Genomic DNA, 281,613 nt, shown 5'->3' with positions numbered 1-281,613 from the left:
ACAAAACAGCTGAGCAGATAAACAAGTCACCACCTGCTCCCTCCTCCCCCGTGACACTGCCCCTGTCCCCAGGTCCCACCCCTTCTCCCTTGCAGGCTCTTTCTCTCCCTTCCTCCCTGAAGCCAAACTTCCCTGCAGCAGCAGCTGCAGCCGCCTCGCTCCCCTCCTGCGCCTGCCCCCCCAGCACACCCCCACACCAGGCCCCTCGCTCCTGCTCCCCACCAATGGCAAATGAGGAACATGTGTACAGAGCCCTGGGCTCTCCCTCCTCCTGGAGCCATTTCAAACAAAACAGTTGTGCTTTCTGAAAGTAATTCGTGGAGCTCTGGGGTCCCCAGGAAAATGAGTTTATGGCATCTGCAGCCCTGGAGCCAGTGAGAGGCTGGCCACTTGGCCCAGAGCCCCACTGCCAGACACCAGACAGCTGGGAGGAAGGGGTTAACCTGAGCAGAGGCCAGGAGGGGTCCAGCTCCGTTCCAGACTGAGGGAGACCGCCCCCTGGGATGGAGGGCAGCAGGAAGCAGCTCAGAGGCCAGGAGGCCAAGGCCCAGTTTAAATCCTGAATAAAAGCCACTTTCTAGCAGCACACAGACACACACGCGTGCACACACACTCGCGCACACACAAACTCACACACAGGATGCTCTTGTTAACAAAATAAAGGTTGTCACAACAGACTCTGGGTTTGGTAGTCAGAGCTCCAAGCTGGTGCTCCTTAATAAGTCCCCAGTGCCAACGGCTGGCATTGCTGAAGCCCTTGGTCAGGGGGAAGACAGGCGAGGCACCCCAGAGCACCTCCTCCCGGAGAGGGGAGCCGTGTGCCAGGAGCAGGGTAATTCAGGAGCCAAGTAATTCTTTGTTGTGGGGCCCATCCTGTGCATCGTAGGATTTTCAGCAGCATCCTTGGCCTCTATCCACTAGATGCCAGTGGCACCTTTCCCTGGGGTTACGACAATCAAAATGTCTCTAGAGGCTGCCAAATGTCCCCTGGGAGCAAAACAACACCTGGTTGAGAATCACTGCTGTGAACTGGGAGCAGCAGTCCTTTAGGAGTCTGAGCCCAGGCTGTGCTCACAGTAGGGAGTGAGTAATTGTTCGAAGGATGGATGTTCACTGGTACCTTTCTTTTAAGCAAGAGAGACTCTCACAATGCCTGAGAAGGAAACTGCGGTCTTGGAGCAGGCAAAGAGTGGCTACTATGGCGGGCGAGGGCAGGGAGAGGGAGAGGCAGTGCCCGTGGAGCGCAGGCTGGAAGGGGAGCCGGCAGGCGCCCACCACCACTTCCCCCAGGGGCACTGCCTTGGCAGAAGTTCCCCACTGCGGGACTTTTGTCTCATCTGGTTTGCGGAATTGAGGTGAATTTTTGAATCAAGTTGCCGATGGATTCAGAGAGGGTTAGCTCTGTTCCTGACCTGGCTCTGTCACTAAACGAGCGCAATGACCTAGACAGGCCACTTCATTTCTCTGCAAGTGTTTCTTTGGCTGTGAAATGTGGTGGTTGGAGGCGATGAGTCCCACTGTCCCTTCCAGCTGTAAGTTCTAAGGCCTGTGGAGGCCACAGACGTGGTTGAACCGCTGGCTGGTCAGGGCGTCGCAAAGTTCTGGCTTATGCGCTGCAAACCTGCAGTGTGATTCTCCATATGTCTCTGTTAAGAGCTATCTTTGCCAAAAAATGTTTCACAAGTTCCTACCATGTCGAAGGCACTGTGCTAGCCACTGTGGAGACGGAAAGAAGACTTTCCCCTCTCTCCTTCAAGGGTTCACAATCTAGTCTAAGAGAAAAATAATCCCAGTGAAAGGCCAGAAATGAAAAATGCCGCGCACCCTCCGACAGCTTCGAAGTCAGGCTGAGCTGAGTTAGAAGGCTGGCTCTGCCACCGAGAGCCCTCACACATGTCCCGTGCTCTCAGTTTTCTCGCCTGTAAAATGGGCATAATAACAGCACCTGCGTCACAGAGTAATTGCAAGAGTTAAACGAGATCATACACACAAGACAATTAGCACGGGGCTGGCATATAATTAAATGCAAAAATATTGTTAGCAGCCAATTTGTATTGGGTCCTCTGCACCAGGCATTGTGCTAGGCCCTGGAAACAAAGACCAGGGCCAGGCTCCTGCTCTGGAAAAGCTCATCAGACGGTGCGGAAAAAAAATGAGGACAACTCCAGGGCCCTAAGAGGGCTGTGACATGGCCAAGTAGGAGGGACATAGACACAGGGAAGGCGTCTGATCCTGGCCACAGGACACCGAACGGAGTGATGTCTGTGCTGGACCTTGAAGCACGGCCAATGGCCTTCACTAGGTTAGGGAGGCAGAGCAGCCTGCTGCACAAAGGGGCCGAGCGTGTGCTTCTGCGGAATGATGGCTCTCGGGCAAGGCTGAATGTGGATAAGAAGTGGGCCTGCACGTCAGTTCCCAAAGAAGAGACCCACCCAAGAAACAACGGACAAATCTTTCCCCTTTGACACAACCACCAGGCAGCTCAGAGCCAATTTTTAGGCTCAGATGTTACAGCATTTCCCTGAATCTAGGTTTTCTGATACAATTATTCTCTTGCCTAGCTTCCTTTACAGCCTGGACCTCAGCTGTTAATCTGCTCTGGGGTGTTATGGTATGGTGCCATTAATTATCCACTTCCTGGAATCCTTTTTGAATACAGATGGCATGTAAACAAGTAAATAAGTGAACCATAAAACACAAACGTGGATGGAGGAGAATGAAGTCAGACCTGTAAGAGGGGCTCCACCAGGGCAGCGACAGTTGGCTTTGTGGGCAGCAGTGCCCAGGGCCCGGGTTGGCGCCCGGCCCACTGAGGAGCTCCACAAACCACTGCTAACTCCAAGTGACACCCGCAAATGTCTACCCGGAAGAAGAAGGCTTCTCCAGAAGGTACCCCAGGAATGACCTGGGGGACGGCTCACTGGCCCACCCCACATCTGGGCTCTGCGCTGGACTTCCTTGTGCATTGTTCCTAATCACGCGGCAAGACTTGCTGTCCTCACCAGCAGACGATCCCCCCAGGATGGGTGCTTTGCCATTGAGGCCATGTGTGTCTCCCAGAACTGCACCTGGCACAGAGCTCGTCACACACAGGCTCCCCAGATTTCTACGACTTTAGCCTAATAAACACCCATCTTCATTTGTAGTTGGACAGGAATGCGTAGCCCTGACCCTTCTGATCAGGCTGGAACCCTTTGCCTCTCGGACCTTACATTTGACCGTATGGGATAGCATCTCTTTCATTCATCCTGTCAGTCAATGAATATCTGCCAAATGGAAGACCTGCCTTTTATTGGTCCATGCTGAAGGATTTGGGGCACGTTTTTCTCAACAGCATTATTTGGCCTCTTCACACAAAAGGCAGGGAAGGCAAGAAGGAGCTCCCAGCCTTCTGGAGAAGGGACAGAGGCTCCCAAGGAGCAGAGGTGGGGCTGGCAGACCAGCCTCGAAAGTCACAGCCTCTGCTGCCGGCCACACTGGGTGGGCCTTTGCTCTCGGCTCACCAGGAGTCAGCGTCAGGCCAAGGACAGGATGATGGCACAGGGAGCGCTCACGTTCTGTCTGTGCTCAGTACTTCCTGCTGGCCCCTGATCCCGAAGGGCCTCTCACCTTCCTTCCTGCCATCCCCTCCCTTGTTTCCTTTCTCTCTCCCCCTTTCTCTCCCTGCCTCTCTCAGTGGAAGAACTCCCTTGACCAGAGAATCAGGTTTCAGTTGTCTGTGTCCTGGGAAATTACCAGATCCTTTCCCTTTTCTCTTTTGAACCAGGATCACACACTCTGGCGAGTTGGCTCCCCGGGCCTGCCCAGCTGCTGCAGGGCTGGAAGACGCCAGAGGCTTCTGGGCTTGGCTGCCCAGCTAGAGGGTGCGGAGGGTCCTGCAGTGGAAGCTTCCAGGCCTACTCTCCCCTCTTCTTAATTCCAGGGACCCTCCCCCAGGGATTCTGAGGGCAGGGTGTGGGCCTTCCTTGCAGAGGTGGAGCTGCTCAGGCGTGCCCTCTCTGGTCGGGCATCTGGCCATCAAGTCTCCTTCTACTCCATGGACCACGACTGCAAGGAGAAAGTGGGAAATGCCGGGCTATTTGTGGTCAGACTATTCTCTATTAGAAAGCGAAATGTTTTCCAACATATACATATATCAAATCAATAGGTTATACATCTTAAACTTAGACAATGTCATATGTCAATTATATCTCAATACGACTGGGAAAAAAAGAAAGAAACAGGAGGCCAAGAGAATAGATGTGAGGATGAGAACAACAGAGGGGAGAGAGTGAGGAGAGAGGAGAAAGAAAGGAGGAGCCCCAGAAACTCTCCGCTGCCCGGCGCCCCGGCCCCAGGAGGGCAGCAGAGTAAACGGGGCTCCGAGGACATGGCCCCAAACAGGGCTTACCTAGAAGGACCTAAAATTAGAAGAATTAGAAAAGAAAATTAGAAAAGATCAATTAAATTGATGGTACCAAAAATGGCACCAAAAGAAAATTAGAAAAGAAAAGAGAATTGGAAAAGATCAAAAGATTGGTTCCGGGAGTGTGGAAGACTGAGCCCTCTGCCATCCGTAATATTGACGGGATGCAGCTCTTCTTTCCAGCACAGTCGGGGCAAATTGTTCCTCAGTGTAAAAGTGCTCATTGCGTCCTCTAATCTGACAGGCCTGGGGAGCATGGCCCCATTTTGGCCTTTCCCACCACTCATGGACAAGTGGAGGTCGTGGGCTCGCTAAAGCGCTGGAGACTCGGTGTGACCAACGCCCTCATTTTACGGGTGGGAAAATGATGTCTGGGAGGTCCTGTGATGTCCCGAGTTCACTCAGGCACACAGTGATGGAACCAGCCCCGGAACCCAGGCCCTGACTCAGGGCTCCCCCGACACACACAGCGGGGCTGGCCAACAGAAGGAGGAGTGAAAAGTGACGAAACAAACAAAACAGACCCAGGTGCCAAAGCAAAAGGCGAGTCAGGGCAGAGGCTGTGGTGGTGGAGTTGGGGCAGAGGCTGGGGGTGGTGTAGTCAACTTGGGGCCCTGGAATGGCTCTGAAAAGGCAGGCCTGGTGTCAGCCCTCCCCTCTCCCCAGGCTCCTGCCTGAGGCTCCCTTGGCCCACTCCTGGCTGTTGGGGCACCTGGTATTTTTCAGGACACAATTTTTAGCCTTTAAAAAAAAAAAAAAAAAAACCTTAAAAGAGGACCAAAGGAGAGTCAGCATGGGTTTCTAGCTCAGGTTTCCTTATTCTGGGCCGGATGTGGTCTTAGGATACTGCCCATGGTGCACAGTCCTATCATCCAAATGAAACATAAACCCAAGCCTCGGGAGTCACACGTGGTCACCAAGGACACCCCAGCCTGGGGCTAAGCCAAGGGCATCAGCCCTGGTGGCTCGTGACTGCTCTGCAGCTCGCAGCTCAATCAGTCCTTTCCCCAGACCCACTGCACCACCCCACCTATCCCTTCTCAGGACCCTCCAGCCAGGCCCCCTCAAGATGCAGTATCTCCTGTGCTCCCCTCAGGCTCACTGCGCTGTGGAAACAGCATGCAACTTCTCAGGGTTATGAGAAATAACTTTCCTAAGAGTGTCACCATCTGCAGACGCCCCTGTCATAAACTGTCCCAGCTCTAAGCTGCCTAGGGCTTTTATCCCCTCCCTCTTAGCTACTCATTACCCAGCTTAATTAGGCCAGGAAATGCTCTCACAGAGGACACTCTCTGCAGGAGGCGAGGCTGGAGGAGAGATTCTCAGCAGCTCCGCTTCCTGAGGCTTGAGATGGGGGCTGGGGAAGCCAGGAGTGGGCTGCCGGGGCGGGCAGGGCTGCGCACTCCCGCCGACAGCTGCGGAAGGAGGCAGAGATGCACACGTGCTCCCCAGGCCCTCCAGGGAGCTGAGGGCTGCGCTTGTTTACGGGAACAGCACCGGATCTGAAAGCTTGGAAGTGGCTGCCCACCCCCACTCCCCTCCCTCCTCAATTAACCAGTCTCACCCACCACCCTCCTCACGCTTGCTTGCCTCGGGAAGTGGTCGCACCCTCAGCAACCACTTACGGTCTGTCAGCCAGTCCCTGACGTGATCTCAGCCAAAGACACAGCCCGAGCCTGGCTCCCATTTTCAGCCAGCCCCTACCTCACCCTGAACTGCTTTGGGCTTCTGTGTGGCCAGCTGGGCCCCCCAAGAAAGAGAGCACCAAGGTGCTTCCAAGGTTGAACACAGGAGTGGGGCTGCCTGCTACAAAGCTGTGCGTGCTCCACCCATCTTTGCAGCTTTCTGCAGCGGTGGTGGTGGAGAGAGGAGTAGCGTTGTCTTGGGGGCAACAGCACAGGATTCAGGGTCTGGAGTCCAGCTCTGCTGTTGACTAATTCTGTGACCATGGATAAGCTGTTTCGTCTTTCTAAGCCTCGGTTTACTTAGCTGCCAAAATAGAGATAGTAACATTCACCTCTTGGGAGACGGAGATCATCTACTCCGTCCTTAGAGCAGACCCAGGCAACAGGCAGGAAGCGGAGCCAGCATCACTCGTGTGACTGCAGTGACCGACTGCCCCCGCCCCCGCTTTTCTTTGAGGGAAGCTTAGGAAAGGGCAAGCTAGTAGTACTGAGCTCCCACCATCTTCCGGGGGCATTCCCAATTCCGTTGTGTCACTTAGTTAGTAAATTATCTGCGGAGGCGTTGGGACGCAAATGAATAAACTAAAGCTCAGAGAGGGTGGCTAATATCTGGTAAATGGCAGAGCGTATCCTGCAACAGGGCTGTCGGCAGGCGCCCGGGTCTGCTACATCTAGGGCTGCGTCTTGGCCTGGGAACGGCAGGACAATACCAGCCTCGAGGGAGGAGGGCGACCTGAATCTCAGAAGCCCCACCGACGGGGTGGATGGTCACCCTCCAGGAAAAGATTGCAGGGCATAGACTCAGAATGTCGTCCAAGGGTGACTGTCTGGAGAGGCTGTCCCTCCTCCGGTGGAACACACACCCACTGACCTTGAAGCTCCGGAGCTATTTGGTTCAATAGCCCCTGTTTGTGCTTTTATGCCTTGCTGCTTCCATTGTATCAATGTTTTCTGAGAAAATATACATTTCTTGAAAATGTGACCTCATTTCCCTCACCAGTAGGAAGACAAAAGTGATTCTTGGTTCTCAGACATCCAATATCGCTCTGATATAGAGGGTTTGTAAGTAACTTTGCAACCAAGAGAAAATAAAAATGTTCCCCAGGAGGGATGGGGTGTGGAGGAGGCCGGGGTCCCTCCAGTTCCATCCAGAGGAGGGCAGTACTCCATTTACCCAGGACCCAGGTTCCCAGGCCCTCAAGGGAATCTGTGTCTCCTCTTGATCCACCCAAGGTAGTGTCCCCTGGCCTCCCAAAAGTGTCCATTGGTTTCTGGGGTGCATTGGTTTTGTTCTTGGACTTCCTTGACTGGTAAGGTGGTTTTTATCTGAAACCCATAAAATCAAAGAAAGCTCCTCACTGAGCAGGCAGAGGCAGAAAACCTTGGAATCCTAAACCCCGAGGGCCTCTGGCTTTGTCACCGTCTATTTGTGACCTGAGATGAGTAAAATCAGGGGTAGAGAGACAAATCAGAGCCTTCCCGGGATGCTGGAAAGCTGGTCAGGCAGAACTTCCATGTAGCTCCAGGGAGCAAAACTTGAGTGAAGTTACAGGGAGGCAGTGTAGGCCTAATATCCCAAGTCCCTCCCCCCCTGGAGTTGTGGGGACTCACTCTGTCCAGCCAAGGCAGCAAGGCCCAGGCGACACCTGTGCAGGTGGCTCCAGGTGAAGGAAGGTGGAGGACAGCCCGTGCACTGAGGCTCCTCCCCAGGGCTCTGTGGACAAGGAGGGTGTGAAGTATAACTCAGATGGGGGTGCACCGAGACACAGAACCAGGACACCCAGTTCTGACACACAGCAATTCTCAGCACCATCCGGGGCACCCTTTTAGGCCTTCGCCCTCCTGCGTTCCTTCTGCACCCACCCCTCCCTTCTTTCCACCCACTGGGAGGCACTGTCTCTCTGGCTGACTCCTACACAGAAGCAGGAGTAGGGGGTGCTGCCTCCACCTCGAGCCACTGGGGGCAAACATCCGGCCACTGCCGTTGTCTCCTCTCATTTGGGCAGTGGGAGGGACCTGGCGGAGCTTGGCAGTTTGGCGTACCCTCCTCCAAGGCGCTGGGAAAAGCTGAGAACACCCCTTGGCCTCTGAGAGGGATTTGCAGGGTGTCATTCCCCGGGGTGGGGCTGCTGGCCAGGAGAGAGAGGAGGAGTGACATTCGCCTTCCTTGGCAACACCCCTCACTTGTTCTCTGGCTCCCCTAAGCCTGGCAAGACCACGTGGCTCATGCAGACAGTCACCGTGTCCCTCCTTGCCCTCCGGCCAGCCCCTGTGCCACTTCTAGCCCCCCAGGCTCGCAGCAAAGGGCCTGGAGTCTTGGGTGTGGGCCGGTGTTTGTCTCGCCAAACGGCTCAGTGCCAGGCTGAGGGGACTGATTCACACATCCCACTGGGCCGGGCTGTGGGTTCAAGATTCACCTGCTGACCTGCTTAGAAAACACAGGGTTTTGTTCCAGCGCCTTGCCTGAAATCCCACCTACTCAACCCCAAGTTTCAAATGCCAGGTGTGGGATAGAGGGGACCACAGTGAGGATGGAAATATTGGTGTTGGGGTGCTGTGGTAAACTGATGGGCCCCTGCTCAGCAGGCGCCTGCTGGCTGGCAGAGCAGCAGACTCTACTGGCGGTGAATGCGACGCAGACACGCCCACCAATGCAGGGGTGGGATGAGGAGAACGAGTGACAGCAGGGCAAGCGAGTGAGCTTGAGGGCGCCAGGGACGGCACTGCTGGGGAAAGCCCGTCTAAGCTGAGGAGAGCAGAGACGAGGCAGGAGCAGCTGTCTCACCGGCGGCTTTCAGAGCTACATTTCCAGGGCAATACGAGGCAACATGTTCCAGAACCCAGCGGGCTCTGACTCAGAGTTCTACCTCTGGCCTTCCTAATGAATCATTGTGTGGCCTGACCAGCCCTTAATTTCCCTGTGGACGATACTATCAGCTTGTCTCCCCAGGATAAGAGGAGATGTGTGCCTCAAAAGTGTTTTGAGATCCCCAGACAAGGCCCAACGTATTGTTATCATCAGTTGCAACATGTTCCTTCTAGTTTCTACCCACTCCACGAAAAGAAGGGCCTTCCAGAGCGGGTTCCCACAGATACTTCCAGACGCCTGCATTCTCTCCTTGTGGATGATCTTGCAAATTAAGAGTTTGACTCCTGTTTCTCCTGTCTTTCCTTCCATGTCATCTTTATCATGCCTTTTGGTGATTTTTTTTACAAGTAAACAAACGATAAAAATATTCAGAAAAATGCAGGCACCTCCTCTCCCTCTTTGCTCCCACTCCCTTTACCCCACCCAGGTCTATTGCCACTGTCCACACTTTGGGGTGCCCTCCCCACACGTTACTTCACTCAGACATACACGCATAGCAACACACATGTTCTGGGATTTATCTTCCTGTCTGTGTGCTGATCTCTGGTTTTTGGCTGCTTCATAGGACAACTCAGTCTGGATCATGACTTGTTTAATTCCTTATTGATGGATATTTGGGTCCCCTTTCCTTCTTTATTTTGCTATTACGTATTGAGTGACTGCAAGGTGGGTTGGATTTCAGATGTTTATTTTCTAGAAAACCTTCTTCAACAGGGCAAGATGAATCCGCCTCTGACAGTGCTGTTTTGTTTTTCCCTGATTTAAGTCCTATCTTTGGAATCACGGCCCAACTGCCTTGGAGCGGGGCAGCCTCACGCTCTGATACCCTTAGCCTCCTCGCCCAGCGCCCCTCCCCAGTCCCCATCCATGGTTGCCCTGCTCCCTCGTTTCCTCTGAAACCCTGCCTTCCATCTCTAATGGGCCAGCTCACCATTTCTGGCCTGCGTGTGCCTCCCTCCCACAGTGGGGGTAAGTTACTCCCTCCCCGCCCAGCTCTCCAGTTGCTCGGGAGCCATTTGGACAAAGAGCTGGCTAGGACGTGAGTCATCTCTTACCTCAACCCCTCCAGCCTCCTCTCCCCCAGCAGGCTGCAGTGTTTTGACCTTTGTCTCTGTCTGTCCTGACGTCGTTTGTCCAGTTACCCCTCGTTGACTGCTCTGCACCTTGACCTCTGAGCAGCTCACCAGCGGGTCCCCCCTGCGCGCTGCCCTGTGCCCACTTCCTTCTCCTCCCTCTCAGGCCTCTGGTTTCCCACCCCCTCCTCCCTCCAGGTTTGGGCCTCTCCCCTCTCCCCTGTGCTCTCCAGTCCACCAGCCTCTCCTCCTAGCCATCTCCTTTCCAGCACTGTCTTCTGGAGCCAGGTCTGTGTAACACAGAGTGAGGGAGCAGGTTGGCGACTATCTAAGGAGTCTACACAGCGCAGACAGCCAACTAAAACATCCTAGACACAGCGCATCCCCTCACCTTGCTGAGAGCTGAGCTCCAGTGAGGTCTGCCCTTCACAAGCTCTGTCACACCGTCCAGATGATTAGGGCAACAACAACCACAGCAACGTCTCTGAGCGCCATCTCTGCAGATAAAGGATATCTAAATACACCCACAAACAAACAAAAACAAAACACACAAGGGGTGGCCAATGGCATAGTGGTTGAGTTCCACATGCTCTGCTTTGGCAGCCCAGGTTCACGGGTTCAGATGCCAGGTGTGGACCTATACCACTTATTAGCCATGCTGTGATGGCATCCCACATACAAAATAGAGGAGGATTGGCAACAGATGTTAGCTCAGGGTTAATCTTCAGCAAAAAAAAAAAAAAAAAAAAGACAAAAAAGCTGCTTTCTTAGAGTTGGTACATAATTGTCCATCCTCAAAATGGCAATTTCTGTAGAAAGTGTTCACCACAGTAACTTAACTCTCAGTGTTTTGTTCATAGATATGTCCTTTTCCAAAATATGGAACAGAATTGAGCGCAGCAGATTTTGTAACCCCAAAGACTTTGACTTTCCTCCGTCTTGCCTTGTTACAAAAGTACAAAGCAGAGGATCCCTGTGGAGTAAAACACAATTAATCAGCGCTAGTTGGCGCCTAGGGCTGGTCAAAGAGAAAAGCCACATCTCTGACCTCAACACATTTTTTTTTTTAAAGATTGGCACCTGAGCTAACATCTGTTGCCAATCTTCTTTTTCTTCTTCTCCCCAAAGCCCCCCAGTACATAGTTGTGTATTCTAGTCGTATGTCCTTCTAGTTGTGGCATGTGGGATGCCGCCTCAGCATGGCAGGATGGCGGTGCCATGTCTGCATCCAGGATCCAAACCAGTGAAACCCTGGGCCGCCAAAGTGGAGCACGCGAACTTAACCACTTGGCCATGGGGCCGGCCCCTGACCTCAACACATTTATTTTCTATTTGACAATTCCAATCAGAGAGTATTTGCTATTCTACCTCAATAGTTCTAGAAAATACTTAAATGATTTCAGTTGTTTTTCTGAACTGACAACTAGATGTATCATTTTGTTTTATTTGAGAAAATAAATGAATAACTAGGTACTTTTATCAATTTAAAAATATTTGACCATTAATACGAACTCAATTTAAAGAGAAAATATTAATTTAAAACATGGAGCATGCCTTTTTTGAACAAGTAAAACAAATAAAAATATATTTGAGGTTTTTCTGAGGAGTATTCTGGAAAACAGCTTTCTCTTTCTTCTCGTCCCTACCCCTACCCTGGGTTATCAGCCCTCGGAATGAGATGTAGTAAAACCACCCCTAAAGCCAAGCAAATCCTCGCCCCCCACCCCCTGGCCCCACCCCATGGAGGGGCCTCTCTACACGTGCCTGCAATTTCCTGGACTTGTAGATCTAAGGTCTGGTCTCAGGCCCCAGCTCCACCCACTTATTAGCTGTGTGTCTCTGGGTAAGTGACTCTCCCCGGTGAGCCTTGTCTCCCCCCGCATTTTGGGGAGCATAATAACCACCTCCAAGGGCTGTGGTCACAAGTAACCGAGATCCCATATTTGTGAAATTCCTTTAAAATGAAACTCAGTCAGTGCCCAACGGGCTCTTATGGGCATAAAATTACAAGGACGCTTTCTTTGCTGAACTGTGAGAAAAATACCTCCTTATGGATATGATGAGGGGCAGATTTGAGCTCACATGCCTTAGGGAATCAATTAAGAAAAATTTCACAAAAACACTAAATTTTCCATGTCAAAGAAAGGTTTCAGTAAGCTTTCAAAATGCCTTCTTCACATTTCTCACTTGTGAAGAACGAAGTGTTGGATTTATCTGGCCTCTAGATCTTCGGGCAAAGAAAGGCGAAGGCAGGATGCGGGCCTCCCCTCGGTCCGCAGCCCCTGCCCGCAGGCCAGGCGCCCGCCGGCTTCCCGGCTGCAATGCGAACGTGAGAACAGCGGCCTCCGGAAGGTGCGAAGGTTCCAGCAGTCTTCATCCTGGTTTCAAAAAGTAGCAGCATTGTGTGGGGAAGCGGGGGATGGGCAACTTCTCTCCCCCTCCCCAGCATCAGGTAAATAGCACTTCTTCAGGAAATATACACTTACAAGTGTTTATAAAAATATAAACACACACATAAATATGATGAATATTATCAAAATCTGGTAGTCAAAGAAGTCAGTATCTTGCTGTTGAAGAAGAAATGGAGGAGAAAGTACAAACGTATTTGCATGATGACAGTGCAATTAGAGGGAAAAGAAGATTATGATGAGGTACGGGATGAGAACACAGGAGATGGAAGAAGAAAAAAATGAAAAAACTTTTTTCAAAGAAATTTTTTTAAAAAGAAAAATTTGAGGGGCCAGTCCTGTGGCCAAATGGTTAAGTTTGCATGCTCCACTTAGGCAGCCCAGGGTTTCACCAGTTCAGATCCTGGGCACTGACATGGCACTGCTCATCAGGTCACGCTGAAGCGGAGTCCCACATAGTAGAACCAGAAGGACCACAACTACAATATACAACTAGGTACTGGGGCGGGGGGGCTTTGGAGAGAAGAAGAAGAAAAAGAATTAAAAAAAGAACATTGGCAACATATGTTAGCTCAGACGCCAAATTTAAAAAATAATAATAATAAATTAAAAAAGGAAGAAAAAAAATTGGTTCCATTTTGTAGGGTATAGAATTCTAGGTTGGTGGGGTTTTTTCCTTATCATTTAAATATTTCACCCACTCTCTTCTTGCTTGCATGAGTTTCTGAGAAAAAATTGGATGTAATTCTTTGTTCCTCTTTGGGTAAGAATTTTTTTTCCTCTGGCTTGTCTTAGGATTTTTTCCTTTCTTTGATTTTCTGTAGTTTGAAAATGATATGCCTAGGTGTATTTTTGTTTTTGACATTCATTCTACTTAATGTTCTCTGAGCTTCCTGGATCTGTAGTTTTGTGTCTGACATTAATTTGGGGAGATTCTCAGTCTTCATTATTTCAAATATTTCTTCCGTTCCTTTCTCTCTTTCTTCTCCTTCTTGTATTCCAATATGTTACATCTTTTGTGGTTGTCCCGTAGTCCTTAGGTATCCTGTTCTTTTTTTCCCTGTCTTTGTTGTCTTTGCTTTTCAGTTTTTGCTGTTTCTGTTGAGATATTCTCAAGCTCAGAGATTCTTCCCCCAGTGGTGTCTTGTCTAATAATAAGCCCATCTTCAGCACTCTGCATTTCTGATACAGTGTTTTTGAGCTCTAGTGTTTCTCCTTGGTTCTTTCTTAGGATTTCCATCTCTCTGCTTACATTGCCCATCTTTTCCTTCATGCTATCTACTTTATTCATTAGAGCCCACAGCTTATTAATCATAGTTGTTGTAAATTCCTGATCTCATACTTCCAGCATGCTTGCCATGTCTGGTTCTGATGCTTGCTCTGTCTCTTCAAAGTGTGTTTTTGGCCTTTTGCTGTGCCTTGTAATTTTGTCTTGATAGCGGGATGGGTACTGGGTCAAAGGGACTGCTGTCAGTAGGCCCTCAGTTTTGTGGTGATGAGGTGTGGGAGAGGGGCAGCATTCTGTGGTCCGACCATTAGGTCTCAGTCTTCTAGCGAGCCTGTGCCTCTGGCCTGTGAACTTCACAAGAGTTTCTCAGTTTTTCCCCCCTTAGGAGAAATAGGATGGCTAGAGTGGGCTGAACTTGGGTATTTCCAGTCGCTAGGTGGGTTAGGCTCTGATAATACCCCAGCAGGTTAGGTTTAGGTTAACTAGTTTCCCCTGAGGCCTTGTGAAGAAGAACAGAGTGCTCTGGCTATTTCAAGATAGTTCTTTTCCTCCTCCTCCTGCTGGAAGCCCAAGGGGATTTCTCCCTGTTTACTGTGGGAATTTGGTTGAGCCCTTGGTGGTAAGTCTCACAGTGTTTTCGGGGCTGCTGTATGACTAAGTCCCTCTGGAGTTTGTAACTCTCAGACTTGTCCACCCTGAGCCTCCAGCAATTCCTTAGTTCAGTTCAGGTTTTCCTGCCCCAGTGCTGGCTCCTGGGCAGTTTCTGCTTTAAGTCTCTGCTCATGTGAGCCAGGACTCCCTGGTTTCATCGGTCCATCTCTCCCGTCCTGGGGGCAGTGGTCTGCCCTGTGTCCTCCCCTCTCTTGTGGGTCCATAAGGATTGTTGAATTTTCAGTCTGTGCAGCTTTGTACTTGCCGTCCGGGCAGCGTGGAGACTCCCAAGCTCCTGCCATGCAGAACTGGAAACCAAAGTCTGGTTCCATTTTCCACTGAGGCAAAACCCATTCAGTTCTTAGCCTATAAAGTGTCACTTTCCTCCCCGTTTGCTGTTTCTGCTGTTGTCCTGAGGTATTTTAGACAGACAGCTCAGTTTGAGTGCAGGGTGTAAGTAGGTATGTATTAGCTAACCTCAGTTTGCTTGTTTTCAATAAGTTTTCTTGATCATGCCTTAAAGTTTTGCTTCTTCTTTGCTCTAACCTTTATTTTTACAGGATGTATTCTATCTCCTGTCTATACAAAACTGAAGAACACAAAACATCTAGTGCTTAGAAAGAGAGGAAAAAGACATGTGTGGTCTGAGTCACAGCACAAAAATTCATGTTTGATTGCTGTTTGTGCGTGCTTCCCCACTGTACCCATCAGAGCTGTTGGCTGAAAACAGCAAAACCAACTATGGACAATTCAAGCAGAGAAGGAACTGACTGAAAAGTCATCTCCAGGAAAACCAGGCTTGGGAAATGGGCAAAACCCAAGTCTGTCTGTGCATCCAAGAACACCATCCAGGACCCACCTCAGGAACAGGCTGGCCGATAAATCCCTGCAGGCGCTTGCCTCTTTTTCTGTGAATCATTGCGTACCATCTCTACATCTCTGAGTCACTCCCTCCGGATTCAAAGACTTGGGCTAACCCAGATTATGTACCCATGCCCACACCCTCTGTGGGAAGAGGGAATGCTGGTCCAGCCTTCCATAGTGGAAGACAGGGTCCTTCCTCCTACCAAGACTCCCTCATTGGGAAAGACTCATAAATCGGATGGAGGTTTGGGAGTGGGCAACCAAAGCAATGCCCCAGTCCACTCTTGCCCACCCTTTCATGCCCAATATCCACTGCAGCCTCTTCCTACACTTAACACTTCCCAGGAGGAGCTCCTGGGAGCCATGTTCCTCCCTACCCACGATATCTAGCAGCAATCCCACTTCCCTTGAAGGAAGGAAGACCAAGGACCCAGCCGACACTCCAACACTCCCTTTTTCCTGTTTGCCTGATGACACAAAGAGACAAAATACCAAGTGGGTGTATTGGCTTCCACTTCAATATGTCTCCTAGTGAAAGCGACCTTCCCATGGGCACCAAACCCTCTAAACTAGCAGAGAACAGATTCACAGGGATAGGAAGCAAAAAAATTTGTCAGGGGCCGCCCCGTGGCTGAGTGGTTAAGTTTGTGGACTCCACTTCGGTGGCCCAGGGTTTCACTGGTTCAGATCCTGAGTGCAGACCTAGCACCACTCATCAAGCCAAGCTGAGGCAGCGTCCCACATAGCACAAACAGAAGGACCTACAACTGGAACATACAACTATGTACCCAGGGACTTTGGGAAGAAGAAGAAAAAAAATTTGTGAATGGGTCATTGGGTATAATTTTGCCCACTTCCATCTCCTGGTTCTTAGCTCTGTATACTTTGACTATGGGAGGCGCCAAAGCATGCGTTGGTCTTTGGTTCAGAGCCCACACTGCATCCTGAATATGACACCCCAATCTCTGAGAGTGTTACGTCTTTTGTAGCCTGTGCCGCAACACTGTTCTTTAAGACTTCTGGATAATGGGGCATATGATGAGATTTTTGAATCTCCTAACAGTAATCCATTGCTTGTTTCTTTCACTGTAAAACAATGTTAGTGGGACGCCTTAAGAGTTGTTTAAGGCATTCATTAACTTCACAATTTTTATGTTAGCAAAATCAAGGAAAGCAAACACAAATCCAGGATAAGTCTCTATTCCAATGGGGACAAATGGAGGCACCTTTTCATGATGGAAGGCGTCTAGTGTAGTAGAGCTGTCACCAGGTAGCCGGCTGGTTTTCCCAACAAATAGAACCATAACAGAGAGTTGGTGTGCTACAAATTGAGCTCACGGCAGTGGTGGGGGTCAAGCCAGCCTTGGTGAGAGGAAGTTCTTATGGCTGAGACGGGGCATGATTTCTATTCCCGCCACTGACCTTTTGCTCCTGAACCTAAGGAGCCAGACCTGGGGTGATGGAGAAGGAGGCTCCCTGACATGCACAGGGCAGATCATCTTGCCCACCTGATTAAAAGCCTTTTGTGAAGTGGAGGCCTTTTGATAAGAATTCATAAGGGACATAACATAATACCCAGAAACACCTACCTCCCTGGGTTATTGAGAGGAATCAATGAGCCAATAAATGTGAAATGCACAGCATGCAATTTGTGTTCAATAAATGGCAGTCATTATTACTAAAGAACAGAATATGTACAATGTATAAATATATCCTGAAACCATGTTGAAAAAATATGATAGAAAATATAAAGTATACTATTTGCGTAGTGCATAAAAGAACACTCAAAACAGGCTATACAACACGAAGAAACCATGTTTCTTTTCCAGGAAAACTTTTACTAGCTTTGATCAAATTCAATGCTAGTTACTTTAATCATAAAAAAAAGGTATTATTTTCATTTTGAAAACAAAATCACAATGTCAGGTTTAGGTGTGTGGTTGCCCAGACCTTAAATTCATGGGTATATGTAAATTATAGTAACGTTTATTCATGTGATACAGAAAACCACAAAAGGGAAAGTATTTACAGATTTTTTTAAGGGAATTGTATAATTTACTTCTTTTTTTTTTTTTAAGATTTTATTTTTCCTTTTTCTCCCTAAAGCACCATAGCACTAGTTGTGCATTTTTAGTTGTGGGTCCTTCTAGTTGTGGTATGTGGGACACCACCTCAGCATTGCTCGACGAGCGGTGCCATGTCCTCACCCAGGATCCAAACCGGTGAACCCCAGGCCACCGAAGCGGAACGTGCGCACTCAACCGCTGCACCACCGGGCCGGGCCCCTATAATTTACTTTTATATGACTCTTTTCCCCCTAATGATCTAAAACTGCTTGGTACACAACTGTGGTCACTCTTGACAAAATGGGCAATAAATTTCATTAATAATCTAATTGATGCTTATTGCACAGGACATTTTGTGGCTTTGAGTCCAGGACAGAAAAGAAGATAGCTTCAGCTTTTGTGGCGCTCCAGCCCAGTGTGGATGGATATGGTGCTGACAGAGGCACACATGGAGAGCAACGAAATAAAACAAAGAGCACTGAAAGCCCGACACGTGGGACGTGATGGGTGAGCATCTACAGTTTTCTTCCCCTTAGTCTCTTTGAAAAACAGTTTGATCTTTCCAGAGAGAGCGGATGACTTTAGGTGCGCGGTACGAGGGGCAGAGTCAGTGTGGGTACCAGCTGAGCCCCAGGACACAGCGCAGCGCACAGCACGGCCAGGGGCAGGCCGGCTCGAAGGAGAGGGTTGACTGAGCTGCCAGGGCAGTAGCAGGAAATGAAGGGAATGAGCCAGGATGAAGGTCTTAAGGTCACACTACATGTTAAAGACAGAGCTGGTCAAGAAAACTCCCAGTCAACACTCCCAGGCTCCTAACATTACTGGGAGACCTCGCTTCCTTGATATCTCATAAATTACAGAACTTCCCAGATAAATAAACTCATTTAATTACCCTCTTTGCTGCTATCACTAAACTGGTACGTTTTCCCAGAGAGAGTTTCCTAGTCTTCGCACAGATAGTAGAGGTGGGAAACCTAGCTGACACTAACTACAAACAGATGAAATGTTGTCAGTTTGAGAGCCCCTTGACAGTCTGCAGCACTTCTCCCGAGCATTACAGACCTGCCCCCAGGAGACATCCCATCCATGACACCTTCATCCTAACTCTCCGGCTTGTCACTTCGCTGCAGGTTCCTTTCCATACTCTTTCATTTGCGTGTTCAGGCATGCACACATGTGCATGAACATGCACTACTGTAAATGCCTCAAACACCCAAGGTTTGTATGCTTTAACTCCCCCATATACATACATTATTGTGGTAGCAACCACATAGTTGGTTCCCAATAAACACTTGTACACCGAGAGAGAAAAATTTATGGGTAAAGATACCCTTGAAGTGCTATTCCTTTGTTCTCTACTTCTCAGTGACCTTCAGTGAAACCCCTTGCTCTCAGCGTTAATGTTCCCAGTACTTTCTGTTCAGCCTACAAAGAGCTGGGAGCTGTCTCCCACACAAACCAGCCATGCAGCTCCAAGAGTCTGTTGTCACCTTTGAAGTGTGATTTGAGGGGCCAGGCTTTTCTTCCTCCCTCGCTGATGCCTAAAATCTAACCACGAGAGATTCAGCCACCTGTACTCAGGATGTCATTTTCCCAATACCCTTAAAGCTTTTCCTTGAGCAGCAAAGAACACTGCATCAGGAGCCCAGCTAACTCCTCCAGGAAGCCTGAGACTCGTGAGACCTTGGGCAAGCCACGCAAGCCCTTCCTCTGCTCTAAACAGGGCTACCACTCCAGCTGCCCAGAGCTGCCTGAGAAGCAGACGAAATAATGCCCAGTGCTCAACACAGGGCCGGGGCTCCGGCCACGATAGCTTTCTGCATAACTTCCTCACTGCTCATCTATAAAATGGAGCTCATACTACTTGTCCAGCCTGCCTTCTACAGGCGAGCCAAGAATCTGCCTCCACGCCTGCCCCCTTTCAGGTCAGCGTCCTTTAGTATCGTGGCGTTTAAACATTTTTAATCCCAACTCACAGTAAAAAGTATATTTCACAGGATCAGTCCAGCATAGGCACAGATAACTGAAATAAAGTTTTATAAAACAATACTTATTAGCGCACTGCAGTTGGATATTTTCTACTCAATTGTATCTCATTTTCTACAAAAGGGTGGTCGAGACCTGCTACACGGATCTCATGGCCGGCTACTGAGCTATGAACCCTAGCTTGAAGAACACACTCTATCATCTAATGGGCAGACAGAGGTTTCCTCCCAGATCCCTCTTGAGTCACCCACTTGCAGGCTGTCCCTTGGTGTCGTGGGCTCTTCCCTTTGCTCCCAGTCCTGTCGGCCTACCTGACTCCCACCATGATGTGGAGCTCAGGGCGGGAGCTCCCTCTGCTCAGGGCCAGCAGAGGGACACCTTTGTTTTCAGCATGTGGCTGAATGTGTTTTTATTGGAGGATTGAGTCACTAAAGGAAATGACATTGTAGGAGAGAAAACAAAGGACACCGCACCTAAGAGATCAGCTCTCTCTGGGGCCGAGGCCCCTCGAAGAACGTCCCCAGTCATATCTGGCTCCCTTCCCTGGGGATTGCTCCCCTCGGCCAAAATACCTGTGCACCCCACTTCCCCTCTCCCATCCTGAAAAACTCTCCTCCATCCCACCTTTTAGGAAACTCCACCGTGCCTAGAGGCTTGATGTCATCCCAGGAAGGACCACCGCCCTTCCTCCACAGTACAAGCCCACATCATGTGCTCTGGATGATTAGGGACTTGACCCCCAAATCCCACCTCCACCCGGGGGCTCTTTCTGTGCTCCAAGTCTCGTAGCAAGGGCCAGGGTGGGTGAGAGCTGCGTCGGGGACTCCCTTCAATCTCCCTTTCAGTGTGAGTATGGGCCCCTTCTCTCCACTCACAGCGGGTCACTGCTGCACCAAACACATGCTCTGACCTCGCCTGAGGACAAGCCCTTCGCAGAGGCATGTAGCTTACTCCTCAGGAGGCCTGTTTCTCCTCTGAGCCAGCCAGCTCATTCATCATGCCGAGCAGTGTTGAGTTCCTTTCCTTCAGTCTCCTACATACCTCCTCACCCTTCCCCTTCAGACCATCTGGTAACACACATCCCAAACGCATCTCCTTAGCTGCACAAAGAAGAGCTTAGGGGCTGTGGCTCTTGTGAGACTCCAATAAATTCTTAGCCAAATTGAAGCCTTTCCGTGGCTTCTATCTGCAAGAAGAGAAAGGGAAAGCTTATTTTCCAGCTACAAAAGATTTTTTTTAAGAATCTAATGAAATAATACATTTTAAAAAGTATTCTCATTACTGAAATACAAATACGATCCTGCAACTTATACCTTAGTCCCTATACCTTTACATGCATGCATTTATCAGGAAATTTGCAACCAGAGATTTTAGAGAAAGGAGGAGCAGTAGGGCAGGGAGGCAGAGAGGGGAGGAGGAGGCAGTACAGATCAAGTGCGCATTGCGAAGTGAAGATGGACATTGACCCTTGGATGATTTTGAGCCTCAGTCCTAGAACCCAGGAGCATACCTGAACTCCCCACCCGAGTTATTGCTTCACAAATCCTGCAAGATCATTCTTTTGTTTATTGAGACCCTCCTAAGCATCTCCAACCAGACATAGAGCTAAAGCCCCTACACTCAATGAGCTTACTGTTTAATGGAGAAGAGAAATGTACGCAGTATCAGTATGATACTATCTGTCTGACAGTGTACGTTTTCACAAAGGAGAGCACTGGGGTATTACCAGTATTACCACTGGCGGCGAACAGTCAAGGAAGGCCTTTCAGAGGAGTCATTTGGGTAGAATGCAGAATGGTGAATCAGAGGTCAGTTGGCCAAGGTGGTGGGGGAGAGCTTCCAAGGCCAGCTCGCAGTCGGTTGTGGGGATGCCCTCAGTCTCGTGGAAATGGAGGCAGGAGATGAGGCCAGAAGGGTTGGCAGGGAAGTTCCTTGGAAGACTCCTGTATGCCATGCCTGGGGCTTAGGGTTATCTCTTGGGGGGTAGACAATCATGCAAGATTTCGGTAAGGGAGTAATGGGGTCAGTTTGTGTTTTTGAAAGGTCCCTATGGCATCCACATAGAAGATATGCCATAAAAGGGGGCAGTAACTGCTATCAAGCAAAAGCATATCTTTGTGCAAAGGAAATGCCATTGGCAATGTCAGAGCTGTGGTGAACTTCCACGAGAAAGGACACAATGCTGTGGGAATCATAAGAGGCGGAGCTCACTGAGGACTGGAGTGATCGGGGACAGGGACCGATTGATCGGCACGCTCGTTGCTCACTGAGCACCTACTATGTGTTCTAGGCCTGAAGAGCAGCCAGCCGTTCGTGGTGACGCAGGCTCGTGGAGCAGGTTCCAGGCGATGCGGAAGACAGGCATGCCTCTGGGCCGCAGCAGAGGGTCAACGGAGCAGAATTCGAACATGGTTTTGAATAAGGCATAGGAGCCGAGCAGGCAGAAGAGAGAAAATGATCACAGTAAATCATATATTTTTGATTTACATACATACATTACATTTTTTATTTACATACATTAACGAACCCTTTGGGACTAAAACTCTTTTGAACAAACTCGTGCTGGGTCAGAGTGGGAAAGTTCTGGACTCAGGACTGGCTTCATGGCATGGTCTCTGTGGAGCAGGTACTAACAAAGTCTCAGGTGTGGCCTTTCCAGTGAGTGGTGACCTGGGCCCCTCAAAAAGCCCAGGCTCCCAAGAGTTGGGGAAGTAATGCTTAGTTTCAGCCATACGTCACTTCTGCGTCACTCAATCCGAGAGAGGCAAGAATGCCCTCTTCCAGGGTTAGGAGACAAAGCTCACCTCTCCTGGAAGGAAAGATGAGAATTGTGGCTCTCACTGGGAAGCCACAGCCTAGAAGACGCCCTGGTGCTGCCCACCTCTGACTGCTACAGTCGTTTGTTCTCACCTATCACACTGCATTGTAATCCTTTACAGATAATAATGTCTGCCTTACCAGACAAGGAGCTTCCTCTGTGCAGAAATAGACTTACTCATCTTGGCATCTTCTCCAGGGCATGCAACCTACTATGTGCTCAAGAAAGTCAATCAGGATTAAAAATGAATGAATGTGAGGGCCAGCCCCACGGCCGTGTGGTTAAGTTCATGCGCTCTGCTTTGGCAGCCCGGGTTTTGCCGGTTCGGATCCTGGGAGCGGACATGGCACCGCTCATCAAGCCGTGCTGAGGCGGCGTCCCACATAGCAGAGCCAGAAGGACCTACAACTAGAATATACAACTGTGTACTGGGGCGCTTTGGGGAGAAGAAGAAGAAGAAGAAGGAAAAGGAGGAGGAGGAGAAGGAAAGACTGGCAGTAGATGTTAGCTCAGGTGCCAATTTTTTAAAAAAAGAAACGAGTGAATGTGTATTGCTTCCCCTAGTCACAGCCACCACCGCCGCTTCCTGACATTAAGGCAACAACCTAATGCAAGTGACTGGGAACCCATCTGAAGTGTTCCTCCCTCCCTGCTGTTTGCCACATGAAACGGAGTGGTCTTTGTAATACACAGATCCTCTCTCGATCACCTCTCTCCGCTGCCCCAAACCCTTTGAATGCCCACTTTTGTTCTTGGAATGACTTCCAAACTCTAACCTGACTAACAAGGCCCAATATGATCTGGTCCACTTCTCTCTCAGACCACACTCCGCCTGGAGCTCAAGCTGGTTCTAGGGAATGCCTTTAGCTCGCCAAAGGTGTCCTGCTGTCTTTCTTGCCTTTAGTTCTTTACACATGCTGGCATCCTCTCTTCGATTGTAGAGCCTGTGAGGGCCGGGAGCTTGTCTGTCTTGTTCACCACGATATCTTCAGAGCATGATGCTCAGCATTAGCCGTGGAATAAATAAACAGATTCTGGAAGAGGTGAAAGAAAATAATAGCTGCCAGCAGAAAAGGAGCTGAAGGAGGAGGGAATAAATGTGAGAACAGGGGCCGGCCCAGTGCCGCAGCAGTTAAGTTCGCAAATTCCGCTTCAGTGGCCCAGGGTTCCCCGGTTCGGATTCCAGGTGCAGACATGGCAGCGCTTGGCACGCCATGCTGTGGCAGGCGTCCCACATATAAAGTAGAGGAAGATGGGCACGGATATTAGCTCAGGGCCAGTCTTCTTTAGCAAAAAGAGGAGGATTGGCGGCAGATGTTAGCTCAGGGCTACTCTTCCTCAAAAAAAAAATTGAGAATAAAAGAGAGATGAAGGCTATAATCTAGAGTCTACGAGTAAATGTAATGGGGGTCCAGATTAAGGACAGTAGATCTGGGGGAGAATTCTGAGTTTTGTTTAGACATGTTAAACTTCAGGTCCCTGTGACGTCTCTGAGCAGAAATGACTAACAGGAAGTTGGAGATCAGTGTCAGGAGAGAGGACAAGCTGAAGCTGGAGCCTTACGAGTCAGGCCAGGAGAGGATGAAGTGAGAACATGCCGTGTAGGGGTGGACTCTGCTCACAGAGGGGGTGACAGGGACAGACTTGAAGAGGGGAGGCGGAGGGTCACAGCACCAAGGCCAGGGTAACGGTTTTAGGGCAGGAGGTCTTGGGCATGTGGATGGGGCAGTGAAAAAGCTGCGGTGGAAGGTAAACTGTGGGGGACAGAAGGTGATGGATCCAAGGCCCGGGTGGGTGGGAGGGGCTGGGCTTGGGGCACAGGTGGCAAGAGTAGCTCTGGAGAGGAGGAAGGACACCTTCTTCCTCTAAGCAAGGCAGGGAGAAAGAACGGATGAAGACACAGATATCACGCACACTGGGGGAGGAGAGCTGAGGGAGTTCCAGCTGACAGCCTGTCTTCCCTCCGTGAGATTGAAAGTTATCTCAGTGAAGAGTCTGGAGGCTAGTCCCAGCCCTACCAGTAACTGGCTGTGTGGCCTTGGGCTGTTCTCGGAATCAACGTCGCCAGGCCTTAAAGTGCTTTGAAAACAAGCCCATCCATCCTGATAATTCAACAACCTCCTTTATGGACACTCTTCCGTTGTGCAAAAATATCTGCTTGCCGCACAACACACATTTCAGCTAAGCTGTCTAACCCTAGAGGGATTGCCTTCTTGTGGAAGCAGAGAGAGTTTAGGGGGACAACAATAAAGCACCACAGAAGTGGCCAGTCTCCCAGTTTCGGTGCAGTAGCCTTGACATTCAGAGAATAGTTTAACACTCACACTGCTAGATAGTGCTACACGAGCCAAAGATGAGTACTGACTGTGTGGCTTATGAATTCTTTTTTTTTTTTTTTCAGTTTTTTCTTTCTTTATTTTTTTTATTTTATCTTTTTCCTTTTTCTCCCCAAAGCCCCCTGGTACATAGTTGTATATTCTTCGTTGTGGGTCCTTCTAGTTGTGGCATGTGGGATGCTGCCTCAGCATGGTTTGATGAGCAGTGCCATGTCCGCGCCCAGGATTCGAACCAACGAAACACTGGGCCGCCTGTAGTGGAGCACGCGAACTTAACCACTCTGCCACGGGGCCAGCCCTGGCTTATGAATTCTTATCGTCTCTCCAGGGAAGAATGCACAGGTAGCATTGACCCTGTTTTGAATAAATAATTTATTAATTTGCCCAGGAAAAATTTATTGAGCACCTGCTCTGTGCTCTGTGTTAAGGGAACTACACAGATGAATAAAAACCAGCCGTCACCACCACGCCAGGCTGGCGTATTAGAGTGCACCACTGTCCTGTAGAAATAGAATGCGAACCACACACGCAATTTAAAATTTTCTAGTAGCCGTGTTAAAAAAAGAAACAGGTGAAATTAATCTTAATGTTTTCTTAAACTCAATATACCCAAAATATTATCATTTCAACATGTAATAAATATTTTAAAATTATTAACAGATAAGTTGTGTTCTTTTACATCTGCAGCAATCTCAGTTTGGACCAGCCAAGTTGCGAGCAGCTCCTGGTTACTACTGGACAGCGGGTTTGAGTGTCCCTTCACCCTAGGGTGATGTCAAAAGGCGCCTTCTGGGTGACTCTCACACCCGCTGCCTCCCTCGGTGCCGTCAGAAGCTGGATGAGGCAGGCCTGTGCCTGGCGGGCATGTGTTTGCTCTGAGCCGCCTCTGACTGAGGACGGAGGCTGGCCTCGTGTTTATCCCATTCCAAAGCCAGCCCGCGCCCACGCACGGTCAGAGGCAGAGCCTACGCCTCAAGCCGTCCAATCGCAACCAACAGTCACAGAACCAAACTTCTTCCCCAGGGGCCAGAAGCAAAGATAGTTATTGTCTTTCTTCTTGGGACCCACAGTCACCACCCAGTGGTGAGGCTGTTCCTTCCACGCCTCAGAAGCTCAGTTACCAGTGCTGTGCAGCTGTGACATTGCTTTCAGGCTTCCTCTGGGCTCATTGGCCAGCAACCCCCATCCTGCCCGCCACTGTACTTACTCACAGCAGTGGACATCTAGGGTTTTCTTTTTGTTTGCCCAGCATCCTTTCTTTTGGGGAACTGCCCCACCCCACTACTGTCATTTCATCTCATTTTTGGGGCTGTCAACCTCAGGGGCCTTCCCACTCCTACCATGCAAGTGGGCACCTGACCCTCCCAAGCCAGTCAGATGCTCTCTCCTTGGCATTTAAATGTTGAGCAAAAACAGAAGTGACAAGGGCAAGTTGGAACCAGAGCCTGAAATCCACTTCAGTGCCTGAGACTGGCCCTTTGAGAGCCCTGGAGTTTCCTTCTGCCTTTAATTCTGTGGGCTATCCTTTCAACCCCCTCCCTTTCCCTTTCCTCTTCACCCCTCAAGTTAGCTGGAATCCATTTCTGTTACTTATAACCAGAGAATCCTGACACAAAATTTTACCTCAGTTTTACAATAAATGAAAAAGTAAACATACAGAATATACATATATATATATATTTGACTTCTGTCATATATATGTATGTATGCATAATTTCCCTTTTAAATTGTGCTAAATATAAGCTTTTTAAGGTTGGCAACCAGGTTTGTCTGGTTTTGTCTTTTGAAGCAAGGATTACTGGAACTTTCCTACGTTTCACTAGACTCCACAATCCACGTGTGTCCAGGTAAGATCATGCCACCTGCCATCTCTGGGCTTAGCAGTCAAGTGGCCATTGGGATGCCGGCAGGAAGTGAGCCCCACTGGCCCTCAGCCCCTGTGGAGAGGCTGCCCTCAGGCTGCTTCCTACAGCAGCTTCTGTGGATGTTGATCAGCTCTTTTCCTCCTATTGAGGGACCAAAGTTTTAATATTGTATTCACCTAGCTGCAGCAAAGGCAAATGGATGATGAGGTGAATAACACGCTCTTAGAATAAAGATACCACACAAGAACATTCTTTGTGCTTCAAACCATGTGTGATGTGGCCGCTGGGAAATCATATTTGTTTTGCTTCAGAAGAAGTACATTTCCTTAGCTGGGAAAAGGTGAATATTCTCTTTATCTTGTGTCATATTTAATTGAGAGTATGAAGGATTACGTAAATTAAAATTCCGTTTATTTAACCTGCTCCCCAAATATATGTGAGATATTTGAAAAGAGCCGAGGAAAGTCGAGGATCGCTATGTCAATAATCAGATACTGCACATTACTTTATAGAAATGTGTCTACATAAGTTTTGGCCTGTGATATATTGGTCGGTGACATAAAAACAAAAAAAGGAAAGAATGTAATTCTTCTGAAGCAGCTAACGATATAGGAGACACAGACCGTTTGACTTCATAATTAACTTTCACACAGAAAACCAGAAAGTAGTTTTAATCACAAGAAGATGAGCTGCATTTTAAAGTTTGATGGCAAGTTGGAAGTCAGAAACCTAACTTCTTTTTTTTCCAGGTCATACGCTGCCACTTGCCAGCTGTGACTCCTTGGTGGTGGCGCTAAACCTCTTTATGCCCACCAGAACACAGAAGCAGGGTCTGGATTCAGACTTGGGTTCCTGGGTTAGTGAGGACCTGGCCCGAGTCAGGCCATCCTGCCTGCGAGCGCTGGCCGGCTCCCCTCTTGCTCCCACCCTTCTTGGCCTCAGTATCTTCAGCTGTCAGGTGGAGAAGATATCTCCTAGCATTGTCGGGATTATTAAACAAAGGCAACACAATTAAGGCACTTAGCCTTGGTGTTCACACAACAAATGTTAGTTCCTTTCTCTTATCTTTTTGGTTAAAACCTGAAATCCACATATTTTACTTTACCCAACTTGATTTAAAAGTATAAAAGAAAAAAATACATAAAAGACGAGTGAAAGTTGAATATGAAATCAGAGAGAGGCCAGGAATATAATTCGGCCTTGGCACTGAGAGGGTTCTCGCCTCAGCAGCCCGCTTCCTGGGATAGCATTATTGCTAATGAGTCCAGTAGAGCCCAGAAGAGCTGGCTCCAATACCTAGGACACACAAAAAACCAGTTAAACAGCAGGGACATTTTCTTGTAAACAGACAGCATTTGACCCTTGCTGCTGCAGCTAGAGAACTGTTGCATAATGGACTATGGAGATCTCCCGCGGGATCCAAGAAGATCCTCTCGGAAGCTGGGTGGCCGGTAAAACCCCTTGCTTCATACCAAACACATTTGCATTAGAGAATTCTCTAGCATTTCTACAACAGAAATTAGGAAAAAGGACAGTAGAAAAATAATTGATAGAGGCAGAAAATCCATAAACAATTACGTCTCTACAATTAATATGAATCCTGAGAAGTAAGCAGACCAGTGTGGGTTGTGGCCAGCACAAGACAGCAAAGGGCGAAGGCGTGGCGGCTTCTACCAGGGAGAGCCAGCCCTGGCATCTCTCCAGTTAATTAACATCCCAGTGAGAAGATAACATTGTCTTTTTAACTTTATGTTATTTTCAGTTTGTCTTAATTTCCCAAAATTGAATATAGTTAATTTCCGAGTAGGGAGTCAACATATGTTTCCGTTGACTTTCTAAAGTTCTGAATGAATGGTGCTGAGTGGACCAGTAAGGAGAGAGCTGAGTTCCTCAACAAGACTGTAAGCTCTTATTATTGTGTCACCAGATTCCGTGCTGGGCCTAAGAGAAGCACTCTCTTAGTACGTAACTACTTGCTGACTAGAAAGAGAGGGAGCCAGCTAGGTGTGTGGCGATGACCACACGCCCAGAGCAAGCGGACACGTGACCGCCCACTACAGCACAGTGCTGGGAGGGATTCTCCCCGTCCAGGTCACTACTCCTTACTCCAGGAGTTGAGCGAGGCAAAAAGAAGAGAAGAGAAAAAAATTGGAGGAGGAAAAGGAGAAAATATTTCACAGTCCCACCCCCAGCTCAACCCAGCCTGCCGTCTGTTGCCTGAACAAGTCTCCTACTCCCATCTCCCACTCTCATTCCTGTTCCCCCCAGCACCACCACAATAAACCTTTCTCCTCCCAGGATCTCTCTCTTGGTGGGGTACTTTGCTAATGGCTAATAGGAGAACACCAGTGGGGATATTTTTAGGCTCCTAGGCGGCAATTTCATTTTTAGTTGTGGCCTTTGTGGAGACAATGGCTCTGCCTACTCAAATTGTAAAAAGCCTAGAGATGTAGGAATAATCTTCTTCATAAAGGGAATGAATTGTCTGCAGTTCTGCCTCAAGATTACAAGTACAATGCTGTGGACTGAATTGTCTGAAATTCCTATGTTGGAGGCCTAACCCCCAGTGTGACTGTATTTGGAGACAGGGCCTTTAAGGAGGCAATTAAGGTTAAATGAGGTCATAAGAGTGAGGCCCTATTCCCATAGGACTGATGTCCATACAAGAAGAGGGAGAGACACCAGGGATGCACGTGCATAGAGATAAGGCCATGTGAGGACACAGTGAGAAGGCGGTCGTCTGCCAGCCGGTGAGAGAGCCCTCACAGGAACCAGCCCTGCTGGACCTGGATTTTGGACTTCCAGTCTTCAGGACTGTGAGACAACAGATTTCTCTTGTTCACACCTCCCGGTCTGTGGTATTCTGTTGCAGCAGCCCAAGTAGACAAGTAAGATGGTCAAAGACTCCTTGGGGAGATCCCTGTTGGCACACCAAGGAGTAGGGAAAACAGTGCCAGAGGCCAAACTGAGGCACCCTTCTTTTCTGTTTGTTTTTTTTTCTTCTCCCTAAAGCCCCCCAGTACATAGTTGTATACTCTGGTTGTAGGTCCTTCTAGTCGAGCTATGGGGGACGCCGCCTCAGCATGGCTTGATGAGTGGTGTGTAGATCCGCGCCCAGGATCCAGACCAGTGAGAGCCTGGGCCGCCACCGAAGTGGAGCAGGCGAACTTAACCACTCAGCCACAGGTCAGGCCGCTGAGGCACCTTTCTTGAGCTTCAAATTCACACTGAGATTTGTGGGAAACATTATTTTTATGTTAAAACAAACACAGATATATTCTGGGATGCAGTGTGGAATTCACACGCCTTTTTAAGCAAAGCATGATGTAGCAAAGAAACTTCCCCTTGGCAGCAGTGATCTCTGCTGTATTGGTCTGTGTCCAGTCAGGGGAATGGACCTTCCAGCACAGGAGACTGGTTACACAGGTGTTGGAAGCAGCAAGGGGTCCAACAAGGGATAGTAAGTCAACTGAGATGTTAGCAGCAACACGAAATATTGCCACCCCTAGGGTCAGAAGGACGCAGAGACTAGGTGATGCTACTAAGCTCCTGAAGCCAGGGCTGATTGCTAGTGTTTGGGGGATGACAGGGGTTGCCAGGGGATGCTGGGGCTATGAAGAGAGACATGTCCAACTAGAGATGGAATCATGTAGGAAATGCAGGCTTTGCAGGACATAGGGCCTTTGTAAGAGGCGAACCACTGACTTCTTCCTTCCCCCTACCTTCCAGTACTTCGTGCTGCCTCCCGTTGGCTAGAGGGCAAGGGAACCTGGGAAATGTGGTGGCCTACCATGCATACCATACAAGGCAGGGCAGAGAAGGGGAGCAGATCTGAGAGCACACTGTCAGCACATGGCAAGGAGACGTGTTGCAGTGGGAAATCCAGGGAGCACTGGTTTAAGGGACTTGCATTTTTTCCTAGTTCTGAAGCCGAGAGAAACGATGAGGGGTGTTTCATCATCTATGGATTAGGTTACTTCGTCAGTCTCTTGCACTTTGACATGGAGAAACTTTAATTGGTGAATCTCTAAAAGTTGTATGTATGCTTGACTTCATGATCAACCTACAACCTCTGGGTTTGCTTGAAAGCTTGGCTTGTCTGGCTGTGCCCACTGCCAGCTCCCATCTTCTCGAGTCGGAGCAGGACAAGAGGGTCCTTAGTTATTTGGGAAAGGCCACGCCAGTCAGCTGTCCTAATGACCCTTCTCTCACAAAGAGCCGGGGCGTTGGAAAGGCACTTGCTCGCTCCAGGAGTCTCCCAGCTCCTCGGGGCTGGTGTGCGCCCGTGGCTTTGCTCCTGCTCCTCCCTCGGCTGCTCCTGCCTGTCCAAACCCTGCTTATTCTCTGAGGCCCAGCAAACACCAACGCCTTCCTAGGAGGGAGTGTGCTCGCTTTCTTCCTCTGGGCTTCTTCAGCACTGCGTTTTTCTCCGCTTGGTACTGATTTTCATCCTGTTTCTACCGGGGTGAGTTGCTGACAAGGCTGTCGCTCTCACTGAACCCCTGGAGGGCAAGGCCTGTGTCTTTTCCGTCCTTGTAGCCTCTGTGGTACCTAGAGCAGTGCCTTGCACTAGTATGGAATCATTGTCTATTGAAATGAAATGGGGAGAATTTTGCATAATTTTAAGGGACTGGGTCTGTTATGGACTGAATGTTTGTGGCCTACCAAAATTCACACATTGAAATCCTAACCCCCAGTGTGATGGTGTTAGGAGCTGGGGCCTTGGAGAGGTAATTAGGTCATGAGGGTGGAGCCCTCATGAATGAGATTAGTGCCCTTATGAAAGAGACCCCAGAGAGCTCTTTCCTTTCTGCCGAGTGAGGACACAGTGAGAAGACAGCTGTCTGTGAACAGGGAAGTGGACCCTCGCCAGATACGGAATCTGCCAGGACTTTGATCTGGGATTTCCCAGTCTCCAGAACCATGAGAAATAAATTTTTGTTATTTATAAGCCACCTAGTCTATGATTTTTTTTTAAGATTTTATTTTTCCTTTTTCTCCCCAAAGCCCCCCAGTACATAGTTGTGTATTTTTAGTTGTGGGTCCTTCTAGTTGTGCTATGTGGGACACCGCCTCAGCATGGCCTGATGGGAGGTGCCATGTCCGCACCCAGGATCTGAACCGGAGAAACCCTGGGCCGCTGAAGTGGAGCGCGGGAACTTAACCACTTGGCCATGGGGCCGGCCCCTATGATATTTTTGTTATAGCAGCCAAAACAGACTAAGACAAGGTCATTACCCCAAAATTTTGTGCCCAGCTATGAAGAGCAGAGTGTAAACTGCACTCTGTGCTCCAGGCTGCAGGTCCCACAGTAACTCGTTGGTAACTGGAGCTAATTTCAACCTGAAGCAGATCATCTCTCAGCATTCCGTTCTCTCGCTCCTCCCTGCTTTCCTTCTAACAAATTCAAAGGAAGCCGTCTGCATGACACAAGAAATCTCACCCCTTCTCCACCTCTGGAAAAGACGGCTCCCAGGCCGCAGTAACTGAGGGTCGGAAGGAAGAGGTTAAGTTGGCTGAAGAAGCTGAGGCCCTTGCAGCTAGAAGACAGAGTGATTCCGCCGAGAAAACTCACCTGCAATAGGGGACCAAGAGTCCTTTTCCTAACCTTCTGGGTGACCTTGAGCAAGTCACTTCACCTCTATTTTTCCATTTCTACGAAATGAAGAGTTTGAAATAGTCACCTTAAAAATCAGTTTCAGAGCTAAAAATCTTCTGATTCTATAATTAATCGTCTGTAAAACTCTTTTTTCCCAGCTTTACTGATATAATTGCAAAGTAAAATTACGGCTATTTAAGGTATACAATGTGATGATTTGATGTACATATACATGTGAAATGATGACCACAATCAAGTTCATTAACACATCCATCACTTCACATAGGTACCTTTTTGTGTGTAGTGAAAACACAAGATCTACTCTCTTAGCAAATTTCAAGCATACAATACAGTATGATTAACTATAGTCACCATGATGTATGTTGCACCCCACATAAAACTCTTTCTAAGCTGATTTAAGCCAAGCTTAATAATTTTATGATTAAATTATTTTTTAGGTTTGTTATGTTCAATTCAAAGAAAAACTCTCCCTGAACCCCCCGAGAGGCAACAAAACATCTTGGTTACTTGGAGGCCTGTCCGATGCCTGACTTGAATGCCAGCTTTCAAGTACACAGCTCACCCGCTCTGCCGGAACCGTCCCGCAGGTGAGCACAGCCAGGCTACGTTTAGAAAACAGAAGCAGCCAGCGAGAACGCGGTGCAGAGGCAGGCTCCCTTTACTCCGAGGTCAGCTCCTCTGCTCTGTCAGGTTGATCTCTTGCCTGTTGCTGGCATTTGATCATCTCTTTGGAACTAGGTTAATTGTTTTTTGTTTTTTGGGGTTTTTTTGCTTGTTCAGATAACAGTCTAGTATCATCTTCAAAGACCAAATGTCTGGAAGAGAAACAAGATGACATTTAATAATTTACTGGCCTGTGCTTCTGATTAATAATTTTGGACACTTTAACCTACGGGGCCTGTTATTAGGAAGTTCCAAGTTTTAATTAGAAAGAGCAGGGAGATTTGCGAATTAAGAAGGGGTTAGTACTTGCTCTTCATTTTCTCTGTGAATACTCTAATGTGTAAGGAAAGAAAAAATAAATAAAAAGGACTGAGAAGTATCTGACCCAGCGAGTATTTTGTTTGTTTGTTTGTATTTTAAGTTGTTTTATTTTTAAATCAAAGAGCAATTCCTGGGTGACAATACCATTACTCTTTTTTAAGAGTCACCTTAAACAGCACAGGAAGCCCCAAACACACATGGCCCAGGAACCTGATTTGAGGTCAATTGTCTTTGTTTGTTGGTCTGGAAACTAGATCAGAGTACGTCCCTGGAGAATGAAGTGGGTACGTTTCTCATGCCATCTCCGTGGTGTTGTAGAAACTGGCCCTGCAAATGATGTTGGCAGCCCGGGAAGCCCTACAAAAGAAAGGAGCCCTAATGTTCGCAGATGACAAGTCCCTCCCTGATTTCTTGAGGACATATTTTCTGGTTTCTTTCCCTGCAATCAGCTCAAAGGACATGGCTATGGCTGTTCACTAGCGTTAACTAACATCGTGCATGGCTTTATCTCTGGAGCCAGCCTGCCTGGTTTGAATCCTGGGTCCACCAGTTACCACCCGCAGGACCTTGGGCAAGTTATTCTTTAGGCTTATTTCCTCTCACGTGTGTCCTAACACTTACGATGGAGTACACTGACTCACCAAGACCCACAGGAGACTTTTCACAGCCCTGCCCACATTAAATCTCATTCTGGGAATCTTCTCAGCTCATGGGATGTATCAGTTATCTACTGCTGTGTAACAAATTACCCAGAACTTAGCTGCATGAAACAATACATATTTATTTCCTCACAGTTTCTGAGGGTCAGGAATCCAGGCATGGCTGAGGCAGTGATGCTGGCTCAGAGTTGCACGGTAGGTTGTAGTAGGGATGTCAGCTGGGGTTATCGTCTAATCTTAGAAGTGACAGCTAGTCATTTTTGCCCCTCTGTGGAGGAAGGGTTGGAGGCCCAGAAAGGTGAGGCACTTTGCCTAATTGCCTCCATCCTGTCCTTGCAGACCCGGCCTGACTGTTTTCTGGAGACTGTTCTGAGCTTGACACAGATTCCCTGGCTCAAACACGCTGGCTCACGTCAGCAGTGCTAAGAACACTCAGGAACTCTAGCCAGGAAATATGGCATGGCGGAAAGAGCAGGTGCTTTAGACTCGGATAGGAGTGTGTTCAAATCCGGGCTCTGCTCCTTACTACCTGCACGACCTCAGTTACCCCCGTACGAATAGGGGGATAAGAGAATCGACCTGACAATGCTGTTAACATTTATAAAGAGATCCCTATAGTGGCAGTGAATATGACAGACCCAGTTCCACAATTTCTTTCCTAGAAATCTCTTTTGGATTGTTCCCTCTTGTTCATTCATCCAGGGACACTTGCTGATCCGGTCCTCCCCTGCTCATACCTGGTCCCCGACACAGTCTTCCCGCGAGTCTCTTGGCCTTGAGTTGGTCCTGCACCCTCAGCACTGACTTCTCTTCCTTCAGCTCTGCCTTGTGCTGCCAGGCTAGTCTCTCTTTGTCACTTCCTTCTTTCACGAAGACATTTTTCTGTTCTTATACTGCCTCCCAGTCACTCGTGGCATTCAGCGTAATTTCTTTCAAGTCTTCTCATGGGCCTTGGCTCCTCCTCAGTGAGCCCCAGGGCCCACACCGTCCTCCACTCGGTATGCTCTCTTCACTGCACTGCTTTTCCACTCCTGAACTCTGCTCCTTACATCCCTAGTCTGCAATGACCTGCCCCCCGATCCCCATTGATGAAAATCATGTGCCCACTTTAAGGCCCAGGACAAATCCCACTGCCCACAGGGCTTCCTCTACTGCTCTAGCCCAACTCAATTCAACCTGCATTTACTGAGCAACTGCTGTATGCAAGGAATTGCAGTAGGGGAGATCATAAAGTCAGACAAAATACATAGCTTTTGTCTTTCTAAGGGAAAAAATATAAAAAGGTGACATTTGAGCTGGAATTGGGAGGAGGGGCAAGGGTTTTCCCCTGAGATAGGCAAGGTAGAAAGCAGTGGGTCTATTTGGTTGGATTAGTTTTTAGTTGCTTTTTTCAAGAAATGCCCCTCTCCCCGTGTACGTCACACATAGGCAAGGGTTACAACAGCCATTTGTGCCGTGAGACCCAATCCTTCCTGGCCGTAGATGACACTTGTTACATGCCGCCATTTAGTTTTCTTACTTGTGAATTTGAATTCAGGGGTCATAGATGCTGGTTAGTCTCTATGTCTGCAACTGAAGACTTTGAACTCGGGAATCCTCTACCATGTGCCTAACATGCAGGAGAAGAGGAGGAATGAAACAAATGCTCCGAGGAGAGATGGGGCCATGGGTCTGCAGGGGGGCCAGCATTTCCCAGGTCCAGGTTCCAATTCCTTTTGAAGCTTGACCACATGTTATGCCTGTGGGTTTTATGAGATCTCTTCCTATCCTTACAACAAGCTTTCCCCTTTTTTGCTTGTTTGCATATTTTAGTTCCTTATAACAAAAAGTGTTTAACTAAGGCAGGCCTAAGCATTGGAATTTATAAAAAGAGGTAGGGTCGGAGATGCCCCTTTTGACCAGAGTACAAGGTGGAAGTACTTGGCCATCAGGCTGGAAGGGTAGGTTGTTGTAGATACCTTGTGGAGGGCCTCGAATGCCACATATAGAAGTTGGGATTGTACTGCTTAAGAAGTAAAGAACTACTAAGTTTTGTGCAGAAGAATAATTCACAGTTTTAGAGGTGGGCTTAGAAAGCTGAGTTCTGATGGAAGAGGTGGAACATGGATTTGAAACCCAGCTGGTAAATGGCAATGTTTCCTAGCTATGTTTCTAGACCTGGAGCAAATTACCTAACCTCTTAACTTTGGTTTCTGTGTTTGTAAAGCGAGAATTACTAGTGCTTAGCTCAAAAGATCTGAGAGGAAATTATATGAAATAATAATAAATTATCAATACTAAGCACTCAAATGGTAACTAGTATTATTTTTATCTTTCCTTTCTCTAAATTCCTGTTATACGTATTTCCAATACCGTATACATTTTGCCTTACTTATTTTTAAATTATTTCAAGTGTGCTGATTTTTTTTTAAAGATTTTATTTTTTCCTTTTTCTCCCCAAAGCCCCCCAGTACATAGCTGTATATTCTTTGTTGTGGGTCCTTCTAGTTGTGGCATCTGGGATGCTTCCTCAGCATGGCTTGATGAGCAGTGCCATGTCCGCACTCAGGATTCGAACCAACGAAACACTGGGCCGCCTGCAGCAGAGCGCACGAACTTAACCACTCGGCCACGGGGCCAGCCCCAAGTGTGCTGATTTTATCTCATAATCAGATCAAAAGCCTCTGGGAATGATGACATCTTAAACTTTTTCTACATCTCTCATAATTCCTATATGAGCTTCTAGGCCCAGAGTATGAAGAACTAAATACTCTGGTTGGTTGGTTGTTGGCAGAAGCAAAATCACTCTGTTCTGGCATTTAGTGGCTGATAAACATTTCCACATGTTGACTCTTCATGAACTGATGGTCTGGGCTTGGGGCTTAGCAGAAAAATGACCACATCACCGAAGCCACTTCCCAAATTACGAGATTTAATGAGCCAAGGAAATTCAATTATTTCCCAAAGTGTCCTTTCTGGTTTAGATTATGACTCGATGGCAGCAGTTGTTACCGCTAAATCTTTTGGAAAAATTACACACAGACACAAATACATGTGGGCTCAAACACTACGATTTTATTCATTCACTCACATTTATTAAGAATCTACCATATGCTGGGTCTGGCCCTGTGGCCGAGTGGTTAAGTTTGCGCGCTCTGCTTTAGTGGCCCAGGGTTTCGCCGGTTCAGATCCCGGGCGCGGACATGGCACTGCTTGTCAAGCCATGCTGAGGCGGCATTCCAGATGCCACAACTAGAAGGACCCACAACTAAAAATACACAACTATGTACCGGGGGGCTTTGGGAGAAAAAGGAAAAATAAAATCTTTAAAAAAAAGGAATCTACCATATGAGAGGTATTGAATCAGGCAAGTGTGATGCAAAGATATCAGGTACAGAATAGGATCCCTGCCCACAGAGAGTTTGAAATCTCTCAGGAGAGCTAAGTGGTGGGAAGAAATAATTACAATACGAGGCAGCACGCGCAAAGTATAATCAAAATGGTGAATAGTCTACCAGAGCTTAAGAGGACTAAGAAGTCAGACAGGCCTCCTGGACAAAGTGCTGTGCACATTGGGCTTTGAAGGGTGAGTAGGATGTAAGGTTTCATCACCTGGCCATTTTAAGCTCAGCGAGGTGAGTGAAGATTGAAGGAGTCGGGGTGGCTGGGACATGAGGTCTGTTCAGAGGAACAGGGGCAGAAGGGGTAGACACGGCTGGGAGCCAGAGCCAGGAAAGCCTTGAATGCTGAGTGATGAGTTTGGATTTTGTAGGTTAGACAAGAGAAAGGTCTGAAAGATTCCGAGGAGAAGAATCTTGTGACATTTTTGGTACAATTTGTGATTAATTGGTGGTGATATGCAGTTAGGAGAAACCAGGCGTGAGGTGAGAAAGGCTGAATTTAGTGGGTAGCATTGGAAATAGAAAGGATATAGATAAGCAAAAGATTATGAGAGATTCATTAACTATCTGGACATGGAAGTCTGGGGAGACACCAAAGAGCATGTTCTCCTGAGACGATGAGTTGGGATCTAGGAATATTGATTTCGGTACTGTCAGGACAACCAAGTAAATATCTGGTAGGCACTAGAAATATGGCTGAAGCTCGGGAGGAAAATCAGAACCAGCAGAGAGTTCACAGTCCTTCCCATACAAAGGAGTTGTGGGAAGGAATTACATATCTGAAAGAAAGAAAACACATAGAGAAAAGAAGATAAATAGGCAAATTTTGAGCCATATTCAGGGAACTGGAAAGGGAGCCAGAGAAGGAGACTGAGAGAATTCAAAGATAAAGTAATTATAACTAACGTCGATTAAGTGCTTATTAGGTTTCAGGCACTATTGTAAGGGCTTTACAAGTATTAATTCATTTAATTCCACAACAACTTGAGGTAAGTACTATCACTGGAAACTGAGAGTCAGAGAGCTTAAGCAACCCGCCCAACCTCCCCCAACGAGGCTCAGAGCCCAGAGTCAAACACCAGCAATCAGCCAGCCAGGGCTGTGGTCTTAACCCTCAATCTGTTTTGCCTCAAAAGTGGTGGTACAGGCTTGGGTCCCTGAAATCAAGGGATCAAAGAGTTTCAGGGCCGGGGTGGTCAAAAGTGCTGGTGTTGATGAGAGGTCATAGAGAATGAGACTGATTACCATGAAGAGAGACCTGGAAGGGATGTTCGAAAGGAGGCTCTGGTTTCATAACATCGTGTATGCCCAAGTACACACTCCGCTGGACTGTTATACCTGCCCAGCTCCCTTTAACAAGGCTGGCTAAGCATAACAAGAAGGTTTTCACTCATGTGATTGTTCTGGAAACAAGGTGGCTAAATGCATTAGTCACCAGCCTTCTCTGTCATCATCTTAGATCCATTAAGCCCATTCAACCTGCCATTCAGGCGGCCAGAAAAGAACGCAAGCCAAACCCTGACTGTCCACCAAATGAGTCTTTAATGAAAGGTCAGAGTAATCTAATGAAAGCTTCAGCTCTCCTCTTTAGCCAAGGCCAATGAAAGGTGGGGAAAGGGATATTACAATCAAGGAATTTCACTAGGGCTTAAGCAGCACTGAGAGTTCTATTTCCCACTTATTCGCATAACAGAACATTAACTTGCGAGGACATTTGAAGAGTATTGAGTTTTTAGGTAAATTTATATTAGGGTGCTGGCTCGGATTTTTTTATTCTACTCGGTAATCTCTGTGCAGAATTCAGGTATACCTTCTGCTTGTTGGGTAGACTCCACTTAGCCTTCTATTAGCTGGTTAAGGGTGAATTCTGACCAGTGTGAAGCACACATGAGACCTCTGATCTGGACTTCCTTATGACAGCTCTTCAGCCTTCCCCATCTCGAGCTCATTCATATGATCCCCGATGCTCAAGTCCATGTCTTTATCTGATTTGACCTGTCTATTTACACCATCCCCTATGACATGGAACGCTGCAGCCACTCCTTTCTCCTTAACTCCTTCATTTATTCATTCGACAACCATTTATTGAGAGCCTACAATGGAGCAGGCACTGTTCTAGTTGAAGACTTGAGTGAGGAGATGGTGGCGCTATTTTAGAAAGAGGGGTCAGAGTATGAAGGGCCATTTGAGCAAAGCCTCAAACGAAGTGAAGGATCCAGACACGGGGATATGCGTACTCTGATTAGGTTATAAACTGCTCGAAAACAGGGTTTGTGTCTTGCCCATTTTATATCCCTCGAAATATCTACTGCTCTCTCTTGCACCAAGTAGTTTCTCAGGAAATACCAGGAGAATGGCTACTCGAAGGTATAGTTGGGGGAGAAAAGCAACCTACTGACTGTTACATTGCACTAGAGAAAAGATTTGCTGCACAGAACCTTTCTTTAGAAGGAACTTTATTATCACTAGATGTACCCAACATTTTTATATGGGACACGAGTGAACATGGGTTTGAAAAAGGTTTTATTGTATTTTAACAGAACTCTTCCTTGTAGCAATAATTATTATAATGAAATTTTATCTGTTGAATTAAGTAATTATTAGTTAGAATTTTGTATACTTTACCACACGTAAATTCCATTACAATTTTCTGCCTTTCTTGTAAAAATAATTATTTCAAGTAGGCAATACATTTATAAGATTTAAAAATCAGAAAGTATAAATAGGTACTCAATGACAAATCTTCCTCCCACTTTTTGCTCGTCCACTGCCCAGTTCCCACACTCACCCCCACTCCTACAGACAACAGCTATTACTAGTATCGTGTGGAGCCCTCCAGAGTTTCTTTATGCATATACAAATAAGTACAAATATATATCCTGATTCTCGTTTTTTTACACAAATAGTCTATTCAGCACCTTGCTGTGTAAGATTTCATAATGCATCCTGGCTATCTTTTCATATCGGTATAGACAGGGTTTTTCTTCCTATTTTACAGTTGCGTAGCATTCCATTGTACCAAGGACGATGATTTATTTAAACAGTGTCCCACTGATGGACAATTAGCCTTCCAGTCTTTTGTTACTAAAAAAAAGCTTCCATAAATAGCCTGGAACATTTATCATTTTACACGTGTATGAGCATAACTATAAAATTCCTACAAGAAAAATTACTGGCTCAAAGTGTGTCTTAATTTTTAACTTTTATAGAATTGCTAAGTTGTTTTTCCTAGAGGTTGTACTGTCTAACTGCCCCGCCAGCAGTCAGCGAGAAGAACGTTTTTTTTCTTTCCTTCATTCATCACGTAAATGCTCACTGAATATCTGCCACCTCTGAGGCCTCATGGGAAGTATTAGGGATGAAGATCAAATAAGACACGTTTTCTGCCCTAAAGGAACTCACTGTCTAAGGCAGTAGTTCTCAACTGGGGCAATTTTATCCTCCAGGGGACGCGTGGCAACGTCTGGAGACACAACAAAATATCTGGTTGAAATATTGGCACTTTGTCATAGTGCCAAAGTTGAGAAACCCCAGTCTAGTGGGAGAGACAGACATTCAATATGCTGTGTAAAAGCTGTGTGCTTGAAACTTTGAGAAGAGGCTTCTGAAGGGCTTTTTCAGAGGGGGTGGATGGAAGCCTGAGCTGGCTTCTGAAGGTCAATCAAAGAAGGAAGGATGGCTGAGAAGGGAGGGGAATAGCAAGTGCAATGGCATGGAGGTGTGAAACACATGAGGAAGGATACGAGACTTTGAAGGGCTAGACCAGTGAAAGCTGTGTGAGTGAGGCCGTGCAGCAAGGCCAGAGAAACAGTCCTGGATCTGACTGACAAGGGCCTCAATTGCTAAGCTAAGGAATGTGGTCTTTAAGCAATCTGGGGAGTCACCGGAGGGTTTGAAGCAGGCGAGTGAGGTGCTTAAATGAGCATTTTAGAAACTCACATTGACTGCAGGAGGGAAGATGAGTTGGATGGGGGCCAAGTTAGTGACAGGCAGAAGAGTTAGGAGGCTGTGGCAGTGATCCAGGTTGGATGTGACAAGAGTCATAACCAAGGTGGGAACGGACGGGAGGGGATGGATTCAGGAGCTATAAAGGAAGGTAGAATCAGAAGGATATGGAGCTAAGAAGGAGAATTATTGGATGATTCCTAGATTTTCTGATATGTAAGCAATAGAGAGGACAGAGAGGTTATTCTGTAAAATAGAGAACACAGGAGGAGAACACAGGGAGAGGAAGAAGTGTTAACGGATGTGTTGAGTTTGAGTCAAGGAACAGGTGAATATTCAACCTGCAGTTCAGCAGAAAGCCCAGGGCTAGCACTACTATTTAAGAGGCACCAGCAAGTCAACTGTCCTTTGAAGCACTGGGTATGGATAAGATCAGCCAGGGGGCATGCAGAAAGAGAAGTGGGTGGAGGACAGAGCCCTTGGGACAAGCTGTAGAATGGTTTCATGGATTGTCATTCTCATTTCCTCTGGCTGTGTTGACACTGCTGCTCTCTATTTTCTTCCATGCAAAAATCCCAATTTTTGACAACTCTCTAAAAGGCTGTGCAAATCTCACTTATTAATACTTTTGTTTCCGTTATCCCAGTTGCTCATCTGGTACCTGAAAGCCTCTGCCACACCCCCAAACCCTTCGCTAACAACTTTGTTCTTTAAAATTCAAGTATCTTTAGTTTCTTACCTGCCTCACAAGGACCCTGTGCAAATATCTGTCATGGAACTTCAATACTTCACTGTAGCTGTCTGTTTTTTGTCTGCTTCTGCAGTTACACTAAAGTTCGTTAAGGCAGGGATCATGGTTTATTTGTCTTAGAATCTCCAGCACCTAATACAGAGCTCAGCACTTAGGCAATTAAAAAATGATTGTTGAATGAATGACTTCGGTTGAGTTCTAAGAGATTTATTGACAGGACTACCATACATCCCAGGGCAGTCCTGATTTATACCCGTTGTCCTGGTATAGTTATTCATAATGACCCCTTTCAACCTCAAATGTGCCCTGGTTTGGAAGATAAAGTATATGGTTATCCTATTTATAGAACATCCAATAGTCATAGCTGGTCCTAACATTTGGCAGGTGTCTGTTTAGAAGACATTCCTGCCAGAGAAACCAGCACACACAGCAGGGCCTGTTCCTAATTCTAGTCAATGTCGATAATGGGAGCCGCAGTTCTGAAATTATGAGACAGAAATAAGACACCAGAGGGAGGTGAGAGAGAGGGAATTCAGGCAGATCCTCACATTAGCAAAACTTCTTTCAAAAGCAGTAAGCTATACAATCAGTGTAAAAGGGATTGGCACAAGTAGGATCATGCAGTGCTGAGACCCAAGAACCATAGGATTTTATAGGTATAAGGGGCCTCACGAATCAGGTAGGTACAATAATTCATTGTGTAAATGAGGAAACTGAGGCCCAGAGATGTTATGTTGAATTGACCAGTCATACAATTAGTGTAAAAATTGGGCCTAGACATAAGGATAATCCAATAGAACAATGAAAGAAAACAGAGAACTCAAAAACAGACCCACACCTAAACAGCCATGCAATGTTCAATAAAGGTACCAAGGCAATCCAGTTGGGAAAGTAAAGTGTTTTCAACAGATGGTGCTGAAACTACTAGATATCCATATGGGGAAAAATGAACCTTGACCCCCTACCTCACACCACTCACAATGACTAAGTTGAGATGGATTAGAGACCTAAATGTAAATTATAGAGCTCCTAGAAAAAAACACAGAAGAATATCTTTGTGACTTGAGGGTAGATAAATATTTCTTAGGGAGGAAACAAAAGAGGAACCATAAGAAACTGACAAATTAGATTTCACAAAAATTAAAAACTTCTACTCATCAAAAGATACCGTTAAGAAAAGAATAAGTAAGCCACACACTGAGGAAAAAAATCTGCAAAACATATCTAATAGAAACATATTAGTCATGAAGGGAAGAATAGTAACTTTGCAGTAGACAAATCTGGTAGATCTACCTTTAACTAAGTGATCAAAAAAAATTTTTTTTTCTAAGGAAGATTGGCCCTGAGCTACCATCTGTTGCCAATCTTCCTCTTTTGGCTTGAGGAAGTTTGTCGTTGAGCTCACATCTGTGCCCTTCTTCCTCTATTTTGTACGTGGGACACCACCACAGCATGGCTTGATGAGCCACGTGTAGGTTCACGACTGGGATCTGAACCTGTGAACCCCAGACTGACGAAGTGAGCTGTGTAAACTTAACCACTATGGCACCAGGCCAGCCCCTAAATGATCAAATTTTGCATCCCCAGAAATAGGACGAATGGACATCATTGACCTCTTGCTAGGATGCACAGAGAAGGACTCAACCTCTCTTCTGTGGTGCAACTACCCACAAAATGCATAATCTCAATCTAAACATTCGGAAACATCAGACAAACTCCAAACAAGGGAAACTGTATAAAATGTCTGTCTTATACTCTTCCAATTTTCAAGATTATAAAAGCCAAAGAAATACTGAGAAATCTTCCAGATTATAGGGGACTAAAGAGACAAAATAACTGAATGAAATATGTGATCCCAGATGGAATCTTGGACCAAATAAAGGATACTAATGGGATTATTGGTGAAATTTGAGTAAGGTCAAAGTTTAGATAACAGTGTCATACCAACATTAATTTCTTAGTTCAATAATTGTACTGCTGTTATATGAGAGAACGCACTTTTTTAAAAAGGAAATATACACTGAAGAATTTAGAGGTAAAAAGACATCATGTCTGGAATTTACTCTCAAAGATAACAGAAAAAGTTATATCTATCCATTTATCTATACATATACATATATATGTATGTTTACATATATAGAGAGAGGATAATTGATAAAGCAAGAAGGGTAAACTTAACATGTGGGGAATATGGGTGAAGGATATGGGACTTCTCAGTGTCGTTTTTGCAATATTTTTGAAGTTTGAAATTATTTCAAAATAAAAAGCTAAAAATATAATAAATAAATATATACATATATATTTACATTATGTGTGTATATATATATATATATATATATGACAAAGGATTTGCACCCAGAATATATAATGAATGCCTATAACTCAATAAAACAAAACAACCAAATTAAAAATTGGACAAAATATTTAAAGGGACACTTCACAAAGAAAGATATATAGATGACAAATAAATACAGGAAAAGATGCTCAAGATCATTAATCATTAGGGAAATGCAAATTAAGACCACGATGCATACCACTATACACCCATCAAATTAAAAAGATTGACAACACTAAATGTTGGCAAGGATGTAGAGCCACCAGACTTTAAAATATTGTCAGTGGGAATGTTAGATGGTACAATTACATGGGGAAAAGTTTTAACAATTTCATTTTTTTGCCTTTTTTTTTAGAGATTGGCACCTGAGCTAACATCTGTTGCCAATCTTTTTCTTCTTCTCCTTCCCCTCCCCCTCCCCTTCCTCCTCATCCTTCTTCTTCTCCTCAAAGCCCCCCAGTACATAGTTGTATATTCTAGTTGTAGGTCCTTCTGGTTGTGGCATGTGGGACGCCGCCTCAGCATGGCCTGATGAGCGGTGCCATGTCTGCGCCCAGGATCCGAACTGACAAAACTCTGGGCCATTGAAGCGGAGCGTGCTAACGTAACCACTTGGCCACGGGGTTTGCCCCTAACAATTTCTTATAAAACTAAATATACACTTCTATAATCCCACGAGAAACAAAAGCGTATGTCCACAAAAAGATTTGTGTTGGAACATTCATAGCAGTTTTATTCATAATGGCCTAAAACTAGAAATATTCTAAATATCCAGGAGAACGAATATACAAACTGTGGTATATTGAAACAATGGAGTACTATTCAATAATAAAAAAAAGAACAAATATATAGCAACATAGATGAATCTCAAAAACATTATGCTGAATGAAAGAAGCCTTGCACAGAATATACACACAGTCTGATTCCATTCGATGAATTTCTGGAATAGGCAAAACTTATCTATGATGAAAAAGATCAGAATAGGGTGGGCATTCAGACTGACTGGAAAGGATATGAGGAAACTTTCTGGGATGAAGGCAGTATTCAATGTCTTGATAGAAGTTTGGGCTACAGAGGTCTATGCATTTGTCAAATCTCATTGAATAGAACAGTGTATGTGATATTTATTCCACTGTACGTAAATTTTACCTAAATAAAAAGAACCAGGAACACTTACTGAACTTAGCTATCAATATGCATGTCAAAGAGTTCACAATATTGATGTACTGATGTCTGAAACTTACTTTAAAATGTATCAGAAAATAACATCCATTGACATATAGCTAGGTGGATGGCTAGATGAACAAATAAATGATAAAGCAAATAGAACAAAATGTTAATTGTAGGAGATATATAGGTAGCAGGTATATACATGTTTGTTGTACAATTATTTCAAATTTTCTGTATGTTTGAAATTTTTCATAATAAAATATTGGAGAAAAATTTGGTCCCCAAATCCTGGTCTCCTAATTCCCATTTTATTGTTTTTCCACTGCACCACACTGCCTCTTTGTTCTAGCTGCCTCCTCATCAGGCTTTCAGCATCTAATCATCAAACATGAGCAATCCATGTTGAGAAGTCAGGCCAGACTAACAAGAAACTATGAAGGAGGTAGGACGAGATATGCCAGGAAAATCCTCCATAAAGCCAAGGACATTAGGAAGCAAGCAATTCAGATCTGAAAAGCAGTCCCCCAACTAAATGAGGGCCCAAGAATGCTCTGAAAATCTAAGTAGAAAATCCCCTGAGGAAGGACCTTGTTGCCCTTTGGGGAGCTGGCAAGTACAGTATGGATGGCATCACCATAGCTGACACAGAATTTCAAACTATGTGAAAGACCTTCAATGCCAAGATAAGGTTTTATTAGATTTTATGTTTGTATGAATTCTGCCTTCCCTGGAGCGCATATCTAACTTCTTTAACAGTTTTATTGGCTTCATTCTTGAGTTATACTTACTTAAACAAGACAAGATCACCAAGAAGAAAGGTGCAAGAACACAACTGGTTTACCTGCACAGGAGCAAGATGTTTTGCAATTCCATTCACTGAACAGGACATGGAGAGGATGACTAAGAGGAAAATGCACAAACCATTGCTGTGTGGTAAACAGGACAAAAAGAGCAGTGAGCTGTCCACAGAAGCTCAGCTTTAAGCTGTGTTCTGTAACACTGAGTAAAGAGGCTGCAGACAAACCTGCTGGCACTCTTGGCGCAATAACAGAGGGCATCTTTAGCCAGCACAGTAGGGCTTCTGCAGAAGTAAAAAGGCTGTGCTACAAATAGCTGTCAATATTGATTCAGGCTTCCCTACAGCTGAATCCAAAACCAGAGGGCATCCTGTCTTGCCTCTTTCCTAGCGTCAAGAGGATGGTCGAGCTTCACTGGCCACACTCAGACACCTGGGTGGTACTTACCGACAGTGTCAACTTTGAGTACTAAGGATATACAGAGATAATGAGGTAATATACCAGGGCATCTAAAACGTGTTTAACCCTTAATTCATTTTTTAAACTCAAACTTATAGGAGACTTAAATTGGGGGTGATTTTTAAATATTTTATTACAAAAATAAGTGCTTATATAAAAAATTAGAAAAGTAGAAAATTGAAAAAGTAGAGTTATTCTCTCAACTTTTTAAGTTTACAGATAATATTCCCCATTGTAAAAGTTATTTATGCTTACTGTGAATAATTTGAGAAATGGAAAAATGTGAAGAAAAAATTTTAAGTGGTGATTATTCTCATCAAAACAATTCATTGCAGCATGTCTTTACATTTAGCTTTTTTCTCAAATGTTTAAAATTTGATAGACTCTTATACAACTCTTTCAAGAAGATGTCTGTTGTCTTTTTTTTTTTAAAGAGGCAGGGTATAAATGAAATAAATTACTAACTAAATAGCAGCTCAAGTACCAGTATTGTTTGTTCTGGTTTTAGCATACAACTAATTTCCAAGTTCCACCTCTAAATCAAATAAATTGAATAAAACTGGACTCTGCTTCACTCTACTGTGCTAAGGGAATGAATCTGCCAATGCCACAGTGATGACCACCCTTCTGAGGTGCCTCCTGTGTCACCAAGGGAGGCCACCTTAGGATCTCCTCCCTCTTCCCAGAGGCAGACACTGTGGCGAGGCCACAGAAGTGTCCCCAGTGTGCTGTGAACTTCTCTTAATTGGTACACCTGAGGGGCCGGGTTCAGATCCTGCTGATTCTGGTTGCCTTGGTTGTCTGCAAGGACTTGGGCTGGCGCTGGCAAGTCTCATTTCCCTCCGGCCCACGTGCGGAAAAACACCAGTCTTCTTCCTTTCTCTCCTTAACACAGCTGGGGACTACTGGGAATTTGCCAAAGGAACTTTCCTAAAAACTAAGGGAAGCCAAAAGGAAAATAAATAAGGGAAACTAAAAAATAACAGAAAACAGAGAGCGCACAGGTTTCTGAGCTTACAGTAACTACCTCACTTACGTGTCACTTCCTGTTTCCCAAGGGCCTCTGGGAACCTACCTTTACAACTTGAGGCTGATCCCATTACAGAGGCAGGATTGGGGGCCCAGTCTCCTAGGTGTTTCTAGGAAAACCAGGAGAAGAGAGCAGGGCTAATGGCTCATCCCCTTCATCCCTTAGGCATCTAAGTAACCTTTACCTCCTTTCTCGAGAGTTAAGGAATTTTTTTGTGCATAGTGTCTTATATGAGGAGAATGTCCATGCTCCAAGCTCCTGTGAGACACAGTGCGACGCAGCGACAAGGGCCAGGGCCTTAAAGTCACCCTCCTGGCCTGAATCTGAATCAGGCTTTAACACAGCTTCCTGGCTGTGTACTCTTTTTTTTTTTAACCATTTTATTGAAATATAATTTACATATAACTCACCTATTTCTAAAGTGTACAATTAAATGGTTTTTACTCTATTCTCAGAGCTGTGCAACCACCACTGTAATCAGTTTTAGAACATTTTCATCACCCCTTAGAGAAATCCCAGACTGTCAGCAGTCACTCCCCTTTCCCCAAACCTCCCCACTCCCCCGAACCCCCACCTCAGGCAACCGCTCATCTTTCTGTCTCTATAAATTTGCCTATTCTGCTGGCTGTGTACTCTGGAAAAAATTATTTCACCTCTTTGAGCCACAATTTCTCCCTACGGAAAATGGAACTAACACCCTCCACATATGCAGCACATAGGAGACAGAAACGTTAGTTCTCTCCTTCCCTTTCATCATGGGCCTTAAGACACTGAAGGCTTTTTGTTTGTTTTAATGACACCTATGCTGAAACAGAGTCCTTGATCACCTATGACTTTATAAAAATGGGGTTAAAGTCACTGAGTTGATAACCACACATTTTCCTCCTTTGGCCCACTGTCTGAACAAGCTCCCACCACCAAGTGTCCTTGTAATAATAACCACCATCGTCTGCTAAGCACTGCTGAGAGCCTTTACACATAATGACCCACATAATCCTCACAAACCCCAGGAGGTAGGCGCTACTGCTTCCCTGTCCGTAGACCATGAACTCGAAGCACAGAACGGTTAAGTGACTTGCCCCAATTACACAGCACATAGGTAAGTGCCGGAGCCAAGTTTCACCTCAGGCAGGCTGCTCCAAAGCCGGGGTGCTGGACGGGCCCACGGTGCCTCTCCAGGACAAACCATCTGTGCCTGCCACATGTCATCAACCACAGGAGGGACCAACCGAAGGCCTGCCGTGGCTCAAAGAGTTCTTCCATTTCAGAGCTGTTCTTGAATAAAGTGTTTCCATTCCACAGCAGCAGAGTCCAGCTCAGCTGGAAAACCTTTGTTTCTAGATGCTACATTGCAGGAGCATCAGTGACTTCAGGGGACTCAGACGGAGGTCTGCGAACTCGGCTCAGGGACGTGTGAAGGTACTTGTTTCTAAATTGTATGGCTAACCACAAAACCACTCTGGGATGAAAAGAGCTTGTACTTCCAGATAGCGTACGACTGTGCTGAGCTGGTGGTCAAGTCTGACCTTGGTGAAACGCCTCCATTATCACTTACTCGACTCGTTTCTTGCAGCTGCGTCATGCCCTCTGCTTCGGTACTGAGATCCCTTGGTAGTTCATTTGAAGTGTGGATCTGTTTTCTCCTGGTTTTCCAAGCTGTTTGAGGACAGCATCCATATCTGATAAACCTCTGTGTTTCTTAAAATTAATAGTTCGTAGCATATAATAGGTGCTTATATGTTTTCTGAAACGAATTAAATTGAATTGAACTGAACTGAATCAAATTGCTCTAGGTCTGAAAGTCCTAACATTTATTCACCAAAAGGTAACCCCAAATTCTTTACAATAATTTCAGTTCTGTTCTAATTCTGGTGGAGGCAGATCCATAAAGCTCACGACCTTGCCTTCTATCCTGCTTGGTGGTTGTTCTCTGGAGACCACAGAGCCGTGTTTTAGTCTGTGGCTTTGAGTCCCATCAGAAAGAAAATCAGTTGAAATGAAAATCTAGGCTTCCCCTTTTGGATCTGGCTTTAGTAAGAAATGGGATAAAGCAGGAGGAAAAAGAATCTCCTGCAAATTGTGAGGAGAGAGAGGGAGCACCCCTTTCTCCCTTGTGCGCCGTCCTGATGTCTTCAATTTCTATCACCCCAAAGTTGGTGTGTGAGGTCTGCTTCTCCCGGGCAGCTGATCTCCCCGCCGTGCTTTCACATCTTCCAGCGCATGCCCGCCCTGCGCTGGGCCACGCAGAGCCCATATTTCCTGCTTTCCTTTCCTCCCAAATGGTGTTTCCCCTACTTTTAAGTAGACTCTCTTTCAGTTTCTAGCGTCTTCTTGACTTGGTTTTGTGCAGCCGGCTGGAGAAGCTCTATTTCAACTCCTTTCTATTACAGAAACATCAGCACTCTCCTTCAATAGACTTCTTGTTCTCAGTTTACGAATACTGCATATATATTTATATTAGAAATTTACTAATGTAAAGTAATCCACTCCTAGAATTGTCTAAAGCTGTCTAATTTTGCTTTGCTCCTTCAGAAAAGAGGGTTGATCTCTTATGGCCTGTTGCCTATTTTGATTACTTATTTCACTCTTTCAGATATAACTGAGATACACTAACAGTAATATGCAAAGTATATGTACAAAAAGCTTTCAGTCTTCTCATAAACACCATTGTTACATTCAACCAAAAATATCAAAGCTAGGGGCCGGCCCGGTGGTGCAGTGGTTAAGTTCACAAATTCCGCTTCAGTGGCCCAGGGTTTGCCGGTTCGGATCCCGAGTGCAGACACGGTACCACTTGGCAGGCCATGCTGTGGCAGGTGTCCCACATATAAAGTAGAGGAAGATGGGCATGGATGTTAGCTCAGGGCCAATCTTCCTCAGTACAAAGTGGAGGATTAGCAGCAGATGTTAGCTCAGGGCTAGTCTTCCTCAAAAGAAAAAAAAACAAAGCTATTTGCAAATCTGGGCCAAAAGTCTCCTCAGTTCTGGTTTCTGTCAGATAACTGGGGTGACAAGAACAATGGGACTTGAACGGTACTAGCACTTCCCTTCCTTCTAAAAACAGACAGACGAACAATTCTCCTTCCTCTGGGTGTCAAGAAACCTGAAATTCTCCTGTAAGAAACTCATTTTGAGGGTTAAGCAGTGTCATTTCAAGGAGCTATCCTTTTAAAATGCAAATGGAAGGATAACACAAGTTCCCTACCCAGAAATCGAAATATAATGATACACACCTGAAATTTATATAATGCTATAAACCGATGTTACCTCAATAAAAAGAGAAGTTCCTATATAGTGTGAACTGCTTTATAATATAGTGTCTTTCTCAACTAGGGGGAAATGGAACAATTTGAGGCAACTGGGGGCCTGGAAGAGAGTGGGCAGGGAATTCAGTGTGTAAAAGCGCCTAGAACAGCAAGATGTGACAGAAACACATTTCTCTCCTTCGAAACTCTGCCTCAGGTCAGCTCTGGATGTAAACAGAACAGTCCAGTTTGAAAAAGAAATAATGTCTAACAGATGCTCTTACAAATCTCTATTCTTTTATTAGTCAATTCGCTTTAAAGAGAGAACTTTTGTTACAGTATCAACGTAGGATCTGAAAAATTCAGGATAATTTCCAAAATGTTCCATTGAGTCATATTTTGGCAATACATACACACATATTTTCATTTGGGTACATATGTATTCCCAAACTATTATGAATTAAATGTTTCTAGGATATTTGAAGAGCAACAGAGAACCAAAAAAACCAAAAAGAACAAACAAAACTGAATATATATCATCCAAATTAATTAAATTAACAGTTAAGTTCCTTCACCCTAAACTAACTACAATCTTATTATTTTACCGCCTCTGCTAATCTTTGCACCAACATACAGAAAATAACTTTCTGACACACATGGCAAGAAAACCTTTAAAGGGGACATTAGTCCAACCCTCTCATTTTACAGAGGAGGAAATTGAGATCCAGAAAGTGAACTAATTTGTTTAAGGTCCTTTGCTTAGTAAACAACAAATGGGCAACTAGAACTCAGCATTCCTAATTCCATATTCTAGGGTTTCCCCACAATGCTTTGTTGCCTTGTAAACAGAAAACTGATTTTGTTTTTGCTAAATGCATCTTCCAGTTTATTTAAACTGTTTGCCACTTCAGGTGTCTGTTGGGAACCGTGGCGCCGTCAGTCCTGCCTTTGGCAGAGATTGCAATTGTCTTCAAACATCCGTTCTCTCCTTCTTCCCTTGTAAGAGAACCCCTGATTTTTAGCTGGGCTCAGGAATACTCAGAATAAAGAGGTTATTCGCAAGCCTTCCTTGCAGCTGGTTGTGGTCATGTGACTAATTTCTGGCCAATAGGATGTAAGCCAAGGTGGTGTGTGCAACTTCCTAAAAGGGTCCTTGAAAGGAGGGAGCATAACCGTTTTCACTCCTTCTCTTTCCTGCTGACTGGAACACAGAGGTGATGGCTGGGGTATCATGAGAAAGAAACTGTGTGTCAAGGATGATAGAGTCCTCTAAAGGGAGAACTAAGAAAGGATAGAAGGAGTCTGAGTCTCTGATGATTGTAGAGTTTCCATACCTATCTTCCTTCGGACTATATTCCTTTTTGAGAAATATAATTTATATTGTGTAAGTAATTTTTGTTGTTGTTATTGTTACCTGCAGCTAGCTTACTCCTGAACCTTACTCTCACAGGAGCACCATCACACCAACTTGCATCTCTGCTTGAAAGTGCCGTTTCCACCTCTGTGCCTAAGTTCTGGATCCTGGCTACCCAGTCTCTCTCAGGTGGGTCCCTGAGCCCTAGCTCTCCTGATTTTCAGTCCTCTGTTCCTCTATTATAGAATAGGACATTGCTGAGCTGGTTATTTTCTGACATCCCCAACCTCGCCATTCATCTTCTGACTCTTCTCCATCCTGTTAAGTGACCCAAGAGGCTGACCTCTAAAGACCTCATCACTTGGGCTCCCTTGCCAGCTGGTTGGATCCAGCCGCTGAAAGGCACCACCAAGAGATCAGAAGGTAGGAGCAGAGAGATAGGGATGCTTCCTACCCTGCTCTCTCCCTGCTCCGGTCCTCGGCTCTATGTTTTCTATGACTATCACTCTGACAGGGAGGTTCCTCCTCCCTGGCTCTGTCTCTCTCTGGGCTCCATTAACACTGCTACCACCCCTTGTCCCTTCAGCCTATGGGTGGTGACGCCCACCTGCACTGGTGGTTCCTGAGTGCCTTGGCACCCCTTGCTGGTTCCCTTCACCTTGTCCAGCCCTCTGTCAAAGTCCTTCATTTCATTCTCTTCTGAATCCCATCTGAGTCTGCCTCTGTAGCCTGCGGGACCAGGACTAAGAAAATGACAGCGTAATTGCTTGTCTGTTTCTCCTCTCCTAGACTAGAAGTTTCCTGAAGGTAGGGAACTTTATCTTTCTTTTCACAGCTTAAAGCATCAAAACATGATTTTTGACAAATAAATATTAGTTGAAGAATAAATACATGTTAATAAATATAAGAAACCAACAAAATATCTCCTTTGGTATGCTTTAATAGTTTAGACAGCTTATTTTAGGTATTTTATTTTATTTTATTTTTTTTAAAGATTGGCACCTGGGCTAACAACTGTTGCCAATCTTTTTTTTTTTCTGCTTTTTTTCTCCCCAAATCCTCCCAGTACATAGCTGTATATTTTTTAGTTGGGGGTCCTTCTAATTGTGGCATGTGGGATGCCACCTCAGTGTGGCCTGATGAGCGGTGCCATGTCCACGCCCAGGATATGAACCAGTGAAACCCTCGGCCTCCAAAGCTGAGTGCACGAATTTTAACCACTCGGCCACAGGGCTGGCTGCTTATTTTAGGTATTTTATTTGGAATAAATCATATGTCCTCCTTTCACCTCTACCCACTAGCCACCCAGATCCCCTTCCTGAGGCAAACAGTTTGGAATGGCATTTTAAGAAAATCTTTAGATATAAAACCAATGTTCATGAGCCAGCCCTGATGGCCTAGTGGTTAAAGTTCGATGCTCACCACTGGGGCAGCACTTGCCAGTCGCAGAACCACACTACCCGCCTGTCGGTTGCCACACCATGGCAGCGGCTCACATAGAAGAATGAGAAGGACTGACAACTGGGACAGACAACCACACACTGGGGCTTTGAAGAGGAAAAAAAAAGAGGCAGATTGACAACAGATGTTAGCTCAGGGTGAATCTTTCCCTGAAAATAAATAAATAAAATAAAATAAAAACCAATGTTCGTATTCCTCCAGATCGCTAATTTGGATATCACTGATTTGACGTATTTTTTAATGTCTTAGAGGACTGGAGGAAATTGTATGAGTTTCTTGATTAAGGCAAAATTTTAAAATTTCAAGCTCAAAAGGACTTCAAAGCACACTAAAAATTTTTATTAAAGAAGAAATAGTGAGTGTAAGTTGTTCTTAGCAAAAGTCCAGGAGTCAGGCGTGCAGCCTTGAGCCCATGTCTCCAACGCAGGCAGACGGAGGAGGCCGCTGGGACCTGCTGTCTTCTCTCCTAGAGGCGTCAGAGCCGGAGTTCGAGCCCGGGTTTACTCCTTTTCTCTGGTTTAAAACTTAAAAGGTGCCTTTAACTCCCCCTTTTCCTTCAGACTGGATAGCCAGGCCAGCTTCCCGGTTCTGTCTTTGGAACTTCTCTCCAACCACTGCTCTGCCCTCCTGCCGCTGTGAAGCTAATCTCGGCCCCTATTACTTCAGTCCGGCCTTTTGCAAGTATCCTAAAATAGCTTCACTGATTCCAGTTTCTCTCTCTTAAGTCCTGCCTGGCCCTGGGCAACCTACACAAACTGGCTCCCAATCCTCCCTAACAGCCATTCTCCTCCACTGAGAGCCTGGTCTGGCCCACCTCACAAACAGGCCTGCTCAATCCTGCCTCTGCCCGCCCCTTTGTTTACGTTGTTTCCCATCTCTGAAATGCCTGCCTGCCACTTCTCCGGCTACCCAGATCTCACCCTAGTTCAAGTTCAGCTGAGATTTCACCTTCACCATGAGCTTTCCTCCAACAACTCTTAACCACAATCACTGATTGCTCCCTTTCAAGGCATCCCACAGCATTTAGTTATAGAATCAAAGAGCTGGAAGGAACCTTAGTGATCAAAGAAATTACAGCATTAATTTTACCAAATGAGAAAGCAGATTCAGGGAGACAGTGAAGTGACCTGTCCAAAGTGATGCAGCTAGTAAACTGAAGAGCAGGGAGAACACCAAGACCCCAGCTCTTAGTCTTGGGCTCTTTCCACCACACTGTGCTGTTTCTCTTCCACTTGTCTCTACATTTAATGGGAATTTGTTTGTATTATTTATATTGGTCTCATGAAACAAAGTTGTATCTCCCTACATGAACTGAAAGTTTCTCTTGAGATTAGAAACTGCTTTTCACTTCTAGGTATTCTCACAGCAAATAACAGGAACTCAAAAAATCTTTGTTGTAGGGAGCTGTCCCTGCAGCTGAGTGGTTAAGTTTGTGCGCTCTGCTTCGGCAGCCTAGGGTTTCACTGGTTCGAATCCTGGGCACGGATATGGTACCGCTCATCAGGCCATGCCGAGGTGGTGTCCCATAGGCCACAACTAGAAGGATCCACAACTAAAAATACACAACTATGTACCTGGGGGTTTTTGGGGAGAAAAAGGGAAAGTAAAATCTTTAAAAACAAACAAAATCTTTATTGTATTGAATTTAAAAATTCTAAAGTCTTTGACAACTCTGCAGTGAGTTGCACACGATGAGATGTAGCAGAATTTCAGAAATACTAGGTGATTGATTAGCTGAGTGAAAGACATACACTCAGGCATTCCTTTACTCATTCAACTAAAAAGATATTATGCATTGGGCATCAACTAGGTGCTGGAGTATATGGATTATAATAGATGCTCAGGGATAGACAGTGTTGAAGGGAAGATGAAAATTCACACAGCACTACCACACAATAAAATAGGAACCCACTGGAGTGTGCACAGCAGGATGAGTGTTGGGAGGGATGCACAAAGAGGTCACCTTTGTGATGAGTCTTAAAGGAGGAATACAATTTCACCATTATAGAAAAAGAAGAGGAATTCCAGGAATCAGGGTCAGCAGATACACAGAGGCTGGCAAGTGGGCATTGTTAAGGGACAAGTAGGCATCAGGGCTGTGTTGGAGGAGACGAGAGTCTAGACAGGTAGGCTGACATTGCTAGTAAAGAACCTTGCATGTATGCAGCGCTAGAGTTTAGACTTTATCCTGTAGGCAATGGGGGTTCAGGAAACGTTTATAAGCAAGGAAGTGACAGGACCGGATACTTGAAAACACAGTGGGAAGCGGGGCCTGGAGGCAAGGAACCCAGTTTGGACACGATTCTGGGAGTCATGGAAGAGAGCTCAGAGCAGGCGGGAAGGGCGGGGGTGGGGACAGAGAAGAGGCAGTTGGAGTGGACAGATTTTTCTTTTCTCCCAATAATAAAAGGTATACCTGAGAAACAAGCCAGAAGGACAGGCACAAAAATATGGACAGTAATCTGTGGGTAATGGTATCACAGGCAGTTTTCTTTTCTACATGGTGCTTTTTAAAAAATTTCTTAAGTTTATACCTTGAGCATATATTATATATTGTTGTATTATATCATTATTCATTATATTGTATGTATTACTATGATTAGAAAAAGTAAATCCTACTTTAAATATAACACATGCTCAGTACAGAAGACTTCAGAAATACAAAAATGGGGACATTTTTAAACTCACCCATAAAAATGCTCATGTTATGTTATAATAAGGGAAATATTAAGGGAAAAAGGATACAAAATTATATATACAATCTCGTTTTTATTAAAAAAATATTTATGTAGGAAAGACTAGAAGGAAATATATCAACATGTTAATAGTAGTTATTTCTGATGGCGGGATTATGGGCAATTTTATTTTATATTTTGTTTAGTTTATTTTTAAATTCTCCACAATTAGTATGTATTTTTAATTTTTCTATTAAAATTTAATTTTATTGTCTTTTTCCTTTTAAAGGTAACACATAATCATAGTAGAATATTTGGAAAATGCATAAAAGTAGAAAGAAGTTTGGAGGGGCATCAGCTGGTGCACAACCCAAAGAGGGACTCACAATATTTTTATTATATTTCCTTAACAATTACAGTTACTTTTAAAAAGACATTTACCGTGTATCAGGAAGACTCCACTCATTTAACACTCACCACAAAACTTGAGGTGTAGTGAGATCAAGAAGTTAGTCCAAGAGGAGAAAAAGCATGAATGGTGGAGCTAGGGCCACATATTACTGTTTTTCAAAATAGCTTTATTAAGATATAACTTATAAACCATGATATATTACTTTTAAAATGGAAAAAAATTACATTTATTTATTTAAAAATCACAGAACTCTTAAGTTTCCAGAAAAAAAGAATCACTATTAACATTTTGATATCCGTCCCTCCTTCTGTGAATGTATCTTCTGTAACTGAGATCTCCTTTCGGACCTCAGAGAAAGGGACAGGATCGGATTCATGCCTCAAAGACACTGAGAAGGATAGACTCAGAAGCACAGTGTGGGCTAGCACGGGAGCTTGGGAAGGAGGAACAGAGGAGGATATGAACAACATTCCAGGTCAGGGGAAGAGAAGTCAGGGAGGTGATCACTGACATCTCTCTGTTCTCAGCAGTAGATGAGGGTTTCAGAGAGGGAGATGGAGAGGGCCAGACCACTAGGGTCTTGAGGGGAGTGGGCACAGTTTAGAACGGACGCAATAAGAATAGGAAGGCATGTTAACTAGGGACCCAGGAAAGGATGCTAAGCATCATCAGGACCCAGATGAAACGGAAAAATCATAACCGTTTCTGGCAGAGCCAATTAGCACACTTAACATGATTTTTTTCCAGCAACAACAATGCAACATAATCTCATTACCCTCTTCCTCTAGGTCTTATTTTAAAATGCTTTTCTGAAACTTCTTTATAGTCTCTACATGAAATTAACACATGGCACCTTTCTTTTGGCAGCAGTAAAGGCCTGTTTAATGCAGGTTGAGAGGGTCATCTTCTAGCAGATAAATGTAAACTTGTGTAATCAGGTTCCAAAAATCAGTTACAGAAAAATAGTTGGAGGGGCCCTTGGCCTGACAGTTCATTTACAAATTTGGAGATTTCTGTTCTCCATTAGCTCAATGTGAAGCAACTATTCTAGCTATATTCATAATATAAACATGCTTATCAGACCAAGGGAAGCAACACTATTGTACCGTGGATTGGTGAAATCACTTCTGTTTTTGTTTGCTTTTTTATGTACAATCCCAAGAAGAATCTTGGCAAAGAGCTTCGACAGGACCTTAAGAAGTCTTAAATCCATGTCACGTGAGCAAGGAGGAAGGGACCACAGCTCTGTCCTTAACCCTCTGCCATTCTCCTTTCATATGCCTCCCTATGGAAGCCACACCAAGGTCTTGTACACACACTGATGGTTCCCTCAGCTGTATCTCCACCAAGACCTATGTGCTGGTCTTGTGCATCCAAATGCCCGCTGGATGCCTCCCCCTGAATGCCCACAGTGCCTGAAGGTTATTGTGTATAAATCTGCTTGCACCACCTTTCTCTCCGAAACGATATTCCTCATTTCAGGCAGTGATATCACCACTTGCCTGGCTAGTCAAGTCATCTAGGACACCCATCTCTCAAGCACCACACACGTTAGTCACCAAAGCCTACAGTTTCTAACTCTGCAATATCATCTTACTTTCCTTTTCCCCACTCCTTCTGCCATTGCCCCTGTTTGGATCTCACTGCTTCCAGTCTGAATTACTGAATTCAGCATTTGTGACTTCAGTGTATTTTCTAACTAGTCTTTCTGACTTCAGTCCCGTTTGCTTCCTCAAGCCATTCTCCATAATTCTAACAATTCCCTAAAAATAAAAGTCAGCTTATGTCATTCTCTTACTTAAAATCTTTCAATGGCTTCTCCAAATATTTCAGCATAAAGCTTCAACTGTGAACCTAGCACTCACAGCCCTTTATGATCCGGCTCTAGGTTACGTCTCCAGCCTCCTTCTTCACCACAACCAGCTTCAACCACCACAAAGTGCTTCACCCCAGCCACTCTGAACCACTTGGTTGTTTTAGGCCACTGTGCCTTTCTGCTTCCTCTGTCTCCATCCAGCTGGCTCTGTATCCTTCAAGCTCTACTGAAGCATCTCCTTGCGTAAGAACTCCTCTCTGGAATCCTACTACTTTGGATATTCCTCATCTGTGCCCCATACCACACTGTGCCTACACTTAACTGTAATCCTGGACTCATTTGTTTGACTTCCTCTCTAGACTTTAATTGCCAAAGTGCACAGACCCTTGTTTATTGAACTTTGTAAATCTAAATCCAGGGCCCAATACCATGCATGGCAGAGAAAAGGCCTTCAGTAAATGCTTTTGGTTTAGTTTTATTTTGATTTTACTTACTACACTTGAGCACTGCGCTAGGTGCCCGGAAGATAATAATGAACACTCCAGACCTGGGTCGTGCTCTAAATAAATGAACAAATAAATACTGACTAAATGAACTGGGAGTATTTACTTGGAGAAAAGAGAAATCTTAGAGTGGGAACGACGAGAGTCTTTAGGGCGCTATTAGGTAGAAGAGAAAGTAATACATTTTTATCTTGCTCTTAAATTAAGAATCACAGAGTAAAATTACAGAGAGGCAGATTTCACTTCTTTGAATAATTAAAATTCATAAAAACTGGAACAGTCTGGCTGATGATGTAGTGACTCCCCATCCCTGTAAAGAGACAGTGATCAGAGAAGGGCTAGTGGCATTACTCAGTCAGGGAAGGTTGACCCAGGGGGCCTTTAAGGCATCTCTGGACTGTGAACCCATGAGGCACTTCTACCTTTCACTCCTTTCAGTGCTCTGTCTTGCTAACCACCTTTGCACAGTTGTAGTCATTACCTCACTAACAGCTACTTCAATGATTTAACGTATACCATATTTTTCTTTCCACTTAGTTTTCTTTCATAACCTGTCCCTATTATGCATAAGCCATATCTACAAGATCATTTATACTCTTTACACTCGTCCCCAGCTCATCTGATTCTACTCTCCTTGGCTCATCACTAAAAATGTAGGCACACTCTTTATTTCAGATGATGGTGAGGAAAGAGCTAAAAGAACACAGCTGGGTATTTCATATCCCACTTGGGCTGACAGAGTTACCAGAAGTTGGGAATCACCCTTTCATCTCAAACAGAGTCAATTGGATTGGAAAGCCAATGAGGAAGAAATTAATCTAGTATCCTATAGTATCATTTTTATAGTTCCCATCGCTACCTAGAGGCAGCACAATGGAGAGCACTGTCCGCTTAATATTTAAGTGACTATCACCTGCAAACTAAGGCTCACTTATGCCAATACCAAAGATATCAGGTACAGTGTCAAGTGAACATCGGCTCAGAGTTTCTTTCTATTTGTTAGAATTAGAGAACTCAGGTACATGAAGAAAATAGAAAGGGAGATGTGGCAGTACCAAGTCTCCTGCCCTGTTTTTCCACACGAGAGGGCAGGACATGCTTAGCAGTTGTGCAGGCCTTCTCACCTGCCCAGTCACTGGGCCTCAGTCCTAACTTAGAGGAATAATAATGCTTTTTCACCTATATACAATTTTTCATTCTTCCACCACTGCTGACCATCACTAAGGATCCCACCAGCGCCCTCCTATTAGCCTTGTTTGGCTGTCACCTCCAATTGGCCTCAGCCAGAAATGGCAACAAGAAATGCTACTCTGTGCCATGTGTTATGGGTTTTGAGGCACAGACAGACACTTGTGCCTCTGCAAATGGACTGATGATATACATTTGTTTTTCACAGTTCACATTCAGCCTTTAGCTAGAAAGCTTGGTTGGAAGTTGGGTCTCTAATGGGCACACGGCATGTGCTCTAAAGGCCAGGGGACTAATTTGGGACCCAGAACTGTTAGAGATATTTTCAGAGTTCCTAGCCTTAGCAGTAAGTCTTGTGTCTGGAGATTTGTCTTTTCTGCGTTAATTAAGAAGTTGCTAACTCCCATTATTTAGTCTGGCAGGAATATGCTGCTCGTTCAGAATGTTTTTGAGGCTCTCATATTAGCTACTGTTTTGGTGGTGTAGGACAGAACTGATGCCAACTTCTAGACTGGCTGTGCTTTACCAGGAATGTCGGGTTCTTTGCCTTGATTACACCTAACAGTTGAATCATCTCCCAACCTGTGTGATAATAACTGCAGTTATCACAGAGGGCTCCTTAGTCTTCCTTGGTCACCAGCAGGGCTCCCCACCTGAGGGTCCCGCTCCTTTTAGGTTTCAGCTGTGCAAAGGCAACAACCTCACAGGCTTTGTGTCAGGTGTTATTGTTAAGTGAGGTAGGAAGTGATAGGAGAGGCTTGATTAACTTTAAAAATAATGATACCATAAACATAATAGATTTGAAGTTCATAGGAATTTCTAGGTCCTCAACTCTTAGCACAGTGCTTAGAACACAGTAGCTGCTCAATAAATAGTTACTGAATGAGTGCCTGGGGAAATCAAATTAGAAAACAATGTTAATCTCACAGTTTTATTCATGAAAAGTAGAAAATTTGGGGTTTTTTAGTAAAAGAATGAGGTTAGCTCAAGCAAGGTAATAGTCTGACCTTGTATTGTAATAAAATGAATAGTGTTTACTGTAACCGTTGAAAGTTACTCTAGACTATATAAATGTTTGCTCTTTATTCTAAGTTAAAAAATAAAGATAATAAGCAAGGAAGTTAATTTCCATGTTGCTCTTTTAAAAACATACTCAGATCAAGAAATCAAGAGCTTACCAATATATGGTTTTCACAGTCACGGCACCTGAAATACATTTCCCCCTTTCACTTTCCATTTTCTTATTAAAGGTGATAGGTACTTGAAAACACGCTGTATGAATTAAATTAATAGGCCAAGGCAGAGTCTATTAGAGGGAGATTTCACTGCTATTATGGAACAAAGCTCAGCTTATTTAATTTTCTATGCCCAACTTCACAGCCTTAATTGATATTTAACAATCAAATCAATGAAACAATAAGTAGATACTTGGTGCCTAATGAGAGATCCAGAAGAAGATATACCTCCTTAAAATGAGCATTTGTTCAAGTGTAACATGCATATTTTAGTCCTTCCCAACTCCATCTTAAATATATGGGCATGCAATATAAATCAATAGAGAAAGTAACTCACTTGGGACCTGTCCAGATAAATCAAAAAGTTCATTTTTTTAAGGAAATACATCACTTTCAAGTTGAGTAGGTTTAAAAACAATGATGTTAAGGGTCCCTCCCCGTGGCTGAGTGGTTAAGTTCACGTGCTCTGCTTTGGCGGCTCGGGGTTTTGCCGGTTCGGATCCTGAGTGCCTACACGGCACCGCTCATCAGGCCACGCTGTGGCGGCATCCCACATGCCATCAGTAGAAGGACCCACATCTAAAAACATACAACTATCTATCGGGGAGCTTTGAGGAGAAAAAGGAAAAATAAAATCCTTAAAAAATAATAATAATAATGAAGTTAATAATTCTTTATACATATATGGCAGTTTATAGTTTAAATAATTATCTTGTTTGCTCCACATATCAATCACGGAGGTAAATGGAGTTGGAGTGTGTGTTATTAATATTTGAAAACTGCAGTGTAATACCCAATCTTACACAGTTGCTAGGTACTAAAGTTATAACTAGAATCCCAGGTCTTTTGAAACCTAAAACATTGCTCTTGCCTTTACACTATATTGGTTTCTCTACTAAATATCACTTTAAGTTAAAAAAATTATTCTGACTTAATTGGTTTTGAATTCAATAGAATTTTACTTAACACTTTAAGCTCCGAATGAAGATAGCCAACCGTGTTTCCCACCAATTCAAGACCTGTCTTCCTCATGAAGCCTCACTCGACCACTAGCTCACACTAAATATTTCCTTCTCTGAACTCCTCTCTGAAAGGGGCCAACTAGACGAGGTTACTTCTTACACCCCTTTATAACTTTAACACTATACAGAATACTTAGAGTCTACACTACACGGATAATCTTATAAATTTCATTAAAAACTCCTTGAGGCCAGAGACTGAATTTTCCACCTAAATGTATATTTCTTTGTTAAATAAATCAAATCGGAGAGACAACACAGGCCCAGCTGAGGAGTGTGAGGCCAGAGGTATACAACCCTGGGCACTTTGTCAACCAAAACAACGTGAACTTTAAACTGAGAAGAGACAGTTTAAGGCCAAAGGAATGACACAAGGAGCTAAAATAATTAAAAAGAAAGTTAAAGAAATTAAGGATTGTAGTCTCTTTGAAAAGAGATTAAAGGAAGAACTCATTAAGATTCACCAGCTTCTGAATGGCCCCTGAGAATTGAGATGCTACAAAGCTATCTGACCTGGTGTCAAGAACAAGGGAAGACACCACAATAAGATAGGGCAGAGATGGACACTCCAGGAATTCAGAGAGGAATTTTGGAACAGAACAGCATAAACACGGGCTAAGCAACCCAGAGGCGGCAAGAGAACTCATTCTTAGATACAGTTTCTAGAATAGAACTGAAGTTCTTTAGCAGGCAATAAAATCTGGTGAGGTTCTGCGTCCTGAATCAGAGGGGGCTCATGGTAGACAGGACCCTCTCAACCCCCTTTTTCTTCTTGCCCATTGAGTACTAAGTTAGCTAACACTTGCAATAATCTCCTTTATGGCTGCATGTGCTGTCAAACAGTACTTGTTAGGATGTAGACCCCCAGCCCTGCTCCAAGCTGGCTTAAACCGGAGCAGACAGAAGCAATACTTGAGAGGGCAACAGCCTTGCTCATCGGGGCTGAACCTCTGAGAGCTCCAGGAGACTTTCCCAACAAGGGTCAGGAGGGTTTCAAGTCTGACACTTCGGTTTCACGGCAATAACTAATTACCAGTCTTAAGGTCAAAAATAAAGAGAGCTGCTCACATAGCGTTGGTCCAGGCAACCTTGCAGCTGTTATTAAAGTGTTGCAGAGGGACATTGAGGCTTACAAGCACCATAGTTCACAGAAATGAGACAGCCAGTCCTAAGGAGTTGGGACGAAAAATATGGACAGGCAGAAGGAAGAACCATGTTACTTTGAGCATGTTTCCACTTCAAGCTGGGCTGTAGGAAGGATAATTAACTGGAGAAATGCTTAGATAAATCTCTGCAAATAGGGGGACATTTACACAGAGCACAATACGGTTCACTAAAGAATTTCTGACCCTGGTTCTCTATTCACAGTGAATCTTTATAGCAACTTTGGCAATTTATCCCAACACGCTTTTTTTTTTTTAATTTAAACTTTCTCTCTCAATAAATTATCTCCTATTGTCTCTGTCACCTTCTTCTCCAACCAGTGGCCTGTCCATCCTTTTGAATCCTGCCATGCATCACTTCTGAAACTTGTTTTGTACAATATTTTAAACTGAGGAGCTTCCCATGGTAGGTGAAGGTAACAGAATGCCGGAGCACACGTTCCATGGCAGCTGGGAAGGAGAGCTGGGACAGGAGCTGGAAGGCTGTTGAGAAGGAAGGAAACATAAAGATAAGCAATGACAGCATCAGTAACACAAGAAAGGGAAATTGTATCTAATCCCTTTATAATTTACCTTTTGTTCACTTACTGCCCACGTGCCCTGTGTCCCAGGGCAGTGTTGCTGGCCTTCAACTGAAAATGAACATATACCTGTGCAATTTCATTTGTACAGTACTTAACTTGGTGTCACGTGAAATGAACTTGATGATATTATGAAAACAGTCAGAAACCAAAAGCCTGATATAATGAAAGGGAAAAATCAGGACTGGGGAAAACAACCTAAAAAAATATTATAGAAATCAGTATAAGGCGGAGAAATGAAGTGGAAATAGAAAATCAAGTTCATATGAAAGTCTTGAAAGTAATCTTAAAATTAGGTGGTTAACTAGATTACATAGTGATACAAGTATGTTCACACTTTAAAAATTATAATCTGCAGGGGCCAGCCTGGTGGTACAGTGGTTAAGTTCACTTTGGTGGCCTGGGGTTCACCGGTTTGGATCCCGGGTGCACATCTATGCACTGCTTATCAAGCCATGCCGTGGCAGGTGTCCCGCATATAAAGTAGAGGAAGATGGGCACAGATGTTAGCTCAGGGCTAATCTTCCTAAAAAAAAAAAATTATAATCTGCGTTCTACAATAGACCTTCTTTACAATTAAAAAAAAAAAACATGTAGAGAGAGTAACTAGTGTTTTCAGTGAACTTACTGATAACAAGTTTCACAAACGTTCATTTATGATCAGTTATTTGTAGATTGCACTCAGGGAGCAGTGGGAGGACAGAAATAAAGGAGGCTGTTTCCTGTGGAAGACCCGGCTGGGATTTGCCCAGTGAAATTAAGCGTTCACGAAAGAGGTAAGTTGGGAGATGTTGCTGAAGGCCAGGAGATTTCGGGAAGCCTCCTGGAGTCAGGGAGGAGAGATAGAGCTTGGACAGGCCAAGAACCAAGGATGGAGAGGGCAGAGTGAGTTAAGGATCAGTGGTTACTGTAGATCTGTACTGCCTTAGTATGGTAGCCAGTAGCCACATGCGGCAGATTGCGCACTGAAACGTGGTCGGTCCTAATTGAGATGTGAATTTAAGTGTAAAGTACACACCAGATTTCAAAGACTTGGTTTGGAAAAAAAAGAATGTAAAATATCTCATTGATATTTCTCGTATTGATTACATGTTGAAATTATAATATTTTGGATATACTGGTTTAAGAAAATATAGTATTAAAATTAAATTCACCTTCTTAAAACTGATGTGCTGTTTTAAGAAGATAAATCTGACTATACTGGACAAAACAGAATAGGTGCAGGAGAAACTAAAGGAAAAAAAACCAGGAATGGAGCTTCTAAAACAGTGAGATGAAAAGAACCTGGGTCAGGGTGGAGACTAGGGTTATCAGAAGGTAAGGAAGGGGATACAGCAGACATCATGAAGGAAGAACCAGAAAAAAAAGAGGAAGAACCGTAAGATGGTGAATATTAGCCAAGAGAAAAGGGAGTGAAGAGCATCGTGGGTGAACCTAGGAGTCTAAAAAGACAGTTGTTCCATTAAAGGAGTTACAAACTCAGTAAGGGTGTATGAGTTGGAAAGAAAAAATGCTGAGCTAGTTTTTTCCCCTTCCTTTTAACATGTTGAGTTTAAGGTAATGGGTAGCATCCAATTAGTATTTGGGGAAATGACACTGGAGCTCACGGAGAGCAGCTAGGCTGAAGATGTGTACTGAGAAAGACGTGACCTTTAAGTCTGAGTGAATGAGTTCCATGAGGAAGAAAGCAGAAAGACAGAGGAAGGAACTAGGAATGTGAGCAAACCCACACCAGGCATTTAAAGGAGTTCTGAATTTCTTATGGTTTTATGCCATCACTTACATCATCATTACATAATCAAATTAATGATTTAACTGCCACATATTAGGGAGGCTCGCCCCCAAAGTCTAATCTTGTTGAGAAGAAAAAGACAACCTCAATTAGAGTAAAAGATTTAAGTAGCACTTCAAAATAAATAATAGAAAGATGACCCAAGAAAATGCTTCATAAATAAATCGTACAAACTATAATTTCTTGTGTTAAGAGTACCTGGAGAGATACCTCAAGCTGGGTGTTTTAGGAAAGCTTTATGAAGGAAGTGAGTTTTCAGTGGGTCATGATCTGAGAGGCTGAGTTGTAAGCCTTTCCAGGTAACTGAAAGGGCCTGATCAAAAGGAAGGAGGCAAGAAGATCCAGGCGGGTGAGTGAACCAGTTTGGCAGGAGGAGAGGAGTATCTGGTGGGAGGAGTGGGGGTGGGGAAAGCAGATAAGGCTGGGAAGGTAGGTTGAAAGCAAACTTCGTCAGGTCTTGAATCTACCAGACTCAGGACTTTCTCTAATGCTCAGGAGAGTCACTGAATTTTGAGCAGGTGAGTGACATGATGGAATTTAAAATTCAGATCATTCGTCTGGCTCTATTTTAAAGGGAAAAGCCATAGAACTCAGGGACCATGCCGTTCAAGCCCTTCCTCTCACAGATGAAGACAGAAAGATTAAGAGCTGTTTCTAAGAGAGAACTCAGATTTCCTGACTGTTAGTTTAGTGCACTTTCTACAACTCTGAAATTTTAAATCAGCCTGCTTCCAGTCCTCTTTGGGAGTAGGTACATTATGGCACGCAGCTCTCTAAGGAGAAAGGAAGGTTGGTTGTGTGTGAGGGCGTCAACAATTTGTGAGGTACCTGGACTTCAGTCAGACACAGGCAACTAAAATGATAAAATAATGGCTAACCTCCGCTCCAGCTCCAATTTGATTCTGGGACTGAAACAAGGAGGATCCAGGTCAGGCTGGTCGGCAGAGGGAGAGAAAGGGCAATTTCAGTAGAAGAGAGAAACAGCACAATCCATTAGAGAGAAGACTGGACAAAGAGTGAGATGACTCAGAGTCTAATCCTGGGCAGCAGTGTTTGTGGATAAAGAAGCCACACTTGGGCTCACCCTGCTGAGGGACAGATAAATCAGATCACAGATGTTCTTAGAGGATCATTTGGAACTTGCGATGTATTTTCCAAGGAAACAGTGTTATAAAAAGGTGGTTAGTTTCTCAGATTATCCTCCAGGAACCTATATAAATCCCATGATAGCTGAAATTACTGCATATTCTGCAAAGAGAAAAATAAATATTTTTTGCAACATTAATAAGCAAAACAGATTAGCCAAACTAATTATTGTGTGTGTGTTTTTAATGGAAAACATTTAATTAGAAGAGCATATGGAACTGAAGGTTGTGGTGAATATGACAAAGAATGACTTCTTGGCACTTTCAAGGTCATCTGAGGTTAATAGCTCCGGCTCACAAACAGAAAAGAGGCAAGAGAAAGAAAGGGAAAGAAAGTTTGTGCTGTGTGTGTTTTTTTTTGTGAGGAAAATTGGCCCTGAGCTAACATCTGTTGCCAATCTTCCTCTTTTTGCTTGAGGAAGATTGTTGCTGAGCTAACATCTGCTCCAATCTCCCTCTATTTTGTATGTGGGATGCCACCACAGCATGGCTTGATGAGCGGTGCATAGGTCCATGGCCGGGATCTGGGCTCACAAACCCTGGGCGGCCAAAGTGGAGTGAACGAACTTAACCACTATGTCACCGGGCCAGCCCCATAGATGCGTGTGTTTTTGAGGATGATGCAACTAGGACTTGGAGGGTGAAAGAATGGGCCAGGCTGGAAAAAGCCAGGAGTGAGAGCCCTCTCCCAATCAAAGCGGGAAAGGAAGCCGGCGAGCATCCAATGTTTAGGCACAGGGGTCAGGAATCTAGATTCCAGGAGATTAGGCCGGAAGTGAGTTCAGAAAATAGATCTGAGGCAGTTAAGTCCCACCGAGAAGGTGGGACAAATGTTCAAAGCAGGGCCTAAGATTCAGGCTATAGATTCCAACAGACGTAGAGGGACGGGTCCAAAGGCAAGGCTCTGACTGGAGCCCAATCTCTGGGAACACGGAGTCCACGCTTTCAGCCAGACCCAAGACATAGAAGACTCAGCCCCTGGGGCCAGGTTTGGTTCCGGACGGTGGGTGAAAGCTGGGGTGGGCCTCGAGCAGACCTTGTGGTTTTTGTCAAGCAAAAAAAGACAGAGACCGAAGCAGAGTTAGACAAGGATAGAAGAAACAGGCCTAACGTTGATGAGCCTGTTTACAGGAACATTGAGAAGAGACTCTCAGAAGAAAAAGGCAGCACAGAGGGCAAGTGCCTCCGAGGGAAAGAAGGTGCGAGGAAGAGCCGGGGGGACCAGTCCCTGGCCACCACCAGGGGGCACCTCCGGTCCCAGGACAGCTCTGTTGATTCCCAGGACGGGGCGGCGGTGAGGAGGGCAGGGGACAGCTGAGGACCTTCAGCTGGGGGCGGGGATCTCAGCCCGCCTTCGCACAGACCGGAGGAGCCGGGCTCCTCGGCCGCCGGCCTCCCGGCGTCGCGAACGTTCTGGGCACTGTTACGAAGGGGCTGGCGGCAGCGACAAGGGGGAGGCCAGGTAAAAACGCTTACACGTGATACAAGATAAGGGCAAGAAGACAGACGGAGAAGCAGGGAGAAAGAAGGTGGGGAAAGGACAGTCAGGATATAATGGATTAGAAACAAATGTGAGGAAAAGCAGTAATCCTTAAAAAAAAGAGACGAGGTGAAAAGTGTGGGAAGTCAAACCGATCTGTGAGGAAATGAACAAAGACAGAAGAAAGTTCAGAAGACATCTAATTCACGCTGTGTGATGAATTCCACAGCCGCTTGTCATCTGTTAACAGGGCGTCCACGGAGGAGCTGGGCTTTAGAAACGCACCAAAATGTAGCCTTCGCTCTTGAGGAGACCTGAGATGTGTGCTCCTTTTCGTCAAAGATCAAAACATACGGTAGAATTCAAGGATGCCTTTTAAATCATTAAATAGTTCCCGGTAATGAAAGAGCAAAGCTGCAGAATTTAAGGGCTATTTCTATGCCAGGAAAGACAGAGAGCGAGAAAAGCCAGTTTAGAAGAAGTATTTTGAGATTAGTTGATTCATAAAGGACCCACTTAAACACACTTTTTCTTTAAGAAGTAGGTTTTTTAAACGCTGCCTTATAACAATACAACAGGTTATGAAAGTGATCCGAATCAGGCGAGGGGCGGAGGGCGAGAGTTGCCAGCCAGGCCGCCCGCACTGCATCCCGAGCGCGTCATGGCCGCCGTCCCCGCCGGCCCTCCGGCTCCGCGGCTCCGCGGGCAGAGGCTCCCCGACCGCGCCGGGCGCTTCGCGGCGGGGCCAGCGGCGCAGTGAGCGCCTCGGGAGTTTGGGAGGGGCGGGGAGAGGGAGACCACAGAGCCCAGCGAAGGGCCTCGGCGGCTGGAGTCGAGGGGGACTAAACACGAACTGCAAGGATCAGGACAGACGTCTGGGCGTTCAAGGCACTCTCCCCAAACTTGGAGCCCGTCTCCGAGCTGAGCTGCCCTTCGGGCTCGGCCGAGGCCGGGGTCCCGCGGAGTTGAACGTTTCTCAGCGCGCGCCTCACGCCCGCCCGGCACATCCCGGCGGCCCGGGCAGAGCGCGCGCCTCGGCCCGCGTCCGCTCCCATCCCCCCTCAGCATTGTGCGCGCTCTTCCAGGCGCTGTCTGCAGCCGGGCGGCCGCCGGGCTCCCAGCCCGTCTTCTCTGGGGCGGTCACACGTGTCCATTCCCTGGGGGGAGGGGGTCGCTCTTCCCGCACGGCCGCTGATTGGTGCCTCCCCCTACCCCACCCTTCCCGCCCCACTCCGGCCTCCATCCTACTTGGTTCCAGCTTAACCAGCCCCGCCACCTTCTTCCTTCGGAGAAAAGAGCCACTTGAGAGCTCTTCATTGAAGCACCGTTCTTGGTTGGAATAAAAGTGCGAAAGAACAGGTGGAAGCCACTGAATTTCTCTAGGCCTCCTATTTCTGGGGTGCCTAGCCCACTGGTTCTCCTGCACGACCGTCAGCACCAATAACAACTGAACTCCCACACGTGCGTGTGTCTGGCTCGAGCCCCAACCGAAAGCACCACCCTGCGGGCCCTTTAAAAGGACGCGACCACTAAGGCCGAGTAGGGGGTGGGAGAGACCCTCATTGTCCTCACTCGGCAAAGTCACTAAACTCCGCAGCCGCGCACACCTGGGAGGCGGCGCGCGCGGCACGGGGGTTCGCGGGGCGCGCCTCGCCCCCTCCCAGGCCGCCCCTTGCTCCCTCGGGGCGCCCAGGCCCCGCCCCTCCCCCTCCGGCCCGTGCCGCCGCCGGGCGGGGGCGGGGGTTGTTGTGGTGGCGCGGGCGGCCCCGCCCCTCCTCGTGGGCGGCCCCTCCCCCGGCCGCGCGGCCCCTCCCCGCCCCCAGCCCCATCTGTTTCCCCGGCGGCGCGATGATTATATTGTGCGGGCCCGGGGGCCGCCGCAGCCGCGGCCGCGGGATGGGGCGCGCGCGCGGACCCCGTCGGCAGCCGCAGCCGCCTCAGTGACTCGGCCGGTCGCCGCCCCCCGCGCGGCGCCCGCCCTCAGCTCATGCGCTCGCCGAGCGGCGGCAGCAGCGGGAGAGGCCGCCCCCGCCCGAGGAGCTGAGCGCCGAGCGCCGAGCCCGCGCCGGCGGGAGTCCGAGCGGGCGGGCAGCGTGGGGCGGCCGGGCGCTCCGAGCCGGGGCCGCCGCCGGCGCCCCTGGGAGATGTGCCCGGAGGAGGGCGGCGCGGCCGGGCTGGGCGAGCTGCGCTCCTGGTGGGAAGTCCCGGCCATCGCGCACTTCTGCTCGCTCTTCCGCACCGCGTTCCGCCTGCCCGACTTCGAGATCGAGGTGAGCGCCGCGCGGGGCGGCCCGCCGCGCCTCCCTGGCCCTCGGCGTCCGGGGCGCCCGCGGCGGGGCGGGCGCGGAGGGGACGCGCGGCGCGGGGCCCGGCTCCGCGGGGCGCCGAGCGCGGGCGTCCGGCGCGGGACGTTGGCCGGGCCGCCGGCCCACGCGCGTCCTGGGCGAGGCGCGCGGCGGAGGGAGGGCGCGCCGCTGCCGGGCCGGCGGCGGGGCCGAGAGGGGCGGCGCGCTCCCGCCGGGCGGTGGAGGCGGCGGCCGGCTGCCCCCGGCGGGCAGGCGGGGAGGGTCCGCGGCCGGGGCCCGCCGCTCTGGGGCGCGTCGGCGAACTTGGGCGGCGGGCTCGGGGCCTGCGGCAGGCGCGAAAGTTTGGGACTCCGTTATTCTTCGGCAGCGCCGTCGCTCCCGGAACGCGTGCCTTCTGCGTGCGGGACCGGGCGTCCGAGCCGACTCTCCACCGTCCTCCCCCGCGCGGCGGGCGGCGCAGGGCCGGCAGCCGGCCCGGCCGAAGGCGCCGCCGCCCGCGGGCTTTGTGAGGGCCGGGCCGGAGCCGCGTCCCGGAGGTGGCGGGCGGCGGAGTCGGGGCGGCGCCGGCGTCCTCCGCCGGTGCTCGCGGGGGCGTGCGGCCCCGGGCCGGCTGGCGGGGCGGGGCGCGCGCTCGCCGGGGCCGGGACGTGCGGGACTTCCCACTTTCTGCCTTTGGACAAAGGTGGCTAGAGGCTGTCGGTGCGCTTTCCTCTCCAGCCCCGCCGGCGAGTCCGCCGAAGGAGTAATCCAGAGGAGAATCCCCTCCGCAGCGGCGAACCGTCGTCGTCGCCCTCCGCCCCATCTTACTTTCTGCCATTTTCGGATTGGTTTGAATTCGTTTACTCCTCAGATTTTTACCTCACCTTTATTTTTAGATTCAGTAGTGTTTGCGGAAATATTTGCTTCTCACATGAATGAAGTGTGGGAACTTGCTCTTGTTGAGGAGTTGATGAAATCGAGGAAAATAAAAAAGATCAAAAGGTAGAGGGGCGGCTGAGGAGGAATGCAGGCTGATGAAGTGGGACCGCTCGCTGGCTGCCGGGCCGGGGAAGCCATGTGAGGAAATCGCAGGCTCCTGCGTCCGGGGCAGGGGGTGGGCATTTTAGGGAGCCCCAGAGCATTTGTTTTCAGAGTTTGAACGTGACTGGAACAGGCGTGTTTTTAACTAAAAATTTTAGTGGGAGAACTGTTTATATTGACTGAAGAAGAGAAACAGGGCCACAGGAATTAAAAATTTGGGAATGCTAAAAGTCGAGAGATATTCAACAGTTATTCTGATACTCTTGTGTTTTCCTTTAGTTGGTGTAAAATCGTGAGTAGTTAAATTATATCCTGCTGCTCAAAATGGTGGCTCTTGTAGGAGGTGTTGCTTCTGACAATGCCATCTTGGGTGCTGGTAAACTTGCTCCTAGCCCATTTTCTTCCTTGCAAGATAATAAAGTTGAGGTGATGCTGAATTACAGATTTAGAGTCTAAGGATCCGATCTAAAAATACTGTGGAGAAACGTATCTTTCAAAATCCGTATGTTCCCATTTTGTTGATGGAAAAATACAGGTAACTCATTTTGCCATAAATTGTTAACAGATAATCTAGAATCATCCATAAATAACTTGTCTTATGTTCTGAGAAATAAACTTGTGGTTTCTAAGTATTAGCTGGTTTAATTCTTAAAGGAAATGTAAGCTGATCAAAGAGGTCAAATTTGTATGTATAACAGAAATGAAAAGTCCTTCTTGTTACAGGTGAATAATCTCAGGCCTATTTGAGATGACTGCCTTCTCTTTTGATGGGCGTGTTTTTTGGAAGTGACACTTGTTAGAGTGTGTGCTATTGAAATACATGCACCGTGAATGAACATCGAGAATCTGTTTTGATAGCTACCCATATCTGTTTTTATTTGGAGATGTTCAGTAGATGGATAACAAACGATAGTGACTTTTTACCTCTGCACATATTGTATAATCCTTTTCCTCTAAGGGGTGTTTTAACTTCAAGTTTTCAGTAGTTATCAGAAGTTAAAAATTCCAAATTTATTTTTTAGGCTTCCAGCATATTTAACTGAGTGACTGCAGAAGTCACTGAAAACATTATCCATTTTGATTCTCTTAAGTATAAATAATTTATTTTTATTTTGCCTCAAAGATTTTTTAATCTAATAGTTTACTGTCCTAACAGTTTGAGAAACAGTCCCTTGGTTAGAGTTTATGATACAGTGGAAGACCTTCTTAAAAAGAAAACAAAACAGTTCTAATGCTGAGTTGTACCTGTGAGGCCAGCTGGAAAGGCCCTACAGTCTTAATTTGCTGCAATTTTAAAAGCTAGAAATGATGAATAATACCAAGTGGTAGAAGTTGTATATTAGCTTTTTTTAGGACTCCAGTTTTCGCACGTGGGAAGGATCACATTTTTACCCTTGACCATGGAACTGAACCCGTGGATTTATAGAAAATTTAGGAAGCAGAATCCTCAAGGACTTGGCTTCTATTTATCTAAAGTGAAGCAATCTCTTAGATAGGAGCAGGGCAGGGCGGATTCATACTGCAAACCTCCCACTTAGAGAACTGATCCCCAAAGTGTGGGTATTTTTATTTTTGCATGTAAAAAAAAAGTTCTTACTCTATTAATCAAGCTTGAATGTATAGGATTTATTTAGAAGAGTCGGTATACTTAATTCTTGTTTTTAGAATGTGTTTAGGGACTTGTATGTTTCTCTCTCCCCAAACAGGGGTTCTGTAATCTTCAGACCAAGAACTTCTAAATGTATAGATAATGCTTTATGTTGTTCAGAATTTTTGGTTTAAAAAATAATACATAAACATTATATAAAACTTGAAAATTATACCAAAATATAAGAGAATTAAACTCGACCATAATCACCACTTAAAGATAAAAGCTGTTAACTGTTAACGTTGTGTCTTACCGCTTAGGGATAAAAGCTATTAACTGTTAACATATTTAGAAGTTCCCAAATACGCTCACAGTGTATTTGTGCCTAGATTAGGTGTTGTTTTTATTTTTCAGATGAGGAGGTTGAGGTATGGTTGGACAACAGTAGATTAATGACTGCAGTAGTTGGTACTGTTAAGCACGTGCTTAACATCAGACTGGGAGATTACCAAGGAAGCTCGTAACTCAACTCCTTTGCCTCAGAAGATTATCTGTGAATATTTCAGAACCACTTCATTTAAATCAAGTATTTTATAATTGTTTAACATTCCAGTGGGTTAGGCTGGTTAAATTTTGTCCTGATTTGAGAAATGAAGAAGGGTGAATTGACCTCCTCGAAGATTTGACACTGATTTTGTTCCCTAGCCAGGTGATCTTTACAGTGAATAGAGTGTCCTACTTGACCAAAGTAAGGTGAGGGAGGATGGCATCATTTTCAGAAATCTGGTCTGGAGTTAATCATGATGGGTGTGGGGTTGGGGCAGAGGCCCATCACAAACATTTGGGGCATGTTTTCTCTGAAGAGGAGAACGGGGTACCTCTGGGTGGCTATTTGAAAATGCTCATGTAGAATTATCTGAACGGTTTGTATCGTAGCAGAATGATGAAAATAATCTGATTGTCCTGTCTTCCCTTATCCCTGCGCTGCTTCTCTTTGAGTAGTCAGTTCTTTGCCTGCCTTGTTTCCCCTTGCTGGCTGTGGTTGTATGTGGTTCGAGTCCCTTACCTAATCAGCATGATGATCTGGGGGCAGTATCTTTAGTGCAGATTCCCAAATTCTACCCTTGGTGTTTTTTTGATCCAACCCCTTGAACAGGAGCACCAAGGCATGAATTACTAAGCTTGAAAAGAAGTAATAAAAACTGCCGAGAGTGACTTAGTAGTGTATCAGTCCTGCCAGTGGTTCCGAAGCCTGGGGCCTGTGTGTGAGCCACAGGAGATTTTGTGTTGTGTACGGATATGCACTTCGCTGGAGCAGAGGGCCTGTCGCTTTCATCAGATTCTGAAAGAGGTCCCCAACCATACAAAGGTTAAGAGGCCCTGATCCCTTGAAAGAGTAAGTGTAAGATGAAAGAGTAAGTTGGCCCTGAATGGGGGAACGAGAAGCTGAGTTTCATGACACAAGATGCACTGGACTAGGAATTAGGAAATTTGAGTTCTTGTAATAGTTGTGCCACTAACTAGCTGTGTGACCTTGAGCAGGTCAGAATAGCCTAGTGATAAATGACACTCATATAGTGGCTACTTTGTTACATTTTCCAAGTGTTATTTTATCCGTAGCCATCTTTAACCATCGCCGTGAGGTGGGACTTGTCCTCATTTTACAGATGAGGACGTGGGAAGTTTGCCAGGCTAAGTTGCTTACATGCAGACCCTCACCTGAATCTCAGGTTCTTTGATATCAAATTCTATGCCGCTGTTACTACATCACACTATTTCCACTTCAGTTTTCATTACGTATTAGATGAAGGGGTAGACCTGTTAAGTAATGGCCGAGATTCCACAATGCAGACCTATTTTTAATAATGTGGGGTATAGAAGCTCCTTTTATAACTTTGGCTGAACTAAGTATGGAGGACAAGTTCATGATTTCATTTCTTTCTTTCAGCACACATTGATTGAGCATCTCCTATTTGCTAGGCACAGTGTACTAAGTGCTGGAGGTACAAATGTGGACATAACATAAAAAATGCCTGCTCTCTTTTTAGTGGAAGGACAGTACACAAATTGGTTAAGTACACTGTGTCAGAAACTGACAAGAAATAAAGTGGGATAGAGGCCCAGGGAGGGCCAGGTGGAGGGGGGTTGGATGTTGCTATTTAAAATAGGGCGATTAGGTATGGCCTCACTGGAAAGATGGCATTTGAGCAGGACTGAAGGAGAGAAGAGATGTATAATTTAAAAATTAGTAGTTTGCCACACTAGTCTATTTAATGTAAGATACCAGATGATAAATGTCTTCTAAAGATTGAGGATCTGCTCCTCCTTGAAGGAGGAAAGCTCAGGAACAGGATGTGAATTACAGAGGGACAGATCTTTATGCAGTTTGACATCCTAAAAGGGGAGAATGTTCTGTCAGAGTGTCACTCTCCAAGAGTGAACACTGGATCTCTTTCTGTTTATACCAGCTTCTTGAAGGGAAAGGCTACTGCTGCTTCCCTTTTTTACCTGCCATGTGAAGCTTCAAGGAGGTAGTTTGGAGCTTCTGCCCTTGTAGACACGGCCGTACCCTCTCCTCTGAAGGAAAGCCTGTGTTAGCATCTGGCTTGCTTTACGACGGAAGTTCAATTTGGTCTTGCTTAGTTTTCTGGAACACAGTTAGGATAGCCTAAAATACAACCTGGCAGCACTCAGTATGGCCAGCCATCTGCCCTTGGGTCAGGAGAGGCCCGGTGCTGGATTCTTGTGCTGTGGAAGCGGTAGGAATGAGGAGCAGAGTGCTGGGAAACCCCAAGTACAGAGGGTGGTTCAGGTAGCAATTCAGTGTGGACAGAAGCGCACAGCTTCTAACTGTGTGGTCTTCCATGTAGTTGATGTGATTGAACGTATTTTCAAAAGGGATCAAGCAGAGAGGGCCAGAAGCCTGGATTGTGGGCCCACCTCTGTCATTACCTGGAGTTCTGATCTTAGGCAGATCACTTTTGTTTCAGATGCCCCATCTGTGAAATGGGAATTTTAGCCTAGATGATTCCTAGGTTTTCCTGGGTGTAAAGCTCTGTGATTCTAGGATGTTTCTCAGCATGCATTAGTTCTTTTAACTGATTGAGAAAATCACCAACCTTACTGGTTAGGCTCGAGGTTATGAGCTATGTTAGGCTCGGCTAGGATTTGTCTTACAAATTAATTTTGTACCAAGTGAAAGCTGCAAATCCATACTTGATGTGTTTGTGGATTATATTGATTTGTCTTTTTGTGGAAATCTTGTCTGTAAATACGCTGCTTTGAAAGTAGCTTTCATGGCTTGAAGATTGACATTTTTCACTGTCTTCAAGATCCTCAAACTGAGCTAAGATTTTGAGACTATGAGGAATTCTGGAGGATGAAGTTCTTGAATTCTCTTATTTTCCCTTCAGTTTTGTTTGTTCACTTATATTTCATTTCATTCATATGTAGAACTGTGCGTGAGTTCCAGTTCCAGCTTCTGGCTGGCGTTTTCAGATAGCTCTTGTCTCCCCATATTTTCGTATTTCAGGGGATGCTGTTCCTTGTCATTGTATCTTCTCTACACTAGCCTCTAACAAATGTTAATCAGTTTATACTTGAAAACTTAGGAAAGTCTTTTTTTCAATAGTTCTTACGATGGAGAAAGGAATTGTGGGCTGATAATATTGAGCTCAGGATTCCCTGGGTTTCTTTAATGCTCAGGGTTTCTCAGCCTCAGCACTAGTAATATTTTGGGCCAAGTAAGAATTTGTTGTGAGAAGCTGTCATGCATTTTAGGATGTTCAGCAGCATCCCTGGGCTCTACCCTCTAAGTGCCAGTAGCACCCCTGGTCATGACAAATATAAATGTCTCTAGACATTGCCACATATCTCCTGGGGGGCCAAAATCGCCCTGCTTGAGAATCACCACTTTAGGGTGTAAATAGGGAAGAGACATAAGTGTTGATCATTGTATAGAAGGTACACTGTACAGTAGTCCCCTCTTGTCTGTGGGGGTACATCCCAAGACCCTCAGTGGATGCCTAAAATGCATACTACTGACCCCTATAGATACTGTGTTTTTTCCTATGCATACATACCTATGATAAAGTTTAATTGATAAATTAGGCACAGTAAGAGATTAACAACAACAAGTTCTCTTTGACAAATCTGAGTCGCCAGCATCACTTGCACTTTGGAGCCTTTAGTACATAAAATAAGGGTTACTTGAAGATAAGCACTGCAATACTGAGACAGTGAATCTGATAACCGAGAGGGCTAGGAGGTGACCAACGGGTGGGTAGTGTATACAGCGTGGATGCGCTGGACAAAGGGGCGATTCATGTCCCAGGCAGGACAGCGCGGGAGTTCATCGCACTATTCAGAATGCTGTGCAATTTAAAACTGGTGAATTGTTTATTTCTGGAATTTTCCATTTAATATTTTTGGACCCCAGGTAACTGAAACTGCGGAAAGCGAAACCGCAGATAAGGGGACTATTGTATATGAGGTAGATGAGTTTTTCCTTCTGATAGTGACTTTTTTCCTAAATGCAAACCTTTAATATTTGTGTTTATAGAAATTGGAGGAAGTTAAAGTTGCTCCCAGATGTGCGCGTCATTAGCAATTGCACATGTCAGAAACCTGGGAAACAGATGTTTTGTTAATTTTTCTTCCTTTTCTGGGGAGTCATTTAAGGGAAGGAGAGTGGTTTGGGGGCAGTTGAGAGGGAGATGTGAAGTCAACTGGGTCCAGTAGAGAAAGGCCTCCCTCAGGCAGGGCTTGGCTGGCCGTGCTGTCGTGGAAGGGGGTGCTGCGCCAAAGCCTCAGGCTGGCTTCCACGGAGGCCGCTGCCTGTCGGGGCGCAGGATCTTCTGGACAGCTCCCTCAAGCAGTAGGCAGTGGTGGACGGGGGGAGGGGTTAGTCATGACCAGGTCAAAATTCAGGCTACCTAAGTTAAAGGGGTGTGTGTGTGTCTGCGCACGTGTGCAGGCATATTTGGAACAGATGTATATATCCAGTTATATAAAGTTTATTAGCCCGTCAGAAGTTTCAATTTAGAATACACCAACCACAGAACTTTTCTTTAGGTTGCTGTAAATATTTTTAGTGATCTCTCCCATTGGATTTTTCTCTTATGCAAGTATGGCAAAATATTTCATGAATTCAAATAGATTTCATTTTGGTTTGGAGAAAAAACTGTTGTGATGGTAAATAATGCACTGTGAAGGGCTTTGAGCTTCTTGGAAGAAAGATACTGTAGTGCTTCAAGGGTATGTCGTAATTTATCTGTGGCTTGTGAAGGTCTTTCACTGAAAAGTGTCCATCTTTTTGCTGTCTTGGGGTATTTGGTCCCCACAGTGGCCCAGTGCCTCTTTTTTTTTTTTTTGGTGAGGAAGATTGGCCCTGAGCTAACATCTGTTGCCACTCCTCTTTTTTGCTTGAGGAAGATTGTTGCTGAGCTAAAATCTGTGCCAGTCTTCCTCTCTTTCATGTGGGATGCTGCCACAGCCTGGCTTGATGAATGGTGCTAGGTCTGCGCCTGGGATCTGAACCTATGGACCCTGGGCCACTGAAGCAGAGCGTGGGAAATTAACAACTATGCCATGGGGCTGGCCCTCCAGCACCTTATTTTTTTGTTCTTTATCTCTTTTGGCTGGGAACCAAGGCCTGACCACCTTTTCCCCTCCAACAATGGAGTAGGTCTTCTGATATTCTAGGGTTTGTTTTGGGCTGTGGTAGAGGAGGAGTAGAATTTCTGGCCTGCATCAGAGTATTAAATCTCAGAATTTGTATAAATAAATTGATGTGAAGTCAGTCACTCTGCAGCCAAAAGCTGTTTTCTCTTCTCTCGGAGGACAAATGACCCCTCAGAATAATTCTCTTATGTGCTGTTTTGTACTTATTGTCCACACCCATTTAAAATGTAATATGGTTTATGTAAAAATATATGGAAGACAGTGTTTCATTCTCCCGTTGAAGGCCCCCGACCTCACGTGACCTTTATGATAGCTATTTGGCTGGCTTAAGTGATGTCATGTTCTTCTAAGTTTCACACTGTTATGGTCAGCTCTCAGCTTTGATTCTACAGCCCAGACTCTGTAAGGAGCTGAGTTGGGTCTGCTTTTCCCTCGGGTGGGTTTGCTGGAGTAACTGCCTGACTTGGCATGTGTCACTGAGGCATGTGAGGCACACATGAAATGTGTGAATGGCTGTGACAACAGACTGTGTGCACCCTTCTGTGCTCCACCCCCCACCCATAACCACCAAAAATAAGTGAAAATAGAGGAAGTGGTAGGGTCACAATTACACTGACCACTGCATGTTTTCAAAGTTGAAACTTAAATCTCCTCCAATTAATAATTCCTGAGAATGGAATAAGTTCTTATAATTGAGAATGTTGTTAAGCAGTCTGGTTGACCGCAAGAGTTTTTTTCCCTGGCCAGTTCCTTTTACCAAACACTCCTTCCCTGAGTGTCCATTGTTTCAGCAACAATGGCGCTAAGAACAGTTGATTTGCCTGACAGAGAATGTGTTAAGCTAACAGATCCACTTCTTTAGCAAGTCTTCTCTCTCTCCCATTCCCATTGTGTCTCTTCAGTCTGCCTGAAAGGTGGTTTGCTGATTCTTTTGGGTGTGGAAGACAATTTTTATAGTCAGTGTCCTGGAGTTCCTTGTTCAGGATACCCTGTCATATGGGAGAAAGGCAATTTAGAGAAAACTTTCACCTGTTGCCATAATTAAAGGATTTAATTTTGAAATTTTTTCCGCTCTTAGACTGATTTGGGTTAGTATCCTACACAAACTTACTATTTTTTTCACATTGTTTCTGAAAGACTTTTCTTCCCCATTTTCTCTTGTGTCGTTAAAGCAGGCACCCAGCCCTCATTACAGTATCTTGGGGATTGGGAGCCGAATGTTCTAATTGATGCTGAGGATATCTCTGTCTTCATAACACTAGATTTTCATCACTTTCAGTGATGGAGCCCATCTTCATTACCAGTAACTGTACTTGGATTTTTGTAACATGCAACTCTTTAAAGTAATAGTGGAATTAAAAAGAAAAGGAAAATCTTGGGGCTGGCCTGGTGGCATCATGGTTAAGTTCACATGCTCCGCTTCGGTGGCCTGGGGTTTCTGGGTTCAGATCCCAGGCATGGACCTACACACTGCTCATTGAGCCATGCTGTAGCAGGTGTCCCACATACAAAATAGAGGAAGATTGGCACAAATGTTAGCTCAGGGCAAATCTTCCTCAAGCAAAATGAGCAAAATTGTGAACAGATGGTAACTCAGGTCCAATCTTCCTCACCAAAAAAAAAAGGGGGAAATCTCAAATCCTGGTCAGTCTCCCTTCTGTCTGTTACTGTCATCTTTATTAATACTAAGGTTGTAGAGGTATGTGATAGGGTTGTTTTTCTCCATCTGTCATGGGGAATTAGAGTATGTTAAATAAAAAATGGGGTGGGTGGGTGGCAGTGATAGTGTAAAACCTATGTTGTGTGCCAGGCAAGTAGTAGAGGACATGATGGCTGTAGGAGGTCAGAGGCAAGCAGTGATCACGAATGAAATGCTTCCTGGGGAAGGCAGGCCTTGGAGGCTCATGGTGAGTAAGTCAGTATAGCAAGCTAGATCAGAGTTCTGTTCTTACAGAGGGCTGATAGAAAATCGAGGGCGAGAGGTTGTAGGTGGGACATCGCTGCAGGCTTTGAATGCTAGGCTCACTAGTATTAATCATTTTTGTTCATGCATTCAAGTTTTAGATAAGAATGACATCAAAATTTGAGACTAAGAATGTCCTATGTACTCAATATTTTAAATTAAATGTGGTATTGGTAGCTGGGATAGAACAGAGTGGAGGAAGAAAGTTTAACTGTTGGGGTGGAATGGGTGTGAGATGCTGAGGGTAGTGGAAGCGGGAGGACATCATCACGGGCATTATTGAAGAGTGGGTAGGACTAGATGACCGACAGTGTTGGGATGCATAGAGAAGGCCGTGTCAGTTAAGGATGTTTTTTGGCTGCAAGTAACTGAAAGTTGTACTAACAGCGACCTAAAAACCCTGTGGACTATCCTGTGGTAAGTGGCTCCTGGCAAGTACGGAGGCTGAGCGAAGGATGTCCTTGAGCACTCAGTAAGGGCACTGCGGGTGGTCCCAGCATGGATTCCGCAGCTCTGAGGCCTGCATTGCTGAGTGATGCGGGTGAGTACGGGAAATTACAATTGAAAACAGCCATTGAGTTGGTGATTTGGAGAGGTCACAGATGACTTCAGAGAAAGCTGTTCGAAAGAGGAAGAGGGAAAGCTAAGACTGTGCTCTCCTGGAATGAGAGAGAAGAGCTCTCAGAGGAAGCTTATGAGAATAGTGGAAAAGAAAGAACTGTTTAAAAGAAACTTTTTTTCTGCAAATAATATGTAACTGTTATAAAAAGAAATCCCAGCCGGTGCATGGTTAACATTTTAGTGCTTTACTGAGGTGGTCAGTTGTAGGACGGCTTCCCCCTTTTCAAAAGAAAACCCAGCCTGTTTGCCAAACTCTACTCCACTTGTTATACTGGCAGTCCCCCTGTTTCTTCTGTTCCCCTCGGATTGGATCGTGGGAGGAGTGCTCGTTACCCACCCTGCGATTGTCAGTTGCTCAGTGTTTGAGCTTCCTGTGTAGTAAAATGAAAATGGAAATCTGGACACTCAGATATACCCTTTTTATCATTAGGATGTTAGATTTTCTTAACTATAGATTGTTTGGAATACTTCAGCTTTTTTAGTTTCTCTCTGTTAAGTATTTAATGATTCTACTACTTCCTGGGACTCTTTGATGCATTTGTAATGGGAATTTATGCGCAAATAAGATAGCCAGGCCTTAAGGTTATGTGTTCTGTCTAATACAGGTTCCCCATGCTTGGGGAAGGTACAGCTTAACAGAAAGGTGGTTTTTGTTTGTTTGTCTCATCTACCCACCGGCTTGCAAAAAATTTTGGAGGTTATCTGTCAGCTCTCCCTGCTCCTTACCCCTTCTCCCTCCTTCTGGATCAAATAAATTTATAACCTGGCTAGTAGTCAAACGTATCTTGCAAGAGAAGATGAAATGGGCCAATCAGATTCCTGTTCTCGGGAGTGTAACCTAGGAAATACGAGGATTATTGAGTTAGTGTGGAAAAGCAGCTACAAGGTCATAGTGAAAAGCCACGATGTAAGCCAAATTCTTGCATGTGAGGGAGCAGAAACAGAGAGAACCAGCCATGAGCAGAATTCGCAGGAAGGCTGCACCTCCCGGCCGTTGGTGTATATCCTGCTGCAAGTATGTGAGGGAGGCTGTGTTCCTTGCCCCCCAAAGAGCGGCACACTTCCTGCTTCTCTTTATGTGCATATATTAAATATTTTATAAGCATAGGATCATACTTTTACATACTCTTTTGAGTCCTGTTTTATTTAGTTAATATTACATGATACAGAATGCCCTTTTATCACATATATTATGACTTTTAATGGTTGCAGAGTATTCATACTCTGATTTATTTACTCAGTCCTCTATGGGGCAGTAAGGTTATTTTTAGTTATTTACTATCGTGGCAATTATGAACAGAAAGACTTTTTTCCCCAGGATAGGATTAGTGTTTTTTAATCATTAGACTTCTCTTACTTCCTATATTTGAAATTTTAAGTGTTGCTTTTTCTTCACAGTCATATTTTATCTTTCATTTTGTGATAAAAGCTAACGTGAATTTGGTGCCCATGATGGGTGCTCCAGGCACTACTTCAAGTGTTTCCTCATGCATCAACTAATCTATTCTTTTTTTTAATTGAGATATAATTGACATATAACATTATATTAGTTTCAGGCGTGCAACATAATGATTCGATATTTGTGTTTATTGCCATATGACCACCACAGTAAGTCTAATTAACATCTATCACTACAATAGTTACAGATTTTTTTTCTTATGATGAGAACTTTTAAGATGTCCTCTCAACAACTGTCAAATGTACAATACAGTTTTACTAACTACAGTTGCCGTGCTGTACATTACATCCTCAGGACCTATTTATTTTATAACTAGAAGTTTGTACCTTTTGACTGCTTTCACCCTTTTCCTGCCCCCTCCCTGTCTCTGGTAACCACAGATCTGACATGTTTTTCTGTGAGTTTTTTCTTAGATTCCACACGTTAAGTGAGATCATACAACATTTGTCTCTGTCTGACTTATTTCACTTAGCATAATGTACTCAAGGTCCATCCATATTGTTGCAAATGGCAGGTTTCCTGCTTTTTTATGGCTGAATAATATTCCTGTGTGTGTGTGTATGTGAGTGTATACCACATTTTCTTTATCTCTCCGTCAGTGTATACTTAGGTTGCTTCCATGTCTTGGCTATTGTAAATAATGCTGCAATGACATGGGGATGCAGGTATCTTTTTCAAGATAGTGTTTTCATTTCCTTCAGATAAATACCCAGAAGTAGAATAGCTGAATCATATAGTATTTCTATTTTTAATTTTTTCAGGAACCCCCGTACTGGTTTCCATAGTGGCTGCACTAATTTACATTCTCACCAGCAGTGCACAAGGGTTCCCTTTTCTTTACGTTCTCGCCAGCACTTCTTTCTTGTCTTTTTGATAGCAGCCATTCTAACAGCTGTGAAGTGATATGTCATTGTGGGTTTGATTTGCATTTCCCTGATGATTAGTGATGTTGCTCATCTTTTCATGTACCTGTTGGCCATCTGTATGTCTTCTTTGGAAAAATGTCTATTCGGATCCTCTGCCCACTTTTTAATCAGATTGCTTGTTTTTTTGCTATTTATTCTTTAAAAAATTATTTTTATTGATGTAACATTGGTTTATAACATTATGTAAATTTCAAGTATACCTCTTTATATTCCGTGTACATCTTTATATTCCGACTACATCGTGTTCACCACCAAAAGTCTAGTTGCCATCCGTCGCCATACAAATGTGCCCGTTTGCCCCTTTTGTCCTCCCCCTTGCCCCCTTCCCCCCTGGTAACCACCAGTCTGTTCTCTGTGTCTATGTGTGTGCTTGTTGTTACTGTTCTTTTATTTTTGTTTTTGTTTTGCTGAGGAAGATTCGCACGTCCGTGCCAGTCTTCCTCTATCTTTTAGTATATGGGCTGCCAGCAAAGCATGGCCACTAACACAGTGATGTAGTCCATACCCGGGAACCGAACCTGGGCTCCTGAAGCAGAGCGTGCTGAACTTAACCACTAGGCCACCGGGGCTGGCCCTGTTACTGTTTTTTTGTCTTCCACATATGAGTGGACTCATACGGTTTTGGCTTTCTCTGTCTGACTTATTTCTACCTATTCTTTTTAATTCCCCCACGAGGTAGGCAGTCTGTACACGAGGAAACTGAGGTACATAGGTGAAGTGATTTGCCCACGGTCACACGGCCAGCAGGCGGTAGAGCCCAGACCTGAGCTTAAGAAGCTTGACTTCAGTAAAACGCAAGACACTCATTGGTAAAGGAACTGAATGGTTGTGTCAGTGACAGAGGATTGTTGTCTAGTGCAGATTATTTAGGGGCCTATCTGAAGGTAGGTGAGACTAAATTTTAGCTATTTTTGTGACATTAAAAAGGAGCCTTAAGCAAAACTATAGAGAGTACTGAGTTAGGAAACAATGACATTTTAGGAGTGAGAGAAATTCAGTTTTTTTCTTTTAATTAAATTATGTTGAGAATTTGTCAATATCTTTTAGGAATTAATTACTTTTGTTATTTTCCCACTTGACTATAATACTGGCTGGAACTTTTTAAACATTTATTTTTATTTTTGTTTTTGTTTTTAAAGATTGGCACCTGATCTAACATCTGTTGCCAGTCTTTTTTTTTTTTTTCCCTTCCTCCTTCTGCCCAAAGCCCCCCAGAACATAGTTGTGTAGTTTAGTTGTGGGTCTTTCTAGTTGTGGCATGTGGGATGCCACCTCAGCATGGCCTGATGAGTGGTGCCATGTCGGCGCCCAGGATCTGAACCGGCAAAATCCTGGGCCACTGAAGCAGAACACGCGAATTTAGCCACTCAGCCGTGGGGCTGGCCCCTTTACTTTTAAATAATATCGAACTTGCAGAGAAATTGTACAGTTAGTACAAAGAATTCCTGAGCCTCTTCACCCAGATTCCCTGTTTGCTTTATCATTACCTCCCACTTCTCTCCTCACCACTCTTCCTCTGTCCCCATCCATCCATCCGTTTCTACCTATATAATAATTTTTTCTGCACTTTCTAAGAGTAAGCTGCAGACATGATACCCTTTCATCCCTAAACATTGCAGTGTTTTTATGCCTTAAAAACAAGGACATTCTCTTACATAACCATAGTACAATTATCAAAATCAGGAAATTAATACTGAGTAAGATCTGTGGATAATACTATACCTATAGCAAATATTGCCAGCTGACCTGATAATGTTGTTTTGTTTTTTTTAAGATTTTTTATTTTTCCTTTTTCTCCCAAAGCCCCCGGTGCATAGTTGTGTATTTTTTATTGTGGCATGTGGGACACCGCCTCAGCGTCGCTTAATGAGTGGTGCCATGTCTCTGCCCAGGACTGGAACTGGCGAAACCCTAGGCCGCCAAAGCAGAGCACACGAACTTAACCACTTGGCCATGGGGCCGGCCCCCGTAGTAATGTTAATATATATGTTATATATTTTTTAATGAATTTCCAATATAGTATTATTTTAGAAATTGTTTTTGTTGGTTCAGGTTTTCAGTCTAGGATCATGCACTGCATTTAGTTGTTGGGTCTTTTTAGGCCCCTTTAATCCAGAGCAGTTTTTCAGTCTTTGTCTTTCATGATCTTGACCTTTTGAGGAAGAGTACATTTTATTGACTGTCCCTCAATTTGAGTTTGTTGGATATACCCTTATGATTAGATTCAGGTCCTGTGTTTTTGGCAGGAGTGCTAAAGAAGTGGTGTTGTGTCTTTTGTGCATCATATCAGAAGTCAGATGCCCATTGGTCCCATAATTGGTGGTGATGGGTATTATTAATTTTGATCACTTGGTTTAGGTGGTGTTTGCCAGGTCTCTCCACTGCGAAGTTACTGTTTTTCCCTTATAATTAATACATATCTGGTGGAGAAATACTATGTAACCATCCTGTTTTTCATTGCAATTTCACCCATTAGTAATTTTAATCCATGTGTGATTCTTTGCCTAAGTCATTACATCATAGTTGCCAAATAGATATTTTCAAATTCTGTCATTCCTTTTACTTTTATAACTTGGCATTCGTAGTTTTCATTGGTAGATTTTAAGTGTTTGATTCAAAATTGTTTTTAGTATCTGATAAGAATATAGTTTTTTAAAAAATTTGTTTTCTTGAAAATTTCATCTAAAGTGGATGAACATTGATAAACAAGATTCACAAAGTGAAATAATCTTTTAAAGCTTCAGATCTCATTTTTTCTTTTTACTTGGAAAAATTTCAAACATACAGTGAAGTTCCAAGACAAGTTTAAGGAAATCCTTGCATACCCTTTTACTTTAGAGTCACCAGTTGTTAACATTTTACCACAGTAGCTTTATGTGAGTTTTATGCTAAACCATTAGAAAGTAAGTTGGCAGGGTGATGATAATTTACCCCCAAAATACTTTAGCATGCAGTTCCTAAGAATAGGGACCTTCTCCCACATGACCACACTAGCATGCTCACACTTAGGAAAATTAACGATAATTTTATAATAACATCTAGTAAACAGTCCATATTCAAACATCCTCACTTGTCCCCACAATGACTTTCATAGATGTTGCTCCATACCTCTATCCTGGTTCACACTTTGTGGTTTGCTGTTAGGGGAAGAGTTCTGAAACAAGTTGAAGCCAACCCATTTATCATAGTAATAGGGAAGAATTGGTAAGATGATTTAAATTTTAAGCTGCAAGTACATTAAGTGAAATAATAAGAGAAAAAGAGAGTTTATTGGAATAACAGTGGCACCAGTTCAGGCTGTACTCAAGGTCTGAACCTCAGCTTAGTCACTGGCAAGTTTGTTGCTTATTCTATAGGGTTATGATGAAATTTGAATGAGCTAAGGCATATGAAGGCCTGGCACAAGTAGATTTCAACAACTGGTAATTATTGTTAATTTTTTTTCTCATTTTAGATTTTGAATAATAAGGATATTATAACAGCATCATTTGGGAGAAAGGAATTAAATAAAGATAAGTTTGTGTGGTCTCCCATATTATTTTGAAATCAAAGTATTTAACGCAATAAAATTCTTTAAGAAATCAGTATATTATGCTTATGTGGATTAGAGTGATTGGACAGTTTTATAATAGCTTTATTGAGATATAACTCATATACCATAGAATCCACCTATTTAAAGTGTTTAATTTGGTATTTTTTAGTATATTCACAAATAGGTGCAGTCGGTCACAGTCAGTTTTGGAACATTTTCATTACCTCAGAAAGAACCCCCTTATCCTTTTGCTATCACTGCTTTATCTCCCCCTGCCCCCATCCGTAAGAAACCACTTATCTGCTTTCTGTTTCTATAGATACCCTTTTTATGAGTTTTCATGATGAATGGAATCTCATAGTATGTGGTCTTCTGTGACTGGCTTTTTTCACTTAGCATAGTTCTTGCAAGACTCATCCATGTTGTAGCAAGTGTCAGTACTTCATTCCTTTTTATAGCTGAATAGTAGTATTCCATTGTATGGATATACTATATTTTATTTACCTATTGATGAACATGTAAGTTACTGTTACTTTTTGGTTATTATGAATAATACTGCTTTGAACATTGCTATTGGTGTACAGGTTTTTGTCTGATCATATGTTTTTGTTCTTTGGGTATATACCCAGGAGTGGAATTGCTGGGTCGTATGGTAACTGATCATTTGAGATACTGCCTGTTTACCAAAGAGGCTGCACCATTTTATATTCCCACCAGCGCATGAAGGTTCCAGTTTCTCCACATCCTTGCCAGCACTTGTTATATGACTCTGAGTCTAGCCATCTAGTTGGTGTGAAGGACTATCTAAATGTGGTCTTGATTTGCATTTCCCTGATGACTAATGATATTTAGCATCTTTTCATTTGCTTATTGGCTATTTGTATATCTTTCTTGGAGAAATATCTGTTCAGATCCTTTGCCCATTTTAAAATTGGGTTGTCTTTTTATTATTGAGTTATAAAAGTTCTTTATATATCCTAGATATAAGTTCCTTATCAGATATATGATTTGCACATATTTTCTCCTGTGGGTCATGTTTCCACTTTCTTGATGCTGTCCTTTGAAGAGCAAAAGTTTTAAAGTTTATCTGTTTTTTCTTTTGTTGCTCATGATGGTTTTGGTTTTATATCTAAGAATTCTTTGCCAAATCCATGAAGATTTATCCCTATACTTTCTTATAACAGTTTTATAGTATAGTATTTAAGTCTTTGATTTTGCATTAATTTTTATATATGATGTGAAGGGTTCAACTTCATTCCTTTTTCATATGGCTCTCTAGTTGTCCCAGCGCCATTTGTTGTAAAGACGACATTAAACATTGTTGAAAACAATTGGTGAAAAAAACATTGTTGAAAAGACACCATTGAACATTTCCCATTGAATGGTCTTGGCACCCTTGTCAGAATCAGTTGACCATGGATATATGGGTTTATTTCTAGACTCTGAATTCTGTTTGACTGATCTATATGTTTATCCTGTGCCAGTACTGCACTGTCTTGATTAATGATGCCTTGTAGTGAGTTTTGAAATCTGGAAGTATGAGTCCTCCTTTGTTCTTTTTCAGGATTGTTTTGGCCATGCTATACTGAGTCCTTTTAGAGTCAGTTTGTCAATTTCTACAGCGACATTGGCTGCAATTCTGATAGGGATTGTATTGAATCTGTAGAACAGTTTGGGGGCTAGTACCATTTTGACAGTGTTAAGTCTTCTAATCCAGGAACGTGGGATGTTTTCTTTCTTTTTTTTTTTGGAAGGTTAGCCCTGAGCTAACATCTGCTGCCAATCCTCCTCTTTTTGCTGAGGAAGCCTGGCCCTGAGCTAACATCCGTGCCCATCTTCCTCCACTTTATATGTGGGACCCCTACCACAGCATGGCTTGCCAAGCGGTGCCATGTCCGCACCCGGAATCTGAACCTGCGAACCCCGGACCGCTGAAGTGGAACGTGCGCTCTTAACCGCTGTGCCACCAGGCCAGCCCCTGGGATGTTTTCTCATTTGTTTAGATCTTTTAAAATTTCTTTGAACACTGTTTTGTAGTGTTCTGAGTATAAATTTTGTGCTTCTTTTGTTAAGTTTATTCTGAAATATTTTATGCTTTTTGATGCTATTGTAAATGGAGTTTTTTCTTTGATTTTCAGATTGTTCATTGAAAAATTGTTTTTTTAAATCAATTTCATTGCACTATGATTTAAATACAATAAAGTGCACTTTGGTTTTTTTTGAGGGAGATTAGCCCTGACCTAACATCTGCCACCAATTGTCCTCTTTTTGCTGAGGAAGATTGGCCCTGAGCTAACATCTGTGCCCTTTTTCCTCTACTTTATGTGTGAGATGCCTGCCACAGCATGGCTTGATAAGTGGTTGGTAGGTCTGCGCTCGGGATCCGAAGCGACAAACCCCGGCCGCTGAAGCGGAGCACGCAAACCTAACTGCTGAAATTCACTCTTTTTAAATGTATAGTTTGAGTTTTGACAAATACATGCAGTCTGGTAACTACCACAATTTCAAAGATAAAGAACATTTTTTTTTTTTTTTTTTAAAGATTTTATTTTTTTCCTTTTTCTCCCCAAAGCCCCCCAGTACATAGTTGTATATTCTTCGTTGTGGGTCCTTCTAGTTGTGGCATGTGGGACGCTGCCTCAGTGTGGTTTGATGAGCAGTGCCATGTCCGTGCCCAGGATTCGAACCAGTGAAACACTGGGCCGCCTGCAGCGGAGCGCATGAACTTAACCACTCGGCCACGGGGCCAGCCCCGAAGATAAAGAACATTTTTATTACCTCCTTATGTGTCTTGGCGGTTGACTCCCACCTGCACTCTAGTCTCAGGCAATCACCTATCTGCCTTCTGTCACTATAGATTAGTTTGCCTCTTCTAGCCTTTCGTATAAATAGTCTTACAGTTTGTGTTTTTTTTGTATCTGGCTTCTGTTAGTCAGCATAATGATTTTAAGATGAAGCCATATTGTTGTGTGTATGAGTGGTTAACTTTTTTAATTGCTGAATAGTATTCCATTGTATGGCTATACCACAGTTTATCCATTTTCCTGTTGATTTGGCAATTATGCATGAAAGTGCTGAGTATGTTCACATACAGGTTTTTGTGTGGACATATGTTTTCAATTCTCTTGAGTAAATACCTGGCAGTGGAATGGCTAGGTCCTATGTAAGTGTATGTTTAAGTTTATTAAAAAAACCACCAAATTGTTTTTCCAAACAAATTGCTGTTTTTATTGTTGATATATAATTTATATATATTAAAACCCTCCCTCCACCACCTCTAGTGTACATTTCCATGACTTTTCACAGTAGTATAACCACTACCAAAACAGCTTCATCACCCAAGAAATTTTCCTCACGCCCGTTTGTAATTAACCCTTTCCTTTAGCCCTTGGCAATCTCTTATTTGTTTTTTATCCCTGTAGTTTTGTCTATGTCATAATAAATGTAATGATACAGTATGTAGTCGTTTGAGTCTGGCGTCTTTTACTTGGCATAATATATTTGAGATTCATCCATGTTATTGCACCATTAAGCGCTTAATTCCTTTTTACTGCCAGGCAATAATGTATTGTTGGGACGAACCCCAACAGTATCATTTATCTACTCATTGACCAGTGGAAGAACGTTTGAGTTGTTTCTAGTTTTGGCAATCATGAAAGTTGCTTAAGCATTCACATATATGTTTTGTGAACACCTAGGAATAGGATTATTGAGTCATATGGTAAATGTGTGTTTAACTTTGGAGAACAGTTTTGTGCTTTCCGGTATTCCCACCAGCAGTGTGTGAGTTTCGGTTCCTCTGCATCCATCGTTTGTTACTGTCATTCTTTAGTTTTGTTTTATTTTAGCTATCTTAATAGGTGTGTACTTATATCTCATTGTGGCTTGAATTTACATTTACCTAATGACTTATTATACTGAGTATCTTTTCATATACTTATTTGCCATCCTTATACTTTGGTGAAGTATCTTTTAAAATCTTTTGCCCATTTTTGAAATTGGATTGTTTTCTTAATATTGAGTCTTGAGAGTTCCTAATGTATTCGCAATGTAAGTTCTTTATCAGATAACGTACTTAGCAAATATTTTCTCTTAGTCTGTGGCTTGTCTTTTCATTCTTTTAACAGTGTCTCTTGAAGAGCAGAAATTTTTAAATTTGAGAAGTCCAGTTTATCCAGTTTTTCTTTTTTGGATCATGGTTTTGGCATCATAGTTGAGAAATCTTTGCCTCACCTAAGATTACAAAGATTTCTTCTAGAAGTTTTATAGTTAATTTTATTTATTTATTTATTTTTTTGAGGAAGATTAGCCCTGAGCTAACTGCTGCCAGTCCTCCTCTTTTTGCTGAGGAAGACTGACCCTGAGCTAACATCCGTGCCCATCTTCCTCTACTTTATATGTGGGACGCCTACCACAGCATGGCTTGCCAAGCGGTGCCATGTCCACACCCAGGATCCGAACCAGCGAAACCTGGGCCACCGAAGCAGAACGTGCACACTTAACCGCTGTGCCACTGGGCCGGCCCCTAAATGTTTTTGTTGATAGTGTGTAAGAAGTCTTTTTATTGCTGTTCATTTAATCTCTAAGAAATAGGTGGTATTTCTCTATTTGCATGCAACTGTTTTGGCTGGAACAGTCTAGTGGGCTGACCCTTAGAGGCGAAGTTCTGACTTCTTTTTCCAGCTCAGTTCTGGAGCATAGAGAATCATTCTACATTGCAAAAGACAAATCTTCCTTTTAGGTTCGTGAAAGGGGATTTTCCTCAGAAGTTGGTTGCAGTGGTGTGGCAGAAGCGTTAACATTACAGTGTGTTAGTTTTGCATCCGTTTTCTCTGGGATACAGCTGGAGTTTGATGATGAAAATAAAGAGTAGATTCTTGTTGACTTGGTACAGGATAATTTAAAAAGCAACCGTAATCATTTCTTTGTTTGCTTATTTTACATTTGGTTCCTAGAGTACTTAATGGCTTACCTTGTAGATATGTAAATTAGTAAGTAAAACTGGGAAAATCTGAATATTGCTAGTGGGTGGTATCAATGTCAATATCCTGCTTTTAATATTATAGTTTTGCAAAATGTTACTGTTGGGGGAAGTAAATGAAGTGTACAGATGTCTCTGTTATTTCTTAGAAGTGCATGTGAATCTACAATTAATGAAAATTTCAATTAAGAAAGTAGGATGGGATTCGTAAACTCAAAAGATTTCAGAGCTGGAAGGTATTTTGGTGGTCATCCCTCAACTGAGTGATGCAGACCAGAAAATGTGGACTGAATAATCTGTGCAAGGTTGCTTGACTAGTTAATGGCACAACTAGATGAAAGGACTGATTGTTCTGACTGTCCAGGTTGTTTATGCTTTGCCTTCTTGCAACCACCTGAACACTTAACACATAACCTGGATATAAAAGAGCAGCAGAAACTTGAAGCAGACAAGCAGTAGGAAGCAGAGGCCTTGTAGCCTTAGAGAGCTCCAGGTCCGGAGAGAGGACTTTCCTGGCCTCATGACGCCTTGCCTGTACCTAGTGTGTAATTGTGGTTTTCCCACTGTGTAGATCGAACACTTCATCTAAAGCTGTTTAGATTAGAATGTGCCTGAATTGTATCAGAAAGTCTGTTCAGTGGAGAACTAATAAATCAGTTAATTTGATGTTGCATAGACAAATCTTTTGATTATATGAATTTATTTTTTTTACTTAATTTTTATTTTGGAAGATTTCAAACCTACAAAAAATTTGAAAGAATGGCACAGTGAACACTTATATACTCTTCATTTGGATTCAACAGTTAACATTTTACCACATTAGTTTATCTTTTCTTTGTATGTATATGTGTGTATGTGCGTGCATACTCACTTGTGTATAAACACAAATACTCATTTTTGTCAGGCACACATCATGACATTTCACTCTTTAATACTTCAGCGTACATTGCCTAAGAATAATATAAAAATAAGAACATTCGCCTATATAGCCACAATACCATTAATACTTCTAAGGAAAATTAAAAATATAGTTTCGTAATATTATCTAATAATGGTTCATAATATCTAATCTAATATTCAGCCCCTCCTCAATCACAAAAATATCTTTCATCACTGTTCTTATTGGTCAGTTTGGGTTTGGTCCAGGATCTCTTCAAGGTTTCATAGATATTCACTTGGATATTTCTAAATTTCTTTTCATCTATAATAGTCCCCTTGACTTTTTGCTTTTTTTTTTTTTTTCTTCCTGAGGAAGGTTCACCCTGAGCTAACATCTGTCACCAATCTTCCTCTTTTTGCTTGAGGAAGGTTCACTCAGAGCTAACATCTTTGCCTGTCTTGCTCTATTTTGTGTGTGGGTCACCACCACAGCATGGCTGCTAATGAGTGATTTAGGTCCAAACCTGGCATCTGAACCTGGGCCGCTGAAGCAATGTGTGCTGAACTTAACCACTAGGTCACGGGGCTGGCTCCAACCTTGACTTTTTGCTTTTTATAACGCTTTGAAGAGTCTGGGCCAGTTGTCTTGTAGGATATTCCATGTTTGGGATTTTTCTGTTTCCTCAAGATTAGATTCAAGTCAACAATTTTGGTAAGACTGCTTCATAGGTGTTGTTGGATACTCACTGTTTCACATCAGAAGGTGCATAATTTCAAGTTGTTTACTGTTACTTATGCTTATTTTGACCTCTTGGTTAAGGAAATTTTCGTTTTGATTGAATGATATTAGTAGGTTTCTCTTCTTAATCAAGTTGCCCACAACATTTAAGAGAGAGATGAAAAAATTATAGAGATGGATATTCAAACAGACTGTTGTAATACAGTTGTAGTACAATAAGATATTTGTTTAAATGGAAATGAGCAAACTGCAGTGGAAGAAATAGCTACGCCTATCTACGTCAATGGGGGAAGGTTTCACAGCTGCAACAGTCTGAAAGGCTGGTTACAAATCAACAGGTGGATAGGTAGGGAGAAAGGGTCACTTGGTAGAGATAACAGCCTGTCTGGGAACGCAGAGGAGAGAGTGTGCCAGAGAGATTGGGGAACATCAGGGATTGCAGGAGCCTGTTTGCAAGGTTGATGGGAGTGGCAAGAGCTGAGGCTATGTCAATAGTGAGGTTAGGGTTAGATAGAAAGACCATTTGATTAATTTGGATTTTATCCTAAAGGTGGAGTTTTCAGACTTATTTTAAAGCTATGAAGCACTTTGTTAAAAAGAAATCTTATTTAGAAACTCAATATATAAAACAGATAAAAGTGAAGCACTGTTAGAAAATTGCTGTAGGTGATGAGCTGTTAAAGTTGCAAGGGAGAGTGATAGGATTTAGTGTTTAGAACAGGCCTAGTATATGATCTGTGTGCAATAAATATTTGTTGATTGAGTGGAGAAATAATCTTTGCAGAGTAGAAAGTTCACTTCACTGTTGGTATAGAGTGAGCAGACCAGAACCAGAAAGACAAGTTACAAGGCTACTGCACTGGCCTGGGTGAGCGATGACAGGACCTGAGCTAGAGAAAGGATAACAGAGATTGAATGAGAGGCTGGATATGAGAATAGGAGACACAATTAACTGGACCTGGTTAGACAATGGCTTGTAAGAGAGGAAGAGTCTAGCACAGTGGGACCATCCACAGGGCTGAATGTGATCCCCAAGAAGTGTTCTGGGAATTTGTGGACACATTTTTAGTCACAGAGATTGGAAAACAATCCTGGCTTTTAGTGGATGGGGGCAAGCATGCTAGATGTTATACAGTGCAAGGACATTCCCAACAATGAAGAATTCACCCCCATTTTAAGAACTTTCATGTAGGTGAAAAAAAATTTGTATTTGAATCTAAGTCCAAACTGCCATTTTACATTATAAACACAAAGTAATTTTGCAGTGTTTTAATATATACTAAAATTTTTAGGAATGCAACTTTTGTGTGAATCAAGGGAAGACTATACTGTTTTGTTTGGAATATTACTGAGAGTTTTTCACCGTTTTGGAAAATCCTGTATCATATTGTCTTATTCATGACTGGTCATATTTGAATTGTTTATACTACAACACTGTGTCAGTCTGTGTTTGTTCCTTTTGGGTTCTGTGTTGAAGAACCAGCATCTGACTGTTGTGTGTTCTAATGCAGTCATGCTTAATCATTTACATTTTGAAATGTATTATATATTTCATTTTATGTTTCTTTGATTACAGTCGGGGTATATATTGATTATTTTTATGGATGTAGGAAGGTTTTGTTATCTATGAATTTCACATCAGAATAGTTGAGAGGTGTTAGAAATTTGTGTTATAGAGAAGAGAGCTGAAATGGGGCCAGTCCTGTGGCCTGTTGGTTAGGTTCAGCATGCCCCAGTTCGGTGGCCCAGGTTCACAGGTTTGGATTCTGTGCGTGGACCTACACCACTGTCAGCCGTGCTGTGGCAGTGAACCACATATAAAAAAAATACAAGAAGATTGGCACAGATGTTAGCTCAGGGCTAATCTTCCTCAGCAAAAAAAGAAAGAAAGGAGCTGACCAAGTTGAAGAATCACCAGTCTAGTGTGAGTCTCAAGATTCTGGCTTGGTGACTGCCTGAACGTCGTTACTCTTCATTGAGATGGGGAAAATGGAAAGAGGATTGAGTCTAGGGTGAAGGTCATGTTGAGTTTGGGGTTTGTGTGGGACATTTAAGTATTGATAATGGGGATTTGGAGTTAGGGAGAGAGTTCTGGGCTGGGAAAAAAAAGAATTAACATTTATTGAGAATGGTTAACATTTATTGAGAGTGAGGTGGTTAAGAATACAGATTGTGGAACCAGAGTGGGTTTGTTTTCTGTTGCCATACTCAGTACTTGTATGACATTTTACAAGTTACTTAACTGCTCTTACACCCAGTTAATGTGAGAATTCAGTGCCTTAAAACACATAATATACCCAAATAGTGCCAACTTAAAAGTTGTACTCAAATTAGCCATTATTATTCACCAAACATTCAGTAAGTGCGAAGAATTGTGAATTAATATTAATATGTGAATTATCTCATTTGGTCATTACAAAACAATATTTTTATGAGAAAACAGGCTTAAGGAAATTTAATATAAATTTGGAAGGCATAAATAATATAGTAATAATAAGCCTAAATTAGATAGGATTGGATCAAATGCTATCAGATCTTTCTACTCCATCTGTGATCCTGAAACCAGCAGCTTCCCCATCATCTGGGAGATTGTTAGACATGCAGAATCTCAGACCTCACCCTGGATCTACCAGATCAGACTCTGCATTTAAGTAGAGTTCTCGGGTGATCACTGTACACAGTGAAGTATGAGAAGCATTGGGCTCAGAGATCTGAGCTGGTCAAGGTCAGGGGTCGTTAAGTGGCATAGTAAAAGGCTCAGGAGGTAGAACGCCAAGTGCCGATCTGGCCCTCGCTCTAGGTTTCAGCTTCAGGACCTTGACAGCTCTTTCTTTCTTTCTGTGGACCTCAGTTTTCTCATCTTTAAGTGGGGCGAGTTGTCTTTTAGCTCTAACATTTTATGGTTCTAAGTCCCAAGTTGGCTACTGGGAAGATGGTCCTGAGGGATGCTTAGCTGGATGGTAGAAGAGGTAAATGATGATTTTAGGTAGAAGGATTGGCATAAGTACACTTAGGAATGAGTATACCGTGAGTGGAAAGTTGTGGATTTTACTAAAATAAATATTATATTTTTATCTAAAATTTAGTATATTTTAGTATAATTTCCTGCTTTCTGAATTTTCAGTGTTTGAATTTAAGGGAAAATTTCTCCAGTAATCTTAAAATTCAAGAAATAGATTCTTTTATCATGTTTTCAGATTTTAGGCCCCACATTTAATTCTGGTCTGCTAATGCTCCTATGGTAATTGGTTTTTTTTCATTATTAGGCCTCTTGTAATTCTCAAGTTAATCATCATAGGTGGACATATTTTATATTAAGTTCTAAAACAGTATGACTTTTTAAAAAAATCTAGAGTTCAGGTTTGGCTTCCACATTTGTCTGAGCTTCCTCATTTTCCTTTAATTTACTTAGGACATTGACAATGTCTACTACTACTTTGTACTTGCAGGGATGATGTCTAAAATATAAACATTTCAGTGTGACTTTGGTATCAGATAATGTTTTATTTGTAAGTGTTTTATTTACATGATTTTTCTGAAAAAGATATTAACTTCTTTGAAGATGAAAAATCCAGGTCTTCCCCCCTTGAATGTAGTTTCAAAGTAATCTTTAGGATTACTCTAAATTTTTATGCCAAACTCAGGTCAAGTGACTGAGGAAGAGGGGTTTGTATTGTGAAAAATAAAGAAAGGTATGTTGGAAGTGGAGAACTCGGTGACAGATAACCGCTGAGGTGTGGTGGAGTACATGAGTAGTAGTGGTGGTCCTGGATGGATGGATAGTAAGGTGGAAAGTAACTTAATGGTAAAGGTGCTTGTGAGGAGCAGAATAAGGTTAAAGAAGCTGGAGACTACCACCTCCCAACTTTTCTTTCTTTTTATCCTCTAGGAGACTTCGGAAATGTTCTGCTTCTGGCAGATCGTTGTATTTTGAAATCCTTCTATTAAAGAGAGGCTGCATTCTGTCTCCTGTGCCAAATGCCATCTTCTTTTCTCCTGGGTTTAGGAGCATAAGAAATGACAGCAAGTCTGGGAAGCCCTGAGATAGAAGAAGGGTTGTCCTAAAGGGGGATGATGGAACAGGGGTGGGGTTTGTTCCCTAAGTATCTGGGTAATTGTAATCTCATCTGCCTTTGTAGTATTTGTTGGCAGGATCCCATGAGAGTCTTGTGCTTGGAAGATTGTCTTTAGCCTTCTTCTAGAACAAGTGTGGCTGTGATTTAGAATCCTCCTCTCCCTCAAAGAAAAAATATTCCGGAGGAGAGAAAAGGTGGATGGCAGAAATTGGCTGCTGAAGAGGTTTTGTTGATGGATTAGTCTGTTTCTCCATACTACTGTTTGATATTGGAACACCAGAAGAATAGTGTATCAATTTAATTTATTTTTAAAAACAGCTTTATTGGACTATAATTGACATACAGTAAACTGCATATATATATACAATTTGATGTTTTGACTTGTCAAATTTGGTGTATACACTTGTACATCATCACCACAAAGTGAACATATCCATGACCCCCAAGAGTTTCCTTCTGCCCCTTTGTAATCCTTACCTCCTGTCCCTCGCTAACCCCCTTTCCCCAGGTAACACCAGATCTGCTTTCTACCACTGTACATTAGTTTGCATTTCCCAGAATTTGATGTAAGTGGAATCATACAGTACAAACTCTTTTTTTTTTTTTGGTTGCACTTTGCACACTCAGCATAATTAGTTTGTGATCTATCTGTGTTGTAGCATGTGTCATTAGTTCATTTCTTTTTATTGCTAAGTACTGTTTCACTTTATGGATATGCCACCATTTGTTTATCCACTTTACCTATTGAGAGACATTTGTGTACCATTCTTTGCACACGTGCTTTCATTTCTCTTGGGTAACTACCCAAAGTAGGGTGGCTGGATAATATGGTAGTTAAACATTTAACTTAAAAAAGACAAACTTTTTATTTTAGAATCATTTTAGATTTACAGAAAAGTTATAGTGGCAGTACAGGGAGATCAGATTTATCAAGGCTCAGCAAACTTTTCCTGTAGAGGTCCAGATAGTAAATATTTTAGCTTTTGTGGATCAGGTGATCTTTCTTAAAACTACTCAGCTCTACCATTGTCAGGCAATAGCAGTCATAGACAATGAGTAAATGAATGGGCGTGGCTGTTACAATAAAACTTTATTTGTAAAAACAGATGGCAAGTTGAATTTGGACCCTGGGCTGTAGTTTGCCGACCCTTGCTGTGTATCCAGCTTCTCTAATGTTTAATCTTACTCCACCATGGTACATTTGTCAAAACTGAGATATTACCTTTGGTACGATACTAGTAACTAAACTACAGACTTTGGTTACTAACAGTTTCCCACAGTGTCTTTTTTTCCTTTCAAGTTTTAATCCTGCGTACCACATTACATTTAGTTATCTTGTCTCCTTAGTCTGTTATTATCATCAGTATAGACTCATGGATATTCATTTTATTTTGTGGGTTTTAATCTAAGACTATCTTTATATTGTTACTTAAATTGTTCTAGCTTTGGCCATTGGGAGTTCTTTGAGATTGGCTCCTATGTCCTTTAGACGTGTCCTCACTTTTTCTTTTTTGAATTCCTACCTGCTGTCTGACTGAATAGTTTTACATTGTATAGATATACTCCTTTTTGTTTATTCATTCATCAGATGGTGGGCGTTTGGATTGTTTCAACTTTTGGGCTATTATGAATAATAGCTCTGTGTATTTGCTTATAGGTGTTTGTGTGGACATGTGTTTTCTTTTCTCTTGGGTAGATACCTAGGAGTGGGATTGGAGTTGTGTTTAACTTTTTAATAAACTGCCAAACTTGTTTACCACAGTGGCTGCACTGATTTATATTCTCAACAGCAATGTGTAAGAGTTCTGATTTCTCCACATCTTCTTCAGTACTTGTTATTGCCTGTCTTTTTTATTACAGTCATGCATCACTGATAATGATAGGGATATGTCCTGAGAAATGAGTCATTAGGCCATTTCGTTGTTTGAACGTCATAGAGCGCACTTACACAAACCTGGATGGTATGGCTTACTACACACCTAGGCTGTATGGTACTAATCTTATGGGACCGCCGTTGTCTATGTGGTTCGTCACTGACCGAAACATCGTGTGGCACATGACTGTATAGACGTTCCAGTGGATGTGAAGTGGCGCCTCATTGTGGTGGTGGTTTCTATCTCCCTAATGCTAATGATGTTTGGCAACTTTTCATGTATTTATTAGCTCTTCACATATCTTTGGTGACATTTCTATTACTTAAAAAATTGTGTTTCTCTGTGAAGTTATTTATATGTTCTGGAGACAAGTCCTTCACCAGAAATATGACTTTTACATATATTCTCTCTATCTGTGTGTTGTCTTTTCAGAAATTTAAAATTTTGATAAATTCTAATTTATCAATTTATTCTTTTATAGTCCTGCTTTTATTATCATTACCTAAGAAATCTCTTCCTTACCCAGGGTCACAAAGGTTTTCTCTTATGTTTTGAGAAGTTGTTGTTTTAGATTTTATGTTTAGGTCCGCGATCCATTTTGAGTTGATTTTTGCATATGGTGTGAGGTATTGACAAAAGGATTTTTTTTGGTTTTATTCTTGCATATGTTCTAACACCATTTGTTGAAAAGGCCATCCATAATCACTGGATTGCCTTTGTACTTGTGAAAAATCTATCTGTGTGTGGGCTCATTTCTGGGCTGTTTATTCTATTTCATTAATCACTTTGTTTTTAGGCCAATACCACAGTCCCTAATTACTGTAGCTTTGTAATAAGTCTTAAAATTAAGTAATGTTAAAATTAAGTAATGTTCACCCTATTGTTAATTTTCAGTTGTTTTGGCTATTTTATATACTTTGCATTTCCATATGAATTTTAGAATTATTTTATCAGTTTCTACCCAAAAAAAGCCTGCTGGGATTTTGATTGGGATTGTGTTGACTGTATAGATCAATTTGTGGAAAATTGACAAATTAATAGTATTTAGTCTTCTGATGTGTGAAAATTGCATCTCTCTCTCCATTAGGCTTTCTCCAATTTCTCACAGAAAAATTTTATATTTTTCACTGTTTAGGTTTCTCTCATCTTTTATTAGATTTATTCTGAAGCATTTCATACTCTTAGGCTATTGTACATTTAAAATAATTCCAGCTGTTTGTTAGTGTATAGAAATACCACTGTTTTTTATGTTGATCTTACGTCCTGTAACTTTCCTACACTCACTCCTTTTAGCACTGTTTTTGGTAGACTCCATTGGATTTCTGCGTAGATGATCATGTTATCTGCAGATAAAACAGTTTTGCTTTTCTTTTCAACCTGGATGCCTATTTCTTTTTCTTGCCTTATTGCAGTGTCTAGAACTTTCCATAAAATGTCAAAAAGAAGTGATCAGAGCAGACATCCTTGTCTTGTTTCTCATCTTAGGGAAAAGCATTCAGGCTTTCACCATTTCCCTTTTGATTTCTTTCTGAACCCATGGGTTGTTTTATTTTTTTATTTATTTTTTAGATTTTGTTTTTCCTTTTTTCTCCCAAAGCCACCCGGTACATAGTTGTGTATTTTTAGTTGTGGGTCCTTCTAGTTGTGGCATGTGGGATGCTGCCTCAGCATAGCTTGACGAGTGGTGCCATGTCCATGGCCAGGATTTGAACTGGCGAACCCTGGGCTGCCAAAGCAGGGCACACAAACTTAACCACTTGGCCATGGGGCTGGCCCAATAGTTTTTTTTTTTTTTTTTTGGAAGATGAGCCTTGAGCTAATGTCTGTTGCCAATCCTCCTCTTTTTGCTGAGGAAGACTGGCCCTGAGCTAACATCAGTGCCCATCTGCCCATTTTCCTTTACTTTATATCTGGGACGCCTACCACAGCATGGCTTGCCAAGTGGTGCCATCTCTGCACCCGGGATCCAAACCAGTGAACCCTAGACCGTCGAAGCTGAATGTGGGAACTTAACCGCTGTGCCACTGGGCTGGCCCCACCATGGGTTATTTAGAAGTATGTTATTTAGTTTCAAATATTTGGAAATTTTTTAGAGAGCTTTCTATTACTGATGTCTAGTTTAATTCCATTTTGGGCGGACAATATACTTTACATGACTTGCATCCCTTTTAAACTTATTGAGATGTGTTTTATGGCCCAAAATGTGGTCTCTCCTGCTGAATGTTCCGTGTGCACTTGAAAAGAATGTGTATTCTGCTATTGTTGGCTGGAGTGTTCTATAAATGTCTATTAAGAAAGTTTTTATCTTTTAATACAAAATGGGTGAAATATGAAATGGATTAGTTTCCCTTTTCCCAAATACATAGTGTGAGTCCTTGGAAATTCTTCCAGCTCTTCTAGCTGAAGAGGAGTCTCCTGATTGGAATGACAGCTTTGAACTGGAAGACATTGTTTTATTAGTGCACTAATCAGCCACAGAGATTACCCGATTGGCTATTTAACAATTAAATGAAGTTGCTTGTAATTCTTTGAGCATACACAGAAGTAATTAAATTAACCCTTTACTGCCCAGTATGCCTGGGGTATTAGCATGTGAAAATGGAGGAGCCTAAAATCCTTGAAATCTCTGGGGAGATATCTAACCAGATGTGTTTCAGTCAACTTCAAAAGAAGTACCTTATTTAAGAGGCATGTTAAGTGCAGATTAAACAGAAAATAACAGATTCAGAACTATAGTCCTCTGACAACTTAAATATTCCTTTATTAACAGTGTTCTTGGGGTCTTAATGCAAAAGCTTTTCTACCAGTGCTGCTTTTGAATAGAAACTTGAGATGAACCCTCTTCATAGCCAGTTTTACTGTCTTTGAGGAGACTTCGGTGTAAAAGCATTTTTCCTTGGTTATTTCATCATATCCTTGCAACCACCTACTGAGACACAAGAGTGAGGTTGATGAAAGAGAAGGCTGCGTTGGAGTATAAATCGTAGGTGATGAACAAAATGTGGACTAGCATTTCAGAATTGGAAGAGACCTTGAATACGCTGACATTATTTCAGCCTCTCATTTTATAGATGTTTTGTAAACTGATGGTTGAGGAGATGAAGATTCAGAACAGTTAGGCGCTTGTCTAACGGTGCTTCTCAACAGGGAGTGATTTGCCCTCAGAGGACTTTGGCAGTGTCTGGAGACAATTTTGGTTACCACAACTTGGGGAGGGGGCCTACTCCTATCCATTGGGTAGAGGCCAGGGATATTGCCAAATGTCCTACAGTGCATAGGACAGCTGCCCAGAACAAAACAATGATCTGGCTCAAAATGTCAGTCAGTACTGCTGAGCTTAAGAAACTCGGGTGTAAGTCCAACTTATCTTGAGTTTTGATTAGAACATGCATCTCCAAAATTCTGCTTCATTGACTTAAGTAGTCTTGTCATCAGCTGTTGGTAATCACCGCTAAATTATTATTATTTTTTATTCTTTTCAAGTTCATTTTTTAAATTGAAGTAAAATTTACATAAGATAAAATTAACCATTAATCATTTTAAAGTGTACAATTCAGTGGCATTTAGTAAATTCAATATGTTGTGCAGCAATCATCTCTGTCTAGTTCCAAGACATTTTTATCACTCCAAAAGGAAACCCTATACCCATTAAACAGTCACTCTCCATTTCCCCCTGCCCCTAGCCCCTGGCAACCGCTAGTCTGCTTTCTGTCTCTATGGATTCTAAATTATTTTTATGTTTACTTTTTTGTGGTGCTTGGAAAGAACACTGAATGAGGAGTCGAGAGAGTGGACTTCATGTCCGTTTCCCTATTGCTTCATCTGTTTGTGTGATTTGGGCAAGTCATTCGTCTGTCCTAACCCACAGTTTCCTCTTTATTTATGTAACAGCTGTCTCAGTAGCCAGAATGCCATTCTTCTTTAAATGAGATCTTTAAAATCTGAAATTCTAGCCCAGATTTTGTTTGCTCAGAATTTTTTCTTTTTTAAAGATTGGCACCTGAGCTAACAGCTGTTGCCAATCTTTTTTTTTCTTCAGCTTTTTTTCTCCCCAAATCCCCCCAGCACATAGTTGTGTACTTTTAGTTGTGGGTCCTTCTAGTTGTGGGATGTGGGATGCCACCTCAACGTGGCCTGACAAGCGGTGCCATGCCTGTGCCCAGGATCTGAACCAGTGAAACCCTGTGCCACCAAAGTGGAGTGCATGAACTTAACCACTTGGCTACAGGGCCAGCCTCATTTGCTCAGAATTTTTCTTGGACATCTGTAACAGAATTTTTTTTTTTTTTTATGTAAACCAATGTATTTTCTTTGGTGAGGAAGATTCGCCTTGAGTTAACATCTGTTGCCAGTCTTCCTCTTTTTGCTCAAGGAAGTTGTCCCTGAGCTAACTTCTGTGCCAGTCTTCCTCTATATTGTATGTGGGACGCCACCACAGCATGGCTTGATGAGCAGTGTGTAGGTCCGTGCCTGGGATGTGAACCCATGAACCTCAGGCCACAAAGGAGAGTATGTGAACTTAACCACTACACCACTGGGCTGTAGCAGAATTTTTAATCCTACAGGAATTTCTTTCTTAACCAGGATGCTTCTGAGCCACCTTTCCAGGTACTGAATTAGGTGTCCTTGGATTGATGTGCTTGGAACTAGAAATTAATTGTAGTTTCAGCTCAAATAAAGTATTTAGGGAGGTAAAGATGCCTCTAAAATATAAATTCATCCTATTACTAAACTTTATTTAAAGTTTAAAGTTTTATATTTTTATATTTTGTTACCTAATTTAGCACCTAACTTGTATTGCTTTATAATTAAAAAAACCAAAAACAAATATATTCCTATATTCTTATTCCTGGTTAAAAATCTCCAGTGGTTTATTCTTTCATTTAGAATAAGTTCTAAATTCCTTACCATTGCTTACTAGGGTCCCTACAAAATCTTTCTGCTTTTCTGGCCTTGCCTTGTACCATTCCCTACCTAGTTCATGCTGTAGCCACATCAGCTTTTTTTCTTCTCATGCAGGCTCTGAGCTCCTTAGGGCCATTACACCAGCTCTTTCCTCTCTCTGGAAGGCAGGCCCTGTTACTAGTTTCGGATCTCAGCTCAGATGTCATCTCAGTGAAACCTTTCATGATCATCCTATCTATGGCTTATTTTAGAAATTTAAAATTAATGTTGTAGAGAGAATAATACAATGAATTCCCGTCACCCAGCTTCAACAATTGTTAACATTCCGTTGTTCATGATCACCCAGTTTAAAGTACTACCACACTTCTCTTCCCAGCCCTGTCACTCTCTATCATACTACTCTTTTCAATTTTCTTTGTTTACTTTATTGTTTTTCCCCCCAAGACTGTGAGTTCCATTGAGCAGGGATCTTGTCTATCCTGTTCACTCTTGAATCCCCAGTACCTGGAATTGTCTGTGTACATAGTATGTACTCAATAAATATATGCTGAATGAATGAAATAAATTTAATAAAAGCAAGGACTATGTTTTATGCATATTTGTATTCTTAACTATGCCTAGTAAAGAGCTTCTTCACACGCTGAGTAAATATTCACTCTAATATTTTTCTAAGTCACTGCTCCCCTCTACTGAGAATAGGTTTGTTTACGTATTAACCTTCTGCACAATTTCTCTATTGGAAGGGAGAAGAGTATACTTTCCTTTCATTTACTTTCTGATCACCCTGCTTGTATAATAAGAACAGGCTTCTTACTGACTGGAGAATTTTTTCCCTTGCCAGATTCACATGGTTTTTAATCTTCCTTGTCTTCTGCTTGTAGGTAATTTGTAATACTTTCTGGAAGCCCACATTTGTCGTTTCTTTCCCAGATCTGTTGTTTCTAGAACTGTAGAAGGTAAGAGCTGGAAAGGCTGTTGGAGATAATTTAGGTTTAACTCATGGTTTTACAGATGAGGACATTGCCCAAGGTGGCACAATAAGGGTCGTGGGTTGAATTGGGTTAGAACCAAGAGAGCCAAGCCTAATGGTTAATAGTAGGCAGAGACTTAATCATTTTCTCATTGTTTCATATTTATGTGTTCTGTTTTATCATTTGGACTCGTAAGCTCTTTGTAATCAGGAACCATGTATTATACTCTCTTAGTACCTCCATAGCTTTTGGCACTAGGCACAGAGTAATATTTTTGGATTAAGAGAATATTATGAAGGCATTGCTTTATTTGAGAATTAATTTAATATTATATTTCTACCTGCCTTACGGGAGGAGGCGCCTGGAGAGCAAATCTTGATTGCTTGTGCAATGGGTATATAAAAGGAATTGGGAATGTAACAGATGAGACGGAGAGGATTAACAGAAGGCTGCAGATGGTGGCTTAGCACTTTGGAACGAGTCCATCAGTTCCTGCTGTCCAATCCAGTGTGAAAGATCCATCTGGGCCTCCCCTGAGTACAAGAATGTGATGTAATGGACGTAGGATGTCAAAGCTGGGTTTTGCTGAGAGTAACTGTCAGGTTGGATAGACTTGGAAGCGTAAGAGAGAGAGAGACAAGATAGGAAGAACTGAAAACTTGGTTTAGATTGGTCCTAATATATGACTTTTCTTTCCATTAATCTAGGAAAATCCAGACCATTGGCACCTTGGTTCCTATTTTAAATTTTTATAAGAAAGAAAACTTGTGTCAGAATTTAAAACAGTACCTTTTATCACAAAAAAAGTTGGTTGTAAAAACTTTAGAAAATTGAGATAAGCAAAAAGAAAAAAATAAAATGGTTATGTATAAATTAGTTATTTTGGGCCTACATAATATCTATACACATAATTTTTAAATATATGGTATCATTATAATGGATGATATAATGTCATGTCCTGTTAAAAGTAACATGTAATGAACGTTTTTTAGATTAATATGTGGATCTCTACTGTTATAATCAGATATGGCTATGCCATCACTTATTTAACCCCTCTCCTGTTGTTGGACATCCAGATTTTTCGCAATCTTACATAAAGTAACGGTTTTAAGATGACAGCTTTGTATATGTTGTGTACATGACTCTTTCCTTAGGATAAAATTTATAGTGAAATTTCTGTGCTCAAGGTTGTGTACCAGTTTTTTTAAAGCATTGTTTTCCTTGTTTATTTTTAAGTGAGGTACCATCATATATATTTCAGTTGTACATCATTATATTTCAATTTCTTTGTAGACTATATTGTGTTCACCACCAAAAGCCTAGTGTCCATCCGTCACTGTACAAATGTGCCCCTTTACCCTTACCCCTTTTGTCCTCCTCTTTCTTCCTCTTCCCCTCTGTTAACTACCAATCTAGTCTCTGTGTCTGTGTGTTGGTTTGTTATTTTCTTTATTTTACACGTATGAGTGAAATCATATGATATTTGGCTTTTTCTGAGTTATTTCTCTTAGCATAATACCCTCAAGATTCAACTGTGTTGTCGCAAATGGCAAGATTTCATCTTTTTTTGTGGCTGAATAGTATTCCTTTTAAGTGATGTTTTGGATTGTCATGGCTAATATTCCAGTAACTTGCCTCATTTCTTCTACATGTCAAATACATGATGATCCATAGCTGTGACTGCAGTTCTGGTCTTCTTTTATTATAGCTAGAAATGATGGGAGAAGGGTAATTTCTATTTATGCAGTCTGGTTTCTCAAAATAAGGTAATAGGAATTGTCACCATTGAGTCTTAATAATGCGATTAAGTCTAGTTAATAAAGTCATTCTATTATTTTCTTGTGGCTATACTTCATTTTCTGTTTCTAATATTCCTTTCCATTTTAATTCCCTGCCCTCCCCCCTATACTCTTCAGCTACTAGTATTTTTTGTGCATGTCTATTTTGTGCAGGCCTGCATTTGGCTTAGCTCCCCTTCTTGGGGATGAAGCAGCCTTTGGCTCCCAGTTCAAAATTCTGTAGCATATGCTAATTTTCACATTAGAGGAGGGATATGAGGGCTATTTCAACTCCCTCCTACCTTCAAGAAAGGTAATGATGGAAGAATATTGCTGTGGGGTCAGAGAAGGTGGAGAACCGTTTTTTGTTAGAAGGCTCTGCTAAGGGTAAATTAGGACATCTGAGGTTGGGAAAATTGTGTCTGAAAGTATCTCTGTATGCCCATCAAAGCTCTTTGAAGTAATTTATGAAGCTTAAAAATGATTTGCGTCTCTGCCAGTGGTGTAGTGTGTCTTTATGTGGAGACAAGCGGTGGCCTCCCTGGTGAAGGGAGGCTGGGACCTGAGCCACTTCTCAGGGGAGCCATCCAGAGCTGCCCCCCTTCCTTGTGCATTCTGGGTATAGCCAGTCTATTTATTTGCACATCTGCATTCTGTCTTTTGAGGAGGATGTTATCTTTTTGCAGATAGGCTACAGTCTGACTTTCCAGTAGCCATTGTTTGAATTTTCTTCAGGAAATGCCCAGCACCCCTCTTTAAAAGTGTTTTGCGGTGGAGAGTCTCTGACTTCAACCTCCACACCCTTGTGGGGCACGCAAACCTTTCTCGGACCTTGTTGGTCATGCACCTTTTGCAGAGCCTGTAATTAGTTGTGAGGCTGGTTGTAAATGAAGGATCTCTGTGATGATTATGGATCTCCTATAAAGGGATCAGAATCAGAAAATTATTCTTGTGGAGAGAACAAAGAAAGCAAACTTAGAGTTCTGACTTTGGAAGCTAGAGTGTGAAGGAAAACAGGGAAGAGTTTTGTGTGTGTGTACTCACGGCACAGAGGTGGGACTGATTCCTTTGCAAGATTTCTTTGTTTCCAGGAACGTGCCCTTCAAGATCTAGAGTCACACTTTTGAGGCCATAGTGTCTATTTTTGCTTATAATTATTCTTGAGCATGTCCTTAAAGTGTTAGTCTGTCTTGGCTGGGATTGTCCCATTGAGTCAAGCTCGCTGTTCCTTCAGTTGCTTAGCTTGCATACTCTTTCAGCACTGTTCAGACTTGTGGGCCTGTGCAGTGGGAGAAACAAATTGTCTCATGTCAGAGGACCATCTTTGTTGCAGGACCCTAAGTCCAGTTTTTTATTTGGTATTCAGCCTGACATTCTGGACACGTTCTCCTCTCCAAGCTATTCTGTAAAGTCGCTGTGTGGTTTAAAGCTAGTCCAAATTCCACGTGCATTTGGAAGATGGATTCTAGAATCACTCTGTAGATCTCTTGGAAGACAGAGGTTCTTGATGACAAAGTTTTGAAGTTTATTGCAAGTACTTTGTTACTGATTGTGAGTTAGCTTAGCTGGCAAATGATGTACCTAAAAAAATTAATTTGAGCAGGTGCAAGATGATTGTTGTAATATTCCCACTTATATTTTCACGTGCGCTCTAGGAGGGGAGAAGAATTGTTGGGCTGAGGAGGAGTTGTGGATTATAGCTAGTATGGGCCAGAGTCTGTATATAATTCATTTACTTTTAGTCTTAGTGATATACCTATTGGGGCGTGCTTACATGTTTACAGCATCTATTTGCAACCGATGATTAATTCCTGAGGTGTGGTTTATAATGTGAGAATTGCTTGTGCACAATGTTAAAATATTTTTTAATAAATTGTCTCTTATTTGGAGGGTAGAAATGTGTGTAAGATGGTAACTTAATTCACTGAGAAGCTGTTTGTATGGGTGCCTAGCAGTGAGCACCTAAGTGTTTGAATAAATGAATAAATAAATGAGAATTATTTTCTTTTTGCTATTGAAACTTACGTATTAAAAGACGTTTGGCTTTTAGTCCAAGTTGTGGAGTTTAGTCTCAGCATTCCTCCCTGCCCTTTTGGCCCAGTGTGTTCATTCAGTATGCTGCTGAAGTAGGAACATTAGGTGCACTGCTTTCTGCTATATATTTCAAATAAAGAATTTTACAACTTATAGAATAATTCAGATGTAAATTGGGACGTGACTGGCATTTTGGGTATAATTTGTGAGAGCACTGGCTGTATGACCTGGCCCACAGTTTCTTTCATATTTTATATGTTTCTCCAGAGAAATACCCATAGACAAACAACATTTTCTAGATGATTTCTAGGTAGTAATTTACAGTCCCTAGTTTTACAAAATCCTAGGTTTTTCCAGTTATTTCATGGTGGTGTGAAATTCAAGGCACTCAAGATAAAATTTAAATTCACTGAAGAAATAATTCCATATGAAAGGATGCAAGGTACAAAACCAAAGTGCTGTGTAGTAGCTGAATTGACTTCTTTTGCTCTGAACTGGAGAGAAGGGAAGGGAAGTGTTTGCACATTATAAAAGCAGAGCCAGATTGTCTCCTCTTCTCTCCCAAGTGTGCTGGTATACCATAGTATTGTCATTTAGTACCATGTGTGAAATAGCTAGGGCTGCAGTTGAAAGGAGATAACTTAGTGGCCAAGTACATCTGAACTCTTGGAAACAATGTGATGAAAATACTTCCCAAGTACATAGAGAAAAATCTGAAAATCCAGCATTTTGTAGTCTAGAAAACCCCTATGGTAAGGCATCTCTGTACTGACCACTAGGCATACTAAGAGGTTTTTCTTGTAATATATTTTGTTGGTGGATTGATAAAGGGCGTTTTTTAAGAACTGTTTGGCTTGCTAGTGACAAGTTATTAACAAATTGTGGTACATCTTAATTGAACGGGAGAGAATATCAACATTCTTGATATATTTGCCCATTTTATATAATGCAGTTTTGAAGTCAAATACTACATTCAGTTGTGATTATCTCAAAGTATTTTGACATTTCATTTCATATATAATTTACGATGGCCTCAGGCCAATAGCAAAGGTATAGAAATGGTGGTATGGGTTAACTTTAGTGAGACCACCAGAAAACAGCACTGAGAAAGTGATTTGCACAAAGCTAAAACAGAAATGTGACCATTCAGAATTTGAGTATAGGTCATCCGCATTGCCCGATACTAATTTTTATGCATAAAGGTAAAGTTTATTTACCTTAAATAGGAAAGGAAACTCACACTTCACTTCACCTCTGTTAGGTTGTTTTCCCCTTCGGTGTCTAGAGTCCATTGGTACACAGCACAGCTTCTACGTTAATCCTGTCAGTAATTTCTCTTTTACATATTGCTTCTGCAGCACTGAAGACTTCATGCCTCTGTTTATTTTTGTATTTCTTAATATAAGATTATTTAGTCAACTGTATTTTCAGTAAAGGAGTACCTAAGTATACTGTTCTATTATATATTATAGTTCATTTAAATTACTGTACCTTTTACAGTCGAAATGTACGCCGTACACAAGGTAAAATGCGGTGTCTTAAAGTTGTGTGGGACAGCCTCCTGCTGTCTGGAAAATCTGAGTCTGCGCCACGGGGATTCTGACTTCTGCTTTAGGCTGTCCTTGTTGGGGAGTAGAGGTTCCTGGTAGCATATCTTCATGAGATGTTTAGGGTTTGTGTTTACAAGTGAGTCAGAATTTGGATTTGAAAATGTTGGTCGTCACAATTTCAGTTTATCTAATTATTCCTTGCTTTATTCTGCAAATAATTTGAGCTTTTTATCTATCAATCATCCATCTGTCCATCCATCCATCCATACATCGCTAGCATCCATTGGGAACTGACTTTCTTCTTCATTTAATTTTTTGTTCACTGCAGATTTGATGCCTCACCACTACTTCCAGAGACCCACATTTCCTAGTGTATTGATGATTTCTGGGAAGAAACTGTAGGCTTGGTTTTAATGTTTCCAGATCTTTCCCATTCTGTGTTGGAGAGGTTGAAATGGTGAAACTAAGTTAGCATTGCTAAGGGAGTTGAGTGCCCTGTTTACTGAAATACCTTTGAATATGGCTCCCTTAATAGTGATTAATTTCATGTAAAATATTTGAATCTGGGCAGCTAAGTGTGTCTAGAGTCAAAAGCAAGCTGGAGACACAAAGAAAGGAGTTGTGATTTTTACAGTTATTACTGCTTCAAAATGATTACTAGTAATGAATTTAGAATTTTTTTATTTTGTGAGTCAAGAAGATGGAATATATATCCTTTTAAGTGTTTTCTTTGCCTAGACCTTTATTGTCCCTTACTCTTCTTTGTGTTTGTTTCCTTGGTTGTCAAATAGTGATAGATTCATTCCTCCTTATTAATGCTCTGAATGATAAACTGGGTAAAGCCAATATAGACTATTAGTTCAGAGTTTGGGTTCTACGTCTAAGCTGCCTAGATTCAAATCTTAGTCATATTATGAAAAGACTGTGATTATTTATTTAATTATTCCTCCAGTGTGGACCCTTAGATTGTTTCATTGCTTTGCTCTTTTTTTCTAAAGTACCAATGGATATCAAATGTGCACATTTATGATTATTTCCATATGATACACTCCTAAAAGTGCCTAAGATATGAATCTTTTAAGGGTTCTTGATACATGTGTCACATTGACATTATTGTCAGGTGTGTTCTTTCACAACAGAGGGACATTCTTTATCTTTTAAGAATTTAAAATACCTTTGTCACGTAACTTGCAGTTTAGTGTCTTACTCTTGCTAATTCTTTGTTCTTTTCTTTTTTTTTTTGGGTGAGGAAGATTGGCCCTGAGCTAACATCTGTGCCAGTCTTCCTCTATTTTTTGTATATGGGACGCCACCACAGCATGGCTTGATGAGAGTTGTGTAGATCTGGGCCCAGGATCTGAACCTGTGAACCCCAGGCCGCTGTAGTGAAAATCCGAACTTGACCCTTAGGCCGCCAGGCTCACCCCACTCTTGCTAATTCTTGAGCAAGAGACTTAATTTTTGATGGGCTTTCTTGCATGAATTCAATGAGTTTCTGTTGTTTGAATTTTAGTAGAAATAGCATTTAGATAAATTTAAATATAGGCCTAGCGACAGCCATTGTCTGACACTGTTTTCTTTGAGGGTCACCTCGTGATAATTCAGTTTTACTTTATAAAATGGGAACTTTTCTGTACTGTACTTCGTAGAGAGGCAATAATTACTTTTAGTTCTATGGAAAGAAAAAAATTTTCATAGCAACTTAAATTGTAGTTAGTGAAAGTAATATTTATGAATTCTCTGGTCAAGTTTTCCAAAAACTGAGGAAACAATACTAGAATGCAAAGTGCTGTTGCTATAATCTCTGCTTAGGGTGAAAGGTGAAATTGGGGATCTCTGGAGTTTCCTCTGCTGCAGACCTTCTGAATAGCCCAGATTTCTGTATATTGCAGAGTTTACTGCTATTTACCACTTTATGGCCTAAATTTTTAATTTACCCATTTTGAGAAGAAATCTTAGTAGAATGTATTGTACCTCCCAGCCTTTTTTTAAAAATTAACTTTATTGAAGTATAATTTACATATAAAATGCACAGATTATATTTTATTCTTTTACTGAGGTAACAGTGGTTTATAACATTATATAAATTTCAGGTGTACATCATTGTATTTCGATTTCTGTGTAGATTACATCATGTTCACCACCCAAAGACTAATTAGGATCCATCACCACACATGTGCCTAATCACCCCCCTTTCCCCCTCTTCCCTCCCCCTTCTGCTCTGGTAACCACCAGTCCAGTCTCTGTTTCTATGTGTTTGTCCTTGTTTTTATTTTCTACTTATGAGTGAGATCATGTGGTATTTGACTTTCTCCCCTCTGACTAATTTCACTTAGCCTAATGCCTTCAAGGTCCATCCATGTTGTCACAGATGGCCAGATTTCATCGTTTCTTATGACTGAATAGTATTCCATTGTGTATATACACCACATCTTCTTCATCCGTTGGTCCCTTGATGGGCACCTTGGTTGCTTCCAAGTCTTGGCTATTGTGAATAATGATGCAATGAACATAGGGGTGCGTGTATCTTTATGCATCGGTGTTTTCATGTTCTTTGGATAAATACCTAGCAGTGGAATAGCTGCATCATATAATAATGTACAGTGGGGATTCAACAACTGTATACTCCTGTGTAACTACCACCCCAAACAAAACACAGGTCATTTTCATTCCCCCAGAAAATTTCCTCATGCCCCTTGGAGTCATATCTCCCCCCCAAACAAACACATACCCTGCCCCATGCAGTCACTGATCTGATTTCGGTCACTACAGATGAGATTTGCCTGTCTTAGGAAATAGAACCATACAGTGTGTGTTCTTTTATGTCCTTCCCAACCTGATGTAGTATGTGGAATATACTTTTCTCTAGTCCCAGACATGGAACATTCTTATGCCTGTACTGCGCTGCAGCACAGGGATTTCATTTGTATTGGGCTTTGTGTGTTTTTGTCTCTAACTGTAGTAGCTCCGCACTTAGCTTTGGGGTGAGGGGTTCTTGTGCTAGTTTTTTTCCCCCCTCCACAAAGCCCTAGTATGTAGTTGTGTATCATAGTTGTAAGTCCTTCTAGTTCCACTGTGTGGGAAGCGCCACAGCATGGCTTGATGAGCCGTGCATAGGTCCGTGCCCAGCATCCAAACCAGCGAACTTGGGCCGCCAAAGCAGAACACGGGAACTTAACTACTACACCAGCCAGTACCTTGTGCTAGCTTTCTAAAAGATTGTTTCTGGCTCTGCGCTTCGTGTCTAACTGCTAACTACTAGGATACTGCTTTGTTTCTTGCCGTTTTATCTGCATTGTATCTTTCAAAGGTGGGGGCTATACAAACTGGGTAAACGTCCAGTATGGTGCTGTATGATAAATGCATGTAATTCGTGCTCATGTTTGTTTAGCAGAATGATGACCACAGGTTCCTGATACACGCTGCAAATGTGCATCCACAGGAGTGGTCCTACCTTTCTGCGCCCTGTCCCTGCCTCTCTTCCCACATGTCCTTTGGCCATCGTTCCATCTGTCTCTTGTTTTGCCCTCTAATTCTCCAGGATGTTATATCAGCCACTTTATTCCTCATCAGCCTTTATAGTTCATCACACTCAGTTATCTCCAACCCTCTCCCCGCAGCAACTCCCTGCTGCTCCTGTCTCAGGCTGGGGTTGATTTCCTTTCCACTCGCCAGTGTTCTCTCTAGGCTAGGTGCCTTCTCAGATTTTAATGCTGGGGAAAGAAGTGTTCCACCTTGAGCTTAAATTGTACTTCGTGCAGCCTGACTTGTTTCTTAGCATCCAGCCAAGGCTGCTTTGAAACCGTCCAGCAGGGAGGGAAGAGCAAGGTTGCATCATTCCTGTGGGTTGTGGCTGCAGTGTCTTTTGCTGGTTTTAAGAACAGCTCACTACTTTTTTGTGTGTGTGTGTGGGGGGGGTGGTGGGAAGATTAGCCCTGAGCTAACATCCATGCCCATCTTCCTCCACTTATATGTGGGACGCCTACCACAGTATGGCTTGCCAAGTGGTGCCATGTCCGCACCTGGGATCCGAACTGGCGAACCCTGGGCTGCTAAAGTGGAACATGCAAACTCAACCACTGTGCCACCAGGCCGGCCCCCAGCTCGCTACTTTTTTTCCAAGTGACCTGGAAACAATTACTTTGCCTATATAAGTCATAACAGTTATAGATGTTTACTGCCCACTATTTATATTTAATTATTATTTGGTGTAATTATGATAAAGCGTATCATTAGATATACACCAGATTAATGGGTAGTTTATTTGACCAATATGGTAACCTCTATTTGTAAATACTCTGTTTCCGTAGTTTGTTGTTCATGTTACATGATGAGGTTCACAACAACTTTGAGAGAACCCTGGTGAACATGACAGTATTGATGATCTTTGGGTATTGATCGTAAGCCTGATCATTTATATACATTTTGCTAGCTTTCTGAATGCTACATCAGTTTTTGCTGAGGCCTGGAGTAAAAGAAATTTGAGTGACTGTTTAATGTCAGGCTCTTAATAGACCTTATTTCATTTAGTTCTTATAACAACTGTGATGTAGGTAGCATTGTTATTTCTTTCACAGATAAGGAAACGAGCTTAGATTAATTAATTGAATTGTTCTCTTGTGATCTTGAGGATATTTGGTTTTGAGCCATTTCAAATGAAGGCAATAATACCTACCATGCAGGGTTGTTGGGAGGATTATAAATAATGTATATGTAAAGCATCACGCATAGTACCTGACACTGAAGTTGTTGTACAGACATTTTTCCTGTTCTAAGTAAATTTATGGTCTAGATTATCTTCCAAAACATCCTAGCCTTTGCTTGAATTTATTCATCTCTAAAGGTAGTCCATTCCATCTTGATCCACAGCATAGAATTATTTGTAATAGATTTTGAATAACTGCTGTCAGCACCTTGCTTTTGTACACTACAGTTCAACCTGAATTCAATAAATTAAAATAAGAGCATAAAAAAGACCATATATCCATTTTGAATGGTATCATTGGAGCATTACTTCAAAATGAAAAACAACTACAACCACAACCAAAAAATCCAGACTACATTTCCTGGGATATTTTCAAAGACTTGTTTTTTTTCCCCCTGGTAACAATTCATTGACAATTCACAAACCATATAATTCACTCATTTAAAATATACAATTCGAGGTTTTAGTATATTCACAAAGCTGTGCATCCATCACCACAATCAGTTTTAGCACATTTTTCATCAACCCTTAAAGAAACTCCAAACCTTCTAGCAGTCCCCTTCTACTCTTTCCTCCTCCCACCCCATTGTCTGGAAACCACTAATCTACTTTCTGTCTCTGGATTTGCCTGTTCCAGACATTTCCTATAAATGGAATCATACAAAATATGGCCTTTTGTGACTGACTTCTTTCACTTAGCATAATGTTTTTAAGGTTCATCCATGTTGTACAGGTATTATTGCTTCAGTCCTTTATTGCCAAGTAATATTCCATTGTATAGATATACTGCATTGTGTTTATCCATTCATCAGTTGATGGACATTTGGGTTGTTTCCATTTTTGGCTGTTATGAATAATGCTATGAATATTTTTGTGTGCACATAGGTTATCATTTCTTTTGGAGAACTGCCAGACTTTTCCAAAGTGACTGCACCATTTTATATTCCTAACAGCAGTGTATGAGGGTTCCAGTATCTACAGCATCACCAACTCTTGTTTGTGTCTTTTTTTATTATAGCTTTCATAGACTTTTACATATTGGCCTGGACGATGGGCAGATGCTTTAGTGATGTCTGTAAATGTGGTATACTCTGCATGGTGTTTTTACTGGTAGTTCTAATTGCCAGAGCGTTGCACGGACTTTGGGGTGGAACACTTATATCATTGGCAAGCTGGAGGCCTAATTCTTTGAACTGATACAAGTGATACCACTTACTGGTTAAAGTAATTATATGTGTGGAGGCCTAGCATTGCTGTATCTAAAAAGTCTTTAGAAACACTTTTCCTATATATTTAGTTTCAATAATAGACTTTAATAGGAATGCTGTTAGTATAGTACCTAGTTTGGGGAAAGTTTATTTGTAGAACTGACGAACGTATTTTAAACTTTGTCAGTAACACATATCAATTCAAATCATGTGCTGATTTGGTCAAAGAAATTAACTGTTGTTAAGCATTAGGTTGGCATTCTCCCTATGTCATTATTGTTATGGTTAATATCCAAACACTACTGAAGGCCTTCTCCAGGGGGTAATATTTCCCCAAAGGGAGTGAAAATTGGTTCTTTTAGGTGTGGGGTGAAAAAAGATCTTAGCTATTACAGTGGTTTCTGGCCACCTCAAGGGCCACAGTACATAAACTGATATGTAGGGTATCTGTGATACTAAAATTTCATAGTTTGGGGATGATTAGGGGAAAAAATATACAGAAAGGTTCCTTGTAAGGGTGGTAATGAAAAACAGGTTGAGAAACACTTCTCTACGGCACAAAACAGAGCTGCTAAAATGTGAGCCCATTAGAGATCATTGAGTCAGACCTTCTCATTGTACAGTGTTTAAATAAGGCACTGAAATGAAATAATTTACTTCCTGACAAAAAGAGTGCCTACTGTGTACAAGGACTCTACTATTCAGGGGGATAAAAAATGAAAAGACCTTCCGCTTCCCTTGGGAGAAGTCTTATCTAGAGTTAAATGTGGAGTGATTGATTATTGCTGTAGTTGAGGGAGGTCTATTCAAGGGGAGTGAGGGAGCACAATGGAAAGCCACATAAGACAGCTTGGGAGAGGCAGGGAAGGGTCCAGGAGGAGTACTGTGTGTAAGCTCTGAGTCTTGACTCACCCTTCTAGGCAGCTGTAGTAGAATTTAGTTATTTTTCAAACTTGAGTGTGTTTTATAACCACTGGGTTGCTTGTTTAAAATGCAGCTTCTGAAGCCTCACCCCAGAGAGTATGATTTGGGGTTGGGTTCTGGAGATTCTGGTGCAGGTAGTCTAAGAACCTTGTTTTGGGAAATGATGCGCTAAGAGGTGGCGTTGGAAAATTTTCATAGGCAAACACTTGGTCTAATCTTGCTTTGTGGACATTAACCCATTAGGCTGTTGCCTTTCTTCTTTTTTCCAGCAGCCTATAAATAAATACTCCCCAAACATGGATTAGAACTTTTTTCCCCTAGCTAAGCTGTCAGAACTGTTTCTTGCCTTCCTGGGTTGCTTATGTTCTGTTTGTATGTGTTTTCTTTAGCCATTTCTTTGTAGCCCTTGAGGGTGATGGGATCCTTTACCTATTGCTGTTCAGAATAAAGGCAATGTTAGTCCTGTCTTCTTTTATTTTTTTTAAAGATCGGCACCTGAGCTAACATCCGTTGCCAATCTTCTTTCTTTTTCTTTTTTCTTCTCCCCAAAGCCCCCCCTGGTACATAGTTGTGTATTTTTAGTTGTGGGTCCTTCTAGTTGTGGCATGTGGGACGCTGTCTCAGCATGGCCTGATGAGCAGTGCCATGTCTGTGCCCAGGATCCGAACCAGTGAAACCCTGGGCTGCCAAAGCGGAGAGCACGAACTTAACCACTCGGCCACGGGGTCAGCCCCTTCGTCCTGTCTTCTTACCTGGTTGAAGAATATTGCGTTCAATCCTGGGTGCTGCAGGTGACAGGATAGTGTCAAGTCAAGGGGACTTGAAGAGGAGAGAGACTAGCATTATCTGGGACTGATGGAAAGAAAGAACCCTGAGTGTTTAACTTGGAAAAGAACACATACTGGGCATTGTCCAAGTACGGGCTAAATCGCCACTCGTTAAAGTTGTAGAACTGGATGTCAAAACTACAGGGCCAGAGAGAAGATCCAAGATGGCGGCGTGAGCAGACTTCTTTCTCTCTCCCCCTTCAAATCTACAACTAATTGGACATTCATCGCTTGACAAAGGATATCTATATAGCATCTCAGGACGTCGGAGAGACCCACACTGCTATACATCAGAAGGCTAACGGACTTCCCTCCGGGAGGAGATGGAGATAGGTGAAAACTCTCCGACCCTGACCCCCGAACAGCCTAGATCCTGCGCGCGGCTTTCTCCTTGCGGACGCCCCCCAGAACATCGCTACACGCTAAGGGCAGGAGGGAGCGCACACCAGAGGAGCAACGGTGGAAACAGGTGAACAGACCCCTACCTAAGCCCCCGCAATTACACCTGAGACCAGAGGGAAGCTCCAGGGTTACACAGCGGAGGCTGTGGGAAAAACCCCTACCCGCCATAAGCGGAGAGGTCCCCCCAGCATCAACAACGCCTGGGGGCCCCCGGAGAGAAACCCAAGCGGCGCGCCAGCCCGCCAGCTGCCGCCGCCAGCTCCTCTGACCGGGCTTTCGCCCGGGAGGGGATCTGGACTACCGAAGATCTCCTGGGAGAGGTCCGGGCTGGGTGGAGCTCCAGCGGTTGGCAACTCGGCCTGGGGAAGAAACTCTGAAGTCCCGTCCCGGCGGCAGGCAGGGACTTTGCCTGCCATTATCGGAGAGGCCCCGCCCAGCCTCCACAACGCCTGGGGGCTCTCCCAAACGGCGCGCCAGCCCGCCAGCTGCCGCGGCAAGCTCCGCTGACCGGGGCTCTCGCCCGGGAGAGGCTTGGGACTACCGGAGATCTGCAGGGAGAGGTCCGGGGCTGAGTGGAGCTCCAGCGGCCGGCTCCGCGGCCTGGGGTAGAAACTCTGAAGGCCCGTCCGGGCAGCAGGCAGGGTCTTTGCCTGCCATTAGCAGACAGGCTCTGCCCAGCATCCACAACGCGGGGAGGGTCCCAAAGAGGAGAATCTCAGGCAGGGCAGCAGCCGACCAGCTGCCACTGAACTCAAGGTATCCGGCTATCCCCCAGTTAGGGGAATGAGCTCCCCGAGATCCTAGGGGAGAGGACTGGGGCTGGGTGGAGTTCCAGCGACCTGGCTCTGTGGCCCAGGGGGGAAACTCTACAGTCTCACAGAAGCCTCAGCGATAGCCTCTGCACAGCACTAGTAGAGAGCACCCATCTGGCAACCACAAGGCTGGAAGACCTTGGGACAAAAGTAGCATAGCTAGGGGAGCTAACCACAGACTGTAGAAAATGCCCATAGCTCTGCTGTGACCCATAGTGGAAAAGCGAGATTTTGTGGGCGCCGACAGTGACAGAGCTGCAAATATAAGTGATCCTGCCCCTGGCCGCTGGGAAAGCCCATAAAACTGCTGCAAAACCTAAGGAGGGACCACGTCTAGGTGGTCTGCAACAGTAGGCACCAGCAGTCTGAAGCCCCCCTGTGATGGCCTCCACAGCTGAAGAGGGAACCCATAGGATCACTGTGACTGCATGGAGGGGCCCAGGCCCAGTTAGCAACAGCTGATAGGGTTCCTGGTTGGAGCAGTATAAACAGCTGTCCCCCCACCACACCAGTAGAAACAAGTGGAAGCAGTAACTAAACTCTGTCTCTATGCGGAGGCACAAATCTACACCATCAAGCAATATGAAAAAATATATTAAATCTCCAGAACAGAAGGAAAATGACAAACACACAGAAAACAACCCCAAAGACAATGAAATATACAACCTAAATGATGATGACTTCAAAACAGCCATCATTAAAAAACTCAATGAGTTAAAAGACAATTCAGATAGACAGCTCAACGAGTTCAGGAGCTATGTCACAAAAGAGTTTGATACTGTAAAGAAGAACCAAACAAATACTGGAAATGAAGAACACAATAGAAGAGATTAAGAAAAATCTAGATGCACTGAACAGTAGGGCCGATAATATGGAGGAAAGAATTAGCAATTTGGAAGATAGAAATATAGAAATGCTGCAGGCAGAGGAGGAGAGCGAGCGAAGACTAAAAAGAAATGAAGAAACTCTCCGAGAATTATCTGACGCAATTAGGAGATGCAACCTAAGGATTATAGATATACCAGAGGGAGAAGAGAGGGAGAAGGGTGCAGAAAGCCTATTCAAAGAAATAATGGCTGAGAACTTCCCAAACCTGGGGAGGGAGATGGAACTTCATGTGACAGAAGCCAATAGATCTCCAAACTTTAGCAATGCAAGTAGACCAACCCCAAGACATATAGTAGTGAAGCTAGCAAAGGTCAACAACAAGGAATACTAAGGGCAGCCAGGCAGAAGAAATTAACCTACAAAGGAAACCCCATCAGGCTTTCAGACTTCTCAGCAGAAACTTTACAGGCTAGAAGAGAGTGGAATGATATATTCAAAAATCTGAAGGACAAAAACCTGCAGCCAAGAATTCTCTACCTGGCGAAAATATCCTTCAAATACAATGGAGAAATAAAAACTTTCCCAGATAAACAAAAATTAAGGGAGTTCATTGCCCCCAAACCTCTTCTTCAAGAAATGCTCAGGAAAACCCTCATTCCTGAAAAATCAAAAAAAGGAAAGGGACTACAAAACCAAGAGCAAAGGAGATAAGTCGAAGGACAACAACAGAGAGTAGCAGCTCTACATCAGAACAGACTAAACCATGGGACGAGAAACAAAGGAAATTGAAGAGAACCAGAAAACAAGACATAAAATGGCAGCGGTAGGCCCCCACATTTCAATAATCACTCTAAAGGTAAATGGATTGAACTCTCCACTCAGAAGACACAGAGTGGCAGGATGGATCAAAGAACAAGACCCAACAATATGCTGCCTCCAGGAAACACACCTCAGCCCCAAAGACAAACACAGACTCAGAGTGAAGGGATGGAAGACAATACTCCAAGCTAATAATGAACAAAAGAAAGCAGGTGTCGCTATACTAACATCAGACAAAGTAGACTTCAAAGTAAAACAGGTAAAGAAAGACAAAGAGGGACAGTATATAATGATAAAAGGGACTCTCCACCAAGAAGACATAACACTTGTAAATATATATGCACCCAACACAGGAGCACCAAAATTTGTAAAGCAACTCTTAACAGAACTAAAAGAAGACATCAACAACAATACTGTAATAGTAGGGGACCTCAACACACCATTAACACCAATGGATAGAACATCCAGACAGAAAATCAGCAAGGAAATTATAGAATTAAATGAAAAATTAGACCAGATGGACTTAATAGATAGAAGAACACTTCATCCAAAAACAGCAGGCTACACATTCTTCTCAAGTGCGCATGGAACATTCTCAAGAATAGACCATATTCTGGGAAACAAAGCAAGCATCAATAAATACAAGAGAGTTGAAATACTATCAAGCATCTTTTCTGATCACAATGCTATGAAACTAGAAATCAACTACAAGAATAAAGCAGAGAAAGGTGCAAAAATGTGGAGACTAAACAACACGCTACTGAACAATGGATTATTGAAGAAATTAAAGAAGAAATCAAATATTATCTGGAGACAAATGAGAATGAGAACACGACATACCAAATCATTTGGGATGCAGCAAAAGCAGTCCTAAGAGGGAAATTCATTGCAATACAGGCTCACCTCACAAAACAAGAAAAAGCTCACATAAGCAACCTCAAACGACACGTGACAGAATTAGAAAAAGAACAAAGCCCAGAGTCAGTAGAAGGAGGGAGATAATAAAAATAAGAGCAGGAATAAACGATATTGAAACTAAAAAGACAATAGAAAGGATCAATGAAACAAAGAGTTGGTTCTTCAAAAAAATTAACAAAATCAACAACCCTTGGCCAGACTCACCAAGAAAAGAAGAGAGAAATCTCAAATAAATAAAATTAGGAATGAGAGAGGAGAAATCACAACAGATGCCAAAGAAATACAAGGGATGATAAGAGAATACTATGAAAAACTATATGCCAACAAATTGAACAACCTAGAAGAAATGGACAAATTCCTGGACTCTTACAACCTCCCCAAACTGAACCAGGAAGAAATGGAGAATCTGAATAGGCCAATCACAAGTAAAGAAATAATAACAGTAATCAAAAACCTCCCCAAAAATAAGAGTCCAGGACCAGACGGCTTCTCTGGAGAATTCTACCAAACATTCAAAGAAGATTTACTACCTATCCTTCTCAAACTATTCCAGAAAATTGAGGGAGATGGAGTACTCCCCAACACATTCTATGAAGCCAACATCACTCTGATCCCCAAACCTGACAAGGACAACACAAAGAAGGAGAACTACAGGCTGATGTCACTGATGAACATGGATGCAAAAATCCTCAACAAAATTTTGGCAAACCGAATACAGCAATACGTAAAAAAAATTATACACCATGGTCAAGTGGGATTTATACCAGGGACACAGGGATGGTTCAACATCCTCAAGTCAATCAACGTGATACACTACATTAACAAAATGAGAAACAAAAACCACATATCATCTCAATAGATGCAGAGAAAGCATTCGACAAGATCCAACATCCATTTATGATAAAAACCCTCAATAAAATGGGTATAGAAGGAAAGTACCTCAACATAATAAAGGCCATATATGACAAACCCACAGCCAACATCATACTCAACGGACAAAAACTGAAAGCCATCCCTCTGAGGACAGGAACACGACAAGGGTGCCCACTTTCACCAATCCTATTCAACATAGTACTGGAGGTGTTAGCCAGAGCAATTAGGCAGGAGAAAGAAATAAAAGGAATCCAAATAGGCAATGAAGAAGTAAAACTTTCGCTGTTTGCAGACGACATGATCTTATATATAGAAAACCCCAAAGAATCCATAGGAAAACTATTAGAAATAATCAACAGCTACAGCAAAGTTGCAGGGTATAAAATCAACATACATAAATCAGTAGCATTTCTATACACAAACAATGAACCAACAGAAAAAGAACTCAAGAACTCAATCCCATTCACAATTGCAATGAAAAGAATAAAATACCTTGGGATACATTTAACCAAGGAAGTGAAAGATTTATGCAATGAAAACTACAAGACTTTCTTGAAAGAAATGGACGACGACATAAAGAGATTGAAAGACATTCCATGCACATGGATCGGAAGAATAAACATAGTTAAAATGTCCATACTGCCTAAAGCAATCTACAGATTCAGTGCTATCCCAATCAGAATCCCAAGGGCATTCTTTACAGAAATTGAACAAAGAATCCTAAAATTCACATGGGGCAGCAAAAGAGCACGAAAAGCTAAAACAATCCTGAGTAAGAAAAACAAAGCCGGAGGCATCACAATCCCCGATTTCAAAACATACTACAAAGCTACAGTGTTCAAAACAGCATGGTACTGGTACAAAAACAGGTGCACAGATCAATGGAACAGAATTGAAAGCCCAGAGATAAAACCACACATCTATGGACAGCTAATCTTCGACAAAGGAGCTGAGGGCCTACAATGGAGAAAAGAAAGTCTCTTCAACAAATGGTGTTGGGAAAACTGGACAGCCACATGTAAAAGAATGAAGATGGATCATTCTTTTTCACCATTCACAAAAATAAGCTCAAAATGGATCAAAGACTTAAAGGTTAGGCCTGAAACAATAAGTCTTCTAGAAGAGAATATAGGCAGTACACTCTTTGACATCAGTTTCAAAAGAATCTTTTTGGACACTATAACTCCTCAGATGAGGGAAACAATAGAAAGAATAAACAAATGGGACTTCATCAGACTAAAGAGTTTCTTCAAAGCAAGGGAAAACAGGATTGAAACAAAAAAACAGCCCACTAGTTGGGAAAAAATATTTACAAGCTACTTATCCGACAAAGGATTCATATCCATAATATACAAAGAACTCACACAGCTTAACAACAAAAAAACAAACAACCCGATCAAAAAATGGGCAGAGGACATGAACAGACATTTCTCCGAAGAAGATATAAGTATGGCCAAGAGACACATGAGAAGATGTTCATCATCCCTAATCATCAAGGAAATGCAAATCAAAACTACACTAAGATATCACCTTACACCCGTTAGATTGGCAAAAATATCCAAAACCAAAAGTGACAAATGTTGGAGATGTTGTGGAGAAAAAGGAACCCTCATACACTTTTGGTGGGAATGCAAACTAGTGCAGCCACTATCGAAAACAGTATGGAGATTTCTCAAAAAGTTAAAAGTAGAAATACCGTATGACCCAGCCATCCCACTACTGGGTATCTACCCTAAGAATCTGAAATCAGCAATCCCAAGAATCCCTTCCACCCCTATGTTCATCGCAGCATTATTTACAATAGCCAAGACATGGAACCAACCTAAATGCCCAGAACCTGACGACTGGATAAAGAAGATATGGTATATATACACAATGGAATACTACTCAGCCATAAAAAAGGACCAAATTGTTCCATTCGCATCAACATGGATGGACCTGGAGGGTATTATGTTAAGCGAAATAAGCCAGACAGAGAAAGACGAACTCTATATGGCCCCACTGATAGGTGGAAGTTAACATATAGACATGGAGAACCGATCGGTGCTTACCAGGGAAAAGGGGGGGTGGGGGGAGGCCACAAAGGGTGAAGTGGTGTGCCCACAACATTACTAACAATAATGTACAACTGAAATCTCACAAAGTTGTAATCTATCACAATCTGAAAAAAAAAAAACAAAAAACTACAGGGCCAGACTGTAATTTAATGAGGTGGTGGGCCTGATGTACAGTATGTGACCTGGAGGGTACATGTCCATTCTAAAAGGGGCAGCCCCACCCATTAGCTCCAGCTGGATCTTATCATTAAGAGCCATGAATCAGTCAGATCTTATGATTTTTCAAGAGAAGTGAGATATCCAGATTTTTATGTAAACTCTCCCAGATTTTTTAAAAAATCACGCAACCAATTAAAGAAAAACAATAAAAACAGAACTACAGACCAAAACAAGTATTTCTGCATGCTACCAGTTTGTAATCTCTTATGTATCAGATAAAACTTTGACTAGTTAACCCATAAATTTTTTTCAAATTCTGTGATTAAGGTAGACAGCCCGCAAACAGGAACTTACTTATTTATAGGACCCGACCTTGGCAGCAAGATTGTAAGGCAAGGTAGAATTTGGAGATAAGATTGTATAATTGCAGGACCATACTTTTGTGAATTGTCGGTTAAAATTAGTTTGTCTCAAAGTGAGATTCAGGGTGCAGTGCCCCTTCCTCTCTCATCTCTAAATTTAGGAATCCCAGGACCCATTTAGGGCTATGTAGCCTAATAAAGAAGGTTTCTGGGGAATTAGCAAATGAGATCAGTCACAGAACATCCATTTTTGTTTAATCCAGTGAAAATTCTGGCCAGGCCATAACTACATTTAGCCTAGAGTACTCACTGGATCTCCTTTTACCCCCAAGAAAAATCAAACCAGTAGCAGCAGGGCCCTCCAACTTAACCCACTTAAATGGTTATTTTCTCGTAGTTGTGCTATCCCCTTAGACTAGACAGTCTCTCTCTGACCATTAATTAGTATGTCAGATGTTCTGAAATACACTGTAATAAATTAGAATTGGGGCCATCGAATATGAATTATTAGTAACCCTCCAAAGGTACTGGGCATCAGAAAAGGTAAATTCCCTAAGTTATTCATCTTCTTGAAATACAATTTGCTGTTAATCTTAATTATGCTTAATTACAGTCAAATCTGAATTCGGCCTTTGGATAGATTTTATATACAATACACAATACTTACATACATTTCCTCTTTCTAGTTTATCATTTAAAAAATTGGAGCAGCTTAAGAAAGATTTGAGTCAATTAAGAATCTTTACACACTGCTTGTTTGTTCCTACCTTTGACATGTATTTTAGTAAACTTATAGTCTTTCATCAGATGTTTGGGCTATGTTCCTTTTGAATAATTAATGTCCCTTTTGAATTAATTACTCTTTAGGTAACTGATTTTGAAAAACCTTTATTTGTACCACTACTAATTCTGACAATCCTTTTCTCAAATTGAGATGCCTTCTGTGACTACTCTCGTGTTGACTGAGTTTGTTTGTCACCACCGTTTTCCCCAAACAGGGAATCCCTGTGGGACCAATATCACTCTTCGGTCAGGAAGAGGTTGTATAAATAGCTGTGGACACACTCAGAGGAGGGAAGGAGGAGAACTTAAGTGTTGGGCCCCAGATGTGAACTCCTCCTGTTTTTGTTTTAGGGTAATTAATGTTTCCTTGGATTGAGCTAAACTTGTGCTTCTCATTTTCAGTTCTGAATCAGCAACCTTTAGGCATGGGCTGGGGGTGGGGGAAATGGAGTTTGTATTTCATGTCATCCCCAGATGAATGGAGTAACATGAGAGCAATGCTTTTTTAAGCTTGGACTTGAGGCTAGAAAATGGGTTATGGAAGGTGGGAACTCTCCCCCTAGAATCCCAGAGACTTGGGAGAAACTAGACCACGAGGGGTCTCTTCTTATACTCTAATGACGTCAGTTCTTAGAGATCGTGTTGGGTTTTGTGGTGTTTGCTCCTAGGTTCTCTGGCTGATTGTGTTAAAAGGTGGGCTTGCTCCTGTCTGCCATTCTGCCTCCCTTTCGTCTCCCCCCTTCCCCCCCGGCCTTCTAAATTAGATACATTCCCCCTCTGCTCCCAGACGTCTCCATCTCTTCGTCCCCTGACAGAGCAATCATTTATCAAGTTGTTTCACGCGTTGTCGGGAGGGGGGCCCTGGGGACTCGAGTTTGTTTCGTCCCTTTGTTGGAGCTCCACAGGATCGTCCAGCTTAGTCTCCAGCCAACTGCTGAGAGTTGCTGGACTCCAGGAGCAAATGTTAAAGGGGCCGCCTTTCATCTACTTGCTGCTACTTCAGTCTTGTATTTTAAATTCCAGTTTATTGGAACTGTAATCACCCTGAACTCTTAGAATTTCTGGATGGATGTAATCCTCAGAGGTTTTTGGTCTTTTTTTTTTTCATTACTTTTTCTTTCTTCCCTATCCCAGTCATTGAGGATCTGGAAATAGATTTCTATTCCCTTTATTTATCTTTGTTATTCCTTTTCTATTTTCTTTTCTTCCTTCGTTACTACCCCACTTCTTTCTAAGTGGTAGATTATTATGGATAGATTTAGTAAGTGGGAGTTTCTGCTTTTGTAAGACATCTTCTTTTTGGATATATTTTAACTTATCAACGTGTCATTTTTCCTGATGTCACATTTCATTATCAATAGATATATCTAAATAGTAGAGAGATTAAAAAAAGATTTTAAAGCTTGTTAAACTTAAATGCAAGGTGTTACTGCTTATTACTAGGGGTTATGCAAGTTTTCTAAAGTGTCTAGAAAAGTAAAAGGAACAATACACTTAGACTTAAGGATGTAGTATGAATGTTAACCAGTGTTCATTGACCATAAATTTGAAGATGCATGTTGCTTACTGTAATTTAATAGTTTAAAAGGGCCATGTTTATTTTGTAGAGTAATAGAAATCAGACTGTAATGTTACAAGGGTTATGAGAATTTTTTCTGTGATCCTGCAAATCCCCCCCACTCAATATTTTATTATGAAATCTTTCACATAAACGGAAAGGTTGAAAGGATTGTACCTTATATTTTGGGCTTAAAAAGTGTTTTTTCTTTACCAAGCTGAATGAAATGTAGTAATCTCACAATGCATTGTAAAGTTACATTCGGAAGCAAAATAACGAGGAAAAAATACCCCAGATGACATGCGTTAAAAACAGTCTGGGGCTGGCCCAGTGGTGCAAAGGTTGTTTGCACATTCCGCTTTAGTGGCCCAGGGTTCGCCAGTTGGGATCCCAGGTGCAGACCTATGCACTGCTTGTTAAGCCATGCTATGGCATGCATCCCACATAAAATAGAGAAAGGTGGGCATGGATGTTAGCTCAGGGCCAGGCTTCCTCAGCAAAAAGAGGAGGATTGGCAGCAGATGTTAGCTCAGAGCTAATCTTCCTCAAAAAGAAAAAAGTCTGAATTCTAAAATGAGCCTACGCTTGTGTTTCCTGTAGACAAGCTGAGCCCAGAACCTGAAGTTGTACGGCATTGCTAGTCGTCAGGTTTAATGGGGAAGATGTTCCCCCTCCTCATCGCACACTTGAGGTTGAAAGCATTTAGTCACCTTGATCAGACTTACCAACTGAAAAATAGTTTATAATGAGCAATAAATTGTCTTTAGTGCTGTGACTTTTAATATCAAAGTGAGTCCAAAATATTTTCCCCCAGGGTATGTCCTTATTGGGATATTTTTCAGCTATAAAACTGTAGTGTGTTATTTCCCATTGATTTTCACAATAAAACTTAATAAAATTGTATGTTGCTAATAAAAAGGATTTTTTCTTATATATACAACTATTCAAGTATCAGTAATACTTAGCTATATTTCAAGTTAATATGAAAGCAAGGAGACTTTGCATTAATCTGAAAATTTAATATGTGCTGTTTGCCAAGATACCGTTTTAGGCAGTTGGATTATAGCAGTGAATAAAACATGCAAAAATCCTCTTGGAGCTTCAGTTCTATGGAGGAAGACATATCAGGCACTCCATTTTCTTGATATTCTATGGCAAGAGTTGGTGAGCTTTTTTTCTATAAAGGGACAGACAATTTCTGTTGAATTACTCAACTTTTTATGTAAATGATTGGGCAAGCCTGTGTTTCAGTAAAACTTTATTTATAAGAACAACTGGCAGACCATAGTTTGCTGATCTCTTCTAAGCTGTAAAAGAAAGACAAACATTAGATCATAAAAATTCTTTAGAAATATTTGTATAACAAAAGACGCTTAAGTAAGTGGGTAAATGAGAGATTTAAGAAATAAGTGTTGGCAAAGCAGATGACGAAGAGTCGATACTGTTAATATATGTACATTCCAGTGGAACAGTAGGCAAAGGATGTGAAGAGGCAAATCACAGAAGAGCAAATTTAAATGGCCAGCAAATATCTGAAAAGATGCTCATCTGACTGGCAAAAATTGTAAGGAGGGTAATGTCTATTATTGGAAGAGAAAAGTGTACCCCTATATATTGCTAATGGGGAAAATGAGATTGATGCTGCCTTTTTGAAAAATAAGCTGACATCCATTAAAAATAAAACTTCATAAATATATAAACTCTGTCCCAGCAATGCAGCTCCTGGGGTTGGGGGAGGGGGCGGGGTAGTGATATTTCATTGCAATTTTATTTTTTCCGATTTTTTATTGTGTTAAAATACATATAACAATAACATAAAATTTACCATCTTAAGTGTACAGTTCATTGGTATTAAATATATTCATATTGTGCAATTATCACCACTGCCCAACTCCAGAACTCTTTTCATCTTGTAAAATTGAAACTCTGCACCTATTAAACAATAACTCTTCCCTCCCGCCAGCCCCTGACGACTACCATTTTACTTTGTCTGTCTGATTTTGACAACTATAAGTTCCTCAAAAAAGTAGAATCATACAGTCTTTGTCTTTTTGTGATGGCTTAATTGCATTTATCATAATCTCAAAGTTCATCCGTGTTGTAGAATATGCCAGAATTTCCTTCCCTTTTAAGGCTGAATAATCTGTTGTATGTATGTACCACATTTTGCTTATCTCTTCATCTTTTGATGGGCAATTCCACATTTTAGCTGTTGTGAATAATGCTGCTATGAATGTGGATGTACAAACATCTCTGAGACCCTGCTTTCATTTCTGTTGAATATATACTCAGAAGTGGAATTGCTGGATCATATGGTAATTGTATTTTTAATTTTTTGAGGACCCGCCACACTGTTTTCCATAGCGGGTCTTCCATTTTATGTTCCCAGCAACTGTGTACAAGGGTTCCAATTTTTCCACGTTCTTGCCAACACTTGTTATTTTCTGGTTTTTTGGATAAGAGCCATCCTAATGGGTATGAGGTGATATCCCATTGTAGAAAGTTTTTATTTCAGTTATCTCTTATCAGATTTATTAGATGGAATAATAACCACCCCCTCACCAGCACTCCCTACACTCCCCACTTGGTCTGGGGCTGAGAAGCCAAGGCTGGCTGCAGCCTCTGTTATTCCTTAAACATTAATTTCCAGGCCTAGAGGATTTAGCAGGTAGGTTTTTATACACTTCTAGTCTTCCTTGCCACTGTGTCCTGTGTTTGTGTCTTAGATAAGCTTTGAAAAAACAGCTACCCAATACAATTATACAATTATTGGAGACTTACCTTTGTTTTCTGGCTTATTTATTTAGTAACTTAATGTCCAAGAAATTAGTACCTTTGTCTCTGTTGATGATTATGTTTCTAATTCCGTAGTTATTCAGAGAGTTATCATGTCTTATTATCACATGAAAATGGTATGTCTTGAGGAAGCAAGTATTAGGTGTTGGGAGTCTGGAATGATGGTGGATGAATTATACCTTTCCTGCTGGCAGGAAAATGACTATGGTGGAAGGCAGAAGTATGATGGTGTACTTAGATGATAATCTTAATACATAAAGCTGCTTAATTTTATTTTAGTTTATTAAATATTATTTGTGCTGCAGTATGGCTGTTTTAAACTAATTACCACTATTTTTATAGAATAATACATCATTTACTCAAACTGTTGAAAGCTTTCTTTTAAAGAAGAGTTGCCTGGGGAGATTCACCAAGAGTTTAATGGTTTCCCTGTGTCTTACTCTCTGACCCCTTTTTTTTTAATGAGTTTATGTTCTTGTTTTTGAGGATATTGCCAGAGGATAAGTTAGATAGTAGCTCAGTCCCAGATCTACGAATGGGTTATTTTTCAATCTTAATAGATTATCTGTTTCTAGGTTGACAATTTTACATGGAAACAAGATTAGGATAGATGATAAATAATTGTTTGCTTGAAGTGCTTTATGAAAGAAAATTTTAGAGAGATGTGATTGGCATAACTCACCTTTAGATAAGACTTTTATAGAATATATTTAAATATAAAATTCTAAAAGACCACACCAGGCAATCTGTTTGTCTATCAGTTAACAGTTTGTCTATCAAAAGGAAAGGAAAAATTGAGATACTCTAAGCCTATTTCTGAGCAGAAAGGGGATGACAGGCCTGTTGACCTTATTTTTAGTGAACATCTTGTACCTAGAATCAAACTCTTATTTCTCTGAAATTATACATATTCAAGAAGTTAACAACTCAGAAGAAGAGCCAGGAGGGAAGGGCAGTCAGAAAAAGAACGTTTAAACAGAGTATGTTATACTTGGAAGAATTCTGTGTAAAATTTCAGAATTTGGTCCCCCTTTAACGCTGTGTGCTTTGATGTTCATGTGAACCACGGTGAGGGAAGTTTCTTAAAAGTGGCGATCACTGGGCCTCATCTGAGATATTTTGATCCAGTAGGAGACTTAGCAATTGGCATTTTCTTTCTTTTTTTTTTCCCCCTCCCCAAAGCCCTAGTACATAGTTGTGTATCCTAGTTGTAAGTCCTTTTAGTTCTTCTATGTGGGTTGCTGCTATAGCATGGCTTGATGAGCAGGTGTGTAGGTCTGTGCCCAGGATCCAAACCATTTGACCCCAGGCTGCTGAGGTGGTGTGCGTGAGCTCAACCATTACGCCACCAGGCAGGCCCCTCAATTTGCATTTTTAGTAAGCACACCATGTAAGATGATTCAGATCCATAGAACACATATTGAGATACAGTTCTCTAAAACTTTGCTTAAATTAATGTCTTTGTTTTATTATTAGCATTCTAAAAAGGAGAGTGATGAATTAAATGATATGACAGATTTATGAACTAGAGAGGCAAAAGTAACTTGATCAGGTCACAAAACCCATCTCTACAATACTTGGTGCTAAAACCCTACTTTCTTGATAACACTTCCGATCTTCTTTTTTATTGTATTGATAAAATCTATCTCAGTGTTCATTTCAATGATTTTTGTTCATAAAAGCAACATTTTCTTATTTCAGAAATATGGGAAAAACTGTCAGTAATATGAGCTGCTGTCTTGCCACTGTAATTGGCATAAATGGAGCTACTTTTTTTCTTTAATACTTGTGATGAGTGGCAGCAATTTTTTTAACACCATTTCATCTTTTATGATTGTCCTTTGCATATTTTTCTATTGGGATTAGGATTTTTTTTCATATTGGGTTTAAAGAGCTCCTGTGTACCAGACAGCCATTTGTCCTACATTGCAATGTTTTACTTAGCAGTTGTTTGCTTTTGCATTCTACTTAGGGGTTATGTCAGACCTTTCAAGATTTCCTCTTTGAATGGAATGCTTAGACTTTTTTCATTTTAGTGTTAGTTTTGTGATTTTAATTAGTTTCTGTAATCCATACCAATTTTGTTTGGGTGTGTGGTATAAAATGGGAACCTAACGTTTTTCAGACAATTAACCAATTATATCAGAACCATTTATTGATCTTCTACTGATTTGAAATGCCACTGTGAGGGACATAATGTGTCTTTCCCATTGATCTGTCTGTTCATAGGCCAGCACTACACTGGTTGAATAATAACTTTATATGAGATTTTAATATGTGATACTTGATATTATTCTTTGCATGGGATCATCATGTTTTCGTATGTGAATTTGTTTATACAAGTTATAAATAATGTTTAAAAAATTACTAGATAATAACAGTAATTCATGATTCCACAGAATCATTAAAATTTCTGCTTAATGACTGAATGAATCATAGTTCTTGATGGGATTTTGCTGATATTTTGTTCAGGTTTTTCTCTTTTTTAACTTTATCTTGAAAATACCCCTTTGTTCTCATTTAAAGAACCTTTTTTGCATTCTTTAAATTGGGTTCCATTTAATTGCTGTCCAGTCTTGTTTAGTGGTATGTAGTCCTTTGTTCGTCTGCCTCTGAGCCGATCTCTAGTTCATTTTCTTAAAAAAACAAACAAAACCTCTCACCCAGCTATTCTACAAATCTTTGTATCTGTAAATGTGAAAAAACAAAGCCGATAGGAAGTTGGACGTGAAGTTAGAATGGGTGTGCTTTTAGTTTAGTGTTATGTGTGTAATCTTACCACTTGGTAGTGTTCCACGGGGTCATTTCTCTGTTAAAATTCTGCTTGGCTGTAACTTTGTAGTAATTGTAATCATATTTTAAATGGTGTTATTATCTTTGAAATTAATCTTGGAAGTTTCAGAAAGGAAGGAGGAGCAAAGTCCTTTTAAGCAACAAAAATCTATTATAAAGACTTCCTGGGAGCCTAGGGCAGATGGTGGAAAGGCACCGATAAGGAGGAGAAAAGATCATATTCAGTCCCAAGTGTTACTTATTTCTGATTTTGACCCGGAAGAGAGGAGAAACGCGTCCTAGCTGAGGAGGCTTGGGCAGCGCCACTTTCCAGCGGAGCAGCTGAAGCTCTCAGAGTGAAGCGCTGCAGGTGCTCTTCTCCCTGCAGCGCAGCCCTGAGTAGCAGTTCTCTGCACCTTATTCTCTTTGGTGACTCTGGTTGACTCCCCGTTCTTCCTAGTCTCCTTCCTGGTTTAGCCTGCTTCACCTTTTTGGGGTTCCTGTCTGACCCCTGGAGTCATTTAGATGTGTAACACCTAAAATAGGAGGCCCTTGGCTGACAAGCTGAGTATAGGAGCAAATATATAAAAGTTGATAGAGGGGCTGGCCCCGTGGCCCAGTGGTTAAGTTCGCGCGCTCCGCTGCAGGCGGCCCAGTGTTTCGTTGGTTTGAATCCTGGGCGCGGACATGGCACTGCTCATCAGACCACGCTGAGGCAGCGTCCCACATGCCACAACTAGAGGGACCCACAACGAAATATACAACTATGTACCGGGGGGGCTTTGGGGAGAAAAAGGAGAAAAATAAAATCTTAAAAAAAAAAAAAAAAAAAAGAAAGTTGATAGAGGCATAAAGATTCAGGCTAGGAAAACATTTTGAAATGTGGAGCAGAAGAGAACAAAAATGATACAGCCGTATTGTAAAGAAGTAGAATTTGATGGCTAAAGGCAAGGTGGTTTGGATAGTTCACCAGCTTCTCTTTTGATCTACTAAAAGACTGGTTAAACCCTTTCAGCTTCAAAATCATCTTCTAGGTACTTGCGTATATAGCACACACACACATGCACTTTGCTGGTGCTCTTATAAGAGCTAATGGTGAACCCCTGCCTCTGGAGAGATGGTCTCCCTGGAGCTGGAATGTTCCTTTCTTACCAGTCTCTCCTTCAGCCTGCTGGTGGGTTCTCTTCATAGTTGACTGCCAGAGTTGATGGCAGGCAGTGAGGTTGTTGCTGGCTAATACAGATAGTGTTAATTCCCCAGCTAGCATCTAAGGCACCAGGTGATAGATGAATAAGCAACTCTTGTAGGTTGTCAGGCGGGTAAGGAATACCTAAAAAATAGCTTTGAACTACCACCATCACTATCATAAGATTTCCCATAGGAGAAGTTATATAAAATGAGAAATAGTAATAATGTCCTCTAAACCTTGCCTAGAACTACTCTCTGGAAGAGTGTAACCAGAAAGAGATGTTTTCTCTCTCCACTAAATCAGAGTTAGTGAAAACCTTCCAGTAAGAGGGCATGTGAATTTACTGTATTGATGATCTTGTTAGTAGCAATATTTTCTCAGGAAGATGATGCAGACAGTAATCTAATAGCTGCACTAAGAAGTATATTCAACAAAAAGCACCAAATAGCCTCACTTAAGATGAAAAAGAATATATCATGATTTCTTGTTGGAAAAAGTGATTTGCTCTTTAATTTCTCAAATAGGTAAAATTTTATTTTTCTCTTGCTTTAATGTTCTTAAGTGCTTTTGAATTCTGCATATTAACTTGGATTTGTTAGACTAGTCTTAATTGTCATATAATTAGGGAAACATTATACTTTATGGCCTAAGATTGGTAGATTTTCGTTTCAGCAGAAGGATTAGATTAATAGCAGGTAAATTAGTTGTAGAGCCTTGCATCAGCTTGTTAGAAATGCCTTACTCCAGACCTAGATGAGTCAATCTACATTTTAAGAAGCTCCCCTGGTGATTTCTATGCACACTCTAGTTTGAGGAACACTTTTCTAAAGCAGTAGCTTTCTGCTTTGCCTGCATTTAAAAATCACCTGAGTTTAAAAAAATATTTTATCTAGGTCTCATCTCTAGAGACCTTTATTTTTAAATAAGCTTTGGTCTAGGCATTAGGATTTAAAAAGTTCTCCTAGGTGGTTTTATTGTGCAGGCAAGGTTGAGGACCATTGTTCCAGAGCTATACCGTGCAGTGTAGTAGCCACTAGCCACATGTGGCTATGTAAATTTACATTCCTTAAAATCAAATAAAAATTTAAAATTAGTGTCTCATTCACAGTAGCCATATTTCAAGTGTTTAATAGCCACATGTGGCTAATGGCTGCTGTATTTGACAGTGCAAATAGAGGACAGATATGGTTCATCATCAGAGAAAATTCTCCCTTAATACTTTGAGAGCTTCCTGGATAACTTGTAATTTTTAGAGAGTTTTAATTTTAGAGAATTGATTTATACTGTTTTTTTTTATAATGAACAGACAAGAGTCTTTTTTATATATATGCTTTTTGGTGAGGAAGATTGGCCCTGAGCTAATATCTGTTGCCAATCTTCCTCTTTTTCTTTTTCTCTCCCCAAAGCCCCAGTACATAGTTGTATATCCTTAGTTGTAAGTCCTCCTAGTTCTTCTATGTGGGCTGCCACCACTGCATGGCTTGGTGAGCGGTATGTAGGTCCTCAACCAGGATCTGAATCAGTGAACCCTGGGCCACCAAAGCGGGATGTGCAAACTTAACCACTCAGCCACGGGCTAGCTCCAGTGATTTATACTATATTATAAATTGTTTCCTGGGGAAAAATACAAATAGACGTTCAAAGACTTGCAGATGTGAGTAGGGTGTGCGAAAACACGTGTGTTTTGGTTGAAACTTCCTTTTCACATCAAATCAACCAGTAATCAGTTATGCTTTTGCTATATGTAGTCAAGTGAAAAGACAAAAAAGTGAGATAGGTAGTACGTGTTCAAGACCCCAAAAAACTAGTTAGACATGACTGCTTTTGGCAAATAATTAAACACTTAGGTGCACTGGTATGAAAAATCAAAGTTAGATTAGTTATGTAACTAGTTGATGTAATAGCAGCTTTGTTTTAATTCTTATTAAATTAGATTTTTATAAATGTAATTAATGTAGTTTATTGTGTATGATGCGTTGAAGGAAGTAGTATAATGGAAGATCACTTTGTCATCTAACAGCAGTCAGTTCCTCCATTTACTTGCTGTGTGACCTTTGGTTTTCCCTGATGAATCTCCATTTTTGCATTTGTAAAATATAGTTAATAAGATCACCTACCTCATAGTGTTCCTGAGGATTAAATGAAATAGTGTATGTAAAGCTCTAAAACACTGCCTTGAAACAGTAGGTTTTCAATAAGACAGCTAACATTAACAGTATATTTATACTTTGGGACTAAGTAGATCTACTCTTGATCTTATGTCCCCCTCCATTCATTGCTGTCTTCCTTTCTCCAGTGTGAGTCGTCTTCATCTTTTCTAGGGCTATTGACTCCAATGCCAAATCAGTTGCTTTTCACTTTGGACTCTGTAGTACTTTCATCCTTCTATCCTGGGCTTCCCATGTGCTCCTCTCTTAACACCATTATCAGTTCTCCTCTTCAAGTTCCTTTTCTTGCACTCATCATTTAAATGTTAATATTCTGTTTTCTGCCCAGGGTGGTAAAATCTCTGAAACAGCAGCAGAAGACCATGGCTTGAATACAAACTCTGTCTCCTGCGCTCTATACTCCGTCACCTTTTGTTCCTCAGATACTTGAGACTCAACGTGCTTAACAGCGAACTCATTTTTCCTAACCCTCACACCTGCTATTTTACTTCTCTCCCCTGTCTTGGTAGCTGGCACCACCATCCATCTAGTTAAGACCATTTTCCATAGTCTCACACATTTAATTGGTAACCAGGTCTTACTTCCTAACCTTTTTTCATCTGTTCCTTGTTTAGTACTTAAGCATCTCTTGCCTGGACGATTGCAGTAGTCTGGTAAGTTTCCCTGCCTGCAGTGTCAGTCCCCTATGCAGAGCAGCACTGCTCCCGTTGGACTTCATTTCAATTATTTATGTACATAGCTGCATTTCTATGAGACAAGATTCCTCAAAGACAAGGATCGAGGCTCAGCACTGCATCTTCAACACATGCGAGGTAAATGAGCCTGAATAAACAGATGCAAGGCTTATGTAATAAACATCATTCTGCATTTAAGAAATGAGAACAATAGGAAGCAGGAATCTTTGAATTTGCTCTCTTAGCAGCTTGAATTTCCTGTTTTTTCTTACATGGAATTTGAACAGTCTTAAGTTGTAAATGTACATGCAAGCAATTTAGATACATTGGAGGAAAAGAATGGTGTAAAATTAGGGTTTTTTTAAAAATTAGTGTAGTACTGAAAGTCCTAGCCAGAGCAGTTGGGCAAGAAAAAGAAATAAAAGGCATCTGAATTGGGAAGGAAGAAGTAACATTGTCTCTATATGCAGATGACATGATATTCTGTGGGTTCTCATACTGTGGTGGCTTCTTGTTGCTGTGATGCTGAAAGCTCTGCCACTGGTATTTCAAATACCAGCAGGGTCACCCATGGTGGACAGGTTTCAGCAGACCTTCAAGACTAAGACAAACTAGGAGGAAGGACCTGCCCACCGGCTTCTGGAAGAATTGGCCATGAAAACCCTGTGAACAGCAGCAGACCCTTGTCTGGTATAGCACCAGAAGATGAGGGGGTGGTACAAAAAGACTGGGCAGGGTTCCGCTGTGCTGTACACAGGGTCGCTAGGAGGTGGAATCGACTCAGTGGCTCTAACAGCAACAAATGGTCTATGTAGAAAACCCTAAAGACTCCATCAAAAATCTATTAGAATTAATAAACAAATTCAGTAGAGTTCCAGGACAGAAAATCAATTTAAATCACTTGCATTTGTATGCACTAACAACAAACTATCAGAAAGAGAAATGAAGAAAACAATCACATTTACAGTAGCATCAAAAAGAATGAAATACTTAGGAATTAACTTAACCAAGGAGGTGAAAGATCAATGTACTGAAAAACTATAAGACATTGATGGAAGAAATTGAAGAAGACAGAAATAAATGGAAAGATATTTTGTGCTCATGGATTGGACGTAATAGTGTTAAAATATCCATACTACCCAAAACAATTATGTGATCAGTGCAATCCCTGTCAAAATTCCAGTGGGGTTTTTCACAGAAGAGAAAAAAGTTATAAAATTTATATGTGGCCACAAAAGACCCCAAATAGCCAAAGCAATCTTGAGAAAAAAGAACAAAGCTGGAGGCATCACACTTCCTGATTTCTAACTATATTATAAAGCTATAGCAATCAAAACTATGTAATTGGCATAGAAACACATACATGGATCAACGAAACAGAATAGAGAACCCAGGGGGCTGGCCCCGTGGCCAAGATTAGAAAAGTGGTTGCCAAGAGGTGGGGGAGATAGGGAGAGGTGGGTAAAAAGGGTATAAACTTTCAGTTATAAGATGAATAAAGTCTGAAGATTTAATGTGTAACATGGTGACTATACTTGATAACACTACTGTATAATTGAAATCTGCTAAGAGAGTAAAACTTAAATGTTCTCAACCCCACCCCCCAAAAGGGGGAATAAACATGTAGAGTCAAGGATGTGTTGATTGAGTCAGTGGGGGGAATCCTTTTGCAATGTCTGTGTGTCAGATCATCACATTATACACTTTAAATATCTTACAGTCTTGTCAGTTATACCTCAATAAAGCTGAAGAAATTAGTTTTTAATGGGAAAAATGATAGATTAACTTAATTTCTTAAAACATTGAAACAGTACAAAAGTGTATGCAATGAAAAGATCTCTTCATTAACCACTGGTCATGTCTTTCCAGAAATACTTTCTGCATATGGAACCATCACCTGTGTGCATATATTTCCTTCTTCCTACTAAGTTACTTTGTCAGTTTGATTTCCCCAACTTCTAATCTAGTTTTAGCCATTATAATAAGTGGCATCATTATTGACTGAATTTTTGCCTACACCAAAATCTTAAGAGTCTTCTTAGCTTCCTGCTTTTCCTTTGCCTCACACCTTCCTGGGTGCTAGCAGTTCTGTTGGTTTTGCAGTCATCATAGATCTTGAATCTCTCCACTCTGTTGTTCGTCTCTTGCCCTGCTACTGCTCCAGTCCAAACCACTGTCATCCCACATCTGGATTATTATAGTTCCCTTCTAGCTGATCCCCCTGCTTTTCTTTGCCCCCTCTAATCCATGCACCGCCAGCAGCTAGAGTAATGAACACATTCAGATCTTGCCATTTTTCTGCATAAATAAGTCCCATTCCTCGTCAAAGCAGATAGAGACTTCTTGTCTCAGTCTACGAGGCCCTGTGTGATATCTCCCCTGCGTGCTTCATCTCATGCTGCATTTCACTGTGCTCATGCCATTCCTGCCTGACAAGATCCCTTTGGTTCCTCAGGTTGTTGAAGCTCCGAGCTTTTCAACTATGGTTTCATTTGCTTAGAAAGCTCTAATACTTTTTTGTGGCTGACTGCTTCGCATTCTTTAGGTCTCAGGTTAAATGTCATCTCAGCAAGACTTCCTTTTCCAGTTTCCCAGATTATTTCCATAAAAAATAATATGTTAGCGGGAGCTGGCCTGGTGCTGCAGTGGTTAAGTTTGCACATTCTGCTTCGGCGGCCCAGGGGTCGCCAGTTTCGATCCTAGGTGCAGACCTACGCATCACTTGTCAAACAATGCTATGGCAGGCGTCCCACATAAAATAGAGGAAGATGAGCACGGATGTTAGCTCAGGGCCAGTCTTCCTCAGCAAAAAGAGGAGGGTTGGCTGCAGATGTTAGCTCAGGGCTAATCTTCCTCAAAAAAAAAAAAAAAAATATATATATATATACACACACACGTACGTACAGCAGTGCACTAGGTATACAGCAATGAACTAGAGTTCCTACCCTTCATGTGTATAATAGCATGGCACTCTGTGCCTATCTTTTGAATAGTTCTAGAAGAAGGAGAATTGGTAATGCAAATGTCTAGAAATGGTGGAGGGTTTGGGTTGGGGAAACAACTATGAAGGCCCTGAGGCCACATCCAGACTTGGTATGTTAGTGGTCTAACAGTGAGCCCATTGGGCCTGATATAAGTCGGGGGAATAGTAGGAGTTCAGATTTGAGGTTGTCGGAAGGCAGACCATCTAGGACCTTCTAAGCCAGGACCTAAGTTTGAGTTTTATTCTGACTGTGATGGCAGTCTTTTAAAAGGATCCCTCTGGCATATGAGATTCTTTTCAAGGTCTCAGGCCTAAGAGGAGAGGAGGAAGAAAACTGGGTGATGGAGGTAGAGGTAATGAGCATGGTTAGGTGTTTGATCTGTTAAAGGTAGAGGCAACAGATTTTGCTGTTGGATTGGATATAGGGTGTGAGAGAGAGGAGTTAAGGATGATGCTAAAGATTTTGTCTTGAGCAGCTGAAACAATGGAGGTAAAAGTACCTTTTGCTGATATGAGGAAGACTGGGGAAGGAACACTTATGGGGTAGGTGCTATCTAGATTCAGTTTTTTGAAAGCATTAAATTTGAGATGTTTATTAGACATTGGTTATTGTTTAGGAAGTTGGATAGAGAGTCTGGAGTTCTAAGCTGGAAAGATAATTTTAGGAACCTTCAGTGTACAGGGAGTTCTTAAAGCCTTCAGAAGGGATCACTTAGGGATCACTTAGGGAAAGAGTGAGATAGAAAAGAGATTACTTCATCATGACTTGTAAATTTTTAAAAACTTAATTGTTTATTATCTGTGTTTTTTGCCAGCAGTAAACTTTATGAAAGCAGAGAGGTCTTTCTCATTCACCACGTCACTTTCCTGTTTATGAAATAGAGTACACACACAAATGTTTATTGAATGAATAAATACAGAGAGCTTCTTCCCTCCACCTCCATACAATACATTGTAGTACATAGTGGGGATATACCATAATTTTGCCCTTATTGGTGCATGTTTAGGTCTTTTCATGCTGGTGATAAAAATATATTTGTGCATATTTCTAGAAGTGGTATGTGAATTTGAAAAATTAACTTGCCAACTATCTTAAAAAGAGTTTTTCCCATTTATGAGAATGTTCCTTAAAATTTGGCGAATACTGTATTAGCCACATTTTCATTTAGAATAGTTTATGTACCAAATGGATACATCAACGCTGCATTCTCCTTGTTATAAAGGATATCGAGTTGACTGGCATAAGAATTATATTTTGGGGGGGGCTGAGGCGGCATCCCACATGCCACAACTCGAAGGACCCACATCTAAAAATACACAACTATGTAATGTGAGGCTTTGGGGAGAAAAAGGAAAAATAAAATCTTAAGAGAGAGAATTATATTTTTGGTTTTAGAAATATTTGCTTGATATGAATCTAAATTTTGATGACTTTTTTGGTCTATGATGAAATTTTATGTGCCTCAGAATCGTACAAGCACAGCTCATCTAAGACTGGAGTTCTCTGATCTGGGCCAGTACAGGGTTAGCTTTAGGCACACCTATCCACGTGCCAGGCATCAAATGTGTTAAGTTCTGGCCTTGCTGTTTCCCAGCACTGTGCTCTCAGGAGGGCACCTCCTCTTTTCTTTCACCTTATTTGTAAAATGATTGAGATAAGGCATGTAAAGAGTTTAGCACAGTATCTGCCACATAGAGCCCAGTATGAGTTAGCTAATACTGCCATCAATTGAAGTACTATACTTTTTGAAATTTTGTACTAATATGTGAAGTACTTTTTAATTGAAAAAAATAGAAAGTTTATCCATAAATTTATACTCTTAAGAAAAGGCCACCTTTTGTTCTGTCATCTTACTATTAGGTAAATAAGAATTTCAGTGATATTCATAGCTTCTTTTTAGTTTGAGGAATCGGGATGCTGACAGATCTGGTCAACAGGCAATGCTTGTGTAACTTTTTTACTGTTTTTGTTGAGTAGGGGCTACCTCTATCAATTACTGAGAGAGGAGTGTTGAAATCTTTGACTTAGATGTGAAATTCTTAAAATTGACTTTTCTTTTAAGGAAGCCATCTGAGTAGAGCTAAGCTGTGGTTTGAACAGGGAGTCAGAAAATTTACTGTTGCTGCTGGATTTGAGAGACAAACTTACTGTTAGTGGCTTTTAATAACTTCAGCTTAGAAAAGTAAGTAATAGCCAGCCTCCAAAATGCTCGCCAGTGTCCTTGTCCCCTTATCTCTGAATCAGGCCGACCTCTATGACCTATAGAATACTGTGGAAGGGACAGTGTGCAACTTCTGAAGCTAGGACATAAAGGACATTATGGCTTCTTCCTTGGTCTCTTGGATCGCATGCTGTGAGTGATGAACATGTGGTGTGAGGACACTCAGGCAACCCTCTGTGAAGAGAAACTGACTAGCCAACACCCAGCATCAACTTGCCAACTGAGTAAGTGAGCCACCTTGGAAGTGTGGATTCCCCAGCCCCAGTCAGTCCTTCAGATGACTGAAACTCTGGGCAACATCTCTCTACAGGCTCATGAGAGACCCTGAGCCAGAGCAGCCCGTGCCAAACTGCTCCCAAATTTCTGATCCACTAAAACTGTGAGAGATAACACATGTCTGTTGTTATTTTAAGCTGCTAAGTTTTGTGGTCAAGTGTTACACAGCAATAGATAACCAATCCAGAATGATTTATGATTAGTTTTTAAATTTTGGAAAATACCAAATTTTAAGAAAATTGTAACCTGTAGCCCCATGTTATTCATTTATCTTTAATAAAATTAGGAGGGTGTTAGGCGTATTATTACCTTTTTCCTTTGTTATTTATAGTTATATAATATTTCCATGCCAAACGCAGTCTTTTTTATTGATTTTTTAAAATTTTTGCACTCAGATATTCCTATCCCTAAATGCAGAAGAAAGTGAACCCACACTGCTGGGCTCTAAAATAGTGGTTCTCAACAGCATGTGTCACTGCTGCTCTTGGGGAACATGGTTTTGGTTTTCACAATAACTGGAGGGTGCTGCTGGCATTCAGAGAGCCAGGGATGCTAAATAGTCCTCTCACTTTTGCCTTCATACTACATTGGGAGAAGGACAGGGTCCCCAGAACTCCACCATTTTCCTGGGCAAGCCTACACTCCTCCTTTCCCCCAAAACTCACTCACTTGCTGTCTTTGTTCTATTTGAACTGTTCTCTTAGGCTCTTTATTCCTGTTTATGTCAGTCACTTTAAGACTCATGGGCCATCCCTCACCTCCTAGACCAGTACTGCTCAAAGTATGGTCCCTGTCTACACCAGATAAGGAGCTTTCATCAGAACATAAACCAGTTATGTCACTAAGTGTACTGTTTAGTTTAGCTGACTTTCTTTTCATAATACCTTTCTCAGTGAGGGAATAGGGCGTTGATTCACATCCTTCCTAAGTCCCGAAACATCCACCGTCAGTCGTGAGCAAAATTCCCATCATCAGTCTCTTTTGAATGTTTCCTACACTTTTTATTCTAAAACTAGTTCTCTCATGAGGACACTGCTTCCTTATAGCCCTCTAGGTCGTGGCTGTTTTCTTACCTCTAGCCCTCCTACCACTGAGCCTAGAAGTGAGTTTGGTGTCCAACTTACTCCTCATTGCTACTTCCAGAACCTTTCTGTCTTCTTCCTCCTTAAAGCCCCCAAGTTAAGAATTCATGATAACTGCTTTTTTTTTTCTTGCTATAGTCATCTATATACCTTCCTGTCACTCCCCCTTATTTATCAGTTATCTTGATTATGTCACTATCTACAGTACTCTAGTCCAACACTCGAGCCTCTTGGTTCCTAGCCCTCCCTTCTTCCACTGAGCTTGTCTTTCCTGCTTTAGCCACTCATTTACATGTTCTTGCTCTAGGCCAGAGCTTACCATTTGGGATGTCATGAGTGAACGGTTGGGTTGAGAAGATGGTCCCCCAGCACTCCCTCCCAACCCCCTTGGCTGGGTAGGCCTGAATTAGCAGGAAAAAACAGGTCTATAGTCCTGAGAAGGCTGTACAAGTACCTGTTAGTGTCTTCTGAGTGTGACAGTGAGAAAAAGCCTAGACTTTCTCATTTACCAACAACTGCAGAATCTCCAAAGTTTTAATTTCAAGCATACCATTCTGACCATTGCTAGCCTACTCCTGGAACTGTGGCTCTGGCAATTTTTATATCCCCAGGATTTACATACATACATAACATAGATACTGTCCCTATATTCATGTGTTCCCTACCCTCCTGATCTACTTCTGATTTCATGGTTTATTATTATAGTTCTTCTGTTGTATATGGCCTGCATTATTATCTGCTGACATGTAATAATGCATAACAGATGCAAACTTGGCAGCTTAAAACAATGGATGTTGGTTACCTCACTGTTTCTTTGGGCCAGGAGTTTGTGCACAGCTTAGTGGCAGTCAAGGTATTAGCTGGGGCTGTAGTCTCATATGAAGGCTCATCTGGGGAGGGATCTGCTTCCAAGTTTACCTGGTTGTATTGAAGTTTTAAAATTGAAGACCTCAGATTTTTTTTTAATTTAATTTTTATTGAGTTAATGATAGGTTACAATCTTGTGAAATTTCAGTTGTATGTTACTGTTTGTCAGTCGTGTTGTAGGTGCACCTCTTCACCCTTTGTGCCCACCCCCAACCCCAGCTTTCCCCTGGTAGCCACTAATCTGTTCTCTTTGTCTACATTTTTAAGTTCCTCATATGAGTGGAGTCATACAGAGATTGTCCTTCTCTATCTAGCTTATTTCACTTAACGTAATTCCCTCAAGGTCCATCCATGTTATTGCAAATGGGATGATTTTATTCTTTTTTGTGGCTGAGTAGTATTCCATTATGTATGTGTGTGTGTGTATATATATATATATATATATATATACACACACCACATCTTCTTTATCCAATCATCTGTTGATGGGCACTTAGGTTGCTTCCACATCTTAGCTATTGTAAATAATGCTGCAGTGAACATAGGGGTGCATGGGACTTTTGGAATTGCTGACTTCAAGCTCTTTGGATAGATACCCAGTAGTGGGGTAGATGGATCGAATGGTAGTTCTATTTTTAATTTTTGGGGGAATGTCCATACTGTTTTCCATAGTGGCTGCACCAGTTGGCATTCCCACCAGCAGTGTATGAGGGTTCCTTTTTCTCCACAACCTCTCCAACATTTGTTACTATTTGTTTTAGTTATTTTTGTCATTCTAATGGGTGTAAGGTGATATCTTAGTGTAGTTTTGATTTGCATTTCCCTGGTGGTCAGTGATGATGAACATCTTTTCATGTGCCTATTGGCCATCCCTATATCTTCTTGGGAGAAATGTCTATTCATGTCTCCTGCCCATTTTTTGATTGGGTTTGATTTTTTGTTGTTGAGTTGTGTGAGTTCTTTATATATTATGGATATTAGGCCTTTGTCAGATGTATGACTTGCAAATATTTTTTCCCAGTTAGTGGGTTGTTTTTTTTGTTTCACTCCTGTTTTCCTTTGCCTTGAAGAAGCTCTTTAGTCTGATGAAGTCCCATTTGTTTATTCTTTTGAAGACCTCAGATTTTTGCTGGTCGGAGGCTGCCCCTCAATTTCTCACCTCATGAACCTCCCAACATTGCTGCTTGCTTCATTGAAACCAGCTAGGGGGAGACTGTCTCAGCAAGACAAACATTACCATGTGAACGTAATCACAGAAGTGTTATCCTGTGACCTTTGCTGTATTGTTTTGGTCAGAAGCAAGTCCCAGATCCTGCTCACATTCAAGGAGAGGAGATCACACAAGGCTTGAGTGCTAGGATGCAGTGATAATTTGGGGAAACAGGGGCATGTTAGAGTCTGCCTGCTACCACTCCTTTGTCTCTTACCCTGACACTCTTACCCAGTTTTGGTTATAATCCGACTCTTCCTATTATGTATATCTTAGGACCTGCTGTGAAAGTAAATGTAGCTGAACAAAAATACACAACCATACCCGCAAGTCTGGTTTAAACTCATCACCACTAACTTAGGGAGTTGTTGGTTTCACCTAGTGATCTTACTGCATTTCCCTACATTCCATTATGATATGTGCGTTATCCATATTTTCTTCTGGTTTTCATAGTTGGCATTGTAAGTAACTCTTTAATCCCCGTGATATATGGTAGAAATCAAAACCTCTCCCCTAAATTTTTAACAAATGATTGCAGCACCTTGAATAGTCTACTGTTTACCATAGATAAAAATGCCATCTTTATTCTAAAAGTTTATGTATAGCTGAGTTTGCTTTTGGATTTCCATTCTCCTTCATTTTATCTAATGCCAACATCACACTTTTATTATGGTTTTATAATATGCTTTATTTTCTGGCTATGCTAGTTCCTCTTATTCTTTTTTCAAGTTCCACTTAGCCATTCTCCTAAGAGCTGACCCATGGCAACATAGAACATTGAATTTGTTGGGATCAAATCTGCTGCTTTCAAAGTGCTCTACTGTTTCAATACCCTAATATTTTGTCATTTACAACTTAAAACAATGAAACTTGAGTTTTTTTATTGATGTTATAGTAGTTTATAACATTGTGAAGTTTCAGTTGTGCATTATTGTCAGTCACCATATATATGTGCCCCTTTACCCCTTTTGCTCAACCTCCAACCCCCTTCCCCTCTGGTAACCACTAGTCTATTCTTTTTGTCCTTGTGGGTTTTTTAACCTTCCACGTATTGAGTGAAATCATACGGTGTTTGTCTGGTTTATCTCACTTAACACAATACCCTCAAGGTCCATTCATGTTGTTGCGAATGGGACGATTTTGTCTTTTTTTATGGCTGAGTAGTATTCCACTGGAAATATATAGCATATCTTCTTTATCTAGTCACCAGTTGATGGGCACTTAGATTGCTTCCATGTCTTGGCTATAGTGAATAATGCTGCAATGAACATGAGGCTGCAGAAGTCTCTTTGGATTGTTGATTTCAAGTTCTTTGGATAAATATCAAGTAGTGAGATAGCTGGGTCATATGGTATTTCTATTTTTAATTTTTCAAGAAATCTGCATACTGTTTTCCATAGTGGCTGCAGCAGTTTGCATTCCCACCAGCAGTGTATGAGTTCCCTTTTCTCCACATCTTCTCCAACATTTTTTGTTTTTTGTCTTGGTAATTATAGCCATTCCAACAGGTGTAAGGTGATATTCATTGTAGTTTTGATTTGTATTTCCCTGATGATTAGTGATGTTGAACATCTTTTCATGTGCCTATTGGCCATCGTTATATCTTCTTTGGAGATATACTGATTTTCTTTGGAAAAATGTCCATATCCTCTCCCCAGTTTTTGATCAGGTTGTTTGTTTTCTTATTGTTGAGTTGTATGAGTTCTTTATATATTTTGGAGATTAACCCCGTGTTGGATATATGATTTGCAAATATTTTCTCCCAATTGGTCAGTTGTCTTTTTGTGTTGTTCATGGTTTCCTTTGCCTTGCAGAAGCTCTATAGTCTGATCAAGTCCCACTTGTTTATTTTTTATTTTGTTTCCTTTGCCTGAGTAGGTATGGTATTTGAAATGATCCTTCTAAGACCATTGTCAAAGAGTGTACTGCCTGTATTTTCTTCTTGGAGTTTTATGGTTTCACGTCTTACCATCAAGCCTTTAATCCATTTTGAGTTAATTTTTGTGTATGGTGAGAGGTAATGGTCTACTTTCATTCTTTTGCATGTGGCTGCCCAGTTTTCCCAACACTATTTATTGAATAGACTTTCCTTTCTCCATTGCATGTTCTTAGCTCCTTTGTGAAAGATTAGCTGTCCATAGATGTGTGGTTTTATTTCTGTTCCATTGACCTGTGTGTGTGTTTTTGTACGAGTACCGTGCTGTTTTGATTACTATAGCTTTGTAGTATATTTTGAAATCGGGGATTGTGATGCCTTCTGCTTTTTTCTTTTTTCTCGGGACTGCTTTAGCTATTTGGAATCTTCTGTTGCCCCGTATGAATGTTAGGATTCTTTGTTCTATTTCCTCAAAGAATGTCATTGGGATTCTGATTGAGACTGCATTGAATCTTGTAGATTGATTTCAGTAGTATGGACATTTTAAGATTATTTTTCCATTTCTTTATGTCATCATTGATTTCTTTCAATAATGTCTTAGAGTTTTCATTGTATAGGTCTTTCACTTCCTTGGTTAAATTTATTCCTAGATATTTTATTCTTTTTGTTGTAATTGTAAATGGGATTGTATTTTTGAATTCTCTTTCTGTTATTAGAATATAGAAATGCAATTGATTTTTGTATGTTGATTTTGTACCCTGCACCTTGGGTGTAGTTGTTGATTACTTTTAATAGTTTTCCGATGGATTTCTTTAGGGTTTTTTACATATAAAATCATATCATCTGCAAATGACGAGAGTTTCACTTCCTCCTTGCCATTTTGGATAGGTTTTATTTCTTTTTCTTGTGTAATTTCTGTGGCCAAAATCTTCAGTGCTATGTTGAATAAGAGTGGTGAGAGTGGGCACCCTTGTCTTGTTCCTATTCTTACAGGGATGGCTTTCAGTTTTTCTCTGTTTGAGTATAATGTTGGCTGTGTGTTTGTCATATACGCCCTTTATTATATTGAGATACTTTCCTTCTATACCCCTTTTATTGAGAGTTTTTATCATAGATGGATGTTGGATCTTGTCAGATGCTTTCTCAGCATCTGTTGAGATGATCATGTGGTTTTTATTCCTCATTTTGTTAATGTGGTGTATCACATTGATGGGTTTGCAGATGTTGACCCATCCTTGTGTCCCTGGTGTAAATCTCACTTGGTCATGGTATGTCATCCTTTTGATGTACTGCTGTATTCTGTTTGCCAGTATTTTGTTGAGGACTTTTGCATCTATATTCATCAGCGATATTGGCCTGTAGTTTTCCTTCTTTGTGTTGTCCTTGTCTGGCTTTGGGATCAGGTGATGTAGGCCTCGTAAAATGCGTTAGGAAGTGTTCTGTCTTCAATTTTTTGTAATAGTTTGAGGAGCATAGATGCTAAATCTTCTTTGAATGTTTGGTAAAATTCACTAGAGAAGCCGTCTGGTCCTGGACTTTTATTTTTGGGCAGGATTTGATTACTGTTTCAGTCTCTTTACTTGTGATTGGTCTATTCAGATTCTCTATTTCTTCTTGGTTCAGTTTTGGGAGGTTGTATGAGTCTAAGAATTTATCCATTTCTTCTAGATTGTCCAATTTGTTGGCATATAGTTTTCCATAGTATTCTCTTAGAGTCCTTTGTATTACTGTGGTATCCATTGTAATTTCTCCTCTTTCATTTCTAATTTTATTTATTTGACCCTTCTCTCTTTTTTCCTCAGTGAGTCTGGCTAAGGGTTTGTCAGTTTTATTTATCTTCTCAAAGAACCAGTGCTTAGTTTCATTGATCTTTTCTACTTTTTTTTTTTTTTTGGTTTCAATTTTATTTATTTCTGCTTTAATTTTTATTACTTCTCTCCTTCTTAGATTTAGAGTTTTGTGCAAAGAGCCCTTAAAGTTGGCCATGTTAATAAGTTGTTGTTTCACAATGAAAACTAGAAATTTCTCTACTTTGGTGGCTTTGTTATAGCCCCTAAACTGGAAATAACCCAGATGTCCATCAACTGGTGAATGGTTAAATAAACTGTGGTACAGCCAATGCTGTGGAATACTACTCAGCAATAAAAAAGAGTGAACTGTGTGTGTGTATGTATGTGTATACAAATGAGTGCATGTAAGACTGATGAAATCAATATGGCGAGTGAAACGGTACCAATGCCAATTTCCTGGTTTTGATATTCTATTATAGTTATGCAAGATATTACTATTGGGGGAAACTGGGTGAAAAGTACACAGGACATCCCTGTATAGTTTTTTTACAACTTCCTATGAATCTATAATTATTTCAAAATAAAAAGGTTTTTTTAAAGAATGAATAAAAAGACTAATTAGAAAACAGGCACATCCTGATCATGCACAGAAGAATTAAAGCTACTAGGTTATTATTACCAAATATTCTTGAAAGCACTTACTAAAAGATGCAGTATTCTGTGTGTGTTCTTTTATTAAGGAACAGATTTCTTGAGTTGAAGTTTTGTATTCTTTATGTGCGTAACACAATTTTAGGTACTTTGTTTTAAAACATCTTTCAAAGGAACAAAAAATCTAATTTCAGGAGCTTTAAAAATATGCTACGAGGTTAGCATATTTGAATAATAGTGACTTTTAGCTTTGTGAAAATGTCGTTAATTGTGAATTACCATCTGCATCAGTTTTAAAAGAAACCAGCTTAAACTGGAGAAAGTAAAAGAGAACCATCCTCCCTCACCTTAAGCACATTTTTGTTTCCCAGTTAGTTACACAAAAGTATTGCAAGGGACTGACCAAGGATGTGAACTAGACTTAAACATTTGATCTACCTTAGAAACAGTTTTTCCTACACTAAGGGGTATTCTCTAATGATGAAGTTGTTTTCATATTAACCCTTGTCATATGATAAGATGGAACTAAATAGGCACATGTTCTAAGAGATTAGTTTTGATTTTAGTTTCTGTTGGATATTGCCAGTTGTGCTAAGATCCAGCAGAATGGTATGACTCAGACCCCTAAGAATCGCCAGGGTCAACTTGGGGTTTATGTTTGAGAAAAAAGATTGAGAGCAAAGATGCAATTTCTTACTACCAAAAATATTTTTAAAAGGGAGGGTAGAGGAAGAGAAAAACAAAAGCCACATACAGTCAAAATAATTATAGCTGGCAGCTTTTTAGACTGTTAAACATCTTCGTGAGTGAAGTCCAGTGTGCGCCCTCCTCCCTGTTTGAAAGTCTTCAGTGTGGGGGGTTTTCAAACAGGCAGTCTAAAGCAACTCTTTCTTGAAGCAAACTCTTGAGAAGCAGCTCACCCTTTCAACTCCTTGAGCAGAGCACTTTGTAAATTGTCTTTATGAAGGGCCGCGTGTGTTTACACCAGTAACAGCTTAAAGTATGCTATTCAGGTGTTTCTCAGGTTGTATTTGCTGGGGGCACAGTAGGGCACAAGTAACTGAAATAAAGTAGGAAACAAATTTCCCCCAAGCAAACAAAAACTCTGCCGCAGAACCCAGTCCCTTTATCATCTCCCTGTTTCCTGCAAGAGAGGCCCATTGTGTATTTCACGTGTACATCACTGCTGCTTTCACCCAGCTTGCTCTTGTCTGTGGGAGTGAGTCTGCCTGCTATGGCCCAAGTGCCCTGCCTTGCCGGGAGCTGCTCCTTAGACGTCCTTCCTTTGAGCTCTGTTCCCACCTAGCCATCCTCTGTTTGCTCAGTTCTCTTTTCTAATTCAGACCTCTCCAGTACTCAGTAGCTTTTTCTCTTCCATGTTATATTCCATTAAACCACAAATTATGCCCTAGCAATACAGGTTTTTATTTGACTCATTATTTTTAAAATTTATATCAGTATAGATCCATAAATATTTATTTTGTTTTTTATTTGCACATATATCATGTATTTTTATAGCTTTATAGTCCATTAGTTGATTTATGTTGTTATTCAGATTGTTCCAGCTTTGGCCATTGGGAGCGCTTTCAGTTGGCTATTGGGTGGTTTTGTTTGGTTTTGAGTACTTCCTTACTTTCAGACACTAAAAGATGCTCCAGGCTCATTTTGTATATTTCCTGCCCCAGTCCTACATTCAGCCATTTCTCCAAGGAGCTCTGGTTCCTTTTATTGGAGAATGGTGTTAGAAACCAAGATTTTGGTGCTAGGTGTGCTCTTTGCTACTGGGTAATTTTTGCTCTAGGCCTTCTCAGCTGGCAGAGCAAGGAGATATATGAGTGTATACTAACCTGTGTATATACGTATATTTACAAATATTTCCGTGTGTAACCCTCTCTGTAGTAAGACTAAACATGAGCTCACTCTGATGTCTCCAACTCAGATCCATTCCCCCATGGATCATTGCAGCCTCCTCCCCTTGCTTATCTGTAAACTCTCACTCCAGCAGTGAGAAACTGGGTTCCCACCTTCTGCCGTTCATTAGTTTAATTGTTCAATTCCAGTATACATGTATATCAGTATAAGAATCGTTAACCCATGGAAAACAACTCTATCAACCAGAATACAATGCTTCTATACACTCTTTTGCCTTTTAATCTCACAGATTCCACTCATTTCCAATGTTACTTAGGTCAGCACGCATTTATTTTATAGACACTCCCTCTTCCTCCAGCCCAGAAGGCAGTCCAGTGTCCTCAGTAGTCCTCGCCCATGACACTGACCTGTTTACAGTTGTAACTTGGAGTCTCCTCTGATGTTTTGTCTTCCCTCATTTTGGACCTTTGAGAGGGAGTGAAGGTTGCCCCTGCGTGAGTCATGTATTCCCCAATCACTCAGGAGTCTTGATTTTGGGGGTTCAGTTTCTTGCCTAGTCAGTTTTCTTGCTCCCTCTCATTTAAGTTTAAAGCTTCAGGTTGGCAAGCCTGTATGGAGACAGTCTTAGATGTTATGGATAGTCTCTGTCCCTAGTCATATGCCGCCACTCTTTAGTATCTTAATCTATGGCCTGATAGTTGAATCACCATCTTAAACGTTGTCTGCATTGCTACATCCTATATTTCACGTCCCATGTTTCTCTTCCACAAACCCAAACTTCATTTTGGGGGAAAAAACCTCTCTCGTTTGCACCAAATACTTTAAATTCCTGCCTAAGACTTCATTTCTGGGTCTCTCTGGTGAGTAGTCTTTCATCTCCACAAAAACTAGGAGGATATGGTCGACAAGTTTGGTTTAGTCTTAGCTGGCCTTTTGCCAAATCTGGAGACCTATTTGGGGAAAGCTATACTCCTTGTCGACGTACAAGTGCTTGTTGTTGCTTCCCCAATTCCCAACATTGAGGAAACACTCGTTCCTGTGATAGATTTTCCCCACTGGTTCCAGTAACTGAGCTGCTGTGCTGGTAGCACTTGTTATTTATCTGCAGAAGCAGAAAATTGTGTTTATGCAGAAAGTCTTAGTTAATCCTATTTGAGGAAAGCGTCTCTTCTCTTTCTCTCTTGATTCAGAGTTTATTCTTTTCCTCCAAAGCAACTTATTTTGCCAGACAACTTATTAGCATTAGTTTTGATTCCAACCAATCTCCTAAAACAATGATGAGTTTTTATTAAACAACCTGATTTCCTTGATCCTCTTTTAACTATTCTCTGTGTGCTGAGGCAGTATTGTTCAAGCCCCTTTCTCTTTTCAAGCACTCTTAGCTGATGGGTGCCTCAGGCAAAAAAATAAAGATAGCACACCCTATACTCCCCACCCCTTCCGTGTTTCCTATTTTGGATTAAGGTTCACATTTTAATTTACCACTGTTTGAGAGACTCAGCCTCTCTCTTGAAACTCCTGGGTACAGGAGTTTGGGCCTTTCATTATCAATAGACCAGTTTGTCCAGGTGAAAGCAATTAGCAGTGTCCAATTAGCAGATATTTGTTAGGGGCTCAGGCAGGCATAACTCAGGCCAGCCTTTCTCACAGGCAAGCCTCTGTGCACCAGGATGCACAGAAAATCAGCCTGCTTTCCAGGGTTTTGCTATTTTTGTCCCCTGTGATTGGATTGGATGGAAGTGAAGGAAGGACGTTTATTCTAACAGAAGAAATGACAGGAGTAAAAACTGGGAAGTACCTGTTACTTTTGAAAAATACAATTAGTTGGTTCTCCCCAAGATCTCTTTTCTTTTTTTTAAAGATTGGCACCTGAGCTAACAATTGTTGCCAGTCTTCTTTTTTTTCCTGCTTTTTTTTTCTCCCCAAATCTCCCCAGTACATAGTTGTATATTTTAGTTGTGGGTCCTTCTAGTTGCAGCATGTGGGACACCACTTCAACGTGGCCTAAAGAGCGGTGCCATGTCCGCACCTGCGATCTGAACCCTGGGCCACCGAAGCCGAGCGTACAAACTTAACCACTCAGCCACGGGGTCGGCCCCCCCAAGATCTCTATCTTAATGGGAGAGAATATTGAAAAGGTAAGTTGAGGTCATTTCAGAAGGGCTTTGAATGGCGAGCTTAGGAGTTAGTGCTTGCTCAATTTGGTGAGCTGTGGGGGGGTCTCTGGAGGCTTCTAAACAAGTGATATGACAGTAATTGAATTTGAGCATATTTAATATGGCAGCGGGTTAGATTGTCTGTGTTGGGGGTGGGAGGTCAGCTTGGAGGTCCAGGTGAGAGTGTTGATTAGCAAATCCTGTCCATATTAGAGCAGTGGCAGTGGAGGTAGAGAGGAAAACATGGATTTAACAATACTCAAAGTGGAGCTCTTTAGCTGTCCAGTGTTCTTCAGCATTGCTTCCACCCAGAGAAGTGCTTCTCTCTCGCTTGTGTCTTCAACCCAAGGGTGAGCTTAATTTTCCCTCGGAGCAACACCTGTATTTGCTGTGTTAGTGAATAGTTACAAGTTTAATTTTTGAAGAAAATAGTTTTCATAGATCTAGGTAATTGTTAAATGACTTCAGACCAAACTTTAGCGTGATCATAAAATGTTTCAGGTGCTTTATTTTCATAATAGGCTTCTAATATTCATATTTTTGATATCCCATACAATAGCTAGACTTTAGGGTTTATTGGGATGTAGTCTTAAATTTAGAATCTTGGCTTATGGATGCTGGCCAACTTCTTTAAAAAAATATTTACTAAATGCTTACTCCAGGCAGATAGGATTTTGGGGACACAGCCACGAACAAAAAACAGACAAGGCTCCTCCAAGGAGTTTACATAATGGCAATGGAAGAAAGAAAATAAATGCATATAGTAGGTGATAAGTTAATTAGAAAAATAAGAGCACCACAGATGGACTAGGGAATGATGAGGACTTACAGGAGGTGAGATGGCAAACTGTGCGGATGCTAGGGGCGGGGGTCCTGCAGGCAGGGGAGGAGCAGGTGCAACGGGCTGAGGCCAGAGCATGCTGAGGGTGTCTGAGGAGCAGGTAAGAGGCGTGACCGACGGGGGTGAGCAAGAATAGGAGATTAGTAAGAAATGACAGGTGTCAGCAGGAGGCTCTGCAAGGTAAGATCCTAAAGCCCAGAGTATAAACTTTGGGTTTGCACAGAGGAGTGGCGTGCTCGCTGTTAACGTGGACAGACAAGACTAGAAGCAGGGAATTGAGTGAGGAGGCTGTCAGGTCGTGGCGAGGGTAGTGAGAAGAGAGGTCCATTTCTGAATCTGGTTTGAAGGTAGAGTCGACAAGATTTGTTAATGGATTGGATGTGAAAATGAGAGAAAAAATGGAGTCAAGGATGACTGAAAAATTTTCTGCCAGAGCAACTGGAAGAAGATGGCACTTAGTGAGATTGGGAAGGGCAGAATGGAAACCGTGAGATCACAAGTTCAGTTTTGGTTACCTTATGTTTGTTGTGCCTGTTTGACACTCAGTGGTGATGTACCCAATTGGATATTCTGAGGAGTGGTGTGGAGCTATAAAGGGAGAGAGTTATTAGCATAATAGATGGTATTTAAAGGCATGAGGCTGGATGGGCTCATCAAAAGGACAGTGAAGAGAGGGGAGGTTCAAAGACCAAGCCCCAGAGGTATTCTGCAACATTTAGAATTAAAGGAGATGGGGCAAACCAGACAATGGAAAAGGAACACCAGTGAGGTGAGTAAGTGTTTTGAAGCCGAGAGAAGAAAGTGTTTTAAGATGGAGGAGATAAGCAACTAATTTAAATGCCTCTTTTAGGTCCAGCATAATGAGGGCTGAGAACCGTTCATTAGAGTTGACTTGGTCACTTGTCTGCAGCACTAATGTTGGCAGTAATATTTTGCACAGAGATTTTTTTTTTTTTTTTACCATCTCTGAGATCCAGTCATTTTAGTGAAGAGTTTCACTCTTAAGTGAACTACTGTTTCATCAGTTTGAGGCAAATAATTAATCGAGAGTTTCATTGCTTGAGGCCAGCTGATGAAATTTCTTGACTGGTAAAGAGTTTTAAAAGGTATCCACATGTTTTTTTTAAATTCCCAATTCTTAAGTTGTCAGAGAAGTGACCATGTGTTGCAGTTGCCAACTCTCTGCTGCATATACCTGAGGGGTAGAGATTTGACAGAGTATCTTTGCTCTGCGACTCCTTTTTACCATGGCCCAATTTCAGTTAATTTTGGCAGTTATCTACATTTATTTTATGCTCATTGTGTGTTTGAGGAATCAGAGTCTTATGTGGATGTATGAATGAGTGCTTTCCAACAGTTTTTTGTTTTATTTTGTTTTTTAATGTCTTTTGGCCTGTCCTGGAGATACCAGTCTCTTCCATATATAAATGTCATCAGAATACTGCAGTATTCTACAAAGTATTTGTATCTAATATTTTGTTACAACCACCGGTAACCCTATTTCTTGGTTTTGTCCTTTGCTGTTCATAATGTACCTTCTGATCTTCTACCTGTATTATTCCTCTATCCTCCAGGTTGTTTGCATCAAAATCTTTAATCGAATTCAGTCTTCTGCCTAATACTTAAAGACCCTAACCGGTTTTTTTCTTGTTACCTTTCAACTCCTTCCTGCTATGAAGTTAACATTTCCCACTACAGTTGTTGATAAAACCTAATTGGGAAATATTGGATTATTTTACTAGTCAACTTGATTAAAAATACAGTTTTTGTGTGGAGGATGAAGGGGGATGGAAGCAAAAACAGAAATAGAGGGGAGAAATCTGGAGATTATAAAGATGCCTTCTAGATTGGGGCCTGGAGAACTAGAAGGGTATGTGTAAATAACTGGTTATAATGGAATATTGGATGGGGGTAGTAGGGTAATGATTCTCTTATGGGTGGGGTGTAGGTAGTGATTCTGATCTGTTTGAAAGTTGACTACGGAATATAATGAAGTCAGGCTATGTTTTAGAAGAAATGGGGTCATTGTAAAATATTATTCTCCACACCTTTTCCCCTTTCCAGACTTTTATGGTCTCTGCCTTTATGAGAGGTGTGATTCCCTTTCCTAAAGTGGGAAGAGCATGAGTTAGGAATTCTGGCTCAGTCACTTTTGTAGTAGTAGTAACATGTGTAAGTTCCCATATATGCTTAAATGTAAGCAATACCCCATCTTCCCAATGAGATGATTCAATAAAACTTTTTCGGAATACTGACTTAGAGTATATATAAACTTTTAATGACAGAGATGAAATAGCCGAATTTCTGTTTGGAAAAATTATTTTAGGGATTTTACATAAACATTTGAATTTTTAAATTTAGAAATAATTGCTTTTTTTCCCCATCTTTATTTCCAGAAATAATTTATCACTAGAACCACTTTTGAAGGACTAATAGTACACTAGAATACTTCAACCTCACTTTCATCTTAGGTTTTGAATCTGCTTCTGATGCTTTTTTCTGAAAATTTTATCCCAAGTCACAAGTACCTTTTCATTTAATAGTAGCATAGTTTGGTTTCTCAGTTTCTCTGTAGGTGTATATTTCTGATCATTATAACATAAATACATATATTTCTATTTAATGTGACTTTTATAGTGGCATTCAACACTTGTAATTGATATCACACCCCCAGAGCTATTACTGAATCATTGTAAAGTTTTGTTTCCTTGTAAAATGGATTCAATCAAATGACCTCTGTAAGCATGCTAAACTGGCATTGATTGAGGTTGTTTCAGGCTATTGTTTCTTAATTTCTGTTATCCAAAAATAAAACAATTGAGTGAGTGTCTTGTAATAGAAGAAACTTAGTATTTATGTTCAAGATAACTCTGTTTTGTGAGAGAGAATTTTGCTGAAAATTCTTTGCTCAGCCCAACAAAATCATGTGTGTTCATTTGCTAATTGGCTTCTATGGGTTCCCAGTTCTGGTCTTCAGCTTTGTAGGTTGAAAAATTTAACTATGTTGATAGCCCAAAGGTCTCAAAATGATATTTTGTGTATTTAAAATTGGATTAACATCCTTCCATGGTTGTTTTATTCACATCTGCCATTCACCACACACCACCTTCCTAATACCAAGACCCACTTACTAATAAAAGAGCTGAGAATCAAAGAGAATGAATTAGTCTTGAGGGGATAATGTCTCCCAGGCCTGATGAAATATTTCTGCCCCCATAACCGATATCATCAGTCGCTTTCCCAGGATAGGGCTGGATAAACACTGCCAAATTCTTTACCTTGGGGCATTTTTCACATCATAGATCGCATACAGGTTGTCTCCTTTTGGTTATAACATTCTTTTTTTTCCCCCAATGAGAATTTGATACTATTTTTTTTATAATTACACCCTGGTCATTCTTAGTTTGTCCTGCTTTTACAGATTTCTTCTCTTGTTTGGATTTCAGCCATTTCTGAAAATCTTAAGTTACACATTTCTATTTTAGACTGGTTGTTCCCAGTAGCTAATTTCTTTCTGTTTTCTCTGTGAACGTTTCGTGACCGCTTACTCTGTGGAGGCACTGGGCAATACCAGGGATTTCGGCACAGATTGTTAGGAAGTTTTCATTTTTAACATTTCATTCGTAGACGTGAGCCGCGTTCTACCGAGAACCTTGCTCTTCCCACCTCCTTGGAGTGCATTGGCTGAGTCCTGCTCATCTTCCACCTTTGCTGCTCTCCATGGGAGCATTTTGACTGTACCTCTGCTGTGCTAATCGTCCATTGAATGGAGATTGCTGCTAATTTTTGCCTGTCTCCCTTCTACATCTTACCTTACTTGGGAGTAGGGTCCTAAGCCTCCTCTCTGCATCCCCAGCACTGAACACAGAGCCTGGCACAGAGTGTGTCTTCACATGCCAGGGTTGCCTTTCCACTTGTGACATCCCACTGTCACATGACCATGATATGTAAACTGGCCAATTCAATCAGAAGGACACTCTCCCCGCCCGCCCCCGCACACATTGAAATTATATATAAAATTTTCTGTGCGTGTACATTTCTGCCGTTCTCAGGTAGGAGACCAGGACACAATCAGATATGAACAAGCAGGATTTAGGACACTGCAAGATTATTTCCCACCTTAAACTTCCAGGGCGTTAGCTCAAGCATCAAGTCTTTGTTGTCTGTATTCCCCCACCCATTGAACTTTTACTGTCCTTATTTTTGTTTCTCAATTAAAGATACCATAATCTTTTGGTGGGGGGGAAACAGGATTAAAACTTGCTACCTAGAATTTTTTGGTCCTTTTTTCCTCCACATACAGTTAGAATCATGTACCACATAATGGTATTTCAGTCAAGGACAGACCTCATGCACAACAGTGGTCCCATAGACTAGTACCATTTAGCCTAGGTGTGTAGTAGGCTATACCATCTAGGTTTGTGTAAGTACACGCTATGATGTCTGCACAGTGAGATCGCCCAACAATGCATTTCTCAGAACAGATCCCCGTCGTTAAGTGACAAGTGACTGTAGTTGCAATATCTCATTGACTCTGCTTCTGAAATTCTCTCCTTTCATCTCATCCTTTCTAGTGCTGGCCCCATCACTTCTTCCCTGGACTAGATCAGGGATCTTCAGTTTCTCTCCCTAACAATGTGACCTGCAAACCACAGATTAACCTTCCAGGTTTAATTATTCTTTCTTTTCCCTGTCCAAAAGCATTCCTTGTTCTTTAGTTGCTCCCCAGTACCTAAAATAACTTCAGCTAATCCAGCAGTGAGCTCCTAATGGCAGAGGATGACGATTGCACAACCTCAGAGGTCTAGAGCTATATAGTCAGAAGGAACTCCAAACGTAAATTGTGTGAAGTCTCTTGTTTTATTTTTAAAATTCATGCAAATGTTTATTTAAAATATCTTTCCAAGCAACAACAATGAAAACAAACAAAAAATCAAAGTAAAACCCATTCTCTAGGAAGCTGTGCCATTTCTACCTGGCGGTTTCCTCTATTGTGGCCACATACTGTGGAGTCCAGGGAACACACATACCCTAAATGGAAAGCCTTGGTCTGAGCGGTGAAGTCTAGACGACTCAACCTGGTATCTGCTGCGGTTGTGTGTATGGTTTGCCAAGAACCTACTTTTTCCAATCTCTTAGCTGCATGGCTGTGCTTGTCCATCACTAGCTTCACAGAACGTGCTGAGGAGCCTTCCAGCTTCTTCAGTGCTCAGGAATTGTTTGTGTATCATAGGCATTTTCTTGTGGTACAAGACCCATGAAACTTCTGAGCCTTTTTTTTTTTTTTTTTAATTCTGGAACCAGTTTTGGTAATTTATACCTTTTCAGAAAATCGTATTCTTCTAGATTTACACATTTATTGGTGTAATTAGTATTTTCCAGTTAACCTAATATTTTAGGGTAGCAGTCGTATTTGGGGGGAGGAGCTATCTGGGTTTCCTTTCTGTTACCCAACAGCGTAGCCAGTGACACAGCTGTTTCATGGACGGTTGAGAGCAGTGGTATGGTTACAGCAGAGCCGCAGTGGGGACCTGCTAGCCTTTGGGGACTCCTGGGATAAATCGCATGGCCCACTGAAAGTGTTATAATAGCCAGTTTCAGGTCCCTCACCATTATACCCACTCGAGCTGATTTATACGTTACAGTCTAAATTGGCATGGGGCAGGCCTTTGGGATTAAATTAATTTATACCAAGTTAGAAAGCATCAGCTGCCAGAGTGAGGAGTGCCTTCTGGAGGCTAGAGTGCTTATTTCTTCCTGTATTCTAAGCCCACGCTTGGGCATTCTCTCTTGGATAGCAGCTGGGGTAGTCCTTCAAGAGGGCCTGCTTTGCATCTTCTTTGTGTAGGCACGGTTCCGGGTCCTGTACAGAAGCCCTGATTTTTGACTGATACTCACTACGTTGCAGTTCGTCCTTGTGGAAATTAGTAAGATTTGTAATCTTCTAAAATGTAACACAGCATATACGACTCTTTTTCCTTTGGGCCTTTTCCCCCTCCTTATGTAAACTCAAAGGAATTACTGTGCCTGAGTGGCAGTAGTGCAAATCTATGATCTTGATCCTTACTTGGAAGTTGGAAAAAAGAAGGTTTTTCTCTCTTTACCACCTTCTTTAGCACCAGATTAAAGAAAATTTTTAAAGATTAGAAGCATGTCAAACAATAAAAAGTAACTGTAATGTTATTTAAGAAAAGGTGTTAAGGTGGTGGTTGTTATACATGAAAGGAATTAGTAATATTCTGTGTCATTTTACTATCTCAAGACTGGAAATTATCTTTTTTTATTAGTCAGGCGGGACTTTTTAAAGTAAAAACTGTAAACCTTTTCCATGAAATATGCTGGAGGCCCTCTTTCCCTCCCTCCAGTTGCCTGTCGGGGTTGGAGCTGTTCCCCTTGCTTGGTCCTGAGTTCTTTTCCCAGCAGCCACTGCTGTTCTTGAGGGTGGAGGAGGTGGAGCCACGTTAAACAGACTTGTCCCTAATGAGCTGTGACGCCAGCTGCTAAGAGGGCAAATCCTGTTATTCCCTCCACCTACTCTCTGAAGCTACAGAAGGAGCAGTAGGAACGGTCTCCCTCCTCTAGGCTGATTTGCTGATTTTTCTGCCCACGCCCCCTTCTATCCCAGAGCATCTTGGCAAAGTTCAGATCTCTGTGCTCACAGTTCAATGCTCACAGTGAAAAGGAAATACAAAAGAGGAGGAGAGAAAGTGGGCACAGAGAGGGGGAGATCTTTTAGAAGGATATTCCTTATTGCCTTTAGTCTGAGACTTAAACTCTGGGTTGAAGGCATAAGTAGTGTAGCTTTGAATAACCTGGATTTCCAAATAGTTCTTTGGAGATAGTTTTATTGGCTCATGAACACGGTAGGCCATGTATTAAAAGAATTTGAATTTCTATTGTTCAAAAACCTCCGAATTTTAAAAAGACCACTTTCTATCTCTTCAATCTTTGTTTTTTTCCTGCACTGTCATTGTAAGGAAGATGAAGTAATTGTAATGTTAACATGTGGTAGAGCCTTTACCGAGTGCCAGGGACAGCCAGCTTTTATACGCATTTAATCATTACAACAGCCCTTGGAGGTGTAGACACTTTTAATGTGAACAACTTTTTTTCTAAATTGTGATAAAAAAACAACATAAAATTTACCATCTTAACCATTTTTAAGTGCACAATTCAGTAGTGTTAAGTATACTCACACTGTTGTGAAACGGAGCTCCAGAACTTTTTCATCTTGCGGATCTGACTCTATACCCATTAAAGTGAAAATTTTTTAACTGATTAGCCAGTTCTTTTTTGTTTGGCACGATTAAAATTGCTTTCCTGTTTCTTTTCTTCTTTGCTGTCTTTCTATAACATTTTCAGTCCATATTTCACCATAGGGTGGTAGAAACTGAGGCATGAGCCTGTGTGCCTTGGTTTTATCCATTTGATACAAACAGCTGGGGTTAATAGTTACTACGGGAACCAGGAGCAGCTTAGGGGGGCGGGGCAGTGTTCATCATCACCTATTCTTCATTCTAATCCTTTTATTGATTCTGCATTTTAAGTTCTGCTGAGCTAGAAGGGAAAAGTTCACTGATACCTGACAAGTTACCATGGGTCTGCATATTTTTTGGTGGGTTATCTAGGTAGCTTATGATTTATGAAGCATAATATCATAGAAATACGTTTTAAAAGCAATTTTATATTTCTGAGACCCATTTTCTTAATGATTTATGAGTTACTGTATTCCATGGGTAAAATGGTAGGCAAGGGTGAGGAGTTGCATTATATTTATAAATGACACATGGTTCCTCTCAATGCTTCTGTCATTTGAGAGACAGTTCACGCCTGCTCAGTTCTCCTTGGAAGAGCTGATTCAACATCCCTAATAGTCTACCCTTCAATGCAACAACCTTTGCCATTTGCTGACTCACTACATCATTATTGTGCTGGAAAAAGCAAACCCAGGTTCACCGGGGAGAATTTTTTGCTAATCCCTTTTAGCCTGTCCACCACAGTTGGGTAGAACAAGATCATTTAATTTTTTTTTTTTTTTGTAATTTAGATAGAGGTTGTTAGTCCCAGTTTATGCTGATATGTTAAGAAAACTATGGTTGACTCACCAATGAAGCCTAGGTACTGAGGCAGGCAGAAAATATAACGCAACGACTTTTTATTTCCTTCTTTTTTAAACCTCAGATTCACCTTTTTCCTTCTTTTATCTTTTAAACCTCAGAGTCACAGATTTTATTAATCATAATTATTGATTCACACATTCTTATCATGGGTCTTGATTTATTCATTCCTTTATATGTAATAACATCATCAGTGTCCATGCTTCTCTCCCATCCAATCTTCTGCTCCCAGCACCCATGGGAATTTCTAAAAGTCCAGATAGGGAGTAAAAAGTTACCTTAGATTTACTGAAGAAAATGTAGATTTGCTATACAGATTAACAGTTCAACTGTTGGGCATGTATTTTAAGATAAATAGTTCTTAGACTCTGAAAGAATCTAGTTATATACAGTTGATTTATTAATTTTGATTTCTGCTAACCACGATAGGTTAATAAGATGTTAGTTTCAAACTTGAAAATTCATAATTTACATGTAAATGAAATGTGGATTTAAGGACATTTTATCTTTTCGACATGTCACTCCAGACCTTTGTGGGTCTTAGCTTTTGTTTTGTCATTGAAGGTCTTACTTCACTCTAATTGTGTGTAATTCTATTTGATGACTGTTTGGGAACAATAATAAAAGGATATTGGCAGTTGATATTGTTTGGAGAACACTTTAACCAGAAATTTCATGATACACCCTCACATTCTTAGTTGGTTGCTAAATAAATTTATTGATAGAAATGACATTTTCCTATAAGGAGCAAATGACCCACTCTTCCCATCTATAACAACTAGTCTTGTATTTAGAGTAGATTGCTTAGTGGTCTACCGTATATTTGGATTACATTTAATTCTTCAATACAATAAATTTCAACAGGTTTCAGAGGTGGAGGCAGGAACTCTAAATTCCACAGATATTGATAACCAGACTTTGTCTGCATGATTTGATTATGATCATACATTACTGCTAGTGTTTTTAGATAAACAGGGTCTTTGTCTTGAGATTGTCATTTGAGTATGGTTGGGTTACAATGTAAGGATTTCATTCAGAGTCCTTATGTAAGAAATGAACTTGATTTATGAGAGTTCTCTCATATTTTAGAGCATTTTAGGTCCATGGCATTATTTCATTTCTGTTGGTAGTTATATTTATGTCTTTTGTTCATTAAACCGGCGTTTATTCATCTTTCACATGTTCTCAAATCCTTCCCTTCTCTATTCCCACAGCTGCTGTGGTATTTACTGTAGACTCTGACCTTTCGTCTTCCCGACTAGCGCCTCCCAACTCTCTATGCATGTGAGTCCTGGGGCTCTTGTTAGGATGCAGATTCTGGTTTCAGTAAGTCTGTTGTGGGGCCTGAGGTGCTGTGCATCCAGCAAACTTCCAGGTGATGCTGACGCTGCCAGTGTACACCCACCTCTGGTACCCGCAGTCATTCTGCATGCTACTCTCAGAACTCTTTTCCTGAGACAGAATTCTGCTCATTTCACTCTCCTTCCGACTTGATTGCATAGGGAAGTAAAATCCACTCTCTTTGGTGTGGTTTTCAGAAAAGGTCCTCAAGAAATAGGCTTGTCCCGTCTACTGTTCTCTCTCTAATCGCCATCTCTGCTTTGGGGAGAGCGATTGGTACTGCTACACATTCCATGAACTTCACACTTCACTCTTCCTCACTGTGCCTGTGCCAAGTAAGAGTCTCCCCTTCAAGGCCCCGTGCAAATCTTAGCTCCTTGGCAAAGTCTTACTCTGTGCTAGCCTCAACTTCTCTAGTTTTTTCCATTTTCCCATATCACTTGGTGTATTTAATATAGCTTTTATTATATTGTCTCAAAATTCTTTGGTATCATTCAGTCAAGAAAATGTTTTTACATCGGTTCTGCATCAGGTACTGTTCTAGTTGCTGGGGAGACAGCAGCGAACACAATAAAGAATAAACAAAAATTTCCCCTTTTTGACTTACATTTTAACCCTCCCTCAGACCCTCCCTTCCTTTTCCCTTCCTTCCTTTCATAAACATACTAGGACTTTCTTATTCACCTTTGTATCCCTACTGTCTGGCATGTGGTAGGTGAACTATATATAGATAAGTTAATTTGACTACCTACGATTTGCTAATTTTTATCCTAATATTATATGTAGGGCCCAAGAGAAGAAAACAAGAACATTTCTTTCCAATAAGCAGCTTAAGAAGAGGAGGTGAATGAAACTAACACTAATGTGTTATTTTTAAGGAAGAGAAAGGGCGTTCAGTGATGCTACTGCTACGTTTTATTTTTACCTTCTCAGAGGACAATGTTATAGGTAGAAACTGGACAGCTAGAGCTTGCCTCTGGTGAAGGTGACACTGATAGGAAGGAAATGCCCTGGTCCAGTGTTTCCACCTAAGCTAGAAGAGAACGTCTGCAGGTGGCAGACAGGAGATGGAAAAGAAAGGGAATTAATAGTATAGTTTAAACTTGTTTCTACAAGAGTGACATTTTTTAAGGAATCTCTGCTAAAAAGTTAATGTAGATTTTGCATTTTGCTCTATAGTATGATTGTTTTATAAAAGTAATGTTTTAAATAATTTACTAAGGAATAAAACTGGGGGGCCGGCCCAATGGCACAGCAGTTAAGTTCGCACGTTCTGCTTCTTGGCGGCCCAGGGTTCACCGGTTCGGATCCCAGGTGTGGACATGGCACCGCTTGGGAAGCCATGCTGTGGTAGGCGTCCCACATATAAAGTAGAGGAAGATGGGCATGGATGTTAGCTCAGGGCCAGGCTTCCTCAGCAAAAAAGAGGAGGACTGGCAGTAGTTAGCTCAGGGTTAATCTTCCTCAAAAAAAAAAAAAAAAGAAAGGAAGGAAGGAATAAAAGTGATCCACATTGTCTCCTGTGACTTCTAGGAATCCTGGCACAGCTTCGCAGTGATCTGTGGCAAGCTTCTTTCCGTCACCTCCTTGGGAAAGCCTTCCTAGTTCTTACCTCTTCCAATGTGGCCTTTTATCATCGTTTAATTTGATACTCTTCTTTAAAAACACTAGGAAGCAACAGTTAGTACAGAGTACAGCACCTCTAATCAAGAATCACTCTGCGTTCTTAATTTACACCGATGGGGAAAAGGACAGCATCGATAGAAATGTGTAACAATGAGTAAACATACAGTGAGAAAGGAATTGCTGAAGGAACCGGCAAAGTGGAACTCAGCCAGGAAGATTTTGTAGATAAAAGTTTTTCATGTAAGGGACTACAATATGGCTTGGCAGAAGGGAGCCAGGAAGGGATTTATTCTACATAGGGAGAGTGGTACCTGTCAGGGCTTGGAGAGGGCAGTGATGAGACGTTTACTATAAATGTTAAAACCATCAGGCCTTTCTAGAACAGAGAGCCTGTGTCAGTGGGAAGCTGCTTACTTTAAGGGAAGAGCACTGTACCTGATGATCTGGATTTCACTTGGCTCTGATTTGCTGAGTGCATCTGGGGAAGTGCATCTGGACCTAGTTTATCTTTAAATTGAGAAAGTTAAAATAATATCTTCTGTGATTTCCCTTCCAGCTCTAGCATTCAGTAATTCTGGCTTATCTATCAAACAAGATGGCCTGGGACTTTTTACTTCAAGGGTTTGGCTTCTGTTGTAATTGCGGTTTATTTTGGAGTCTGGCCCAGCTGACCAGGCTTAAAATATGAGTCATTCAAATCTTCCCTTGCTTTGCCTCTCCTTTACTTCTGTCAGAGCTTGAATTCATGTTTCTTCTTCCTGCTGTTTCTCTCCTTAATTAAGTCCTTCAGAATCTTTCTCCTGGGCTGTTGCTTATACTGAACATTGCCTCACCTCCCCCCTCTGCCACTAGAATTCATCTTGTATGCACAGCAGCTAGATTAACCTCACTGTGTCTTTCCTCTGTAAAATAACTGTAGTGGATCTCCACTGTCTTCCAAAGAAAGGCCAGACTCATTAACTCTGTCTTCAGTATCAGCTCTCAGTCTTAGCTCACATTACTCCCCTCCATACTCTGTAGAATAACAGGGCCTAATATCCTCTTGATGCCCTTGCTCATGTTGTTCCTTGCACCTACTTGCGCCCTGCCTCTCCATCGTCACACAGGTCACAATTTTGCCATCTCAGGTGCCGCCCCCTTGGTGAAATCTCTCAGGCTTCACACAGCCAGAAGTAATCCTTTTCTTCTCAACTCCCACAGCACCCATAGCATCTTTTCTGTGCTTTAATAGTGCTAATTACTGTGTTTGTTTGTCTGTTTTGTACTGTCTTGTCTGTCCTGACTAAGCTAAGGTCCACAGTTCTTAGGAAGTACTGTGTTATCTTACACAAGGTGGGTGCCCAGGAAATATTTGTTGAATAAATGAATTCTGACTAATTGGAGCTCAGATCCTTGTTATCTCTGATTGGCAGAGTTTCTTAGTTTTCTGGATAATCACTAACTAGAAGGTAGACAAGAACTCTGCCCAAAGGAGTTAATAAGCTAATATAAGAATAAGAACCATTGCTATGGGTGTGTTAATAATTCCCAAATTTGTATTTAAGGCAAGCAAAATGTTTTAAAGTTTGAGCCTTGTGTTTGAATTTTGAGTTTCATTTGCCTGGGGAACTGCCTCAGGGTGGTTTCTATTTTGTTTATTTTTATCAGTTACTGGGCTTAGCAGTTTTTTGTCCTGTGAAGTTTTTAGAGTGAGTGTTTACAGACTTAGGAATTTGTTAAAATAAGATAATAAATAGAACAATTAATATAGTTTACAGAAGAATTGTACTGTTTTTATACTACAAGCCGGCTACCCTCTTTAGTATATACTGTCCTGTAATTGGTGTTAAGGTCAGAATTGCATCTTATGCACACTTTGTGTTTTCAGAACCATTAATAAGATCCTCGGAAGTTTCATTTATAGATCTGGATAATAGAGCCTGGTCATGAGCTGGTCAAACCATAGGCATAGCGGACCCTTGGAAAATGGTTTGCATGCAGAAAATAGATAGCATCCTGGATTGAAAGAATATGGGCAAACTTTGCTTGAAAAGAGTTGATGACTTAGAACATAAATGTTTCGTCATCTCAGAGAATACCAGTTTATTATGGGAGATTGAGAAGAGAAATAAGATCTTGTAAAATTCCCCACTGTCACTTTTTGTCCCTGTAGCTCCTCTCAACTAATCTTTGTTTAGACTACTATGCTCAGACGAGTTAAGTCTTTGGCATGGTCCACCTGAACCCCAAGGAAAGCAAATACATCTCACCTAGGGTTAGGTCATTAACATAGACATTACCTCACTTCTCTCCAGATGATGTAAGACTACTCTCAGTTCTGGTAATCTCCTATCATCAGTCGTGTAAGTGTAGTGTCATGACAATAAAAATTCCAAAATTGTTTACACCAATACTATTTTTCAAAATGCAGTGGTTCTTTAAAGCTGTTGCTGATGGTTTACCTCTTGAAACTGTTAAGTGAAGAATACTTTCTGATTAACTACGTATTTGTTCCTTTATTCTCTTGCCATTAAAATAGAAAGCAATGCAAGGTATTTATATAAGTTAAGGTCTTTGATAATTATGCTAGCATTGATTTATAAAAGGAAATATATGTGTGTTTCTTCTAGAGCGCAGACGAAAGGAATGGAGCTGTGTAAGGAGCAATGGGAGAAATAAAGCCCATGGGACAAAAGAAAGTTGGACTCTAGTTGCTTTTCTAGCAGTAATAACTGTGGGAGGAAGGGCAGAGTTGATCCCTAACAAGCACTTCTGTTACAGTGACCATTCAGTTGCTTGAGGGGGTGATGGTGATGGTGGTGGAAGGGGTGGATGGATTTTAAGACATCTCTCTCTGTGTTTGATCCCTCAATCTCTGTCTCCCCTTCTCCATCTCAGGAGTTAGAAGCAGCTCTTCACAGAGATGACGTAGAGTTTATCAGTGACCTGATCGCCTGCCTGCTTCAGGGCTGCTATCAACGGAGGGATATCACGTGAGTAATCCTGATCTTACTAAGTATTTCTTGCGGAGAGAGCTAATTAACCAGTTGTAGTGATGTTTATGTCTTCTGTTACAAACCAGAACAGATCATTAGCCATTATATACCAGTGTAGACTGAGCAGTTACAAACAGATTCCCAAGCCCTGTGTTTGGCTCCTTCTGCAGTTGTTTTAATTTTATCATAAGCCTTGGCTTTACTTCACTCTCACAAGTCTATACCCCATACTCTTGGATCCACCAGCTAACACGTTCAAGTGTAGAATTTCTTCTTCTCAGCATATGACTTTCTTTCTGATTTTTGTTTGCAGTATTGGTAAAATGTTGCCTAACAAATTAAAACCAGATTTTACTGCCTTTCTACCCCTTGAGTATCTTCTGTGGCTCACGTAAATGGTAGTGTAATTTTCTACATGGAGCTTCTAGGCCCCTCACACCATAACTGCCAGGTAAACAGCTCTGCAGTGCATTTGAGGTGTGGGGGAAGTTTGGACCACAGTTTTATCTGTGTAGACAAATAAAGAGTATTCCTGATATGGCCTTGGCCTTGTCCCTTGTTTTGACCCTAACTTGATATACATTCTCTTTGCTGCTACATTTCCACACAGAACAGAACTATAGGGCCAACTCGCACAAAGCTGAGACAAAGCAAGTGTCCCAGCCTCCAGCCCGTCAGTCCATGGACGACTTTGGGATGCTATGATTTATATTTTTCAGATAGTTAAAGATGGGATCTGAAATACTTCTGTTCTGTTAAATCCACTCTTAGGTGTCTGTCAGGGCTGGGAAACCAGGCCTGATACTCATGTGTGATAAACTTGTGGTTACAAGGTGAATAAGAGTGACAAAATGCCAGTTTTTTCAGGGTGTAAGTGATGAAGTGCCCTTTTTTTCAGGGAATAAGTGTGTATTAAGAGAGAGTTACTGCTCCTGCACTCAGTATTATAATGACTTTTTCCCCCTAGAATACCCAAGTTGTGCCAAACCAAGAGGAGAAAGAAAAGGGGAAAATCGTTTGTCTTACTGCCAGAACATGATGTTGCAGTTTTTAGTCAGAAGAAATCCCCATTTAAGATACTTCTAATAAATTGCCACGGTACCCACCACAGAGGTTCTCCATTTTACCCTTGAACTGTCAGCACATGACCAGTATCTGTTTGCCTAACCCTCATTCTAGACACTGCCCTTTATATGCTGGGCCGCAGGTACTGTTGGAACAGACAGACACTCTCAGGGCCCTCATGGAACATATAGTCCTGTGCTGTAATAATTACAGTAATGATTATACAGTTGCAAATTATACAGTTCCCGTGATAATGCTCTCAAGTCAACGGAGCATATAACCTGGTGTGAGAAAGTTATGTGTGAACTGAGCCTTCATATAGGAGCTTCCCTGGGCCAGTGTCCATATCTTATAAAGCCCAATAAATAAGTGAACGAATGAATGAACAAACCCACCAAAGAAGTGCAGCTAGGAGGAATAACTTTCTAGGGTTTGATTCCCTAGAGCAGAACCTAGAGGTTACAGAAGGTCCCATGTGATTCAGAAACGTGATTTGTTTGAGCTGTACAGTTTTGCCTCTGAGTGTTAAATTTCCGTTTGTTGCCAACATCTAAAATGAGATTTCACATTTAAAATCTCGATTTATAGCTTCCAGAAAACATCCAATCAGTGGTCTGGCACCCATCAAGACACCCATTAGCTGGAGGGAAAACAGGGCCTGTGTGCTCTGCTCTGCCTCATCCGTAGCATTCCTTATTGCCCTTCCATGCTGGAGCTTATTGCTACTTACCATCTGTAATGTTCACGTGGCCCACCTCACATATTTTCTTTACCTACTTGTCTTCTACAGGCATTTCAGTTCAAGGAATCCAACATGGCCACAGCACAATAGGAATTGGAGCCTAATAGGCCCTGTAGGCTTCTTTAAGAATTTGGGGATATAATCCTAAAAGCAAAGAGATGGGGATATGGTGAGATTTGTGTTTTTATTTTTGAAAGGGAATTTTTTTTTCTTTTTGGGTGAGGAAGATTGTCCCTGAGCTAACATCTGTTGCCAATCCTCCTCTATTTTTTGAATATGGGACGCTGCCATAGCATGGCTTGATGAGCCGTGTGTTGGTCCACGCCCAGGATCCGAACTTGGGAACCCCGGGCCGCTGAAGCAGAGCGCACGAACTTAAACAGTGTGCCACTGGGCTGGCCCCTAGATTTTTGTTTTTAAATAAGCATCTTAAGGCAAGAGGGGAAACAGGAAGGTCAGATAGGGGCTAATGAATTAATCAGGCAAGAGAGGAGAGAAGTGGACAGAGTGGAGGACTACTATGAAGGTGAAATTGACTGGACTTGAGGTTTCTAATCTTGACCAGATAGGTAAAAGCTATTTTAACTTGGATTTCATTGATCCTTCCTCACATGTTCAATATCCTTTCTTACGTTTATTGGGCATATTGGTAATTTTTGTATGCTTGAATTTCCTGTTGTATACCAGGGTCATTTCTTCTATTGGTTTATTGATTGAAGATCAAGCAAAAGAAATGCCCATTTAAAATTTATCAGAGGTTGTTCTATTTTACTGTTCTCATGAGAGTGTTCCTCCACCTATGGCAGCTCTGGACATCACCCATGACACGCCAGCCCCTAGGTGCTGGTAGGACTAAAGTGTCTCCTCTCCATTGTGGAGCTTATAGTCTTCTGTGCGTGATGATGAGGAGGGGGGAGGGCAGGGTGTGGTTGACGATCTAAATAACTAAAGTCATTTCATACCATTTATGGGATAAGTCTTCCCTTCTCTGTTGGTATGATATCTGTTCAATCTTTTACATTTTGTACATATGCTAGAATCTACTTAGTTGTTTCTAATTGTACGTATCAGTCTGTTTTAACTCTAATACCGTTTTAATTAATCCTGCTTGGTAATTCTTGCAGAAAATGATTATGTAATCTGTCAAATTTGATAAGAAATTCGCTTGTTTTGATTAGAATCAAATAAAGCTATGAATAAATTTGGGCAAAATTGACATCTTTACAATGTTGAGATAACCCTTTTATTTAAGTCCTTCATATTACTCAATAAAAAGTTGTAAGCTCTGTTCATTTAGGTCAGATACATTCCTGGCTATTTTAATTTTTGTTGCTATTAAGAATAGAATCACATTCATACTACAAGTACTTTAGAATATATTCCTCCATATATATCTTGAATCTGCCCGGTTTATTGACCTTGTTTTTCTTTAATTGATTCTCTTTTGATTTTCTAGGATTATCATCCTACTTTCCTTTCAAGATTTGTCCCCTAGCCTGTTTCTTGCCATGTTAGTTATCTGCTGCTTTGTGACAAGGTGCCCTAGAACTTAGCAGCTTGCAAACAGCAAGAATGTATTCTATCTCAGTTTCTGTGGGTCAGTAGTCTGGGCGCAGCTTAGCCAGGCCTGTCTAGCTTAGGAGCTCTTCCTAGGCTGCAAAGTATCAGCTGGGACTACAGTTATCTGGAGGTGTGACTGGGGGGAAGATCCATAGATTTGTTTTCTATTGCTGCGTAGAAAATTTCCAGAAACTTAGTAGCTCAAAAAACACATTTTTGGGGGGCCAACCTTTTGGCACAGCAGTTAAGTTCACACATTCCGCTTCGGCAGCCTGGCGTTCACTGGTTCGGATCCTGGGTGCAGACATGGCACAGCTTGGCAAGCCATGCTGTGGCAGGCATCCCAGATATAAAGTAGAGGAAGATGGGCACAGGTGTTAGCTCAGGGCCAGCCTTCCTCAGCAAAAAGAAGATTGGCAGCAGATGTTAGCTCAGAGCTGATCTTCCTCACAAAAAAAAAAAACAAGACATTTTTGGGGGCCGACCTGGTGGTGTAGTGGTTAAGTTCATGTGCTCTGCTTCGGCCGCCCAGGATTCATGGGTTCAGATCACTGGTGCGGGTCTATATGCCGCTTGTCAAGCCATGCTGTGGTGGTGTCCCACATACAAAATAAAGGAAGACTGACACAGATGTTAGCTCAGCAACAATCTTCCTCAAGCAAAAAGAGGAAGATTGGCAACAAATGTTTGCTCAGGGGCCAATCTTCCTCACCAGAAAACCCAGATTTATTATCTCTCAGTTTTGTAGGTCAGAAGTCTATACATGGCTTACCTGGGCCCTCTGCTCAAGGTCTCACAGGGCTGTCCTCAAGGTGTCAGCCAGTCTATGTTCTAATCTGGAGGCTTAAGTGGGGAGGAATTCAAGTTCATTCAGGTTGATGGCAGAGTCATCTCCTTGCAGTTGCAGGACTGAGGTCCTAATTTTGTTGCTGGCTGTTGGCTAGGAGCTCTGTCAGCTCCCAGGTCGCCCATAGTTCCTTTGCCACGTGGCCCTCTCACAACGTAGCTGTTTGTGTGTTCACAGCCGGCAGGAAAACAGCTTTAGTCTGCCAAAACAGAGTCTTATAAGACATAACATAGTCATGGGAGTGACATCCCTTTTGCCATATTCTTTTGACTAAAAGCAAGCCACAGACATTCTCCCTCACATTAGGAGAGGGGATTATACAGGGTGTGAATACCAGGAGGCAGAAGTCGTTTTGGGAGTCTCTTAAAGGCTACCTGCTGCGCATCCTTTTGTTGTACTGACCGTATCTTCCAGAGTACAAAACTTAACAACATTGGTAAGATGGATGCTTGCGTCTAATCACATTTACTTAGTTGTTGACAATATCTCATAAATTGTCTGTGTATTTTGATAGACTTTCGACAAGAACCAGTTGACTTATAGATCATCACATATGGTGTTAGTGGACCCTTATGTATCTAAGGAGTGGCCAACAAGAGGTCTGATTTACCCTTTGTGTGGGTAAATGGCTGTAACCCACTTGTTCTTAGTTTAATTTTATTCCTTCCATTAGTCTTTCCTTTCCATTAGTCTCCAGTATAAATTATAGAAAAAGTATATATTTACATTGATAATACTCCCTTTAAAACCAATTTGTTTGAAAATGATGGATATTCTATGGAACATTTTCAGCTTAGATGCAACCTTTCCTGTCATTCATTATATTTTCATTTGGGTCCATTTCGTTTTTTCAGTCTCATGAGGTGATGAAGGAGAGATGGTAGGGGGTCATCTCGCAGGTCCTATTTTATAGGGGAGGAAACAGCACATCCAGAGAATGTGAGTTATTTATCAGGTCATATAGCCAGTTAGAAGATGAATAACTCTCACAAGGGCAAGAGGAAGTACAAAGAACTGAAAGAACAAGAGTTCAGATGTTTCATCATTCATAGAATCTGAATATTAGGCCTATAACTCAGCCCCCTTCTTGTTGTATCTTCTTCATATAGAATTAATGCATTTTGGTAGGATAAAAAGTTAGGTTTAAAAAAATCATCCAGTATAGTGTAGAGCAGAGATCCCCATCCTCTCCCTGAAGACGGGGCGCAGAATGGGGTAGGTGTCTCTTTCACATATGTATACCTAAAGGTAAAAATAGTATTTATGTATTTTAGAATGTATCTGTCTCATCGGTCACATGTAAATGCCCTGTACCATTCCGCCATCTGTTTCTGTCCTCTCCACAGCTTGTGTCCTCCTAGGCTGCACAGTGGCCAGTATTCGGGAGCAGTGCTGAATCAGAGCAGCTCTTAGGAATACCAGTTTGCTCCTTTCACAACACGGTGTCAGTTACTCCTACATGATTTCTTTTGAAATGAGGGATTGATTTCTTAAAGAAAAGACTACTCAAATGTCATAAAATTTCAAATGCTTGGTTATAATGGGGAGGAGGGAAATGAGTTTCTTCCTTTCCCTTTTGCCAGCAGCTGCTTCTTTGATTTTTCTGCTCTCTAAGGAAAATATGAGAGTCTCACACAGGCAGAAGCAGAGAGCGCACAGGGAGTGCAGTGCTCCAGCAGTGTTCATTATCCTTCTGTGGGGGCAGCACAGCCCCTCCCTGAGTGAGGAAGAGCTCTTCCGGAAGAGACAGGCCCTGCTGCTCTGTGCTGAGGCTGGGAAGCAAAGGATTGTTCCAGCATTTCTGAAACCATGTTCTGCAAAACATAGCTGTGAGCTATCAGAGCATTGCAGAAAACAATATGTGATTTTTATTTGTTTAAAAAAAATGGACACATGAAATAAAAATATTTCTGAATGGTCAAAGAAGTTTAGGAACTGGTAGCCCCAAGCTTTTGAATTAATTGTTCTGGGGTGAGGCGCAGGCTTCAGCCTTTTGAAAACTTGTTATTGTTGATGTATAATATACACACAGAAGCGTGCACCTTCCTTAACTATACAGCTCAATGAATTTTCACAAATTGAATATACTGTGTCCTGAGTACCCACAGAAGAAAACACAGTGATGGATTCTGCTTTTTCCATTGAAAGGAATTTCCCAAAGTGAGGGGTATTTTGTCCCACCAGTGGTATCCACAAGCATTTAGAGTGAATGCATGTTCATTGTTATGCTCTGAAGTTTTACGTTCATCCCATCCTAAAGAAAGAGAAATTTGGACAAATGAATGCTTGTGCTTTCTGTTTCTAAGACTTAACCTACTATATGGAGCTAAGAAAGTTACTTAATCTCTTTGTGTGTAACTTGCCTCATCTGTAAAATGGAAATGATGACAATACACACTAAAGTTACTGTGAGGATTAAATGAAATTATTTATGAAAAGCCTTAGAACAGTCTTGGGCTTTTAATAAATATCAGTTATTATCAGTGTATGTAAAAATATTATCATTAGTTTTCTACACATGCTGAGTAGAAAGTTGACATTGACTCAAGCAACTTTCCCTGTCTTATCTGTTGTAGTTTGCACATTTTAGAACTGGGATCATCAAACTCTTTTCTGTAAGGGGCCAGAGAATAAATATTTTAGGCTTTGTGTGGATCACATGATCTGTTAGAACTATTCACCTCTGTTGTCATGGTACGAAAGCAGCCATAGGCAATACTTAAATGACTGATTGTGGCTGTGTTTTATTAGAACTTTATGGACACTGAAATTTGAATTTTATATCATTTTCACATGTCATGAAGTAGTTGTCGTCTTTTGATTCTTTTTTCCCCCAACCATTTAACGAAGAGTGATTTTCACATTCTTAGCTTCCAGTATGGACTTGGCCCATGGGCCATAGTTTGCCAGCCTCTGTTTTTAGAAAATTAAATGGGTTACCATTCCAGTTCGACTAACTCAGTCTAATCTTTAAACTGGCATGTGGAAGCCACATTTCGTTTTAGTTGTATTCTCCAAACTCAAATTTGTGTCCCTATGGAGAGAGCGTGATGCTGTGTCTGCTTATGGGAATGGTAACTGTCTCTACTGTCTAGGCGCTGCTCAAAGTGCTTTTCAGGGGCTCCCATTTAATCCTCATAGCGGCTCTCTAAAGTGTTCTCTCACAGAGAGGTTAAACAGCTTTCCCAAGGTCACACAGCTGGTAGTTGGCCCCTAACTGTTGAACCCTAGACCTCCAGCCTCTAAACTACAGCCCCATGCTGTAAATGAAGTAAAAGAGAAATGTAATGAGAAGGTTTTCCTCTAAAACAAGGATTTTTAACTAATTTTGTACTGTGAGCTTCTTTGGCACTATAATGAAGTCTACGGGCCACATCTTAAGAATATGATTTCAAATCGCAAAGTAAAATAAGTAGGATTACAGCAGAACCCAACTATACTGAAACGTAGTCAGTAAGATATTATAAACAATTTTTTATACAGTAATGTGTTTCAACTCATTAAATAACATGCTCTAGCAGCAAGCCTGATTTCTCGAGATTACTATCTTAAAGTATGATGTTTATAAATATTATTTTAAGGTATCTATGATACCTGTAATGTAATATGAAAATATATGATATCTTTTGATGAAAAATAGACATATTCCTAAAATTACTGTATTTTATTGCCTGCAGTCATAATGGAACAGAATGTAAAATTTCAGTTAATAGGTTAGTTAAAAATTATTTCTCAGCCAGGCTCATGGACTGTCTGAATTCTGTCTGTGGACCTCTGCTTTAAAAGCTTTTTCAAATGTCAAATTAATCTACAGTTCAGAATCAGCATCTCAGAAGTAAAAGAACTTTAGATATCATCTAGTGCGATTTGTTTTACCTACGAGGAAGCTAAGGTAAACAGCAAGACTGGAACAAGCACCCAGGTCGCCTGACTCCCCTTTCCACACACATTCCGTCGGACTCTCTTGTGATAGCCAATCACACAGGTATCTAAACATTTTCTCAATAGTGCACTTGTATTCCAAGGCACATCTTTGGTTTGGCTTGGTTTTATTTTATTTAGGAATTTGAGGTGCCTGATTTAGAATAAAGTCTTAGTTCAAAAGTTTTTCAGGAATTTGTTCATTTTGCTGCCAAGAAAGGGTGGTGTCTTTAATGGGTACTGAGTGTGGCAGTTGGACTCTGAGGGGCACCCCCATGATCCTGTGGAAATCCTCTATGCGTTTGTGAGGTCCCCTCCCCTTGCGTGTGTGCAGGACCTGCTCCTAACTGTTCAAATATGGCAATGGTGATGGGATGTCACTCCTGATTAGCTTACATTAGCAAGACTCCAGCTTGCTATCAGATGCTCTAGAGACTCCCCTTGTTGCTTTGAGGAAGTAGACAGCCATGTTGGGAGTGCCTCCATGGCCACAGACTGCGGGGGTCTCTGGGAGCTGCGAGCAGCCATATCACCAGTATATACATTATCGTGAATAAAGCAGGCCAAAAAATAACATTGGCAAATAAAGCAGGTCACAGAAGCATACATGCCCTTGATTGTATTTTTATAAATGGAAAACTAAATGAGGATAAATGTATGTAGAAAGCTCAAAGAAAATCAAAGGAATATTAATGCAATTCAGGACCTGGTAAGAAGGGACTGTAGCTAGGGATGAGCATAAGTGGTAATAACATCTAAGGTAGTGATTATCAAAACTGGGGAACATCAGAATCACCTGGAGAGCTTGGTTAAAGACGTTGCTGGGTCTATCATCATCTAATTCAGTAGATCCAGGTGGGGCCTGAGAATTTGCATTCTTTACAAGTTCCAGGTGATGCTGATGTGCTGGTCCAGCACGTTGAAGTTCCACTAATTTAAGGTACTGCTAATTTTCTGTTAAGCTTGATGGTGGACGTACGGGTTCTTGTTTTATTTTTGGACCTTCTTTCCCTTTTTTTTTCTCTTAATATATAAGCTTAAAGACAGTTTTGAATTGTTAGTAACACACTTAGGACTTTCACAACACTCCGTACTTTTCTCCTGTATTCCCCCTGGAATTGTAATTCTAGCTGGTGGTTTTATGGGCCTGTATCAATAAAAGTACTTTAGGTATTTAAAGTGATTCATCAGCTAGGTGATCGTTCAGCTGCATTTCGTTTTCTTCATTGGGAAGGAGCCCAGCATAATTGAACACTGGATTGGAAATCAGGAGCTTCTGGTTTGTTCTTAGCTGTGAAAGTGAAGATAGACTTGAATCACTGTCTTGAGCAATGGTTTAAGCAGTATAAATATATTCTCCATTAAATGCTCATTATGATATTTGGCACCAAAAGATTTTTATCCTTTTGTCATCTTTATTAGAGTACTTTTTAGATAACCTAGACTAATTCATGCTTCATTGTGGTGGTTCCTTCACTTTTCTTTGTGGTTTCCACTCTTAAGTAGAAATTCATAACAATTGTAAATTTAACTTCTCAAGGTTAATTATGTATCTAACATTCTGTAATAGATTCTCTAAAGTCAATTAAAAACATTTAGTGTTTCGGGGTCTTATCTGCCCTCTATAGAAATATTATTTACCTTTTTGCAAATTACAACACTTCTGTTAAGTATGTTCATTTAAACTCATCTTTGTTGAGATAAAATTTAGACAATAAAATTCACGCAGTTTAAATATACAGGCCAGTGTTTTTTTGGCAAATGAATACATCATGTAGTCACCATCCTACTCAAAATGATAGGACATTTCCATCTCCCCAGAAAGTGTTCTTTGCATTAAATCTACTCTCCCTCCCCCCGCACCCCCCCCCCCACAAAATACAACCCAGGCAACCTCTGATCTGATTTGTATCACTGTAGATTAAGTTTTACCTTATTCTAGAGTTTTGGATGAATGGGATCATACAATATGTACTGTTGTGTGCGGCTTCTTCAGTTAGCGTGTCTCTGATATTCATTGATACTGTTGTATGTGTCAGTAATTTGTTCCTTTTGGGGAAGAGAGGGTCTAAATTGTATTCCAGTGTAAAAATATATCACAGTTTATCTGTCCACTAGTCAGTGGACTTGTATGTTGCTTCTGGTTGGGGGCTATTATGAGTAAAGTGTTCGTGTGGGCATATGTTTTCATTTCTCTTGGGAATAGCTGGGTCATATGGTTAGAGTATGTTTGACTTGAAGAAAATGCCAAGCTATTTTCTAAGCAGTTCCAACATTATACTCCTAACTAGCAACATATGAGCAGTCCAGTTGCTGCATGTCTTTGCCAATATTTGTTGTTTTTAATTCTACTGATTCTGTTTTGTGTAACTTGATAACTCATTGTAGTTTTAATTTGCATTTCCCTGATGACTAGGTATATAATGGGTTATGAATATTTTCTCCTGATGTGTAGCCTGCCTTTCCATTTGTTTGACAGTGTATTTTAAAGAATGGCAAGTTTTAATTTTGTTGAAGTACAGTTTGATTTTTCTAGTATGTTTCATACTTTTTATTACCTAGGAAATCAGAACCTACCTTGATGTCAAGATTTTCTGAGGGCTGGCCCCATGGCCTAGTGATTGAGTTTATTTCACTCTGCTTTGGCTGCCCAGGTGTGGTGCCTGGGCCTGGGCCTATGCCACTCGTCGGCTGCCATGCTGTGGCAGCAACCCACGTACAAAATAGAGGAAGATTGGCACGGATGTTAGCTCAGGGCAAATCTTCCCCAGCAAAAAACAAAACAAAACAAAAGTTTCTTCTAGGTTTTCTTTTAGTTTTATAATTTTAGCTTTTTGCAGTTGGCATAATGATGCATTTTGAGTTAATATATTTGTGTATGATATGAAGTAGAAAGTCTTTTCATTTTCTTCCTTACAAATACTGTATATGTTCCATCCATTTCTGGACTCTGCCTTATTCCATTGATCTGTATGTCTTACAATTTATACAAGTATCAGATTGTCTTGAAAAACCCTACTTAGAGAGAATGGACACTTTGAGCAATATTGAATTTCCCAGTCCTTGAACATGATATATATATATCTCCATTTGTTTATCTTCTTTGATTTCAGCAATATTTTGTAGTTTGCAATATAAGGATATTTGGACATATTTCCATTTGTTCCTAAGTATTTTTTAGTTTTTGATGATACTATTAAGTTCAATTATTTAAAAATTTTTATTTTCCATCTATTTGTTGCTAATATGTGTATAATACAGTTGATTTTTGTGTATTGACCATGTTCTGTAGTCTTCCTGAACTCACTTTAAAAATTTTACTGATTTTGTTGTAGATTCTTGAGGATTTTTTGTGTAGTCTGCAGTCAAAAACAGTTTTGCTGCTTCTATTCCATTCTTTATTCCTTGTTCTTCCTTCTCTTGGCTTACTATATGGGCTAAGACTCATAATATATTGTTCCTGATTTCGGGGAAAGTAATCAGTCCTTCACCATTGAGTATGATGGAATGTTGTCCCTCTTGTATATTGCTGAATTTGATTTGCTGATACTTTGAGGATTTTTGCATACTTGTATCTGAGAAATACTCGTCTGTAATTTTATTTTCTTCTAAATCTTCGTCAGGTTTTGGTACACGTTCCCTCCTCTGTTTTCTGAAAGAGTTTGTGTAGTTTCTTTCAAACAATTCCTTGAATATTTGAAAGAATTCACCACTTAAAGCCTTTGGGTTTGTAGGTTTCTTTGCAAGTTTTTTGTTATTATTGATTCACTTTCTTTAATAAATTAGGCTTTTCAGGTGTTCTATTTCTTAAGTCATTTTTGGTAAGTTATCTTGACACTTTTTAAGGAATTTGTCTATATTATCTAAGTTTGTGAGTTTATTTCTGTAATGCTGTTCATAATCTTCTCTTATCCTTTTAATGTATGGTCTACAGTGATATTGCCACTCTCATCCCTGATACTGTAATTTGTTGGTCCTCTCCCTCTTTATTCTTTCTACAGGTTTCCCAACTTTTCAAATGTTTACTGACGAAATAACTTTTTACCTTACCTATTGTTTACCTGCTTTCTATTTTATTAATTTCTTCTGTTTTATTGATTTCTTGTGTTTATTATTTTCTTATGTTTACTTTGGCTTTAGTTTGTTTTCCTTTTTTTTCTTCTTAAGTTGCAGTGCTGGTTTTGAGCCTTTTTTCTTTTCAATACAGCCATTTAAAGCTATAAATTTCTTCCTAAGCAGTGCTTGGCTGCATCCCACAAATTTTGATGTGCTGTGGTTTTATCATCATTCAAAACATGTTCTAATTTATTTTGTTATTTCTTCTATGAACCATGGGTTATTAACGGAGTGTTATTTAATTTCTGGATATACTAGTGTAAGTGAGTCCTAACTTAATTTCATATGTTCAAATAATATACCCTATGAGATTGCAGTCTTTTGAAGTTTTTTAAGGCTTATTTTATGTCCCAGTATGTGATTTATCTTGGTGAACATTTTACATGCATTAGAAAAGAATATGTATTCTACAGTTTTTGAGTACATATTCTGTAAATGTAAACTAGGTCAGGTTGGTAATATTTTTGAGATCTCTGTCCTCATTGATTCTTTTGTCTACTTGGTATACTAATTAATGGAAAAGATATTAAAAATCTCTGGCAATGCTTGGGGATTTGTCATTTCTTCCTTTAGTTCTGTCAGTTTTTGTTTCATGAGTTTGATGTCCTGTTATTGGATATACACGTATAGCTTTGTTATATATTCCTAGTGAATTGGCTTTTTGTCTTTAGGTCTACTTTGACTGGTATTAATAGAACCATTCAGCTTTCTTGTGCTCATTCTGCCTAGTATATAACTTTCTATCCTTTTACTGTTTGTATTTTTGTATTTACATTGTATCTTATAGATGATATCCTATAGTTGGGTCTTGCTTTTTTTCTGCTTAGCCTGACAGTTTCTGCCTTTTAGTTGAGATGTTTAGTTCATTTACTTGTAGTGCAGTTATTGCTATGGTTGATTTTCCATTTGTTCTTCTGGGGTTCTTTTTAAATGTACAATTCATTGGTTTTTCATATATTTACAAAATTATGTAGTCATCACCACTATCTAATTCTGGAACATTTTTGTTGTCCCCAAAAGCACCTCATTAGCAGTCACTCCCCATTTCCTCCAATCTCCAATCCCAGGCAACCGCTAATTTGCTTTCTGTCTCTTTATTTTCGACTGTTCTAGGTACGTAAGTGGAATCATGCAAGATATGTCCTTTTGTGTCTGGCTTCTTTCACTTAACATAATGTTTTCAGGGTTCATCCATGTTGTAGCATGAATCAAGTACTTCATTCCTTTTCATGGGTGAAAAGTATTCTATTGTATAGATATATGTTTTATTTATCTAGTCATTAGTTCATAGATATTTGCACTGTTTGAACTTTTTAGCAATTATGAATTATGCTGCTTTGTCTGATTGATTGTGTACACATTTTTGTGTGGATGAATGTTTTCATTTCTCTTGGGTATATACCTAGAAGTGGAATGGGTGGGGCAGATGGTAGTTTTATATTTACCTTTTTGAGCAACTTGCCAAACTTGTCCAAAGTGGCTGCACTGTTTTACATTCCTACCAACAGTGTATGAGGGTTTTAATTTCTCCATGTCTAGGTCAGCACTTGTTATTATCTGTCTTTTTAATTTTAGCTATCCTGGTGGATATGAATTAGTATTTCATTGTGGTTTTGATTTTCATTTCCCAAATAACTGATGATGTCAAGCATCTTTTCACATGCTTCCTTCTGAGTTTTGTTCCTCTGTTGGTCCTTCAGTGCTTTCTTTTGCATTATTTTTAAGCATTTCACTTTATTTCATTTATTGGCTTATTTGTGTCTATGTTTGCGTGTTTGAGTGGTCCTAGGGCTGGCAATATGCATCCTTAAATTATCAGAAGCTATTCAGAATTTTTGTTGTACCTTTTCACACCTTACACTTGACACTTCAGACTTCCCCATTCATACAAATAGTATTTAGGATCCCATCTGGCTTCCGTTAGAAAACGTCCTTTATTGAGGCTAGCCCGGTGATGTAGTGGTTAAGTTTGCGTATTCCAGTTCTACAGCCCAGGGTTCCTAGTTTTGAATCCTGGGTGCAGACCTACATACCTCATCAAGCCATGCTTTGGGGGCATCCCACATACAAAATAGAGGAAGATTGGCACACATGTTAGCTCAGGGACGATCTTCCTCACCAAAAAAATAAATAAGTCCTTTATCTTTTTAAAGATTATTACATCTTGATTTCCATTTGACTTTTAATACTTTTCTTTTTTACCCAACATAAATATTCATAAACACATGTTAAAATCTATATTGTGTACATCTTTCCCTGCTGAAAGATATATTTTGTGTCTTAGTCATATTTTCCTTTAATTTGAAATTGCCATGATTTTTATTACATCCTTATGATTTTAAGATATATTGGCTATGGCAGCCACTATACAGCTTTAGAGAAGAGATGTTGTTAAAATTATTTTGGCCTGGGTCTTTTACAGTCTTTAAGGATAAACACTTTATCAAGTGTTCTTATGGAGCCTTTTACTTGTTGCTTCTTTATCTCAATCCAGTACTCATGTTAAATGTGGCTTGAATGTGCATACGTGTACTTCATTTGTTTCACAGATAGCTGCAGCAAAGGGGAGAAGGGGGTTTTTTCATTTAGTCTCCATTGTGCTACCCAGGATGCCATGCCATAATTGCTCCCCTGCAAGTAGACTAGGCATACCCTTTCACATCTCAAAGAACTCAGCAGCCTTCTTTCATCTGTGACCTTCTAAAACAGGTTGCAAGTGTTAAAATTTGTGGCCCTCCAGAGTCGGTTTCTGCCTGCTCCAGCCAGCTGAGACTTGTGCTAAGACCCTTTATTCAGGTCATGCCATCCTTGTCAACATTGGTCTCACCAGTAGAAGCATGTTCTGTCTGAAGCAAACTGAGAAATTCTCGGCTGGGATTCTAAGAAATGGCTAACTCTGGGAGTGTGGAAAGTGGGTCTCTGTCTCTGTCTCTCTCACTATTAAATGAAAGAAGGGTAATTAAAAGCTGCTCATTTAACAGCGTTTGGAATGTTTTTCAGACAAGAAAGAGTAGACTTGGTTGTGTTCAGAACCTCCAGTTGGTTTGATCTTTTTGTTACCATATTCTGTTGAAACATTTCATTATAATTCTGAGTAATTTGAGAAAGATGAGCAATAATTAAGTCATTAAGATAGAATTGCACTGAGCTGAATGGATGACTAAGTCAGTGAATGTTCCAGGCAACCTAAACTCTATAACTGTAGTCTGAGAAATTTTTAAAATATTATATCCCTTTTTAGCAGCTTCGTGCCACTCTACTCGTCTTTCTGTAAGTAGCAAAATCTGAAAGTGTGCACAAAATTGTGTGTGTGCTCATTTTTCTGAGGGGAGAGAATATATGGTCTTAATCAAATTCTTAAAGAGTTTTATGTCCAAGAGAAGATTAAGAACCTCTAAGTAGAAAGTATTAGCCTAATTTTTAGCTTCCTGAAGCCTTTTTGATTCAAATACTCTTGGCCAGATTGCCTTCAAAGGTTTTCCCCCTTGAATTTCTGATGTTTAAAAGAAAGGGATATAGATTTAGATGAGAAGGTTTATATATATATATATTATATATACAAGGAAAAGGAATTATCTTGAATTGTAAACCCTCAAGGTATGGAGATGCCTTAAGAAAACTTCTAGCAAAAGTGATGTAATTGAAACTGAGTAGGATAATAGGCCTATTGGAAAGGAATCTCAAACATGCAATTCTTTGAGACAAGTAGGGGCTTTCAGACAGATTGTAGGCACAAAGAGCAACACTGTTTACACACATACGATGGTCGCTGGACTGGTATGCTAAGGAGGGCCTCCCTAGTCTGGTCCAGCCTGTCTCCTGCCCTGTCTTCCAGCAAAGCTACATTCTGGTGAAATGATCTCAATGTCATAGATTCCATATTTTATTTTACTGCGGGAAAAACATGCCTTGTTGTTTGGGATGCTTGGTGTGCATTAGAAATTCTAGAAAGCATGTAATAGATAAAGGTATTTATTACTGAAGAGAGATTGTTGTCTTCATAGTCGTCGCTACTGAAAAAACCCAATTTTTAAAAAACACCCCATTTTACTTTCAAATCACCATTACCACACTGTCTGCTTTTGCCACCAGTTTGAAGTGCTTTTGCCCGGCTCCTCCTTCCCAAAGAGCAGCACGAGCTTCACAGGCACTGGGGAGAGGAAGCCAGTCCCAACACACTGTGACGCAAGCAGGTATTCAAATGCCTGTGCTCAGGCTTTGGATGTGAATGCTGCAATCAAAGTGAATTTGTGAGAGCCTTGCAATTTACAGGTGTTATGCTGCATTTTGATAAGCTAACACATTCACATTTTGCCCAGTTGAGGTATCAATAGTGAGGAAATAAGGTTTGTTGTCTCTCTGAAAAAGCAGAATGTTTAATTTCTTATTTGCCTAAGGCCCTTTGGTTTGTTTTCCATGACTATTTCCTCTGACTCTTTTCTGCAAATATAACTACTGTGGCCGATAAGTCACCATGGGACAGGCCTCTTTTAAAAATTATGTTGATGCAGAACTCCTTCAGAGCCCCTGCGTAGGGAGAAAAAATTTTTAAATCAAGCATTAAGTGAAATTATATCCAGATTCTTTAATAGTTGAGATATAGAATAACCGTCTAACAATTAAACAGCACTGTATTATTATATAGGCACATTTAGGTACTAATGAAAATGCAATTGTAGAATTGCCAAACTCTAACAGAAAAAATTTAAGTTGCCACCAAACTGTCTTAAATGTTGCCTATTGAAAAATTATCTTCAAAATTTAGAATATAGTATTTTGTAACATGCCCCAAAGTTTGTGTATAACAGAATGCAAAATTATAGTTGCACATTGGCTTAGCCGCTCATCATTTGCCACCTTTTCATCTTAACCTGAAATATAAATTGATTAGGCTAGGCAGACATTGAGTTTATTTTTTGTTTGCCCTCTAAGTTGTGGACCTAATTTTGAACTGAATATCCATCTGAACTGCATAGAGTCTCTTAAATTGTGTGAGTAAAGGGAAGACTGTTGCCTCAGTTTCACTCTCTGTACCATTGATTTTTAAAACTTTTACCTATTTCACCAGAATGTGCTTTTTGGGGTTTAAAGTAAAAAAAAAAAACCTGTTTAGCGAGAAACCCTGTTAACGTATTTATCTTCTTCGGGATTTGGCAATAGAAAGTTCAGGTAGATACTGTAATAACATGAAGTGATCAGCAGGGGACTTTCAGATCCTTCCCATTACTGCTTTCTCGTTTCCTGCTTTCAGTTTAAGGTTTGTGAGCTGTCATACCGTCACTTCTCTCCCCTTTCCCACCCGTCCTCTGTATCTTATATTAATGTACTTTTGTGGTAGGCCCCAGACGTTCCACAGCTACCTGGAGGACATCATCAACTACCGCTGGGAGCTCGAAGAAGGGAAACCCAACCCTCTGAGAGAAGCCAGTTTCCAGGAGCTGCCTCTTCGTACTCGTGTGGAAATCCTGCACCGACTCTGTGATTATCGGCTGGATGCAGATGACGTCTTTGATCTTCTCAAGGTGCTTAACTGGCGAGCCCTTTCCCGAGAGCAGAATCTGAAGTACTGAAAGAAGCCAGAGTTTGGCTTGTGTTACTAGTCTTGGGACTCTTGATTGACAGTAACGATGGATACGAAACCATGACCACTGTAGCCAGAGGAATCCAAGCCATGCATTTATATGACTGTGGGTTATTTTGGTTGAATTTCTAGTTTGGTTTTGTCTTCCTTTACGTGTGCTGAGTCCCATCGGACACCGGAACAATCAGAGGCACGTGTTTGTTCTTCCTGGCATCAGCCAAAATTGCAACTAAATTAGCCACTCAATGTTATTTCCCAATGTCTGAAATTTGATTTACCATATTGAAATATTTATTGAAAACTCTTAAGAACTTCAACCTGTATATACAAGTGAAGTTCATCCCTACATACACATTACAAAATTTATGTTGGAGAAGGAAGGTGTAAATCTCTCTTCCCTCCCTCTTACTCTGTTGTCATCATTTATTTTAGAAGTCTCTGTCCAAGTGAGGGTGTACAGGGTTGTTGCTTTTCACTCATGGGGAGGTCAGTTTCTAATCCTATTCAGTCAGAAATGATTAAATGTGTTGATGACTCCTCAGTTCACCCCCGTTCGTGGACATGGTATAAAAATCATTGTGCAGTTTAGCGCGGTCTTTGCTAAGCACTCAAGGACTTCACTAGCAGTGGGAATGCCAATGCAGGTCAGACCCTGGGTAAGTTGGGAGCTGTGGTGCTGGATCTCAGCTGGAATGAGAGGCTGCTATAGGTTATGATGGAGCTGCCACAGGATCACATGGGACAACACTTTCACAACCTTGGATTCCCTTGTGTTGTAGTTGTCTTTCCCTTTATGGGTGCACACGTAAATAACAGTAAGTCCAAACCAAACGTGTAATAGTTTCATCACAATTCCTTTTGGTTTTTCTTTCTTTTCTGAAATGAGGGCAACAATGGGGATAGGAAGCATTTGAAATATTTTCCCTATCCTCTTCATCAAAGAAGTGACCAGCTTCCCATTCTATCTGTGTTTCCTATGCCTTGATTGAAAATTACATAAGTTGCTTGGGCATTTTTTAATTATGAGGTTTATCATGAGTATATGAAGTATATCATGAGTATAAATTTTGAATCCTCATTTTAGGTCTTTCTTTTTTGTTTTGTTCCCCATTTCCCCAACCATTTCCCTGTTTTTCTACCTAGGGTCTGGATGCAGACAGTCTCCGTGTGGAACCATTGGGTGAAGACAATTCCGGGGCGCTCTATTGGTATTTCTATGGAACGCGAATGTACAAGGAGGACCCTATACAAGGAAAATCCAATGGAGAGCTCTATTTGAGCAGGTATACACTTTAAGACCAAGCTGTGATAGCTACTGTAAAAAATGTCATTAAAATTAAATACATCAGAATTCTGCAGCAAAAAAGTTTTTTCTTATGAAGGGATTGGCTATAACAGCATAACACAAATAGATGCAAAGAGTTATTTCATAGAAAAATTGAAAGGGCGGGGCCGGTCCCATGGCCGAGTGGTTAAGTTCGCGTGCTTGCTTCAGCGGCCCAGGGTTTCGCCAGTTTGGATCCTGGGTGCAGACATGGCACCGCTCGTCAGGCCATGCTGAGGTGGTATCCCACATAGCAGAGCCAGTAGGACCTACAACTAGAATATACAACTATGTGCTGGGGGGCTTAGGGTAGAAGAGGAAGAAGTAAAAAATAAATAAACCCAAAAAAAGGGCAGCAGATGTTAGCTCAGAGCAGGACAGTCATTTCACTGTAGCAGTTTTCCTCTTTCATAGTCACTTCTTGAGAATACCTTTTTTCTGCTAGAATTGGTGATCTACGCTGTCAGTATAGGACCAGATGGACCTTAAAGAATGCCTGAACATAAGCCTTCCTAAATGAGGAAGAGACCCCTGCTATCAATAGCATCCCAGAACAGTGCTGTCAGCTTGTTTTATTAGACTTTCCTATTGCTAGGAGTGCTCACTATTAAGAAAGTGCTACGTCTTACTCAGTTTTTAATAGTGTAGAAGGTCAGTTTTCCTTGGTTCCACTCTCTAGTAGTGGAAGACAGGAAGTCCCCTGTTCTTTCCCGATGGCTGCTGCATTTAGTCTTTTGTAGTAATCTCTTGGCCAGAAAAGCTGCAGTTACTCATTTAAAAGTCGTATGTAACACATCAATCCTATGACAGAACATTTCTAATTAATATACTATTTCTTAGGGAAAGCGAAGGACAAAAGAATGTCTCAAGTGTTCCTGGGAAAACAGGAAAAAGAAGAGGAAGACCCCCAAAAAGGAAGAAACTCCAGGAAGAGACTACAGTGAGGTAAGAAGATCTCATTAGTCTTTGATGGTTCTAGACCCTCATGCTGGGAGGGACCTAAATTTCATTTGTTCCTTCATCCTTGATCTTCGCTCGAGCCATCGGAAGGACGTAAATTATGGAGATCTCAATCAGACTCCCCATGAAATTACTGCGTGTGCGCTAGGCATCACGAAGCCCTAGCTGCACGACCTCCAGCAAGCTCCCTCCCCTCTCTAAGCCTGTTCTTTTATTGGACAGTGGGGATGCTAGTAGTAATGAGGATTGAATTGAACAAGACAGTGAATGTGACAGTGTAATGAACTGAAAACAATGAATGGCCCGTAGTGAGTGCTAAGTATGTGTTAACTTTTAATATTTGTTCTGCCGCACGTTTTTTCATAGGAGCGTGGAGCAAGTTAATTCTGTGATTAAGTGTTGACTAATAATCAGCATTTTAATAGAATTATATATCATACCTGAGTTCAGGAGTTAATTCTTTCCTGTTACAAGATTTTAGTAGCAAACATGCATTATTTTGTTTAAAATACCATTTCCTACAATAAAGAAAAGGTCAGATCTTTAACATTTTTATAGTCTTTATTTTATATTTAATTTTAGCAAAGAAAGATTACATTACGTTTCAGCAATTCTTTTAAGAAATTCTACCATCAGACCTGTCATTATCTACCTATGAAAGTTAGGTCATGTTCTTAAAAATTTGAATCACAGGACAAACTGCTTCTTCCCTCTAAATTTTAGAACTACTAAATAATCTAAATGCTTAGAGTAGGCCAAATTTCACTGTGTTGCTTATTAACCACTAAGAAGTGTTTGCTAGGAATTAGATTATGAATAAATCAATCAGAATTTGATATTTTTACATATAAGAATCTGCGTTCCACTTAACTTCCCGGAACGTGGCTGCAGCTGGCAGCTTTCCTCCTACCAGTGTTGGTGAGAAATGTCTCTGATCGTATTCTGTACATGTGGCCTCTGTGCTTGGATCTTGTTAGCAATCCACACCTCCTCCTGTGTTCAGAAAGCCGTTTTATGCCTATCTCCATTTTCTTGTAAGTACCAACAATTCAAGTGTTGGGAATATAGAATCACTCTAGCAAACATACGTGGACTTGTACTACCCTCTACTGGTGGTATTACTCTTTAGAGCTCTGTATCCAATACAGTATATACATATTTTTTAATTAAATAAAATTTAAAATTCAGTTCCTCAGTCACACAAGCCACATTTCAGGTGCTCAGTAGCCACATGTAGATCGTGGCTACCATATCGGACAGCAAAAATATAGAAATTTTAATCTTCACAGAAACTTCTGTAGAAGAGTACTGCTTTAGATAATTGAGAGCAAGCCCCCAAAAAAGTCCACAGAGAATGTCCTGTACGACTCGGGAATACAAATGGCAGTGATACCTAATGCCATTGTGCGAGTACTTTGTATTTTATATTAATCCCAACATCCCTTTGAGGTAGACGTTAGTAATAGCCCCATTTTACAGGAAAGTTAATTGGCTTTCCCAAGGTCAAGTGGTGAGTGACAAGCCTTGAACAGGGCCAGTCTGCCTTCAGAGCGCATGTTCTTACCCTCTGCTGTATGTGAGGTTATGTTAAATGTGCCTTGTCTATAGGGCAGCCTTGCCTCAGTGAGGAGGATATTGGAATCCCTATAGTTCTTTTTTTCTCGGCATTTAACTATTAACACTTAACTGTTTGATTACAAAAAAAAATGTTTTAAAAGTTAATATTTTTCTATTCATTGATGTTAGCATAACATTGGTTTCCTATACAGCAGTCCTTCTCTCTATACCAACACACCTACATCCTGGTGTTTGTTTATTCAGGACAGTCACTCATCATCTTTTTTTTTTTTTTTTTTTTTTAAAGATTGGCACTGGCGCTAACGTCTGTTGCCAATCTGGTTTTTTTCTTCTTTTTTTTTAAATTCTTCTCCCCAAATCCCTCCAGTACATAGTTGTACATTCTAGTTGTAGGTCATTCTAGTTGTGGCATGTGAGATGCTGCCTCAGCATGGCCTGATGAGCAGTGCCATGTCCACGCCTAGGATCTGAACCAGTGAAACCCTGGGCCACGAAGCAGAGTGTGCAAACTTAACCACTCGGCCACAGGGCCGGCCCCTCCTTATCTTGACCTTGCCCCGCTGACACACACACACATACACACCACTCTCCTTGTATTAAGTTAATTGAGTCTGCCTTATGGGGGAAGCACAGAACAATTTTGAACATGTCTTTGTTTTAACTGGTACCTCCTTTTCCTGTGTTTCAGTGAAAAGCCAGAAGAAAACTCCTTGGTATCTGAGACACAGACAAGAAATGGTAATGACCTTTGCTGGAGTTTAGAAAGGATTAAGTAAGCATGGTTGATTTATATTATGATGGTGACTCTCTCATTTTCCAGAGTCATACAAAGCAGTTAAGGTTATTGCAGTGACCTTCTAACTATTCTCCTTGCCCTCCAGTTCTCTCTTCCTCACACTTCATCCTGTCCCCATCTCTCCCTCTGATGAATAACTAGAGGGAAAGACCAGGTCTTTCCACTTGTATCCTGTTACCTGGACTCAGTGTAATAGACACCCAAACAGTGGGATGAATGAGCAACTTCTCAAAGAGCTATCTTTTTAATGGAGAATGCTTAACTGCATAAGGGAGTATACTGGTTTCCTACCTAGATTTCATTTCTGTAATCCAGATTGCATAAATTTGTCAGGAGATATCAGTTTACACTCTCAGTGTAAATGAAACAAGGAAGACTGCCAAACCTCAAGTCAAAATCAATTGCATGGAAAGTAAATACATTTAAGCATTTTTAGGATATTAAAATCTATCTTATGAAGGTCACAAAAGTTATATTTGTATTGCCTGTAGGCAATCTTAACTTTTAGGGGTAAATAGTGATAGTAACAGGAAAACCAAAAGTATACATTGTCAAGCTTAAAATTTAAAAAGTAATAGGTCTCCGTTTTTTCTGATTGCCTAGTTTTGGTCATGACCCAGGGTAAAAATGAAATTGAGAATAAATAGGAAAAAAGCTCCTAGTGAGATCTATTTAATGAACCCATCCTTTTCTTTTCTAGGATCCCAAGGGCCGGGTCAAGGCACTTGGTGGCTCCTTTGCCAAACAGAAGAAGAATGGAGACAGGTCACAGAGAGTTTTCGGGAGCGGACCTCCCTTCGAGAACGGCAGCTCTATAAGCTCCTCAGCGAGGATTTCCTGCCTGAAATCTGTAACATGATTGCCCAGAAGGTATGCGGTGATTCCTCCCTCTATAGGAGGTAATCCAGCCATGTTACGTAAGGATTATTCGTTAGAGGTTTTGAATACATTCACCTGTCTCCTGTAAGTGGTATAGCCTCTATCTTCTCTCATCTGGAGTGTTAAAAGGGGACCTCATGCTACCCACTCTCCTTCACTGTGAGTCAGTAATTTAATTCTCCTTACCCCAAGAAGTCCTCAGTGCCCCCCACCCCCAGTACCACAAGGGCTTTTCAAATCTGGAGCCACCTTTCCTTCTGTAACATTCCTCAGGAAACATTCCCTGAGCCTGCAGCTGTCTCTCAGAGCACCCTGTGCGTACCTCTGTGTATATGCTCCCAGCTTTTTAAAATTGTCTTCTTATGGCCTCCCTCTCTCCCACTAAGCAGCAAGCTCTGAAGAATCCTTGTCGCTCCAGTGCCGGCTCTTTTCCCAACTGGACCTGAGCTCTATGTGTCGCCTCCTCCAGCTTCAAGGCAATTTGTTTCATAAACCATACATCCTATATTTTCATACATATACACCCTAGTTCATGACTTTTTCCAACATCTTTCCCCTGTCTGCCCCACCCATTCGAATACTATTTCAAAAGCCCCATTTTAAAGCTATCTCCATGAGCCATCCCGTTTCTCCCAATCTTAGGATTCTCTTCCCTAACATGTTTCCTCATCCCTCACTTAATTTCACTGTGAGTTGTTTAAGCATCTTCAGATTAGGGACCATGTCTTACTCATCATTTTAAACCCCCACAACACCTGTGTGATGCCTTTTCTATGGCAGATGCTCAATAATTATTCAGTTTGCTTATTTCGTAATTCTAATACTCCTGATTGTTAATACATGTTAATAGAAGACAAAAACTTGACCACCTGCCCATGAAATCTGAAGAGAAAGTATTTATAAATTATTGCTGCAGTACCTTTAGAGAAGTAAAAAATGATAAATATATTATTTAATTTGTTGTGAATCCAATGATATTTCTAACCATTAAGCAAGTTGATGCTTTAGGGAAAATTCTGGAAATTCACCTTTCTCTAATAGCGAGAACTTACAAATAGTGCTTCAAGAATTACGTTTTCATGGGGCCGTTCCAGTGGTGCAGTGATTAAGTTGACATGCTCTGCTTTGGCGGCTCAGGGTTTGCAGGTTCAGGTCCTGAGTGCAGACCTACACACTGCTCATCAGGCTATGCTGTGTTGGCATCCCACATACAAAATAGAGGAAGATTGGCACAGATGTTAGCTCAGGGCCAATCTTCCTCACACACACACACACACACAAAAAGAATTACATTATCACAAATGAGCAAAAAAGTCTGCATTTCCCCATCAATATACTTAATTCCATACACTATAATTACACGTAGTTTTTGTGATCTGTGGCTCACCGTGATGCTTTTTCCAAGAATTGAAATATATAATCTAATTGTTTAACTATTTTATAGAGATGGTTTTATAACTTTATGTAATCTTTTATGTGACTTTATTGCTAGGACTGATGATGGCACATTAAATCATCTATAAGGCGTATATCTAAACATGCTTAAGCCTTCTTTTATAATTTCTGCTTTTTTACTGCAATGTTCAACCTGAGATTTTTTTGGATAGGATAACTAAGAGGAAAAAACCTACATGCATAAAGCTGATGGTTTTGTTGCAAAAAATTTCAAGAATTGACTCTTTGCAAGAGAAGAAAAAATTAAGATAAACCTTAAATATAATTCTCAAGAACCATGAAATCAGAAACCAAAAAAAGAAATAATAAATTTGATATTTTGAGAACTGTGCAGTGCTCTAAATTTGCAAACCTCAGTGAAATGGGATGTTGATTACCAAAAAAAGAGAATCTAAATTGTGCAATAGAAAACCATAGCGGACCTGTCATTGGGGAAGAAGAGTTTTCACAAAAGAATCCCGTGAAAAGCTCCAGAATTATTTGGATTTATTCACAGGTAAAATTTTCTAAACCTTCCAGAGAAGATAATCTCCAAGCATGTCAAAAATGAAGAAATAGGTAGCTAACCTGTTCATATAGTATTGGTGTCTTAGATCCCTATTCCTCAGAAAATTAAACACACTCTCCTCATTCAGTAGTATAAATATCAACTCCTTGATACTGACAAGTAAAACCATCACTTCACCTAAAGAGTAACAACTCAGAACCCAGCAGGGTTAAGCCTAAGTCTGTAGTGCTGGTAATATTGTTTTGGAAGTCTTGTCCAGTGTAATATAACAAAAAAGAAGAGAAGAGGCAAAGTTTTAGAATGTTTTGCCTGGAGTAATGTAAATCCACTTATAAAGTCGATTGATTAGAACTTAGTAATAATACCGAGTAACTAGATGTCCTGCATCTGAATCACCTGGCGTGCTTAGTAAAAGCTCAGATTCCTGTCAATGCCCTGCCCCCAGGCCCCGCCAGAAGGTCAGAGGTGGTGTCTGTTAACCTGCAGATGTAAAAGCTCTTCAGGTGACTCTTGTGCATCCTAAAGTTTAAATATCACTGAAAATAAACCCATTTACAGTAGCAACAAGACAAATTTTGCTGTGAATCTAACTAGAGTTGTGTGTAGTTGATAAGAAAGAAAAAGCTACAAAACTATTAGACATGTTTTTGAGGTCTCAATGTAAATATATTAAGACGTCTCTTTCTGGAAAGAAAGACTAAGTTTGGGTGTCAGTATTCATCAAGATAAATTGGGATTCATTATAACCTTAGCCAAATCCTAGAATGATAAAGATTTTCCTCCTAAATACCAGGTGAATGTAAATATTATAAGGTGGGAGCAGTGGGATAACTAGTCCTACCATGTATAACCACATAGATCAGTATGTTAGAAGCATCTCAAGGAGCTTTCATTTAATAGACCAGCTATCATAAAGGATTTACTCAAGGCGGGACACAAGTATGAACTCCTCACAGTCTGCTGAACTTGGCCTTCAGCAGAGTTTTATGTTCATCAACGGTTGTAATATTTTTGCCAACCTGTTGTATCCATTGTAACTTATTACTGAATTTACACAATTAAATATCATGAAACCAATAAAGTATGAGCATAAAAATTTCTGTAAAAAGTTTTTATTAAAAAAATCATTAAAGATCAGTTGCTTCTAAAAAGTTGACTGTCAAATTAGGGTAAAACAGTAAAGACTGGATGGGAAAGAATTGTTAAAATCTTAAGATTTCTGTATTTGGATTACAAATGTCCTTAACATCTCACTTTCACTTAAAAAAAAACTAAACTAGAGGGAAAAATAAAGGAGTAAGAGGGTGATTTATATGAAAGAATCTCAGGAAACCCCTCTCGATGGGGCCCTCCATGTAGGATTGGTGAGTGACGGAACATTTCTACATTGTTAAAATAAGTGCTTGAAGTATATACATTTTCTAAATCCCTTGCTTTAACTGTGTTAACCTACCACTACCCATCCTACTTGTCTTGGCCAAAAGTAGTTTGCTCTGATAATGAAGAAAACCTATGATTCAAATCTGGAATTGAGACGCATATCAGTAAAATAGAATGTGATGCTTGCGTATGAAAATGTAGTATGTAAAGCAGTCACAGACACCTGGAACGATGGATGAAGGCTAATGTGTGGTATGGTGGGAGTGACTAGCTTTCCCTTCAGCTTCTATAAATTATAGTGCTGCCCTTTTCTTAGCTATCCCTTTGGATAAGTTACTTGATATCTCTGAATTTCACTTTTCTCATTAGTAAAACAAAAGGCCATAACTCCACAGAATTTTTCTGGGAATGAAAAGACCCACGTCATCATAGTACCTGGTGTAATACTTAGCAGTCACTGGGCACTTGGTCCCTTCCATTTTTTATGGTGGTGGATAATCGATGAGAAATTTTGGTAGAAAACTATGTCCACGCTTCTTACCAAAATGAGTACAAGTCAGAAGAGAGGTAAAGCAGATAGGATGAATTGTAAAGATGTGACAGCCCTGTAAACTTTAAAGGAATAAGAGAATCAGAGGTGAGGCCTGCTTTGACCATATAAAGTTAAATTTTTATGGTAAGATTTAAATAAAGGGGACGTAGACGAGTAAAAATATTTTTGCTAATCTTACAGACAGTAGTCTTTAGACAGCTTATAAGCATTAGATCTTTAACAAGTAAATTGATTAAGGGTATAGATAATTCACACCAAAGATGATAGTAAAGTACAGAGGAAAAGGAGCTCACCTTCTGTATCAAGAACACCACTTTTCCTTGATAGTAACTTTCATCTGATTTGGCGCAGTTGGAACCAGACTGTTATTGACCTATTGCTAGTGGCAGGGAAACTGGCATGATCTCTTTGAAAGGGAGTTCCGTGGTAAGGTTTTACGTTTTTTTTTTTTAAGTTGAAGACTCTTCCTGTTGGGGTCTTAAAGATTGTAGAGGGGTTGCTCACAGGCACATTAGAGAAAACTGCTGGGGTAGCTTTTGGGAAAAGGAGGCTCATGGCACCTCGGACAGTTGGGGTTGCATTTGAGTAGGCCTAGTCATTCTCATAACAGAAAAGCTTTCTAACGCTCTGTCTCATTAAATCAACTGCCATTGTTGTGCAGTATGTTTACAATGTATAAACCACCCCTGTTTTCATTGAGTTTTTTATCCTTTGTTGCTTTACCTGTTTGATTCTTCAAGTCTGAAGATTTTTGGTTAAGTGATGCCAGAACCAAACCTGGATAGTGCTGATACTGATACTGAAGCCACAGAAATTACTCATCTTAGGGGCCGGCCCGGTGGCTGAGTGGTTAAGTTTGCGTGCTCCGCTTTGGCGGCCGCAGGTTTTCCTGGTTCGGATCCTGGGCGCAGACATGGCACTGCTCATCAGGCTATGCTGAGGCGGCGGCCCATATACCACAACCAGAAGGACCTGCAACTATAATATACAACTAGGTACTGGGGGAATTTGGGGAGAAAAAGAAAAGAAATTACTCGGCTTCAAGACCCTTGCTTTACTACCTCTTAATAGTACTTCACAACGATGAAGCTATGGGGCTTATCCCACAGAAACAAAACTTAGATTGGCCATCAAAATGGTTGCCTAGCTTCAGACAGTCCTCACACTCCTCCTCTGAATTCCCTATGGCGCTCACTTTCTAGCCTCTGCAGACTTCTCAGGGCTCAGCCTCTCAGGCAGGCTCTGATTCCTGCTGGTGAGTCTTTCCCTTCTCTGTCTTACTCCTTCTGACCCAGCCCGGGCAGCTCCTCTTACTTCTCACTGCTGCCACTGAACCGCCTCGACAGGGATCTCTGCCGTCTGCTGCTTAGACGCCCTCTTTCAGAGCCATTCCTGTCAACTAAAGGTGATCAAGCATGGCTTTCCCTTAATAATTTGAAACAAAATATTTTTTTAAATGTTTAAACAAACAGTTAAGGGTATTTCTTGCCAGTCATAAAGATTGACAAAGGAGACACCTGGTGTCTATGAGTTGTTCTGGTTTTGTTTTTTTAATAGAATAAACTGGCTTGGTACCTTGTGGAGTTGAATAGTCATCTTTACTGACTGTCCTAAGGATACCTTTGGCCCTTTGTAGGTAAAGCCATCACCTATGTGCCTTAAAGGCCACTTTTCTACTGGCGGCAGCAGTGGCAGAAGCTGAGAACACCCTAATCTATCTCTTCCTTTCTTTTCCTCACTTCTGACCATAGGAAAAGCGTCTACAGCGCACAAAGGCAGAGTTGCAACCTAGGTGGATGTCTGACCACCTGTTCATCAAATCCATCAAGCGAGAGGTGAGTGTGTGTGACAGTAGAGAGGAATTTTAAGTGTTCAGAAAGGATTGTTCCATTTTATTTTGTGTACTCCTTTTAGTCCTAATTCTTTATTTACATCATTTTTTAAAATCTCAGACCTTTATAGGGCATTCTTATACATAAAATGCATTTCTAGAAAGAGAAGGAATGATAAAAATAAGACATGAGTTCAAACTCTTGGATATTACAATCTCCTGGAATGATAAGCACATCATATTTAATTTCATATAGATCAGAATGATAAGTATCATAGTAAATATATATGTAATAGAAGTTCATGAATGCAAAGAGGTAAGGAATTGGAGCTGGCCAAAGAAAGGAGAGTTGGGACAGGCAGAGCTATATTTCACCTGAACCCGATAGGCTGGCTAAGATTTTGATGGTAGACAGAGAGGGTGGAGGAGTAATATGCAGGAGTAATGAAAACAAAAGCCCAGAGGATGGTGCATGCAGTCAGGCGCCACATAATGCTGTTTCAATTAAGGATGGACCACATGTACGACGGTGGTCCCATAAGATTAGTACCATATAGCCTAGGTGTGTAGTAGGCTCTACCGTGTAGCTTTGTGTAAGTACACTCTATGATGTTCACACAACAATTAAATTGCCTGACGACACATTTCTCAGAACATATCTTTGTCGTTAAGCGACACGTGACTATAATATGGTCAAAGAGCAGCGTGTATTTGGATGTGGCTAGCATATAGATATACTATAATGTAAAGTGGAAGAAAAGGCTGAAACAGATTTTGGAGTTCCCTGACTATCGTGCTTATATCTTCCATAGGCAGGCAGAAGTAAGGGAGGTTATATCATTCGATCTTTGTTTTAGGAAGATACGTCTCTGGTCACTCCATGATAAATGATTTTGTAGGGAAAAACTGGAAGGTAAGAAAGCAGTTAGTGAGCAGTCCTTCCAGCAGGCACTGGCAGTTAGAATCCCTCCTATTGGAAATGCGGGGTCTGGAATAGAGGAGGAGATGACCTTTGAGCCGTAAAAACATTTCATTAGAGAATGGTAGCTATGAAAGTTCAAGTTGCAAGAAGTTGACTAGTTAATAAAAAGATGGATTCTTATTGATTATCGTGTTGTGTCCTTTTGAGAAGTATGATGATGAGAGAAAACAAATCATGAAAGGGTAAAGAGGCAAGATTGTGGAGAGCTTGTGGCAGGTTCCTTTTTTTTCCTAATTTGGAGGTATAGCATGGACATGAAAGATATCCAAGTGAGGAGCGTGGATGTTGCTGACTCGTAAGGTGAAGGGCCTACAAGCAGGTTCGCCATGGAGTAGAGTTGCTCACGTTTCTCCTATGTAAAGACAAACTTTTGAGGTGGCAAGGAAAATATCAGGAGTTCACGTTGGATGTCCGTCTGTTCTCTGAAGACAGACAGGGCATCAGGTGGTAGTTGAGATGCAATGTTCGGTGAAAAGAGGATATTTGGGGCAACAACTAGGTATTAAAAGGATTTACCAAGCAGCATCCAAGAGCCAACTGTTTGGTGTTTTCATTTTGTGACAGTTCAGAGTAGTTAAATGACTTTATCTAGCATCACACTTATAGGAAGGGACAAAATTGATACTTATATTTACTGAGATTTAAAATTTGGCAAGATGGGAGTGGAATGAGGCCTAAGGACCCTGGATCACAGGTAAGGATATATTTGATGATGGAATCAAATAGGAGAGTAAAGTGAAGGAAGAGGCCAGGAATAAGAGAGAGGCAGGCAAAATGGGGGTGTTGGGTGGCCTCTTCTCACTCTGAGGGCTGCAGAAGCTGCCTGCGCTCCCACACCTCCACCTCGCACACCTCCCCCTCTCACTCTTGTCTTTTACCTGAGAAGATTTTTCTCTGTTGATTGCTAATCTAACTCTCATGTCCAGACTCAGTGCTGGCCAGTTCTCATGCTCTCTCCACGTTTTAACCACTTCACTTGTTGCAGCTTTACATTTCACCGAACACTAAACAGTGGAGTGGTCGCAGCAAGGGTTACCTTGGGTTGACTCTAGACCATGTCTTTGGCTGGCCTTACAGTGTGGAACCTTCTTCCTGTCCCGCAGTGATGTTTTCATGGCTTAAATTGAAGTGACAATGTGATAGTACATTACAGAGATGATGGCATTAACTAAGTGTGTTCTACCCTGAAAAGGGAGAAACTATAGATTTGTATTTACTTCAGTATATTTGGACAACTCTTTTTTTCAGTTCATATACCTGTTCTGCCAGGGGATAAATTGCCCAACATGTAATAACTCTGGATTGGCAGCTCCAGAAGGACCGCCCTCGCTCTCCCCAGCGCAGCAGCTGGTTCTGAATGGCCCTCATGGCTCATGGCCAGCCACAGCTCTCAGATGGTTTTCTGGTTCCTCTTGCTTTCTCGGGTCCTCTCCACCATCTCTGTCACTTCGGAACCAGCACCTCTTTGGAAGCTCTCCTTCCTGCTCTGACCGCTCTGGCCTGAGTGCCCTCGTTTACATTTCAGATTGCACAGTTGTCTCAATACAGACCAAAAGTTCTTCATTGCTGCAAGCAAAAGCTTAGCTTCAAACGCTAAAAGGTTCTTCTTTTAGTTCTTCTTGGGAGTGATTTTTTTCCTTTTTTCCTTTCTTTTTTTCCCCTTCTCTTTAGTTTTAGTTACAGGTAACCATGGAATTATAGAGACTCTGAGTATCTGTAATGGTACCAAATATACTGCAGAAAACCTTAGTGTGGGCAGAGTTTTGTGCTTTTTTGTTTAAACAGCAGAAAATCTTCAGGCCTTTAAAGCCTTACAGGCAGGGTTTCTGACGGATAGTGATAACCCAGGAGTCCAATCTTCTTGCCTCCAAAAGTCTTTTAATTGTGACTCCTGGAGAACATAGCAGTGGAGAGAGATTGTCTCTCTGAACCCCGGGATTGGGGCTGCAGGGGTTATTTTTACCAGGGGATCTGGACATTGCTGTTGCTCGGGAGCTCATTGTGGTGGTACAATCTCAAGTGTGCTGCTAAAGCTGGCAAGGCTGCCAGGGAGTCTGATGACCTGCCCTTGGGGGAGGGGAGCACGGAAGGGGAGGCCTGGGCCCTGCTTCAACCGGAGATTTTATTTGTAGTCCTGTAGAGTATTTCAAAGTGCTTCTCATTAAAATCCCTACTTGATTCTAGCGGGCCTCTTTCTCGCCTATATAGCCTTTAAACACCAACCCACACCCCATTTGCAACTGACTCCATTTAAAGAAAGAAAAAATTGCAGTGTAAGATACTGTTTTTTATCTCTTCAGTTTTTTGTACAGTTTTTGTTCACTTGGTTGTACTTGTTTTTTAAATTATTAGTGTTCAAACTGTTTAAGTTTAAAACACTACTGGAAGTATCTTTGGCTGGTGAGTCCTGGGCTTTAGTGGTGAGTGTTTTCATTAGTACTTGCTTTACCCAGGGGTGGTGAGCTGCTGAAAATTAGCACAGAAATTTTAAGACAGACCCTTGGTGCACAACATAGATTTTTTTCAGATGTATATGATACAATTTATATAAAATAATTGTTAAATTCATATCAGATGGGAACTGCTGAAATTATAACACATTATGATGAAAGAGAAAAGGGCATGAGAAGGTTTCTATTGAAGAAGTGATGAAGCAGTACTGCTGGGTAGGAGGTCTGGGGAAAGTGATCAGAGAACAGGTGGAGTGAGAAGTGGAGGTTGAGTTTGGGGTGGAAACACAGGAAAGAGGCCACGGTGGGCACTGGTAGTCAGGCCAGTGCCAGTTCAGGGGCTTGACCTCCTTTCTTGCCCCTCAGCTTCAGTGGACATTCTGGGAGCTTTAAGTTTATTTTTTAAGATGCTATAAATTCGAGTGACTCAATTGTTACATCTTAACTGCTTAGCACAAATGTTAATGTATTTTAAAAACAACTAGACACATATCGTATGATCCCATTTATGTGAAATACACAGAGTAAGTGAATCCGTAGAGACAGAAAGCATTTTGGTGGATGCCAGGGGCTGGGAGAGTCGGGGAGCGACTGGTTAATGGGGCTGGTTTCAGGGTGCTGTAAATCTTTGCAACTTGGTATAGGTGGTGGTTGCACGACGTTGTGAATATACTAATTGCCACTGAAATGTTCACTTTAAAATCGTTAATTTTATGTGACTTTCACTTCAGTTAAAAAAACTTATTTGAGGTAATCTTTACATATCTTTTAAAATGATGTAGAGCCTCTGACTTAGCAGTAATCATTTACATTTATGATTTTCCCAAGTTTTAAAATTCCTGCTTCATTGTTATCAAAATATCTTCAGCTGTCATCAGTTTTTAATACATCACCTTAAAATTTAAAAATTCTAAGCTTTTGGTACTTGAACATTTTAATTTTAGACTGTTAACAGGGATCACATAGTGGAGGGAGTAAAAAGTTAATAAAATTAGATCATTTTATAACATGTAATACAAGTTGATTTTCCCCAGATCACTTGGGAAGTGATTGTTCTGGGTCCAAAAGAATGTCCATGCTCTTGAAGAAAATGGGAGATGACACGTAGAAAAATCCCCACAGTTCAGGAATCATCACTATTTACATTTTTACATGTTTGCTGCAGGCCATTTATGCATTTATTACAAATCTGGGATCATATTGAATATTATTTTGTGACCTGTGTTTTTTATTGAACATTGTGAGCATTTTCATGTTACATTAGATATTCCTCAGAAACAGAATTTTTAGTGATTGCATAGTGATGATTATATAATTTCACCTATTATTAAACATTTAGGATATTAACAGTTTTTCACCATTTTAAATAATGTTGGCTTAAACCTACTTATACAAATATTTTGCTTATCTCATTTTTAAGATAAAATTACAGAAATGTTGGGGCCGGCTCCGTGGCCAAGTGGTTAAGTTCGCGTGCTCTGCTGTGGCAGCCCAGGGTTCGGATCCTGGGCGCGGACATGGCACCGCTTGTCAGGCCACGTTGAGGCGGTGTCCCACATCCCACAACTAGAAGGACCTGCAACTAAGATAGACAACTGTGTACGGGGGGGGGGGGGGGGGGGTTGGGGAGATAAAGCAGAAAAAGAAAAAAAAAAAGATTGGCAACAGTTCTTAGCCTAGGTGCCAATCCTTACAGAAAAAAAAAATTACAGAAATGTAATTACTCTGTTTAGGGTTCCTGATACATATATCCAGATTGTCCTCCCGAAGACCTCTTCCCCGACAGGTTGATAACGTTCATTTTACCACATCTCTGCAATCACTTTTATCATCTTTAGCAGTTTTGTAAATGAAAAGGTTGTTTTACTTTCCTTTGATCATTGACATGGTTTGTCCATCTTCTGTGTATTCAAGTTCCATTTGATGGGGAGGGGTGCTACTGTTAATTGATTTGTAAGACATCTTTACATGTGAAGAATAATAAGTTATTGTCATATTTGTTGCAAAAAAGAATTATATAGATATTCTTAAGATTTATGTAATTATTTTTTCCCTTTTTCCCCCTTTCATTGACTTAATGCGTAAAACTCAGATGACTCTTTGGCGACTTAACATTTCTATTCATAAGTCAACGGCTTGCATTTCATTAGTCCTTATTCAAATGCTGGTCCTGTTTCATATCCCATAGTACTGGTTGAAGGAAGAATATTTCACATGTTTTCACCTGCCAACCTTTGTCAGGGAGGGACAGAATACACACACATTATCATTATTTTATATATATGTAAATAACTTATGGTTTTTATACATGCCTCTTTTTTCTCTCCTTTTTCATTGTGTCTGATGTGTAGAAAGCACTATAGTTTTCTTTGAAATACGGTCATACCTCGCTTAAGAAGAGGGATACCTTCTGAGAAATGTGTTAGCCTATTTCGTTATTGTGTGAACATCATAGAGTGTGCTTACACAAACCTAGATGGTGTAACCTACTCACACCTAGGCGTATGGTCCTAATCTGTGGGACCACTGTTGTGTATGTGGTCTGTCATTCACCGAAATGTGGCTATGCAGTGCCGTGACAGTGATTCCTTTCTCAAAGCTTAGTTTTCCTCTGTCTTCTCCCTTTCCCCCACCCTATCAATTGATATCTTAGGGGTATCTCCTTGGAGTCACTGTACAGCTGAACGGAGCAAAGGCAAATTGGTTCATTAACTGTAGTTTCACCCTGACTTCTCAGCTGAGTGAAAATGTTGCCGGCCCCATGGCCGAGTGGTTAAGTTCGAGCACTCCACTTCGGCGGCCCAGGGTTTCGTCGGTTCAGATCCTGGGCACAGACATGGCACCGTTCATCAGGCCATGCTGAGGCAGTGTCCCACATGCCGCAGCTAGAAGGACCTGCAACTAAAAATACCCAACTATGTACCAGGGGGCTTTGGGGAGAAAAAGGAAAAATAAAATCTTTAAAAAAAAAAAAAAAATGTTGCCAAAAAGTTGGGATAAGTGTGGCCCTGGGGGGTGGGTACTTCTGGAATGCAGGGAAGGTGCTTAACTGGCATTCAAGAGGCCATAGCTAGAGATGCAGTCCTGAGAACAGTCCTGCTTAGTGCCAGGACCATCCCCGTTTCAGAAACATCATCTCGCATGTCTAAACTGCCTGCTCTTAGATGAAGATTTTAGGAAGCTTTCTCTAATTTTGTTTGGGCAGCTGCTGCTCCTTATGAGTACAGTGTTATGTGTGCAATATTGTTAATTTTTTTGTTTTATTTTTCTCTCTCCTCTCTTATTCACTCCACATTTTTACCTTGCAGGTGGCAAACTCTTTTAAAGTCAGGCTCATAGACTTTTAATGATAAAAATTACTTTGAGGGGCTGGCCCCGTGGCTGAGTGGTTAAGTTCATGCGCTCCGCTGCAGGCAGCCCAGTGTTTCGTTGGTTCGAATCCTGGGCGCGGACATGGCACTGCTCAAACCACGCTGAGGCAGCGTCCCACATGCCACAACTAGAACGACCCACAACGAAGAATATACAACTATGTACTGGGGGGCTTTGGGGAGAAAAAGGAAAAAAAAAATTTTTTTTAAAAATGACTTTGAGATCTGCTGTCAGGGAAGATCGTTTCCAAATTCTGAGTCAAATGAGAGTCTAGACTGGTTTTAAGAATCATAAAGAAAATAACATGAAATTGTGATCAGAGTAGTTTGTGTTTAATGATGACTTATATAAATGGCAATCTGCATTCATCTTTTTTCTCCCCACATGAAGACTACTTATGCAGTTTCCCTGATATAAAACTTTTGAAAATTTATCTGGCGTGGAAGATTCGTAGGTGGTCTTCCTATTGAAAAGATCTGTTAAGAAAAGCTTCACATTCCTGATTAAGTTTCACCTAAAATGGGATGGTTAATTTTACCTTTTCTGTGAGGTAATGTGAATTCTCCCTGTGCTGACACCTGATTCATTTTTCTGTATCTCTGCAGCTTACGCTCTCTACTGCAGGCAACAGTTACTACCTCATCAATAACAATTTCAAAAAATTGAAAATTGTAGCTTTCACATCAGCACAAAAGTCAAGGGAAGAAATTATAAATAATCTATCTCAGTCCTAGCTTCAGTGTTCTGGGCTAAAGAATGGCTCAGAAATTAGTTATGTTGGAAAAATGTGCAGAGTAAACTTTCATAAATTAATGGCAGTAGTGGTTCTGTTTTCCTGTCTTTACTTTTCCTTTCAGTAAATTTCTTAGTCACATTCCCAGTGACCACCTGATGATATAAATATGGTCACCTTCATTTCTTCTCTGTATTTTAAAGGAAAGTGGTGGCCCTTCCTACCAAACCCCCAGTTTTAGTTAAAAAAAAAAAACTATGAAAGTTAAGGGTTTCAAAGTTATGTACGTTATTGAAGGTGTGAATCTGTGTTCTCTCTAGTGGCTATCTGTGATCCTTCTAGTTTACTTAGATGAAGATACTTTTTAAGATTTCACTTTTACCAAATATTAAGTCTGTAAGAATTGTGTCTCTGAACTGCCTCAGTGTGTCTTCTCTGGTTCATCATATTCTTCATAAGATTATCTTCCAAAGACTACAAATTATGTAAATCATTGGGCCCAAAAGTTTTACCCTGTTTTAAATCTCCATTCTTTTAATGTTTCTATATATATAATGTTTATATATGTTTATATACATCCATACATTTTTTCTTTAGATGATAACATCAATTTGTAGTTATGATATAAATTCTGTAGCTATCTAGTATTATTTATTGAATAACTCGAGTTCAATAAAAATTTAATCTTAACTCAAGGCAAAGAACTAATGTTACCTTATTGTGTATTGACCCTGTACACTTCCTGGCTCCTCACAGGAGACCCCTGTGCTCACCAGAATAGAAAAACAGAAGCGCAGAGAGGAGGAAGAAGAACGGCAGATTCTTCTAGCAGTGCAGAAGAAGGAGCAGGAGCAGATGCTAAAGGAGGAGAGGAAACGAGAGTTGGAGGAAAAAGTCAAGGCAGTGGAAGGTATGTGGGTTTTCTGTGCAGTCTGGAGAGCTGCATGTGGTGTGAGAATAGCCCTCCTGGAGCCAGAGCCACACCAAACTAGGTTCTAGCATTTGTCTAAGCTATTTCGCTCTAAATCTCTCGTCAGTTGTATTCTGTCTTATTTATGCATCTGGATCCAGTCTTCTTGCCGTTGCATTCCTGCTAAGGTACTTGTGCTTGTCATTCTTGGGATTCCTTTCAGGCTCTTGCTTGTTTGCTCTCATCTCTGCCATGTCCCTTGTGTGGAATAGCAAAAAAAAAAAATTAAGGTATTGATGACAACTAATTTCACAGAAATAATTTTGAACACAAATGAAATGTGCTTAAGAAAAAGTCTTAGAGATTTTGTTCAAGTATGGCACTATACAAATCTAGGTATTACCCATTAGTATTATGAGGGCACATAGTTTTCTCGGGCTTAGGTCTGGGTCTTAGTCTTAGTGTACTATTTTTCTTTCATTTGTGGTTAAAGCAGAGGATACCAACCATCTCTAGGTGTGTTAGCAGCCATATTTACAAGCTGTACCCGATAAACCTTGTGAAAACCAATCATTTGGCTTGGTTGAATACAGACTAATATTTCTTTTCTTTTAAATAAATGTATTGAACTTTTTGAATTTTTGAATACAACAGCATAATATGGATTCAACTTTTTTAATGCAGTGTTTCAATGAAAAATTATAACAAATTTTGGCTATTTAAAGGATTCTGGCCTTTTATATGCATTTTTACTCCCATTCCTAAGTAGTGCCTTATGTTTCTTAATAGGCTAACCTGATTCCTACCTCAATCATTTCTTCCTTCTAAAACCCTTAGTGTTTAATCGACATATTTATCCTGTGCCACATTATGTATTATATTCTACTTGTAAGATTTTGCATACGTTTTATTTCCGCTGCTAGATAGAAATTCCTCTAGAAGGTAACTATGCCTTGCATTTCTTTATAATTTTCAGCAGCATTCTTCTTGGGTGCACTATGGTCATTTAACCTTAATCTATACAGACAGGTTCAAAACTTATTTTTGTGGTTTAGTTTCTATACCTGTAAGATCAGTCATGCTTATGTTATACATTTTTGTTTAAATCAGCAAGTATTTCTTGAGCCACCTGTTCTGTGCTAAGCACTCTTCTAGGAATTTGGTAGTAAAACTCCTTTCCTGGAGCTTACATTCTAATGGTGGGAAGACAGAGAATAAACAAATATTGTAGAATCATAGATAGTGGTAAGAGATCTCAAGAAAAATAAAACTGGTTTAGAAAGAAGGAGCATCGTGTTATAAATGGCATTTAAGTTAAGATTGTTAAGAAGCCCTTCTCGGGGGCCAGCCCGGGGTGCAGCGGTTAAGTTCGCATGTTCCGCTTCTCAGCAGCCTGGGGTTCGCCAGTTCGGATCCCGGGTGCGGACATGGCACCACTTGGCAAAAGCCATGCTGTGGTAGGCGTCCCACATATAAAGTAGAGGAGGATGTTCATGGATGTTAGCTCAGGGCCAGTCTTCCTCAGCAATAAAGAGAGAGATTGGCAGTAGTTAGCTCAGGGCTAATCCTCCTCAAAAAAGAAAAAAGAAAAGAAGGCCTTCTCGGAAGATGTGGCACTTAATAATTAAATGAGTGAGGGTGCCGTATGAATATCTGATGGAGAAGAGCCCTGCAGTCTGGGGTAACAGCAAGTGCAAAGGCACTGAGGTGGGACTGTGTGGCAGGAGGCCCGTGTGGCTGGGTCAGAGTGAGCAGAGCAAGGAGAACGTTGGCAGGAAATGGTTCATAGAGGTAATGAGTCAGGTCATGTAGGGCCATGCAGACCTTGTTAGAAGGAATAAATGAAAGGACAGTCCCTAGCACACAGCAAGCTCACAGTGATAGTTATCATGGAGGAAATGTGGAGAGAATTTTTACAGGCTATAAAATAGTTACAACAAGAAACTTTTCCTGACTTCTTGGCAGCTAAGTTAAAAAAAAAAAAAAGGAAATAATAGATTATTTACTGATAGGAGAATTTTAAGGTTTGTAACAGTTAACTCAGAGAAACAAGCTTTTTGTGACATTAAATTGTAAGAGGATTTTATTGTGTGGGTCCTTTTTACCATAACAGTATTGATTGTGTTGAGGGTGCATCAGAACATTTTTCATATTGATGTTTAAGATCTATCTATAAATGAAGCAAACGACTTAATGATTAGTTTTACTCGATTGTGTGCTTCTGTTCATACGCATTGTCCCACCGGTACTAGCAGTCAGTCACTAGGATGAGGGTCCCCTGAAATTGCTGGTAAAACTAATGTAATGTGACACATGAGCACATATTTCCAAGGAGAGGCTTGTAGCTTTCATTTGTTTAAAGAAATTTGAAAGAAGGGAAGTGGATTAAGAAAAAGTAGAAACCAAAAGATAGAAACAACCCAAATGTCCATCAGTGGATGAATGGATGCACAAAATGTGGTATAATTGGATTTCCACAGTGTAGTTGTTATCACCTTTGCCTCACAAAATGTGTCATGTACTTACAGTGGATTATTATATAGCCTTAAAAAGCAATGAATTGCTGATACGTGCTGCAGCAGGGAAGAACCTTGAAGACATGACACAAAGGGAAATAAGTAGGGGAGAGGGGACTGAATATTTACAATTTAGCAGATAGAGGTTCTGTTTGGGTTGATGAAAAAGTTATGGAAATGGATAATGGTAGTAGTTGTACAACATTGTGAATGTACTTAGTGCTCCTGACTTTTACACTTAAAATGGTTTAAAAAGGTACATTTAATATATTTTTTACTAAAATTTTTAAAAAGGAAAAGCCCAAATAAATGTGCTACTATTTATTGGTGTTGTCTTTGTGTAAAAAGGTTGTTACAAGAGACTGGACAATGGCGTAAATCTCCATTCTAAGTCGAGCAAGTCAGTTTGGAAATGGACATTATTGAGACTTTCTCTCAGTAGGGTTAGTAGGTAACCTAAAAATTATTCTTGCCATGGAAATTATATTTGTAATATATTATCTATATGTTATAATATTTTATCTCATATTGTATAAATACCCTTTAAAGAGCATATCTGAAATCTTAATCAAAGAAGAGTTATCAGGAGCTCTTTTTAGGGGACTAAAAGCAGCATCCAGAAAGTGAGCAAACTCTTAGGTTGAATTGTGGCTGCCAGGAGTGGTCAGTCTAGGTCAGTCTAGGACCTCTACCTTGAGAATGATAACCATAAACAAATCCCTGCAAAAGATGAGTAGAAAACTAGACTTTCAGAGCACACAAGGAAGCACCACTGTGAGCAGTAGGTGATACATGCAACAGACAAAGAAGAAATATATTTAGCATTATCAGATATAAAAAGGAAGGAATTGTAAACATAAGGGAAAAAATAACCTTGATGAAAATACAGGCAAATTCAAAGGAAACAAATAGAACTGCTAAAAATGTAAAGTATGGTTATTGAAATAATAATTGAATAACTGGGTTAACAGGTTAAGTACACATGAGAAAAGAATCAGCAACCTGGAAGATATATCTGGGAAATTATTACAGAATGCAGCACTGAGATAAAGAAGATAGACATGACGAAGGAAGTTACCTTTGGTTAATCATTCAGTGTCTGGTTATGAAAACAAAAACTACATATGGGTCCTTGGTTAAACAGAAGTTAGAGAAGTAAAAAAAAGTTAAAGGAGTTCTGAAGTAGCACCCCTAAAGCAAGGGAAACAAAGGGAAGAGGTTGGGGTTATCAGAACCTGGAAGTTGAGGGGCTGTGCAAAGTTGGACCTCTGACACCTGAAGATGGTGCCTCTCTAGGCAGGCAGCAACCTGCTTCTGGGACTACCAAAAGAACTGGGTTATCAGAACCAGCTGCCTCTCCACAGATGAAGGACCAATGCTGGGGTAGTGTTGAATGGCAACAGCAAGCAAACAAGAAGAAAGAAATCCCTTCTCCCCTCATCTTGCCTCTCATTCTCCCTCTAGTACTCCCTTTTGACAGAATAAAGCCAGCAGAGAATGGAGAAATGATGGATTTGGAGCTCATAGAAATAGCTTAATAACTGACTCAGGTGGTGTATAGCATGAAAGATGCAGTATGTGTCTACTATAAGTTCTAGAGTGAAACAACCAAGAGAATAGGCTAGAGAAAATATTCAGATGTAACGGTTGAGAATTTTTTTCATTTGATGAAAAACACGAATCCTGTGATTTAGAAAGCAAGAAGAGGACCAGCCCAGTGGCCGAGTGGTTAAGTTCACGCGCCTGCTTCGGCGGCCCAGGGTTTCACTGGTTCGGATCCTGGGCACAGACATGGCACCACTCATCAGGCCATGCTGAGGCGCCGTCCCACATAGCATAACCAGAAGGACCTATAACTATGTTCTGGGGGGGCTTTGGGGAGAAGAAGGAAAAAAAGACAGTTGGCAACAGATGTTAGCTCAGGTGCCAATCTTTTTAAAAAAAAAAAAATGGAACTTTCTTAACTAGTATCTAAAAAAAATCTGAACTAAACATTCTGTTTAATGGGGAACATAACAATTATTTCCTTTTAAAGTCAGGAAGAAAACAAAGATTTTCTCTATCATTGATTCTATTCCGTATTGTATTGTTTTGTAGGGATTTCTTCTCAACAAAGGAAAGAAATGTATGTATATATACATATGTATATATATTGTTTAGGAAATGTATGATTTCAAACTCCCAGGAAATAGTCAAGAAACTATTATAAGAATACAGCCAGGTAGCTAGATTCATTATTATTATTATACAACTATCAATATGAATAATTTTTTTTTTTTTTAAAGATTGGCACCTGGGCTAACAACTGTTGCCATTCTTTTGTTTGTTTGTTTGTTTTTCTGCTTTATCTCCCCAAACCCCCCCTGTACATAGTTGTATATCTTAGTTGCATGTCCTTCTAGTTGTGGGATGTGGGACGCCGCCTCAACATGGCCTGACGAGCAGTGCCATGTCTGTGCCCAGGATCCGAACCCTGAGCCGCCGCAGCGGAGCACGCGAACTTAACCACTCGGCCACGGAGCCGGCCCCACAATATGAATAATTTTTTTAAAGATAGCATGACCCAATAGCAACGAGCATGCCTAACACTCAGATGGTGGTCTCTAAATATAATTTCCCTCCAGAAGGAATGAAGACTCGGAAAATGACTGATTTCAGTACTAGGGCAGTAAAAATGTAAGATGAGCCTAGACTCTTTTATAATAGAAAGCAAAGAAGCATCAAAGACTCCTGGAACTCTGTCAAAAAGTATAGGAGCCAACCTGAAGGGGCTCTCGCTGGCCAAAATGGGACATTCCAAGCACTGAAGAAATAAAACAAAAACCTTAATAGATTACAAAACATCCAATGAGTTATAAATTCATGAGTTCATAATGATATTTTTTTAAAAATCAGTGATCACTGTAGGAGTTTAATGGGACAGCTTGTTATTCTGAAAACTGGTAAAATAGAGGAAAGAATCAAGTGTTTTTGTTTCCTTCTCTTTACAGACTGTATTTCAGAATATGCAAATAACTTATGAGGAAAAGAATTTGGTCAATAAATGTAGCAGGAATAATAGAATTTGAATAACAAATAATGGAAGACTGGATGTAGGCAAAGCTGCTCTCAACTAAGGTTTCAGGAGACTGTTGAGACCTAATGCCCTAAAGTAGAGATCCACCAACTTTCTGTAAAGGGCCAGAGGGTAAATAATTGAGGCTTGGAGGCCATATGGGGCTCTGTTCCCATAAAACCTTACTTAGGTATTTATTATTACACAAGCAGTCAGCTAGTCGCCCTACATGCTATAGTTTGCTCTTTGCAAACCCTGGACCCAAAGCATCCACTGCACGTAATGAATTAACTTCTCTTCTGTGTGTCTTTAGAGGTACTGAATACATACCTTGGAACTATTGAGAACACAGTCACAAAAATAATTTTCCCCGCGCCTTAATTCTGTCTTGGAACTCTGGTTAAACTTTGGGTGAAAGACCGATGAGGAACTTTATAATGGAAGGGTCAGGTTAACACTGATGAAATTTAACATAATGAAGAGAGAGAACCAGATCTATTTCTCCTGATATGAGGGAAAGGGAAATACACAGCATCACTTCTGAAATAGTATTGCCCCCAAGTCAAACCTGTTCGTCTGTTCAAAGCCTCTAGATGTAACTGCCAGTTTACAGGAGGTCCAAGGAGTTGGGGGGCACATTAACACCACAGTGAAGATGCCGTCAGCCAAATTCAGAATGTGGGAAGTTCTACAAAGACAAAATTACCAAGTTTCTCCACCAAATAAATTGGAGAGGATACTGTTAGAAATTCAACTAGATTTAAGAGACATATCAACCACATGCAATGTGTGGACCTTTTTTGAGTTGATTTGAACAAACCAACTTTAAAGAAAAGTATTGAACAAGTGGGAAAGTTTGACCCTGGCTCAGTATTTGCTGTTAAATAAATCGTTTTGTGTTCCTAAGATTCATACAGAAGAGCAAAGGACCAAGGATAGCCAAGATAATTTCCAAAAATGGTATGGTAGGGACATTCATTCTATCAGATGGCAAAATAAAAGCTACAGTGAATGAGAGAGAATGGTGTTGGCATGGAGATAGGTGATGAGACCATGAAATGGAATACCCAGAAACAGACCTTGGTAGGCATGTGGGTTCTTTAGTAAGTGATACAGTACCTTCGCCTACTGATGGGGAAAACAATTACATCTCTGCTTTTCATATAAGGATAAGTTCTGGATAGACCAAAGGCCAAAACCCTTTTGGAGAAAATATAGGTGAATATCTTCAAGATATAAAGAATTTATTAAGTATGAAAAATTCAAACTATAAGGGGAGAGAGATTGATATATTTGATTAGATTAATTGCTGAAAAGTTAAATATGGCAAAAACACTATAAACAAAGTGAAAAGACAAACTACAGACTAGAAGGTGATTTTAACACATAGTCAACAAAGACTTGTGATCCAGATTATTTAAAGCAATTCTTCAAATCAGTAAGAAATTCAGCAACCCAGAGGGGGAAAAACGCAAGGACCGTAAAAAGGAAGTTCACGGGAGAGGATGTTCAATGGCCAGTAAGCATAGAAGATATGTTCGTTCTCACTTTAATTAGAAAAACGAGAATGAGAACATCAGAATTCCCTGTGATAGTCATCAGTTTGGCAAAATGCTAAAATTTTATCAAGTGAGTGTGAGGTAGTTCAAATCACTATTGAAAGGATAGATGGAACCCTTTGGAAATCATTGACAGTGCCTGATAAAGTTAAGGGAGATATATATGCCTATGTCTGGCAATTCCACTGCTGGGTTGGTATCACAGAGAGCTCTCACACATGCATAAGAAGACATGTCAAAATAATGGTCATTATAATACTGTTTACAAAATGTGGAAAATTGCAGTCAACTAGAAAATGGATTATTAAGCTGTGAAGTACTGTATTCAAGTTAATAAGGTAAAAATGTTAGCTTTGACGGTTTGGTAGGTACGTGGGTATTCATTAATTTAGTTACACTTTTCTTTAAGCTTAAAATTGTTCTCTTAAAATAGTTTTAAATGTTTTCAATGGTAAAGTGTCTTTGTAATTAAAGCAGATGTCGGTCACTCTATGTTTACAAGTGGAGATAATGTAGGAGCAAAAGCACAGGTCAGTGGAAGTCGGCAGGGGTGCGCTATTGGCAGGGTCACGCCACACTCACAGCAGTGGACTGACGTGGAGTAGATCCTTTGGAGAAGAAAACAGGATCTTTCCTGGCTTCTCCTTTCCATTTTTGTTTCTTGCTGTCTGACAGTGTTCTTCGTCTCCCTGCCTCTTTTATTTTCTGACCTTCCTGTTCCCTGCTGGCAATGAGTGCCCCATGGAGCTGGTAGTGGAATGCCAAGTATGTTTCTCAGGGCCATGGCTATGAGCCAGAGAAAAGTCATCCGTGTCTGTCAACTCCTTGCCAGTTCAGCTGGCATCTTTCCTTTGTTCCCAGCCAAACTTAGTTCTACCATGGCTTGGTAGGGGCCATTGACCATGGCGGGGGTGGGTTGCAGAGCAAAGACAATTGGTGTGTGTGAATGCCTTTGTAAATGTGAAACCTTGAGAGCTTGGATGTGCATATAAAATCCTGTATGTATATTTGGATTGAGAGTGTGATCCTAAAAAACGGATGTTGCTTTTTTTGAGAGAAAGCTAGGAAAGCCTTAGGTAGTCAAAGAAGGATAATCCTCGTTCAATCTTCTATTTTTCCTTTTTCTTCTAATTCTGTTTTTCTTCTACCTTTCTCTTTCCCCACTCCCCATCCCACTGCCCACCCATATCTCCCTCATCCCCCAACTTAAACTCAATATGATGACTAAGGAAATGGGTCCCATTCGTTTATATTTTTCTTAAAAGCATTCCACTATGGAATCATCCTAATTACCAAAAAGAGGATGGAAAGAAAGCAAAAATAGTTTCCTAATACTACTTTGGTGATCTTTGTTTCTTCCTCCTCTCAAGATGGTTGACAAACATCTAATGGCCTAGAAAGCAGTTGACTCATGGTGCTGCGGTGCTTTGTGTTCACTGTAGATCGAGCTAAGAGGAGAAAGCTCAGGGAAGAAAGGGCATGGCTGCTGGCACAAGGAAAGGAGCTCCCCCCAGAACTTTCTCATCTGGATCCTAACTCCCCCATGAGGGAAGAAAAGAAGACTAAAGACCTGTGAGTGTTTAATGATACTGACAGTAACAGCCGGTCACATTTGCCAGGCTCTTTCTCGTTTAATCCTCAAAACAGCCCTGTGTGGAGGCAGCGCTCAGTGTCCACACGCTCCTCAGTCTAATGAGTGCTTTTTTGGATTATTATTTGTTACATTAAAAAAATTAAGTAGAGTAAAGTAAACCTGGAAAGAATTGTGCTATTAAATAACTGATATTATAGAATCATAAATTAAGTTCCAGATCATCTAGGCGAACCTCATCATTTTATAGATGAGGAAAATGATATTCCCTTTTTTACTAAGGTTTGCTAACTCTTATCTTTATAATTATTTCCTGGAGTGTTATCAGTGTTCCAGACTTATCTTTAGAAAAATTTATTGGGACTATTCCAAATCTTGTTGCAATCAGCGTGTGTCTGTGATTGGATTAAGGAACTAAGAGAAGGTGGTCAAAGTTACTATTGATTTCTTATTTTATGATTTACAGCTTTGAGTTGGATGATGATTTCACTGCCATGTATAAAGGTCAGTTTCCCATTCTCAACTATTGTATTTCTGGTAGAAGTATTCCCTAGTGTGCATGTGAACTAAGCTCTCTCCTGTGGCTCTCAGTTCTAGATGTGGTAAAGGCTCACAAGGATTCCTGGCCCTTTTTGGAGCCTGTGGATGAATCATATGCCCCAAACTACTACCAGATTATTAAGGTAGAGGCTGCCTTTGCAATTATACCTCCTATGGTATATTTGTCTTAATTTTGCGTTGTTGTTGTTTGTTTTGTTTTGTTTAAGTTCATCTGTTGTTCCTTGAAAATCAGGGTCGCTGGGTATACACCAGGCTTTTCAGCATCTCGTAACAGCATGATTCCTTTGCCTCATGGGGACTATGAGATGTTTTTTTCTCAATCATGTGATAACTTAAGGTGTCCTATTTTAGGTCCCCATGGATATCTCAAGCATGGAAAAGAAACTGAATGGAGGTGTATACTGTACCAAGGAGGAATTTGTAAATGACATGAAAACTATGTTCAGGAATTGTCGGAAATACAATGGAGAAAGTAGTGGTGAGTGGGGAAGGAGGTTGCTCTGGGTACACATTTGCTGGACCATCGTAAGCAAGCATACAACGCCTTCTCAGAAATACACATTCTAGTGACTCACCCCTTTCTTTGCAACTATAAAGAGAATGTGTATTAAAAGCCATCAGATTGGCCATTCCAGCCACCTACAAAATGTGTGCCAGGCCCACTCTCCTGTGCCACATGACGAGAGCGTATCTGGTGGCTACCTTGGCTCAGCTTGTTTCTTATTATCTTAGAGACCAGTCTGGGTCTAGTTTGTGCTGTGCCTTCTTGACACAGACAGTTAACCACTGATGAGACTGAACCTAGATAGAGCTGATTCTAGATCGTGTTGACAAGTCTGCAGAGTAGATCTCTAATAACAAGGTGTATATGGCTCCGAGTATAGAAACGTGGGCTCATTTGTGCATTAGCTCAAACTGCCTCCGTTTAAACACTTGGGCAGATTCAGTGATTATATTTAATATTTCTGCAATTTAGCCTTACAGAATTAAATTTTCACAGGTTTGAGGTAATAGTCCTAGACTCCCAGCAATGCAGCCTGGAGCCTCTGAGTATTGAAACCGTGTCTTCAACTTGCACCTGTAGCTCTACAACGTAATATGCACTCGAGCTGAATTAAACTCAGCGTTTACCCGAGTAGCACCTATTCTTGTTTATTAGGAGAGTAGTCCTTGTGGCCTGAAAAAGCTGTACCTGAAAGTCGATCCTTGTGTCTTCCTATAGAGTATACCAAGATGTCTGATAATCTGGAGAGGTGTTTCCATCGGGCTATGATGAAGCATTTTCCCGGTGAAGATGGAGACACAGATGAAGAGTTTTGGATCAGAGAGGATGAAAAGCGGGAGAAGAGACGGAATCGGGCGGGGCGAAGTGGCGGAAGCCATGTTTGGACCCGCTCCAGGGACTCCGAGGGGCCCAGCCGGAAACAGCAGCCCATTGAGAACGGAGGGCAGCCGTTGCCGCCCGCGCGCCGAGCCTCCCCTTCTGCGGGCGATCCGAACAGCAGTTCCTCCCAGCTCCCTCGGGGCGGGGGCGCCTCGCACGGCCGGGGCTTTTCTCGTCCCCTCTGTTACAGTGGGGTGCCCAGCCAGACACCCCTTTTAAACCAGATGGTAAGGAACAGCTAAGCTGTTGGGGTTTCTCCTAGTTGGTGAATTCAAAGGGGAAGTAAAGCCTTTCTGATTGGCTCCTCTTCCAAAACAATTTTTCTTTGTAGAGATGATTTCTTCTCCCTTCATCTGTCCTTCCTTTTTTCTTCCTTTATTTTAAATCCCCCTTTCTCTTGATCATTTGAACCACACGTTCTCAACATGGGCGGAAATTGGGATTAGAAAAACTTGCCTTTTTTCATGTGTATAAAACACAGAGCACATACAGTATGTAAAATATACAGCGTATCTGTGGTATGAAATTTCATTGGGGCTGGCCCCGTTGTGTAGTGGTTAAGTTTACGTGCTCCAGTTCAGCAACCCCGGGGATTTACAGGTTCAGATCCTGGACACACACCTAATACCGCTTGTCAAGCCATGCTGTGATGGCACCTCACATAAAGCAGAGGAAGAATAGCGGAGGTGTTAGCTCAGGGTCAATCTTCCTCTCCAAAAAAAAGAAAGAAAGAAAAATTTCATGGTGGGGGGCAATTAGGGGAAAAGTTGGCTAAAAAGTCTCCTGCAGGGAGGAGGCAATAATGAAAGAGATTAAGAAACACCAGTTTGTCTCTCCTGGAGAGGGAAATTGCTTTGGGCTCAGGAGCTGGTCCTGAGCTAGGTGAGCCGTGTGCTGGGCCATCTTCCTCTCCTGGCCCTCTCTCCTGCGTTGTTAGTGGTCTGTGTTATTTTAGCAGGACATTCATCTTCACGAAAGTCCTTATTTTCTACTGAATGTCTGTGCTTTCTCTTTTTTTTCTCCTCTTGCCTTTGCTCATTGCCCTCCAGAGGCCAGCAGTACCAGGAGCATTTGGCCCTCTTCGAGGATCAGACCCTGCTGCCTTATATGTCTCCCCTAGAGTCCCGGAGCCGCACCCTCGAGAGCCTGGACAGCAGCAGCCAGCTTTTGCCATGCAGGTAAGCAGCCTCCTCAGAAGGTGCAGGTGCAAAATGTCAGACATGCAGTCTCTTCCCAGGTTAAATTCAATTTATTATCTCTTCTTCTGTAGCATCTGTTTCTCTAGATTAAGCACGTTACAAAGTATGCCTTATTCTGTCAGTCTGGTGAACTCTGCTGTCTTCTCTTGTTGCCAGCCTCCTGTTGGAATTAACAACCATAGAGGACCCAAGCTAGGCACAGCCGAAGAGAATCAGGTGTGTGGAGGACTGACGCAGTTTGCTAACATGGGATCACACCCTGGATCCTTGCAGCTTGGGCAGATGAGTGGCCCCAGTCAGGATGGAAATATGTATCCCCCAACTCAATTCCAGCCAGGATTTATTACTCCCAGGCACGGTGGGGCTCCAGCCCGACCCCTAGACTTTCCTGAAAGCTCAGAAATTCCTCCTGGCCACATGTACCGATCATACAAGTACCTGAATCGAGTGCAGTCTGCTGTCTGGAATGGGAACCACGGTGCTACAAACCCAGGACCCTTGGGGCCAGATGAGAAGCCCCCCATGGGGCCGGGACCCTCTCACCAGCCTCGTACTCTTGGTCAGATGATGGATTCCCCAGTGATGAGACCACCTCTCCCTCCAAACCAGTGGACTGAACAGTCAAACTTTCTACCTCATGGAGTCCCTTCTTCAGGGTATATGCGACCACCCTGTAAATCTGGTGGACATCGGTTACAGCCACCTCCAGCCCTAGCGCCCAGTCCTCTCTTTGGAGCTCCCTCCCAGGCACTGCGGGGTGTGCAGCGAGGGGCCTCCATGATGGATAGCCCGGAGATGATCGCCATGCAGCAGCTGTCTTCCCGTGTCTGCCCACCAGGTGTGCCTTACCACCCCCGACAGCCCGCTCCCCAACACGCGCCTAGCCCCTTCCCACCAGCTGCTCACTCAGCATCAGTAAGTGTGTCTGCCCCCAAGCCTGCCTTGGGGAACCCTGGGAGGATGCCGGATGACAGTGAGACACAAGAGCCTGAGAATGACCGAGGTAATTTATGCTGTCACTTTTGTCTGACTTCATGCTGTGTAAGCTGTTGAAGTCATGAGTAATCTCTTTACACAGAATATCAAACCAATTGTAAACTGGTTTCCAGCTTCTCTTTCTTGAATTACTGAAGGTCAGGCCAATCATAGTATTGTTTTTGGTCCAAAGATCCAGAAGGATTTCTGGTGATGGTGATCACTACACAGGTGTGGTACTCACTGTGCCAGGCACTCTTTTTGAGACTTGTGTGTGTAGTAACTCAATAATTCTCAGAACAAACCTTTGAGATAGCTACTGTTATCATCCTTGTTTTTACATGGAAAATCCAAGGCACAAAGACACTAGATTATCTGCCCTTACCTCACTAGTAAGTGGTGGACCTGAGATTTGAACCCACAGACTCGGTCAGCATCCATGCTCTTACCCCCTGCATCATCAAACTGCCTTTCAGAATCCCTGTCTTGAAAGTTTCATTATGAAATAAGTTTTCAGTATTTTACTTAAAGTCTACTCTCATCCTTCTGTTCATTTTGAGTACATGTCTGTATCTACTAAGAGTGAAGAACAGTGAGATCTAGCAAATCTTGAAAGAATTTCTTAGAAGTGCCATTTAAGAGAGTAAACCTGAAACTGGAGGAGAAAGATGAACACTTTGTGTGATTGATGTTTATTTCTAGGATAGATGTCTAGCATGTATTGCATGTAATTTTCTTCAGTTCGTGACTGGTAAGGAAGGCACCTAGACTTTTATAAAATATGAAGATTCCACATAAAATTGATAATAGGCCTAAACTCAAACTTAACTTCTTAGTGTTTCTTTCAAGGAAAGGCCTACTTTCTGAACACCAGCTCTAGCAGGATTTTTTAATACTGATTTCAGATGATGTCTGGAATTCAAAGCTTTAAAACAAGAGTCCCTCTGGTGAGACCTTGGAGAAGTCTGTTTGTTAGCCACCATGTTTTGTGCTGACTGAATAATGAAAAGTGCAGATTTTAATTTTCATTGTATACTTGTACCTTTGATCTTTAAAGCAGCGTTAGTTCATCAGTAGCCTGAGATCCTAGTAGATCTTTAAAAGTTGCTGTTAATCCTTAATCTTGTCCTTAAGATCTGTTACCAGAATTGTATTTGGACCACACCTGGGCAACAATTCTGTCCTACTTGAAAGATTATAATAATAAGACCATATTTATGGGTGGTACATTAGCAAGACAATTCTGAGTTTGTAATTAAGCATCTGAGTCTAGTATATTAATTTGTTTGGGTTTATTAAATTTCTGTAACATGTTAAAGATGCCTTTTGAGTTTTATGCTGTAGGCATCTTGTTTTCAAAACATCCAGACAAGATGAATATTTTCATTCATTCAGTAAATATTGACTGAGTCCCCGTTTTGTGCAAGTACTCAGAATATGGTGGGGAACACAACAGAGCCCCTACTCCTGTGGAGCTTATGTTCTGATGGAGCAGAAGTCGGGGATCCAGCCTTCCTGATACCCAGCACGTCCTGGTCCTTTTCATCGTGTGAGTTTTAGAGCTTCCCAGCCTGGCCTGCAATTCTAGTGACACCTGTGCCGTCCTGCTCTACTTACATGCATCTGCTGGAAGTCCATGGAGTCATCTCACACCCTCTTACTAATCTGGCTGTGACAGCACAGGAAGAGGGAGGCCAGGACATCTCCATTCTTTGGCAGACCCTCCAAGTAGCCGTAGAGGTGCTGGGTCTTACCTCCTGGTCTGTGAAAGGAAGTGTGCAAGGGCCTCAACATTAGGACCCTTTCAGGGACTCTCAAAAGAAGCTTGAATGGCCACACATCCACCTCAACTCTGAGTCCCCTTATCTGACTGCTTATGTTCTTTTCATTAACATGTCCCTCAGTAGTGTCATTTCAGCTACTGAATTAGTATTTTTTCTCCATTTTTCTTGCAGCAGATCCCTTGCCTGGGCTTGAGGAGAAACCACCAAGTGTCGGTGCATCAGAGGGGGTGTACCTCAAACAACTACCTCACCCCACGCCTCCTCTGCAGACCGACTGTGCCAGGCAGAGCTCTCCACAAGAAAGGGAAACAGAAGGCCCGGGGCTCAAAAGCGACTCCTTGGAATCTGGAGACAACTGTAAAGCAACAAAGGGCAAGAGTCCCTGGACCACAGAGAGCAGCTATGCCAGCACAGCAGCCCAAGGGTGTATGAGAGACCTCGCCGGGCTGGCGGAGAGAGGGGCTCTACCCGAAAACGGAGTGATCGTTGAAGCGTCCCCGTGTGGGTCAGAGGGGAAGGGCTTCAGTGGTAGTGGTTCAGAAAAGCCACTGTGCCCCAGAGGCAAAACACTGCAGGACACCATGCCATGTACAGGACAGACGCCAGCTACGCTTCCTAACACAGACCCTAATTTGATGGGAGGCACCATAAGCCAGTTTTCTCCCTTGTACATGCCTGGCCTGGAATACCCAAGTTCAGCTACACATTACCACATCACTCCAGGCCTGCAGGCTTTGGGCCCTGTGATGGGAGGTAAACCCTCAGTCTCACACCCTCAGCAGTTTCCCCCTAGGGGCTTTCAGTCTAACAACCCGCATTCGGGGATCTTTCCCCGGTATCGCCCCCACCAAGGGATGAGGTATTCCTACCAGCCACCACCTCAGGCTTCCTACCATCACTATCAGCGAACTCCTTATTATACATGTCCACAGGGTTTTTCTGACTGGCAGAGACATCTCCATCCCCCGGGAAGCCCAAGTGGGCCCCTACCTAGTCATCCTCTGCCACCAAGACCCCTCTTCTCAGATAAGAGCGCCATGGCTGATCTCCAAGGCTGTGAGACACTGAGTGCTGCCTTAACCTCCCCACCCCGAATGGAGGCGGTGGCTGCCACGGTGGTCACCACTGAGGGGCAGAATCCTGGTCCAGAGGGAGAGAAGCTGGATGAGTCTATGGAGAGGCCAGAAAGTCCCAAAGAATTTTTAGACCTGGACAACCATAATGCAGCTACCAAGCGACAGAGTTCATTGTCAGCCAACGAATATCTTTATGGAAGTCCTCCTCCCCCTCTGAGTTCGGGGATGGGGTTTGGCTCATCTGCTTTCCCACCCCACGGCGTGATGCTACCGTCGGGGCCTCCTTACACCCCTCAGCGGCCGGCCAGCCACTTCCAGCCCAGGGCTTACTCTTCCCCTGTGGCTGCTCACCCTCCTCGCCACCCAGCGGCCGCCCAGCCCAATGGCCTCTCTCAGGAGGGCCCCATCTATCGCTGCCACGAGGAGGGCCTGGGCCACTTTCAAGCAGTAATGATGGAACACGTTGCCGCTGGAAGTGGAATGAGGGGACCTTTCCAGGACATGTACAGACCGTCAGGGTAAGATTGCATTAGATTGAGTTTTTTTGAAAAAAGAATAGGTGTTGGTTTTAAAAAGAAAAATAGTCTTAGGAATAAAGATAAACTTTAGTGGTCTAGGTCTGGGATCACGCATGTGAATCATTGATGACTTACTGGAAATGTGTTAGCGTTCAGAGTCCAATTTTATCTTTGGCGTTTTCTTTCCCTCTTGAAAGTGAATTGACTTTTAAATGACTGTTTTGTTAGATTTTGATATTAGAAACTTGGCAGCTGGGTTGAGAGCTGTAGGCAGAGGGTTTAACATTGCTGCTGAGTTCAGACGTACTGACCAAGAGGTCTCTCTCAAACCCTGGGAGTATGGGAGGTCATGTGTGGTGTTCAGGGTTTACTCCTTACCCTCATTTCTTACCCTAATGTTGAATGAAAGAACTAGGTTTATCTAGAATTGGAACAAGTCATATAATATCCTCATAAGAATTCTCGGAAATGGTGATGTTTTTAAAGACCCACTGAGGTGATCTGTGATCCAGGAGGTTTCCAAATTAATAATATATAAGAGATGTGTAGATAAAATTGTTCATATTAAAGTTATGAAGCCTAATCATAAAACCAATACCATCCAACTTAAAAACCAGTGTGTCCACCGAAGCAGCCCTTGCCTCCAAACCCTCTCCCCAAGTTAACGTTTTGCCATGTTTGTTTGGTACCTCCATAAATATCTATTGTCATTTCATTTCTTTTCTTTGCCCCTTTTCTAAACCATTGGGAGGTAAGTTGCAGACACCATGACCCTTTATCCCTCAGTGCTTCAGCATGCATCTCCTAAGAATAAGGACTTTCTCCTGGAGCACAGTCTCAGACTGTCCTCACACCCAAGGAAGATAACCTTATGTAATGTAGAGTCCTTACTTAATTTCTTCACTTGTCGCCACAATGTCTGTTATAGCTGTGTTTCTTTGTTTTGATTTTTTTCCCATCCAGGATCCATTCAGGGTTCATGTATTTACATTTGGTTGCTATGTGTGTTTAGTCTCTTAATTTACAACATTCATCCTATTACCGTTTTTGTTTTTCAAAGACTCCAGGCCAGTTCTTATGTAGTGTCTCCCAGATTCTGGATTCTTCTCATTGTTTCCTCATGTCAGATTAAACACTTCCTCAAGCACATTACATATGTGGTGTCGTGACTTCTTGTGTCACACCTAGGGGCACATAATGTCACTTTTCCAGTATTGATTGCAAGTTTGATCACTTGGATAATTAAGGCAGTATTTGCCTGAGATAGGATTCAAGTATCTTTTTTTCTTTTCTAATTACTATATCTTCCTTCTTTCTCACTGTTCCTTTCTTATGTCTAGAATACAAATGCATCCGGTCCAGGCACAGGCCTCGTTTCCAAAGACCCCAGCACCGGCAGCATCGCAGGAAGAGCTGCCACCACATAAGCCCCCAACACTTCCCCTTGATCAAGTAAGAATCAGCAAATATCACAACTGTTCTGTCTCTTCCAAGTACGTGAGATCATTGCTGTTCTGAAAAAGTCTTCCGAGCTGTCCTGTTGATACAGGGGCTTTCCCTGGAAAGTGCTTCTGTCCTGCAGGCACCAGGTAGAAAGGGCCACTCAGCCGTGTGCTCCCTCTGAGCCGGCTGTGGAAAGGGCAGGAGAAGAAGGGCTGACAGAGGGCTGCTCCGCTCTTCCCTTGTGGTCCTTCTTCTTCTCATGGGATCAGCTGTTTAGGGGTTATTTAAACCTTATTTCTCCAGACTGGCTACTAGCATTCCTTTCGATAGGATACCTTGTCTCTTTTATCCTTACCACCTGTTTCTTGTGAGAGGGACAAGTCAGTGTGCCAGGCACGGTGCTGAGAGCTCCTACGTGCTGCATCCCACTCAGCCTCTTCATCGACCCTGAGAAGCAGTCATCATCCGCACCTCAGCAGTCTCGTCATTCCCCGATGTGCAGGGAGTCCTGCAGCCTCTGAGCTGGGGGCTGCAGTTGGAAGTGGGAGGCCCAGAACTTAGAGCTCACCCTCCGGTAGGTTGCAGTAAACTGTGGCAGGTGAAGCAAAATCAAGCCATTTTCCTAGATGTAGAGGAACATGAACAGCTCTTTGGCTTATTTGTTTTTAACGGTTAACACAAATGTTAATTTTAAGTTGTCTTTATTTTGCTTTTCTCAGAGCTAGTCCAAGGAGGAAATGACCCCCAAGGAAATGGAAAGCTGCACATGAAGACTGGAACAAGGAGAATCTGGGGGAACCATCTCCCCCATCACTGTTCCTCTCACCCCGCTGCGCCCTTCACCATGCATCACTTCATGCCATCTCATCGCTGGACCATTCCTGAGCCCTGGAAGCACATCCTTCGATAACCGACACACCGCTGCTGAGGTCCTGGGTTGGGGATCTCTCAGATGGCTGATAGTCAAGAACAAATGAACTGGAACCAGTGATGGCTTTTCTGAGTCCCGAGACTCTTGTTCAGGGAAAATCATCTTAAACTTGGCAGGGGGGCATACTTAATGGAGTGGTGCTTGTAAACCTTCATGAGCAGCTAAACTCAGGTATATGTTTGGGGAAGGGACTACTTGTAGTATTAATGTGTTTGGAGCTGGGTCCAGTTTACAGAATTTTCATGTTGCCTTTTAAAATAATTTTTGTTGTTGGTGGTGAATGTATTGTACATAGAGTGGGAAGGGTGGGTGGGGATGTGGAAGAAATGGAAATCCTCACTGGTGGGCACACCGCACTGGAGTGATCCTTATCTGTTTACAATCATGTCACGCTGAATACTTTGGGGAGCTGGAGACGAGGGTAGGAAAGGTTTGCTCGTGTGACATGGCACTGGGTTTCCTCAGTGGCCAGCCATCCTTTTAGTGCTCAAGGCCTTCTTTCTAGTCAGCCCAAGAGAGTACTGTTACACTGCCCCCAACAGCTCAGCTGCTCAGTTTGGAGGCAGAGAGCTCTCACGGCCTTCCAGAAGCTTCAGCCCAGAAGACAGGCTGCCCTCTCCTCTGGTGGCCCAAATCCTGGATAAGAGAGCAGTGCCCTTCCTGAATGCCACCAGCCCTACCAGATAGTAGTAAACAGTATCAGGAATTGGGATCACTAGAGTGTTTTGCTTATTAGAGGATAAAAGGAATCGCCCTCTTCACAGGCCTCCAGACTGTGGTCTGGAAGGCGCCAGGCAAAGCTTCTGGCACAAGCCACGTTGTGCGTGAGTGACTACTCAGGTCTGTGTATGTTAGTATCAACAAAGAAATTGCACAGTTTTGAATAGGAAAAATGTATTCTATAGATTTACAGTTTGGATTTAGGAATATTTCAATATATATAGTTTTTATTCAGTTTAAGTGAATCATAGTAAAATAAGTCATGGTGATTTAAAATAGCTATCAGGAGCAAGTTCTTGGAAATCATTTGTCGTATCTGTGATAGCAAACAATTTTACAGTATTAAATTACTTTATTACAGTTTTAGAAGTGAATTACACTGGATTCTCCCTGTTTAGCATTCTGTATTTGATTTTAGCTGAGATGCCACCAAAGTTAGGACTCATGTTTTAAACTTTTGAATATCCCACAAAGAAAAAAAGAAAAACTAAGGAAAATGCCCTGAAATTACAGGTTTTGTAAAGAATAGCATATTTTTAAGCATGCCTTTGGGATAGTAGAAAACCTTCCGTATAATATTAATCTGTCCTAGTTTCTTATAAATTCACCTGTGTGAGGGTCAGTAGAACCCCTCCCTCCAATTCCAGCATCCTTGATGAAACATGGAGCTGGCATGTTTAAAGTTTGCTAAACATAGGCTATCAGTAGGAAAAGAAACAAATGGGAGACGTCTGTGTGATACAGCTGGAACCCAAGTCACCAACTCCAGTATAATGGAAGTTAGTACAAAGAAGCGAGTGCTTACTGACCTGGCTGACGGCTCAGGCAGGATGGAGAGTTGGATCGGGAACACAGATGCCTTTAAGATCACAATGCACAAAAATACCACTGTTTCTCTAATCGACTTTAATTTTAAATTTGGTGTGCTTTTTTTAAGTGGAATGAGTTTTGAGACTGTGTTCTCATTTGATCCTGATTCTTGTTAGAAACTATCACATCGTCATCTGGTGTTTGCAGGAAGAATAGATGAGGAGGTTCGTGGACAGGCTCAGTCAGCCCTTGAACTAGGGAAAGGTGGCGTGGAGGAAGCGTTCCTACTTCCATGTCCGTGTGTGCAAAAGCAGGGAGGAGGAAAGACCAGCTGGTCTTTACAGCTAGTTTGGGCGTGGTTAGACCTGGTCTAGGCCTAGAGCATTCTGCCACCGACGGCCTTTCTCTTTTCACAGTAAAGCTGCTTTGAGAGGCCTCTGGCTCCTCCCTGACTGGGAGCACAGGAACCATGGGGCCTTTTCCCTTGGTGCTGGAACTACAGGGGATTGCTTTGTGCCGAATCACCCTGGGGCACAGGTAGGATGGGCTGAAAGCAGTAGGTGAGCTGATTTGTACCTGTCCTTCCGCCCTGGTGGTGTTGGAGCAGCTGTGTCCACACTGTTCTAGGTAACCCTTTCTCCTCTCTCCCAGCCCATTCCCCCAATTACCTGTTGCTAGAGAGAAGCTGTGAACAATATAGAACAAAAACAGTAAATTCTTTTATTGTTAATCTCCCTTCTTGGTATGTAGGGAGGTGAGAAGAATACTGAGGGAGAACAGTAGGAGATTGAACTGCTGTGAGCACAACACTGTGAACAAGGGCAGCAGCAGACCCGCAGTCCTGCTGACCCCACGTGGGACGGGTGTGCACACAGGTGCCAGTGCTTTGTCCTTTGTCTGCTGTGTCTTGAACCTTGAGTGGTCTTCAAAGTGCCGATCTGCTGAGAGCAGGCGGGAGCTGCAGGGTCACAGGAGCACTGGATGGAGAGCTGCCTGGACCAGTGTCCTGCTCTTCTGCCAGGCGGGCCTGTCTTTTCACCTCTTCTTTCTCCTCCAGCACTTCTTCCCAAGTGTCTTCAGCAGGCGCAAGCGCATTTGCCACCTTCTGCACTCGGGATTCATGGATAAGTGACATGCTGTAACTGGACAGGAGTGCGTAAGGGCATCCTGAAAAGCCTCCGGCCTCAGTCGAGAAGGCCTTTGACACTGCGGCTCCCTGCCACCTGTTGATGTGCCGGCTCTCGGTGGTCCCCACAAGGGACAGCTGAGCTCCATGGGTCATGAGAAATGCTCTCACACCTGTTTGATTGAACATCTAGGGCTGACCTTGATTTAGAGTTGCTAATAAGTTCGAAACTCTTTCCCCAAGACCCAAGAGAAATAAAAGACCCACAAAGAAAAGTAGAGCCTTTGGGAAGGTTTCCACTTTGGGTTTTTTTTTTTTTCCCATCAGAGTCTATTCATTTAGTTTTTGGCTAAAATATATTATAGTAAATGTATATGGAGAATAAATAAGGACAAAATACGCAGATTCTTACTCATAACTTTTTCCATCTCACTTTTTAAAAGTAAAATTAAACCTGTTCCATCTCACCTTAGTCGGATTTGCTTAGTTCTTCTGGTGCACACAAGCACACAGCTTATTATTAACAGTTCTTTGTTATTTTATTATTGAGTGAGCCCAAGTGGGCGAACTGTATAATGCTCATCTTCCTTTTTATGTTTATTGAAAACCTTAAGACCAGTAGTTTGTGCCCCTTGAAGTTCAGTCAAACCTCAGCAATAAGTGTCCGTTCCTCCTGGCCTCAGGCCGAGACCTTGAAAGTGCTTCTTGTGACTAGCCCTTTGGCGTCCTTATCCCATGGCCTTTATCTGCTGTATTATTATTACTGTTTATGTTAATTCCTGCTGGAGTGAAAGAGTACACTAAATGCTGTCCAAAACACAAATCTTCGTGTGGCCCTCATCACAGATGTTGGAAAAAACTTCTAATCTGTACTACTTTGTTGAACTTTCTTCTTCTTTTTTTTTAATGGAAGTTCAAATCTATAAATAATATACTGCTGTTAAGACCTAATTTGAAGTTTACAGGAAGTCTTAACCCAGCAGTCCCAAGGCAAGGACAATTAACATAGTGTCTGGACCCTAACCGGCTTTCAGAGAAACTGTCTTCAAGGAAATGAAGGGCTTAGAGTTTTCTAGCATCATTGCCTGCTTTGTGCCTGTCTGTCAGTTCACCGCCTGCCAGATACTGCATGGCCCCATCCTGGGAGTCAGCTCCGTGTGAGAGTGTGTATGTGTGTGTGTGCGTGTGTGTATGAGAGAGAGTCGAGGACTGCTCAGCCCTGGGGGTCTCTGGGATGCAGCATGCCTACAGCTAGCTCTCTGTTCAGCACTTCAGTGCGGACGTTGGGATTTGGGTTGAGCGTACAGAGGCTTTTATTCCTGGGTTCCCATCCCTGTCCAGGAGCTGAGAATGTGACTGAGATGTGCTGTGTGAAAAGGAACCAGGCCCTCTTTGGCTCTTTGGGTGGTTGAACTCTGTACCATGTCACCTTAGGACACTGAGCCTTGCCCTGCTTTCCTTTTGGGGAAGCAACTTGGGTGAACACTTCTGCATCCTTTCTCTCATATGGAGTCGTGACACAAAGCTTTGTCTCCAGGCTGGCTGTGTATTCCTCTCTGTGCTTTGTAGGGCTTTGCTGAATAGACATTTCGGGGGACTGTCTCCCTGGCTGTTCTCTCTCTCTGCACAGGGGACTCACTGAACTTCGATGTCGAAATGCCCGATAACCAACTGGTTGTCTTGCATGTGTTTGAAAAGGGTGGGGTGGGGTTGGGAACAGGGGTGTGGGTATTGAGTAAGTTACTGAAATGCTGAACCTGTTCGATATCCTCTATGACCCCTTCTTTTCCCTTGCCGGGCTCGGGTACCTCACTCTCCTGCCTTGCACACAGCTTCTGGAGCCCAGGCCAGTCTCCCCAGCCTGCCATGCACAGTGTCAGGGATTCTTTGCTCCTGCTGCAAAAGCCGTGTGAACTTTCCTGGCCAGTAATGGAAAGGGGAATGCTATTTATTTTTATATTGTGTATATTTTGTCGTGGTCTGCTGATTCCCTGTTTCACTGAGAGCGACACTTACCTCAATAGTTAGTTCAATATTGTGTGTTGGATAATTTTTTAAGAGAACTTTTTAAAAAGCTTTTGATCTTCAGAGGTCTGTAGATTTATTTCCATATGAACTGGTTATTTTGTATAAAGTACATTCTTAAAATAGCAAGGCTCTGATATGTGTGAGTTGTGTGTGTCTGTGTGTCACTTTTATGAGGACAACAGTTTGAACTGGGCCCCAGTGCCGTGACCTAAAAATGCCTCCCTGTCTCAACCTCGCTCTGTCAGGGGGGGTAATGTGGGGCGGGCGGTGGGGGCAGTGGGCCCTGTGCAGGCGATAGTGCTGTGTGCTCTGTAGAGACCTTCAGAGCAGTGGTCACACTGACTGACAACTGTACACAGAGTCAGGGATAAAGTACTCTTCCCAGCTAGGCCTATCCACACCCATCTCGTGCATCTACTCCCCATACCACCCACACATCCCCAGCCCTTGGTACGCCATCTTAAACATACTGTAATACACTAATTTTGATCTCCTTCCAAAATCTAGGGTGGACTGGGGGCCCAGGAGGCAGAATACAGTTGCTAATGGGGGAACAATGGTCAGCTCTGGTCTGGAGCCATTGGTGAATGAATTACAGGTGGCCCGACATGGGAACTATAAGTCTAATTAAGAAGATACTTTTCTGTAAGCCAATATGACCCCAATAAAATAAATTTAAAAAAAAAAATGGCCAGCCCCTGTGGCCAAGTGGTTGGGTTCGCGCGCTCTGCTTCAGCAGCCCAGGATTTCGCCAGTTTGAATCCTGGGCACAGACATGGCACTGCTCATCAAGCCATGCTGAGGCGGCGTCCCACATGCCACAACTAGAACGACCTACAACTCGGATATACAACTATGTACTAGGGGCTTTGGGGAGAAGGAAAAATAAAATCTTCAAAAAAAAAAAAACAGAGAAGGTACTCTTCTACCTGCCCAATTTATTTATTTTTTATTTGCTGTTCCTGGGAGGGTTTTTTTTATTGGGGGAGGGGGAGAACAGATAAAAAGTCCACCTTATCAGTTAGCTATAGTCTTAAGGTACCAAAACTGGCCTGTTTTATCCTGAAATAATTGGCCTTGTAAGTAATCTCATTCAGTAAAAATTGTACCACAAATAGTACCAACTTCCAAATCTGTTGTCCTGTCAAGTTTGTCACTTTCCATGGCAATGAGAGAGCTTTCCGTCTTGACCTCCAGTTGTTTGGTGTCACTTATCCCCGTTGATGATGTATTGTTGGCTAACACATTTTTGTGACTTCCGTCCTGTTTTTTAACATCATGTTCAAAATTAAGTCATACTCCCATAAAAAGCATTTTTCCTATAAAATATCATGTCAGTCCCATATTCTAGTTTAGTAGTTACATTTCCATATGGTTTTTGAAACACAAAAAAGTCACCTATAAAGTGAGAATCCTTAGTAAACCGCAGTTTTACGTGATGCTGGTCAGATCGTTTCTCTCACTTGGTTCTCTCAGTATCTCTTGCCCTGGTGGGGCGGGGGCGGGGCACCACTCTGGCCTGGCTTCCTTTGCTGTCGTGACAACGGTGACACTGGAGCATCAGCTCCACTCCCTGTGCATATTGGTATCACACCCTTAAGAAACATGTAAAATTGGATTTCTAACTTTTGGATCCCCAACTGGAACCTCTCCTCCTGTGACATGAATTCCTCACCAAACAAACACCAAATGTTTTGACAGTTTTAACTAATGATAAGGTTTAACTTTATTCTTTAGCAGGAACTTAGCTCTCAGCTGAGTGCCCTTTAGCTTGGGACCAAAACAAAGTATCTTCCCCTGGTCAGCTGTCTCAAACTCAGCACAGCAGGCAGTGTAACCCAGCTCTGTTTGGGGATGATTATTTGGCAAGCCCCGTGCCCACCAGACCTTACACAAAGATTATCCTACTCAGTGAACGTGTTGCTTCAGATTGGGGCAGAGAGGAACGCTGAGAGGGTAAGATTTAGGGGAAAGGAAGGGAAGCCATAACCCAGCAATGAGGATTAGTCTCAGAATTCTGATGAGCTCCATTTTGACATGGGGAAACATCCAAAGGTGCTTGTTAAAACATTAACGTCTTTTGTCTCTAAACCAGTTCCTGTCATTGGGAGAAGAGGCGTCTGAATTTTATAAACAAGGACCCCCCTAGGGGCTCAGTTTTGCCATAATCCCCACAGTCTCCGAGAGTGCTATGAACAGAATTGAGAAAACACAGGTTGGGCTTTTTTGGAGGCTGACATTCATCCTGAAATCTTCCTGGAGAGGTAGATGGGCTATGTCTTTACATTGTGGCAAGAGTGGCCTTGGGAAGAGATTCCGTTGGACCTTTCCTTCCCGGTGGCTGGATTCTAGGCCAACGGGGAATGGCAGAGCCCTGAGTTCCCAGGCTGCCCCAGCCTTCACTGTCCCTCCCCCACTGGAGTCTCTGTAGGTGGGCCCTGTCAATCTATTTCTCTGGCCTCCTGGTTGCCTGTGGGTTTTTAAAAGAAGAACATCTATTTTAGTCCCCTTTCTGCTGCCAGGGCTCACTCCTCTAGTTTCCTTAGGCAATTTTAGCAAAAACCTTCAGTGCAAGATGGACTGTGAAGTCCTAGCCAAGAAGACAGCTGGAAGAGCCCCAGATCTGGTGGTTATGTGCTGAAATCCCACCTCCTGCACCGTGCTGTGCATGCAGATGCAGTGCTCCTGAGAAGAATTCAGGTTTGGGAAGTACTACCTGCTCCCAGAATCTTGCATTGGAACCTCATACCAGACAGCAAATGAGGAGGACACAGGGGCCCTACTCTAGCCGCTTAGAGCTGAACAGAACTTTTAAAAGTACTAGAGTCAGTTCCTGGATTGTAGCAAAGCTTATTGCTTTGGGAAGGAATTGAGTCCTCAGAGGGCAAAGACGCACCCAAGCAAAGCCTGGCCCGTGCGCGCCCCGAGAACTGAGATGAAGACAGCCGGACTCGCAGGCCAGTTCTCGTAGGTATTTAGCAGATACCCAGTGTGCGCCTTAGTGCTTTGCCTAGTTCCTAACAGTACAAGAGGGAAAAAAATTGCTTCCTCTGCTCAGACTTCATAATAAGCGAGACAGACAGAACACAGAAAAAGTGGGCCACAGTCAAGTGTCAGAAAAGACCCTGCTTGGCAGAAGTAGGAAGTTCGGGACAGGTGTGTGTGCCCTCCAGTTTGATCGTCCAGGGGGAGGGGTGCTCAGCTTGGATAGACCTCTGCGTGCAGGCTGCGTGTGGAGGGCTGGCATCTCCTCCCTGGGGCCTGCAGTTTCATAGCTTGTTCCCTATAGCAGTCTCTCCGCCCGCTTTCCTCTGAGTCCTTGTTCCAGCTTGAATCCCTCTCTCTTCACTCGTTCTACCCTCACTAGGCTAAACAGAGAGGATGACATATGCAGAGCCCAGGCACCAGCACCTCTCCCAGTGCAGTCCTGAGAGCGCACTTCCTAGAGATGGCTAGATCTGCAGGAACCGGCGCTGGTTTGGGGAGAAGCATGGCATGGCCCCACTCCGTCAGCCTTACGCAGTCTCAGTTCTCTTCTTGCGGTCACATCCTCTGCTCTGGTGGCTCACAGGGTGGTCTCTGGACCAGCAGCTTCAGCTTTGCCATCACCTGGGAATTTGTTAGAAATGCAAATTATGGGTCGCCATCCCAGACCTACAGGATCAAACAGGGTGGGCCTCAGCGGTTGTTGTAAGTGAGCCTTCCTGGTGCTGAGGCAAACTAAAATCTGAACGCTGACCTGTAGGAAAGGCCAGTAGTAACATGTTAGTCCTCAGGTGCACCTCATCCCGACTGACCGGTTCGTTCAAACTCAGTGCATGTCAGAGCATTCTGCTGATAAGCCGCTGGAAATTGATGCCCTCCTGCCGGTTCACGTGGGGACAGATGCTCCTCTGTTGCAAACCTGGGGGGCGATTGCAGAACAAGAAGGGCTGCAAAGACGAGGCCTTCGCTCATTGCCCACCCTGCCCCCTTGACTCCCTGCTTCTGGCCTCCCACTCCCTCCATCAAATCTCACGGCCAGTCTCTGCTTTCTCTGCCCCGTCTTCTGGGCTATTGGGTGTCTTTTTGGGATCTAAACCCAACAGACCACTGCCGTTCCAGCGTCTTGCTCTCCGTCACGTCAAGGCCCTCCCTGCTGTGTTACGGCCTCCTGCAGCTGCTGCTGGCATTTATTCAGCAAATTTCAGTGAGTTTTTATTTGGCTTTGCAATGCCCTAAACCAATTGTTGCCAATCTAGGCTGCCATTAGGGGGTTAACAACCTGGGCTTTAAAAAAAGTAGATACAAGCCAGCCCTGACGGCCTAGCCGTTAAAGTTCAGCCTCTGCGTTGGCGGCCCAAGTTCAGTTCCCGGGCTTGGAGCCACGCCGCTTGTCTGTCAGTAGCCACGCCGTGGCAGTGACTCACATGGAAGAACTAGGAGGACAACTAGAATCTACAACTATGTACTGGGGCTTTGGGGAGGAGGGAAGAAAGAAGATTGGCAACAGATGTGAGCTCAGGGTGAATCCCTGTGACGACAACAAGAGTCAGATACCTGGGCCCTCCCCCCAGAGAGTTTTCCACTGGGCTGGTTGCAGCCTGGGCAGAGGGAGTTTTCAAAGCTTTCCCATCAATTCTGTGGTGCAGCCAACATTTGACAATGTTTGCAGTTTACAAAACTCCAAAACCAGTGGCTTGCAAACTTGCATTCTGCCCATGAATCACCTGGGGAACCTTGACAGGGTCAGATTCTGGTTCACCAGGTCTGGGGTGGGTCCCGAGATGCTGCATTTTTAACAAGCTCATCACAGGATAACGCAGAGCACTAAGGCCTCAAGTGCATCCTTGCTTTCCCGCACCAATGACCTCACCTTGTTATTTAAAGAGGAGGCCTGGCCGCCCGTGGCCCAATGGTTATAGTTCTGTGCTCTGCTTCAGCAGCCTAGTTCCCGAGTTCAGATCCTGGGTGCAGACCTACTCTACTCATCAGCCATGCATACAAAAAAATAGACGAGGATTGACACAGATGTTAGCTCTGGGCCAATCTTCCTTAAGCAAAAAAAAAAAAAAAAAAGGAAGATTGGCAAAGGAATGGATGTAAGCTTAGGGCAAATCTTCCTCACCAGAAAAAAAAAGAGGGAGGCCACCTCACACAGTGCTCTCACTTGCCATGCTTTTCCAAATCTTTACCTTTCTTCTTTTCTGCCAGTGATGTCCCTTCATCAAAGCTGGCTTCCCCTTGTGCTTGTGTTCCAGCCTCTCCTGTCTGTGCCCTGACCAAATCCAGTCAACTAGCCTCTCCTCCTCCTCTCTGCCGTCCCTACACAAGTGGCTCCAGTTTCCTCTACTTAAGTATGACATATTGATCTCTTTGCCTTCATTCACACTCTTCGCTATAGGAGCTGGCATTTCTTTCTCTACTACCATCCTCCTGCAATTTGGCTATCCCCTCCACCCCCCGCCTTTCTAGAACTACTGACTTACAAACAGCCTCAGCCAGATCACTTCACAGCCCTCCAGCTCCTCAAGTTGGGCCCACACCTGCTGGGACCAGCTGTCGTGCCATGACCACGCTCACCCGGCTCTCCTGCCCCGCCCTCTGCTTCCCTTCCTAAGGTGTGCTCTTCCTAACACTCAGCCCCTCCTTAGCTTTACACACCTTCCTCTAGATGATCTTGTTTTTACCTGCAAGTTCAGTTGTCACGCTGTGCAGTCAACTTGTGCTTGCGAAATCTTCAGTTCAGACTTCTTTACCATCCTCTGGTCACATTTTCCAGATTTCTTCTGGATGTTGACACCGAGGTATCCTGCTGCCATTGTTTTGTGATTTTTTCTTTTTGTTTGCCACTGTTTTAAACTTTTTATCGGTAAAATGACTTGCAATTTTATTACCGACACCTTGCCTCCTTGTTTTTAAAATCCTTTCTAAGCCGTTTTATTACAATTCACCTTAATACTGACACCTCCCGTCTTCCTCTAATGCCATCCATTATGTTTAAATGTAATACACTGGTTTCATTGCTCACTTCTTTTCCTTTTTATTTGTTTATTTATTTTTGAGGAAGAGTAGCCCTGAGCTAACATCCCCTGCCAATCTTCCTTTTTGCTGAGGAAGATTGGCCCTGAGCTAACATCTGTGCCCATCTTCCTCTATTTTATATGTGGGATGCTGCCACAGCATGGCTTGACGAGTGGTATGTAAGTCTGTGCCCAGGATCCAAACTGGTGAACCCCAGGCCACAGAAGCGGACCACAAACTTAACCACTATGCCACTGGGCCGGCCTCTCTTCCTTTTTATTGTCATAAAATACACATAAAATTTCCCATTTTAAGCATTTTTAAGTGCACACTTCAGCTGCAGTATGTACATGCACATCATTGTGCAACCATCACCACCACCCATCCCAGAGGTTGACCCTGCCCAGACGCCAGCACCCATCACAGGCTAACTCCCCCGGGCCCTAGCAGCCCCTGTTCTACCTGCTGTCTCTGAATGTGACTATTCCAGGTGCTTCAGATAAGTAGAATCACAATATTTGACCTTTTGCGACTGACTTATTTCCCTGAGTATAATGTCCTCAAGCTTCCTCCATGTTGCAGCAGGTGTCAGAATTTCCTTCCTATTTGAGGCTGGATCATATTCCATTGTGTGTATAGGCCATATTTCTACCTACTCATCCGTCAGTGGACGTGTGGGTTTTGGCTACCGTGAACGATGTTGCAATGAACATGGGTGTACAAGTACATGTTCGAGACCCTGCTTTCAGTTCTGGGTATATCCGCAGAAGTGGGATTGCCGGGTCCTGTGGTAACTCTGTTTTCAGCCCTTTGCAGACCTGCCGGGTCTCCACAGCCGCCACACCATCTCGCCCTGCCGCAAGCTTGCAGGGCCCGGCCCACGCAGGTGCAGGGCGCTCCACTCGCTCTTTCTCAATTGCCATAGCTGCCACTAACCCCACATCAACAGCCAAATTTTTCTTCCCTCCTCTCTCGCCACCCACTCCTGATGCTCCTGGTTGGAGTGATAATCAGTCTTTCTCCCGCTGATCCGTGTTTGAAACCTGCCACTTGCCCCTGACATGTTTCATCAGCTGCCCAGCCCTGTCGATTCTGCACAGAAATCACTCGCCCCTCTTCCCGCCTGCATGCAGCTTCTCATTTTGTCTCTTGCCTTGATTATTGTAATCCCCTTGGCCTGTCCAAACCACCTGATGCTGCCATGAATTTGAACTGTGCCCTCTAACCCCATTCCACATCCTGCATCACCTTTCCATTGTTCACCAGAAAAAGGGAGGACAAAAGCATTTAGCAAACACCTTTTACGTGCCAGGCACTGTACTCAGTGTTCTGCATCTAAGTATGAGTCTCATTTTGTAGATGAGGAAGCAGGCACCGAGAAGTTAAGTAACCTGTTTAAAGTCACACAGCTAGTAAGTGGTAAACTGGAATTCAAACCAGTTCGAAAGCAGTCTTACTCCAAAGCCCATTCTTAGCCACACTGCTCTCCTGCCTCAGGAGATCCTCATAGCAATCCTAGGAAGTGGCTATCTCAATCCCCTTTTGATGAAGAAAAGCACTAAGTTAAGTAAGTTGCTTCGAGAGAGAGAGTTATTAGCCTGGCAGCTGGGATTGGAGCCTGGGTCTCTGACCCCAAAGTCTGTGCCCTGCAGGCTCCTCATCTCCCCAGTGCCTGGCGGGGCAGCGAGGTCCCCTCCCATCCGACCCGCATGGCTACAGCTTTCCTCCACCCCACTGCCTTAGCCCCTTGCCCCAGACTAGACGATGTGCCACTAAAGAGAAGCTGGTGTCGCTGTCACCTCTCTGCCTTTGCTCTTCAAGCCCCAAGTCAATCCCTAATTCCTCCCTGAAAAGCGGGAAGGAAGCCGCCCCGAGCCTGCGCCGAGTCCACAACTCAGCCGTGACGCTCGAGCGCGCGGAACCGTGCCGGCCCGGAGCGCGCCGTGTGGACCCCGCACGCCCACTCGCCGGAGCGGTCAGTGGCCGGAGTGGGAGAGCGCGCGGGCCGGAGCAGGGCCGCCCCGCGCTGCTGTCCCTGCGTGTCCCCGCCCCGCCCCCAGGCCTCCGGTGGCCGCGAGCGAAGCCTTCCTGGCGCGGGCTGTCGTCCCAGTCGGACCAGCGACCGAGGGCGGCCGGGCGACCGGCGGCGCGGCGGCCCCTTCGGGTTTCCTCCAGGCCCACCCGAGGGAAGGTGCCGGAGCCGGAGGGGCTGGGGCCGCGGCGGGGGCTGCGGCGGCGCGCAGACGGGGAGCCACAGACGGGCCGGGCCTGGCGCGGGCCTCTGGCGGGGAGCTGGCCCGATTCCTGGCGTCCTTCCTGACAGCAGGCGAGTGTGTGTCCGTCTGCGTCGAGCTTGGAGCTGCTCAGAAAAGACCCTCTTCGCGCACGTGGACAGCCGGGAAGAGGCGGGAGCGGTCGTGGGCAGACGGGCCCCCGGGGCAGCCGGCGCCGCCAGCTCACTCGAAGGATTGGCCCTCGTCCCTGAGCCTCTCACAAGGTGAAGCGTGAAGCGAGGAGGGCCGCGGAAGAGCAGAGCCGCCTGTCTCGCGGGGTCTCCCTCGGGCGTCACTCCGACATCCGCACGCGCCTCTGCCCTGGGCCCGTCTGTCTCCTCCGGTAACTTAGCATCGCGCCGAGGGCGCAGGCCAGGAGACAAACGGTCGTGACACAACGTGGGAAGTGCTCTAAGTGGGAATTAAACGGGGTCACAGAAGAGGGCCCCGCTCCAGGATTGGCGGGCCTTCAGGGCTCCTGGGAGGAAGCGGAAACCCACGGAACAACTGTGCTTCATCAGGTGGAGATGGGGAGGAGCGTCCTGGTCAACAGGGACAGTGTGTGCCCACCTCAGACAAGGGGCCTGGGCGCCTCCTGGAAGGGCAGGTCCAGGCGGCCGCAGGGGCGGGGGACGCAGCCCAGGGGGCAAGAGGGCCCATGAGGATGGAGTGGGGAAGCGGTCCTAGGAGGTGGGGTAAGTTAGCAAAGCCCTTTAGGAGGGAAGTGCCTACATGGCAGGCTGGAAATGGGGCCCAGCCCACCCTTCCCCTCACTTGGCCTGTTATAGGGAGTAGATTTGAGGGGAGGGAGGCTGAGGGCCGTGGGCCGAGTCAGGCTGTGGGGCTCCAGGCAGTAGGTGACACCTGTGTGATCTGGCCGTGGCTCTTGGGCCCTGGAGACAGTGTTTTCTTCCATGATGAAGGACCTGTTTTCCCTCAGTCCAATATAGACCTATAATTTTGTAAAATGTAATAAAAATGAATTACTAGAAAAATAGAATTTTTAAAAAAGATAAAATATAAGCCCACATTTTTATTAATGGATTCCAAAACATGAAATTCGTCAAGTTGCCATGAAAATTTCTGAGGCTTCACTCACAATTTCTGTGCGTGTCACAGACCACCCTGAGCCACACGCCTGAGCGGCACTGACTGAGGAGGAAGAGCTGATGGTGCGTGAGGACGGGTCGTCTGTGGGAGGGTGGGTGGCCGTGTGCAGATTTATCCTGGGTGACTGAACGGCTGCAGGTGCTGTTCTCAGAGCTAGGGAGCCAGGAGGTCTGGAGGGGCGTTGTGAGCGGGAAGAGGAGAGTCCAGCACATTGTGTTGGACTGGACCAGCAGGGTGAGAGTGGCTGGGAGCAGTGAAGATGGTGGTGTGGACACAGACAGGGCAGAGCGCCTGAGCTGGGGCTGCTTGGGAGTCATGAGTGAGCAGACAGTGAGCAAGCCCAGGAGGAGGTGGGCTTGCTCAGGATGCCTGTGCAGAGGGCAAGGAGTCAAGAACTCAGGCAGGATTCTGCAGGCACCGGTGAGCGAGAAACATATGTCACAGGAGGCTGAGGAGCCACTGGGGAGAACCCAAGGGGTCACAGAAGTCCAGGGAATAGAGTGTTTTCCTGTGGGGTGATGACAAGCCACCACTTGATCTGAGGAGCTCAGAAACCCTGGCCTGCTAGGGCCTGCAGCTCCCCCCACCCGGGGATTGTTTCTCTAAAGAGATGTGTCCGAATGGCCTTGGTCAAAATAGGATCCTCAGAAACAATGCAGCAAGAATTACTTTACAGTTTTCTGTGCTTTCTGAATTTTCTAATGTTTTTCTATTAAGTATTTTAAGAACTAGAACGAATGTTCATTATTAACAAAAAAAAAGGAATTGATCATTGCCTAAGCATCTGTTAGCCAGCTATCTCCCTGGGAAGCAGATGGAACGGGTCACAGGTTAGTTTTGATGTGAGGGGTGGGTCCCTGGGGGTGGGGGAGGCCTGAGCAGCCCTTGGATGCCGCCCTCAGTGTGAGGAGACTGAGGGTAGAGGCCCGGCCTCTGACGCAAGGACTTCCCCCATCCACCAGAACCTGTCAGCAGCTGACTGCCCAGGACCACCCTGAGCCAGCTCCTGGTTTGCAGAATAGAGTTGACAGTCACGAGGGCAAGGGGCAAGCAGACCCATTGTGTACAAAAACACGCACACAAACACAGGGCAGAAATGCTTCTCGAAACTGGGCAGCCGAGGGTGGAAAGATGTGCCCCGGCCGTGCCCCAGCAGAATGAGGTGTCTGCGATTGCGTTGAGCTGGGTGTCCCTTCCCGCTGACTTGTCCCTGGAGGGGACACTTCCTGAAACGCAGGCAGCTTCTGTCTCATTGTCCCTCCCTCCCTGCAGGCAGCTCCTCTCCGTGCAGGCCTTCCTCCTCAGGTTGCAGGCCTCCAGCAGTTCCACGTCTCCATCTTCTGCAGCCCCCGCCCCTGTACTCTGCGCCCTCCCCACCGCCCTAGTCCTTGCCTCGCCACTCCATCCTTTACCACATGGTCTCCTGACTAGTCTCTGACCCCAGAGTTCCTTTTCTCAACCCGTTCTTCCAGAACTACTGTCCCCCTACCACACGCAGTTTGGGAGGTTGCCCTTTAAAAGCATTCAGTGTTTCCTTACTGCCTATAGGATCAAATCTGTCAAAGTTTACTTAATTCTGGGGTACACGCTTATCCGGTGATCTCCAGGTTCCCCACACCTGGCCTCAGCCACCTCTGCAGCTGCCTTCCCAGCGCGCCCTGCGGGCCGGCCAGGGCCCCATCTTCACGCCCGCAGTGCTCGCACCCAGGCTGCCTCCTCCCTCTTCTCCTTGTAAACTTTCTCTTGTTCATTCAGGCCACTTCTAGCCCTTTCTCCAAGCCAGTCCATAATGACCTGGCACGAACCCTACAGCACTCACTGTCTAAGCAGCCCTATTGCTATTAAATGGAATTTGAGAGTTTTAAAAGATATCCATTAGTTAAGGACTCTTTTGTTACCAAGTTACAAAAACTAACTAACTTGCTTAAGACTATCCTTTGCCAGAAGCATAGTGGAATATGCCCTCGGTACCCAAGGTCAGGAATGAAGTGGGTCGCTGTGTGACCAGGGTTTCTATTCATCTCTTGCTACAAGTTGTCTCTCAGTTTCCCAAACACTGTGACAGTTCACACGACTGCTGATAGGCCCCATGTTTTATATGTCCCAGAAAAAACTCATTGAAAGAGCTACATAGTCTCTTTGCTGGAAGGATTCCCCTTGCCCGGGGTCTTGCGAGGCCTGTGTTGGGAGAAGAGTGCGGAGGGTGCCCAGTGGGAGGGGCGCTGTGTCACTTTAGAAGTCTATTCCTGTCACTGCCAGAACCAGTAGCATTTAAACTCTGAGAAGGCAGGGACCTTGTTTTTGTTCTCAGCTGTATCCCTCCTGCCTAGAACTGTGACAGGCACACAGTGGGCACACATCACATACTTGTAGACTGACTAACACTGGGGCCTGTGGATTGCCTTAGGGATGGAGCAATTATGGGCCCTGTTGACAAGTTTGGGATTTTTGTGGTGTTGTGACTCCTTTAAAGCCTTGGCTGGCTGGCTGTCAGTTTCCTCTTTGCTGACTCTGTTTACTAGTGCACTTTCCAGTGCCAGAAACTTGTCAAATCATGGTCTCTGGTACTAAGTAAAGGCACTCTGTGGCTGCAGACGCTACCATGTCTGTCCAGTGGAGGTGTAGGGAGTGGACCTGGGATTGGGGTGTCCCTAATTTCTCTGGCTTCGGCGGCCCGGGGTTTGTGGGTTTGGATCCCGGTGTGGACCTACTCACCACTCATCAGCCATGCTGTGGCAGTGCCCCACATAAAAGAGAGGAAGATGGGCATGGATGTTAGCTCAGCAACAGTCTTCCTCAAGCAAAAAGAGGAGGATTGGCAACAGATACTAGCTCAGGGCCAGTCTTCCTCACACACACACACAAAATCCCTCTTTGGTATCCCCTCAGCTTCCCTCACCTCTGCTCTCCCTTCTCTCTCTAGAATGTCCCAGAATGCCCCAGAAGTCCTCCCCGTGAGCCATAGTTTAGGCCCATTATTCCTTTCTCTCATCCTCCCTTCTAGTCTCAATCCCAGAGTCCAAAGGTCTGGGAAGGGAAAGTAATGAAGCAAGCTGGCCCATGGCGGGCAAGTTGTGACTTGCTGGGAAGGTGGCTCAGGCCAGTCTCCACTGACACCCAGGCTCTGCCCGCACTGCTATGGCGGGGAGAGTCGAGGGCACGGATGCTGCTTCTGCTTCAGCCAGGGACCCCCTGAGGAGCACAGCCTGCGTCCCAGGGCCCCTGCCGTGCCCGGCCTGGTGCAGGATGTTCAGCCTGGATCAGAGGTGAACTCTGCCTGTCAGCCCTCTGGGCCAGGTTTCAGGGAAGGGTTGCTGTGGAGCTACATGTTGCCCGGCTTCTCGTCCAGATTCCTGGAGGACAGCTGAGCACAGCTGAGCCCTGCCCGGGGGAGCAGGCAAGAACCACTGACCCGCAGGATCCCCCCAAAAAGGAAAAAAACATCTACAGTTAAACATAATTTGTAATTATTTGGATAGCATCTTCTCAGATTGCAAAATTTAAGTCACAATTCTGTTTGTTGTCACCAGGTTTCCTGCGTGCTCCTCAAGGTCCAGTGGTGAGAATATCTAGGTTATCTGCTCTGACCACTCCCAGATGACCTCCCTCGCCTGAGAGACAAGGACGTCCTCCTAGGTCCCAGGAGTCTGAGAAAGCTTTATTTTCTATTTTGGTCTTCCAGAACTCCTGTGGGATGAGGGGCCCATGTTACGTGAAGTGTGACTTCACTTTTGGCCAGAATCAGACAGTCTCGATACTCCACCTGGTTCCTCTGCTGACAAGAAGCCCTCCTTCTCAGAAATGTGTGCTCTCCTATTATTAATAATAGCTATCACTTACCAAAGGCATTAACTTATTTCAGTCTCACAAAACCCCTGAGGCCAGTTCTACAGAGGGGAAAACAGGATCAGAGAAGTGAGGTAACTTGCTTAAGTGAACAGCAAAGCCAGGATTCAAATTCAGCTCTGACTGACCTGAAGCCAGGAATAAAATTGCAATGTGTTTGAAAACTTTTCCACACGTGGCTCCAATGGTGGGGGACAAGCCAGAGAGCAGCTGCTGGTGGCAGCTCTGATGGCAACCCTCGGAGCCTCGTTGAGGACTCCCACCCCATGGCAGGGCCCCAGGGGGCAGAGTTGGCCTCTGGGCTGGCTCCTTCCCAGAAGCCCTTGCAGTGCCCTAGCTTTACGAGCATTTCCCTGTGGGGTGAGGGCAAGATGCTTCAGCCCTGGTGAGGGCAGTGACCCCAGAGGAGGTGGCCAGGCCCTCCTGGCCCCTAACCTGTCTCTGGACCTGGATCTTGGAGAGGAAGGCACACCAGAGCAGCTGTGGGGGCTGCTGGGTGGGCAGGAGGCTGAGGAGAGCGGTCTCTGGACACCTGCAGGGTGTCAGTCCTACCCTTTTCCACTCTAGTCCCACTCTCCTGCCCTCCTCTCTCCGTTCGCCCGCCAGGCCTGGCCACGAGCCAGCCTCCCTCCGTGCTGCTGTCTCTTTCTGTGCCGCTTGCTCTCACTCTGTACTTCCCTCCACCCCATGGCCTAGGGTCACAGCAAAACTCATCAATGGAGGCGTGGCAGGGCTTGTGGGGGTGACCTGGGTGTTCCCCATTGACTTGGCCAAGACTCGACTGCAGAACCAGCATGGAAATATACCTACAAAGGGATGTAGGTCCTGGGGCTGGGGTGCGGCAGGCGGGGGGCCGCAGAGGAGGAGCATGGGGCTTCACTCCTTCCAGTTTCTGTAGGGGGTGTGTACATCAGGGGGTGTGTGTTGGAGGTTTGGGGGAGGCAGTCCCCTAGGGTGTGCCCAGCACAGGGTGGGGCAGGGCTGATGGAGCAGCCTCCTATTCACCACTAATTCCTTTTCTGACCTCTGCTTCTAAGATAGATTGCCTGATGAAGACAGCGAGGACGGAGGGCTTCTTGGACATGTACCGAGGCGGGCTTATTAGGCATCCCAGAGGCCTGGCTGGGCACAGGACGGAGGCTGTGGCACAGGAGCCCCAGTCTTTGTGAGTTTATAGGACATTGGGAAATGGCATTCCCTCTGCCCAGGGAATTCCTGGATGGGGCCTGGCCACCAGGTGATCCTGGACCACATGTGCTGTTCCCCAGCCCTCATGTTCTTTGGTGGAGGCAGAAGTGGTTATGGTGAGGTGTGGGGGCACCAGTGAGCACACTGAGGAACCCAGGAGCCCTGGGCTCCGGCCTGGCACCACCACTGCCTCACTGTGTGATGTTAGAAGCAAGTGAGCCCTCAAACTTCTTCCCCTCTCCTTCAGGGCTGTCAGGGCATCTAGGTGCTAACAGCAGAAGGGGGAGAGGCTGGCAGGGACAGAGATTGGAAAGACTTTGGAGCTCCTGGAAGGGAGTTACTGGGTGGCTCTTCCCTGACACAAGCCAGTGCTGTGTCGGTCCCCACAGCGTCCCTGTCCAGGGCAGCACAACTGTGAGTATACCTTGGAAAATGGAGACGGTGCTCTCGTGGAAAAGGAGCTGATGTGCGAGTACCCCTGAGAAATGAAGGAAACACCTGTGACCCACACCGCAGCCCATGGGCCTGGGCTAGTGCAGCAGAGTAACGAGGCCTCCAGCCCTGTCCCCCAAGCCTTATCATGGAGGCTTACTCTGGGAGCTGCTCGTTAACCGGCAGAGGTGGGCAGCACCAGGAAGGACAGTGAGCCCAAAGGAAACACACACATACAGAAGGGCAGCGTGCTGAGAGAAAACGACACAGAATGCATATTTCAGCAAAACAGGCAGAGGAACCCACCTTGACCCTGTTTACTTCCAGAAACTTCCCTGGCTAGAGCTGGGAGTGGGTTGCCAACGTGAGTGGCAGACTCAGGGAATCGTTACTCCTGAGGGGGCATTTCCTCCTCATCTTCGTTTGTCACTCCAGGGGCCGCTGGGAACCTAACCTTGGTCACTCTGGAGAAGGCCATCAAGTTGGCAGCCAACGACTTCTTCCGGCAGCTGCTAATGGAGGATGGGTACGCCAGGTGGGAGGATGAGACACGGAAATCCCGTCACTGTGTCTATGGTTTTTTGTTTTTCGGAAGGTGGTGGCGAGAGGACTGCAAATGTGCCTCAGTTTACCTTTCTGCATGTATATAAATATGTGCACACAAATGGCTGAGGGTTAGTGTGTTTTGGCAGATGGAAAGTGAAGGAATAAAATGAGCTGGTGTAATTTGGACGTTCTAGATAGACAGACACTGACTGACTGACTGACCATATAGAATATATATACACACACACGTATATTCATCAACTAGTGATGAATTTTTTTTCAGGTCTCATTGAGATATAATTGACATACAACACTGTAAGTAAGTTTAAGGTATACAACATAATGACTTGACATACATGTATTATGAAATGAATACAAGTCTAGTTAACATCCATCACCTCATATAGTTACAAAAAATTTTTTTTTTCCTTCTCATGATAACTTTTAAGATCTACTCTCTTAGCAACTTTCAAATTTACCATACAGCAGTGTTAACTGCGGTCATCATGCTGTACATTACATGCCCAGGACTTGTTTATTTTATAACTGGAGGTCTGTATCTTTTGACCACCTTCACCCAATTCCCCCACCCTGGTAACCACAAATCTGATCTTTTTCTGAGTTTGACTTTTTTTTAGATTCCACATGTAAGTGACATCATACAGTGTTTGTCTTTCTCTGACTTATTTCACTTAGCATAGTGTCCTCAGGGTCCATCCATGTTGTCACAAATGGCAGGATCTTCTTTTTTCTGGCTGAGCAGTATTCCACTGTGTGTACCACGTTGTCTCCATCCACCCATCTGTCAATGGAACTTAGGTTGTTTCCATGTCTCGAGTGTTGTCAGTAATGCGGCAGTGAACACGGGGTGCAGATGTCTCTTCAAGATGGTAATTTCCTTTCCTTTGGATAAATACGCAGACATGATATTGCTGGATCACATGGTAGTTCTATTTTTAATTTTTTGAGAAATCTCCAGACTGTTTTCCACAATGAGTGCACCAATTTACATTCCCAGCAACAGTGGACGAGAGTTCTGTTTTCTCCACGTCCTCTCCAACACTTACTTCTCCTGTTTTTAATGACAGCTATTCTAACAGCTGTGAGGTAATAGCTCATTGTTGGTTTTATTTGCATTCCCCTGATGACTAGTGATGCCGAGTGCCTTTTTCATGTACCTGTTGCCCATCTCTACGTCGTCTTTGGAGAAAGAAGATCCTCTGCCCCTTTTTTAATCAGATAGTTTTATTGCTATTGAGTTGTATGAGTTCTTGACACATTTTGGATTTAACCCCTTATCAGATGTGTGATTTGTAAATATTACCTCCCATTCAGTAGGTTGCCTTTTCATTTAGTTGACGGTCCTTTGCTGTGCAGCATTTTAGTTTGATGTAATCCTACTTATTTATTTTTGCTTTAGGTGCCATATTCAGGGAATCATTGCCGAGACCAATGTCAAGGAGCTTTCCCCCTGTTTTCTTCTAGGAGTTTATGGTTTCAGGTCTTACATTTAAGTCTTTAATCCATTTTGAGTTACGTTTTGTGACTGATGTAGGATATGCGTCTAGTTTCATTCTTTTACATGTGAATATCCAATTTTCACAACACCATTTATTGAAGAGACTGTCTTTTCTCCAGTGAGTTTTTATGGCTCCCTTGTCAAATATTAGTTGACTGTATGCTTGGGTTTATTTCTAGGCTCTCAATTCTGTTCCATTGATCTATGTGTCTGTTTTTATGCTGATGAATTTTTAAAAATCAACCCCCAAACACTTGCTGGTTCTCTCTGTACCCCTCTTTGCCCTAGTGATTACTGCTTAAGGGATCAGGGACAATCAAATGCCTGTAATGGGTAGTTCCATGGTACTAGTTTCAACTTTGATGGACTGCTACCTCCCTGGCAGCCTGTTTTTTTTTTTTTAAAGATTTTATTTTTCCTTTTTCTCCCCAAAGACCCCCAGTACATAGTTGCGTATTTTTAGTTGTGGCATGTGGGACGCCACCTCAGCATGGCTTGATGAGCAGTGCCATGTCTGTACCCAGGATCTGAACCGGCGAAACCCTGGGCCGCTGAAGCAGAGTGTGCAAACTTAACCACTCGGCCATGGGGCCAGCCCCCCTGGCAGCCTGTTTTAAATTTAGTCTTATGTCTTTAAGGAGATTCAGCCTGAGGGCCAGGTGATTATTTACTCAGCTGACTGAGTGGCAACCGATGGGGACAAGACTAACTACCACACATGGAAATTCCCAACTACCGAGGGAGGGTAGACAGGCCGGGTGGGATGGCAGGGCTGGGCTGTGTCTGGAGGAGCCTGACTCCTGGTCCCACAGGATGCAGCAGAATGTGAAGATGGAGATGCTAGCCAGATGTGGAGCTGGAAGGTGCCAGGTGCTAGTGACCTGTCCCATGGAAGTGCTCAAGATTCAGCTGCAGGATGCTGGGCGTCTGGGGGAGGCCTATCCCAACTTCACACGGGGTTGATAAAGGGCTATGAGCAGAACAGATTTCCCCACATTCTGTGCTCATTTGCTAGACTGCGCGATCCAATCACTTTCCAGGTTAGTGCAAGTCTTTATTTTATGGTTATCATTCTAGATTTCAACTCTAGAACCACTCTAGCTCCAGAACCAATAGCAGAAATGAGAATCCTGATTCAGGAGGGACACAGAATACTCACCCTACTACCTCTATCATATTGCCTTGATATGTAGGCTTGATTTCCTAAAGATTTTAGGAACCGCCCATGGCCTGTAACACTTCTGTCCCCAAGTGCTGATAGGATACAGCTATAAATAGGTTCAGAGGTGGTTTAGAAATAGAACACAGATCAAAAGCAGTTTTAACAGGAGGATAAGGAATGGGGCGGGGGGATTATGACTGCTTCCTTTAAAGAAAGCCAGGCAGGCAATGGCTGTGCTCTTGGGAAGCATCTTATGCAGCAGAGACAACGCGTTAAGTAATACAGAACTTATAAAGATTTCTTTCGAGCCAAAATTAATGTTCTAAAATTAGGACAATCCTCAGAATTCTAGCAGGGTGTCAGCCTTGCCTCGGAGCGGTCCCAGGGATTGGACAGGGAGCCAGACTCGTGCGAGTGTTTTGCCGCATATGCTGGGCCTGCCTTGTGACGGGGAGTCTGTCTCTTGCTTTCCGTCCATCATCAGGGCTCGGCCTCAGCACCTTCCTCCTTCAGGTCCTACACTACTGGCTCAGCAGCCACCCACGAGCGCCCATCTGCCACCCTCACTGTCTGGGAGCTGCTTTGTACCCAGGGCCTGGCTGGTCTCTAAGGGTCTGGGTGCCACTCTCCTCAGGTGAAGAGACACAGGTGAGGAGGTGAGTTCTTCCTGGACTTGGGACACAGAAGGGAGAGGGAACAGAGGGCCAGAGAGATTGCTGCCCCAACCTGTCTCTGTGGTTTCCTAGAATATTCACACCCAGGATAGCAAACTATCTCGGTGCTTCCTACTTTGTCCAGAATTGGGCAGGGCTACATAGAATGGGCACCTGGAAGACTAGTCCTAGGCCCATCTCCAGTGACCAGGCCCACAGGAGTACTGGCTGTTCTGTGGCCAAAAGGCACTTAAGAATCTTCGTCTACCAAAGACCACGGATCGCTTAAAAGCATACACCCCATCATTTTACTTTGCTGCTTGGCCAAAATCCTTCAAGCTGATCAGAAGCATCCCACGACACGGCCTAGTTCTTCTGTCACCTGGGCAGTGGCTAAACGAACTGCACCTTCCTGCCCATCCCACCCCTCAACCCTTCCTTACAGCTCTTCACCAGCCACTTACCCAACTTACTAACTCTGACCGTGGCCTGCCTGCCCTCTTCTAAAGAACAAGTTACTGGTCGCTGAACCTGCACCTGGCTCCTCATCCAGAAGCTGCAGGTGCTGGTAGGGCAGAGTAACGAGCTGGGGGTGGGGGTGAAGGCAAACTGATCTCTCTGATGTTGTCGCCCTACATTATAATGGGTGCCATGGAAGGACTAAGTCGTTGTGGGTTTGTCTCTGACCCATCTGAGGAGCGCTACAGCTAGTGGGCTCACTGTATGACCTTGGGCAGAAGCCCGAGGCATGTGGCTCAGTGTTTCTTATTCCTCCCCTGCAGAGACATTCCCTTCGCCATCATCTACTTCCCACTGTTTGCCAACCTGAACCACCTTGGCTTCGATGAGCTTACTGGGAAGGCTTCCTCTGCTCACTCCTTTGCGCCAGGCTGTGTTGCAGGTTCTGTAGCTGCTGTCACAGTCACGCCTCTGGAGGGTAAGTGCATGGCAGATGTAGGGGCTTCAAGGGTTGATTTGCTTTACGAATTAGCCACCTGTGTAGTCATCCATAGGATAAACAGGAATTGTGCACATTTTTAGAGATGCGTCAGCCCCAACTTGAAAACCCTCTTGGGTCACAACCTGTGGCCACAGGCAGAAACTCACCAAAGGTCCTCACACAGAAAAGTGGGGCCCAGGAGACCTCTGCTTTCTTATCATTGACAAATCTCCTCACCTTCTAAGTGCTGATCTCATTAGCTTTTTGTCCCTCAGCAGAGTTGTGAGCATCAGCTATAAATGACTGCTGCTATTTTAAAGTTTGAGGCGGTGGGAGCCCTCACTTTAGGGCTGCGTCCAGCTGCTCTAACACGCAGATGGACCTTTCTAGAGTGCGAGTGACCTGGAGGGTTGTGCAGTTTCCAATTCCTTCATTTTATAAATGAGACCAAAGAGAGGAGACCTTCCAGTACAGACCACAACGGCAGAACTGGCCTCAGGATTCATCTCACGTATACTGGCTCTAAAAGGAAACCCAACCACTTCACGCTGAGGACACCAAAAGCAAAGTTCACTACTTATATGGATTGTGGCTGGGACAGTTCTCCGTGCTGGTGTCCACCTATGCCAGATCTGGAGAACCATTTTATCACTGTGCTATGCTGAGCTCTGGATTTCTTTGAAATCTGTCCCTTTCCCTCACCTCTCAACAAAACCAGGATGCACTGGGACCTTTTTCCTTCATCCCTACACCATCTTTCTCCCAAAGGGTCTAGCCGGATTGAGCCTATTTTCCATGGCCTGGACCCAACTGCGTAGTAATCAAACTGCAAACACATAATGGGTGAGGCCCGGCTCCACCCACTGGGATCTCACTATTGTGGAAAGTGCTGCTGCTCTCAAAGGAAAGGCGTGCACACGCTGGAGGGGAGGACGCCACCTAGCTGCATTGTACTCCTGCCCATCAGCTCACTGGGCTCTTCTTTCTCCCCAGGAAACTCTGGATTCAGGAGGGACCATCTGCCTTCACGAAAGGAGCAGGCTGCCGGGCCCTTGTCATAGCTCCTCTCTTTGGGACTGCCCATAGTGTCTACTTCATTGGTATCGGGGAGAGTATCTTAAAGTGTTCTGAGTAGACAGAGCTGGAGCTCAAGTCCCCTTACTTGCTGCCATCTCTCCAGCTCATTCTTTCTAGACTAGAGGGGGAAGAGCAAGATGGCCCCCGTGTTGCATTTTGTCCTCTAACCTGCAGAACTACCTCAGTCTCAGAAGAAACCGCCTTATTCTAATAAGCAAGCTGGGTAGAGCCTTGCTCTCCCTTCGTGATACCTGCATTCATTTTCTTTGAGGCCACAGCTTCCAGGGAACTGCAGAAGCCCCTAACCACCTCCTTTTCAACAACAACTGAGCAGCCCAGGCAAAGTCAGGGCAGCCATCCTGTCCCAAATCCTCCTTCTGAAGCACAAGCTCTTGCAGACCAGTGTCCATGGAACACTGTTTGAAATAAAGTCAACTAGTTAAAATCTCGTCTTGTAAGTAGTGGGAGAAGCAGGCAGGCTGCAATGAATAGTGTCTGTCATCTACCTTTCTGTGTCCGTTTCAGAACCAAACTACAGTCATGCGCCACATAACGACGTTTTGGTCAACGACAGACAACATATACGACGGTGGTCCCATAAGACTATTACCACACAGCCTAGGCGTGTAGTAGGCTATCCCATCAAGGTTTGTGTTAAGTACACTCTGTGATGTTTACACAATGAAATCACCTAATGACACATTGCTCAGAACGCATCCCCGTTGTTAAGTGACATGCACGTAACTGGACAGTTCAATGAGCACTGGAGCAGGCCTCTGTCACTTACTCTTCAAACTGCTCCTCATGAGTGGGGAAGAGCAAGAGGAATACTTTACTTTATTTTTAAGTTGGATTTGGTTTTAAGTCTTGGTTCTATCACTTCCTAACTGCACCATCTTGAGGAACTGAGTCTGCAGTGACAGAGTCCTCATGCGCCTCAATTCCTTCCCCATAGGCTGCAATAGAGAAATGACATTACACAAGTGGAGTTAAGTCCTAAGAAAAAAATAGGTGTTCCAGGAGCTGGTATTCATTAGTCCTCACCTAATCTAAAACTTAAGTTAATGAAAAAACGGTCAGCCTTACTGGCCTCATTCTCTACCAAGAGGACTGCATGGAGTATAGGCTCTAGAGACAGAGCTGGAATTTCTGCCACGTACTAGCTGTCAGACCTTGGGCCGCTCTTACTAGACATCTGAGGAAAAAAGAATGAGGAGTGGGAAGAAGAGGATCTTTGGGAAAAGGTTTAGGCCTAACACACAGTAATCCCTAACCCCTCTCCCCTTAAAAAACCTTAGTTTCTTTTCTGTCTCTGCCAAAGCTAATAAAACTACTTCCTCAGTAAAGCTGTCAAACCCTCTAGAGGACAGGTAATACTGAACACTTGCATGAGTGGAGGTTCATACGGGGCTGGAAGGAACATTCCTTCTGGGTGAGTCTGGTAAAAATGAGCAGGAAGCACCAGAGGACACAGAGAGGGTTAATGGCTTCAAGTACTGACAGCTGTCAACCAGCAAATGCCACAGGGGTTTGGGAAATGCTTCTTTTCTAGATACGTCAGTAAGACATTTACCCTCTCAAACCACAAACTTGTAGTGCCTTGCATAATAAATTACACTGAAATCCACGTAAACCTTTTGTTTTAATAAATAAAGCATACTTGTCACTTAGATTTTAAATCACATTTACAAATAAGGAACATTTCTAGGCCCAAACAGCTAACAGTGAAGCTACTACTGCTGGAAGGAATGCACGCCCCACATGCATTTGAAGCCTAAAGAGCAGAGACTTAGCGGCACAGAAAACAGCAGACACATCACCCTCCAGACTAGATAACTAGGACCAGAGAGGAGCAGAAGACGTTCACGCAGCCACTATCTGACCCCTCACCCTCAGGCTGCAGAACCAGCCAGAAGCTGTGTTACTTTTAGATAAGCTAGAGGTAGGTTTCCTGATCATACAAGCGTAACTTTCTCCACTGGTAACAACAAGGCCAAGAGCATTAGCTACAGAAGGGCATTCACTGATAAATAGAGTATATTAGAACAGCAAAGTGGAAGCTACAGAGATCATCTTGTTTCTTCCAATATCAGAAACTTGCGCATCACAGCAGTGGAGCAGTGGATGAGCTCCAGCTCCCAAGGCTTAGTCCAAAAACTTCCTGTTGGCATTTGCACCAAACAAGGCTCCCCGCACTTCTGGCATCATCTGTGAAGAAATAAGTTTGTAAATAAATAAGCAGTCAACTGGAGAACGTGGAAACAACTGCACAGCTCAACCACAGGCGGCAAGTCATTAACGCCTACATGGCTGGGAAGGAAATCACAAAGCTAAGGGCATCCAATCTTTCCTTACTTATCTAAAGCACTGCAACAGAATCCTTGGTGAGAAACAACCCATCACAAACTTGGGGTTAAGACTGGCTGCTTAACGGGGACAAAGAAGAAAAACTAAAGTCATCATCAGTGTCTATAGCTTCTGCTACACTGTGATGCAGGGAGAAGAGATGAGTCCACCAACATCATGACCTCCTCATGTTCTGGATCACCCATGTTCTTTCTCTCAACCAGTATTTCCTGAGTGCCCACTCTGTGCCAAGCAGAACCCTTAGAATGCAAGGTCGTGCTGAAGCACTCGCCACGGCAACTGCAAACTCTAAGGATTTAACCTCAGTCTTCTAAGGCTGTGCTCTCCAACAGAGTAGCCACCAGCCACACGTGGTTACTGTGCATTTCAAAGCAGCAGTGCAACTGAGGAGCTGAATTTCTAATTTTACGTATTTTTAATTAAACTGAATACCCACATTTGGCTAGTGGCTACTCTCTTGGGCAACGCAGCTCTAGGGTCTGAGTTACCAGACGATACTTAAGGCCCAAGGGCTTTCACTATAAGACAAATAAGCAGCCACGGCAACAGACCACCACCACTGGAAGATGCCCAGCCTGCCGCAACAAGCCACTTTCCCTGCTTTGGCTCCCAGCATTTATTGGTGCAAACCTGGAAACATCTCAAGAGCCAGCACCTCTATGGTAATTCCCTTACCCAAGGATTTACTTTAGTTCCCATCATTCCTGTTGGAGAAAGAACTTTGGTCAGCATCTCTACATGTAGTACACATTAGAATCCTAGATCAACTAAACCCTTGTTCTGACCCCAAATCCTCCTTCGTGTAAATGGTATCGCCTCGGTAAATGCCACTAAATGCCTAAGCCCCATGCCTTTTAAGAAACTGTCAAAAAAAGGTGGAAAGAGACCGATGAATTCCAAATACCAGTGAATGAATGCGTGTTCTCTGTGCCACCTCAAGGCGACACGGCAGCTCCCGAGGAGCACACTCACCTGCTGGGCTATGAGGTCCAGCCGGCTCTCCAGGGTATTGCACACCTTTATCTTACGATCCCCATTATAGATCTCAACTCCTCCAGCTCTACAAAGAACACAGCAAGTAACAACTCCTATAGATTTGAGGCAGACAGACACACACAGTGCATTTACTTTATTTCCTTGAAGAAAAGCCGTTTTGGTGTGTGGAGTGTCTAAGCGGCCAATAAACATCAACAATGAGTTTGAAATTAATTCAAAAAGCTTCTGAGGATTTAAGGTATGCATAGTTATAACTGCCATTTACCAAGTGACTGCTCTGTGCTAATTTGATTTTATGTTATTGCACCTAATTTAATTCTACAGCCAGCCCTCCCCAACCAAGTGAAAAAGGGGAGGATTCAGTCCTAGTTTGCAAATCAACAGATAGAGTCCTCATCTGAATGTTCCTTAGAGGCCAGATCCTGCTAATTACCACGGGTTACTGATAAGGCGATGTTATGTATCAGGTAAAAGGTACCACACCAAACCTGTGCCAAGCTCGCCCTCAGAGAGTCCTGCCTCTGGCCGTACTTCCCTGCTGACAATTCTTTCCTCAAAGTTTCTCAGCATTTACAGGTTTGAGGTAAACAGATCAAATTCTATTACAGAGAGCCTAAGGGAATGACATTGTCTTGCTACATTAGAATTCTATAAAATATTTCTTGAAACAAGCAGGCGATGAGGCAAAGACTGGGGGAGGTTTTGCGAATTTTCTTTGGGAAACTGTAATGGACTCCGACTTCAGTTATTTTCATACTCCCTCCTAACTCCCCCCTATTTCTTTGTTTCATCTATCCTTGGTTTCTATAAACAGACTATATCCTTCATTAGGGCATGGGTGGTTCTTTCCTGAAATCCTGACCCCACTTCGGTGATATAATTCTTTGTCTCTGTTGGGGGAGTAAGGCAGGGAAGGAAGACTACCACTAAGTGAGAGCGTCTCCCGTGTGCCAGGCACTCGCCGGATATAAAGCCCAGGGCTTCCCACGACTTCCACCTGCCCCGTAAACCTCAGAGAGTCTTGGTATCCTCACCATTTCACAAACAAGGGAACAAGCATAACAAGGCTGGACAGAATGACAATATGTAAGCTTCCAAGAATTCTGTGACGTAGGTGTTATTATCCCAATTAAGAGACGACAAAATCAAGGCTCAGTGAGATTAGATAACTAGTCCAAGACTACCTAGTAAGAGGCAGAGTGGAGAATCAAACCTCAACATGACAATAATGCTCAAGCTTTTTTCACTAGCGTATAGACTGTCTTATTTTATAAAGCAGTTTCATATACAGTAGTCCTCCCTTATCCATAGTTTCAGTTATCTGCAGTCAACCACAGTCCGAAAACATTAAATGGAAAATTCCAGAAACAATTTATAAGTTTTAAACTGCACGCCATTCTGAGTAGCATGATGAAACCTTGTGCTGTCCAGCTGTGTGCCACCTGGGACAGGAGTCATCTCTTTGGCCATGGAATCCACGCTGCATACACTAACCTACCCATTTGTCACTTAGTAGCCATCTGGGTTACCAGATCAACTGCGGTGGAATCGCAGTGCTTGTGTTCATGTAACCCTTATTTTACTTGATAATGGCCCCAAAGCGCAAGAGCAGTGATGCTCGCAAGTCGGATATGCCAAAGGGAAGCTATAAAGTGCTTCCTTTATGGGAAAAGGTGAAAGTTCTCAACTTAATAAGGAAAGAAAAAAATCATATGCTGAGATTGCTAAGATCTATGGTATATTGTTATAATTGTCCTATTTTATTATTGTTGTTGTTAACCTCCTACTGTGCCTAATTTATAAACTAAACTTTATCACAGGTATGCATGTATAGGAAAAAACATAGTATACATAGGGTTCAGTACTCTCCGAGGTTTCAGGCATCCACGGGGCTCTTGGAACATATCCCTCGAGGATAAGGGAGACTACTGCGTACTATCTCATCTTTTCTCCTCACTTTATGAAACAAAAAAGCAGAAAGCATTGATTCCATTTTACAAATGATAGAATTAAGTCCCCAGGTCCCACAGCTAGCAAAAGGTCAAATCACGACTCAAAGCTCGTTCTTACAGTCCTGAATCTGGTGCTCGTTCAAGTAAGTTCATGTGTCCCAATGACTCTGCAGTGTGAGCCAATGGTGTGCCAGCGCAGCATCAGACAGACAGGTGCAATGGGAAAATGACCCTGGCTGTACCCTTGTAAGGACTTTCCATAGCCTATCCCAAATGCACCAAGTTTATCAGGGATGCTGAAAAAATGTTCTGTCATTTCCTCACAGTCAGCAGAAATACCACTGGTATTTACAATTTTTTTTCTTGTTTTTGATAACTTCTCAGAAGTAGCGATTATCTTCCTCAGCATGTAATACAGAAAGTGGACCCAGCTTTGAGTTCTGGGCGCAGACTTAGTGCTGCATCTTTGTAGTTTGAACTGAGCGACCACAGGGAACTAGACCGTTACCAGATGTCTACTGGCTAACAAGAGAAAACAACAACAGTGTGGACAGAAACACAGCAATGATTGCAAGTGGAGCATAGTCACACCTCTGTGGCGAAGAGTGCCTTGGAGAACACTTTAAAAAGCCCAGTATAAAGGCCATTCTCACAGTGAGAGAAGCTTAGATGTTAAAAGCAGGAATACTCCTTACATTTCTTCAGGCAGGTAGGCCTCCTGATCAATTTGGACATCGACATCTCTTTTGGTGGCGATTTTGTACATAGGGATTGCTTTTTGCACTGCAGCCTGGAAAAACAGAAAACATAAGAAGTTTCAGCATAAACTCTGGAACAGGTATCCAAAAAAATCCACAAACTATATAAGCAAGAATATTCCTATTTATTTTTCAAGTAAAAGAATAGCTGCATTGCTGGTGGGAATGTAAAATGGTGTAGCTGTGGTGGAAAATGGTATGACAGTTCCTCTAAAAATTAACCCGAGAATCACCGTATGATCCAGCAACCTACCTGTGGGTCTACATCCAAAAGAAATGAAAGCAGAGACTCGAACATATACTTGTACCTCCGTGTTCACAGCAGCATTATTCATCAGAGCCAAAAGGAGAAACAACTTAAGTGTCTATTAACAGATGAGCAGATGAACAAAAATGTAGGATATACATACAATTTCAGCCTTAAAAAGGAAGGAGATTCTGACATATGCTACGACATGAATGAACCTTGAAGACATTATGCTAAGTAAAATAAGCCAGTCACAAAAGGACAAATATTGTAGGATTCCACTTACATGAGGTTCCTAGAGTAGTTAAATTCAGAGAGATGGAAAGCAGAATGGTGGTTTCCAGGGGAGAGGGATGGGGGGAACGGGCAGTTAGTGTTTAATGGGTGCAAAATTTCAGTTTGGGAAGAAGACAATTTCTGGAGATGGATGGTGGTGATGGTTGCAAGGTAATGTGAATGTACTTAATGCAACTGTACACTTAAAATGGTAACTTTTATGTTATGTGCATTTTACCACAATTTAAAAAAGACATGAACTCACTGTGGAAAAAAAGAATAGATGGAAGTGGGTTTTTAATGCTTTACTGCAATTAGCATGGTAAAACATAATTAGTGGAAAGTCCCGTCTTTGAACAATATTGTGCACTCTAGTCGACATGTAAATAACATTTTCTCGAAGGAACTTTAATATTTTTCTCTGACAAGAGTACTAGCTAACAGATCTATGTATACATTCAACTCTTTCCTGCTCTTCATATCTAATATAGCACCACCTTGGAGAGCTACTCTCTCACAGTGGATGCTGACACTGTGTTAATTTCAAGAAAAAACTTGGCTGGTACCTAGCAATATCATGGTATCATCTAGAAAAGGCTAGTTGGTCACTCAGACCTGCCTCCATAGAATGATTTTCACCTTGATGAACTCCCCTCTTACATCTAGCTCTCTGTTTTACCAGTTCATAAATAAGGCTGTCAGCACAAACACAGATCCGGGTTACTGGCATGGCTTATACACTAGAATCACAATTTATTAATTTATAGTGGAGACCGAGGGGAATCGACCCCTGTGTTGTCTGGCTGGGATGTTTTCTTTCCTAGGAGACATGTTACTTGGGGAGACAAATTATAATAAGAATGCGAATATATTATATGTTGTAAATGTATTAATTTATAGCAGGAAATACTGCTGAAGGACCACGCACCCACATCCTTGTCTGAAAGCAAGTTACGTGGAAGAATGTGAATCTACAGAGTAAGTTGATGACACAATCAGAGCCAGGACAGTTCATTCTAGGATTCGAGGCTCCTTCAGCCCAGAACATCTCTACTGCTACACGTGTATGTTCCTCCCATGTGGCCAGCAGATGCCCCCCAGGCCAGGGCACCTTCTCCCTCAGAGAGGACATGGAGGAGAACCTCAGTATTTGCCTCTGGGGCTGCAGCTATGTTTCCACGGCTGATCAGCCTTTTTTCTGGTACCCACATTCGATCTCTAGGTATAGGAATATACGAGGTTACAGCCAAGCCTTGCTAATCTGGGAAAATTTCACCCCTTTAAGATGGTATTGCCTCTCTTTGCTCTAATGCAATAGATCCTGCTTTTATTGCTGAATTTTCAGAAGATTATGGTATCACAAAGTCTCCAGAAAAGGAGGAGGGTACTAGGTGAGATGGCAAAACCTGACCTCTTTAAGAGAAGAAATCAGAGTCTTAGGTACACTTAAGTTAATATCTACAATGTGTTAAGACTCCTCTGATTCCTGTGGTTGAGCTGTCATCTATTAGAGCATGTACTTCATCCCTAACATTTTGATGTTAAAAAAAGAAAAAAGGGGGCAGGCCCAGTGGTGCAGCAGTTAAGTTCACACGTTCTGCTTTGGTGGCCCGGGGTTCACCAGTTTGGATCCCGGGTGCGGACATGGCACCGCTTGGCAAGCCATGCTGTGGTAGGCGTCCCACATATAAAGTAGAGGAAGATGGGCACGGATGTTAGCTCAGGGCCAGTCTTCCTCAGCAAGAGGAGGATTGGCAGCAGTTAGCTCAGGGCTAATCCTCCCCAAAAAAAGAAAAAAAAAAGATTTCTTCTTTAAGCTCTTTACCTTTACCAGAGGGAAATCCTGTTTTTTGCAACGAACAATCATTCGGGGCTCCAACAACTGGTACAAACCCTATAAGACACAATCATATGCAGTTAGCAGGAAATGCAAACTATAAAAGAAAGCAACAGCAAAATAAAATGTTTTTATAATTCATTCTAGTTTGGAAAAAATGTCCTCTTGTAAGTTCCCCAAAAGACAATGTACATAGTATGAGAACGGGAAAGAAGATCTTGATTACACAGACCAGATAAATATACCCAATGCTCTGGTGGTAGGAATAAAATTCACATGGGAGTCTTATCTTACCTCCCCTAGGTTGAGGATAACTATTATTGTAATTAACATAAGTAAAACAAGGATTCAAAGCCGAGCAGAAAATAATTAAAATGCATACAGCCTTTGGTCTGAACTCCAATATCTAAAGCAAGTATTTTAGTGGTGAAATCAAATGAGGGAAGTTTAAAGCTGAAGTTGTAAGCAGATCTGACCATTGAGTTACAAAGGAACTAACAAGACTATGCAAAAGAGGGGGAAGCCTGGAAGTCAGATCCAATCGGACAGACATTACTACCCTCCCATGCATTTCTCTATTAGACAAGGAAAAGAGCAAAAGGAAAAAAAGCTAAGATGAGAAAAAAGGAAAAACAGAGCTGGTCTCTAATATATCTTGTCCCTTCTGTAAAAACTGCGGCTATCTCTGGTAAATCTGGCCTATAAGCTTACCTGGAGTACCAGTCCATCCAGCAGCACTTGGTACCTGGCTGTATCTTTTACCACTTTGCTGAGTCTCTGTTTTGCTTCATTTAGTAGGTCCTATAGAGAGTGGAAAACACAAAAGTTATCTACACATCTGGTAGCCAGCTCAGAACCCTTTGTAGGCTGGTCCTGGCTCATACCCCAGTGCTTCACATTTCACTGTTGTTTCCAAACATTTCTCACGTCCTCTGAGCAATATGATAAACCAGATGCTATGTACATTGTACACTGATACAAGGAAGCACGAAGCACCACCATGGCTCCCAGGAGTTCACACGCAAGCAAGACAGCCCAGATTATCAATTAATTCAGAAACCTGCATAACCGACTAACATGGAAAGGCGTCATGACGCAGATTTGAAAAGCAAGCCATCAAGACAGTTATGCAAGATGATTCCATTTTTTATTAGAAAAAGACAGATAATATCTGGATATAGATCAAAGTGTCAACAATGTTTACCTCTGGGAGGCTGCATTATCAACGATTTCAATTTTCTTTATGCTAGCTTGTATTTTCTAATTTGCCTATAATAAACATTGACTTCTGTACTAAAAATAAAATTAAAAAGGATTATCAGGAAACAAATCTCATATGGTTGAGAAGAACATCTTGGAAACTAGGCAAGAGTAAGAAGCATTTATTGGCTTACTGGCTAAAAGAGGACTCGGGTCTTTTAAAAGGAAGAGGTAATGCGTCTGAATTCAACTGCTGGCCCCTAACACTGTCAGGCACATTTAGTCATAGCAAGACTTCTACAGTCTATTTTACTTAATAAATATGATCTTTGGTAAGTTATGTTTTTTAGTATTTTAAGGACAAGGAAGAGACAGATGCTCATCTAGAGGACAATCAGCATTTGGGGAGAAAGGGCAGAGAGGAGAAGGTGGCCCTGTATGTTGAAACCTCCTTTAATACAGCTCTGAGAGCCAGCCCTGGTCCCCGTCCCTCTGAAGCACGGCCGCAGACACCTGCAGTGAGCAGTGCCCAGGCGAGGGTGCTGTCTGAAACTCACACATCTAATTGCAAGCAAACATTTCTTTTGACACCTATTAAGTCTTCTGACACCTACTAAGTGCAAATATACCAAGATTAAAAAACAATCAGGAATAATCACTTTAAGAGCCAATTAAAAAAATTTTTTTAAATAAAAAGTAAAACAGACTCAAAGACTTCAACAGCAAGGCCTGGTATTTCATCACAGGTCTATTCTAAGAACAGTGACCCCCACCTCCTCTACAGACTTACACTTTGCAACAAAATAGTCTTCAGAGTCAAATTTGACAGCAGACAACTAAATGTCCAACCACACACACTTTCATAGGAAGACTGTTTCGAATGCACTAACAAATTAAAAAAAAAAATTTAATGTGAGTATGCACTACCGTAGAAGATTTTTAATCTGTGGCTGGACACCTGCAAGAATTTCACGAAGGTGTTCTGAGGATCCAGGTCATTCAAGATTGTAACGGAAACTACTTAAAATTTATATCTTTTCAAAAGCAAACAAAATGATTAGTTTAAAAAAATTCTAATTCACATATTGTTATATACCTTAAGATTATCTTCACTGAATTCAACATCTGCACAAAATCCTTATACTACACATCACAATGTCTCTAGAACATCCAAACTAAGAAAAAAATATATGTATAATGATGTATTTCCAAGTTGGCTTTTCATTTATCTGGAAACAAAGACCAACCACACCTACAGTGAGTTATTTGCAGAGATATCCTTGCAAAAAGATTGCCCAAATTCTCTTATTTTGTCCTTAGAACCCTCTTCAATTATAAAAATAAACTGGTTGACCTTTTTAAGCTCCACATGCAAGGACTCCAGACATCAAGTGATGAATGCAGTTTCTATCCACTTTAGAAACTTTTAACACACTGTTTACTTATTCTTATATTTCAGTCTACATTATAATATATACTCCATCACCAAACCAAACATGACTTGATGCCATTCACTGGTCAATGAACCACACCTTTCACTCATATTTTAAGTAAAACGAAGTAGACTACACCACTTGTTAAATGGAGAAAAGGTAGGAAGATTATAATTATTTTAAATATATTTTAAATATACTTTAAAATACTAAATTTTTTTCCCTAAAAATCATGTTTATATTACATTCTGTACAAAACTGATGAAGCGATTAAAATTTCCAGGGGAGTCTGCAAGATTTGTTAACGAATCAAAAGAAGATAAAAATAATGCTCTTTTACTGCTTCTCTGTTATGACCCAAAGTAGAAGTCTTTTTCTAACAAGGCCCTATTTAAGAAAAGGGCCCCGGGCCAGCCCTGTGGCGTAGTAGTTGGGTTTGCGGGCTCCACTTGGGCAGCCTAGGGTTCGAGGGTTCAGATCCCGGATCCTGGGTGTGGACATGCAAACCACGCGTCGAGCCATGCTGTGGTGGCATCCCACATACAGGGTAGAAGAAGACTGGCACAGATGTTATCTCAGGGACAATCTTCCTCAAGCAAAAGGAGGAAGATTGGTGACAGATGTTAGCTCAGGGCTGATCTTCCTCACCAAAAAAAAAAGAAGAGGAGGAGGAGGAGACGGGCCCAAGTAACAGCAAAATATTATATAGTCTGAAAGCTGAAACAAGTCAGCAGGCAAGTTTTGCTAAATTTACCTATGAAGCAAAACCAAGCACTTTTGATATTAACAGCAATGTCCAAAAAGGCCGTTTTTCTTCTTCTGAATATGTAATTATTAGATGATAGTCACTTTCTGTTTCCCATTGGTGGGATCATCTTAGTGGTTACGGTAGGTTGGATCTATTTCCATTTCTATTCCCTCCTTCGCCAGCTTTGGTTCTGAGCATTCAGCTCAAAGGGGACTCCTGTGATAACTGCTATTATAGGAAGCTACTAAACAAACTGGGAAGCCATAACCTCTTGAGTGTGATTAGCTTCCAGATTTTTCTAGTCCCTGAAGGCTCAAGAGAAAGTGGAGCCTCAAAATCTCCCCCACAATGACAGTCATTCTCCAATGTTCTGCACAAACCAGACTAAATGATCAGAGCAAGAAAGATTTACACAGTAATTCACCACCTCACAACAATGTGGAGACTGAAGACAGGATTATAACTCTGAGTTAGGCCAGATCTGAAAGAAGTGATGACAACGGCAATGTGAAGAATGTCTTCTTTAAAGTTCAAAGGAAAAATATGTATTAAAAAAAAAAGGTGAGAAAATTAACGCCTGGGGGCTAAAAAGAAACTGGGTGGAACATCGTGCCTTGATAGAACATTTTTAGAATTAAAATTTATACATGAACATAGTGAAATTATTACAAGCTGATCAAAATTCAACCTCTCATTTTTGATGTCCATCAGAACAACTAAAGCCCTAGGAATGTTACTAATTAACCCTAACAGACTGGGAAGAAGTCGCTTAGGTGTCTAAAATCCAGGACGTTGATGGGCGCAAAGATTCAAAGCACATACTACATAAGACATTTGAAAGGAATCTCACCCCTCCTCACCAACAGATCCCTCACAGATTTTTCTCTTTGTGCTGAAAAGACTTAAGGGTTACCGGGTTAGGCAACTGGATACATGGTGGAAGAGGAGGGAAGGGTGATGATAAATCTCGGAGTCTGATTTGCTTTACGGATCCAAGTGAACAGTATGAGTGGGGCTTGAGACAGTGGTTGGGACTCAGATATGGACAGCACATAGGTCCCAGGTAGAGTTGTGGACATGGGGGAGATCGCTAAGGTTATGCATGCAGAATTACAGGGCCAAGTAAAAAAACCGAGAAACACTAAATTTACTAAGCAGGAAAATAAGAGACTGCTAAGGAAACACGGGGAAAAAGTAGTCATGTTGGAGAAGAATAAGGAGAAGCCAAGGGAACAGAAAACTTGAAGAACAAAATGGTAATCTAACATAGTGTCTAAGGCTTCAAAGCAGCTCAGGAGGAAGAGCACAGGAGTCTGCAGCTTGAGCTGTTATTTTCCTAATTTATAACCAGAATTTCGTGAAAACAAACATTTAAATAATTTCAGTTGTTCTAAACACACTTGTTTCCTTAGCACTTTGCAGTCTAACTTCCTGCCATCAAGGAATTTAGCTCAGCAAACCACAATAAGCAAGAGGTAGGAGGGGTGAGAGCAGACTGAAATGACAGAGCACACAGGTTACACACACACAAAAGCACACACATGCCTCAAATGGACTTGCTATTGTAAAATATTTTATTTCTAACATAAAATGAAATGAAAATAGAAAAGTGAAAACTAAGAGATCAAATTAGTATAGAAAACACAGAGCATTTCGTTTGTGATAATTTTAGAGGTACGCAGACAAACTCTGGCTACCCTGGGGTCTACTGGATTTGGGGAAAATGTGCGGTGCGACCCAGAACGGCTGCTTTGTGTCCAAGTTATGAGCAGCAGTCCCCTTGCTCTAGCCCATCTCTTGCAGAAAATGACAGTTAACTGCATTTTGAAAAACTATCCAAAGTTGAATCTTCTCCAAGTGTAAAAGCAAAACATGTTCATTCCATACTACTCTCTATACCCACCCCTCAATTTCAAAATCACTATGTATGAGAGATGTTACTAACGTGTAAAATAATAGTATTAATATTCTAGATAGAGGGAAAAAAGCTGAGAAGCACTGGTACCGAAAAAGAGAAAAAGATAGAAAAGCAGAAAAGAAAAAAAACACACCCAGATTTCTGCTATATTTTATCAAAACACAACTCGTACTCAACATCCTAGGATGTTAAGTTCCACAAGGGCGAAGACTTGATTTGATCGTGTCCCTAGTACTTAGAATTGTGCGTGCCACTTAGTAAACATTCAAATATTCGATAAATAAATGACTGACCTGAATTTTAGGAGTCAAGTTTTCTTACTCATGACACCAAAAATTCCCTTCTAAAAGCCAAACCACTAATTCTTTTTTTTTTTTTTAAGATTTTATTTTTCCTTTTTCTCCTCAAAGACCCCGGTACACAGTTCTATTTATTTTTAGACGTGGGTCCTTCTAGTTGTGGCATGTGAGATGCCACCTCAGCATGGCTTGATGAGCGGTGCCATGTCCGCGCCCAGGATCCAAACCAGGGAAACCCTGGGCCACCGAAGCAAAGGGCGCAAACCCAACCGCCACGGGGCCAGGCCCCAAACCACTAATTCTTTATACAGTTAGGATTTAAAGCAGCTTACAAGAATATATTCAACAAAAAAATTCAAATTAAATTTTTAAAAAGTTAGGAAAAATCACTAATAAAATATAAGTAAGTAGATAAAAAAAGCAAGTCAATGAAAAAATAATTTTAATTGGAAGTGAGGTCAAATCAAATAAACCACTGGGTTGTTTACATAACCTAAGTATGCCATCTAAGATAAGTGTGCCATCAGAGAATGTATAATCAAAAGTATTTCTCGAACATCATAGATGATCTTTCTCAGGATTCAAAAAGGCAGCATAAAAAGATAAACCAGATAGAAACTCTAATAAAAACCTCTAACTGGGCAAGACTGCAACATTTAACATGTGTTATAGCCCCTAGTACTCAATATGAGTTATTCATATTATTACTTCAGTTATCTGCCCCTAACTATTGAATGGTACCAATAACAGCATCTACACAGCAGCTGACACAGTTGTCATTTTTGATTCCAGGCATAAATACCAAAGCAGCAACTTATGGTCAAGGGGCTTTCTGAGCATTGGCACCAATGAGCTGAGAGAACATCTTATCCACCCGGGCCTATTATGAGAAGGGTTACTACTGGAGAAGATGCGGGCTGGAGAGAGGGAACTAACATTTCTTCAATAAACACCACGTGCCAAGTGTTAAGTTAGGAGATTTAAATGTGTCCTCTGATTCAATCCTCACAGCAACGCCTGAATCAAGTATCATAATTAATATACCAAAGAGGAAACTGAGGGGTAGAAATAAGAATTTATTCAAACTAATACAGCAGAGCGGCAATTTAAATTCAAAGTTGATGGACTCTTAAGTCCAAGTTCTTCCACGACAAACTACCTTCCCTAGGCACACACTATTATTCTAAGAGCAGCTTATAAATTAGGTCCATCAGTTCAGGGTGCTAAAGGAAGCTGAACCCCCCAGCAGGAAATTCACTACTGATTACTGAAAGTCAACATTTTACTGAAGACACCTGATAACAGTTGTCCTGAGCTACTAACATTTTGGAGTTAAGACTTTCACAAGAAGCTCTCCAGTCCTCCTTCTGTGTTTTACAGAGGATGAACTAATACCGCGTAAGGCAGATTAGCAACAAACTTTCCCACATTCTTAGACTTGAAAAGCACTCAAATTTGAAGTATTATGGCAATTATGTTAGGTCGTCTCTGTGTGTCCTGAGTATCAGTCCCTCACACTTAACATCCTGACAGACATTTCCATCTAGAGGTTTCTTGGCCCCACAAAGTATGTCCAAAAGTGAGCTGGTTATTTTCCTCCAAAGAACTTATCCTCCTAACTTCCCACTTCTGTTAATGGAACCACCACTCCCCCAGTTAGCCAGGCCTGAAATTCAGTATTTAGTGTTGGACTTGGAAGAGGAGGAGGAGTTAATGTCTGGAACATCTTCCTGTAAAATGTGTCAACGATGACTCCCCTATTAGTTCTCACTGCCACTACGTAAGAATTGGCATCTTACAATATTAGTCTGTGTTTCTTGAATCATCCAAGAAATGGTTATGTCTTCCATTTATTCAAGTTTTATATTTTTAGTTTTGTAGCTATTTCATATAGGTCTTATTTACTAACATTCCTAATAATTTAATAATTTTGGTAGCTATTATAAAGGGATCTACTTTTAATTTTACTTGCTAATTGGTTATTGTTGGCATACAGATAAACGATTCATTTCTGTAGATTCTCTTGCTAGTCAGTCACCTTTCTGAACTAGTTACTAGTTCTTATTGTTTTTCAGATGTTGCACTTTCTCTGTAGACAATCATATCTGCAAAAAGTCATCACTGTTTCTTATTTCTTCATTTTATCAGGAAGCTGGAGCCTCTGCAATAACAATGGGTAACAGTGGAAACAGTAGGCATCCTTGTTTGGTTCCTGAATATCATTCAGATACCTCTAGGCTTTCTCAACCAAGTGGTATGCTTTTGTTAAGCTTCTGCCCTCTTCCTTGGACGACAATACTTCCCAAATGGTTTTCTTGTATCTAACCTCTTCCTTGTTAAATTTAGCCTACAAACTCACACTATGAACCCTATTTATGATATTCTTCATAAAATAAAAACTTCAATGGCTTTCTATTGAAAAGAGGTGAAGCTTTTTAGCCTTGCACTCATGGCCCCTATATATTTACATACATATAACTCCATCCTACCCCTTCAGTCTTATTAGTCCCTATCACTCTCAGAGCCCATACAGTCTACCATCATGGGCTGTACAATCCAGGAGAAGCTATATGCTCTTTTAGATAAGAAGGTCCTTGAAGACAGAGCATGTAACTTATTCATTGTTTTATTTTTACAAAACCTAGTATAATGATTTGCTGATGAAATGTTTTCCCTCCAAAATTGTTCATCAATTCCTTAATTAGCTAATGTTAACTGGTGAATTCTCTACAATAGGCAAATTAATAAAGATTTTGTAATTTTACAACTAATAAGGCTAATTACTCACTGTAATAAGGTCATCTCTCGCTCTGAGGACTTTCAGCCTTGCTTGATTCATCAAATTGGACATCTGACTGCAGAGAGCAGGGGAAAATAGTATCAGTGTAGCATAAAAACAAAAACTGCAAAGAAAGAGATATACAGCTCCCCACGTATATATAAATATTTCTCTTTGCACATACCCCAAAGAGAATCCCACCGAAATATATTTAATGGTTGCTACCAACTTATTTTCAAGGACAAGGAAATATTTATTGAGTGCTTACCAAGTGGCAAGCACTTTTATATCAGTTATTCCAATTTAATCTTTCAATAATGCTGTGAGGCTTCTATTTTCACAAATAAGGAAAGAAAAGTTAAGCAACTTGCCCAAAGTCAGATAAGTAGTAAGTTGTCCAGTGAAGACCGGAACCCTTCTCTGCCTGACTCCAAAGGACCTGCTCTGGCCTTTGTCACTATTGACTTTTTTTTTTTTTTTTTTTGGCGAGGAAGATTGGCCCTGAGCTACCATCTGTTGCCAATCTTCCTCTTTTTGCTTGAGGAAGATTGTCCTTGAGCTAACATCTGTAGAAATTTTCCTCTATTTTGTATGTGGGATGCCAGCACAGCATGGCTTGAAGAGCGGTATATAGGTCCATGCCCCGGATCTGAATCTGTGAATCCCAGGCCGCTGAAGAGGAGTGCACCAACTTAACCACTACACCACTGGGCTGGTCCCCCCACTGACTTTTCTAAGCTTCCTTAGCTCAGTACCGTGACCAGCATCTACTTACATTTTCTTCTGCTGCTCAATCTGCTTTTCCTTCTTTTCATAGTATTCCATAATCTTCAGTCTTTGGGTTTGCACGAGACGACCTTTCTCAATGTTGAACTCTTCTTCTGCCTACCAGGGAACTCACTATCAGTAATTCATTCTACCAGATTCGGAACTCACTATCAGTAATTCATTCTACCAGATTCTGACCAACAGTTTTATTCTAAGCAGCTGGTAACCAGGGGTACTTGCTTATAATCACTTTATTCCATATCTAAAACAGGAAATTTATTATGACTCATCTTCAAAGATTACTTGTAAGTTATTCAAAAGGAAAGTCTGGTGACTCTCATCATAAACGATGAACGAGAAGACTAAAATTTGATCAAGGAAAACAGTACCCAGCAACAAAGTTACAAAGGATATAACCAGATAGAAGATTCTGTATAAGAAAATAAATTATTATGTATTCTAAATTTAATCCACCTGCTTACTAGACGGCTAATGAACATGGAATGTGGAGTTTAGAAGGTCTGATCACTGCCTAAAAAAATTTAGTCAAGTAACTTCAGTCTTAGTGTCTGGCCTCACAAAATAAAAAAATAAAAACAGTATTCTTTCTACATAGGTCAAATAGCTAAGATAAATCTAACAGTCTTTTTAAAATTGTAAATTATATACATGTAAGTTATTAGTTTTATTAGTGCAAATTACTGAGCATTACTTTTTAAAAAGATTATCTTAGCAGCATATCAGATGTCTATGATTTTCAAACATAATTCAAGAAATTATGATTTTGGAAAATCATATGATTTTGGAAAATGAGTGAAAGTTGTTGATTCAGATGTTTAATGCTTGGCACCATCACTTGAGCTTTCATATTCTAAAATTAATGCCTAACAGCTTATTTCTATACCTATCACGGGAAATAAGCACAGATGACGGTGTTATAAGAGATAAGGCTATCTTAAATACAAAAGCATTTACACCGAAGTAGAATTTCTGTATCTGTGCCAGAGAGAAATAAGGGGACTAGTCACATAAAACTGCAGTGCTTCTATGACCATCAACACAGTAAACCATGCCCATCGACTGTCATAGATCAATGGTAGGCAAAACAGTCTTTTTCCTCAAAGGATGAATTAGTCAAAGAGTTTAAAGTTTCAGAGAGTTTTAGTCCTAGAATACCAGGCACACATAATTTCAAGGCTGTATGATAAGTAACAACGTAGCAGTAGATTAAATTAAAAGGACAATAAAATATTAGACAATATATTCTGGTTATAGTTTAAAAGCAGGTTTTTAAAATGCCTATTATGATTGTACTCAGGGAAAAGAACAATTTGATATATTGTGTATAAACAATGTACAACTGGAAATATCTGTAAAATTCCTAAAAGCTGATGGAGTGTCACCTTTGTGATGGACAGGGGCTCTCATTTTATACCTTATATATTTCCAAACTTTATTTTTTTGCAACAAGCACAAAGTAATAAAAAATCAAAATAACAATAAAAAGAATACTACACCCTCCCCTAACCAACTATCACAATTAGACGCAAATGCTAAATGTCTGAACTTTGGATTCCATGAAAATATTAATCCATTACTTTTCTACTCCCTACCATAAAATTTTAGGACACTTATTGGCAATTAGAACGTTTAAAAAGGAAAACTTAATCTTAAAGAGATATTATTCTTAGTCCCATGCAATGCATTGTTAAATAATTTTACTAATTATTGTTTAGCAAAGCAAAACAATATGAAACTTCGATAACTTTTTTTTAAAAAAGATTGGCACCTGAGCTAACAACAGTTGCCAATCATCATCATGTTTTTTTTCCCCTTCTTTTTCTCCCCAAATCCCCCCAGTACATAGCTGTCTATTTTAGTTGTGGGTCCTTCTAGTTGTGGCATGTGGGACACCACCTCAGCGTGGCCTGACGAGTGGTGCCATGTCCGCGCCCAGGATCTGAACCAGCGAAACCCTGGGCTGCCAAAGCGGAGCGCATGAACTTAACCACTCAGCCATGGGGCCGGCCCCTCAATAACTTCTTCTTCTTTTTTTTTTTCTGCTTTATTTCCCAAACCCCCACCCCCCGGGTACATAGTTGTATATCTTAGTTGCAGGTCCTTCTAGGTGTGGGATGTGGGATGCCGCCTCAATGTGGCCTGATGAGCGGTGCCATGTCTGCGCCCAGGATCTGAACCCTGGGCCGCCGCGGTGGAGCGCGCGAACTTAACCACCCGGCCACGGAGCCAGCCCCCTCAATAACTTCTTAAAGCTAGAAAATAGAATCTCACCTTAGCATCTATTTCTTCTGCTTTCTCATTGGCTTCTTGTTCAATGAAAGCCATCATATGCTTAATCTATAAGGAAAAAGAAAACTTTATTTTTTAATGTAACAAGAGAAGAAAATACATCTATCTTTTCTGATTCATTCAATAATCAACCATTTACTGAAGGTATATTATATGCTAGGCACTGCATACAAGGATAAGTGAGAGAGCTTCTGTCTTCAGGTAACTTGGAATCTGGAATTTGCTCTAGCAAATGGACCAGATGCAATATTCCGTATTACAGGTAAACAGGACATTATCCTACTCTCAAGGAACTCGGTGTCCTTAGGGGAGGGAGGACTAATATATATTCTCCTCTACTTCCTACCCCCTTCAGCCAGCACTCTCTTTCTCTTCTCTATCTCTAATAAAATGTACCAAAGAGCCATCTATATTTACTTTCTCAACTTTCTTACCTCTTACTCTCAACACCGTTCAATCTGACTTCTACCCCCTCTTCCAGTCCACTCAAATTACTCTCATAAAATGACAACAATTTCCTTGCCCTTAAATCTCAGCGTTATCTTACTTGATCTTTCAGCATCTCTTGATATGCTGACCAACCCTCCCTTCTGGAACAAGCACTTCCCTTTGATTCCATGACTTCTTTGTTCTCCTTCTTAGTCTTCTTTGGGGCCATACTCTTCTTCCTCTGCCTCCTAGACAGCTCTTTTCTGGATATTCTACTCAAAGTAACCTAAATTCAATACATTCGATAATAAACTGTGAATCACTCTCCTCCTCACCTCCCACTTTCATCTTGAGAATCTGCACCAATATCCAACTGTGACTCCTCCTTGTACCTCAGTCCTCACATCCAATCACCAAGTCCTAGCAATTCTCTCTTCTAATAGTTCTTTAATTTGTCCACATCTCTCCGTCTTTATAGCCTCTACCCTAGCCCTTGCTATCGTCTCCGCTCAGTGGAATTACTGCAACAGCTTCCAAATTTGCCTCCCTGCCCTCAGTCTTGTTTCCTCTCTAATCAGCTCTCCAGGGCAAGCAGAAAGATCCTTTAAAAATGCCTAACTCGTCACGTATTGCATTCCTGCCTCTTACGATAAAGTGCCAAGATTTTAGAAGGTACATGATCTGGTCACTGCTTACCTTTCCAGCGTCACATGAAACATAACCTTCACCACTCACCATTCTACAGACTCTTCATTCCTGTTATACTAAACTTATTTTTCAGTCCTTGAGTTTGCCGTTCTCTTTCTCACTTCCAAGATTTCAAAAATGCTGCTGTTTCTTCCACTTGGAACACTCTTCCTCCCCCTCTTCACCTAGCTTACTTTTTGGGCCTCAGCTTGCTTAACTGTCGCCTCCTTTGAAAAATCTTCCCTGAACCTCTCACCTATATGCACCTAGGGCACTCTGTACTTCCTCTACCTAAACACACATTCACGATTGCTTGCTTGCTTGTCCCTGTCCTCAACTGAACTATAAGGCTAGGAACTTGTTAAAGGGTTTTAGATCTCTGGCTACAATTGTAGAATAAAGTCCAACGAAGTCTTCTGAATGGGGCTTGGGGTAACTGATCCAACTTATACTCATAAATGAAGTACTGTCTCTAGGGGCAGATATAAAATAGACCCCAGTGAATACACAAGCAACACAGCTAATCAAACTCACTGGCATGTCATTTCATAGGGGCTCTCCCTGAAAGGGATGATGAAGTTAAAAAAAAAAAAGCTGATTAGAAAAATCAGGACCCTAGGTTACTAACTCATTTTGTTTATTCATTCTCCCACTTAAAGGTAAGCTCTATGAGTATTGGGATCTTGTCTGTCTTTTAGACCACTATAATCCCAGGACATGGAAATGCTACCATATTAGGTGCTCAACAGACATTTGTGAATAAATGAAACTCTGTTGGGAGTTTCTAGCCTTCTGAGGTATCCCAAGTACTTTTTAGAGTTTAACAATCTAGAAACAATTCCCAGCTTCTGCATGTTACACGAAGATACAATCAATCTAAGATATGCATAAGTGAGTTAAGATTTGTTTCACAAGAATGTGAACATACTTAACACTACTGAACTGTACACTTAAAAATGGTTAAGATGGTGAATTTTATGTTAAAATTAAACGTGAGTTAAGACTACAACCTTGCGGCATCAAAGTCTTAAAGAAAACGTACAGCACAGGCTTAGAAGGGAAGATTTGTTTTTTATCAAAATTCTTGGGAGCCAAAGTAATTATGATACCAGAACCTATTTTATAAGTAATACAATACTTATAAAATCTCAAGCCTTGAAGTATTTGGGGTACCTAATCCAGAGCTACATGGACAGAAAATTACTGTGACCTTACTAAAAGGACTGGCCCCCAACAGTGTGTATGTGTTCGTGGAGAGGAACCGTGTCTCCACAAGTTCAGTTTTAAGTCTCACTGAACTCAGCCCGGAATTTTAAAAGTAGCCTAACTAACTAAACACAGTAAACAAAGCAGGTGTTTACAAATGCTACAAAGCACATCTGGCCTCTCCAGGCGAACCCCGATTCAAACCTGCACTGTCTGCCTTGATCACTCTGCTGGACCCTCTGCTACCAGATTTGACTAGATCAGCACAGCCTAGAGCAAAACCACTAATTTTAACTCAGGTCAGAGAAGCCTGTTTACAGTCAGCATGATCCTGCCTTTAAGAGTTCCAACAAGAGAAACAGTCAACCCCGTAAGGACATTTAACTCTACCCCGAAGGCAGAAAAACCTGCCCTTTAAAAAATACTTTTCTTCTTCCTGCTAACCTAGTAATTTTTTGAAGTCAGATTCTTCTGAAAATCTGACGAAATGACCATACTCCCAAGACAAAAAAGGAAATATGTACAAATGTTTTAATACAACGGGGAGGAAGTCAGGGAATCTAGGATTTATTAACCACCTACTAAGTGCCTGGCACTTGGCCTATTCACTGCTGAGAATACACAGAAGGAACGCGCTGCTCTCATGGAGCTTACATGTGGTGTGGAGGGGTACAGGCAAGAGATGAAGATTTCTTCATTCTTCCTATTTTACAGGGAGAAAAAATGGTTTTTGGTCTAGATTCCAAGGAAATACACTGCTTTACCTTTCTATTTTTCCTATAACAAGAGAGGAAGATGAAGCAACAAGAAGAAGAAGAGAATCAGTACTACAATTGTGTTTACTAGAGTATGTGGAGGGCACTGTACTCTTCCACTCCATCAAGTTTTTCCTACAGTAAAAATCAGAAGCAGCAGTGATAAATGTTGAAAAAACCCCACTGTTCTGTAAGAACATGGTAAGAGTTCTCAAACTTCTCCACAGATACTTTTTCATTACCCTATTCTCCCTCTGTGATTAGCACAAGAACCAACGAAATGAAGAAGAAATTCCACTCTACCTCGTGCATATTAGTTTAAGAATAAAATGCAAAGACATTTAAGGAAATGGAAATATCCAAGGGAAAAAACCTCTTACCGCTCACCTAAGACGATTCACAAGCCAACGAGTGAGCTTTAGTCAGAGAACTTTCCTAGTGTTTTAAAAAGAAGTCGACTTAGTTCCCTAAACTATGCGGAGATTAAATTGCAGCCTTAAGTTTCCTTCTCTGAAAAACCTACTGGCAATATGACTACTAAATGCAATGACCCTGGTTTCGGCATATCTATTGACAGGAGAAACTGAAATTGCTTTTTCTCATGTTAGTTACAGCCCTATCAACACCACTATATTCTCCCGAGAGATTTTTGCAGTGTAACATCCCTAATGCCTACAAACCTGAAGGTATGACACATTTTAACAACTAAGGTTTCCCAGCACTTGCAAAATTGATGTAGGTTCACGACTTTCACAATTTTTCCCATAAACTTTGACTCATCTACTTTGTGCCAAACACTGTTAGGCGCGGGGCTCAAAGCTCTAAGAAAAAGAAGAGCTCTGCATTTGACAAATATTAACGTGGACTAGTGGGAGACCAACCACTACAATTCGTTATGACAGAGAAGACTCCTCCAAGACGAAGATTAGTTCATAAAAGTGTGTGATCTCACAACACTGGAAGCAGCTCTCGCCCCTCAGCACTCTTTCCTTTCTCGTACTGCGAACCATTCCTTCAGGGTTAAAATTCCAGTGGAGAGGAGGTTTCCAATTCCCGCCTCCAGTGTGCATTCCGACCCTTGCTTCCGGTCTCTGCTCTAGCAAGCACAGTTCGCACCCCGGGAAGACAGGCACCGCCGCGGCGGGAGCCAAGGAGCCGGCGCGTTCACGGCGGCGGCGCGCCAGCCCCGAGCCAAGGGAACCGGACCTGCGCGCAAGTCCCCGGGAGCAAATCCCTTCCCGCAGACGGACCACTCGGAGGCAGGGACCTGGGGCAAGGGACCTCCCCTCGGGAACTGGGCCGCCCAAGACCCGCGCCCTCCCTGAGCCGGGCTGCAGCCTTCCCCCAGGAGCGGCGTCGCCGCTCCGCCAGCCCCAGCCCCAGCCGGTCACCTGCTTCTGCACGTCAGCATCGCTGAGGGCCATGGCGAAAGCGATGCTAGGCCGGAAGGTAATTCGCTCGAGCTTAGGCTTGAAAGAAGCGTTGGAAAAAAGGAGGCAACGAAGGGAAGGTGAAAGGAAAAGCCGGCGCAGGCTTCCGCTTCCTTCCTTTATAGCCCCGGCTTCCGGTTCCTGCCAGGTGACCGCGCAGTGAGACCCCGTGAGCCTTCTCAGCCAGTGGGAAGAGCGCGGCCCCAGGAAGTCCCGCCCCCTCCCCGGCTGCGCGCGTGCGCGGACGGCCCCCACCAGTCCTTTAAGTCTCTGGCTTTTGACTTTGGTAGCGGCCTTCGCTCCAAGGGAAGGGAGGAGATGAGGGTTTCCGGTGTCTGAAATTAGTGGAGCTGTGTGGATTTCCCCAGCCTTACAGCCGTTGCTTTTTTTTTAGAAAAAGTTCAAATATTTTATTTATGCTAAAACCAAATTTATTATTTTACTTTCCTGGCCTTAAAGGAAGCAAATTCAGCAATGTTAATATTTTATTTTTAGAACAGTTTTACAGGAAAATTAAGCAGATAGTTTCCTCTATTATTAATACATTTGTGTGGTACATTTGTTACAATTAATTAACCGATATTGATGTACTAACCAAAGCCCATAATTTATTCAGATTTCCTTAGTTTTAACCTAATATCCTTTCTCTATTCCAGGATCCCATCCAGGATACTACATTTCTTTTAGTTGTTACATCTCCTAAGTTTCCTCTTGGCTGAGGCGGTTTCTTAACCTTTCCTTGTTTTGAATGACCTTGACAGTTTTGAGCAGTAATGGTTAGGTATATTGCAGGCTGCGCCTCTGCTGGAACTTCTCACGTGATTGGTCGGTCGTGATAGGTTTTTGACACAGAGGTAAAGGGCCATTCTCATCACAACATATGCTGTCAACCTGATTTCTGACTATTAGTGTTGACCGTGATCACCTGGCTGAAGCAGTTTGTCAGGTTTCCCCACTGTAAAGCTACTTTCCCCCCCTTTCCATACTGTAGAAGTACCTCGTGCAGCCCACACTTGAGGAATGAGTTTGCTCCACCTCCTGTAGGGTGGAGTATCTACGTAATTTACTTAGAATTCTTCTGAATGAGCCTTTGCATTTTTCAACATCATCTTCAGGCCTACTTAGAGGGAATTATTTGGAAAATTAGGGCAGCAAGTCCCCCTGACTTGTTTGCTTCAAGCCCCAATTTTTTTCCCCAACTATAAAGCCAAAAACTTTTGAAAACTGCTTTATTTTTAGGATAGACTCTTAATAGTAGAACTATGGGTCAAAAGATACACACATTTTTACCACTAGCTTTTTATTTTGAAGAAGTTTCAAATATAATAAGTGGTAAGAATAGTACAATGAACTCCCTTCACCTAGATTCACCAATTGTTAACATTGTGCTCTATTTGCTTTATCTTTCCATGTATCTATTATTCGTGACTCTGAATAGTTCAGCATGTGTTTCATAAGAACAAGGGTGTAGGTGGATCAAATTCAGGAAAGTTAAGTCCGTATTCAAATTTTGCCATCTGTCCCACTAATATCCCTTGTGGCAATTTTTTTTTCTGGCCCAGGATCCAATCCAAGGTCTCCTGTTGTATTGTCTTTTTAGTCTCCTTTAATATGAAACAGTTCCTCAGACCTAGTCTTTCCTGGTAGTGACGTTTTTGAAGAGTGCCAGACATTTGAAGAGGCCAGTTGTAGAAAGTCTCTCCATTTGGTTTTGTTTGATAGTTTCCTCATAGACAGACTCAGGTTATGCATTTTGGAAGGGGCACTGCATGAGTGATACTGTGTCCTCAGGGCATCACATTAGAAAGCCCATGCCACTTTGTCCTTTTAATGGGAATGGTGTGCACATTTTTAAGGCTGCCAAATTGTGTTTTCCAGCTGTACTAGTATATAATGTTCTTTGTAGTGTATGACAGATTGATACACGTATTTGAGAAAACTGGTCATGTTGGATAAGGGAAGGATTCAGCCACAGGACAATAAAACTAACAGGGCAGCAGAAATCCACACAGTTGATCTGAACTTGATCAGTATTCTAATCAACTGAGCTAAACCAGACGATAGGCTTGTTTCTCTCTTGTTAGTTTTGTATTATTAACTTCATTCTTCACCATCCCAGAAAACAGATTTCCAGGATTACCCCTCCCCCTAGCGTCCCTAGGTCAGGATGAGGTGGTATTCACTTGTTTGGATTACAGTCCCTCCTCCCGTTGATTTTTACAATGTTCTGCCAATAACAGGGGTCAGGGAATGGGAGCGGCAGCCTAAATGCCATATGCCCAATTGTTTGTGAATTAATGTCTGGAATAGATGTGCACTGTCCAGAGCAATGTGCTCTTGTTTTTTGGAAAACAGTGTGCTGATTTTTGTGATTTATTATTTTGAGACAAAAAATATAGAAAGGTACAAAGAATAATTCAAATATTCATGTACTATGTACAACTACCCACAACATTTGTCACACTTGCCTTAAGACTTTATTTTTTTTCTTTTTAAAGATTGGCACCTGAGCTAACATCTGTTGCCAATCTTTTTTTTTTGCTTCTTCTCCCCAAAGCCTCCCAGTACATAATTGTATATTCTAGTTGTGAGAGCCTCTGGTTGCGCTATGTGGGACGCCCTCAGCGCAGCCGGACTAGCAGTGCCATGTCCTCGCCCTGGATCTGAACTGGCAAAACCCTGGGCTGCCGAAGCAGAGTGCATGAACTTAACCACTAGGCTACAGGGCCGGCCTACAGACTTCATTTTTAAAATAAAAGAAATAGTATTACAGATGTAGTTAACATCCCCTTTTGGGCAGCTCTCTCCTCCCTCATGTTCATGCTCTTTACAACTAGTTTCTGCAGTACGTTGTTGATTCACCAAGGAACAGGCCAGGCCCTGTCTGATGAGAATGCAGTGAGCTTCAGAGAGTCTCTGGAGTGAAAACATTATGATGAGTACACGCAAAGATTAACTAGTTGGCAGTTTTCCAAATCCAATTTCCTCCTATACTGGCTAGGTCTGTGGAGAAGCTTTATTAAAACAGCTTGTCAGATAAATTCCAAAAATCCCACTCCCAGATAAGCCTATTTACTCATGGCTTCACCAAAATCACTGACCTAGATTCCTGTTAGGTTAGTCACAAAGAGATGGACTGTGACCTCCTTGTCTCACCTGCGCCCAGGCTGAGGCTTCACACTGTGGGTTAATTAGCAACTGAGACGGCAGAATAGATAAGCTAACTCTTGAGACTTTGGTGGGGGGACACGGGACATGATGGGATGACACAGAAAGAGAGACAGGAGGTAAATGTAAATCATCTGTCTTTGAATGTTGAGGAATTAATTTTATTTATTTTTTATTTAAAGATTTTATTTTTTTCCTTTTTCTCCCCAAAGCCCCCCAGTACATAGTTGTATATTCTTCGTTGTGGGTGCTTCTAATTGTGGCATGTGGGACGCTGCCTCAGCGTGGTTTGATGAGCAGTGCCATGTCCGCGCCCAGGATTCGAACCAACGAAACACTGGGCCGCCTGCAGCAGAGTGCGTGAACTTAACTACTCGGCCATGGGGCCGGCCCCGAGGAATTAATTTTAAAAAGAAAAAACAAATGGTAGCAGAAAGCAGTGAAACTCTAACTTTGGTGCCTGCACTTTTTGCCCCTTTCCAACCCAGTTTCCACACAGCAGAGTTATTTAAAACCTCAGTGGAGGCCAGCCCTATGGCTGAGGGGTTAAGTTCGAGCACTCCACTTTGGTGGCCCAGGGTTTCACCAGTTTGGATCCTGGGCACAGACATGGCACCGCTCATCAGGCCATGCTGAAGCGGCGCCCCACATTCCACAACTAGAAGGACCTACGACTAAAATTCACAACTATGTACTGGGGGGCTTTGGGGAGAAAGAAAAAAAAAAGATTGGCAATAGATATTAGCTGAGGTGCCAATCTTTAAAAAAAAAAAAATACAACTATGTACTGGGGGGCTTTGGGGAGAAGAGGAAGGAGGAAAAAAACCACACCTCAATGGATAGGGCCGGGAGTGGCCCCATCATAGTGGTGGGTTTGTGAGTTCAGATCCCAGGCACAGAACTACACACCACTCATCAAGCCTCGCTGTGGCGGCATCCGACATAAAACAGAGGAAGACTGGCACAGATATTAGCTCAGTGACAATCTGCCTCACCAAATAAATAAATCAGTCAATCAAACTTTAAATGGCATCTAGTCGCTCCCAATTTATAAGCCTCTAGTGGCTTCCATCTGCTCCTGAACACCTTCTGTTATGGTGTGTGAGCACTGCTAGGCCTGGGCCTGCCTGCTTGTCTGATCTCATCACTCCTCTTCCCTTCACTCCCCACCTCAAAGCTTCACTTTTTTTTTTTTCAGTTCCTGGAAAACAGCAAGTTTTTTGCCTGAGAAGTTCTTTTCCTCCACTTACCCCTTAGCTTGTTTTTCATCCTTTAGGTCTCAACTTAAAATATCTCCTTCTCAGACAGAGCTCTTCATAAACACCCTTTCACCTTATTTTTATTTTTTTAAGAAAGATTAGCCCTGAGCTAACATCTGCTGCCAATCCTTCTCTTTTTGCTGAGGAGGACTGGCCCTGAGCTAACATCGGTGCCCATCTTCCTCTACTTTATATGTGGGATGCCCACTGCAGCATGGCTTGCCAAGGGGTGCCATGTCCGCACCCAGGATCCAAACCAGTGAAACCCGGGCCACCCAATCGGAACATGCGCACTTAACTGCTGTGCCACCAGGCCGGGACCTCTTTGTTTGTGTGTGTGTGTGTGTGTGTGTGTGAGGAAGACTGGCTTTGAGCTAACATCTGTTGCCAATCTTCCTCTTTTCTGCTTGAGGAAGACTGTCCCTGAGCCAACATCTGTGCCCATCTTTCTCTGTCTTGTATGTGGGATGCCACCACAGCATGGCCTGATGAACAGTGTGTAGGTCCAGGCCTGGGATCCGAACTGGAGAACATGGGGCCAGTGAAGCAGGGTGCACAAACTTAACCATTATGTCACTGGGCTGGGCCTATGCATGATCCTGATTTAAAAAAAACTACAAAAGCCATTACTTGGACAACTGGAGAAATTTAATTATGGACTGGTTATTAGGTACTATTAGGGAATTTCTTAGCTGACTAAGACTTTTCTTGGCAAATCTTTGTCCCATTTCTCTATTAATGGTGTCACTGTTTTCTCAATCACACAAGCTTAAAGCCTCTTATGACGCTGGCTCCAACCTTCTTTTCCATTCCACCACCCAACCTCAGTTTTTTATGTTTTTATCACCTATTCTCTCAGTTTTATTGAGATACAACTTACATACCATAAAATTCAACTATTTAAAATGTACAATTAAATGGTTTCAAGTATATTCGTAGAGTTGTGCAACCATCACCATCACCACACTCAATCTGAGAACATTTTCCTCACTCCAAAAAGAAACCTTGTGCCCGTTAGCAGTCACTCCTCATCAGGCTTTTATCACTTCTGATCTGGCTCCTTAACAGCCTTCTAACTCCTGATCTTCAACGCTCTCCTTCCAAATTTATCTCATGTTGGAAGCAGAATTTGATTCCCCTAAAGCATGGTTTAGATACTGCACCCCC

At 42.4% G+C, this 281,613-nt stretch overlaps 3 protein-coding genes, 1 long non-coding RNA gene and 1 pseudogene across 12 annotated transcripts; 2 read left to right on the top strand and 3 right to left on the bottom strand.

The window, feature by feature from the left end:
• The first annotated feature begins 70,237 nt into the window (after positions 1 to 70,237).
• CECR2 (CECR2 histone acetyl-lysine reader) lies at positions 70,238 to 230,997 on the top strand. 8 transcript variants are annotated; one of them, XM_070620328.1, is made up of 19 exons: positions 70,238 to 70,723; positions 169,959 to 170,053; positions 187,646 to 187,829; positions 189,032 to 189,171; positions 190,053 to 190,157; positions 192,439 to 192,488; positions 193,247 to 193,416; positions 199,073 to 199,156; positions 207,446 to 207,599; positions 216,172 to 216,301; positions 216,787 to 216,824; positions 216,912 to 217,003; positions 217,233 to 217,359; positions 218,104 to 218,492; positions 219,315 to 219,443; positions 219,621 to 220,302; positions 222,395 to 223,817; positions 225,158 to 225,269; positions 225,980 to 227,487. In XM_070620328.1, exons 1-19 carry the CDS (start codon positions 70,598 to 70,600, stop codon positions 225,983 to 225,985), a joined length of 4,236 nt encoding a protein of 1,411 aa, XP_070476429.1. In that variant the 5' UTR covers positions 70,238 to 70,597; the 3' UTR covers positions 225,986 to 227,487. The 8 variants fall into 8 exon arrangements, with proteins under 8 accessions (XP_070476429.1, XP_070476426.1, XP_070476427.1 ...); XM_070620325.1 differs by having other exon boundaries at positions 219,621 to 220,467; positions 222,398 to 223,817; XM_070620331.1 differs by having other exon boundaries at positions 70,285 to 70,723; positions 219,621 to 220,467; positions 225,980 to 230,997.
• Positions 164,205 to 164,271, bottom strand: LOC139083723 (small nucleolar RNA SNORD113/SNORD114 family; annotated as a pseudogene).
• On the bottom strand, positions 206,267 to 218,335 carry LOC139083483 (uncharacterized). The gene is made up of 2 exons (XR_011540226.1): positions 218,074 to 218,335; positions 206,267 to 207,857 (listed from the first exon to the last, which is right to left on the bottom strand). It is a non-coding gene; the product is annotated as an uncharacterized lncRNA (long non-coding RNA).
• Positions 230,998 to 238,728: 7,731 nt separating the features above from the next.
• Positions 238,729 to 252,063, top strand: SLC25A18 (solute carrier family 25 member 18). Its single transcript, XM_070620336.1, has 7 exons — positions 238,729 to 239,375; positions 245,149 to 245,272; positions 246,163 to 246,262; positions 248,605 to 248,832; positions 249,468 to 249,610; positions 250,390 to 250,544; positions 251,541 to 252,063. The coding sequence occupies exons 2-7, from the start codon at positions 245,157 to 245,159 to the stop codon at positions 251,606 to 251,608; spliced, it is 810 nt and encodes a 269-aa protein (XP_070476437.1). The 5' UTR covers positions 238,729 to 239,375; positions 245,149 to 245,156; the 3' UTR covers positions 251,609 to 252,063.
• Positions 252,064 to 253,247: 1,184 nt separating this feature from the next.
• Positions 253,248 to 276,251, bottom strand: ATP6V1E1 (ATPase H+ transporting V1 subunit E1). Of its 2 annotated transcripts, XM_008532610.2 has the most exons (9): positions 275,981 to 276,251; positions 271,495 to 271,560; positions 269,210 to 269,319; positions 268,444 to 268,510; positions 260,769 to 260,858; positions 260,046 to 260,114; positions 257,635 to 257,729; positions 254,964 to 255,051; positions 253,248 to 253,832 (listed from the first exon to the last, which is right to left on the bottom strand). In XM_008532610.2, exons 1-9 carry the CDS (start codon positions 276,011 to 276,013, stop codon positions 253,770 to 253,772), a joined length of 681 nt encoding a protein of 226 aa, XP_008530832.1. In that variant the 5' UTR covers positions 276,014 to 276,251; the 3' UTR covers positions 253,248 to 253,769. The 2 variants fall into 2 exon arrangements, with proteins under 2 accessions (XP_008530832.1, XP_008530833.1); XM_008532611.2 differs by lacking the exons at positions 268,444 to 268,510; positions 269,210 to 269,319 and having other exon boundaries at positions 275,981 to 276,160.
• Positions 276,252 to 281,613: the final 5,362 nt, after the last annotated feature.

This window comes from Equus przewalskii, chromosome 5, assembly GCF_037783145.1.
Source record: "Equus przewalskii isolate Varuska chromosome 5, EquPr2, whole genome shotgun sequence".
Classification (NCBI taxonomy): Eukaryota; Metazoa; Chordata; class Mammalia; order Perissodactyla; family Equidae; genus Equus; species Equus przewalskii.
This window is presented reverse-complemented; position numbering and strand designations above follow the sequence as displayed.

Excerpts from the sequence above, each read along its gene's own strand:
- SLC25A18 (XM_070620336.1), top strand. The coding sequence starts at position 245,157 with ATGAAGACAGCGAGGACGGAGGGCTTCTTGGACATGTACCGAGGCGGG. Across the intron at positions 246,263-248,604 it reads ATGGAGGATGGGTACGCCAG|GATGCAGCAGAATGTGAAGA; the intron begins GTGGGAGGATGA and ends CTGGTCCCACAG. Across the intron at positions 249,611-250,389 it reads GAAGAGACACAGGTGAGGAG|AGACATTCCCTTCGCCATCA; the intron begins GTGAGTTCTTCC and ends CCTCCCCTGCAG.
- CECR2 (XM_070620331.1), top strand. The coding sequence starts at position 70,598 with ATGTGCCCGGAGGAGGGCGGCGCGGCCGGGCTGGGCGAGCTGCGCTCC. Across the intron at positions 187,830-189,031 it reads ACGTCTTTGATCTTCTCAAG|GGTCTGGATGCAGACAGTCT; the intron begins GTGCTTAACTGG and ends TTTTCTACCTAG. Across the intron at positions 192,489-193,246 it reads TGAGACACAGACAAGAAATG|GATCCCAAGGGCCGGGTCAA; the intron begins GTAATGACCTTT and ends TTTCTTTTCTAG.
- ATP6V1E1 (XM_008532610.2), bottom strand. The coding sequence starts at position 276,013 with ATGGCCCTCAGCGATGCTGACGTGCAGAAGCAG. Across the intron at positions 260,115-260,768 it reads TGGATGGACTGGTACTCCAG|GGTTTGTACCAGTTGTTGGA; the intron begins GTAAGCTTATAG and ends TGTGTCTTATAG. Across the intron at positions 257,730-260,045 it reads AGGATTTCCCTCTGGTAAAG|GCTGCAGTGCAAAAAGCAAT; the intron begins GTAAAGAGCTTA and ends CTGTTTTTCCAG.